Here is a 282,477-nt window from a genome sequence, read left to right on the forward strand (position 1 = left end):
TTTCTTTTATTTTCGCCTCGCATTCCGGCTGCCAAATGAAGTTGTAAAATGCAAATGAAGCCGTCGCCGTAGTCACATGCGCGTTAAAGTTCATGTTCGATGTGATGTCGCCATAAAGCAGGATTAAAACGAATTTATGAACCTTTGGCACGACGACAACGACGACATGATAGCCGCTTTATACCACTCCCCACACCATATCCTTCGCACTGAAACACACACACATACAATGTCGCACATGACTTTGTCTTTGGCCCGCAGGCATTTGAATGAAAAACGTTGCCTACTTTTCCGGGAAACATTGTGTAAAATGGAAATCGCCCCGGCAATCCTGAATCTGCAACAATCCTCCTGTGGCCTCGGTCATCAATAGCTCATTTGGGCCTTGTGCTCATAAGCTCATAAATATTTAAGGCTCGTCTCAAACATGCGTAAGTTGTAAATATTTTGAGGACGTAACAGAGTAATGGCATACACTTTGTAAGTATAGGTTTTTTACATTTTTGATTCAAAGCGGGATGATATGCAAATATTCTAAATTTTAAAAATATTTACCTAACACGTTGTTCTATCAAAATAATAACTAGATTTTAGTTTACTCAAATTATGATTCTTTGAACAAATCAGCTAAGAATTGAATGTTAGGAATACCATTTTGCATTTATTTCAAGTAGTAATTAATATTTTCCAGTAATCAAATTACTTAAACATTTTTAATTGAATACAAGAATATATTTTTACTAAATATGGAAATGGTTTAAAATTGTCAAACTGCTTTAATACCCTTAATACATACCCAGCTTTGGCAAACATTTTATCGGCTAATTTCCTTCTGTGATCTCAATTTCGTTCCGTTCGCCTTGATTTATACGTGAATAACATGTAATTAAGCTATGACTGGCTGATAAAATCCTGGGCTGGCTGGCTGGCTTATGAATTTCGAGCACGCAGACGTGTCAGAAGGCAAAAGTAACCGAAAATGGTTGGCCATTAAAGCGGACTCCATCTGCCGAAGGGCGAGTTGGTTACTCCGAGTTACTTACTACGGACCAGGCCCAGATCCACGGTTAGCCCTTTGCGGTTTGTCGGCTTTAAAGGGCGAAGCCATTTACATTTCCCCTTGCTTTTTTCCTTTTGCTGGCCACCCACCTGACCGCCTGCTGTCCGGCTAAAGCGAAAATAATGAGCCAACATCAGGGATCTCGGCGTGAAGCAGAGTAAAGAGCAACAACGTCGAGAGCAGTCGAGTTCATGTCAAGCTGTCAGTCAAGGTCGATTTCGTATCCCACCCACTGCCACTCCCCACATTCCCGTTATCCTGGCCTGCACCTGCCTCTGTCAGTGGCAGAAATTGCGAGAAAGGTGGGCGGCAGTGGGTGGAAGGTCGGCAAGTGTCCTTTTGTCACTGTCTTGCGGCTGCCAGTGCAATTTTTATATGTGGCCAGCGCAGGGTATGAGGGATATATACGTGACCTGGCGGTTTTGAATGTGCCCAGGTACATGGAATATTATAAAATGCTACACACTGTAAGTGAAACACTATATACCTTGGTATTTATTAAACGGGATGAAGTATATAAATATTATTTTAAATTGTAAGGCTACCACAATTATCATGTTAAACACCTTAAATGAAGCTAGTCATTAAACGAGAAGTCGATAAATATTTTTTTAAAAGTTATAAGTTATTTTAGTCTAAAATAAAAAATTTAAAATGTAAATATCTGAAGTAAAGACGTGAATATTTGACTAGTGTAGGACCGACAGTATAAGCTTTATATTCCCTTTGAGCTTTCGGCAAGGCGATGAAGGACTTGTGAGCTGAGTACCAACTAGTTGACTCCCCTGGTTGATAAGGCGATGAGCGGAGCTAACGGAGCAATGTGTGTTATGTGTGTGTGCCCAGGGAATTTTTCCATCATTATCAGTGTCCTTGTAGCCGCTTCCACATGCCACTTAATGCCAACGCACCAGCAGAGCCAGCACTCGCCCCACTTTTGCATGTCGTCGTCGTCGTCGTCGTCATCTTGGCGGCCTTTGTGGTAGCAGTTCGCAACTGCATACTATCCTACCAACCAGCATACACCACCTACCATTCACCGCCCATCACCCACCTACCAACCAACCCCAATGCCATTCTTCAAGCCTCCCACAACGGCCATTATATTCAAGCATTTTCGTGGCATAAGTTGGCACTTTAGCGTCAGGCAGCTGCTACCTGTTTCAGTTTTTCAGCTCTGTCGTATTTTTTTGTGCTGCTGCTTTGTTTATTTTTAGCCAGCATCAATTCAAAGTGTGGCCAATTTTTTAGGCAGCAAAGAAACAAGTCCTACAAGATCGTAGTACGGGTATCGATTGGTCTTGAGAACCACAAAATGCCAATTGATGGCATTGAGACGGAGATGAATATTTCTTATTACACGGGAAAAATATGTTTCATACCAAAAAGTAGGATTTCATAAAGAAATAACTTTAAAATGAAACTCTAGAAACTTAAATATGACTTTCCACAGCTTGCGTTAAATGTCAAAAGTCAACATTTCATTAAAAACCGTCAAAGTAAAACTCATTTTAATTTTTATATATTATATTATAAAGGAATCTGTTTTTGAATACAACTTTTTTCCATGGTTTTTCTCCCGACTGGCATTTATTTTTCAATTGGCCACATTGGCAATCGATATGGTAGGAGCAGGAAACAGGATGCAGCCGCCTGCTTAATGCGCTGCTGCCTGTTCAACTTTCCCAGCCCATTCCATCCCATTGCTGTCGTCCTTTTTAATGGATGTTGCATTACTTTCCGAGGCAGCTGTACGAACAAAAAACTTTTCCAGTGGCGAAAATTGAAAAATAGTTTCGCCCCTCCCGTTCGCAAACGAAACACAAGCGAGCTTGGCCAAAGTTACGCCCGAAAAGTTAATGGCAATTGCATTTATTGATTAGCCCGCCAGGAGCGGGGATGGGATATATCAAGTTTACCCTTAAATGCCACTTGGATTTAATTTTCCTGTTTGGCTAAGCCAACAGATATTGTCCTCTCGACCGCAAAGTTCAACAAGTCAACGCCTCAATGTCAAATAATCCTTCGCAGGAAAAAGAAACTCGGGGTCAGGATGGCGTATATAGGGGGTATCACTGGGGCATATTCAATGCGCCTGCGGCCAAGAGGGCTCAAGGCCACCGGTGACATAAAGCGAACTCAAGCTGCAGTGTCAGTGCCACGCCCCCTATTCCCCCACGAGCCGCCCCCTTAAGTGCTGGTAATGAGCGCACTGATAATTCATTAAACAAAACGGGACGAAAAGCAAAGCGAGAGGACGACGACGGCCCGAAAAAGAGTGAAAAACTGGTGGAAAAATGTCAAGGATAATGTGCCAGCGCTCAGCTGCCGGAAATGAAATGGTAGGACGATTTCAGCTTTAATTTTTTGTTTACAGCTGCCGAAATTCATTTGGAAATGGAAGGGATTTTTAATTGCTATAAAATGTCAATTAAATTGGGACTTTGGAAATTAAGGGTTTTATTTTCGGAATATTTGGATACTCTGGGGATTAAATATTTTTGGAATATGCTTCATTGTTATGCAAAATGTTCAAAGGAGAATATAAAAATAAATAAATTATAAAATTTGGGAATCTCGAACCACAACATATCTTTTCAGCAGATACAAGAGATATATTAGCATTTATAATCAGGAAAATAATTTTAAAAACATTTTTAACCGTGCTTGCTGTATATGCATTACCAATTTGAAATTCATTAATATTTTTCGGCGCAGACAGACTTAAATTTAAATTTAATTGCAGATCAAAGCCTGGGAAGTATTTGTGGGTATCAATAGCATGTTGTGCCAACTTTCGGAATGCTTTCACGAAGTTTATAAAGAGTGTTGGAAAGACCGGAGAACCTGCAAAAATTCCGGAATAAATTCCTTTAACGCTCCCCGGCGTTCGCATCTTTGAGCCAATCTAGGCCAATCCAGACCACACCTGGCGACTGTCACTCAGGGCCAAAAGCCAGGGAAACCAGGCTAAGCTCTCCGTGGTGCCAATTCCCCAATGCTGGGCAATTACAAAGGCCGAAACGAAAGCCGGGAGCCACTTTAATGAAAACTTTGGCCTGGCGCTTAGCGGTTTTGGCCAAGTTGCAGCGGGTAATCAGCCATGTTATGGCAGTGCCCAGTCCACAGACCCCAGTCCGCAGCCTCAATGGCTGGAGAGTCGAGCTTATGGCTTATGGCTTATGGCCTTGCAGTGCACTTGAAATTTGTTGTTTGCCAGCAACAGGATAATCTGACGGGCATCCTTTTCTCTGGCCTCCTTTCTTTTTTTTTCATGTGGCTCTATCTGGCGCTGTTGTGTGTGCTTGTATTGGTTTCGTCGCCTCCGTTTGTTTGAGTTCCGCCGAAAACAAAAAAGCTTAAATTGTGGCCCCCGAAAAACTTTGTGCCACGTTTTTGTCGGCCGCAGTTATTCGCCGCTTTTGTTTGTGGCCAGCTGCATCGGCCGGCTTTGTTGGCCAGCTATTCCGGTGCCACTTTAATTAAGCCAGCCGAGTTGAATGCCAGCTCTCCTCGAAAAGTGTCAATCAGAGGCGGTATCAAGATTGCACTCTTCACAACACTTTTGGCCGGCGAAAAACTATATATCCCCTCCATTCAACTAATAACACAAAGGGGGTTGGGGAGTAAGTAGAATGCAATTGTTACGCTTGAAATTCATTTGAATATTCTGGGCGCAGTGTGTGCATTTAAATTGAATTTTATGAAATTGTTGCGAAAGCAAAAGGCGAAAAAATGCCGGCCACATCAGTGAGCACGACTATGAAGTAATCCAGACCTTTAAACACCCTTCAACACTACACAGAAATTTTTGGAATATTAATATATCATTTATTAATCATTAATCAATAAAAATATATATTAAGAGTACCAGTTAAAACTAAAAAAACCTAGATTTCATAAAAATTTCGTTTTAAAAATCCAAACGAATTTCCTTGATAATGCTGTGATGACGCAGGGAAATTATTAAAAGCCAACTCTGAACATTATTGAAGCCCTTCAAACACATATACTCAAATATGTCAGTTGTAAAGCGACTGCAAACTTCGAGCTGCCTGCTTTTGAGGTAAGCAAATATGTAGCGGACAGTTTGCAAATATACTAGTAGTTCGTTGTTGCAACAAAATTTGCCGGAAGCGAAACACTCTGTGCCAAAAGTAAGCCACCCACCAACCCCATATGCAAAATATATATACATACGTATGTATGTATAGGGCGATACAGACACAATGCAAAGTAACCAATTTCGGAGTTGAATCGTTTAGTGAAATCACTTGAGGCGATTAAAATCAATCACAGACAATCATCGCCCGGCAACTAGAGAGGGTAGTACATTTTTCTTGCCACTTTACAATTTTATTTAATTTGCACTCGAAGCCATGTCGAGAGCTTTCCTCCTGGCCGCCTGCCCGGTGGGGAAAATTTGATTTTAAATTGGATTTGCCATCGATGAACGTGGGAGTTTGTTTGTGCCGGGCTGGAAATGAAAGAAATACAAGTTTGAGAAACTAAAAAAGTCCATTTCCATGCTGCCAGCAAGCTACTTTCAGGTGTGAAGTAAAGTGTGCGAGTGTTTGGTCATAAAAAGCCACAGGTTATGTTTTCTTCACCAGGAAAATCAAAAAAATAAACAACAATAAACACAACAAAACCGCCGGCACTGCATATAAATTACATTTTCGGTACGGGTGTCGATAAATATTTGCTCGATGTAAATGAAATTGAGGGAAAATTAAGCCAAACAACATTAAATAAATTAAACGAATGGACTTTTATTTGCCTTCTGTGTAATGAAGTTTTCATGTAAATGGCAGACTATCAAGCATAAACGGATCGATACAGGTCGGTGCAAATTAATTAAATATTATTGAAAATAATTATTAAGGACGTACAATTGTAAAACACTATAAGTTTATAAAAATGGTGTAAAGTAAGTAAGTTAAGTTGAGTCTTAAGTAATATTATCCAATCTAAATGCCCTATTTTGAGCAAATAAAGAAACTTTATCACTCACTTGGTCATTCATTTATTCAGTTGCCCATTCATTTGTTAATGTTGCTGCGGTCCTTCTCCACCAAGTTCATTTCAAAACTTTGGCAATATTTCACGCTGCCACAATAAATTGTTACAGCCGCTTTCCCGCTGCGAAAAGTGCATTTTGTGAACTTTGCATATTTTTCGGTTGACTTTTCAGACTCAAAAGAAACTCTGGCGAAGGCACTGAGCTTAAATGATTTTTAATTATACCTTGACAATAAAACACAGTTTGAATTTAACAAAATTGGGCAAAAGAAACTTGCTTTAATGTGGGCATATAAATAATAAATCTTTAACAAGAGCAATCGTACCAAATCTGGCCTTTTAGACAGCTCTCTGTAGAAATAGTTGTATAATTTGCCATTAATCTTTTCTAATTTATTGACACAGTCTGGGTTTGTATGTTTTGCTGGCTTACCGTCGGGATATGCATAATTTATGCAAATTTCGCTAAATCAATTTTTAATTAAAATACCACACAGATGCAGATACTTCCCGACACAAGTGCACACCCACACACACACTCACCCAGAAGTATCTATCTGCAGCTGCCTTGCCAAAACAAAATAATTGAAATGGCTGCACAGAGGGGAATACATATGGCTGGCAAACAAATCAATATGTAGAGCCATCAATCTATCCAACTGTCCATTCAAGCATTTTGGTCATTTCATTCAATGGGTCCAAAGTGTCGGGCTAAACGATAATTTTATTTGCATAACACTAAACATAAAACTAATTTGTTGTCTCGCTTTAAATGCCTCGAATGGCAAACACAAAATACCCGAACATCCGTATGTATTTACGGATTTGGATTTCAATTGCCTGACGGCTTGGGTCAGAGTGCATGGCGAACCAAATCAGACAGTTGACAAATGATAATTAATCTCAATTAAAATAAATTATCCTAATGTAAAATGCATTCATAAAGAGGCATTACTTATGCTTCTATCCTAGGCAGAAATTCACTTATAAGTTTTAAAAGCAGAAAACTAAACTCAAAGGATTCTAGTGGTGATCTTAAATTATCTTAGTTTCAACTACAACACATTGGTTCCAAATGTTTCCATTTCCTATTGTAAAGTGCAATAGTTAAAGCTATTTATTTGTACAAAGTACTTTTAAATAAATTCTGAACTTCACTTTAACAATTTAAATACTCCTTTTGCAACTGTACCGTGCATTAAACCGCATTAATAAGTCATTTTATCGATTAATGTGAATTTACGGCCGGAGGCAATAAAATATCTCAATTAAAAAAAATTAATTAGCTGTAAAAATGCTGTGCCATTATATTAAACATATGCATACCATTCATCTTGCAATATAGACACAGAAAAATACAACCACTCCATTGATGTGACACTTTTCCTTTCTGTTTGCCAGCAAATCTCTATTTCACTCGCTCGCCGTTGCATTTCCGTTGGCACGTTGGCATTTCCGTTTCCGCCCAACGCGTCGTCGCTGCAATTATAACTGTTTTTATTTAGTTGCAGCTCAGTAATTCTGCGCGCTCAATTTAATATGCCGCTTAATGGTCGGGCAAAGCACTTTCTCCACTTCTGCCAGAATAAATCTCAATAAAATTGAATTAAACTCGGCAGTCGTCCAGCTGCCTTATCGCAGAGGTCCCAGCAGCTTTCGGCTCCCATGCCGGGCAATCGGCCATCGGCAATCGCCAGTCGAGGTCTGGGCCATGTCAATGGCAGTTATAATTAATTTGTGCGGAAATCAGATGCCTGTCGACAATGCAATCTCAACAGCAAATCTGTTTTCAATTAATAGCAAATTGTCGAGAACGAAAGCTGCTCAGCCATCCAAGTCCAGTAACAGAATTGAGAGCTCAAAAACGTAATTCCCCAAAAATTGCTATGTACAAATGGTAAAAAAATGCAAGAAAAAAGTTTTACAAAATGGGCTTTCACTAACTTTCACTTAAGTCAAAAAAGATAAAAGTCAGCATGAAATTGATTATTTTACCAACACAGATCCCAGCAAAAAGGTAAAACAGCCTCCAAACTGCCATAAATCAATTGATGACTAATTTGAGAAATCTTTGTCCAAAAAATCGGACAACAACATTTTTACACAGAAGGAATTTATAATTTCAAATCATTATCAAAACTTCTTATTTTTTACATAATTTGGGATCCAAATTAAGGGATTTGGTGATATAGAAATTATTTTTTCGAACTTTAAAAAACTTTTTTTTCCAAAAATCACTTCAGGTCGGTTCATTAAGTCCTTACAACTAATAATAAGGCGCAGAACTTTTTAAAATTAAGTAGGTTTTCTTTTTTAATGTGTATTAATCTACATTTAAACAGTTTTTTTCTGTGCAAGAAATTGTGTAGAAAAACTTTACAGAATCAGCCTGTGAATCTCAGCTCAAAATGGCCTGGAAAATGGGAAATGTGCAAATGCAAACATGGAAAATGTTTGGGGACAGGGAGCAGGAGCAGGGGCGTTCCGACAGGACATAAGTAAAATACTTAAGATAAGCAAAAGTGATGGGGCGAGTCTGTTTGTCTCTCTGTGTGGTCATAACCATAAGCAAGGACCCAAACACACATGCGAGTACTCAGGGGCCCTATTATCGAAAGGGTTACGCAATTACATGATTTCCAGCACCATTCGGAAAATGGGGAAATGGGAATAGGGGTGGATGAGCCAACAAAACAAAGCCAGAGGACACTTCTGACCAGATTTTCAATGTGCTTGGCTCAGTTCGGTTTGCTTACATAAATTGTTTACCAATCTGGTCGAAAATCGGAATTTCAAATTTTGCCTACGAAAATTTATGCGCACATTTATACAATTTACATGCGCACACACAGCGGCGATACAAGGATAGCAGGATAGCCGAAAAAAGGATATGCATCTACATTTCATTTCATTTGATTTCATTTCGTAGCAAAAAGCAGAGCCGCAAAAATAAAAAGCCAACTAGCCAGCCGCCGCCCAAAGGCGTTATGAGGGTCCAAAAGGGTTTTCCGATACACCATCTCGTCCTTGGGGTCGGATGGATGTTTGGTTGGATGGATGAATAGATGATAAGTATGCCAGGACGAAGATGTCCTGCCAATTTAAGCCCGGAATGTCCGAGCATTGCACCTGAAATTGTGATTTAAATTGCAAAACTAAACAGCAATCAGCAGGGGAGACCGTGCAGGACTCTCGAGTGCGTAAGCAAGCGATTTGGTCCTGTCCCTCATTCCGCTCCTGCTGCTTGTCAACAGCGGCGCTGACGGCAGAGATTAAGATGCAAATTCGGGCAGCAGGACAACATCAACATCCTGCAGACCCCTGCACCACGCCCCTCGGGGCAGTCTGGCAAAACACCTGTATCCCAGATCCTTGCCCCAGCCAATGCACCCGCAAAGTGCAAAGTGAATATTCATGTTGCATGTCAGGACGTAATACAACATTTGTGCGACATGCAGGATGAACAAGGCAAAAGGAGCTGGGCCCCAGCTAGAGGTACCAGAACCTGCCAGCTGGTCACAGAGTGGACTTTGATTAGAAGGAAAACATACGCCTAAATTAGGCCGCAAATCTAGGCGAAACAGCACAAGATATGGCTCCGAAATTCTGTAAAATTATTAAATGGCCCAAACAACACTTTTTAATACATATTTAGTAAATTCCGACTTAAAAAATATTTAAATTAATATTTACACAAAACATTCTATAAACATAGGAAACAAATTAATATAAAATTGTTTTACTTCTGTTGCCTGTTTGAATTCCTCTCTAAATTTCTGCCTGAATAATGAATCAGTAATTAAAAAATAGGCCTGACAGAAATAATTAAATTTATTGCGTAGTCAGCAAAAGGAATTAAATTCTCTCATACTTCAACTGTCTAAAGTCACCAGACAATGTAATCAAGCCAATTTCCGTTCACACATCAGAACTCAGTATTCAGAAGCCTTTCAGAAACGTGTCATCAAGCAAAATCCATTTTTCTTACCTCACAGAATGTCAAAAATTTTGCAATTTCCTTCGAGGACTGAAGGAGATATATTTTTCCAATTTCAATTTTGAATTGCGTTCCTTTTTTTGTTTAGCAAAAATCAATATACCCAAAAATCAATACCCAAGCAATTAAACAAGGCAACAGGGCGAAAAGGAAAATGTATCACAACATATTTCCTGTCAAATGGCCACTCATAATTGGCCAGATAAGGGTTGTCCGAAACTGGTTTCTGCTTTCCCCTTTGGGTATTTTGCAGGTGATTTAATTGGCATAGAGAGCTGCTGGTAATTGAAAAAATTAGATTGGATGAAATGGTCGGAAGTAAACGGTGATAGATTAAACTTTTAATAATAAAAGCTGAGCCCCAAGCTTCTATGCTGCTGCTGCTGCTGCCTCTCCACCCAGAGTTTTCTGCATTTAAGCCATGTGCCTTAAATCATTTTCCACTTTTGAATAATCTCTTCGTTGCAATTAATTTAAACGACATCTAAAAGACATTTCACTCATCCCGCTTTTGGGTTTCCACTTAATGTCAATGATTGCTGGTGCACTCTGGGCCTGGGCTATCTGCATAAATGTTTTATCATCTCACACCGCCGAACAACAGCATTTCGCCCGGGGATACGGATGAGAGGGAGCCTGGGCTGCCGTAGGTTGAGTGAACAGCAGTCGGCGAGAAATGGCCAACTCGTGTCAACTGACTTTTAAGCCATATTTAATCCGGCTTGTAAGGGAAATGCGCACCAGCTACCCTGGCCGGGCGATTCTCCACAGGCAACACAACACCAAAAGTATAAATAACTAGGAGTGAGGTCAAGGCAATCCACAGAAAGGACTTGAAAATACTCAGCTAGCAATATTGAAAAAATATTTCTAGAAGCCATAAAAATGTATCTATATTAATTTGTAGTAATATAACAACATACATAACATATATTTTAGGATCATTCATCTTATAATTTGCATATTGCTTAAAACCATAAAACTGTATTTCTATTTATTTTTTTGTAATATAACATCATATCAAGTCCTAACATAAACCTAAAGCATTTATTTTCGGATATTTCACCTTATAATTTGCATATAGATATTAATATATTTTTAGTTTCAGTCCAAAGTGTTTGGTTTTAAGTTTCTCATTCGAATGCGAATATCCCCGAAAATCCCAAAAAAAAGGCTGTTCCCGAAACAATAACAATATCAAGCTGGGGCTGTGGTCATTCGAGTTGGACTTGAATAGCTGGATCTGCCTCCAGTGCCTCCATGTATATCTCCCTTTTGTGCTCGCTCGTATGTTTGTACATATATAAACTGTTGCGACAATGTCAACATGCGAAGTTCTTCCTACCGCAAAGATGACAGATGACCACTTCATGAACCCATGCATTTTAATCCGCAGGCGGCGTCCCGGGCTCTTTTGGCCTGGCCAAAAAACAATGCAAGTGCGGCCCAAAGGGTTCGAGTCTGGGGAGTCCTGTATCCGGTCTGGATTCAGCTGTGATCCTGGTTGGCCGAGAGTGGGAGGACCAGAGTTCGGGTGGATAATGATGGAAGTGCACTCGGTAAATGCAAAATATATATTTTGCCATGTGCAAGTTAAATGTGCGACACATAAATAATTTCACTGCCATGGGCCGAGTTGAGCACACGGTCAATGCATCAAGGATGCACTCACACACACTCACCCGTATTCATCTCTATATAAGCACGCACCCGAACACATGAAGTTTCGCCTTGGCTACCAACGAAAAATGGACCCATGCATTACGTTTTAATTTTGCAAAAATTATTTAAATGCGAGTATAATGTAATGTAAATTTCCATTCGGTTCGGGGAGTGGGCGTGGCCGGCTGGGAGGCGATATAAGTAGCTTTACATGGTTGCCGCTACTCAAATTAATGGATTTTTAATTGTCTCTTTCTCACTTACAGGCTTCAGTCGCGAGTCCTTTTTGGTTTTTTTCCCCTTTGTGTCCCAGGCAAATTACCTCAATGGCTGGGAAAAAAAGGGAAAAGCTTGCGGTAAGGAAAATCCCTTTTTTCTCGAATCTGCTTTAAGGCCATGGAAAGTAAAATGTACAATGCGTATTCTGCGGCACAGAGGAACTTTTTAAGCGGGCTTAATAAAAAATGGGTCTGCATAATGCAAGAAAATGGTCGTCATGATGGGATAATCATGGATTGTTAAGACAACAAAATGGGATGAAGACCTATCCAACTCTTGATTTTAACGCTGCATTGGCTTATCTTAAATAAAAATAATAATTAAGAAAAATATTTATTAGATGTTAGGAAGTAAAAGAAAATGGATTTAATTTGATGAACTAATTTTTATTTAGTAACTAATATTTATTTCCATACTTAAAAATAGATTCCTTAAAGTAAATCAAATGAGTTCCCATAGTTCGTCCCCTAAACAAGTTATATGCAAAACGTTGAACTAACAAATTACCCAAAAGCAATTTCATTTTATAATTCAAGGCTAGTTTATCGTTTCAACAGTATTACTAGCTTAACTTTTCTGCCCATCATTCATCTGTGAGCGCTACTAAAATATAACGCATACGCCCAGGATTCATGGGCAATTTATGGCAACGAAGAAAAGCACTCTCCCTTTCGCTCGAAAATCCATAAGCTTAACCAAGCTGTAGGCAAAATCCTGTGCAAATTTCCATGCGACTCGTTCAACCGAATTGGTTGAGGAAAATTGGCGATCCTAAGCCGGCAGTGCAATAAAAATATCAACGGCGGCGGAAAAACGAAGATATGCCCGAAAATGGCAACGCCTCCCTATTATTGGCTCACTCGTTGGCCTTTTTCCTATTTTTTAATATTTTTATGTACTCAAACAGCCGCAGCAGCAGCACAAACAAGCAACACTTTATGGCTGAAACTTTTTGCTTTGGCTTAAATAAATTTCCACTTAATAGATTCGTTACAATAAATGGTTGGCCAGAGGGTGAGGCGAAGAAGGGTCTAGCTGAAGAAGAAGCTGCGGCATCAGTGGGTTTCCCCATTGAATTTTATGGCATATTAAAAAGCAAAAGCGTGCAAAAAGCTCTCCAGTTCCGGGATCTGGGAATTCGGTTAACAGCTTACCCTTTTCTCCTTTCTGGCAGCAATTTGATTAGCGGCAATTGTGCCAAAATTATAAATGACAACATTTCAGCAGGCTTTAATTTAATCTGACGGCATTTCAGTTTTCAACCTTTCAGCAGCGAGTGCTCAAATCCAAACACACAAAAATTAATTCCATCATATTTTTCACTTTCTTAAAAAGGGGAAACTCAATCGCCAGCCCTGTGTTTGGGTCTACGCTTCGTTGGCTTTTGTTTTGCATGTGGCTCCTTGGCAGGATATAATATGCTGTTAATGTTCATCTCCATCCCGCTCTGGCCAGGATGCTCTGGTTGTGGTCGGCTGGTCTGGAAGTGAAAAAAGGATTCGAGCAGCCGCAGTTAGCTGGAATTGTTGCAATTTATTATTCCTGTTGTTGCCGCACAAGACTGGCTTAGACTACGCTTTGGCAATAATTAGTAAAAGATATCAAAGCAAATGACTTTATCTGCTTACAAGCCCCCCCCAGCATCCACTGATATGCCCATATCCTCGACCAAGGACAATGGAGACGCTTTAATGTGTTGCTGACGACATGGCTGGGTGGGCGAAGGACTAAGGACGGGGGCCGTGGCAATCCTGTGCGGATGCGGTCTCCTGTTTGGTTTGATTCCTAAATACATTTTCCAGGGCATTAGAACTTTGACAAGAAGCTTGCCGAGTCTCAAGCGGATCAATCTTTCACCACACGGGATTTTAAAGCATTTGCTGAATCTTTGAATAAGGATTCATACGTCCTTTAAGAACATTATATGATATATACTGGGTCCTCATATTCGATTTCTTATAAATTTATTAATTTCAATATTTTTTATTTTCATTTTTTTCGTTTTTCATTCTAATTTACTTTGCTTCCTAATTCCTTAAATACTTTTTAGTCTCAACTGACATAAATACTTAGCTTGATTACTGTTGGAATGAGGTCACATCTGAAATCTTTTCAAATTATTCAATTTAACCCGAAAGGAAGCGTATCGAGGCTTCGTTCCTTAGCATCCTGGCAGCTCCCCCTTTTAGAAATAACTTAAGTAGAATTTCCCCCACCCCCTTCTGTGATTTTGTTGCTTGGCTTTTTGTTTAAAATTTCAACCACAACGCACAGCACAGGCTTATAAAATATGGCAGTCAACAGCTCTATGTGTGTCCGTGCTTATCCCTTACATCTTGAGCTTGTCTTTGCCATTTTGCCTGTTGGCCAGGATATGGAGTTGTCGTTGCTGCTGCTGCCGTTGTCACTTGGAGCTTTGAATGCGTTTGCCAGCCTAGACTAGGCTAATAATTTATAACTAGTTTATATTTTGGCAATTATTTCCTGCGTGAGCACATGAACAGGACGAATTTTGAGATCTCAACGTCAAAGGCGGGAATCGTAGGGGGACATTTTGCGTATGGCCATAATAATAAGCTTAATATGCGATATAAACCACAAGTCGGGGCACGCAAATCAAAGCGGCGAACAAGGGGACCAGGCGTCGCGATAAGAGAAGTTAATTCACGGATAACAATAAGCATGCTCTTGGGGAAAGCAGCAGAAAGCAGCAACAACTTGTACATGCATTACAACAACTCATGAATATAAATTGCCGCCTCACTTTCTGGCCGAAAGAAGCCGCCAACTGTTCCCCCAGATTGTTCACAAAAGTTGAAGTCGCCGCGGGTGGTTGGCAATTATAACACACAGAAAAATGTATGTATACATTGTATACAATGTTTACGGAGGTATGTATAAAAACGACAGACGGAGCAGGTGAATCGGGATTTAAGGACCCCAGCAATGCCAGCATTTATTAATGTTGCTCAAGGCTGCGGCGGCATCCCAGGGGCTCTCATATATCAAATAAACTGGATGGAAATTCACTTGGTTGAAGTCGAGATGCCCTCAAAGTATTTGGCTAATCTCTCAGTAAGAGTCCTTATATTTATACCAAATTTTCAGCATTTAACAAATCATTTGAATTTTGAATTCTTAAGATTTCCTATATTGAACTTAGCAATTCATATAAGTACATATAATACTTATTTTGAAAAGTTTAAGCTCATAAAATATTAGGCCTAATAATTAATTTCTACAAATACTTCAGATAAATCTAATTTTAATTTCAAAAATAGATTACCTTAATTTATTGATAAAATGTGATTTATGTTTCCTCATTTAATTCTTGCGACTTCATAAAAAGAGGGTATAAAGTCAAGCCTCAGCATAAAAAGTCTCTATAAAACCCCTAAACGGTGGTCAAGTCCCCTCGCCATGGGTAGCAGTTAATCTAGCATCGGGGGGGCCGGAACCCACCCAAAACATACCCCCCGAAAATGTCCCTTCAAGCGTGGCAGCCTTGACTTTTTGTAGATTATGGCGCATACGCCCCGTGCAACGCAACGTGTAATTTAAATGCAATTAAAATAATAATTTATCTTGCTCCGCGCGGCTTGTCAACCTGAGCGATGTTGAAGGTGGGAGGATCACACACGGTCCACCCACCTAAGTCGTCCCCGCGGAGAGGTATAAATAAATACCAACGCGAGACTTTTGTCGGTGATAAATGAGTTGAAACTGACAACTCAAATGAGGGTCTAAAAAAGGTGCTGCTGGAATTTTTAAGTGAGTTGTAAGGGGAATAAGCTCAGAGACCACATCATTTGTTTCAGATGCATTTAGCCATTAGCTGTTAAGGGAGTCTCGTTAAAAAATGGAAGGGAGGTACTCAACAGGGTTAGAAAAATAAATCGATGGTTGTTTATTTTTACTTAAAAATATATACACTTGGTTCATAAAATGAGTTGGTATCACGTATGTTGTTTATTGTACATAAATTTATTTCTTTGTAAGATTAAGTTAACACAACTCAGTAAAATCCTGTGTAAATAAAAAGAAAACACTAAAGAAATAATACATTAAGCAGCGAATGAAATTGTTACGGAAAAACAGAACAAAATTATACATTTTAAAATGTCGTCCATAAATGTTTTAATTAAATTATGAAAAATAAACGCTGAACAATAAATCAAATGTGGCGCAGAGCCCAAAAATGTTCGCATGGCGTCTCGCCTGTACCGTAATCAGAAAACAATAAACAAATAAAATAACAATTAATTGGATTCTTACTACCCTTTTGTTATTGTCACCTCTCCCCCGGGGCTGGGGCATTTAAATTTTCATAATAAAATGTAATTTATTGCATTTGCATAAACCGGGTGCGTGCGTGTGCGTGCAATTGAATCAACACCAAGCGGCAAAGTAGCCAGAGAACAAAAAGCTGAGAAAATAAAGAACAGCGGCGACGACTGGCCAACAGCAGCAACAAAGCCAGAATCCTGGCAATAAAATGGCCACCAAACTGTTGGCAATAGCCACCGGCTGCCACAATAAAAATCCCTTTTTGATTTATTCGCAGGCTGTCATATGGGCGAAGATCGAGTGGCATGAATGCGAATTAATCGCTTAATTGCTTTGCCAGCGGGACTAAAGGAATTTTAAACGCGGTAGTTGATCAAGTAAATTAAGTACACGCCCAGACCAAGATAAGCACAAAGAAGGTGGATTTTAAGTGCGAAAACCATGGCAGATGGAGTTATTTAATCCTGTGTTGCGCATGAGGTGTCATAACGAATTTCGCGAAATTATATTTTTAATTAGGCAGTTGACCCACTACCAGTGTCAGTGCTGCCAATTCAGATTTTTTTTTGACGCATATTGCAGGTTTGACCGTTATTTTAAATTGTTGGGCATAATATATTTTTGTGGGTTATCATAAACAATATTATTTAGTTCGCACAATAAAAGTGCTATACATGAATCATACATGCTTAAATTTATAATTTATATTTGTATATTTACTTGTTTTTGTACGTTAGAAATGTTTTCAAAAAAACAGCTTTGTAAATAGTAAAATTATTCCACAGAATATATTATAACAAATACAATTTTTGGAAAATACCGATTGGATTTATAAGCCAGACCAATAAATTGGTATCATATTACTTAATAAATTGTTTCAAAACTGTCTTTGGCTTGCAACACTGTTTCAGTTCTCCTCGCTAATGGCTAAACAAGCGCCATCTGCCACCCATCCCAGGACCCCTAAACCAGTGACATGGTTGTGCGTGGTTGCGTGGCGCACACTCTTTGGTGGTTGAGGTGCCACTAGCAGTAGCCCCTGCCCCCTGCCCCCTGCCCCGTGACCCCGCATGACCCCCACCTGAGCCCCTCACCCCCCGATGATGCATATGCAAACACTTGTGGCTGATGGGCGGCTGCTGGATGGCGGATAGTGCATCATGTCATCGCACGGCCAACGCAAATGCAATTTAAAGCAAACCATTTTTTGAAATGACCTACATCCTGGGCAGGACACAGAACACGCACACAGATAGCAACAAAATGGGACCTGTTTTCACAGCACCGCACACAACATCATTAAAAATTAATTCACGCTCGATGTCCTGCGCCTGCTAAAAAATAAAGGGAGAGCAAGTGGAGTAAAGTGAAGTGCAGTGCGACAGTAGGTGCACGGAAAATAATAAATACCACTTTCCAAGTATATTTTATTACTTTATTTTTACTAATTTTTTGACATATATGAATATGTTTTTGACAATAAAATGTTCATTTCTTGACAGCGAGAACAAATACCTCTTTTAATCGACCTGGATTCTGGAAATAATGGGTCTCTTAAAATTATTTATGAGGTATATTAAGCTGGAAAAGTTTAAAAATGAACATCTTTCTAAAACAATTTTAAAAGTATAATTTTCTTTCGAAAGATTAATTTGCAGTGGATGAGAGGGTAACTAAGCTAAGCAACAACAGTAATCGAGTGCACACGTTTTGCGGTCGCCGTGCACTTTATAATGTTGTCCTGCCCCGGGAACAGGACTCATCGGGACTAGGACCAGGAGTAACACCGGGCGCTGGCCCATTTCGTTCCGTGATGACTTAATGAGCATAATAAGCTCAACGCCGAAATTACCTTTTTAAATGAACATGATGCTGCCCGTCTGCCTCCCAAAACCATCTAGTTTTGGGTGTACGGAAAACAATCCAAAACCACCACACACACACACAAATGGATGGACCCGCAGGACGAAAGGGACACACAGGTGGGTAGTGTGCCAAATGGGGATTAAAAGTGGCATAGACAAGCGGTTACATATTCAAATTAAGATTTTAATGTTCACACAAAAGGCGGCCATGCCAAAATAACCATTTTAAATGTATACATCTGTGGGTGGGTCCTGGCAAATGAGTGTGTGTGTTGCTGGGCGGGCTTTAAAGGATGCCAAAGAAATGCAAATGCAAATTAATTAGTTCGCTGTTTGATTGAGTTACAGTTAAGTAGCTTACCGAAATCGTTTGTCCCGATAAGGTTTTTGGAATGGATAATGGCCCTGTTAATGGCACACAATAATAGCGTTGACTAGATAATTCCCAGCTCAATCCCTATTACGGAACACACAAACGCAAGGAAAATTGATTTTAAACTGTTGTACTTATTTCATCACAAGGGAAAATCCATTGGCTTAAATGTGAACTAATTCAGTATGCGGATAACTTTGGATTCTGGGTAATTGGGTGAAGGCAGTTTGGATTGTTGAATAAATAATGAATTATTACCCTCGCTTAAAAGAAAAAGATAAGATGTAGAATGATAGAGAATTCAACCACAAATTCATAGAGGTATCCCACTTTAAAATCGGGACACAATAACTCAAGTTATGGAATCCTGAAGTGGACATTTGTGTTCCCATTCCGAAATCCTTTGGAATTTCGGAAAAATCGAACATGAAAATGGGTTAAATTGTTGACCTTTGTTTAAAAGATAAATTAAAATGTAGAATATACGAGAATTCAACCACAAATTCATAGAGGTATCCCACTTCTAAATCGGGGTAAAATAACTCAAGATATGGAATCTTAAATTACAGTTTTGGGTTCCCATTCTGAAAGCCCTTCAAATTTCGAAAATATCGAACATAAAAGTGCGTCAAAATTTTGAAAATCACTTAACAAATACTTAACAAATAATATTTAAATGAAGAATGTTAGAGAATTCAACCACAAGTTCATAGAGGTATCCCACTAATTAAATCGGGATCCAATAACTCAAGACATATTATCTAGATGTGCAGTATTGACTTCCCATTCTGAAAGTACTTGAAAAAAAACGATAGCCATACAATTAATAAATAAAATAAAAAAACATTTCGCTGTCGCTTATTAACTTTCCTTGTTGTGTTCCATGGCTTAATATAATAGGGCGTTCTTTTTGTTCTTTCCAATTAAGTTGCCCCCATCTTTCCGGCGAAAGCAAACAAGAATTTCGTTAAACTTCATTTATTATCTTTAGTTAAGTTTGATGACAAAGTAAAATATTTTTTTAGGCTTAATGCTTCTGAACTGCATGTCATCTTTGAAGGCCTTAACGTTGTATGTAGTCACAAAACTCAATTGCAAGTAAGAATCGCCCAGGCGTTGACCCAATATTCTTTAGCGAATTTATAGCCATCCACATTGCGTATACGCCACGTCAACCACACACACTTTGCAGCACCATAATCAAATTAAAGCATAATTTCTTACGACGTCATAGTCATAAATATGAACGATGAAAAATTGTGCCCAAAACATGGATCGTAAAAGGAAGACGAGTAGGGGAAAGACGGATGCAAGCCCTTGCAAGTGATTTCTCATTTCCGCTAAGCGGCTGGGCAAGAAAAATAAAATTAAATGTATAAATCATTTCGGCGATGCTTTAAAATTGAATACGCATTCGTCAGCAATAAATCGCAGAGGCCAAAAAGCCTGGGATGCTGTAGTTCAGTGGCCCATCTTGAATCCAGGATCTCCCGGTTTCGAACTCGGTCACATATGCGCTTTTGCGCCTTTGGGGAAATTGCTACAATTCGTTTCATATTTCATGTGGCTTCGGTTTTTGGGTTTTTGCTTCCGCTTCTGTTTGCGGACGCGCACTTTCCTCCATGAGTTATTATTGGCAAACGCGGATCCCCCGAAGAGCCAGCGAAATTGGAATTGTTTGCAGCTGATTTGCATATTGAATGCAATAGAAAATGCTGCCTTATTTATGGCTCACTTTTGGGCTGAGCGCAATTAGTCGACTCTAGCTGGCCATAAAAATGAGGCACACTTTTATGCGGAAGTCAGGTAAAGTCATTTTAAACACCTTGTGAAATTTGGTAAAGAATATGAGTCAGCTTTAAGCTAGGTATATCCCCTTGTCTAAAGGAACATTACTAGAATTCGAGGCTATTATTATTGTTCATTAAGATTATGTTATATAAGGCCAATGACTAGTACAAGGGTTGTGATGACTCAATTGGCGGACGTTCCGGACATAAATGTTATTGATTTCACTGCAATTAGATTTTTTTTAAATTATTAATGTAATTACCACCTGTAAATATTTGTTCATTGGGCCTTTCCACTGATAGTGCTGACAGGAATCAATAAAATGTCTTGATAAGACACATTCAGATGCAGTGTTAATACTTCAGATATTGCCTCATTCACAAGATAAGAAAAAATCAAAAGTAAACATCCTGAAGGGGCATACAAAGCGTTCCATTGTAATTATTCACATTACATATATGTCTAGTTTTGTTTCATACAACCGTTCAGCACAAAAATGTATACTATGTGGCTTTTTTGTAGAAAACCGACGGACTTAAAATAATCTTAATGACTTTTAATCGTTAATTGGACAATACCTGATAATGGGCATTAGCTCATTATTCATTTTGACACCATCAGTTAAGAGCTTATTAAAAATGTATAATCAAGGGAAAATACAGTAGACTACTTAAGCTTTTAAGTGTTTTTATAACAGATTTTTTTTTGGAAATTAGCTGGACTTAAATGAATTTTGAAACAATCAAAGTAAAAGCCCTAAGAAAACCTAACGAAAAATTATAGTAATTTTATTTTGGGCACCATCTGCCTAAAACTACATCAATCACCGAACTTGTGCCTTTTGCAATTTCATTTTGCCATGTAAAATGCCTTTGGAAAATTTGTCGCTGCTCCTTGGTGTATGGTAATTTTCCCCAAAACATCCTCGCACACCGCTTCTGAGGTCCTTTCTTAATTTCGGATGAAACAATGCGCAAAGGAAGACATTGCAGGATATTCGGAGTGGAGGGAAGAGGGCAAACCGTGTCGTCGAAACGAACGAGAATCGAATTTATGGTCTAACAAGCGCTGTCAAAATGTGAGAATTGAGTGCCTGCGCCGAGGTCCTCCCAGATCCTGGCACTACTAGGTGTCCCAGGCCCCTATTCCCTGGGCCCAGATGCTCCCTAGACATTTGCATCTCGCATATAAATCGCATTAGCAGCACGCAATTACTAGACCTCGACACATGGGCACACGAACTGCGGTTTGGGCCTGAATTCTCGGAGCGTTGAAAACGGAAACACTGATAGTTCTTGCCCCCGATTGTGCTTTGTACCCTCCAGATAAGAAATAATCAGAGACTATGTCATACAGGAATATGGCTTTAATTTACGCTTCTTTATAAATAGTACAGACCTCATTGACAATGACAGCGTAGATCAATAAAACCGATCTAATCGCTTCAGTTGATGGCCGAAAAGTATAGCTATATATATATCACAATTGACTAGTACACAGTCTACCCGATTCTAGATCACAGCTGAATGGGGCACTTGTACATAATGTTGATCTTATCAATATCCTTTGAGCTGAGACCCACTCGCTGTCCAATTTGCGCAGTGGCATTCAGCGGAACAATGGTATCCTCGCCATTGATGGAGAAGGCTCCTGGTCGATAATGCAGACAGCTGTCGTAGTCGTAACCCATTTCAAAATCAGTCACCACTGTGTCGGCATACTTTTGGAAATTAAACTCCTTGCCGGGCACTATGTTGTCATAGACCACGTTTATGTAACCATCTCGTATGGCCGAGCTCTGTTGGTGATAGAATCCCAGGGCGTGCATGAACTCGTGCAGGATGGTCCCTGGCCTGAAACATCCTTCGCCCAGCGGGTAAATCTCTAGGTTCATTTCCTGCGGCGCCCCTTGGTATCCCACCGCTGTGTAGCAACCTCCGGACTTGGCCGTAATGGTCAAATAGGCCGTATCCTCGTCGGTGGCTTCCCTGAACTTCAAACAGGTGTTCTGCTCCAAGGTATCGATGCCAGTCTGGATGGAACTCTTGTGCGCCGCATCAAAGTCATCGGAGATCCTGTAGACCACCACATTGCCGGGCCATCTCTTTTCCGTATTGATGAGTCCATTGCGGCCCATTGGAGCACCATGCTCCAGCCTTCTTTGCTGCTCCACCGTCAGCATCATATCCCCCTCCACAAAGCCGGCCACCTCCTCCGGATCATAGACACCTCCTGGCAGGGGTTTGCCAGAGTTTAGCACCACTTGCAGCAGTACCAGAAGGTATATTATTCCAAGCCCCGACATCTTGCCAGTTGGGTTTCTCGAACTAGACTAGTAAACTGGCCAGAGAGCATGGCCAAATTAATATAAAACACGGACGAAGGCTGGCCGTACATTTCAGATTAGATACAAACGGGCAGAAACTTATTTCGCAAATTGATAATGACAATCGAAACGTCCAATTAGATCAAGGTTTACGGCATGTCACCTTTCAGCGAGCGAGGCGCTAAGATGGAAACCTTCCATTAGTCATGTAAGTTTACGATAAATATCTCTAACATACGTCATGCTTGTCTCTTGGACTTTTGTGATTACCTGTGTATGATAGCGAATTATATGACCAGTAATTGGATTCTTGAGTGCCGACAAAAATAACAAAAACAAATATATAATTAAAACCTCTGCTTCCCAAATATGAGTAATTCCTTCAAAATCGTCGGTTGATAACTGATTACTGCCCAACAACCATGCCACGCGTAATCGCTTGTTCATTGGGTTGTCTATTAGGTGTTCACATTCAGGGCCTTATCACAGCACTGAGTTCTCTACAGTCTCTCTACTCTACGAGTCTACAAACCGGGAACTACGTGATAGCCCATTCAAGGCAATAAGCAAAGTGCTCAACTGACTTCTTTACAGAAAATATAACTCAAGTGAGAGAACTAAATTAGGAGAATTCTACGCTTTATGGCTTGTGTGATTATTGCACTGCAATACAAAATTATTGATATGTCGTTGAATTGATGCTTGCAAATGTTTGTTTTCAGGACTTCAAGCTAAGGATACTAAATATTTGTTCGCCACATAGAGAATATTCCAACGCAATATTAAAATAAACAGTTTCGACAAGTATAAGAAAATACCTTTTTTATTCGATTTTTTTTCGTGCCCAAATATTAGTCAATCAGTTTTCGTACAAATAAGATTTTATAAAAAGTTTTGTTATATTAAGATGATTTTTTTAATCGAGGCTGCCTCGTCATAGCCAGGGCACTTGTACATTTTGTTAAGCTTCCGAATATCCTTTTCGCTCAAATAGTGTCGCTGACCCATGTTCGCGGCCCCCTCCTTTAGAGCCACAATTGTGGGCTCACCGTTCTTGGAAAAGGCCCTCGGAAGATAGTGCATAAGGCTTTCGTAGTCGTATTCCTCACCAAAGTCGTGCCACTTTGTTGAAGTGTCGGTGTTAAGGAAGTTAATATTGTACTCCGGATTAATATTATTCCATTGGATCTTGACGAACTGGTCTCGATTTTGTGCCACATGCTGATGCTCGAAGCCGAGGACGTGGAGGAGCTCGTGGATTATGGAACCGATACGAAAGCAACCCTCGCCAAGTGGATAAGTCTGGAGGTTGACCACTTGCGTCCTATTCCTGAAGCCCAAATAATAGGAGTTGCAGCCCATTCCATTTGAAGTAATGATGACGGCCTTGAAGCGCTCTTCTTTGGTGGCCATCTTGAAAACAATGCACGAATTTGCTTCTATGATGGACATGGCTTTGAGAATTTCCAGATAATGGCTGTCACCTTGGAAATTCATGTTAAACCAGTGTACATCTCACTTTATCTGCATACATACTAAAGTGGTTTTCCTTAATGATATAATGTACAATGCCATTTGGCCAGCGATAGATCTCACTGGTCATCCCGTTCCGGGACCGAAACGGCTCACCTATGATGTCCCCTTGAAAATACTGCGGAAGCAGTTCCGGATCCATAAAAGGTTTACCGAAAACCACTCTATCAGACAGGAAAATTAGAGCTAATGCTAGTGGCAACATGATGAAGGCAGATATTAAACTAGACTGAACGGCTAGTAATAGTGCATATTAAAGCCTGATATAATGTACCATGAATAATATAGTGATATATGTATTTCAATTTAATACGACATGCTTATACTTCGTGTTAGTTATAACACTTGCAAACTTTCTAATAGGTCAAAGAAATATCGCAGGTGAAATTAAAGAACAAAGGCCTAAATATTATATTATTATTAGACTAGAATTTATGCCGTTTGGCGCGAGATTGTTTAATGCTGTTATGCATAGCAAACACATTTATAATATTGTTATCGATTCTAATTTAAATTTATGCCGAAAAGCACCACCTGGAATAATGTGCAAAATAAGGCTTGCATATTTTTAGATGTTCAGATAGTAAAAATAATCAGTTCAAATCTTTATCAATTGTACATACATATTTACTACAACAAATTCGGAACACTTAACCCTTATCTTAACTTAGGTTTTTCCTACCCTCCATTGCCCCTCAATGAAAATTGAAACTTTTGTGGTAACAAATACATTTGTATTTAATATAATAACCCTTCGAACTTATTACACCTGCCTAGGGCACTTGTACATGACATTCAGCTTGTTAATATCGGACTGGGTCATTTGCAATCGCTGTCCCATCAGCTCTTCGGCACCTTCCTGCAGCGGCACAATGGTCATCTCTCCGTTCTTGGAGAACGCATACGCCGTGTAGTGCATCACGCTGGAGTAATCATAGGCTTCTCCGTAGTCCTCGACCGTTTCGTTATCGTATTTGTTGAAGTTGCCCTCGGAGCCCGCCGTTATGTTCTCCTCAACGATTCGCACGTAGTCATCGCGATCCCATGTGCTTTGCTGATGGTAGAAACCCAGGGCATGAAGGAACTCATGGACAATTGTTCCCAGCCGGAAGCAGCCCGAATCCAGTTCGTAGTTTTGAAGATTTAACTGCTGAACCCTGTTGCGATGGCCCACATATGAAAAACATCCACCCGCCTCCGAGGTGACGTTCACATAATAATCCTGATCAGTGGTAGCCTCCTTGAAAACCAAACAAGAACTTTGCTCGATGATGCGAATACCTCGCAGAATGTGGTTGCGGTGTTCGGTGTCTGTATTGTATATTTAGTAAAATGTAGTGTTAAGTAACGTTTTTATAAAAATGAAATAATTGAAAAACATAATACTTTACAAAAATATTAAAAATCGATTTATGTCCTTACCAATATCCCGATTGATGTAGTAGTACACAATGCGATTGGGCCATCTGTAGACTTCGTTTCGAAGACCATTCCTTCCCTCCGGACTTGGAACCATGTCGCCCTGAATATAGCCAGCTGTCAGCTCCGGATCGGTTTCAATCCGTTCCTGTGTGGCAGGAGCAGCCCAGCAGCAGCTGGCTAGGCATACAACCACTAAAGTTAAGGCCCAGGTCTTCATGTTGATGGCTTCACGGTCGGCAAGTTACTGTTTACGGCGCCAATTATAAGGTGACAAGGCGGTATAGTTTTTTAATGGATAATTTATGGTCCTTGTCAGAGTTAAGCTTTTATGGCAAGCTATATTGACCAATGGTCACCGCTAAGAAGATATCTAATCGTTTAAAGTTGCCTGTATAATATACGTCGCGTATACGTAATCTTAATTCAGGGTAGAGTTAGTTAGCATTTCAGGAAATTCCGCCATCGAGATAAGATCTACATACCTTTTCATATGGATGATGTTAGGATGAGGAAGCATTTTGTTCATTGGGAAAATACTAATTTCCTATAAAAATATTAGGTATAATTTATACATCTCAAATAGACCAAAGAAAACAAATTGAAAATTATATAAAACCTGAAGAGCGAAGGCCTACAGCTGCTATATCTCATGCCTACTGTCAGCAAATATTTTACAATCAGATGTTACTATTATATAAATAAAAAAATGAATAAATAAAAAATTCACACATTAAAGAACAAATTATTTACTCCATTCTACCTTAACTTATCTTAATTTACTTTAAATTACTTCTGCAATACATAAACTCCCCAACCCGCTTTCACCTTTCCCTTCGATCAAAAAACAACGAAGACTAACCGACCATGACCTGTCCCATTGCGTAATCTCATCTTACAACATTTCCAATCTCAATCAGCATTACAATGCCTTTCCACCCCCAAAATAAAGAAAATCAGTGACAAAATTAATCTGAAGGTAAACGACAGCGACGAACATTCGCCTAATTGCATTTGTCAACACAATAAACAGATTATATTTCGCTTGAGCAAAAGATGACAATAATGAAACGAAATTTATCTTCATTACGCCGGTAGAAAACTCTGAATGGCGATACGATAAACAGTGTTCATTCCTAAACATTAGGGCATTTGTACATAGCGTTCAGCTTTTTGATATCAGTTTCACTCAGCTCCAGTCGCTGACCTATGACATCTTCCTTGCCCTCCTCCAAGACCACAATTGTCCTCTCGCCGTTTTTGGAAAATGCATAGGGACCGTAATGCATAACGCTGCCATAGTCGTATTTCTCGCCAAAATCGTTGACTGTCTGTTCGGTATATTTATCGAAATTGAACTCCATGCCTTCGGTGATATTCTCCTCCACAATCTGCACATATTCATCCCGATCGGCGGCACTCTGCTGGTGGAAAAATCCCAGGGCATGTAAGAACTCGTGAACAATCGTATAGAGGCGGAAGCAACCGACTCCTATTTCATTATTCTCAAGATTCAGTTGTTGAACTCGGTTAAGGTAACCGATATACGAGAAACAACCGCCCTCCTCGGAGGTCACATTCACATAGTATTTCTGATCGGTGGTGGCCTCCTTGAAGGTCAGACACGAAATGGACTCGATCTTGTGAATGGCGCTTACAATGTGGTTCCGATGCTCTTCATCTATTGAGATTATTACTAATTATTTAGGGGCTTGAAATTCATTTTAGCTCTCACCTATATAGCTATTGATGTGATAGTAGATGACTCGATTGGGCCAGCGATAGGTTTCATTGCGCCAAATATTCCTCGACAATCCACTGGGCACCATATCACCCTCGATATATCCAGCAGTAAGCTCAGGATCTGTCTCAATCCGCTCGGCTGGGGCGGCCAAGCCGACGGTGATCAGAATCAAAATCAGGTATAATACAGAGTAATAATACATGTTGGTTGTCAAATGCTCCATTCAATACTGCCTGGCAAATTTAAAGCACGCGCGCTGAATTAATCTTTAATCTTTCTAATTTATGATTTTAAATTATATCTAATCGTTGGGCTAGAATAATCGGTAGCTAACGAAGGGTTCTTATCTAAGGCTAATTTGTAAGAAATTTTAAGACCTGATATAAACTAATATAGCATAATTTAGGGGTGCAAATACTAGTTGTATAAAGGTGCTAATACTATAAATACTATACACACCTTTATTTTATTTTTGCTAAGAAATTTTATGTTATTTCTTTTTTAAGTAAAAACAGTCTTCAAAGATAGGTAGTGCTTATCTTTTAATAGGGTAAATACATTTACTACTTCCGAGAAAAATGAAATACTTCCAGGCCCAAAGGGTTAAATAGAGCTATCTAAAATGTAAACAAATAAAAAGGGAAAGAAACCCATAAAAAGTGTTACACTCAGTTTTTAGGGTTTAAATCACTGATAAATATAAGCAGATGTTACCCTAGGACAATAAATTTTGCAATGATGCAGGTTTGTCACGCAATCTAGAGGAATTATCTCAGTGCATTGTGTTCCAAGTGAATAAAAACCTCTCGCTCTTGATAACTTCAAATCAGTTCCGAGATGCATTACCTTGTACTCGCTTTGCTTTTCACCATCGGACCTTCGGGCCATGCTAGTCCTGCCATTGAAATCCAGGAGGATGACATTATAATCATCCCAGAACAACAGGGATTTTTTGAAGGATACCCAGAATCTCGGGTTGTAAAATCGAGGTCAGAGTACTATTGGAAAGGAAGCACCTTGGTCTATAGTTTTGGCGAGGGATTATGTAAGTAGAAAATGCGGAAATGCATTGTAAAAAAGGTTGTTATATCTTATCGCGGCCATAGCTCCCTCGGACACAGCTCGTGTTGAAAGCACCATGGCAGATATATCATCTCAGACCTGTGTGAGATTTCGCAGGACAGAAAACCCTCGAGAGCCACAGGTGGTAATACAAAGGCAAGGTTCCGGCTGCCGGTCCTATGTGGGATATTTGGGCCGGGCAGACCAGGCTCTCAATCTGGCCAGGGGCTGCATGTCTAGTCGAACCATACAGCATGAACTACTCCATGCATTGGCCTTCTATCACGCCCAGAGCGATCCGCAAAGGGACAGCTATGTAAGGATCCATACAGAAAACATAAAACCCGGTCACGAAAAGAACTTCAAGAAACTTCGGGCCAATGGAGTGACAAACTTTGGACTTGGTTATGACTATGACAGCATTATGCACTATGGACCATTTGCATTCTCCAAGAACGGTAAACCCACTATCGTTCCTCTCAAGGCGGATGCAAAAATTGGCGAGGCAAGACAACTAAGTCCAAAGGATGTGGAAACCCTAAGACGGATGTACTGCTAATCCTATAATCTTTAAATAGTAAACTCAAGAGGCTAGTAGTAGATAATTTGGTTATCTCTGAAACAATATTTTATAAATCCTAATTAATAAATTGACATTGGTATCTTTAAACCGAATTGGTTATATTTTGTTACTGCCTTTGAAAGCGCATCCTCTTGTCAAATTTGACTTGCTTGTTAGCTACATGAACTACCGTGAGGATAAAAAGCGTTTCCAATTGTGTTAATTTCATATACATAGCCAGACTACATCCTCTCTCAAAGTAATCGCAACATTTGCAATTCTAACGAGTTGTTGCACTTGACAGGAAACTAGAGACTCCCCCCTGCCAACCGAAAAACCTCAACCACAGACCGGTTAATCTGCAAAACAAAAAGCCCCGGCCAGCGTAGAGGAAGTGTTTGCCTTTGCCGGCAACTAAAAATTGAATATTTAGTGGTCGTAATTAAAAATTAGCGCGCCAGGCAACTAACCATGCGACCGAGCAGCCCGCACCTAAAGCCAACCCATGGAGTCCGAGTCCTTCCGTATTCCGTATAATCCCAGGACGAACTATCTGCGTAGACCGTGCCGTATTCTCGGCTCTCTATCTCCCTCACACAAGGACTCGCATATACATATATTTGGTTTTTTAATGGCACAAATTGTACTAAAGGCAAAGCTTCTCCAGAGCTACCTGCCCACAAAACGGAAGTCGTAAACATTTAATTTATGCAAGCAGTGCATTTGCTTTTTTAGTTGCAACTAAAGATGGGCCAACGTCATCCAGTACGGAATAGGTGGTTTAGTCCTTGTGTTGCTGTTGGTTTTATCAGCTTTTTAAGTCGGTTGCTTTAGCGACAAGGCATTTAAAATGTGTACTTACCTTAGGAGATAATTTTGGAGTGAGTGCTTAAAATTTTTAAGACTGCACGTGAAATGATTAAAAGATTGACGGTTCTAAAAACATGACGCCTTTTATAAAAAAAACATAACCTATACTAGAAAAAAATATATTTATAATTTTGTTTTTCGAAATTGTATTTACAATTTTTTTGTAAAACCAAAATGTTGTTATAGCCACACATAAAAATTAAGGGAATGATCATACCTTATCTTAAGTGCAACAATTTTAAGTTCATCATTTAATATATAATCATAAGAAAACAGAACGATCCCCTTCCCTGCAACAACCTCAACTCAATTAAATCACTTTTTTATCAAATTTCGTCCTTGCCCAGCATCCCAACGCGATTATCACGCTCTAAAGTCATAACGTCTCGGGAATTTCCTGCTTTTTATTTTGAGAAAATATTGCTGGCATAATAAAGAGAATTTAATGGGTTAAGGCGGCCACTAGGACGCCTGGCCATCAAGTTTTCGCCAAGAGCAGTAAAAAAGTCAGCTGGCTGGAGGCCCGCTTTCTTCTTTTCGCTTTCTTTTCCCAAGCTCTTTGTGTTGTGTGTTTGGCCCCTCGCTCTTCTTATGATCGTTCTAATTTTATGACATTCTATTTTCATGCATAGCTAACGAGACGCATGTGTGGGTGTATGTGGGGCTTTCAGGGGGTATTTCTGGGGGTTTTCAGAGGGTGGTTTAGGGGGCGGGCGAGTGCAGCCATAGCCATTTCATAGTCAGACATGAATGCTGCGCTTTGTTGCCCTGCTACGCCTTTGTTTGTATTGCCCTCAGGGGTAAAGTTTTTAGGATAATAACTTCCTGCGACTTTACGAGCCAAGGCAAAAGCCAAAAACCCACCAGCAGCAGCGGCAACTGAAGGGAAATGAGAATACTTAAGCAGAGTACACTGCAATTAAGGTTGTTGGCATTTAATGAGCACAACTTGACAAAATTGTGTGGTAAATAAATATTCTGCACTTCTAAAACTTTCAGCTCTGTTCCAATTTAATTAAATTGTATATATCTTTGGAAAACAGTAAACGGTTGCCTTAAAATTAGAAACGCCCAGTTTATTTATTTGCACTTAAATATTATAAGCAGTCAGTGAGGAAATCAGTATTTTCTTGCAGTGCGACAGAGGAACTGCATATGAACAACGTGGCGAAAGCAAGCCCTGAAAAAATATCTCAAGACCTCCACTTAAAGCAGCCAGCAAGTAAAAGCAAAAGCAAATGCCAACACATCAGCGTTGCCAAGGGAAGATGAGCTGGCAGACCGCAGAAACTTTTGATGCTGTCGACAAGCTCGGAAAAGCTGAGAATTAGCTCTGCCGAACTATACATTTCCTAGCTAAATGTAAATATTAAAAAAAAATTAATAATGCTTAGTATATACGAACCAAAGCTTAAATATTACTATTAAAAATAAGATACTTAAAAGTAAAATATTTTATTTGCCTAACAAACGTTCATAGTTACTGGTTGGCAGCACTGGTGAGAAATAAAGCGGAATAATGTGGTATGGAAATGGAGGCTGCGGTGGCATATTAAAGACAGACAGCTGTAGTAGGAGCACCGTCGTGGCTGTGGGCATAATCTCAGACATAATTACACACACAACTCACAGGACCTGGGCAAAGGAATGCGAATGCCAGGACTCGGAGCCTCATTCTGATTCTGGGCCGGAGACTGACAAATGCAGTCACACATGAATGGGCTTTCTTCGGGGCTTTTTCTAGGTTGTTCTTACTTTTAACGGGGCCAGGGGAAAGTTGACTTAAAGGTGAAAATGCCTCGCAGCCACCTCGCTTCCCAGGAGGACGTTTTCTCGAAAGGGCAAACTTTTAAAGTGCATTTAAAATTAATTAAGCATACGACGTGTTGTCAGTTCAGAAAGCATTGCATGACAGGTACTGCAATAAAAGCGAATCCTTGCCGCTTTATCTGGCAATTAACAAGTGTCCTCCCTTTTTTCCGCTGTAATTGATTTAAGGCCTTTGAATCACAGTGGAGTCCCTGCGAAAGCGGTAGAATCCCTTTCTTACTTTATTCGCTTGCTGTTGCTCCATGCGCTGCTTGAAAAGTTTAGACACAATATCGCTAATGATAATTACAAGCTAAAAACTTTTCCTGCACTCACTTTAACCCCTCTATACATTTGTGCATTTGCCTTTAGCTTCAGTTGGCAACACAAGCATAAATATAAAATTTTCAGTGGTTAGCACAAAAGTTCAGCAAAGCCAGTGGGAGCGATAAGGGAATGTGAGTGCAGAACCAGTATATTTTTGCCCCCCAAATGCTCATTTCTCCCAGACTCTGTCGGTTCTAATTAAGCGCCATTATTGCGACTTGCAGTCAATGCATATAAAGATATCAAACATCCCGCTTTGGAATACATGTGGGAAATTCCGGTTCTCTATTTAAGTATTTTAATCAGGAGTGGTTCCTGTGAACGGAGCCTTATCAAATTGAATTGGGAAAATCAACAACGAAGGTTTTTAGTGTTTTTATTGAAAAAAAAATCTTTAAAAATAAACTTATACTTAAATAAGATTTTTAAACATACAATGTTTAACCATGTAGCCATATATAAGCTGATTTATTAGAAATCAAGTTACATGGTGGCTTTTACTTAAAATAAGAGAACAAAAAGCAATCTTAAAAGATAATCGATTTGATAAAAATAAAGTAGATAACTTTACAGTAGGCTACCCTTAGAGACATGGTATTGGGGTTCAAACAAACCCTTTTCCAACCAAAATCCAACTACAAATAGGGCTCATTAGTCCTGGCAAGCGAGACGAGGAGCGGCACACAAGCCCAGTCGAACAACACGGCGCTAATGAAGTACAAATTGGCTAATGGGGCGGGTCGAAGCCTGAAATCGACGGCCATGGAGACGTCGACAGGGTCTAATTATCAATGAGCGGGACACGCCTGTCGAAGTTCGACTTCCTCTTATGAGGGAGTTATGGGCGGAAGATGGAGACAGACTAAGCTCGGTGCGAGCGGGATGCATGGCCTTTTTATGTGAAAACTTTTGTGCATTTTCATGGCGAAACTTTAATGGATTAATTTACCAAAATGTTCGTGCCAAAGGAAATTGAAACATAGCAGGGAAGAGTCTCCTCCGAAGTTGGAGATTTATGGCTTACGGCAGAGACGACGCCACCCAAACCCGGCTTAATGGCCGCTGATCATTTCCAGAGATGGCAAAACATGGAAAGCTGAAAATTTATATTTTATTTTTTTTTGGCTCTCTTTTGCGTTTGGTATGCTTGCGATATTCTAATTTCATTACCCAACAGCAGTGGCAAAAGTTTTATTAACTTTTTGCAAGTTTTTGCTGCACAGAAATCATGAATATTTTATTGCATATTTTCAGGCCAACGCCATGCACACGCACATTTTCTCACACACAGCCACGGAAAAAGAGCAAAAGAAGCGAAAGTCAATGATGCGTGTGAGCCAGCGCCTTTTATCAATTTAATTTAATTAAAATTAATTCACCAATAATTGACTTTTAATATGCAATCATTTGTATCAGCGGACTAGAGTCGCAGAAGGAGGCAGCCGTGTGGCATTAAAAAAATGCGAATTGTTTAATTGCTCATTTGTCGACGCTGCATCGAAGTGAGAAATGTGAAGTACGAGAAGGATGCCTGCAGGATCTGTGAAAGAGGTGTTAATTGAATGTTTTTGAAATTGCTTTTCACTCACTTTTAAGCCAGCCTGCAGACTAACGCGAAAATACTTCAGTCCCGTCACATAAAAGGGTTTGCTATTCATTTCAATGGCCAAATTAATAAGTTTAAGCAATCGCAGGTTATCCCGGGGACTTGTAGAGTACTCTAGGATTTTCTCCCATTGGGTTAGGTAGTACATAGAGCTGAGAGAGTCCGTCTAAATTGAGAACAAATATTTCTACATTTAGAAATATATAAGTTGTTTGGCTCACAGTGAAAGCCAAGTTCGAGCCAAGCTGTCCTAAAGAAAGTAGTTCCACTGTTTTGGCCCCAAACCAAATCGCATAGATGTAATTAGCCATGGGATTCTGTTAGAAATTGTTATTTTAGAAGGATTTTAAAAATATTTAATGATTGATTATAATATAATACATTAAATTACAATATTTTAAAATTTTCTTACCGTATAAGCCTTAAATGATAGAGCGCACAGGAGACCAGCCGCAAAGGCAAACATGATGAAAACACGCACAGTATACTGGGCCTCCAACTCCTGGCTAAAATGATTTAGAGCCACATTTTTTCTCAGAGTTTTGATAATTAATTTCTCAAGCTGTTTGGCCATATATGGACGTTCCCTGGCTGCCAAAATCTTTTCAATGGCCAACTCCATGTCCCTTCTGAGCAACAGATAACTACCATTAAGATGCACAATTAATTCACACAGCAAACTAGTCTCCCCAAACATCATGGAATCTATGATAATGCCAACCCACACATTACTCAAAAGCAGTGGTACAAAAATATACAAAGGATCCGAGTCAAACGGAAAGATCATTGAGTATAGAAAGTCCTTACTTTGGTTAATTATCGAAAACACAGGAGCGATTAGATAGAGTGAAATAACTGCTCCATACATGGCGGAAACTAATCTATTTATCAGCATTTGTCCATCAACTTTCCGAAACATTTCGGGCTCCTTTCGTGGATCTATATAAATCTTGGCGTAGAATATTTGGAGAAACTTCTGAAGCTTTTCGAAGTGCAGGAGAATATGAAGACTCCTGAATTGAGCTTCCACCAGGATCAAATAGGTTGGCATGCCAGTGAGGAAGGCATCCAAATTCCGGTTTCTAGCTTCATAGCGCAGATATCTCAGTTCCGCATCGTTGTGCTGCATAAAAATCAGGCAACCCAGCACAGCCATAACCTTGTCCAGATATCGGGCCCACTTCCCTGTACTCGGATCCAAGGGCCAGAATATGTGATTCAATCGAAACACAGCCAAGGGCCAAGCCAACTTCACCTTCTGACCATCAGCGAAACGGGGCACGTAGCGACCCATAATGTCAAAGTCAAGACTGTTGAATAACGTCGACTCTCCTCCGACTTATATAAGCACCAGGGATTAGCCAGGAGCACAGACGATGACAGTTTCTCAACTTTTAAATGAACGCTCCCATGCGTGCAATGGCTCAATTAAGTTATTATCCTCCAGTTCCAAGCCAAACGGAAACATTTGAAAGTTTCACATTAATATTGCCTCATTTACGATGTAATGGCTTGTCCTCAAATAATTGAGACAACTTTTCCAGGACCACGACGGAGGAATTTGCCTTTATTAGGGGTTATTAAACGCAGGTAATGTTGTAAACAGGGGTAAACAACAAAATCAAATGTATAAACAAATTTGAAATTATCATTATACAACAAATTTATATTTATTATTTTCGTTTGCTAATGAAATTTTAATTCTAGTACTGGTTACAGTACTATCTCTATTAAGGTTGCAGAAAGTGTTTAGAATAGCAGAGAAAATGTTTTCTATGATGAAAAATCGTTATTTTCAATGAAAAAACGGTTTTTTTATTGTTTGAAAGAGCTTTATAAATTATTTTAAGACCAAGAACATTTTTTCCATAATGGACTCTTTTTGTAAATCATTATTTTAATCTTTGAACTGAATTGTTCTTTTCCTGTACTAAGGGTTATGAATATTTCAATGAGAGTATCAATCAAAAGAATATAAATTATTTTATTAACTTATAAGTACAATTCGATTTATTCTGTTTGCAATAAATTCCTTTGTTGACAAATTTGATTGTCAAAATATATTTATTTAACCACCTTTAATTACCATTGATTGTTTATTTAATTTAAAACAGCATTGACTTTATGATTTAAAATATAAAAAAATGACAAAAACCAAAATAAATAACAGTATGAATTACCAACGATACGTATGTATCTGTCATTTAAGGCATATTTAATTGGTGACACATTTTTGCACTTTCCGCAAAGCCAACATTTGCGCAGTCATGAACTCCCGCCTGCCATCTGGGCCATGGAAAACTCACTTAACAAATTCATAAAAATCAATTAATTCAAACGCGCAACTTTCCCACGCTGGTGAAGCTTTTCCAGCTTTTCCGGATTACTCCCAGCGATGCCATTTGTCCCGGTCCGCCTGCATCCGCTGCGGTCTGCACTGGAGATAGTGGTGGCAACAGTTTGTGTTATGAATATTTTAAGAGGCAGCCGTCTGTCTCTCCCTTGTCTAACCGAATAGAAAAACGACAATAAGGCAGCACAGGGCCAAAAGCAGCGGGTTGGGAGGGGGAACTACAAGGGACAACCCCTGCGTAGAAACTGCAGTTTGCTCGCCACATTCATCTTAATTTCCTGTCACGACAATGACAACGAGGTTCGTTGGCTTGGTGCTTTAGTGGGTTGCTTTCGTGGGCAGTAGTTCTGCAGTTCCCTCTGTCCACTGAAAATCCCAAGTCCTGAATCCTGAATCCTGGCAATTCAGCCAAGTGTGCGTCTAGCCAAGCGGCTGACCGAAGCACAGAAAACAACAAGAGCCACACATTTCACTGCCATTTTGTATGCACTTTGCCTGCAAGGATACAATGTATTGTTTATGAGGTTTGCCGAGGCCTGCTGACTTTAAGTCAAAGTTTTCGAATGTGCTAAGGTGAGAGTCATGCATCATAAAAGTCATTGGGGGAATGTATCTTATAAATTTAAATTACCAACGTCCATTGTTGATTATTTCTCTGTGCAAAAGGTCAAGACTGTCAAAGCCATATTTAAATGTTTAGAAACACGTTGAACTAGAATAACTCCCATACAAAACGCATAGAAAACATTAAATATCATTGAAATGACAAACAATCTTTTGTGGATTTCAAATTGTTATAAGAAGATCGATATAATAATATAATATATTAATAATAACTCGTTTTAAAAATTATAGTTATAATTATAATTATTCGACAAGATTTTATATTTCTTTGATTCAAGTATGCGTAGCACCATTAATGGACACCAACCAAAAATCACACATGATATCCTAGGTAATCTTATTAATATATCAGCTTTTGAAGAAAATTAATTTTTTCATATGATCAGTTGAGAATATCTTATAATCCCATTGATAATTTTGATTTTTGATAATGTATAGAGCCACACCAATTCGGCTTTCTAAGGGACCCCCTTTTGTCTTTCTCCATCCCAGTGTTCCGCTCATTTTTTTCGTGTTGAGCGCTTTTTAAGCCTTTGTAGCGGCTGTTGCTGTTGCTTTGGCTTTAGCCTCGGCATCTGTATCTGTATCTGTATCTGTAGCCGTGCCAGAAACTGTGCCGGCTTTGTAGCCCATAGACGGAATTGCTGGGCATCCTGGCGAGTCTTTGTAGTTGTTGTGCGTGGCAGTGGCAATGCCAAATGCCGTCAAAAAGCAAGGGGCCAGAAGCGTTTCTGTTTCGCCCTGGCGTTTCGCATAAACAAGGGTGGTGGCACGCCCCTTCTGCCACATCCCCACGCCGGCCTTTGTCCGCCGTTTGTGCCACTTCCACCCAACTCTTTTGCTCGATGTTATCGCGTGCCACAGGATATTGCACTCTAAGCCAGTAGATGGCGTCATGTAAAGCTGGACAACATCCGATTAAAACTTTACGATGTGCGTGTGTCCGCCAGTTATACCACACCCCCTATATCTCCGCCCATGGTTTTTGTGTCTCTGCCTGGAAATGGGGGGCGTGGCGAGGAGGGCCTGGGTGGGGGTTTGGGCCATCTCCTTGGTCAGCAAGTGGATAAATTCTCATTTACTGCTCTTTTAACCATGCTGTTTTTGTCGCTTCTTCTTTTCCCTGGTTTGCTAGTTATACTTGGAATGGAGCTATTGGGGAATCTTTGACTTTGAATGAGTATATTGAGCAGTCTATAAATCCATAAAGAATTACCACTAATGAACAAAACTCCATCATTGTAAAAAAAATCTTTAAAAATATAAAATGATTTATTTATAGATCCGAATATTAGCAAAATGATTTTATGTGAAATGTTAAATAAAAAATTTAAATTTTCTTTCCTTTCTTAAAAATTAAAGATTAATAAATTTGTATCGAAAGTTAAATCAAAGAATTTTTACTGTATTCAGATAACAAACTTATCCTCTTATGACAACAAATGCAACTAATTTTATAAAGAAACCTAATGTGCTTTTGCAATAATAAGTACACCAAAACAACAAATATAATTGAATAATTTGTTTGTTCAGTGAAACTGATACCCCTTCCTTGAAAATAACCAGTGAAATCAATCTGTAAACATTTCCCTGACCAAAGCTGCATTTTAGATGGAATCAGTTGCAGGTCAATAGGTCGTTTCCCCAAAGAGCTGAGGTATCAATTAGTCCACCCCCTGTCGCCCCAATGTCCGCTGACGTTCAGTTTCAGCGTGTAAATTGTCCACTCGTTATGCGGGAGGGGGTGTTTGGGCTTTCGGTCCTGCCACAAGGGGGTGGCATGGTGAAAAGGACGAAGGACGAAGGACGCAGGGCGGCTGAGTGGCAGGGTAATAGCGCGGCATGTTAAACTGACCGCAAGCATTGTTTATCATTAAGTGCGGCCCATGGCCAGAAAGAGTGGGTCCTTTGGATACGGATCCAGTAGCCAGTTCCTGGGTCAGCATGTGTCACATGACATATGTGTAACTGGAATGTACTGAGTGCTAGTTCTCCTCGGCCTGGATGCAATATTTTCTTCTCTGTTTTTTTTTTTGCTTACCCAAACATGTGTATTGCGGCCGCCTTGGGTTAATGGAGTCGTTAGTTAGGCCACTAAAAACCAAATGAAAAGCTCAACTTTAAGCGCTCCAACATTAAATAAAGGATATAAAATAAACTTAAAAGTTTATTTTTTTTGCCATTTTCGGCAAGCAATTCGGCCCACCATCCTTTTGCAGCGAGTGCATGCAAAACTTTTGTAATTAGGAAGCAATGTCGGTCATTAGTGCGGGAACTGTTGGCCAGGGGCGGCGGCTAAGGGGGGCACTGGAATGGCCACAAAAAGGCGCCAGCAGTCAAAACAACAATGCAAATGCTCGGCGGCGAAAAACTCTCCAGTTTTCCTTCCACATGGAGGAAGATGGAATGCACTTCCAAATTTAGTGGGGAAATTTTCACGGAGATAATTACGAAATTTTAGAGCGACTTAGATAATATCGCAAACTATTTCTAAGAGATATAAAAAATGGGACATAGATAAATATTTGACACTATAATGAAGTTCTTTATTTTTCGGTACTTCTTTTATTTTGATTTAAAGAAAAATATTTTTAGTAGTATCCCCAAATTGTTCTCAGCAATTTAAAAAACAACTCTATTCAAAAAATCCTCACTACTTAAATTTATGGCAGATAGATAAAAGACAAACATTTCCTTTCATGCAGACTTCAAATTTAAATGGCTTAAACTTGTCCAATGTGTCCCATTTCAGCTCAGAGCCCAAATGCCCAGGGAACTCCAAGCTCCAAACGCGTTTGAAACAAAGAATTGGAACCTTTGCGGACCTCCGCGACAATGGCCATGAAGATGGCGACCAACAGTTCGCAGTTCGGATCCGTCCAGCAGTTGGCTGGCAGGCACAATTGGACGGGCATCGAGCGTAATTTTAATAAAGTTTGAATGTAAAACTTTTCGATTTGAAATGCGCATAAAAGTTAACTATTTCCGACGGTCCGGCTCTATAGCTGAAAAGTGAAAAACCCCGAGCGGCAAAAGCTGAGAATGTGTGTGAAAAAGTTTCCATTTTGGCTGCCCGTTGTGGTGATCATTCGATGGGAGGTGGGTGGACAAATCCAACCTCTGGCAAACAGCGGATGTGACGACCACTGGCCACGCCCACACTGACTGACAGGAGGCGCCGTTGCCATTGCCATTGCCGTTGCAGTAGAAGTAGAAGTCTCAGTCGAAGACTCAGCCGCAGCAGTCGTCTGGCCATGGCCATAAATTAAAGCCAACAAACCGAGTACGGAAGTTGAGTGAGGAGAGGAAAGCGGACAAGTGGATTTTCAGCCATTACATCTTGGCCAGGGGAATGGGATTGGGCAAAGGATTGCGACTGAGCCTGGAACTGTGACCAAACGGAAGCGCAAGCTGGGCTGCTAAGTAGCCTCAAGCTCCGCTGGCTAACGATCAACTTGTCCAGTCAGAGAAAACTAAGACCTCCTTGAAAGATACAAATTCAAGAGCATTAAGTTCTTGAAATGATCAGGCCCGTTCAGACTTGTTGTTTATAGAAAAAATGTCCAATTCCATTTAACTTTGAATCAATTTTAAATGAAACTTGGAAAATTTGTTGTTAATATATTTAAATCTATAAATATTGACACTTTTGCAAATCAATTCGAGTATAACATTCGAAAGTAAAAACCTGAACAGGCCTACTTTATAAATCTGTGTTATTACATAGGTTTAAATCAATAACCTTAAATGGTTCATAGACTACTCATATAGCGATTACATCTAAATTTTGTATTTTGGATAGAATATATATTATTAAGTTGTGAAAAAAACAAATGCATGACTATTTTTGATTAGTGAACTTCCTAACAGGGAACTTAACTAGCGTTTTTACCAAAGCAGAACTTAACAACAATGGATAGAAGTACTTCAGCACCCGCAATTTGTGGAAATCCTACACATTTTCGTAGTATTTCATATTCCGTGGACTCTTATCGCTAATAAATCACAAGTAGTTCTTAAGGCCGCACATTTTGCGATAATTAGTAATATATTAGCGGTTAATTCTCTTTAAATCAGTCGAAAATGATTGCTGCTTGGATTCAGTTGTTCCTGCTGGGCACTCTGTGCTCTGTGGTTTTTCCAGCTCCCTACAATACTCATTATGAGGAAACGGACCCAGAGCTGACTGCAGGATACTTCCAGGGTGATATGGATGTGGATTTTACTCGAAACGGACAACTTTCCGAGTCACGTCGTTGGCCAAATGCCACAGTTCCTTACAGGATCTCGGATGAGTTCGGTAGATAGATCGGTTTGCAAATAAATACATTTATATATAAATTACCTTTTTAGATGCTCCTTATGTGGAATATATTAAGATTGGCATGCAAATTATCGAGTATTACTCTTGTATTCGTTTTGTGCCTGCTGCTGAAGACGAGGGAAACTATGTTTTTGTGCTGCCTTCCACTTCGGGCTGTAGCTCGAATGTGGGTTACCAGCCGGGAGAAAGAACCGTCAAACTTTTACCTCGCCAACTGGACTCCGGTTGCTTCAGGCTGGGAACCATCCAGCACGAACTGCTCCACACTTTGGGGTTCCATCATCAGCAATGCTCTCCGAATCGAGATGAGTTCGTAAAGATTGTGGAGGAAAACATATCCGAGGGCCACGAGAAGAACTTTGTTAAGTACGAAGATGACGTTGTTGGGGATTTCGACGAGCCCTACGACTATGGAAGCGTCTTGCACTACAGTTCCCTGGCCTTTTCGATCAACGGCGAGGCCACAATTGTGGCTCTGAACCCAGAGGGTCAGGAGAAAATGGGTCAGCGTTTGAAGATGAGTGACATAGATATCAAACGTCTCAATACCATGTACAAGTGTCCAATCCAATTGTGAGGCTTGCTATAAATATATAGGCCACATATGCCTAAAAAACTTGTTATAAACATTTCAAACAATAAAATTCCATTGCACTAATATTCGTTTATCTGTTCGTTAATCAATAGAAATTAGAAGTACTTAAAAAAATCCAACTGATTAATGCTTAACTATTATTTAACTCACGATTGATTAGCACTTTGAACTGAAAAATTACATCTCTTAAGTTAGGCAAAACATAACATATGTATTCATTTTTGTGGAAAGTCCAATAACTTGGTGGTAATCAAAAAGTCAAATTACCTTATCAGCTAATAATTTCTCCTGAATCTTATAAGTCTGCATTTTCCAAACAAGTGAAACCACAGCAACTTACGCTCTTTCATCGAAACACGAATATAGCCGCATCAGCTGATTAGATAATAACAAAGAGGCTTATCTTATCTGCAGTGGAAGTGTAGAGCTCTTACCGGGCATATCAGTAAGCTAATGCATTTCGTTGTTTAATTTTTTATAACGAAGCAAGGTAAAGTATGGTAACCTACCATTGGAATACACCTTATCAGTTAGTCATAAAGTGAATGGAGAGAAATGTTTTAAGCTCTCAGTCAGTCGAAAACTAGCAAGCATTCCCAAACCAACCATCTCGAAAATGACGAACCATTAATTGAGGACGTACCTTCCAGTCAATGAAAATATTATTTGCCTTCAGCTTATGGCTCTGCAATGTGTCATAAAGCCCAAAATGTGGTTGGGTCTTAAGCAGATCCTGCTCTATGTGGGCCTACTGCTCTGTGTCCTTCTTCAGGTCTGCAGGAGCAAAACCCAACTGCAGATGTTCTGCCCCACTGTCTGCCACTGTGATTTGCATGCCCAGCGAAATCGAGCGATATGCAGGTGAGTTTTTATTGGGTTAAAAATATTATTGGGTTGTGCTCTGCATTTCCTTATATGTATATTCTTTTTTGTAAATAGTGCCAAGCGCTTAATAAGCGCCAATATAGAAATGCCCAAAACGGTTGAGCTGTTGGACCTGAGCTACAATGATATAACAACCATTGATGATGACTCCTTCAAGGTAAGTCATCGGATATTTTTATTCAAACGTAATATTTCAACCTCTTTTTGACGAATTTAAGTATCAACGAGTTGTTTTTTGTACTTTTAAAGTAATCTTTAACATATGTATAACGATTTACTATCCCATTTGATCTGTAGACGACTATTCACCTGCTAAACCTCACATTGGCTCACAATGCCATCCACACAATTTATGGTGATGCCTTTTCTGAGCTGACCAGACTTCGATACCTGGATCTTTCGTACAATCGCCTGGAGCAGATCGATGAACATATCCTCGAGTCCAACAACCAACTGATCCACCTCAATCTGGAGGGCAACAAGTTGTCCACCCTGGGAAAAGGACCCATTTTAAGGAGTCCAACACTACGCTCTCTCAATCTGCGCAACTCGCAGGTAAATCAATTGGGAATCCAGCTATTGAGTGGCCTGCCCCAGTTGCGTCAACTGGATTTAGCTCAGAATATGCTAGTGACCCTAAGTCCGGGAGATTTTCATGCCCCGCGCTATTTGGCCTCCCTGAATGTGGAGGAAAATCCCTTCAATTGCGATCGGGCTTTGACCAGAGTGGCCACTGGATTACGACAGCGTGGCGTGGCCATTTTCATGAGTGACTGCGTGGAGGAGGAGCTGCCGGTTGGGCAGGAGGAAGTGGATGCAGATATCGTGGAGGAGGCCAAGATGAAGTTTGAACGCATGGAGCACTTTGAGCCCAGCACCCAAGGTCCCCAATCCGTGCTCTCTGTCTGGCGGGAGTTGGACTCCAGTGAGGAGCAGGACAGCGAGGAGGACGACGGCCAGATGTCATCCCTCAGCGATGTGTGCGAGGGAAGTCGGGAAAAGCTGTGCCTGCGATACCGCACTTGCTTGGAGCGCGTGAGTCATGAACTCCTGGCCGGGGGCAACTCCCAACTGGAAGATGAAATCATACGCTCACACTCCTACGACGAAGATGACCTCAAGCTGGCCTTTGTGGTGGGCGGAGCCACGGGCGTCTGCATGGTCATCTTCATCATAACCTTTGCCCTGTGCCTCAAGAGTTGCTGTGAGATGCGCAAGAAGAAAAGCAACCCAGAGGTGGTCGATGGGGATTCGGGTAGGTCCACTCAATTAGGAGAGTGTCCAAGTACTTCCTGTAATATTTTTTTCCTACCAACAGCTCCATTGGATCCCTCGCAGGATAGCCTGCCCACCATTCACACCTGGTCACCGCAGCGGACTCGCCACCCCAGACGCTCCAATCCTCAGCGTGCATCGCGTGCCGTCGTCCGCCAACCCTACGGACCGCAGGACAATTTCGTGTCCCGGCTTTTTGGTCGTCCGGCCCGGAGTCAGTACTACCGGACCATCAATCAGAACACGGCCACCCTCATCCGGCGCCTCAGTCGGAGCAACCTCTTCACCAGCCGGGATCGGGATCGGGAGGCAAGTTCCCCCACCACGCCACCGCCCACTTCCACGGCTAGATTCTACACGGATGTGGTCGAGAGTGGTGCCGCCAGACCGGAGACGCCGCCTCCAAACTACGGCGATGTGGTGGTAATCGAGAATTGTGATAACAAGTGAGGGAAACAATCGTTTTAACTAATACATATTCTTAGATATCGCCGCTCTCGCCCCTAACTCATTTATAACTACAACAAATTTGATATAGAAATATACCTAACACTATCTAAAAAAATTTTAAGTCAAGGCATTTAGTTTTTTATTTAATATCCCCAACTTCGACATCTAGCCATTTACTAAGACATTTATTGATATGATACATTTATTTACAAACAATACGCTACTTCTTTTTAAAAATTTCCCCATTCCATTTGCCTAAAGCAATTTATTTAAATGATTTGATATTTACCATTTTATGTTTAAATATTTACTCCCCTTAGCCCTCGAAGACCTCTTAGTGAGCCCACAACATGTTGTTCAAAAGACCCTTGAAAACTTCAATGTTTTCCCATTCTCATCGCACACACAAAAATATCAATTGGGGAATTTCAGCATTTTTGCTTCTTTTGGATGAGCATTACTTTTACAAGACTTGGACTTGCAGCTGCAACAAATCGCAATAAAAACTTTTGACAAAACTATCAAAGTTGGCATGGTATAGGGGCATGGGTACATGAGGATGGGGCAGGACCAACTGTGAAATTGCCACAGAAAAATCCCCGAAAAATTCAAGTAGCAAAAGTTTACACACTCAAATAAATGCTGAAACGCGGAAGAAGATGGGTGGCCCTTTTAGGCCCCCTCTCCAATCCGCCAGCCAGACAAATCGAAAACACCACAAAGGAAAATAAAAACCGCACAAAAAATGCCATAAGAATAAAACTGAAAAAAAGGAACGGCAAACCCAACAATTTGCACTGCAAAGCGGCAAAAGTGTCTCCAAAGAAACAACCACCAAAACCCGACCAGATACGGAATAAATATATATAGGGAAAGAAAGAAGGTCCAAGTTATGTTGCAATGGAAAAAAAAGCGCATGTTGTGGCAAAAAACCGTATGAGGCCATGCACTGAACGAATGGGGATGGCTTTTAAAAGGTATTAAATGGATTGACTTAATCCAAAGCAAAGGATCATACCTGATTTTTTACTAAAAAATTAGAAAATGTTGAAATGAATTTTTAATATTAACGCAATTACCACAAATTTTCAGAATTAGTAAAAGCGTAACATTTTTTAATTTATGTAGTTGCTAACTAAAATAATGTTGCTGTTATTTTATACTTTAAAAACGTGTTCAAATCATTTTCCAGTAGGTCATTATTTTACTTTCATAAATCTTTTAGCTGCATTTGCCTGTGCCTAACCACCATTCGGAATCATGGAGCTTTTAAAACCACTCGTTTAATTCATCCTTCATTTGCCAGCTCACTTGTAACGCAAATTTGCTGTGTGGCTGCTTCAAGGATTCTGTTGTTAAGTGTTTGTCTAGCTGTCTATCTATATATATATCTATCTATCTATCCAAACGTATCTGTGTTTTGTGGTGCCAACTTTCATTGCACTGAGCCCGACGCTGCGGTGCACAAAAGTTAACGTATCCTGGGACCAAAGTTGCGTTGTCAACAACCAAAACGCAGGAAAAAGCGGATTTGGGAAAAGGACTATGGGGAAGCTTGGCGAAAAAATGCTCTCACCAGGAGGTCTGTGGAAGCACAGTTGCCGAGCGTGAAAAAATATCTAAATCCAACATTAATGAAAAACTTTTTGCATAATCCACGATGAAGCTGGCGGCAAAGGCAGCAAACCGAAATCAAACCCACTTTTCCCCCAAAGGAGATGCAGCCAAGCGAAGTAGCAACTCCCCATCGAGTGAATGAAATGCAATAGAAGAGGGCCAGGATAACAAAGCAACAGATTCCGCTGGGAGGATGAGGCAGAAATGGATTTTTGAGGCATTGAAGGACACGCCAAGCGGCTTAAAAGGTGCTGAAGGTTACCCCCAAGAAAGAAGTAAGTGATGAGATGGCTCAGACTTGGAGGTTGGGGAGGCGAAAGTTGCACTAAATCTAAGCCGTGGCTTGGAAAACTGTGGAACTCGATTTGAAAGGGAATTGGTGTAAGGAAAACTGATTGGAAAATGGTTGAGAATGGATGATGGGGGTGTGGTGTTCCTTGAAAGTGAACCTTTTCGACCAGTCAGGCCATTATTTGTTATTTGATTGGAAAAATAACTAGACATATGTATTTTTTGCATTTAAATAAGAGAATTGTGCTGCTGAATGAAAGTATACCTATAGGTTTATTAACCATTCGCAATTCCATGTATAAAAATTTAAATTTAAAAATTTAAAAAGAATACAAATTTTAATATTATATTTTAGTGGGCATTTATTTTTTTTACCCTACCCTATTTGGTAAAAAAAAATAAATATATGTTTAAAAAATATTCCAGAAAATTATGGCAGAACAAATGTATTTTTAGTTTGTAACTATATTTCATTGTCTTGCTGGCAAATGAAAAAATAAGTTTCGTTACAAAAAGAATCCAAAAGTCCGTTTTTGGACAACCTTACGCAGTCCCTAACGTTTCCGTTGCTGTATCTGAACCAACCCCATTTTAGAAATGGTGCTGGTTTTCCGGATGCTACAGATACGTACTCGCCCTCTTTTTCCCGATCGTTTATGCCTATCCAGTACCAAGATTGATCCAGTTTCCCGGTGATGGCAGTAAACTCTTCTTCATTTTTTATTGATGCAAGGTGACCTCCCTTTTGACGGCAAGTCTTTTCAGCAGTGGTCCAATCTTGTGTAACTCTTCTCTCGATATAGAAGGATCTCGACCCGATTTGCTTGAAGACCGGCAAAATGATTTTATCATTGGTTCCGGAAACAGTTTTGTGACTGTCAGTTAATTGGTTTTCCTCTAGCCGTGAGTCACAGGTGTGATTGTTAATCTTGTGTAATATTTCCTCCATAGATGTTTTTAGTGTTTCCACAGAGTTCTGTAGGGACTGCATTTGACCTTCGATCTTGTCCAATTTCGCGTTGCTGTTAGACAGAGTGTCAGCAAGATTGTTCATCTTGTGCTGATACTTAGTATTGTGATCAAACAACGGATGCAGTGCCGAAAGGCAAAATGTAGCACACTGACTTGGTGCATCCTTTAGTACACAAAAGGAACAAGTATCCTTTGACATGGATTCGCCATAGAGATTGCTTACAAGAAATGCGATCCAAAAATATTTCCCGAACTTCAACATATCGACTCGAAAGGTCCCAATGAACTGACTTCAGGTTCGATTTATTGGTTTCAAAATGTATAGAGCCCTCTACTCTATCTGATAAGCTTATTTACATTTTTGCAAAAAAAAAGGGGCATACACATCAAAAGCCCGCTTTGATCGCATAAATAAACTTATCTAAGTTATTGTTCAAATATTTGTTATTTATTCAGATGTACGTTGCAAATAATTCAATAAATAAATATTTATTTTAATATTATCCTTATAATATTTATTTAATAATTGCAGTGCCCACTTTTTAAATGCACAGCCCCTAATCTATACGCCTCTGTTGCATAAGTGTAAGTTATTTGTGATTTGTTTGCGGAGTGTTAAACGCTACATGGCCATTTGCCAGCACTTTGCCCGTTGCAGAGTAAATAAATTAAATTCTTATTTGCCGGCATTCGGGGGGCGCCAGTAGCCCCCGGGTTCGGTGTAAAACTTTCAGGATGTGCCGGACACGGTCGCCGTGTCGCCGGCGTCTTTCTACCTGTCCTCTGCCGACTCCTGGCCGTGTGTTGCAATAACAAACTCATGCTAATTGCTTTGCTAACAACTAGCAGCAACAGCACCATCAGCAACAACAGCAACTTGGACTTGCACTGACAATAAGAGGGCAGAAAGCGCAGCTCCGACAATAAATATCAGCAGGAACTGGGCAAGAGCTTGCTAAAAGTCCTGGCTACCTTTAATTACGGTTTCGCAGGACATTGGACCGCACTTTCGCACACTCACACAAGCTGCTAACTAGTTGCACATGGCACAGATACACCCATGACACGATTGACCTCTTGCCTTCGGGATGTTGCAGGTGCCACATGACCAACGCTTCAAGCCAGTGTCCTTTGCACTGAGCGAAATCAGAAGGATACTTGTTAACAGGATATTAATTATGAAAATTTATTTTATTATTATTCAATTTTAAAAAATTTTAAAAAATTTAAAAATATACAAAAACCAAAAACAAAAAAAAATACCACAGTTTAAATAGACTTCAGCAACTTTGAGTAATGTATATTGATTTATTAATAATTCATAGTCGACAGTTTTATGTATAGATTAGAAGTAAAGTGTTATATTTTATGAATCCTTTAATGTAAAATAAGTCTTGGCTTGGACTTAAAAAATACATCTTTTTCAATTTCGAGTAAGTATTCTACGTATTTGTGATACAAAAGCGGCGAAGTTACTTTGATAACATTTCTCCCAGTGTTGCTCTTCCTTCCGCCTCTGGTTTATAGAATTTGCACACGAACTTGCGATAATTGCTGGGAAATGAAATAAAAATGCAATTAAAGCCGGCGACGCTGCAGAGCTGAAGAGCTGGAGCTGGAGCTGGACCTCGCTCGTTGAAATGAGCATTCAATTAAGCGGCAGCCAACGAGCTGCGAGAGCGTGTCCTGGAACGGGAGTGTCCTGGGCGAGTGTCCTGTTTCTGGTGTCCGTCCAACAGACCTGCCCGTCTGTCAGGGGCATACACACTTGATGGCGACATCGTCGAGGGCGTTCACAAAATGATTTTTATCTTTATCAAATTAGAAAACGACAACAGCAAACGGGCTCCTGTACCAGCCGATCCCAATCCCATTCCCGATCCCAATCCCGATCCCTATCCCCATCCCTGTGGCATCCCTCCCAACCCAGTCCAGTCATCCGTGTCTTGGCAGTGTCATAGCAATTAAAGCTCTGCCATGCCATTGTGTAGATTACATCGCCGGCGAGTCGGGGGCGTTCTTGGTCAATGGGCAGATGTTAAATGCTTTGAAGTTTATTTCTAGATTTGCACGACTGCCCCCTGTGAATCTATGTGAAAGTATATGAATGGAAATGTTTAAAAGTGGGCGGATGCCGCATCTGAAGTCTGCTACTACTAGCAGATTGGGTTTTTTCCTAGTGTGAGGAGCTAAGTATAAATCGGTGTTCTTAAGTCAAATAAAAGCTACGAAAATGTAATATTTAATTACTATCATTTTTCATTTTAAACCCGCTATGGGAAAGGCTCTGAATACCTTTTATATTTTTCAACCATCCCTTGTTACTTAAAACATTTTTCTAATTCACTTAACTTAACCTGTTGATGAGATATGAACATACTTTTTTATTTCCACAACTCCAGAGAAAGAAAATCATTTTACCAACAATTGCTGCCATTCGTGTGTCGTTCATACAATTTGAGAATGTATCCCCGGTGACAGTTAATTTTTAATTTACACACCAGGGCACTAAGCCCAGTTCATTGCCTCATTCGCTTTCTTAATGCCGTTTGGCGACTGTTTTCAATTTACATGTGCCGGGCACAAAAGGACCCACTCGCAGTGAAAGCAGGGATGAAGGACTTTCGTCCGTTGGCGGCATTTTACACGTGACAGGTGAGTGGGAGGGGTTGGGAAACACCCCTCAAATGCGCCCTGGGGACACTCGTGTTTTTTCGCTCTTGCTCCAACTTTTTCACCACTCTGCTAAACTTCCACTAAACATTTGCCTTCAATTTTGTGCTTCTACTTTTTTTTCCCCCATTTTTCCATGAACTTGTTTGGCAGTTGGCTGTCGTTTCTGTTGCTTTTTCTGCGGCTGTCTCTGCCATAGTCGATGTACTAAACATTTTTTAATGGCTTGTTTTGTGGCCCCAAAGTTGTTGACTGGTTGACTGGCCAGCAACCTTTTAATGAGTTTGTTTCCTCACCGAAAGCTGAGAAGGTTGGGCGCCGTCTTTTATTATTCATGGCTTCATCAATATTTTTTAAGCAAATTATAAAAACATGACGAATTCTTTGACAGCAAGGGTTTAAAATACACGCAGGAAAAGTCTTAAATTATCTACTATCTAATTTATATATTTAAATTTAGAAACATTTAACATTTCATTTCCATTTATTGGAAGATAGTTATACAAGCCCAATTGAAGAATCAAAATTGTTTCAGGTGTACTATCAAAAGCAAAAAGGAGTTTAGCTTTTTTCCGCATTAACCTCTGAGTGCTGCTCGGCTCATTAGCTGCCGTTTTACAGCATTCCGCAATTTTGTTTGCTCAATTTCATAAGCAATTGTGCATTGCATTGCCCTGCGCCTAAATGTATGCAGCACACACAAGAGATGCTAATGTATGCCAAACACACATGCCCACCCACATCACCCTCGCATATTCCTGATTTTCAAAATGGACGCAAACGAAGTTGCCGCTCACAAAAGCACGCAAGTTGCCTCTGTTCTCGGCTCAGCATTTTTCCTTTACTTTCCTTGGGCTTCTGAATACGTGGAGAAAGTTTTCCCAGCTCTACGATTTTTTTCTTTCTGAATGCATCGGAAGAACTGCATTTTTTTTCTGAGAATACGAGGGTAGAGTTTTTAGAAAAAGTCTATTCGGCTATAAAAAGACCAAAACAAATTTCTGCTTTTCTAAATCTTTTATTTCTAATTAATTCAAATCTATTTATTCTATGAATAAGTGTAGTTGGTATTCATTTGAATTGTTTTAAACGTTTTCTGTTTCAAGACCTCAAGACCTGTTTCTTGAAACTGAAGCCAATTTGTAATACGATAGGAGATATAAAATTTTAATTCTCAGTGCAATAGTATATAAAATGATATTGATCTTATCTTATTTAGCTGTGTATTTGTATTTGTTTAAATTTATTAAATTTTTTCTTATCAACATTGTAAATTTTTGCAAATAAAAGTAGAATAATTCCACATTTTAAGTTGCTTTGTATAGCAATATAAACATTTTAACAATTTGTTTTTCTCTCAAGGCAATGAAAAATATTTTATTAAAGCTTAACCAGATTATGTATCGTTAAATTTCACACTGATTAAAAGCGATGGTACATTTTCCTTATCAAGAACTGAAAATTGGAATTATGGTTTAATTAGAGGTAAAACTAAAGCCGAACTCACTTGATTTGCGGTGGGATAGGGTGAAAATAGGAAATGGAAAATGGAAAATGGAAAAGAGGAAAGCTAACGCGTTTGGCTGAACTGTGTGAGAAGTTTCTGAAGTAGTTCCCGCACTGTTTGCCATGCATCATAAATCCATTTTGTGACCGCAAACCCCAGAGCCGCAGCAAAACTCTTTGGGCCGGGTCAAGTGGACAAAGTGGTCAAGTGGCTGATTAGCCTTTAATTTGAGGCCCTTTGTTAATTAAGATCCGGTGATCCCGCCGGGTCATCGGAGATGGATAGCCGGGTAGCTGCCACTAAAAGCCCCTGTTCCCCCGTCCAGGGACAAAAGTAATTATATCGGGCAAGGGGTTTGTCCAATGTCCATTCAATTTTCGGCCTCGATTTGGGGGCGGGGCGTGGAAGTGGGCGGGGTAGTTGTGTGCTAATTTCCGGTGCTCATATTTGGCAGACAGTCACGCCACGCCCACTTACACAGCGACAGCAGCAACAAATTGCACCACATCCTGCGACGATGTCGATGACGTTGCTCCATGTTAATGATGACCATCCATGACGATGCGATGACCAGACGACGGAGGACTGGGGACTGAGTAGCAATTCAATTGCAGTCTCCACGGTGCAAAATACAAACAACAGTAAAGCAAGGGAAACAACAGCCAGTGGCTAACAGCCTTGTAACTGTCAGGCATAACATACTAAATCTATTATCCCCTCACAGAGGGGGAAGCCCCGGATTCTTTATTTGCCCCAGCCCAACGCATGCACTTTTGTTTTCCTCTCAATGTTTACTAACAAAAATACGCTGGGGGCTCTAAGGGAATTTACCGAATGTTAGAAATACACAATACAATTGGCCATGCATACCTATAACTTTATTAAAATTGTTTATCTTTTCTATTGTTTCTATCTTTTTTCTTGCTTTTTTATACAAATATTTAGGTTATTGATAAATGATAAACTTCTAAACATTCATATATGAGTACCAATGTTTGAAATGTTATTGTTGAATTCAGAAAATACCAAAAAGAAGTGTTAATGGAAACTCAAAAATTGCACCGCCTCATGAGTCACGAGTAACCCGAATGCCCAAGAGTCATTGCAAAAACAGCCATCAAATGCCCATTCAATGCGCTGCATTGTCCTTCGCCTTTATCCTGCCGGCTGTCCAGTCAACCGGCGAGTGTCCTGCCACACCCCACCTCCCCCCGTAAGTGTTTGCAGCAATCAGTTATGACCCTTTTGTAGCAGCAGCAGTGGCACGAGCAACAACCATGCGCATTTCTGGCATCCTTGGCAACTTGCTTGCCCACTTCCTGTGGCGATTGTCAACAGAGAACGTTGGTCGTGTATTTCGTTTTTTTTGGCTTTTTTTATGTCGGTTTTATTCCCGGGGGCATGACGTTGGCAGCCTCTATAAATCTGCACAAATTGGCAGCCCTGTGGCTGCATTAAAAAATATTTTATAAAAGAGCAAAAGTAAATAAATACAGCGCGAAAACCGAAGGCCAGGCACATGTTGCCAGTCAGTTCTTTATGCCGTGTCCCCACTGGCCTTCTATACATATATATTTTTTCTGCCAGCATCTGTTTGTTTATTTATGCTTGCAACGTTTATAAATCGCTTTCCAAAAAACGCAACCGGAAGGAGCAGAGCACAAGGCGAAATCGGTGACTGACCAAGCGACACATCCTTGGCATCCCCTATCCCCATCCCCATACCCATTTCCATTTCCATCCCATAAAGGTGACTGCGAACAACGTGGCGTATGCGCGCTGTCCTCGATTGAGTTGTCACGGCTGGCTGGCTGGCTGCACTTTTGACCCCCCCCTAGCCACCAGCCAGAACCACCCCCTGGGCGTCTTCCTTTTGGCCTGGCTTGCTGCATGCTGACCACACAACTTCATAAATCAGTCGACAAAACCGCATCGAGCGCTGGCGTTTTGATGACCTTATTACCTGTCAGCCAAGAGTCGCAATTCCAGAAGCTAAGCAATGTTAAATATTTAAACGATGCACCCTGGTGCTCAGACTTGATAGATAAATATATTTTAAAATATATTTATATTAAGAAAGATATTTAAATTAAAGATTTTGTAAACTTTATATACTGTGGTAAAGATTTCAGCATTATGTATAGACAAAAAATAAGACTCTTTTTATGTCCTTTAAATATTTAAAAAATTTTTAATATTTGATGTTTAGTATGTTTAATTTAAGATGTTTAACTTAATGTGGTTAGATATGTAAATTTATTATTTTATGTTGGTAAATTGACTAACGATCAATTATGATAAATATATATATAAAGGTTAAACAAATCCTTTTATTTTTAACACTTGCACACAATCAAAACAATCAATGTTCCTATGCTTATACTTAAATAACTTTAAGCTCAGAACTTATATTTTTTTTTAATTTTGGAAAACATAAATGTTTACATTTGAAAACCATCATACCATATATTCCTTAATAATAGTTAACATAATAATATGAAAGCCAAACGAAGTTTACATTTATTATTTTGGAAAATAAATATGTTTTTTGGGAAGCTTTACCAATGCATTTCAGCCGACTGTGCCTCGCAGGTGCACTCGGTGCTTGCCCATTGATTTGGCTTGCTTCGAGTGGGGCATGAAGCATGGAGCCGGGCTCACCTCGTTGCGTTTGGCTTCTGAATCGAATCACGCGCCTTCCGCATCGCAAATATTTGCCCACTGGCGATATTTCATTTGCCTCCCCGACTCCGAGGCGGACAACTCATAAATCTTTGAGGACGAGGACTGATGGGTCGATGGGCAAACGAATGTAATCGGGGGAAAGTTTCCGTTTTCATTGAGGGCTAGGCAACCGCTGAAGGAGCAATCGTTAGACTGACAAACAGACATCGACGTCACGTCGACCGCGGATGGAGACGGAGAATGGAGGCGGGCTAGAGAGAATCGAAATCAATATTTTCATCAGAATGAAAAATGACCGGGCCAGCAGAAGGGGGCGGCGGAAAATTGTCCAGCAACCATAAGACCACTTGAAGCAGCCTTAAGCGATTCGGGACCCCTTTCGAATGAAGTGCGCCATCTCTGGAGGCTTTGAGGCTTATGTTTATTGTATTCCAGTGATTAGCGAAAATAACTCGAGCAGCTACGTGAATTTGCAAACGTCGCATAATTGATTAAACACGACGAACGAGCGACTTAATCAACGGAGCGAGCAACGTGGCGTATACGCAATGCGAAAGGAAAATATCCTTGAGAAGCTGTGATGAACAAGAGATTCAGATATAGAAACAAATACAGATCCAGAACAGGCAGAAAAGAAAAGAAAAACACAGACACCAATCAGCAGGAAAAACAATGATGGGCATGAAATTGGCAGGAGAAGGGGTCGTAAATGAAGTAAGGAACTTAATAGAAGGAGCAGATGGAAATGGCATCAGGTATATGGATTACTAGAGGGATTTGGTGGGGTGTTTTATGGGTTAGAGATATTCGTCAATTTATAAGAAGACACTAACCCTTAAGTCATGATTATATCCCTTACATTTTAAGCAATCTGTTAAATAAACTATAAGAACACAATGCAATTTACGTCTTAAAAAAAAAATAGAAATACTACTACTACTACACTAGGAAAGTAATGATATATGTATTATAAATATAATATAAATAAAGTCTCATAAATATGAAAATGTTTTGCTTAAGACTAAATTGTTATCTCATTACTTTTCCATAAATAGGGAAATCCTGATACTAAATTGACCTACCCTTGCTTCATAATTCACTTTTCACAATCCTTGACCCCAATTTGTTTATTCGGGTTACTTCTAACCCCCAAAAATCTATTAGTAAATCTAGGCTACGTCCTTAGACCAAAAACAAAATGTATTAGTGTATCTGGGCTTAGTCATATTGACAGTATCCGTTTCTTTATCGTCTCGAGTACCCTCTTGTTGTTTCTTCTGGCTTTGTTGCTGCTTTTGGCTGCCGGTGGTGTTGTTATTGTTCCTGTTTTGGGCACACTCTGCTACGTGACACTGACATGGATTTTCGAGTTGTTTGTCGCTGTGTTGCGAGTGTGCCTTTCGTTGCCCGCCCGGGGATGTCCTTTATGTCCTTTACGTCCTTAGAGGCACTCGCACACACGTGCCCGCTTATGAGGTGCCGTTCCATCGTTGCCTACCCGTTCATTTGGCATGTTCGTGCCCCAGGACCTACTTGCACTTTGTCAATTCGCAAATCTTTTTGTACGCCATTCTTTTAGCCGAATTTAGCCGCTGTCTCCGTCATCAAAGGAAACCCACACCCATCGAGAAGGGAAAGGGGGCAAAGTTTACAGAACTAAATCCGAACAAATGTTGCGGGGATATCCGGGCAGCAATCCTTAAGAGCTTCAGGCACCCGGCGGTGGCTGCGGCTCGAGAATTTCCACAATTGTGCGAGTTAACTTTGATGAATTCAATTATTTGAGCACAACATCCTGCCTGCTCCATCTGCATACAGCTTTTGTCAAAATATTAGCGATACTTTGTCTTACACATCTCCATAAGTTAAGAAAGCATAAATTATACTTTCAATAATGTTGTCTTAGTCGTGTTACATTACAGTAGATGTCTTTGCAAAGTTAAATGTAATTTGAAATAATATTTAACTGAAATATGAAATTTCGATCAAATATATTACAGAACATTATCATTTAATTTAAAAAATGTTAAAATTTCTCTTAGTCACTTTTATTTCAAAGCTATTATTTTGAACGCAGCTGTGTCGTACTGCACGTATTTTGACTTCGCCCTCGTTCGATAAGTTTGTCCCCGTCGTCGTGCTTAGAAGGAATTGAAATTCCCCCATGTCCTCACGTCCCCACAGTCGTCGTCTCAATCTGTAAAGTGGATTTATTTCGACGAAATCGAAAGTTGATTTCTTCCATATCCCCATGGCCGTGTGTGTGTCATTGTGTCACGCCCCACTGTATACAGATGTACAGTCGTACCCTTTACCATCCATTTACCAGTTTGTAGGTCCTTCGTGTGTGTGCGAAACATTAAAGGATTTATCAATTTACGCAATGGAACTTGCGGAAGTCAAACAGGTTATTTTTCCGCCAGATTCGTGCCTTATTATATAGTTGCGGGGTGATTGATTAAATTGTTTCCGGGCCCCTGGAGGTATGTATGCCAAGATGGCAGGGAAAAAGTTCGAGAAACTCAGTGGTGGTTAAGGGCTAAAGGAGTTAAGTAATAAGTTTGATCCCTGATTGAAATTACCCGAGGGCCATCTCGGGATTTCTGAAACCTTAAAGAACTTTACTGGCTTTTAAAGCAGAGCAGCAATAGCTTAATTTATCGGGACTCAATACATTTATACAATAATTTGAATATTCCGTTCGATTTTACAAAATCGTATCTAAAATTGGCTTCATCGCATTAAAACTTAACTTAATTTATATTAACTAAACTCCCTAAAATATTGTTTTATAATCCTTGCTATAAATATAACAATTTCATCATTCGGTGCTTGTACAGAGTAGCCATCCTGATATACTCGTACATTTGGTCCCCTTTGTTCAGTAATCCCATCAGCTGCATTTGGTAAGCCGAATACGTCAAATTAACGCCAGGAGCAGGGATTCAAGTCCGACCATAAACAAGTTCAAACGCAAATTGCTTTCAGCGGTTGGAAACACAACAGCGAGGGCCATCCACAGAAGCCACAGCAAAACTGAGGGCAGAATTATGGCTGGCACTGTAGCACTGAAAGCTCTGAGGTCAACATATTATGCTTTATTAACGACGAGCATCGTAAAAATTGCAAATGGAAATTCCAGCTTGGTTTACGATTATGTGCTGGGTCGTCAGAAATATCAACCAACTTTGGTGGCCAAGTGGTAAGGAATGCAAATGGCGAATGCTACTGCAAATTGGTCGCAAACAATGCAAACAGTTAAAACCAAAATCAAAAAATAAAATCTCCTGAATTGCAATTAAACGATTTCATGCATATATGTAAATGCATTGCATAATGCTCAATTGCCGGAATCCGCGGAGCCATGCGAAATGAAATTACGAAATGTAACCATCAGCAGCAACAGATCCAGTTTCCAACAGCCAGGCCAATTGCAATAACAATGAAAACACTGCCAAACCACTGGGCCAACCCATAACAACAACTATTAAATTAATGTTGAAAACTGAAATCAATTTATTTTGTAGAAAATCATGACGCATGAGGAAGCATCCGAGGCAGGGGAAAAGAGAACAGGGGCCTTCCCCACACATTATTTAATGAATAAATCAGACTGACTGGCCCTGTGTCGAGCAAATAACCACGACAAATAACCAAAATCACACAAAATTCAATTGCAGCGGGCCACACAAAAAAACCAACAATCATTTTTAGTCGTTCCCCCAATCGTTATCCAATCAAAATCGATCCGGTTACTTTTTTGACGGACACGGTGATTTGTTTAATTTCTATGTGAAGGATGGATCTATCATTTTTAGGTTTCTAATTTGGGATTTGATTGAACTACTTCTTTGAAATATAAAATTTTGCTAAATTGGCCCCTATATTATAGATTTCATTTTTAGCAAGTATTATTATTTTTACCTCTTTTACAAACATAATATTTTCATATTTTCATTAATTATTTTATGTTTTTAAAGATTCTAGTTGTAATATAAAGATATTATAGTTAAAAATAAACATATTGCATGTAATTTTAGACAAATTAAATCCTACGAAGGGTTCATATATCATCCTTAAACCAATTAGATTAAATACGAAACATAACTTCCCAATCAGAGCACAAGCCATATTTATTTACACATCACTGTGCATATATGTATGAATCCAGCCATCATAATTTGCTAATTTACAAGCATATTTATTTTTTCAATATCAAACCTGTGTAAAGCTCAATCCAGGTTTGGCAGGTTCAGGCATGCCAACGAGTCCCGGGAGCCTTCTAGTTGGCCAATTAAATTCAAATACATAATTGATAAGCGGCTAATTTAACGGCTCGACGCACAGAGCTGAAATAACAACAATACGGGGCAATAATGACAGGAATAACAATATGCACGAAGGGTCGAATTAATGACAAGTAACAGGATAACGATTTCAGCACGAACTCAAACACAACGGCCCATCGGCCAGCTCAAGCCGAAATTGAAGTCCCAGTGCCACGGACATTTATAGTTTATTTGATTGGAATTTGGTTGGCAGTACATAAAGTGCAAATATTCTGCATAATATTATCTTGCAGGCCGGTTTTGTTTGGCTAAAAAGTTGCCGTTTCCGTCCCGTGTGTCGGGTTAGCCATATAAATAAGTTAAATAGTCTTGTCAAATTTATTTAATTACGCAATTTATAATTTGCGCTTATCCTCTGGGAAGGATCACGTGCCACGGAGTCCAGACTTCCATATCGCAATTTCGGCATTTGATTTGTGTTTGCCATGCGTAATTGCGCACCGGAAGTGCAGGACGTCATTACGATTCTGCATAGTTTGTTTCGCTTGTGGGTGGTATCCAAATATTAAAGTTAGCTCATAAACGATACATTGGCGCCACCTGCGCTGTAATTTGTAACACTATGTATCTCGTTTGAGAGCCTCATCACTGATAGTTCTGTATTTAGCCGGCTGGTGGCGCCCTACGAAATAATCAGATAAGTTTACATCTTACAAGTAAAATGTAATGTAAGCACTGAAATTCCAATTTTAAGGCCCGGTCAGACAGCTTTGGATATGCCACTGTTAAAAATATATTATATTTTAACATTTCTGTTAGAAAAAGACAATGAGGCTATATATGATAAACTCATTAATTTGTCATGTCCATCTAAATTAAATGTAATTATACATTCATCAACCATCAAAAGAAAACACGAATAACTATTTTATAATACCTTTTGTCATTTATTTCTCCATTCTTTCTTTTCTTATGCTTTTTTTCTGTTCCTTCGTTCATATTATGTATTTATAATATTTTTAGTTGTTCATCTTCCTGTTTAATGTTGAATCTTAACTTGGTTTTAATTATATTATTTATGTATACCATTTACTTATAATTTCCAGTTTGTAATTAGAATAATGAGCAAGTTTATATTAATTTATAATTAATTTATGTAAGTATGCGGTTTACTTTCTTTTTCTCTTAACAGTTAGGCTTTTTGCAAATGTGTTTTTTACGTTGACTAATGTTTAATAGTTTTCATTTCATTTAAACTATTCCGCGAAATTCTTTGTAGACATTCCATACAAAATAACATAAGCTTCGTCTATAGGTGTAGGTGTGTGTCGTTGGTGAGCGTATTTATGTGTGTGTTTTCTTGTAGAACGAAAGACATTTTTTTATTTTATCCAAATTTTTAAGCTTTTTTGAACAATTTCGATATTTTTGTAAGTTGTTTTGCGGGTCTCTGGAATATACAGAATGTTTATGACTTACATGTGTGTACGTATATGTATTTCATACTGTTTTGGTTTTGCATTAAACATTTATATTTTCAAATCTCATAATGACAAATTTAATGAAACAACAATTTCTCTCACAATTTAAAAGTTGCTTTGGGTTTATTTTAGTTTTATTATTTAATTGTGTTGACAGCAATAACAGAATTTATTTACCTTGATTATTCAATAACTGTGTTTTTTAGTTTGACATGAATTTTTGCTAACTTGTCAGCTGTTCTCTATAATGATTATTCGGTCTCAATTTTAGTAGTAAATGTGGCAATTAAAATTTAAGAAAATTATACCAAACAAAGAGCGGCAAATTATGAAAGATAAACCTTTGGGATTTCTTTGATTCTCTGTATAAATTTATGAAGAGAGAGATGAGTTTTTAGGGGATCGTTTTGTTACATGTTCTATATACGTTATTTTTTTTGGTTTTGTTTCGGATGGCTTTATATAAATGTTCCATATAGAAAGATGCTTGTATATAGGGTTTATAGAGAGCAAAAGTATGTTCATATTTTAATTATAGTTCATTTTGTTTTCGTTTTCTTGTGGTTTTGTTCTAGCAAAAAGCACGATTTCCAAAAAGCAAAAATCGCATTGTCAAAAATTTGATTTAATTCGTAAGTTAATAATGGTAGATTCAATTCTTTTTCATTTTGTTTTCCATTCCATTAAGACCAATAAACATTACATTCGTTTTTTTTTTGTGGTTTTTTCTTTTTCAATATATTCATATGCCTTTAGAAAATTATGGACTACACATACAAACATTCGATTTCCTTATAAAAATAAACAAACATAGAAAATCTTGCAGAACATTATTATAATATTACATACTTCAGTAAAGTTTTATTTTCCTTTAATTTTTTTTTTGTATCTTGATATGGAATTGTTGTTTTGCAAAAAGTTGAATACATAAATATGTTTATTATTTTCGAGTTGAAGTTATGCGAAGGAATTGAATGCCATTTTACAGTGGATTTGTGGTGAACAGGAGTGAGTGAGAATGTTGCTGATACCGGAAGATACCGGCAGCATATACCGAGTGGGGGATATAGAGGGGAAATGTTGGATAGCGATCTTAACTGTACGGTGTGTATATTGTGTTCTGCCTTCGGTGGCCTACCAGGTATATCCATTGTCGTTTCTCACACATTCCCACCCACACGCCACTTAAAGTCAGTCAAGGTCCCCAGCTATGCACACACGCGATCAAACACCAACCAATCACCTAACCATCCAAACTTTCACACACTCCAGCTCAGATTACGCATACGCACGGGTGTCCCGCCATAGCACTGCAACATCGTCAACGTTTAACAAACAGCTCTTATGACTTACGACTTACAATTGATTACTCGGTTTAAGTTGTGTGTTAAATTAGGTTTATTACATATTTACTATATATTAAATATTCTGCTAATATTTCTTCTAATGCTTGTATGATCCTTCTTTGCATGCCCTTCCTTCTGCCGCCCTAACTAACTACATTATCTAACCTTCTAATGGGTGTAAGAATGTTTGTTTTTTTATAATTTTCTTTTTTTATTTCCCCTGATTTCGCTGACAACTTAAAGCTGAACAGGTGACCCAGAGAGAAACTTTTGAAATTGCGTATGCTTGGTTAATGACTTTCGAGTTAAATGTTTTAATATATATGTCCTTATATAATCGTATTTTTTAGTTTAAGTTAATTAGTAGGTATTGATTTATAAATTGTTTTACTTTGCTTGGATTTCATTTTTCGTTAAGTATTTGTAATGGAAGACATTTTTTATACAAGTTTAAGACACAGAAAATATTCTTTCTTTATATTTTGTATATGTTTGTAAGTGTTTTCTTGTGTTTAGATTGAGTGAGTGTAGGTGTAAATATGTAAGTGTTTCGAGTAATTTGTTTTTTAAATAGTTTTGTTTATTAGTTTAGAAAAGAAACAAATATTCTTTATTTCAGAACTCCGATAGATATGTAAATTTCTATGTAGGCCTAATAAATAAAATAAAACACAAAGAACGTACGGTATAGTCTAGAAATTAATGAAACGATTATTCTAGTTGATCGATTTGGTTTTCGCTTGTTTTTTATATGAATGAGGTTTGTATAAAAATGTATATAAAATAAATTATTATTTCTTTTTCACTTTCTTTTATTATTATTTTTTGTTTTATGCAAAACTAATCAAATATATATTTAATAATTAACTTGTTTTTCCTTTGTATTGGTTTTGCTTTTTCTGTTCAAAATTGGATGTCAACCATATACATAGCAGATATGAACTGCCTATATCATTGTTCTGGTTTTTCTTTTGTTTTTGGTGTGCTTTTGTTGTTTTTACATTGCTGTCTGGTATTTCAAGTCTTCCATTTGTTCAGTGAATTCGATTTCGTTTGGTTGTAAAATATATAATACTTGATATTTGTGCGTACGCAGTTGAGTGCAAAAGTAACTCCATTTGTTTAGTATTAAAGTTGTACGATAGAAAACAGGAAAAATAACGAATTATTTATCGGTAGGAATTTTGCTCATTTTAAATATTTTCTGATACTATTTACATAATCCGGCTGATAATTGTTTTTTCTTCATTATTATATTCAGTTAATAATTTTTGCACTGCATCTTTCTTTTGCGTCTCTTAATTTGGATGAAAATCAATAGATAAATGGTAAACAAAGCTCGTTCTAGAAAGTATTTATATTCGTCTAAACAATTTTGTTTTAAATGCTATTCGTACTGCACTTACTTACAGAATTTGTGTTTAGCTATCGTTTTGTCTAATGGTCAATGTAAATCTTGTCCTGCAAATTATTGTCTACAAAAATAGGGATATAAACGTGTTACTATTATCTGTGTAACGTTGCTCTTTTTGCGAATCATCTAATAAATACATATTTGATTTTTCCTTTTACCACATTTAGTGGTAAGGGGTTTACTAACAGCTCCCACTTCGATCTCAAATCAACAAACTCTAACTGCGTATTTCCTTGGATCAAAATAAATTGCCCTTTAGAGGCCCTCTCTTTCGCTTATTATACTCGACACAAAAATAGTGCAAACCTAACATTCAAAACTGATTTAGTGCTCGTATCACGCATTGGCAAGCACAAAGGTCACGGTGACCATTAGGAGATGGGCCACAATTACCGAGCCGGACATGTGCAGCAGGGTGCTGCCACGTCCACATTGCTGTATCTCGATCTCCTCGGGATGGTAGTTGATGCACTTTTTGGGTCGTCGGCGCGACTCTTGCTCTTGACCCTGACGTCTCGTACTACAGGCTCCTAATATTCCGAGAAAAGACAGCGAATGAACTAAGGTTTGTTTATACATATCTAAGCAGTACCCACCGATTACGCCCGCCTCCTCCATGGGCTCAATGTCCAATTGCTTGGAACCGCATGGACACAGAGTGTCCACGACCAACAGGATCAGATTGCTGTGCGGGATCTTCTGGACGCTGAAAGGACGCTCGCAACCGGAAGCATGACAATTGGTTAGTTTACCCTAAAAAGATGCAAGACATTAGAATCCCTTCGTCAGGTTTCGCAAATATGATCTACAGCCACCTTGAGTGGATTGTTTTGACCACCCTGGTTGAGTCGCTCGGGCTGAAGCATGTAGAGATCTGTGCGCAGATCGCAGCGTCTAGCATTCTGGGGATCCGGTGAAAACCGCGGTCCCACATGAGGCTTATGCTGCCTAGGTGGTGGCGTCGTATATTCCTAGAAAAAAACATACCTCAATTAAAATTCCGATTTCATTGATAAAGAAATATCATTTCTTAAAGCCTCCACTTACCACATCTGCTGTGGTGAAAAACTCATCCATTTCCTGGTCCACCTGCATGTTGTATTCATTTTCATTCCCGAACTCGTATTCATCAGAATAATTGTTGTCCACAAACACAACATCCTCATTGTCGTAGGTGTACTCTTCCTGTGGCCACGCCCTCAAGGATGCCGGCATAAAGGACAACCAAGTGGCGCTCAGGGCCAAGAGGTGATTGAAGAACCAGGAGCCCAGGCGATTCGGTTGCAAGATGCCACCAGCAGCCGTATAGGGATTGTCCGCATCGGAGCAGACACCTTGGTAGTCGTTGACCGTTACCCTTTTGTAGATGCGGTCCTGGACCAAGGAGTCCATGATGGTCCCATCGATCTGACCGAAGAACTTGCCCGTGTGCTCCATCTCCTCCGATATGATCACAAACCCGCTGTTATCCAAGACATAGCAGTCGAGATTGTCCGATGCACACGTTCTCTTGCAGCCCGTCATTCCAGTGCACTAAAAGGAAAAAGGTTTTAGTAGTCTATTACTGTGTTTATGCTATGCCTATTTCATGAAATCAATTCATGAAATGGGCAAATTCGTGTGTGCATAAACACCGTTTCATGAATTCGATAACACACGAAAGTTGACTATGACTGTGACCAAACGGAAGCGCAAGCTGGGCTGCTAAGTAGCCTCGAGCTTCGCTGGCTAACGATCAACTTGTCCAGTCAGAGAAAACTAAGACCTCCTTGTAAGATACAAATTCAAGAGCATTAAGTTCTTGAAATTATAGGGCCCGTTCAGATTTATTGTTTCAAGAAGTATTGTCCAAATTGATTTGACTTTGAATCAGTTTTAAATAAAACTTGAAAAATTTGTTGTTAATATATTTAAATCAATAGATATTGACACTTGTGCAAAACCAATTCGAATATAACATTCGAAAGTAAAAACCGGAACAGCCCTTTATACTTTATAAATCTTACTAGCATAAACACCGTTTCATGAATTCGATAACACACGAAAGTTGACTATGAATTCAGTCCCAATTTACGAAATGCTGAGGCACAGCCTACTTCACAGCCTACTACTCTATAGAGCTTTATATCAAAGTCGAAAAATTTGACAGCTTTACTAATATCATTTCATGAATTTGTCTGCGTTGTATAAACAGGGGCTATTATAATTTCATGTTTTGGAGAATGCATGAAATTCATAGCATAAACATAGTATCTAAAATTGATATCATATACATTGTGACGAACCCGCCTAGAAGGCGCGTGCGCCACAATAAGTACCACTTTCGTTATTATAGCTTTAAGAGAAATACAGTGAATTATAATAAATGTTAAGTTTAATTAAGAATAAATAAGTCACAGCTAAGTTCAGAACCCTGGGCGGCAACGCCAACCGATAGTTCATCAAGACATGTTAAATACTAGAAAAGCGAAGGAGCTAAAATACCAGAAGTAGGAAAATACTAGAAATCCCGAATAGAGGAAAAGGCCGAAAAATGAGGGAGGGTCACGCGGCGATCGTGGCGGCTCTCTTCTCTCGGGATCGCGGAACGGAAAAGACGTGTGTTTCGGACACGGCTTAACGAGGTTTAAAAAGTCACGCGTGCTCCTCAAAATAGCCGAGCGGAGGCGATCAAGTGCTGGAGAGTGACCACGCGGGTGACACGCGGCACACATGTATGTACATAAGCAAGTCAGCTAAGGTTAGTACGGTCAGTTCCTCATGTGCTGAAGACGGTGTAGCGGACCCGAGTGAGGACAAAAGGAATGAATAAACGGTGAAGAATATCTAATTGCATCACTCGAGCGTGTGTTTCCTTTTCGTAGTTAGGTACCAAAGCTAACCTTACTTTACCCCGCCCACACCGCTGCTAGGGACCTGGATGTGGACCCCCTTCCCGTCCGGTCTAGTAGTTTCCTGCCTCTCCCGTAGTTTTGGGATGCGTGCGTGGACACCCTTCCCGCCGTATCCACAATCCTAGTTTTCCCGCCGCCTCTGTAGGTTTTGGGGATTCGCGCGTGGACACCCTTCCCGCCGTATCCACAAGCCTAGTTTTCCTGCCTCTCCCGTAGTTTTGGGGATTCGCGCGTGGACACCCTTCCCGCCGTATCCACAAGCCTAGTTTTCCTGCCTCTCCCGTAGTTTTGGGATTCGTGCGTGGACACCCTTCCCGCCGTATCCACAATCCCAGTTTCCCCGCCGCCTCTGTAGGTTTTGGGGATTCGCGCGTGGACACCCTTCCCGCCGTATCCACAAGCCTAGTTTTCCTGTCTCTCCCGTAGTTTTGGGATTCGTGCGTGGACACCCTTCCCGCCGTATCCACAATCCTAGTTTTCCCGCCGCCTCTGTAGGTTTTGGGGATTCGCGCGTGGACACCCTTCCCGCCGTATCCACAAGCCTAGTTTTCCTGCCCCTCCCGTAGTTTTTGGGATTCGTGCGTGGACACCCTTCCCGCCGTATCCCCAAACCTAGTTCCTCCGCCATCCTGGGGCTCGTGCGCGGCCCCGCGCTGTGCCGACTTACGCCCGCAAAGCAATCTCCCGGCTTGGCCTCGCCCGAAGGTCCAGCCCGGTGGATTTTTCGCCTCCGACGCGAAACCCGACTTACGCCCGCAAAGCAATCTCCCGGCTTGGCCTCGCCCGAAGGTCCAGCCCGGTGGATTTTTCGCCTCCGACGCGAAACCCGACTTACGCCCGCAAAGCAATCTCCCGGCTTGGCCTCGCCCGAAGGTCCAGCCCGGTGGATTTTTCGCCTCCGACGCGAAACCCAAGACTTACGCCCGCAAAGCAATCCCCCGGCTTGGCCTCGCCCGAAGGTCCAGCCCGGTGGATTTTTCGCCTCTGATGCGAAGTGCAAGACCCCGGCCAGCCTGTTAGGCCGCCACCCAGGAACCGGACTCTGCATGACCAACGTCATCTGCTTTTCTTCGACGTGAATAAGGACCTCTGGTGAAGACTCCCCCCCAAAGTTACCTGTTCCCCCGTGGAGCGGAACCCTCTAGTCCGGCGTTTCGGTGATTTACAAATTTTCTTGTAAAGGACTCTGGATCTGACTGAGATCTGTATCCCGGCCGAGAAAGCATCCTTACAAGTGGCGCCCGAACAGGGACACCGAGACTAGCGGGGCATTTATCCAAGTGGCCTAAAGAACCACCGTGAAAAGGGAAGATTCGCCCGGAGAGTCGAGACGACCGCCCCTACCCAGAGTCGGGGAGGAATCGTAGGATTTAAGAAGGAAGTCCGTCCAGGAAAACAAGACGATGAGTACCCCTAAGGAATCAGACGGTGAGTCCGAGGAAACCGATTTTATCAAAAACCCTGGTGTAGGAGTTCGCTGGATATATGCTCGCCGAAAGGACGAACTCAACTCACTCGCCGTTGAGTTTGGCTTTAAAGCGGATGGTACCGTCGAGGAGGCCAGGAGGACGTTCGCTAACCTAGTCAACACAAGATCCTTCCCACAGCGGGTGTGGACTCGACTAGCTCAGTTGCAGGAACAGTATAGCAGTCGGGCCCCGAGCCCTAACCCTGCGGGGAAGAACGATGAGATGGGACAATTTGCGGAGTCCCTCCGGATCCCCCTCGGCTCGGACGCCGCGCCGATCAACGCCGATCCAACGCGTCTTCGAGGGATACATCCAGGGACGACACGCGGCATCCGGACGCCGCCAGGAGATGTTCGCCCAGCCACCGGCCTACAGGAAAAAAATGTGCAAGGTAACACGACTCTCACCCAACGTTTGCTCCCCGAGAAGATGCATAAGTGGAACCTACGGTTCGACGGTAGCTCAGATCCGTTGGCTCTCGTCGCCGCACTCGAGGAGAAGATGACGACATACAGGATAAATCCGGACGAGATCCCCCGGGCTATGTCCGAAATTTTCGAGGGCTCGGCAGCAGGGTGGCTCCGCACTAGCCATCTGCAATCTGCCTCTTGGGAAACTTTCCGAAGGGAATTTCTGGATTTCTTCCTACCTCCCCGATATTTCGAAAGGTTAGAGGACGAGATTCGCACTCACATGCAGAGGAAAGGAGAGTCTTTCAAAACTTACCTGATCGAGCTCAGGACGAAGATGCAACAGGCTGGGTACCGAGAAGAGGAAGAGTTGTGCCGGGCATACGAGAACATGGCTCCCGAGTATCGGCTGTATATCAAGCGCGGCGAATGCGCGTCATTGAAGCAGCTGACACACATGGCTACCGAGTACGAGAGTGTCAAACAACTCGAGTTGATTCGAGGGGGAGCCCCAGGAATGACGGGCGGAAACGGCGAGGGATCGCGACTTCGACGGTCGCCGAATCCCTTCCGGAGCCCGGAGGGTACTACACAGACAGGTCGCGTGACCAACCGTATGATCGAGCAAGGAACCTCCCGAGTAGACGTGCAACGGGCCTGCGGCCGCTGCGGTGAGAACGGACACTTCCGTCGAGACTGTCCCAACCCACGCCGCGACTTCTGTTGGGATTGTGGTCGAGTGGGAGTTCTAACCATACAGTGCTGCCGTCGGGACGCCTCGGGAAACGGAGGACGTCTCCGCCGGAATCTGGGTGCGGCGGAGACGAACGAAGCATCGGTTCGACCCCAGCAAACCCCCCGTTAAGGGTACACGGTGGGCTCATCACGGCAGCGATAGAAGTCGGAGGCAGATGGGTGGACGCCACCGTCGACACTGGGGCATCAAGGAGTTTCGCCAGCGAAAGTTTTACAAACCTGGTCGCCCGCGCCGGCGAGGTTCGGGATGTGGACACTAGAATAGCGTTGGCCGACCGGTCATGTCTGGATGTTACGAAGTTGTGGCGAACTCCGGTCACGTTGGCGGGCACCACAGTACTATTACCCATGTTGGTGATGCCCACCATGTTGGATCGAGTGATACTTGGGATGGATTTCCTCAAGACCGCAGGAACGCGCGTGCGATGTGGGCAAGCCACCCTTGACTTGCAGCCCGAGCCACAAGCGGAAGGCGATCCGTTGTTACTCCCAGTGCTCATACCACCGAGGGACGATCGAGGGGAAGCAGTACGCCCCGTCAAGTTTAAAGTCCAATTGGGGACTGCCAGACAAGGAGGTCTAGAGGTTCTCAGACCGACGCCGAGGCGGGACACGGCTGCGATAGACGACACCGGGATACCCGCAGGGATGGGAGCAGGAGAGCACGACGAAGACCGACAAATCGTACCTTTGAGCCTGGGGCAACAAAGCTTCATCAACCGGGAGTTAGCTTTGTTCGAGAGTCTTCAGGGGGTTTCGCATGTCGCCGAACACCGAATCGTCATGCGCGACGATAAACCATTGAAGCAACGGTATTACCCCAGGAACCCCGCGATGCAACATGTCATCGATACCCAAGTAGACGAGCTGCTCCGCTCCGGAGCCATCGAGCCTTCCAGGAGCCCACACAGCGCACCAATCGTGTTGGTGAAGAAAAAGGCTGGCGATTGGCGCATGTGCGTTGACTACCGACAGTTGAACGCACATTCGGTGCCCGACGCCTACCCGGTCCCGAGGATCAACCACATCCTGGAAAAGTTGCGTCACGCACGGTACATCTCTACGTTGGATCTGAAAAACGGCTATTGGCAGATACCCATGGCCAGGGGTAGTCGCCAATACACAGCCTTCACCGTTCCAGGTCGGGGACTATACCAGTGGAAGGTCATGCCCTTTGGACTGCACTCCGCCAGTGCCACGTTCCAACGCGCTCTGGATAGCGTAATCGGGGCGGAGATGGAGCCGGTCGCCTTCGCTTACTTAGACGACATTATTGTCATTAGCGCTACAGAGGAACAGCACTTCGTTAACCTCGCCGAAGTGTTCCGCAGATTGCGGGCGGCAAATTTGAGGATAAATCCAAAGAAGTGTACTTTCTTCAAGCAAAAACTGGCCTACCTCGGTCATGTGATCAGTGGTGAAGGGATTCAGACAGACCCCGAGAAGGTGTCCGCGATTAATGGGTTGAAGACCCCCACCAACCTGAAGGAACTTCGCCAATGGATCGGGATGGCCTCATGGTATCGGAGGTTCGTCCCTAGCTTCGCGACCATCGTACAACCAATGACCGCCCTACTGAAGAAAGGGCAGAAGTGGACCTGGGGACCAGGACAACAGACCGCCTTGGAAGAGATTAGAAGATGCCTGACTACCGCCCCTGTGTTGGGTTGTCCGGATTTCGACCAGAAGTTTGTTTTACAGACTGACGCGAGTGACGTCGGTTTGGGAGCGGTGCTATCCCAGGACATCGATGGTCAAGAGAAGGTCATCGCATACGCTAGCCGCCGACTAACTCCTGCGGAGCATAATTATACGACGACAGAGAAAGAGTGCCTGGCCGTCATCTGGGCCATCAGGAAGATGCGGTGTTACTTGGAGGGCTACCGATTCGAAGTCGTTACCGACCACTTGGCTCTTAAATGGTTAAATTCTATCGAGAGTCCTTCCGGGCGAATAGCGCGTTGGGCTTTAGAACTGCAACAGTTCCAATTCGACGTGCGCTACCGACGAGGAAAGCTGAACGTCGTGGCCGATACACTTTCGCGACAGCCCTGTGAGGTGCTTCAAGGCGCTGTCGAGATCGAGGACCACTGCGAGTGGATCGGTAAGATGAAGAGCAAGGTACTCGAAGAGCCTGAGAAGTTCTCGGACTATATGCTAGAGAACGACCAGCTGTACAGGAATATGGGTTACCGAGCTGACGACGAGGACTACTTCCCGTGGAAACTCTGCGTGCCCACCCCCCATAGAGCCCGCGTCTTATACGAGTGTCATGATTCCCCGACCGCAGGACACTTGGGGGTCCGAAAGACGATCAACCGCCTGTCACAAAGATATTTCTGGCCCGGCATGTACCGCGATGCAAAACACCATGTTCGACACTGCGAGTCGTGCCAGAAATTTAAGACCGTTCAGACCAAAGCAGCCGGGAAAATGCTAACCCGCGTCGTAAACGAACCCTTTGACATTCTCTGTGCCGACTTCGTGGGTCCACTGCCCCGTTCGAAACAGGGGAACTCTATGCTTCTGGTCTTCCATGACGTGTTCTCCAAATGGGTAGAGCTGATCCCACTCCGGAAAGCCACCGCCGCTGTAGTACAGAGAGCGTTTCGGGAACGTATACTCGGGCGAGTGGGCGTCCCCCGGAAGTTCGTGTGCGACAATGGAGCCCAGTTCACAAGTCGGGCCCTAAAAGACTACTTTACCAAACTCGGCGTGGAAGTCCAGTACACGGCCCCGTATTGTCCGCAAGAGAATCCCACCGAGAGGACCAATCGTACAGTGAAGACACTGATATCTCAGCTGTCGGAAGACGACCAAAGTTCTTGGGATAGTATGTTGCCGGAGATTTCCCTCGCTATCAATAGCAGCATATCGGATTCGACGGGATATACTCCCGCATTTCTCACTCAGGGACGGGAGTTACGCCTGCCTGCGATGTTGTACGACGAACTTACCCCTGGATCGGGGGTCTTACATACAGGTCCTGAAGACAAGGCGTCGCGTCTCAAAGGAATCTTCGACATCGTGCGATCGAATCTACAACGAGCATCTCTAGAACAGGCGAGGCACTATAATCTTCGAAGGCGCGAATGGAGACCAACACTAGGGAGTCAAGTGTGGCTGCGACAACATCCCTTATCGAAGGCTGCCGAGGGGTTCGCCGCCAAACTCGCTCCCAAATATGACGGTCCCTATACCGTCGCGAAGTTTACGTCTCCAAACTTGGTTCGCCTGCGGCGCCCGGGAGACCGACGGCGAAGGATCGCCAATATATCACAGCTTAAACCCTACTATGCGGTAGACACCCCCGACACGATCGACGACGGCATCACCGGGGCGAGCGACCCGGCACGGTAAGCGCCCAGAACCGCGGGATAGTTTTAAGATCAATGATTGTAATAGGTTAAGATTGACGGGTCCTATGTTAGCTACACCGTTAGGTAGGGAGTTCAGAAGATAGGGTTATACCAATAAGTCTAGACTAATATTCCAGATGGACGAGGTAATCGTGGTATCCGACGACTCCGGCGACACCGAGGCCTTCCACCCGGGGGCAAACTATGAGGACGGCCGTGAAGAAGAAGAGGAAGAGGAGTCCCCCACCTCCGAAGGTGAAGCCGAGGGCGGCTCAATGGGAGTAGACGGCGACGATTCCCAGGATCCCGGCGACCCACATTTTGCTGGACTTCGCGGAGGTCTGTGGAGTCCCCGACCCGGGCAGTCGCGTCGAGGCTTCCAGCCGACGTCGCCCCAACCGGCCTCGTACCGCCTCGACGACGACGAGGACAGCGCCAGCGACCACGAGGCTGACCGATTCAGTCGACCCCCACGCTCCGGCTACAGCTCACCGTACGGCCATCCCCAAGGACGACGACCCGGGGAGCCGTACTACGCCGAGTCGCGACAATCAGAATCGGAGGAGGACTGCCCGTGGACCAGACGCGATCCCCGGGCGGGCCATCCGAGGTACTCTCGGCCCGGACAACCACAGTTTCCGGACGTAGAACACTTCTACCACCATTCGACCGAGGATCAGGTGTGCAGGTACGCCGGACACGTGTCGCTCATGCGCATCGACGTCCGATCGGTACTTATAAAGGTACCTGGACTACCTGCGCAAGGGCCATATGCAGATGAACCTCCATCCCCACCCCCATGCCCGGCACTTGAAGCCGGCGAAGGAGGTAACCTCGAGGCCGATCGTTCGCCGTACGACGTAACAGCCCAACTAGAGGGGGAAACTGCTAAGGGATCCGAAGGTCTAACAACTCCTCCCCGGCGAGTTTTGACGACCCCAGCCACGCTCTCTCAAGGGGTCCAGACGTCCCCAATAAGAGAGGACCATCGGCAGGAGGTGTCCGACCAGGGAACCCAGACCTCGCCGCCCAACCGGCAGGACCTACGTCGCTTGACTCAGACGCCCGAGATGCAGGTGCCTTACGACGAGGGGCCTATCAGTTCGAGACACGACGTCGAAATCTCAACACCGATCCTTCCGTGTTCCGAGTATCTGGCCGGCTTCGAGTTGGTCACGGACACCGAGGACGATGATGAAGAAAGGCCCCTGTTTCGCCGTTCCTTTGTGGCGTCACCTCAGCAGGACCAGACGGCCGAGGCCATACCCTCCGGAGCCTACATCGAACGTTCTCGCCCGGAGAGCGGGAGGAACCTTTGGTCCACGACACGAGAGGATGGGAACCCCCAACGAGCCCCCAATTGCGCCCACCCTGGCGAACCACTTACTGAATGGGAGAATCAGGTGCTCGAGCAAGTCCTCACGGATCTGTCGGGAGTTAGGTTCCCCGAACCTACCATTGACGCGGTTCTCAGACGCGCGCAACCAGCGACCGAAACGAACGCGTCACCCACTTCCACGGCGGAGGTAGATCGGTCGGCACACACGGAGGACGACCTATGCCCACTACCAGAAGGTTGGATCGGGGGCAACAATTTACGCTTCCTACCCCGACGCGTCATAAGCCAAATAGAGTCGAAGGTGGCTACCCGTATCGGTCGCGGACGTCGAGTGCGAATAGCCGTCGGAGCGGGCGCCTATAAGTTCATCGTCACCATCAAGGACGACGGGCGCCTCTACATTGCGCCGCGGGAAGAAAGGGGGGGGTGTGACGAACCCGCCTAGAAGGCGCGTGCGCCACAATAAGTACCACTTTCGTTATTATAGCTTTAAGAGAAATACAGTGAATTATAATAAATGTTAAGTTTAATTAAGAATAAATAAGTCACAGCTAAGTTCAGAACCCTGGGCGGCAACGCCAACCGATAGTTCATCAAGACATGTTAAATACTAGAAAAGCGAAGGAGCTAAAATACCAGAAGTAGGAAAATACTAGAAATCCCGAATAGAGGAAAAGGCCGAAAAATGAGGGAGGGTCACGCGGCGATCGTGGCGGCTCTCTTCTCTCGGGATCGCGGAACGGAAAAGACGTGTGTTTCGGACACGGCTTAACGAGGTTTAAAAAGTCACGCGTGCTCCTCAAAATAGCCGAGCGGAGGCGATCAAGTGCTGGAGAGTGACCACGCGGGTGACACGCGGCACACATGTATGTACATAAGCAAGTCAGCTAAGGTTAGTACGGTCAGTTCCTCATGTGCTGAAGACGGTGTAGCGGACCCGAGTGAGGACAAAAGGAATGAATAAACGGTGAAGAATATCTAATTGCATCACTCGAGCGTGTGTTTCCTTTTCGTAGTTAGGTACCAAAGCTAACCTTACTTTACCCCGCCCACACCGCTGCTAGGGACCTGGATGTGGACCCCCTTCCCGTCCGGTCTAGTAGTTTCCTGCCTCTCCCGTAGTTTTGGGATGCGTGCGTGGACACCCTTCCCGCCGTATCCACAATCCTAGTTTTCCCGCCGCCTCTGTAGGTTTTGGGGATTCGCGCGTGGACACCCTTCCCGCCGTATCCACAAGCCTAGTTTTCCTGCCTCTCCCGTAGTTTTGGGGATTCGCGCGTGGACACCCTTCCCGCCGTATCCACAAGCCTAGTTTTCCTGCCTCTCCCGTAGTTTTGGGATTCGTGCGTGGACACCCTTCCCGCCGTATCCACAATCCCAGTTTCCCCGCCGCCTCTGTAGGTTTTGGGGATTCGCGCGTGGACACCCTTCCCGCCGTATCCACAAGCCTAGTTTTCCTGTCTCTCCCGTAGTTTTGGGATTCGTGCGTGGACACCCTTCCCGCCGTATCCACAATCCTAGTTTTCCCGCCGCCTCTGTAGGTTTTGGGGATTCGCGCGTGGACACCCTTCCCGCCGTATCCACAAGCCTAGTTTTCCTGCCCCTCCCGTAGTTTTTGGGATTCGTGCGTGGACACCCTTCCCGCCGTATCCCCAAACCTAGTTCCTCCGCCATCCTGGGGCTCGTGCGCGGCCCCGCGCTGTGCCGACTTACGCCCGCAAAGCAATCTCCCGGCTTGGCCTCGCCCGAAGGTCCAGCCCGGTGGATTTTTCGCCTCCGACGCGAAACCCGACTTACGCCCGCAAAGCAATCTCCCGGCTTGGCCTCGCCCGAAGGTCCAGCCCGGTGGATTTTTCGCCTCCGACGCGAAACCCGACTTACGCCCGCAAAGCAATCTCCCGGCTTGGCCTCGCCCGAAGGTCCAGCCCGGTGGATTTTTCGCCTCCGACGCGAAACCCAAGACTTACGCCCGCAAAGCAATCCCCCGGCTTGGCCTCGCCCGAAGGTCCAGCCCGGTGGATTTTTCGCCTCTGATGCGAAGTGCAAGACCCCGGCCAGCCTGTTAGGCCGCCACCCAGGAACCGGACTCTGCATGACCAACGTCATCTGCTTTTCTTCGACGTGAATAAGGACCTCTGGTGAAGACTCCCCCCCAAAGTTACCTGTTCCCCCGTGGAGCGGAACCCTCTAGTCCGGCGTTTCGGTGATTTACAAATTTTCTTGTAAAGGACTCTGGATCTGACTGAGATCTGTATCCCGGCCGAGAAAGCATCCTTACAACATAATAATGAAAACTCTTTTTAAGAAACCTTTGTTCCTCAAAAACAAATAACATATTTTAAGAAAACCATTATAACTATATTTTCATAATCATTAAATAATTATAATTATTAATCCACTTTCATAACTTGGACAATACTCACGGCTGATGTGATGTTAATGAAATGTTTCGCTAGCGAATCGTGCTGGAACTGGAGACCCACAACTCCCGCGGGAGCTTTGTGACCTCGATGCTCCACAAATATGGCATGTGAGGCGGTCACCAGGGTTGCATTCGACTTGATGGCATAGCCCGAACCAAAGGGTACACTGTACACAAAACTGTCTGGTTCCACGGAGTGCTGATCTATGGCTCGTTTGTACCACGATGTGTCCATGGCTCTTACATTATCCTCGCTAAAGTGTCTGGAAAAGTAAACAAAATGATTAAGATCTATCTATTAATCATCATTCGTATACGTACGGTTCGGGGGTATCGTCAGGTCGCTTGACATGATCAATCCACCGGAGAAGACCCGATCTCGTAGCCACAAACGAAGTAGCAACCATAAATTTCTGATAGCCTTGCCTAAGAGTAAAAAATAAGTATATATTAGACTTCTGGAATTTCCAGGATTTTAATCATTTGGGCCAGCGTAGGATATTTCTAAGGGGTTTTTGTTCAAGCCTTCTCCATGTGGCTGGTCCTCTAAAGCGATTGCATTGTTTAATTCTACTCCAAGTTCAATCGAATTACTCTTTGATTTACCTCTTGAGAATTGCCATCAATGTGGCGATTGGACTATAGAAATTATTCATATAAAATTGGTGCATATCAGTTCAAAATTGCATTTGTTTAAATAAATATTTTAAGATTGTTTGCAGTGGGGAAGAATATTTTTGCATTATGGTTATTCAGGTGAAAAAGTGCAGAGTTTTAGCAAAAAAGGAAAAAGTTTTTTGCCGTCAAAGAAATAGAGTGTGGAAAATATATGCGGAGAGAAAATGGTTTTTGTGCTTTAGTAAAAATTTATAAATAAAAAATTAATATCTTTTTTTTTAAGAACTCAAACGAATAGAATTAAATTAAATTTTGAATTATAATATACAAAAATTATAAAACATTTTAAATTAAAGTAGCTATAAATATATTTAAAAACAAAAAAAAGACCGCATTGATATGTCCAACATTGGTCATTCAAACTTACTGCTTATCCTCTTTGCCGCTGGAGGAACCCGTGGTATTCCTGTCGAGTCCATCGGTGACCATGGCATCGCGCACCAAGCTCTGGATGAGGGTTCGATCGCAGAAGTAGGGCTCAGCCTTGCGAGATCCCTGAGAGCTGGAGTGCTGCGATCCAAAGTGGCTCGATCCGGGCGGATTGCCGTTGGAGCCACTGTGCATGTTGTGATGTGGCTGCGGCGACTTGGGTCGAACCTGATTAGTGGACGGATTTTGGGTATCAGTATAGTGCCTTGATGAGAAATCCCCCCGTTACCCAAGTCAGATTGCTTACCGACATCCACTTCCAACCAGGGCGTCCAGCGCGAGACAGAAAATGCAATACCTGCTCCTCTGGCGACCCGAAGCTGGGCTCCTGATCACGTGAGGAGTACTCCCCGGAGCTTTCCCGTTCCTTTTCTAGATCACTCACGCTATTGTACTCGCAGTACACCCAGTCGGGATGTACGCGCCAGTTGTCCCCCTTAAAGTATTCGGTAACTGCAAAGAAATGAGTTAGTTGGAATAACAAAAAGATATCTTCGGTAATATCTTACCATTGTTACGCGAATGACGGATCTCCTGCTGGGAGACAAACTCATGGCTACCGTATTTCTCCGGGAGCACAATAGCCAGGGTGAATGGTGTGTCCTCGATGGGACCGTAGAAGTACCTATGTGTCCTGGTCGAAACCCTCTTCGAGTCATCGTAGGGATTCATCACAGTGAATTCCGTCTCTCCCTCTTTGGGTTTTATCATATCGCCGCGCATCTATGAGAGGTATTATATTACTTATAAAATTTTAAAAATTATATCTAAAAATATAGCTATTCAAATTATAAACATAATATTTATTACCAAACGATAAGTCCATATTTTTTTTGGGAATATTTGAGATACATTCACATAATATAGTTTGTTTTAATAATATAAACCAAAGGGAATCTGGGCCACATACCTCGTTCAGAAGATTCTTGTTTATTTCAATGGGTTCGTTATTATTGCCGAACTCCGTTTCCGGCAGTTCCAACTCCGTGATGTCGACCGAGGCGTACTTGGGCTTCAACTGGTCGATATATTGGTTGGCATCGCCCAGGGGTCGCAGATCGGGGTGATAGAGCACCCGTCCGTTGTTATCCACGATAAACGAATATCCATTCGGTCCCAGCTTGTAGTGGGGGATCACCTTACGGATCTCCTCGATGGGCACATCGGTGCCCACCACGCCCAGCAGATTGGCAACGCGCACCGAATGGTTTCGTCTATCGAAGACCGGAGTTGAAACTGTCGTCACCAGGCGTCGCTGATACTCCGAATCGCGTCCAAGTCCCCCGGACTTCCCAGCCACAAACACTGGACTCCAGTGGACGGGATGATCCGCCTGGTACATGATCATCGGACGGGCCATTACCAGGGCATAGTCGATCACCTTGCGACGGGCCTCATCGTAGTCGTTGATCTGGACAAAGAATCCCTTGTTCGAGCAGGCCATGTCATGCAGATTGCTCCGGCTGCCGGAATCGCTGCCAATCAGGTAGGTGAAGATGCGGACGGGCATATGTGGCCAGTTGTACTGCTTGATCACGTCCTTGTGCGACTCCGAGGTGCTTTCCGTGATCAGCATGATGGCCTGATTGCACTGGCTTCCAGCCCCCGATTGGTTGTACTAAAATTGGGCATTATTATTATGATTATTATTATAAGGTTACTCTCTTCTTTCGGATTGTAATATCCTACCTTGTGCAGCAAACTGAATGCGTACTCCAAGCCCGCCGTAAAGTTGGCCGTGTCCTGCAGCTTGATGGCCTTCACGGCCGACTTAATCTCTTGGATATTATCGGGTGTGGCCCGTACCATGCGATCCTTGAAGCAGGGCACGGGTGTCTTGACCACCTCCGAGAAGGTGATCAGGTTCACAAAGTCATCTTCGCCCAGGGTGTCCAGAATGTTGAAGGCGGTGGCCATGCCCAGGTCGAAGGACTTCTCTGTCATGCTCGACGAGGCGTCCAGGAGAATCATCTGTTGCGAAAGAGGCAATGAATTACAGATATCGGAACTCATCTTAAGGTATTAACATATATGTATCGCTATTATTATAATATTTGCAATAACTTATATAAGCATTTTCAGTGAAGATATAATGAATAATATATGAAAAAAATAATTTAGTTTAATTTCTTCACTTTACACGGTGTAGAATTTTAATACAATTTTGAAAATGAATAGGTAAAATGAAGTGGTGTTCGTTTATAAATCTACAGACCACTAGGTATGTTTTAGACTATACATTAGGTTTTATTTTCATTAAATATTATATTCTGATTTAAAAACAAATTCTTATAAATAATTAATTTCAGTATTTATTTATGCCACTCTATACTAATGGATACTTACAATGTCCTTGGGCGACGAGGCGGCCTGGACGAACCAATTGTGCGTGCGGAAGTCGTGGATGAGCTTGCTGCCCTTGGAGCCCTCCGGGGGCCAGGCGGTGCCCGGGAAGCGGCGCAGGAAGCCTGTGGAGGAGCCAAAGTACTGCCACGACAATGCCGGATCTTGCTCTAAGTTGTTCTGGAACAGCGGGTCCAAGTGGCCGCTCCACTGCAGCGCCGACTTCACGTCCGCCTCATCCAAGTCGACGCCGTGCGGCACCAGAATCGAGCTTAGACTGAGATTGACCGGCAGGCGCTCGAAACGCCGCATGAACCGGATGTCCATGTGGCGGGCTCCGTCCGCCAGCTTGCCATCGGCATTATACTCGTTGATCCGCCGGGCATCATAGTGCTGCTGTCCGCCCATCGGCGACTCCGTCTGCCCCTGGCCCTCCAGCTCCGACAGGGCCGCCTGCTCGGCGGAGTCCATCAGGCGCTGAAAGAAAAGAGTTGTTGGTTCTTTGAGTCGGTGCCACATCAATCTGCTTGAATATTTCTCCAGGGGATCGCTTAAGGGTTCGAGGGTTCGGGGAAGAGTTTCAAAAGTTTCCGCGCTTTATGCAATTTACTCTCTTCGCTGCAACTTAAATTGCACAAAGCACTGGAGTTTGCTTTGCCTCATTTTGCTTTCTTTTTGGCAAACTTTCAGTTCGACTTGGCTGTGTAGGTATGTGGAGTATTATTCAAAGCCCTGAGTTATCTACGCGGGAATATCGTGCACAGTGCTCAAAATGCAGCACAAAAGTATACTACTTTTTGTAATTCATATTAGTTAGATAATGTTTAGAAACTTAAATTTTACATGAATTCATTTAATTCCTTTTAAATAGAGTATGCTGTCTTAAATCTAGGTTTAATTAAATGATTAAAAATAAGATTTAAAACCTAAGAACCAAGCAATAAACAAACAAAAATATTAGTATTAGTTAGGTAAATGTTTAGAAAATAACATTTTTTCATAAATTCAATTTATAATGCACTTTGCCTTACCTAAACTTTAAAGAATTTTTTGGAAAAATAAAGAGATTACTTATTAAGTTTATTTCAAAGTTCTCAGCCCAAAATTAATCTCAATTTTAAGGCGATCAACCAGGCTGTGTTTAGGGCCAAGGGATTGGGTTGTCTCAAACCCTCGCATATTCAATCGCATTCCAATTTACGAGCCAGGCGGAATTCAACAAATCACTGGGATGCTGCGGGGGACTTCACAAAGTTGGGGCACAAATTATCTTTACAAATTTAGCTCGGTGCCCACGGTGTGCATTTTCATAAGACGCAAACAAGAACTTTAGCTGCAGCGAAATTAGACCCAGAGGGGGCAGGTCTGCCTCGTTCCGAAGGAGGACAAACACCTGCAGTTATAGACACTGTGGATGGGCCACGCCCACAGCCCTACGCCCCCCAAGGGGATGGTGGTGCACCTGAAGATGCTGCAGTGGCTGCCGAGCTAAGCTGCATGTGGGTGCATTGAAATAGTTCAACTACTTTTGCACAATGGGAACGTAGAGCTGGAAAATAGAATAAAACAGCTTGAGCTCGGTGCTGCTTCTCGATTCTCGATTCTCTGGGGCATACAGAGAAGCATAGTCACAAGTCCGAGAGTCTGAAGAAGATTTCAATGTAAATTGGCTCCCGTTGGGCAAACGCCGGTGCCACGGGAATGTGTCAGCGGCTTAGACAAATGTGCAGCGGGGAGTTTTCGGGTGAAAGAATGTCAGCTGAAGGGTGGTAAAGAAAGAAAGAAAGTTGCTGCACCGAAAACTTCTTTCCAGGTGGGCCTCCTCACATCCCTTCCTTTTCAGCCAGCTCTCAAAGTTATTTGCACATTTTCCTCGAGCTCGAATTAGTTAAGGAGTCTTAAAGTTTGCCCAAAAAGGTGTTGAGTAGCGAGCTAGTTAAGGCATTAAATAATAAACACTGCCGAAAGTGAGTCAATAGAGAGGAGCACACTGGAGGTAAGCGACTGGTAACCAAGAGGAACCGACCAGGAAGTTTCTATCGGATTTCGACGCTTTTGGTTGGCAGCAGCCAGATGAAACTTGGTTGCCATGGTGGCCCGAGGGCAGGTAAAAGTAGCTAAAGTTGCTCCGAAAGTAGTTATTCAATTTGAAGCCTGAAACTGCAAGGAATAAAGGATTGCAAGCTAAGAGTTGAGAGTGACATAACCCCTTCCCAACATTTTAATTGAATTTTAAATGTATTCAAGGACTATTATCTTATTGATTTTGTTGATTTATGTAAAGATCCTATATAAATTATACTTTTTTAAGGGTGCTTTAACTTGTAAGCTGTGCAAAAAGAAGTTGTTGCATCGCGAGTAACCCCCTATAAGATGTTATTCGTCTGAACCCCTAGTTATTTCCAAAGGCCAACCATGTCATAGCCATGTAAATAATTGCCAACATGCGTAGTCGCTTTGTCTAACACAACTCGGGACGGAACATGATGGCATAGAACGGCAGACAAAACATGGCCGTGTATTATGAAATATTTGTTGTACATTTTTTCTCAACAATATTATGCACTTATGGAAAGGTCGAGGCAGTGCAAAAAGAAAAGAAATGCACAGGAAGGGGGTAGAAAATAAGAAGGTGTCTGCGAAAGGGCCAAAAGGGTTGCATGGTCGGGTGGATAGGTGGTTAGGTGGATAGGTGGATAGATGGATAGATGGGTGGGTCTTGGATACCCGACCCTGAGCAATGCCCTCTCGCACACAATTCTCAGTTGACACCAGCTGGCTTCCCTGTCGCTCGTCTGTGCAGCTGTCGACATCTTAACATTCAAAAGCCAACAATGACAACGCCAACGATGGCTCGGGATGGGAATGGAGATGGAAATGGAGATGGGAATGGGACTGGGACTGGAACCGGGTCTAGAAGACCGAGACCGAGAACGAGACTGGGGAGACCTGCTCAAATGTCAGCGGTGCAGTGTCTAGGCTCTGCCGGAATTAGCAAAATGCAGCTACTTGCACGCAATTTGTTCGCAAGAAGGATAAGGCTAAGGACTCAAGGACTCTGGGCGTTGGCTGGAGCAACAGCCTGAAAGTGTGCTGGGCAAAAAAGAGAAACGAATACGCGTTGACCATTTGCCAAGTGAAAAGCCAGATCCAGCCGAGTGATTTTCCATCCCCCTTTCTTTTCTCCTTTCTCTGGATAATGCAAGATGTGTGTTTAAGCTACGATTTCTGTCCGACCTCAGACTTTTCGTTTCGTTTCGTTTCGTTTCTTTTTCCCAGCCAGCTTTCCTTTCTTTCTCAGCGATTTTTTTCTTAGCAGTCTCTGCAATATATTTGCCATCTGAATGGACGTGCCAAATGTTGGAGCAATAAGTTGTGCAGCCGAAAAAGAAATTTATATTACGTTTTAATATGAGTTCAGCTAAATATTTGACGACGTTCGGGGGAGTATCCTGTGTAAGGGAGCCCCTGATTAGTATGACTAGCCCCGTGGCAAAAGCGACTGACTGACATCAAGTGGCTGGCACCTGTTCTGGTACCTGTCCTCTTCAAGTACGTATGTCCCGGTCTGTCCTGGCCAAATCTGTTGGGTATTTTTAGCCACAAGTGTGACTGGCTGACTGGGCTGCGACGACACATTCACACTTGCACTTAATGCGGATTTCTTGGGGGCTTACAAACGCCTTTTTTTCTAACCTAAGTGCAACTTGCCTTGCGGTTAGCTTAGCGGCCATGTTCATCCTTTCGACTTAAACCTTTAAGATTGTTGGTAGATCATGCTTTTTACTATGCGACTACGAACATTGTGGTCAAATGTTAATTTACAAATAATTTAATACAAAATTTATGATGTATCTTACTCTTAATTTTATTAATTGATCTATTATTTCTGGTAGATACTTTTATTCAAATATAAAACTTTTTGTTCACATTTCAAGATTTTACATTAAAATATTTCGCTTTAAAAACATGAAGTTCTCTTCTACTTATTGACAAGATCAGTAAATCTGTCGCAAGTGCAATTACAACATTGAGTAAGTGTCAACAAATTTGTGTGCTGCCATTCTGAAGATTCTTTTCTCTCTTGTCTTTTTTAGTGGAAGGCAAATGCTTTTAGTGTGAAGACTTTTTTTGCCGCGTTGCTGCATGTTTCTATTTAAAACACCCGAACAGCTTTCCAATACACTCAATACACACACCCATCCAGCCATCCATCTCTCTCGCTCTAGCTGCGTCTGCCCTCTCGCTTGCACAATGTCAACGTCAAAGTGCAAGTGGCATTATGGCAAAAGAAGTCAACACCACCCAGGATGTGGGAGTGGGTGAGTGTGGGTGTTGGCTGTTGGTGGGTGGTGTGGCCAAAAGGAAATCGAGCCAACGAGAGACACCGTGCAAAACAGTGATGTCCGCCAAGTATTTCAAAAACAAGTGAGATGCGATCAAAAAAAGCTATACAAACCAATGTATTTTTCATAGAAATTTAGTTTAAAAATTTGAAATAATATTAATACCTAAATTATGTTTATAAGATCTACAATGATTTTTTTAGTTCCTAACTTAATTAACTAACAGAGTTTTTCTTTAAATTTTAGTACGTCTTCTCAAGGTGATATGGTCTGTTAATAAAAATTCGAACCGTCTTTTATTTTTCTTCCTTTCACCAATAAATTGTAGAATACATTAACGCCAAATTTATATTTTTAATTTAGAGCTAATTTTATTTAATGATCCACTTTTAACTTTTCTTGCTGTCCTGGTCAACATGGTCCAAAATGTTTTATATTTAAAGTACAAAGAAAACATGTATCTTCGATGTATGCCATAATTTGTGCAGCCAAAAACAATTCAAAATAATAAGAAATATCTCAAAAAAGGTACCCTTTGTTAACTAAATTTTTAAATATTATTATACGTATGTACATAAACAAATTGAAAACAAACGGGCATTAAAGTAAAAAATACAATTATAATATGTTAATATGAAAAGCCTATAATTAAATTTCAAGGAATAGAGTTAAGATACAGCAAATTTTAACTATCATTTCCCGGCTAAATCAATTTGAAAGGGGCAGATCTAACAAGCCAAATGACAAATTGCCAACACTATTTGAAAATGAATGGCACCGAGTGCAGGGGGCGTGGCTCTGCCCTTTTTCCGCCATTAAATGCAATTTTTAAGTCAATTTCAGCTTTCAAACGAATGCAAATAAATGCTGTCAGCAACAGGACACGATTAGTGGAAGCCCAGGGCGCGGGGATGAACAGAGCGGGTACGGAGGTCCTTACGAGTTTCAGGTTGCAGTTGCAACAGCTCAGTTAAAGCGGCATTGACAGGCGTTGATAGAAATCGAATTAGCAACGGCGATTGCCACACGTTTTTACGCTGTGTACAAATTATTACGCATACGCCCCCGAACAAAGTGGAAAATGAGATGCGTGCTAGTGTGTGTGCGTGTGTATCTGTGTTGTTGTGTGATGTGTGCGTATGTATTTGCGGCATCTGCAGTTGCCTTTATGTTTACAGGCAATTAGCATTTTAATGCCGCACCAAACAAAGGGCGACGGCAACTGCAGGTGCCCAACCGAGTGATGCAGACAGGGAAAGAAAGAGAGTGCACACACTATATGGGGCTGGCTGTGACGTTGATGGAGGTCGATGTGGGGTGAAAGGGCGGGCAGGGGCCAGCACCTGCTAGTGTGGTCGCGCTCGAGTTGCTTTTCATTATTTTTCATGTTCGACATGAACGCAAATTGTCGATGGCTGGCAAGGGGGGCAGCGGGGCTCCAAATACTATAGCACTTAGTTCGCTGTTCCCGACCAGAGTCAACTTTATAAGTTCCAATGGTTGGGGGTATTATATATATATTGGGTCTAAAAAAATCCCTTAAAATAAATGGCATAACTACTTAACCAGATACCATCTAATTTTAATCAGTAACTTCATAAACAGCCCTGTTTTGATTCAACCTATACATGTATTTTTAAATGTAACCACTTAAAAAACGTAATACACTTTTTAGTTGGTCTGAAAAAGATTTTCTAAGATCAAGCTTTCTAGATCTTTAATTATTATCGAAATTATATAATTCTTTAAGAAGGGAATTTAACAAATAAATATTATATTTGTTGAATCCGCAATTAACTGTTATTAATTATAAATGAACTATCTATAAATTAGTTATGTAGACTTTAAAGCTTTATTGCTAACGGCAACTCACGTGTAAGCCATTTAATTTTATATCGATCTTTTAAACGAATTCACCAAGTGCAAAGGCGTTGAACTAAGCCGCAAAAATATTTATAATGCATAGTAAACAAAAAACGAGTTCTGAAATGTATTTTTTTATATTTATTGGAGACCCCAGCATGTGCGGGTTATTAAAATCACGAATAAGCAATGTTGTTTATACAAAGCCCACGTGCGCTAAACACTCGACCTGCATTAGCATATGTTTATCGACAAATAGTCGTACCAATTCAAATTAGTGTCAATTGTGGTTAGATTAGATGATTTTATTGAGCATTTTTCGGTGTTTTTTGCATTGCACTCTGTTATTTATATGTATATATAATATGTACAAGATTAGAAGCCAGCTAAGTGAGTTATCCACGATTTTGGTGCTGCCGGTTGACACAGTTGAGGTGATCCTGAATTCTGTTTATGTCGATCACCAGGTTGCCGTTGGTGGAATAAAAGCCGCCATTGCATCCTTGAGGCGCAGCCATGCAACATCCAATAATCAGGCAGCCAATTAGCAGCAGTAAAACAAAGGTGTACGATTCCATTTTCGAGTGAACTGTTCGTTGCAATCAGCGATGAGATACTGCCGGCTCAGGTCATCTGTGCACCCAGATTATATGCGAGAATAATCAAATCGGGAGATTCCCAGAATCAAATGCAACGTACTACGCAGATATCAATTATCGCATTGCTCTTGCAGCTCAAAACTCGTTATTTACTACAGGAATTCCCAATGAGAATTGTTCATCTCATTATCAAGTCAAGTGTATTCACAGGTCCACAATATTATTTTCTTCAATGATAAGCCTCCAAAGCTTTACAGTAACTCCCTTCCAGCGACGCCCCTGTCTAACAGAGCTTGTCAGGCAGCTTTAAGCCGAGGGTGTCATAAAACCGGTAATGCTTATATCGCTATTATAAAGTGGGCATCGCCCCAGTACTACTTATCGAGATTCCATACCCACATCTTATGTGAAGCATAGCTAAGCCACATTAAATTGCATAGTTGGAAACTACATAAAAACTGGTTGTATTTACCCAAGAAATTGGTAGTTGCATATTTTTGAATTTCACCAACCTTTATTTATTCTTACTTAAGATGCCTATATTTATACATAGCACATTTATATTATTTTGCCATGAAAGCAAAGCGATTCATATCGGCTAGGCTTTAATGTTTTGTCCATCTATCAGAAAAAAGCTTGTCATCCAAAAAATGTTGGTTCTTTTCAGATTTGGTTGCTGACTGTTTTTGATGTTCCCACGTCTGTCGTTGTTGTTCTCGTAGGTGGACTTTTAATTAATGATGCTTCATAGGCGACATTGGTACGAGCCAAGGACTTCGGATCTGCGTAATATGTGAGTGGGTGTGGTGTGTCCACAAGAAAACGTTTGCAAATCCAAACAAACCAAAACAAAAATTACGCACACAAAACAAATTTAATCGATATTCTGTGGCTATCATAAAAAATTCTTTATGTATACCCACGCACTGGGTCGTTGTGTCAGCGGTGTCGTAAGGGCATTTCCATGCGTTTATTATAATACTCAATTGATAAGCTGTGCTGTGGCTTGTTGGCTACAATGAGTTTGTATTTTTCCCTGCATTCTCGTGAAGTTGTAAATAATTTCATAATTAAATTAAATGGATGCGAGAAGTTGAAGCAGCAGGGCATATAAAACAATTTGCCATTAGGAGGAGCCCGGGGGAAAACTTTCCAGTAGATGAATGGCCTGACATCGAAGACGAATAACGAAAGGCAGAGAGGACGGGCTGATGTAGTGGGGGAATACCAGGACAGGGTCTTAAAACAGGGGTATTAGGGAGACTGGCAAAGGAGACACTTTTTCAAAACAATCAATCAAAACGCTTCGCTTGAAATACAGTAAAATGTTTCAGTTTTTCCAAAAGCCATTTGCATTCTATAAAAAAAAAATTGTGCTTCTTATAAGAAAAGCGTTCGACATAAAAAATATGGTTTACTTATTTTTATACTATGCTAAATTCTTGATGAGCATCAACTGGTATACAAGTTAAAATTTATGAGTATCAACAGTCTTGCCACCGGAAACTTTGATCTCATGAATTCACGTTTTCAAGAGTCTGCGCTTAAAATACGCAGCATATACATTAATACATATTTAAATACGAGTTTCGCAGAGAATATATGGGAGAATATAATAGGTTTATACATAGATAGTCTCCTATCAGTAGAAGTTCACGTATTCCCTCTTATCAGTAAGAGTTCAACTGATCGTTTTTGGCTCTTAATATACGACGGCACAGATTTCTAGAGAGCTCAGTATATTTCTTAACTTTGACTAGGATGGCTCGGCTGACCGGGATCAAAATAATTTCAATCTTGTGCCTGTTCCTGGCCACTGGCCAAGTCCAGGGACATATCGAGTTCCAGAGTTGCGGTGGATTGAACAGTTACTTCTGCGTGCCGCGCAGTATGTGCTCAATTCAATTGGGCTTTCGATCTCTAGTGAGCGGCAACTTAGGATGCCACTCCACAGCGGTCTGCTGTCCCCAGAAGTCAATAGTAAGCTCCATTATTAAATTCAGTAACTTTAAAATGCCAGTGTACTTCAGTCAAGTTTATTTTCAAGACTTCGATTAAAGAAAAAGATATTTTAAAGCTTTGCTTAAACGAAAAATATAAATCAAAATCAATGATTATCAATTTTTCTCCAAGCCAAGAGACCGGAAAGGTTATAGTGTATAATTACATATTTTTTTTTTGGCAAAGATGGCTTCTTTTTTGTTATGCCCCTGATGCAGTTAAGTTGACCTCTCCGACCCCATTAAATATATTCGTTTCGGCATAAATAATATATATTTTTATACCCACAAAAAAAATAACGGAAAAATCAAGAACATTTTTCACGAGTTTACGTTTATTAAGAACGAACGCCACGGGGTGAAATCATGACCTTTAGGTGAAATTATTAAGTCTTCATTGAAAATGCTTAGCCTTGAACGGTATGAGGGTCAGAATATGAACAGTGGGTAATATCATTTTTTTTTAAATTTAAAATTTGAATTTTTATTAATAAAATTAATTGATAATAAAATATTAAATATTAACTATAAATGAATTCGGACGAGTACATCATAAAGCTTTCCTAGAAACTATCGGTTTATGTACTGCAATACAAATCTGTCTCATACAATTTATACGTCTTCCTTGTTTTTAATTAATTTTATTTTCCATTGTAGCTTACCCGAGTAGACATCGCCGTCCCAGAGCCAGTTAACCTCAGTTGCGGGCGTATTAACGCGAAAGGAGCGACGTTTCCAATAAGTGACTTAGAGTACATGGCCCAGGAGAACGAGTTTCCGTGGATGGTGGCCTTGCTCGATGCAACATACAAAAACTACGTGGCCGGCGGCGCCCTGATCGCTTTTCATGTAGTGATCTCGGTCAGGGGGAAAATCGATAACAAGAATCCCGAGCAGCTTCTTGTGCGAGCTGGCGAATGGGACTTTAAGGTCCAAACCGAGCAATATCCTCATGTGGATGTTGAGGTCAAGCAGATCGTGCGTCATCCTGATTTTGATTTTAATAACGGAGCCAATAATGTGGCCCTTCTCTTTCTCAAACGATCGCTTAAAGCTGACATCCATATTAATCCCATATGCCTGCCGGAACGACCAAAGAACTTTGATTACAGCCGCTGCATCTTTACTGGCTGGGGCAAGAAGTCCTTCGAAGACTACACCCACATGAACATCTTGAAGAAGATTGAGCTACCGGTGGTTCAGAGCAGTACATGTCAGAACGCTATAAACCAATATCTACCATACAAGTTCGTTCTCCACAACAGCCTAATGTGCGCCGGCGGTGAGAATGACAAGGATTCCTGCACGGACGATGGTGGCTCTCCGCTGGCCTGTCCAATACAGGGTCAACCTGGGCGGTATGAACTGGCGGGCCTTGTCAACTTCGGCTTACACTGTGGATTACCGGGAGTCCCGGGCGTTTATGTTAATGTGGCCAACCTTCGCCAATGGATTGAGAAAGAGACCGCAGAGGGTCCCTCCCCTGATGATATTCAAGAAATCCCTTTAAAACCATTTAATACACATGGGTGGAATCTTAATGAGGCCAATAAAAGTCTTGCTTATGGCAATGGAAATGGCCAAAATGAAATTATTGGACAGCATTACCCAGTGAACAATTCACCTTCCCAACCAGACAATGCAGATGAGTGGGTTGTTCAAGAGCCCAATCAAAATGATGCTTTTGGCGATGGAAATGCTCAAAATAACTTTGTGAATTGGTACCCTCAACAGAATGGCGCGTCTGCTCAAGAAAATAATCAACGCGACCAATATTCCGGCAATAGCGAAAACTGGGATACATCTACAATGGGCTACGAATATAATTGATTCTACGGTTTTTTACATTCTTATGGTATACTTATTCAGGGAAAATTAAATTGTTTAGATTAAAGATAAATGAAGAATAAAAGTTAATTTCTTGAAGTATCAACCTTTCTCTTTGCCATACATGGATTTCAGAAAAGACACTGAATAAGGTGGTTCAACATACACTTTAAAGCTGTGGTAATCGATTTATGAAATGTAGTCTTTGCTTGCTAACCATAAAGGCCAACAAAACAATTCTCATTTTGCTCAAACATATTTTGGATTTTCTTATATATTTCTTTTCTTGTTCGTTATAAAAGCCAAATAAAACAAACGTTTTAGGACCAATTGATTCCATTTTACGGATAATCCACTGTGCATCATTAACCCGCCGTGGCCCGTGGCAAATTACCCGGATGGCGGGAGGACTTCATCGATACGCAGGACACAGTGGAGAGCCACAAAGAGGGACAGACCGCAGGGACCGCAGAAAGGGGCGCTTCCTCGGTGGCAGCTCGTCCTTTTGCCAGGAGTGCCAGGAGCTGCAGTTTCGTGACATCGCTCGGCACGCACACGCAGCAGCTGCGGGCGCCATCAAAAACTTGTGCTTGTGGCGGGGCGCACTTTAATTTCAATTTGGAGCCGACCTCCGACCCAGCAAAACACTCCGGAACCCTCAGATCCGCCAAACAGCACCACCGCAATCAGACTGGCCCCACGGCAATTTATTGTTTTCCACTTTACGCCAGTGTCCCACTGGAGACGGTGTCCTCTGTCCGCGTGTTATTGTTTTGTTGTGTTTTTTAGTGCCGTCCTCAAATTTGAGAGTTCGCCCGCCGCCGGTTTTCCCTTGAGCTTGGAGAGATTGAGCCACTTGTCAATTGTAGGCACATCCCAAGAACAGGGTGCTTGGGGATTCTACACTCAAAAAAACAAAACTAACAAAGTTTTCCATTGGCTACATGGCGTATGAGTGATTTTTATGCGAACTGAGCTTAAAATTTGTAAAGACATAACCAGATGAATTGCATTTGATATAATTTAATGTATCAAAAAATATAGAAAGCGCATTACTCTCTTTTAAATTTAAGTATAAGCAATATTTTAATACAAATATTTTTTAAGCCAGGGCAAAGGGCATTGGGAGTTTTTTGCAAAAAGAGAGTTTTGTATAAAAAACTCAATCAATTTTTTTCAGTGTAAGAGGCCAGGGAGTGGCTGGAGGTTAAGCGGAGAGAAGAGTCAGAGATATTCACTTACCATCACAGCATTGCGCTTGAAATCCATAAAGTTCTTCACCTCGGCGGCCAATTCACGCAGCAGGATAATGCCATCCTTGCGCTTCACTTCGATGTCGTTGTCCTTGAAGCGCTGCAAATGAAAAACCAAAATCATCAGATACACAATTCTCAGTACATTCTACAGCCATAAACTATAAAAGCTGATGGGCGCCGGTTCGCAAATAAAAAAAAGGGGGTTAAAGGGTTGTAAAACTTTTGCGCTTTCTTATTGTCCAACATAAAACGGTGATGTACTTCTGAAATCGTACTCGGCCTGAAATTGCCTAAGTAGGCGGAGATTCTGTGGCTGCAGGCGACTCTTAAATTGATTTTAATGTATCTTATTAAATTAATGAGGTTTTCATTTGCGGTTTCGGTTCCATTTTCTTGGAAGCTGTGTAGCATAGGCGTGGGAAATGCCGCTGGTCATTGAATTTAATGGATGTTGACTAAAGCAATTCCTATCATGCTTATATTTCTCAGTAAAGATATACATTTATCAAATATTTTATGTGGGATACTTTGTTCTCTAAAAATAAATATTTATTTTTAATAGCATGTTAATACAAAAAATATTTTTACTATTCTCAATTTATTTATTTTGCGAACTCCTCAGATAACGACTAGATACTTTAAGTAGTCGGCTATTTATTATAAGGAAAAAAAATGTTCTAGGCTTAAAGAATTACACATATTATATGTTTTGGGATAGATTTCATGACTGCGACAAAACAGCCTAATTAAATTTCACATTCCATTGCACTTATCCCCGGAGGAGCTTCTGCTAACTGAAGTGAGACACGCACACAGTCTAGATTCAGATTGAAGCAGAAATACGCATTTAATGTCCAAGTTAATGGCCTCAGCGATTTGCCCTGATTTTCCTTCACCAGTCAGCCGAACACCAACACACACGCACACGCAGATGCCCTTCGCCATTATAATGATTTTCCTATTGAACGTGTTGTCATCTGTTTTAATGGAAAATTCTGATGAGTTTTCTTCTCTGTTTTTTCACCCCCCCTGATGAATTCCCATAATCATAATCGAAAGAGTAGCAGGCGCACAGAAAAGAAATGGGTTTCGCACAAGCAAATGCATTTTATGAGTTTTTTTATGCATTTAAGTGCCACAAATTAGCAATTTAGGAATGGAGTTATAGAGGGGGAGCGGCCACGCCCATTTCAAATTGTCACTTTTCAAACAAACTGTCAGTTAAATTATGTTTTTGCTGCAACGAGGAGAGAAAGAGAAAGAGAAGGACCCTGTACATGTCTCCAGCGAATTAATTAGAAAACTTTTCTTAACTGATTCAGTGCCAGCAGCAGCAGTAGAGAAACTGGCTGGGCATAGAGGAACATGCTCGGCTATGAATAGGAGTACCCCAAGAAAAACTGTACTCTTAAATTATAAGTTATTATAATTAAATAGCTATGTTGTATATGAAAACAATTTTGATAAACCAAACCAAATCATTTTATTTAAACATTCTAAAAATGCTTATCGTAAAGATAAAATAATCTAAAACAGGTTAAACATATTTCAAATATCTTGTTAGAAAAAAGAAAAAATAAATAAAAAGAAGAAAATGAAGAAAAAAGTCTTAAATAGGTTAAAAATATTTCAAAAAGCTTATAAGAAAAAAGTACAAAAAAGGAAAAGGTAAAAAAAAAGAAAAAAAAATGTCGTCCAAAAAATGCTTATAAATATTATCACTAAGCTCTAAAACGATTTATAAACATCAAACTAAAGAATAAATATTAAAAATTCTTCGATATTTTATACTTTTTAAGATTATGTTAAGACCAACCTATTTTCGGTATCCACTTCCTATAGTTTTTCTCCGAGAGAACTTGAATAGGAAGACGTACCCACACACTGGCGTTGCAAATATTTGTGGCCTGAGCCGAAATCCAACCATGTACCATTTGTGTGCTTGTGTGTGACCACAGAACTTAAACTGCAGGGCGAAGCCTCTTTGAGGCATTCATTAGTTGGCCAAAAAGAAAATGTCACCCACACAAGTTAAGGCGAAAAAAAGAAAGTATTACTAGCACAAGCAGTTTATCCCCTTCTTTGTCTTATGTACTTGTAATGCCACTGAGCATTATAAATGTTATGGAAGATTTTAAGCGCCGAAAAATAAGAGCACTTGACTCACATAGTCGTGGGTTAAGGTGGCAACATAAGATGGCTGTTACCTAAATGGCATCCTGGAAATATACTAGGCCTGCGATTTCCATAATCTTCTTAAAGTGTAAGAATATAGCTTGTTAACCAGTTTAAAAAGCTAAAGGAATAAAGCATTTAACGTTTAACGCTAAATTGAGCAAATTTCTATTACTTTCTTCCCACACAAGTAATAGGATCCCCAAAGTTTTCCTACAAAAATGATTTATTGCAGTTGCAAAAACCATTAGCAAACTATTGCCAAATCAAAGGCAATGGTTAAAAAAGGAGTGAAGCAAAGTGAAAATCGAGAGGGGAAAATGCATTGGAAATTAAAAGAATGTCAAGCAAGCAGGGGCAGCGTAACAAAAAGGATCAATGAAGAAAAACTACAAAAAAAAACCGGCTATATTCTATATGTATATCTGCGGGGGCTAGCAAGATATTAGCCACGACTGCAGGGGCCACGCCCACAAAAACCTCACCCAACTTTCAAGCGATGGAAACATTTTATAAAGCAATTTCCACGCGAGCAACATCGAAATGCAATGCACGCCTGAAGGACGCACGCGTGTGGGTGTGTGTGTGTGTGAGTGTCCTGTCGCGGTGGGGCGGTAAAAGGGGGTGGTGGTGCAAGGAAGTATATACAATATGTATACAATATGGGTAGCACTCGAAGAGCGAGAACAGCAGTAGCAGTAGCAGTAGCAGTAGCAGCAGCAGCCATAGAAAGTTTTTCATTTTGCGGTTGACTCTGGAATTCGAAAATGTTGCGCAAGGAGGAGCCCTCCAGCGAACCTTCACCGCCTGCACCACCACTTCACCCACTCAACCACCCACCGTCGGGTGCGTATGCAGCTGGTGCAGAACTTTAACTGGAGCAAGGACATCCTTTGGGGGGGGGGTGCGTGGGTGGCGGAGTTGCGAATAAGGAGCATTCCTGAGCTTTGGCTTCTGCTCCTGTTGAATTCCAGCTCAAGTTAAGCAGCTTACGCATGCAGCAGCAGATGCAACAGAAGCATCGGCCACCTGAACCTGCACTCCGCCAGCTTCTAACACTAATGCAAATTTATAAATTCTTTTGCACTGAAACTAAGCCACCATGATTTTGTTTCCCTAAGATTCAAAAACTGTCATAAAAATATATGCTTTTAAAAGTCCATAGAAACTCTTAAATCATTCCAAATATACATTATTAATCAACATTTTGAATGGGTTCTTGGAACAATCATAAAAATTATACCATGGTTTTTTAATCACTAATAGCGTGAAATAGTAATGTCAAGGCCTTTAGCAATGTTAATCTGTAGCTGACTCATTTTTTGGGAAAAACACAAAGACACTCTTTTAAGATTGTTTATTCAACAGAAAGTTTGATAAGGTTTACTGTATATTTTGAAAAAAAAGAACTTTTTCTTTCTACATTTCTTGGGCGAAAACACAAAGACACTTATATAAGATTGATTATTAAATAGGAAATTTGATAAGGCTTACTGTATATTTTTATATACTATATATTTTAAAATTGTTTAAATTAAAAAAAAAGAACTTGTATTTTTTTTTTCTACACAATAATATCTAGTAAAAACTCACAAGTCTTTAAGATTGTTTATTACACAGGAAATTTAATAAGATATATATTTTTTTATTTTGAAAAAAGAAAAGAGTTTTACTGGCAAAATAACCCAAAATCAAGCTGGCTCTTTTTAGACAGGCCACACTTTAAGCTAGCTTTTTCGCCCAGTGCAGTTGTAGTTTAAGGTACATATATTGACTTTCGTCCTGGCTTCCTCCTGTCTGAGTTATTATGCGCTCAAGTGCCGCGGCGGTCCCAGAAACCGGAGCAACTCTTTGGTCTGGTTTGGCATTTTGTGGCTTGGTCTGGAAACGCGCTAATTAGATTTTAATGAAGATGTCGCTGTCACCCTTCTACTCCAGTTCCCATTCCCCAACGAATCTTCGGGACCCCATCCCTTTTGGAAAAGCGAGCAACAATGTCTCGCATCAACGCGCATGTTTCCCTGTTCACTGAAGCAGAGATTTGCTTTGCTAATTCCTTAGTACAGCACCGTTTTTTTAGTTTCCCCCTCCCATGTTTTGCAATATTGAACTTTTTAGTTTTTGCTTTTATTGCCACTGTCATATTTTGTTGATTTCTCTTCTTCTAATGGATAAGCTCTATTTTTTCCGCGAAAGCTGGATTTAAGTTTTAATTACCATGCTTTTCAGTATTTTTAATTGCTAGGTAAAAAGCTAGTTCATTCCAGTAGTTTTAATTGCGTTATTAAGGTCCTTTGCCGTCGAGTGGAAAAATAGTTTGAAGGGCCAGGGTTGCCTAAATCAGAAAAAAATGGAGGTTATTCGAGAATTCTTTTATATCAACTTAATAAAACCCAAAAAGCTAACACATTTACTGCACTGATCACAAGGGGAAAACAAAAAACTGAACACTTGAAAAGTGACCAATCTTGAAGAGTGTTTGCAGACCACCATTTAATTATTCTGCACTTAATTAAGCAAATAATCTTCTGGGAGTTGAGTCATCCTACCTGGCACTTGCTACGTCCATTTAATGGACAAACCCCTCGAGGATTTGATGAAATTAAATATTTAATTTGCTTTATACTTTCATTAAGGGCCAGTCCCGAGAAGTCTCCGCCCCACTTAACATTTGTTTGCCGGCAGCTGTATGTCATGCTCGCATTTTCGCCACCAAACGACAACGACAGACTTAAATATTTGCATAGACAAGTCCTGGCTATATATACGGGTATACACATATATATACATACATTCCTATATTTATATGCATGGAGAGGATCAAGGACTGTGTGGGTCTGCGGCACGAATGCATTTTGGACCACACAAAAGCCAGTGGAGAGTAGCCCCATGAAGGAGTTGAGCCGGGGGATTCGGATTCCCTGCCCCCCCAAGTCGTCGCCTTGATTTACGATTAGTCTCTTTGCAGTCCGCAACACTGTTCGCCACACACTTAGTTAGCCAAACACACAAAACCGACTCCCTTCAAGACCCGCCCCCCAAAGTATAGCCCGATTCCAGCCACAAGGTCCTTAACAAGGCCTTTCTATTTGTCACCAGACCCGGGAAATGGAGCAGAATCGCCGCGTGGGAGTTGCAGTCGCCTGGTGATGGGTAGTTGGTATCGCCGGAGTGGGCAACCACTTGCCAGCAATCTGCATTTCGGGCGGCAGACCCTGCACACGAAAAATTATAATTGCCTAGACAGCGAGCACAATGCGGATGCAAGAACCACAAACATGGCAAAGGATTAAGTTTTAATTTCCGAACCAAATCCTAATGTTAACGCCTTAAATTTTACTAGGATTTTTATGCCGCTTCCTAATATTAACAACTAAAAATTTACTAGCATTTGTATAATACAAATACATCTTGAAAATAATTGAGAATGGGATTGTATAATAGCGGAACTAATTTACAGATATTGCCTTCCATATTTTAGATGCTTTCATTAACATGCTTACAAAATATAAGCCAAATGTCTAAAAAACCATCAAGCTTCAAAGACCCTTATGATTTGTAAATCCTTTTTTTTAATATATGGTGACCATCTTAAATTTGCTAGGTAAGAATCTTGAAATACTTTAAATATTAAGTCTCTTCTCCTATAAACGTAAACTCGACTTACAAATGGTTTACTTTTACCTTCAATAAGCAGCGCGGAGAATGCCAAGTAGAAGACCCAGAATAAGCTGGCAGAGGCAGAAAACAATAATTTGCATGCCACTTACAGTGGGAGACGACTGGGAAAATGAAATAGAGGAGGGAAAATGGAAAACTGTGAGGGAAAGCGAAGGCTGGACGCTGAAGAAAAACGACAGCACGCGCCAGTTCTGTTCTCTTATATATTTCGCTGTTAAAAAGTTTTGTATTACGTGCAAAATGAGAGCACGCTTAAATTTATTTGCCTGCAAAGCGAGAAGGTAATTTCTGCTTGAATTTGACCCATATTTCACTGCAAGAGAGTGCCCAGATGTTCGACAATGATCACCAGTTAGCTGCACATCATCATTTGCCATAATGGCAGCACACACACGCAGAGCTCACAATGAGAACTCCTGTCATATTGTCCATTTTCCGTTGCCATGTTGTCGATAAGACCCTTTCATCTCTGTCACGTTTCACAGAAAGTTGCCGCCATTTGTTTCTTATATAAGGCGGCTCTCAACTCTTTTTCATTTTTGGGTGAAGAATAAATGGCAAAAATCGAACAGATACTTTTAATTTCAAAATATTGAACTTTATACATATTTATATCGTGTCGACCATATTATTGATTACTCTCACCGCTTCTTGATCTTATATATTATTTCTGCTCAAACTTTGAAATAGCTAATACGTCTTTTGAACGTACGTCATTTATTGTCCAAAAGACTTTTAAGCTGATATGCTTTTTTCTTTTCGAGCAAACATACGACGACTTCCTACAAGTTTTCTAAAATCTTTAGAAACCTTTTAAATCAAATGCCGTCTCGGTATTGCTGATAAGAAGCATAGTATAAATTCCTAGAATGAGTCACAAACCTCGCAATCTTTTGTAATCACAATTCACTATATACTTTGTGAAACAAAGCTTGTTTTGATAGTATATATATTCTAAGAATGATGCAATAATATTGTGATTTCTTATTATCACATTTCAGTTGCTATTTTATGAAATATAAAATTTTTTAAAGTAAATTTGTGAGTCGAATCTTGGCAATAAAACAAAGCAATTATTTTTAGGATTTTTAACATTTGTATTTTCTGAACCCTTTGACCTTGCAGTGCAAATAAACCACTCAATTTGAGGCTAAACCCCTGATGTAGTACATTCGATCGTTTCGTTGAACTACATTACTTTTTAAGGAGAGGGCATTTAATCTTCGCCTGGTCCCCAGAATCCTGTTGTAGGTTCTATCTGTCCGAAGAACATATTTCATGGCTTAGGTGGATACTTTTTTAGCTAGTCAGCGCTAAACGCTTTCGAGCCAGAAGCATACGGAAAATAAAATAAATGAATATGCGCCACGCACAGGCATTCCACACACATACACAGGCATACACGAACACACGCACACTCTGGCACTCCGTGTCCTTTCTCTTCTCCTTCCGTTTCCTCTCTCTCTCTCTCTCTCTGCTCCTCATTCGTGGCAGCCATTTTGTCTTCGGGTTGTTGTTGTCCTTGGTGTTCCTGTTGTCCTGCGACGCCTTTCGCATAACTGAACGTGTGCGCTGCATTTGTTTTACATTTTATTATGCTACTTTAAAATGCCAAACGGAAAAAACAGCTACCCAAAATAGCAAAAAAAAATAGCAGCTACAGCAAAACAACAGGAGAAAAGCGAATAAATGAGAGGAGGACCAAACGGGGGGCGGGCCACACCCACAACATTGTCCGCTTTCTTTTTAATTTTTTCCCCTTTTCCTATTTTGCTTAATATTTTTCAAAGAACAACAGGAGAAAAAAATTGTGTCAGCGAAAAAACCAATTCAAGATAACAACATTAAGGAATTTATACTGTTTTTAAAAATATATATATATTCTAAAATAATAATATTATACTAACATTACAAATATGTATTATGAAAAATAAATATTAAAAGCTCTTTTAAGATTGGACTTTTTTAAATGTATACAATTTTTAATATAGTTCTTTCTTTAAAGCTTTTCGAGAGCTTACGATTGCCATTCTATTTTTTAACCTCGCTGTTAATGTTTGTTTTTTAAAATAATACCCAAACAAAAACTGATTCCACTATCGAAATAAAGCTTTTTTGATAACGCATATATATAAATAGAACGTGTAGATAACAGATCCCTGCAATTTGAATTAAAACTCGGAGCGGAATCATGTTCCCGGTCCGGACTTTAATAATTTTTCTATCCGCCCTTATTTTACTTGGCACGGCTCAAGATGCTGAGTACGATCAAAGTATTGAAAATGTAAGTTTATAAACTCGAGTATTTTTTTTTTAATTTAAAGCCTAAATAGGAATTAAAAATGGATTTTTTGACTTATCAACTAAGTTGAAAAGTATGTCTTATATTTCTGTTTGTGCTTGAAGTCGCTAAACTTTGAAATATAAACTTTTTATTATAAACTTTTAATTACGGTCACGCTCAATCTTTATCAATTCTAGGTAGTCGAAGATGAACAGTTGAAATGCGGTGAAGGCAATCCAATACCTCCGGAATTAAGCTTTAACATAACTGAAGGTCAAGCAGCCCCTGGGGAATTTCCGTGGACAGTAGCTGTGCTCCATCATAACAAATTCCTTAGTGGTGGATCTTTAATTGCCCCAGATGTTGTGCTCACGACCGCTCATTGGATATATAATAAAATGGCAGAGGATCTTTCCGTCAGCGCGGGTGAATGGGATTATGGAAATTCTTTAAAAAACTATCCATTTAAACAGCAAAATGTGACGAAAATCGTTATACATAAGTTATTTGATTATAGAAGAGGAGCCAATAACTTGGCACTTCTCTTTCTGGAGAACGAGTTCCAAATGACGTATCGGATTAATACAATCTGCCTGCCCACAGAGAAAAGATCCCATACCTCCACACGCTGTATGGTGGCTGGTTGGGGTAAAAAAGAATTCAAGGATAAACATAACACCAGCATCCTCAAGAAAATCGATTTGCCAATAGTGCCCAGGGACATCTGCCAGGATCAATTGCGACATACCAGGTTGGGCAAAGACTTCACTCTACCTTCGGGGCTCATTTGTGCCGGTGGCGAGAAGGGCAAGGATGCCTGCACCGGCGATGGCGGAGGAGCACTTTTCTGCCCAATGGCCGAGGATCCAACAAGATTCGAGCAAATTGGCATTGTCAACTGGGGCGTGGGCTGCAACCAGAGAAACGTTCCCGCCACTTACACAGACGTTTTTGAATTCAAATCCTGGATTCTTAACCAGTTGCAAGGTCCTATGGCTTCACCCGGCAGTAATTAATTTAATTATTATAAATATATTTATCGAATCAAATAAATAATGATCTGCTCAATGTTTATAAGTACATGAATTTAATTATGTTAAATGTGGTTTTATATATAAGTATGTATTATATATATATATGATTTATTATATTATAATGAAAAACAATATAAGCAAAACTATTTTACATCAAGGTTTTTAAAAAGCATACTATAAATTTTTAAAATTCTTTTTTTGAATTATATCTTTATTTAAGCGTGTTATCTTAAATATTTGATAACAATCAAAAGGTTATAAATTCGCTTGGCTTCTTTTTTAAGCACATAGTTAAAGAACCGAAACACCCCGGCAAACTCTCTTTTTTTTAAGGGTGGCATGTCATTAATTTTATAATACACACAATTTATTGGCCAAACCATCGAAAGGTTGATGCCAAAGTGAAAGGCGTTAACAAGGGCTGCACTCACATAACCACAAACAGCATACAAACAAAGAAACACGTCGACGGACGGACAGATCACCTTTCACACGCACAAAATGGTATGATATAATGTTTATAAAGCACATACGTGTGTGTATATAAACACGCACACACACACACACAGAGAGACTGGCACAGAGCATTTCCGCCAAACGCACAACGCGGCGTATACTTGATATTTAATTCAATCTGGGCGTAGGTTTTCATTTTTTTTTGTCGTTGTAAGGGACGTGCGCTTTAAATTAACACAAACAAACGTTGTCAGCGACAGCAACACCCATACACACACGCAACACCAGCACAACAACAGTGACACACACACATACACGTAGAGCAAAGCAACAGCAACAAGGCACTTGACAATTACAGACTCAATGACAGTCACAGCAGCAAATTTATTTGCATTTTAGCTGCCTTTCTGGCTCCGAATCCTGTAGCTTCCTCCGTATGTTCCCTCGTCCCCTCAGGATCCCTGTCTTTCGCCATCCCTGTTTCTCTGCATAATTCGCCAGATATTTATACCCTTTGAAGACCTTTCAGCAAGATCATTTCGTGTTCATGATCATGGTCAATATTATGCGTTGACACTATTTTTATTTACAATATAATTGGTTATATTATTCATAATATGAAATTCATATCTTTTTATTTAGATCTATTAATATTTGATTTTAAAATATATCTGAAAAAATGTATATCTGGTGTGTTGCTCACATAACCGAAACATTTAAATAAAGTTAAAATATATTACTATTTAAAGGACGGTATTTTTTTAAATTATAGGTAAAAGTGAACAAAAAATCTGTTTTTAAAGCATTTCTTAAGGTATTTACAATATTTAAATATTTGAAATGTGCCAGTTCATATTAAAAGTTTTGTTTTAATGGTTTATATTCCATTATTCAGAAAATAAATTTGTTCTCAAAATAAAGTGTTTTTATCTGTTCTTAAAGCATTTCCAAAAGAATTAGGTTTCTAAAAAATATTTTAATACTTGTAATCTACCAGTTTTTATCATAATTTTTGTTTTAATGGAATATAAAAACAGCTATTCAGATTTGCTGAAAATAAATTTGGTCTCAAAATAACGTGCTTTTTTCTGTTTTTAAAGCATTGCCAACAGAGTTTAGTTCCTTAAAAATATATTAATATTTGTAATGTGCCAGTTCTTATTATAATATTTGTTTAAATGGAATATAAAAAAAATGATTCAGATTTACTGAAAATATTACGTTTTTGAAGTATCTAGAACATGGAATATAGTCCTATAACCCAGTCTCTTTTGTGGTTAAATCCTCATAAGCGTGATTCCCTCGCACATCATCACAACGTACACACTCGGCCAATAAAAGCAGCCCACCAACTCATGCACGTCTGATTAAACGCGAAAGTACGCGACCGGCGGTGGGGGGAAGAAAACCCACTTGGAAGCCACCATCTTTCACCGCAGGCCACGCAGTCAACCAAATCCAAACACAGTCATGCTTATTAACATAGATAGCAGCCAGCCACATACTTATATCAGCCCGCTTAACCCACGGTTTACCCCCCCCAATTAGCCTTATTTGTGTTTAAATTGCATTAGGGCCAACAAACAAACAAGCGAGTAACCAAATAAGAGCGTCGAAGAAGAACACGAAAAATTGACGCATTTGCTAGTTAAGCTTCCACTAAGCCGGGCCATTCAAAGCTTTTATCGATATATTCTTCCTTATCGATAAGTTCAACTAAGTGGCCAAGGAGATTAAGTGTATTTGTTGCGACTAAAACCCAGGCAGACAATCGAAGCCATTAACCCAAGCGATTGGTCGTACCCACATGTCAGGATTATCAGATACATATGTCTAAATTATCACAGCCATCGAATTGTGTATTTATTGTTAGTCTAGCCATACGGCCAACCTAATTACTTACACTTTTGATCTCGTTCATTTTGGTAAATTGACGTCCAAACTCCCATAAGTCAACGCCGAACTTCAAGGCCCAGTTGCGAACCCTGCAAAAAGTAAGGAAAATATATATTAATTTTTAGCCTTAATAAGAATTTTATTTTTTACATTTTATGAGTCAGGGTAAATTCAAAACTCATCGATTTTAGAAGATAAGCGTTCAACTTTATTGTTTTCGTGTATTTTTTATTTTCTGCCTCGCTTTTGAAAACAAAAATGTCATTAATTAAATTTAATATTGTTTGTCTTGAACTTAATCTGTGCCATTTATAAATAAAGTCATAAAGTCTTAACATCTTTACGGATTTAATATTATCAATTACCACATTCCTTTGGTATTGGTAAATATTTTTAAAGCCATTAGCCGGCAATTTAACAGCCATTCAACGACACGTGACTGATTAAAAATCAATTAAAATCGATTTAAAATTGCGCATAAATTATTTCCAACTCATTACGTAAATGCATACAAATATCCCATAAAGCAATAAATGGCTGGCTGGCAAGAATACCAAGCCAATATTATCATTAAAGAAAATGTACTTTGGGCGAATATTCCTTCAATATTTGCTAAAAAGTTTGCTATGAAAACAAAAAAGGTAAATCAACCAGTTGGCCGGACCCAACTAAAGTCCAAATCACTTGGGCAACCCCCAAGACAGCAGGAAAACTCATTACAGAAGACGGCAAGGAAGGAAGTGAGGGGGAAAACTCCCAAGGGTCGAGGGATAACAACAGGACCAACGGCCAACTATTGTGAAAACATTTGCCAAACATTTATAATCTAAACGCGAAAGTCAAAAGCAAAACAAAAGCAGCACAACGAGTGCTCATAAAACAAGTTGCGGGCTGGGGGGAATGTGACTGGAGCAACAGCAAATTGAAAATAAAGCAGGAGGACCCAAAGTCTGAGCGTTGATATAACGAGTATACACAAAAAAAAAGTACGACCAGAAGACAAAGTCAAGTTGAGCCCAGAGTAAAGACCTTGCAGAATAATAACTCCCAAAAATATTTGCACAATTTTATGGCATTATCTGCAATATCAATACGGTGGCAAAAGGGACGTGAAGGCAAGAAAACTCGAGCGGCAGCAATGTTGCGTATACGCAATGTTGATTATGTTGAGCCGGCGGCGAGCCACCACACCAAAGAAAGGATCCCATCTAGATACCAAATAAGCGCATGTTTATATGCTATATGGCCGACGAGGGAGGTCCGGATGTTGGGATGCTGGGATGTTGGGATGCTAGGATGTTGGGCTGTTGAAAAAGACAGCAGATTGCGATGGGCAGGAAGTGCAACTGCAGTCGAGCGGGCCACAGACAAAGTTTTATGGCTCGAGCGATGCCAAAAATGAATTTAAATTATATGAAAATTGTATTATAAACGGATGCTCCCCAGCACTTCCCGCATCTTCGTGGCCCGCAGCGATGAAAGCGTAAACAATGAAGCGAAATAAAGTGGCCAACAAAGTGATTGAAATTGGATAATGCTGATGGCTGGCTGGCAACAACAAAGAGCTGGCCAAGTGATGATGATGGTGAGGGTTGGGAGGTTGGGGTCAAGTGATGATAATTAAATGGGAGCCACACTGTGTAAGGGTGAACTATAGGTTGAAAGTTGAGTGGCAATGAGTTAACTGATACGAGTTAATCTTAATGCAATAAAAATGGTAATAAATGCGTCAAATGTTGTCAAAATGATAATAAATATAGTTAATAAAAAAGTTGATAAAATGTGTAATTATAATAATATTTAATACCATACCATTTATACAGAAATAAATATTTAAATTTTCCCATGGCAATCGGTAGATATTATATACCAAAGAGTTACCAGGATTTTCTTAAGCTGAATTCAACGTAAAACACATCCACAACTTAATAAAAGATAAGTTAAAATATATAATTTTGTAAATAATTAATATAATACCTATTACAAAAAGAAACATTTAAAATTACTAAACGTGTTTCTTTCTATATTAAATTCTAAATAGTTACCAAGTCTTTCCAAAGCTGAATTCAACCCAAAATACAACAATCTACATCCACAAATGTCACAGAACACAGTTAAATGCCATATTCTATACTCTCAAAATGCATAACACGAAAATTCTCTAGAAAATATATTAGAAGGCATGCACAACAAAATTTCGGTTTTAAACATTGAAACCCAGCAAAACCAACATTCTATTCCAGTTTTGTGCTATCAAAAAGTATTCCATGTTCGTGTGGAAAGCAAACACACATATCTACATATACCGAGAGTAAAGGAACAATGCTTATACACACACCCAACAAGAAACAAGAAAAACATTGAAAATCGGGTCCAAAACAGCCCACAGCAATGAAAGGCCATCAACGTCAGCTTCTTGGCCTCAAGTAGAAGAGATTCTTTTTTCCGATTCTTTGGACTCTTCCTGCTGGCCCAGCCAAAAAAAAAAAGTCACATTTTGTTTTATACATAGATTTTGATGTTTTTTTTTGTGTTTTGTACTGCTTGGCCAGAAACTTGACAATGGCTAAAAGTATGGGTGTGCTCAGGTGTATTCGTAGTGACTTTCTATTCTGTCTCAGCTTTTTGAGCACGAACCAACCACGTATGTCATGCTCAAGTACCATATACGGTACACCCAAAGCCATCGAACCAGTTTCGTTCCATTGCATTCTTCACTGTTGGCCTCCTCGGTCGTTTCACGTTTGTCTTTGCAGTTTTTCACTTTTCTCAGGGCGGCAAGTTTACGTTGAGGCAGGTGGAAATAGGCTGTTGGTTGCCGTTGTAGTTGTAGTCGTCCCTTGGAGTAGGTCAATGGGTTTTTGCCATTTTGCATCATTGAAATTGAAATGAGTCCCCTTCTGCCAGCGCTGCCAAGAGACTTGAATGCGCAATCACAAGAGCGCACTTCATTGCGCACTCGACGTGTGCAGGGGCACCAAGATGTTACAGCAAATACCATCCAGTAAAATTACATTTGATTCTAGTAAATGTCTATGTATCTTCAAGCTTTAATGTTTATACAGATGATAGGAAGATCAATGTTCAAAAGAGGATTAATATATCATTACATACCCAAAATGCAAATACCTTCCAGTAAAATTACATTTGATTCTAGTAAATGTCTATGTATCTTCAAGCATTAATGTTTATACAGATGCTAGGAAGTCGAATGTTTAAAAGAGGACTAATATATCATTATATATCTTAAATGCAAATACCTTCCAGTAAAATTACATTTGGTTCTAGTAAATGTCTATATATCTTAAAGCATTAATGTTTATACAGATGGCAAGAAAATTAATTTTTAAAAGAGGATTAATTGGATAAACTTAGATGTTAAAATATTCCAGTAAAATTACATTTGATTCTCGTAAAAATCTATATATCTTCAAGCATTAATGTTTATAAGATCAATAAATAAAATCAATTTTTTAAAGATGGTAATGGCAAGTCTGAAAAAAGAATATTCTTAAAGGTTTACGAACCATGAGGATCCCACAACATTATTTTTAAATCTTACCACTAAATTTATTGGACTTTAAGATGAGATTATAATAAAATGCAAAAATTCTTTGGAATGTGACACTTGAGGGTTAAAACTTTAAAAATTCTGGATAAGTACCGCCTAATATACATGATGGTATATCGCTTTTAACAACGCATAAAAGCTTCTTTGTTTTTAGAATCAATTTCATAAGTATATGTGAATCTGTAAAGATACGGATGTGTATCGCATAGAAAAATCTACCTTACATTAAAGTGAAGAACTGTTCGTTCTGGATCTGTGCACCTCGCATGCCTCGCAATGCAACTTTTGCTAATTAATTTGTTGTGTTCCGCACTAGCTCTAAATCCCCTTATAGCGGATAAATAAAACTAAGGGCTGCCGGTAGGTGGAAAATAAAAAACCAAAATAATGCGCCAGACGCAGCACTGCTGTCACTTCTGTTTGTGTCTCTGGTTCAACTTCTGCTTAATGCACTTTCACTGTCATTTGTCATAAGTAGTTAGTGCTCTGTTTACTCCCCTTTTGTTGAATTTGCTTTATTTATTCACTTAAGCTGCCTGCCCCTCGGTAATTAGATCAGCCACGCCCAAACAAAAAACATAGCAGTAATTCGAATGCAAAATTGCTTTTAAGCAGCAAATTTGCCAGTTGCAGATCCCACAAAAATAACAACTCCATTAAAACGAGAACGGAAGTAAGCTTTAGACAACCAAAATTTATAATGTGCCATGTACTAATACATACAGTTAAAAGATTAAATATTAACGTGAAATGTTCTAAATTATATTTTATAAAATAAATAAATTAAAACCAAGATGTTCCAGTACTGAATTTTAAATCGCCAGAGTCAAAACTTGAATAAAAAGTAAAAACTTGCACATAAAGAAAGTCCTTCAGTTCGATTAATTTTCCGAATCGATCGCTCATCCGCAGGCCGTGCCAGAAAAGGAATCATGTAACAATCCTGTTGACACAGGCCGTCCCCTTTTTCACCATTTAAAGTTTCTGGCCACGGCACGTGACCCATAAGATGCTGTCAATGCAACTGCCTTTGGATGAGGGAGGATGGGGATGGGTATTAAGATGGGGATCCTTAAGCAAACGAGGCATTAAAATGGCGATGCCTACAACTGCAACTGAAAATGAGGCAAATAAATGGGCGGCTGGAAAAGCGAACGGCCTAAGGAAAACCCGTTGATACCATGAAGGCCAGGCCAAGGGAAATTCGGGCCAGGCAAAGGGAAAACAAGGCTTTCGACTTCGCCTGCAAAGTGGAACGGCATTTGGGTCAAAGCAAAAGCGCACAGGACCAATGCCACCAACAGGACCAGAATCCAGCATCCAGTATCCAGAAACAGGACCAACTTCATCATCGTCATCAACGGGCCATGCCAAAACATAATCGTCAAAGCTGGACCCTCAAGGCAGTGCTTGTTTTTGCCGCCTGCCAGCAAAAGTTGAAATAAATTTAATTGAATTTCTGCAGTGACATATAGCAAATGGCAACATGGACACCAGAGGAAGGGAGGATTCGAGATGAGTCGAAAGAAAATCCGGCCAACAGCGAAAGCAAAAGTTTGTTTTTTAAATTAATGAAATTTATTTCACGCATGTGCCACAACATGTCAGCAGTCGAAGATGAACCAGGAATGAAGAAAAGTCAAGGAGTTAACAGATTTTTATTTTACAAGCGAGACAATTCGGTTTCACCAAATCTAATAGAAGTTTTTCTAAAAAAGTTTTCGGATTTTATTAAATGATAAAAGGAAAACTGGACACATATAAGACTACTTCTTTATTAGAACTGACTCTAATTTTATCACCAAACTCGGAAACAGAGAGGCAGAAACGCTTCAACAAATAACTAATTGAATTTCAACACAAAAACCACACGCCAAAACTAATTTCAATAAATAAAAGTGACATTAGATACGAAAACAGAACCCCGAAAAAATCACTTAGAGTGTCTGTTCCGGTTTCTGGTCTGTAGCCCCCCGAAATTCCCATCAGCCGGCAGTTGTCCTTGCCTGCAAATGGCAGTTGGTTTTTGGGTTAATTAGCCAAGTGAACGTTGCGGTTACGTGTGTTGCCTTTCGCCGCACCACCGAACCATCGAACCACCCACCAACCCACCCACCCACCAGTCACCGTGTGAAGCTAATTGCAAAATCCTATTATATATCCATTAGATACGCACACACCGTACAAAAGTATCGCGTTGTCACATCAGAAAGTCAGTCCCTCACTTTTCCTGCCAACCTCTAACTAATAGAATTCGAATCTACCCATCTACTTACATATAAAATTCATAACCATCTTGGCGTATACTTAATGGCAAAGGACTTCTTTGGTTAATGGCATTTTGTCACTCATTATTTTTCATTTATGCACATTTTCAATGAAACTGGCCATTTCTGTGACATTCCTCTCAATATCAAGAGCGATAACTATAACTATAACTATAAAGATCAAGTCAAAGGGAGTGAACGGATTTCATTTCAATCTGTGTGCGGTAAACAAAGTAATAATCATAAATAAATCGGTCTATAAAGGCAAACGAATGGCAAAAGTTTCACACAAGAGATTTTGGTACTCATAAAATCCCGATGATGCATGAACACATTTATACACAAAATAATTACAGAACTAAAACTTTATGGGGCATTGACAGAAATACTTTTAAAACATTTTAGGGCTGTAATAAATATGATGTTTTCAGAAGTGAGTTGACTCTACATTAGCTTACAAGTCTAGGGAATTTTAACAATAAACGAGATTATTAGATATCCGTTACTCAGCGAAAGGTAGTGCGAGGGAGATGGATATATGCATGCAGCAAATCAGCTGTTTCCGAGATGGCACATTTTATTTTTCTGTAACTTGATATTGAATGGTCCTATTTCATTAAAATTTGACATGTAAATGGCTATTAATATTTAATATTTAATATACTAAATATATTTATTTATAAAATGTGCGTAGGAACCTCAAGAATCTGCATGCTAAGTCCCAACTTTTCGCTTTTATAGTTCCCGAGTACGGTATGGTTCTACGAGTAACGGGTTAAACTAATTGAATTTAAAAAAAATACTCTTTAAATTTTGTAATTCAGCTAAATATTTATTAACACTAACATCACTATTCATGTCAACACTGCCAATTAGTTTAGCTCAATTATTGAGCGGAAAACACAACACCAAAACTGAAACTAAAAACAGTTCAGATTTGCATACATGTTTCAGCAGTTTGTTTGTTGACGAGAATTCGTTGTAAATTATATAGGTAAATGGAAAACAGTGGGCACGGGGGAAAACGCTGTTGAAACGCTTCGGGGCGGAATAAACAAATTTACAATTAATTTCCTGTCCGAGGAAATTGGCAAAATATTTGGCAAATGCATAATTGAAACTGTTGGTGCTGTCGGATGTCAGATGCTGGATGATGAATAAAACTTACTCGTTGTGCGGTATATCCTCATCCTGATCGGCGAATGCAACAAACATGTGCATTTTGAATATTAGCACGCCCAAAACAATGGCCACAAAGCAGCTCCAGTGTTTGCTCTCCATTTTCGCTTGTTTTGCTGCTGTATGTGTGCGTATCTATGTGGATCAATTCGTTTTGGATATTTCACGATTAAATCCAAATTCCTTGTTTGTGGTTTTCGCCACTATCGATTGCTTTTTGTTGATTTCCAAAATGTATAATTTTTGTTTTATTGTTCTGGTGCTCGGCACATGGAATAAACACCGCAGAACGGGTCACAAATTAAATAAAATTTCCGTTTTAATTGATTTTTTTCACCTATTGACACTTCACGAAAAATGTTCTCTTTAGCATTACGAAAGTTGGTATATTCTTTTTTTATTGCATTACTTGTTATGACTTGTTGACTTGTTTTTGCAACTTTAGTTTCAGATTGTATTTCGTTCTCATATACTTGTTGTGAACGATTTAAAGCCAGATGTTTTTTGTTGCCAAAAGTCTTTATTGCTTTTCCCGGTTATGTTCAACATTGTTGCAAAGCTTTTATGACCGTTTTTATTTTTTGGCAACAATTGTTAATTGAACTGGTAGTTGGATATGTAGTTAAGTGTGTTTTTGACCTGGAATGCAAAGGAGAAAGAAATATATTAATTTATTTTATATTGGTTTTTGTTATATTTCAACAAAGCACTACAGAGATAATTCTTAAATCATTATAGAGTTATTTTTTAATTTTTAAATATTACAACAATATTCCCTTTTTATAATAAACTTATAATAATATTATCTCTTTTTTAGATTTTTACTGAAGTATATCTTAATTTATATACAAATATTCTACATGTTTTACATTAAATAAAGGCAGATAAACTCCACACAATTATTTTATGTATGTATAAGTATATATTTCTCAGTAAAACTTATTTAAAATTTTGGTCTGCGGCCTTGCAGTATTTATTTTCGTCTATTTCGGAATGAGAATTGGTTTACGAATAGTTTTCTTCTGTTCACAAACAGACCAGAAATATTTCTACAATATATGTTTTCACGATTTTGATTGTGGATTGTGGGCCAATAGGCAGGGGCTGGGGCTGATTCCCTGGCTCCATGTGGATTTGACCTAGAAATGCGTGCCCGCCCACCGCCCCACACGCACACAGATGCAGGGGCATAACTCACACAGGACGAACTTCGGGATGTTTTCGAGCTCGAAAAATCCAACTCGAACTCGAATCTGGCGTACATGCGCAGTGTGGGAAGGCGGCTTCGCTCGTTCGTCCTTTTTTGTATGGGCATGCCACCCCCTAACAAGGCGCACATTGCCATACATCCTGCGTCCCCAAGGATATCGCGTAATAATTTTCATTAAACGCGCTGCAAGCCTTTGCCTTTGGTCTCCACAGCCCGAAAACCCTACAACCACATCCGCCAGAAAGAAAGAATGAAAGACAATTTATTGCGGCCAATACGCACTTACATAGACATAATATGTGTGTGTGTGTGTGTGCATATAACCGGATTTCGCACGCTTTTCTGATTCTGATTCCCTCCCCCGTTTCCTCATCTGCCTCAACATCAAAAAGTTTGACAGAAGTGGAGCGCCATCCACGCTGGGGATGCTACTTCGGACCGGCAGCACATGCAGAACCACCACAAAGTCAACGACTTCACTGCAAGCCCCGAGAAGTAGGCAACTTTAAGCATAAACTAACCAATGCATGTGGCCTCATATGCCACATTACTATTCTTATCTGTGTTTGACATAATAATGTGGTGAAAGTACCACCAAAAATCTGAATTTATTAAAAATAAAACCTTATTTTTATAGGCAATTGCACTTATTTCAAAAACTATCTAATAATGTAAAACTTTATGAGTTTAAAAATATAACAAATCATTAAACGCACATGAAACTTACTTGGTTAATAACCAGCTAACTATTAACTAATAACTAATTATTATATAATTTTTATACTTATTATATATATTTATATAAAAAATAATGATGGAACTTCTTAAAATGATTCCTCTAAGTTAGTCGAGTATGAAGCAAGGCTTTATAAATTTATATTTTGAATAAATATCCTAAGTGTGTTTTTAGATAGCTTTGAAACTTATAATATATTTTATTAAAAAGATTTTACTTCCCCAGACACTTAAGTAATTATTACCTCAATTGTGATTAAAGCAAGCCATATTTCGCGTCAATCATTTTAAATTTTTTTTATTCAGTGCTCTTCTCGTACTTATCTAATGCATTTAAGTGAAAATCCGTCATTTGCGATTACGTCATCAAAATAGCCTTTCCGTTGGGGTCTCGGGTGGGAAAAAAGTGTAGAAAAAATAATAGTGATAATAAAAATAAAGGCATGTGCAACATGGCGTATACGCAACGTTGGCATCGGGCAACGTCGAGCGGACGAACCCATTGTTGGAAAGTGAAAGTTTATAGTTGGCGCACGTTCATAAAGTTTTGCGTGTTATACAAAAGATTTATTATATCGCATATATCGCTAGCTCCTGCCATTCTTTTTTCCATTTCCCCATCCTGCGCATTCGTCCTTTCCCGTCCCATCCCGATTTCCACCCCACCCACATTTCGACCCTCTGTTTTGTTTGCCTTTGCCGTTTTATGTTTGGCCTGACTTTTTGGTTTTGTTTGGCCCACAGCAGCGGCGGCTTAAAAGCAATATGGCCTTGGGAGTTTTCGTAATGGAATTAATGTGCCTGTGAAAATTTCAATAGGCGGCATACGAAACTTTTTTACAACCATAGACGGATATGTCTGTGTGTCTGGCAGTGGAAAATGTTGATAAGTTATAAATCTGTTCACTGTTGGCTTTCAAGCAGGCCACATGACATATTTATTGTTATGTGCTGAAAGACCCTTTGGCACTTTAGTTGCCCATAAGTTTTGAATGCCAAATGAGCATATGCAAACTACTATTAAATCTGTCATTATATGTACGTTATTTCACAACTTTTGATCCATTTGTAGATTTATGCTTATTAAACTTGTACATATTGTAAATAAATCAAATATTAACATATATTTCAAAGGTTTCTTCTCTAAAAATGTCCAATATTTATTTTTGAGCTATACGTAGAGAACTATTTAGGTTCGTTCCGATTTCTTATCTTTACACAGAGAGAAATACTCAAATTCATTGTTCTTGAATTGAGAACATTCGTTCTTAAAAACCGTGTAAGTACATTTTGGGTTCAGTGTTCTCAATATCATAACAAAATGGTGAGAAAAGAAGAGTTAAATTGAGTTTATTACACATCTTTTTGATAAGTAAACACTACTGACTGGATGAATAGTTATAATTTTGAGATAAACATCGTAAAGTACCTCCAATTCAAATTGATCTAAGCTCATTAAAAATATTTTCAACTGAAAAAATGTTATATTTTTAAGAACATTTTCAACTCAAATGAGAAGGTCAGAATTTTCTCTGTGTAGAAGTTCAGAATAAGATTTTGGGGTTCAGTAATACTAATTAAGCATACTTGAGCGGGACTTTAAATTTTAAATTATTATTATACCTTCCATCAATACTTATTTGTAAGTAAAAATTAAAAGGTTTTTTTTTATATTTTAAGTAAAGTTGAACTTTGTAGAACATGTACAAATTATGTTTTGCTATCTAATAATTTTATAAAGTAGGTCCAAGTAGGTCCAGTTAGAATTTTCCAGTAAACAATTGAGTCAAAAATATTTTTCAAGGCAATTTGTCGTTATGTTAAATTTGTAGATTTATGCAACTACATATATGGAACTAAAAGAATGAAAAGTGAATCTAAAAAATCTCAAACACCATCTTAAATACCCGAATACGATGATCTTAGTACATTGTAAACTGTGTGTACTTGTTTTATATGGGTCTTTAGTTTTGGAATAGGGATTAAAGGGGGCATTCGAAGTTGGGGGCTGGGGATTTGGAAGGCCAGCCAGTGGTTACGGGGTATTGGTCAAGCCTTGAGATTTTACGCAGCTGCGTAAGCTGCGTGGCTGTAGTAAACGATAAACCGTTATTATGTGCCATGTGCCCGTGCGAGTGTGTGGGTGCCATGTGTCTGTGTGTGTTTTTGGGGGAGCGTGCGTAGTAGTAAATAGTAAAACGGCGTAGCATACTTCTTTGGGCGCGCAAAACACAAGGACCCCCCACACACACACACACACACACATGCAACATACCTATACCAATACAAACTCGAATTTTGATTTATGCTCCTATCAATTGAAACTTTGGGCAATTTATGGGTATTTGGTGAATTTCAACCACGTTTTCGTTAGTTATTTGGCTTTTTGTTTTGCCCATTTTATTGTGCAATCAAAGGGGCAAACTGGCTCTCTCCGTGAAGGACTCCCGCTCTTTCGTCCTTTTGCTCACTTACTTGATGCTCCGGTGCGCGCCAAATTCGCAATTTCGAATTTCGAAGTCGAGAGTGCGAAAGACTTGACCAAAAACAAAGTGGCCAACTGGCTGAATTTCAGAGTGATTCAGAGTGGCTCAGAGTGCTTCAGTGGTTCAGTGGTTGGTTGTGGGTGGGTGGTGCAGCGAGGTGGTGCAGATTTTGCCGACACTTTTTACTACGCGACTTTCGAACTGGAGAAAGCAAAGCGGCGCGAAAAACGAGAGGCGCGATTGGAGAGACGAGAGATTTATTTGGCTGCGCGGCTTCGTCTCTTCGGCTTTTTGGCGCTCACAATTATTGCACCACCACCACAGGCACACGTACACGCACACGTACATACATTATTATACATATACACAGATATCTGTATTGGATTTTTTTTCCAAAGTTTGGATTTTGAAGATATCCTGCGGCGTATACAGAGATTTTCCAACACTTAACCAGAAAAACACTTTAAACTTTCATGTGTGACAAATAACATTGCACTTGGAGTTGGTATTTCTTTCTTTTTTATCGGTGTTTCGGCTTGCATTGGGCAGAAGTGAATTTTTGTTTGGACGCGGTTTCTGCTCGGAACGCATCCACACTCGCCAAAATCTCGCCACGAACTGAGTGTGCTCTTTGGGGCAAGAAAGCTGGCTCTTGGGGCACGATTCCTCGATTTCTCGATTCCTTGCCATTCGAACTCATTTCCTCTCAACTCAATTTTGGCCAAGACCGTTGGGGTTGCTTTCCGCCGGCGCTGCCAGATGGCCCAATGGCCACTGTTAACCTCTTCCTCTCTGCTAACGGTACAGAATGTAAATGGATTGCAGAGTTATCGATATGAGGGTCAAAGTGCAACCGTTCATTTCTGGCGCCAATAGTTCAAAAGATCGTATACCACTTAGAATGCTGATATATAATAAAGGATATGTAGATAGGATAAGACTCTTTTTTATTAATAACTTGTAAAAAAAATGGAAACAAATCATGTCATTCTCCGAAAAAAGGTCAATCTTTCAAAAATAATTTTTTTGTTTACTTAATTAATATTATTAAGTCCTTAACTTGGCAACCTATCTTCTTATAGCCTTTTTAAAAAATATCATTTAATACTATGAAACTGTTTTAACGACTTAAATTCAATAAATGTACTTTCCCGAAAGCCACCTCTTTTAAAAACTGGTTCCCTAACTTATACGCCCAATGTATTGAAATAAACTTTAATTAAAAAACAAATAACTGTGTTGCAGATCGTCTACTTTAAAAAATTATTTTTAGTCATTGTTGAGGAATGAAAAACACACGTTTAACCTTGCTCCTGCAATGATGATTGATTTTTTTATTGAATTTAAAAAAGTTCTAAGACAACTATAATGTTCCAAAATAATATTCGACTGTTATAGACAAAATATCCACTTTCCTGGATCCGCGACAGCACTTATTATTATTATTACAACCCCACAATTATCACCCATAAGAAAAAACACCATTAAAATTTCGGTTTTATTTACAAAAATATATATTTATTTACTCATTTAATTCAACTTGTTTTGTAAAGGTTATGATTTTGCGATTGTTTATTTATTGACATCAAATCATGAATATAAGCGTACTTGTGAAATTATTTAAAATCAAATTCATATTTTTAAAATGATTATTGCTTTTAAAAACTACAAATAAAACATAAATAGATTAGATTTTTTTGTTTGCTTTTCTTTTAGTTGCTGTTTTTGTTTGTTTTCTGTTTTAATTCCAGCCTTAATCTTATGAACACTTACATGTTATTTATTCCTAAACTAACGAATAATAATATTTTTCTACTTTGCGTTGTTGCCTTTTGAATGTACATAAAATTGTGTAAGCCATATATAGAATTGTACACTTATATAATAATATATTATATGCGTTTCAGTTACGGTTCATTCTTGTTTTTGTGCGTTTTGTGTTTGTTTTGCTTTATGTACAGGATTTATTTGCTTAGCAAATTATGGCAAATTAGTCTAAATTAAAAAAAATGTTACATTGACGTATATATTCATACATGCACTTGTGTTTATATAGTCTGTTCAATTCATGTGTATAACTCAGATATTCTTCAATTGCCATTTTCTTTGTCACTCCATGTCAGCTATGGACTTGTCTTGTGTTTGTTGATTCATTGTTAGTAGGATTAATTGTCGAATGAAATGCAGTGTTCAGCATTAGTAGATTTAGTTGGATTCCCTCGACTTATATGCTAATTTTAGTTGGTTAGTCAAGTAATCTGCTCTGGGCCGCCGCTGACCCTTTCATTTTCGTCAGTTTTAGTTTTAGTTTTGTTAATTGGGCGCTCGGTGATTGATATTGAATGACTGACTGACTGGTTGACAGCTGGACATGTTTGATTGCGAACCTAGCATTTTTTTATGTTTCATTTTTGAGGTGCCAGCAAAGTTTGTGACCATAGCACAACTTTCAGCTGGTCTTTGTTTTGCTCCTTTTCAAGAGGTATTAGTCTAATGGTTAATTCAGTTTTGCCTTGTCTGCTATACTCTAGGTGTATAATATATATATATATATACGTTTGTGTGCTTTATAGATAGTGTACATTTAAAATTATATTTCTGATTTTTATAAATACACAAAGTTAAATATTAAACTGAGCGAGGAAAATGAATATATATCGCGAGTTGAGAAACAAAAGCGCGTGGAAAATTTCAAATTAAATATGTTTTTAGCATAGGAATTAGGCAACTAATAACTTTTCACTTAACAAAAATAATTTAAATATAAGAAACACTTAACGTAGAGACTGTTTGGGCGGGTGTGGTGAGTGTAAGAGAATGGTTGACCAAGAGCAGGGCGGCCAATCTCTCAGCGATTGCTCCTGCTGCTGCTGCAGCTGGTCGCAGGATTGTTGCTGCTGCTCATGACGCCGTTGCTGCTGGCAGTGGCGGAGCAGGTGGTTGTGGAGGAGATGCCACTTCTGGCCGCCGTCTCATCGCCCTCATCGCCCAGATACTCGTCGGGCTTGTGACTAGAGGCAGGAGGCGTCAGTAGACTCTCAGGGGCGCGCAGCGCGGTGGCCGGGGAGGCCTGAATCCTAGCGCGCATCGCATGCGCCGCATCCTGGGCCATCAGCACTTCGTCCTAAAAAAAATAAGAATTCAAATAAGTAACTGACTAAACATAGTTATTTTATGATTTCCCTCATTGGTTATCCAACCTTTCAGATACTTACATACATATCCATAGTGGTGGTGTGCGTTTGGATGATGTGCGAGTCGTCGGTGACAATATTGGGGCAGATGTGGCCCAGGCCGAACTTGTTGCTGACCTGCTCGTTCTGCTCGTTTAGCTGCAGGAAGGCTGCCTTCTGGGAGATTACCCGGAAGAAGGGCTCCATCCAGCGGGCGCAAGGTTGAATCACCTGCCAGTCTAGGCCAGAGCAACGCAAAGCCGCCTCACTAATAAGGAAAAATAACCGGTAAGACATACATTTCGTATGGGAAAGGGTATTCTAGCTAACTCACCGACTAAAGGTATGACTGATGGCGGCCGCTGCCAGCACCGAGTAGGAGTAATTGGCCATGCCCACGTCCAGGGTGCACAGATCCAGCAGCTGTGAGGTCTGGACAAACTCAAAGCCAGAGAACTGCGGGTAGATAAAGGCATCGTCCGCCTCCGCGGCCTTTTGCCTGCCAATCTGGGAGAACGAGGCCGGGGTGCGATTGTTCACATTCAGTTGCATATAGACACCCAGCCAGCCGGTGATGGTAATGGGGCTGATGTCCCAGTCGAGCGCCTGCAGCAGAATCTTCTCGTGGTTGAGGATGTCCCGCTCTGTGCAGGCGCCATCCGTCACGTAGGCAAACTCCCCGATCTTCGGCGGATAAATCTCCTCCACCTTGGCGGCCACAAACAAACAGGTGATGCCAATTAACTGCAAATGGGTCTTCTGCACCTTGTGCGCCACATGCAAGTAGCGATCCAGATAGTCGACGGCCAGGTAAAAGGTCTCCCGGTGCAACTTGTACACCTCACAGACTTCGATCAACCAGTCCAAGAGGATGGCGCGCATACGTGGCTGCAGACCGGGATGCTGTTCCAGCATGGAGATGCTGCGCAGCCTCGAGTCCTGCTCATCCCGATGGCACATCAGGCGCCAGACATCGGCGGCGTTGGCCCAGGCCAGAGCAGGAAGTGGACACATGCGCAGGCCGTTCTCCACCGCCGGCGACATACAGCTAAAGGCTGCCGTGTCGTCCAGAATCTTGTTGGGCGCCTGCATATTGATCAAAAAGTCGCTGACCGGAAGCTGGATCTGCTGCTGGGGCTGTTGGAGACCGGGAGTTCGCTCGCCATTAACCGCCTGCTGCTGGCTGCAGCCCGAGGAGGCTGGCGAAATGGTGGACGAGTAGATCTCCTCCTCGTCGTCCTCTTCCTCGACTTCATCCTCCTCATCCTCGTCGTACGAGTAGTCCTCGCAGCTGTCCTCCAAAAGATCATCGTCATCCGGCTTTTGTGTAACCACAGTGGTGGTTGTGGTGGTCACCACCTGGTCTACACCGTAGCGTACCACCACGGGTGCCAGCTTGGCACCGCGATCGGGACTCGGCGGACTGTCCGGGCTGTCCGGCAGCGGACTGTGTGGCGCCTCCGGCAGCTCCTCGGCCGGAGAGCTGCGTATGCTGAGCAGCTCCTGGGTGCTCTGGCCATCGGCCGAGACAATTGGTGACGTGTACACCGAGGAGGCCACCGACGAGAGGTTGCCCTGGTCGCTACCGTACAGAGCGGGCAATCGCTGCTGGCGCTTGGCCGATGGAGGCTCAAAACCGAGTTCGGGGTCCTGAAATTAAAGCAAATAAATAAATAATAAATTAATAAATTATCGAAATTAAAAAAATATCAGAAAATGAAATAGACCATAAAGATGTTAAAACTCAAATGTTGATTTGAATACTATTCAAAACTAACGTTTAAAAGGATGCGCTAAACTTAGATATTCTATAATCACAATTTATCAAGTACAAGATAAATGTGCGCTTATATAAAATATAAATTTAAGTCAAGTTCCGATACCCAGCATATGTAAGTATCTAGAATTTGTATATCAACACTCTTCAAATACTACTTAAATATACAAAGAGTAGATATAAGCAAATAATCGTTACCATTTCAATGAATTTGCGCTTCTGTTCCAACTTCATAATAACATGAACAACCGGATGAAATGGATACTCAAGTCTATGAAAGGAACACACGGGTGGCGGAGTTATAAACGTGCCCCGAATTTAATTAGCCAAGAAATGGTTGGTAAGTAGAAATTTATGTGGGCACGGCTGTCAAAATTCGTAATCCTTGATAGATGGACCGTTGTAGCTTAGCCAAATGCACCCGCACAAAATGAGAGCCAGGAGATAACACAAAAGATCAAGGACTCTGTGTTCGCATGGAGGTAGGACAATACACTTTAGATGGATTTTCTCGTGGGAACGGGTTTTGCTTTCCTCTTTCTTGCTTATCTTTACAACAATATTTTTGGTTTGATCAATTCAACAAAATCGTTATTGCACTTTTTGCTTTGATCTTTTTCAATTTAGTAGCAGTCTTTGGGTATAATTTGTTGCTTTGGTTTCTTTGGTATGATTAAACAATTGTGCAAAAAGATTTCTTTTTTTTTTGGTTATAACATTTAAAACATTTTTGGCTTCGTTTTGGTTTGTTGTAGTTGTTGTTGGTGGGTGATCTTGGCAAATCCGGTTCTTAAATTAGTTCTTTGCACTCGTTGTGTGTGGTTTTGGTTTCATAAATATTTGTCAGTCTTTACTTTTTCAACTTGACAACGGAATAATTTAGATTTAGATTTTGGTCTCAGTGTCTTTTAGCTGTATGGGTATGTTTTGTTTTGTTTTTTTATTTTCTTGTATTCACTCCGCTCTTGGCTTGATCGAGTACCAATCGCGTTGACGTGCGCTGTGCAACTGAGCTCGACGTTCTCCGTTCCAGATCGCCGATCCCCGAACCCCGATTCCCGATCCCCGATCGTCGTTATCCTGCCCAACGAATGCAACGGTCTCGGAAATAGGGGTTGCTTTTCTTTTTGCCCCCGACTGACTACTCTACTGCAACTCAACAGCGGTAAAAACAGGATCGCTAACCAACCATCCATCTCTTTCCATCGGGGGTAGTTCCCGAAGATATCCGTACTTCTTGAGACGACAACCTTGTTGTTTTTGCATTGCATTTTTCGCCTCTGGGTGTTTATAAGCCCAACAACAAATCCCACTGACGGCTGTGGCTCCTGATCCTTTTTACAATTATTTTTGTCAACATTTCTGTGCGACCAGGTAGACGCAAGACGTTTGGAAAATCACTACCTACACATAACCCTCAAAACAATACGATACATAATGGTATATAGGGAGTATATAAATTATTTTTGCTAGTATTATAGCTTTTGGCTCGAGCTGCCAGCGGCTGCATTAAAAATCTCCTGCATCTTGGAGGCTACTCTAATAAATTATCTTTTGGCATTGATCGAAGGGATGGGGCGTTGATAAAGGCAAATATAGAGCGGGCCTAATGGAACCTCAGCTCAGAGACCGACTCCTAAGATTGCATCACGAAAATACAAAAAAAAAAAATAGGAGAGATTGGAATGGAAACGAAAAACGCAAACAATTGAGATCCTTGACCATTGTTCTCTGGCAGACAGATGATGGAAAACAGAAGCCAAGATCAGAAAGTCCATAAAGTAAAAAATTGTATACAACATGGGACACAGATGTCACGCTTGGATTGCTGACATCTCAAAAAAATGTTTTTAAAATTGGTATATTTACCAAAAATACTTTGGCAAGGAAAGCTTTGAAAACCAATTCCACATACATACAATTTTAGAAGAAAAAAAATTAAATTGTTAATAAAATAAAATACTTTTGTCATAAATAAAGAAATAATCTTTATATTTTACAGCATTACAGGTATGTAAATCATATATATTTAATGTTGCTAAAACTTCAGCCCGAACATTGTTGCTACTCTCTATATTTTAAAAGTTTAGGGTCAAATTTAAATGACCCTCTATTAAATAAAAATGTAAAGATTTAAAGTTAAGATAAAGATAACTGCCCATTAAAGTGAACAATAACTTTGTACAACAAAATACAAAATCCAAATAATTTTCTATGTATTTCTTAGTTTTACGATTGCAATTGATCTTTTCATTGATTGAATAAAGTTTGCAGGACCAAATAGGGATTTGAAAGTTATCAAATATTGGGTGTATTTCATCAACTTTCTTAACAGTCAATCTCACACGTCGTAAAAGTTTAACAATATCAACCAACCCTGCTGCCCATTAAAGTTTTTCACATAATTTGTTGCGTAAAAATGAGGGAAAAAATGTTGCGATATTTATGTGACAATTTTAATTGTCTGAGTAGGTTTGCCTTTCCAGCAGACATACGGATTTGAACTCCCCTCCTGGAGTCGGGGGTAAATACATATTTTTTTGCGTCAAGACAGGAAGGTCCAAGACGCATGACAAATTTAATTTCTTATTCTTCTGGCCAACAAACTGCAACAACCCTCCCGAGAAGATGATGTAGGTAACCGGGAACGGCAATCGTAGAATGAAATGAAAATGGACATGGATATGGACACATGTCAAGCCATCCAGATGCAATGTAATTAAAATCAAAGCGTGCAATGGCCTAAGAAGCCAGCTCTGCACACAATGGACATTCCTCCAGCCTTATTATTTTACTTCGTTTTCTTTTTTTTGGTGCGTGGACATTGCATCTGCCATTTGGAGTTGGTCAAGCGTTAAGAAATCAGAAAGATTATGCAGGAAAATTCCCAGTTTACTTTATGACATGACGGATTCCGAGGCGAAAGATCGCCCGAGTGAGTGTGAGAAATTAGTGAGCAGCCAGTGAAGTGGGCTGGAATCTGGACCAATTCGGACCGAGAGGGTTGCATCCCAAGTTTAACAAGGGTTAAACTGGGTTGTTGCCCTTAAGCCGCCGCCTCAAGGATTTAGTGTACCAAAAAGTCCAACGAGGCAGCTGCTGCAATCGTCCTTAGTCCTTCTCGTCTCGATCTGCTCCTTCAAACGCAAGAAGCAAACCCACAAGGGGCACCCAAAACATCTCTCGAAATCTCACTGGGAGGGAGTCCATGGGTCGCCAGGGCAGATGATGCAATTCCTCAAGTTATGGGTACATACAAAAAGCAGTCAAGAAGCAATTCGATTGTTATGCGACAACCTCTGCTGCGTCGTCAACCTCAATATAGTATAGCCCGGTGCCCCATTGTGTGTGCTCCCTCTCTCTCTTTCTACTTTCCTGCTTTTGCCTACCCTATAAAGTCCTGCGCTTATGTGTCGTAATCTTTCGACGGCCGTCTGTCTGAAAACCGAAACACCTTTAGTTTTCAGACCTTGGCGTGGGTCCAGGTGTAACTTTTTCACCGCTGTTGCCTTGTAATATCCTGCATTGTTGTTTCATTTTATTTTTCTTTTCATTTCTCCCCCAAGTCTTTGGATAACATTTAATTTTTTTCTATGCTCTGTCTGCCGGTAATTGTTAATATTTTTTCAGGACCTCCAGACTGATTAAAGATTAGGATTTCCTGGAAGTTCAGGATATAGCTTGAAATTTTTTTATGAAGTATTTTAAATTCTTTAAAGAAAGAAAAAGCTAACAAATTACCTTTCTTCCCCTGAATGATCATTCAAAATTAGCTAAAGTTCTGTCCACTTTTGGGACATCATCGCTGCTCTCCTTTTAATAAATGATATGCAAACAACATGCCAGAGGACAAATCCCAGAAGGACCATAACAAACACTCATATTTCCAAGCAATTCAACTGACCCCTGGTCAGTCCATAAAGGGTTAATCCAACACAACAATTTCGCGGTGACTTGGCTGGATTTATCATCGGGGAAATATAAATTTGGGTTGGCCAGGGGGACGGTGAAAATGCTTGGACATGTAATTAATCATGCAATTGGTTAGATCCATGACAAAACGAATTAAAGCATAACCCATTGGTGGAACGGGAGGAGGGTAAGTGGACAAAGGACAAACCGCGAATGAATTTTGAATGCGAAAAATCATTTTGATGAATGTTAGGGAAGATCATTTTTCTTCAGGATTTAATGTCAACTTTTTCTTGATAGGTGCAGTCCTTGAAAGAAGTTTTATGTAATAGATTCCTAGTTGATTTATTAATATTGTTGATGATAATAAAAGGAACCTTTATCTTTATAAGGATATATCTTTTGCTATAAAAGATGCAGGTACTTTTATTATAATAATATACAATTTTAAGATCTTATTTCATGTAATCAGTCTTAAATAGTTGCTGTTAATTAAAGAAGTTTCCTAGTTGAAGTTTCCTTCATTTCTTGTGAAGAAACATTATCTAAATAAAGATATATCTTTGCTTTAAAAGTTAAATTTACTTTAAGTGGTATAAGATAAAATTTTAAGAACTCATTTTATGTATTCTTATTCTGTTTTAAATAGTTGTATAAAATCAAATATTTAAACTGGTTCCTTATCAGCTGAATCTTGAGTGTCATTAATCTCAAAACAGATCATTGCCCAAGCTTCCCTTACAATTCAGTCCTCATCTCTTGTTTACCTCCAGCTAAATAAAATCCTCTTTAAAATTAAAAAAACTTTGAATTACAAAACAGATGATGCACGATTCCAGAACGGGATGCAATCTGGGAAACTGAAACTTGAATTCAGTTTCCCACAATGTCCCGATACTGACTTGACAGAAATCAAGACCCGCACTTGATTGCAGCGAGAAGCAACCCGGACGAAACAAACCCAACTCCCCTTTCGGGACAAAAGAAACAAAGAAGTTTCCCAAAAAAAGCAGGGAACTTTCAGCGATTTCATGCCTGCCACGTAAAAAATAAGAAAAAAGGGTTTACATTACACTGACAAATTGGTAAAATAATACCATAATTTTGATCCTTGTGCCAGCAGCAAAACAAATATTGTATAATATTTCAGGACCGCATTCCGGAGCAGGAGCGTTGTGCGTGTCCCGAGAACAGATGACACAAGCGCTGCACCAAGGAGCCAAGGATGATTTGCATAAAAGTTTAACGGAAATCTAATGAGCAGACGTCGCAGGATCCGAAGGCATTTGCATAAGGATAATATGTCCCGAAACGGGGTAGCAAAATGCAACCCGGTTGGAAAGCGTTTTTTTCTTCTTTTTATGGGTTGGATCTTCTGCAGAAGCAAATGTCGTCTCGATGAATATTTAATTAGGGAAGAAAAGAAATGGGAAAAACTCGGCCCAGTGATCCTTGAAAAGGATAAGGCGTTGCTCAACCCCTCCGTTCGAGCATTCTTGTTTGCGGTTTCGGAGCTCTGTCCCATTCCGGTAGTCACTCCGATCCCTCCGATCCATCCCGATTTCGAGCTATACCTTCTTGATCTAGTTCCTGCCTCAAGCTAACCTATAACTATCGCAATTTCAAATTCTTCCTACGGCCTTAACGGACATTTGGCCGCCTTGACTTTGGAAAACCCACCCCTGGAGATATCGGACTTGGGCTAAAGGTGTGCGCGCATGCGCAACGACGCCTTCTGTCCTTGGTCTCCGGCTCCTTTGTCCTGCCGTGCATATGCTCAACATTCTGCCAAGACCCCTTCGGAATTCCCTTACCCAACAACGCCCGCCTGAAGGGGGCCTTCCATTTTTTTTCCGTTTGAGAATGACATTTGTTTGGCAGGGAAGTAAATTCAGAAACGTTGCGAAAACAAAAAACGGCAGAGAACTTATGGCAAAAAATACCCAAGGTAGATAGCATGTCTTTGGGAATAGACTGTTAAGATACCCCTGGTAAATTAAATTTACAGAAAGAGTTTTATATGGTTGAGTTTGAGTGAAGAAATTGAGCTACAAAACGTATAAATACAAATTCATTTGTATTATTGGCCCATTAAGATAAGATAAGACAAAAAAATATTTTTTTAAAACATGCTATTAGGTTTTGAGTATATTAAATCGGTTTGAATATTTTATTTTTTTTATATCAGAAAAATAAAATATATTTGCAGTCCGCTTTAAATAAAGATACCCCAGAATAGGGTACCAAACTAAGAAACTCGAAAACAATTTCTGCAAGTTCATTGCACGTATAGCAGAATATACTCCCTATTCCACTCCATATTTCATATAGAACTGGAAAAAATCCTTTGCACCAACACAGCTGCCCAGGAGAAGCCATTGCCTTGATTGCAGCTACTTGAGAGGAGATCTGACTTCAGGGCTTCCAAGGATGCTGCTAAATGAGCCCTTCCAGTAAGTAGCGTTTATTTTTGGGCTCATCTTTGCATTGTGCCAGCGCAGAAGTGCCAAGTAGCTGTCTACGTGCCCAACGGCCTATTTGGCTAGAGCTCAAGCAGCAAAAGATCAAATGAAGATCGGCAGCCAAACGACTGGAAGCCACGAAAGGGCTATCCATTCAAAATGGAAGTACAAATAAAAGATCGTTTGCCAAACATACGAAAAAGAGAAATCTCTGAAGATCAGTGATCAATGAACACAATTAGGAAACTCTAATCAAATAAATAGGTATACCAATACTTTTAATAAAAAGTGTTCTTTATCAATTCCTTTGAAATATAATAACAAAGACCAGCTGCACGACGAAGCAATCTAAAGTGATCTGCTATGATCCTTGAGAATTAAATCCAAATAATGATCCTTGGTTAGTTAATAGAGTTCTACATTTATAATAATCATCAGTTTAAGATTTAAAAAAAACAGCTCGGAAATTTCAGCTTAGATCTTAATCTATAGGTTATCAAATTGACTCTGTAGTTCATGAACATATCAATCTTTGGGGATCTACAGATCATAAAATTAAAAAAGTCTAATACACTAAAAACTGAGGACTGAGGACCCTGAGATTATAAGAAAAGCTCAATGAATACGAACATTAAATCAATTTGAAATTCAAAATTAGAGTGCACGAGCAATTTTTCAAGAAATTAGCTTGATCATTGTTGTCGAAGATCGTTTGGGTCATCGAGCCACATGCGCTCTTGCTGTCGCTCTTGGCGTTTCCTTGATAAGATTGCAAAAATCAACGAGGTCACATGGCCTGATAAAGCGACTTCATTCATAAAACTTATCTGCCACGTCTGGGGGCTTACATTTCCAAAGATTATATTACTCACCTTAGCATCTTCGTTTGAGTCGCTGCTTAAACGCCGTTTACGTTTATTGCCATTGGAAGTTGCGGCTGTGGATGTTGCAAGGTTCTGGTTATCACAAGAGCACATCTCGACTGTTTTGGAGGCTGCTGAGGTTCCCGGTAGCTCTTCTTCTAGCTGAGTTGCCGACGAAGATGGGCTCTGATTTGGGTTTGGGTTTGGGCTAATGCTGCTGCTGATATTACTACTGCTGCTGACGACGACGACAATGCTGCTGCTGGCTTCTCCGTTGCTGGGGGCGGTTGTGACTATGCTGCCATTTGGCTCAGTGCTGCTGGTAGAACAAACACTGCAAAGGAAAGTAAGTGAAATTAACAGTGGAACTAGAGGATCTTCAAATTACACTACTTTAAAAAAAAAATTTTTGTAATATATTAAAAATACTCTTCATTGTAAAGTTCCTTTTCAATGATAATAAAATTTTTAGGTTTCAAAAATAAATATTATTATATTATATATAATTATTAATATCTTTGTATTACAATATATTATTAATATATAATAACATATTATTATTATTAATTAATTATTATGTTTACAAATAAATTTGAGTAAGAAATATTATTATATTTTATCTAATTGTTATAATATTAATTAGAAAATTTTATTAAAACGGATTCAAATTCTATAATATTTTAGTTTACAAAAGGTTTAAATTGATCTGTAATTTGAAATTAATTTCAACATTTATTCAAACCTAGCAAATAAATTGTAAAACGTATTTAAATCTACGTAGTGAACCACTGTACTATTTGCTGGGGATCAGTTATTTCCAATTTCTCCTCTTTTTTTTGCAAAATAGAGAAATTCAATATGCCACGGAGGCAAGCAGCAAATCACATAGGGGCGTTCTTAAATAGATACAAACGAAACGAACATAAATTCATTGAATTTTGACACGGCATTCGAATCGCGATGCAAGACTCGAGATTAAGGCGCCCAACGGATACATTAATATTTAACATCCGGGAAATTGAAATCGAGATGACTGATCGAGGGAAATGGAAATGGGATCGTCGCTGGAAGAGCCCCGGGAAAGCCTTTCCTCCTTGAGATTGAGCAATTTTGGCAAATTTGCATGGACATTAGCATAATGCAAGAGGCTGGCAAACGGAAAGAATAGGATTTCCCTCCTTGAGAGCGCAGATGTTAATGGTTTATCCCTTTGCCACAACTCTCAAGTGTTGCAGAACAAGCCACTGCACTTTAAGCAATTCGATGCGCGAATTTTTGCAATTTGAGCGAGGAGCAAGGAAAATAAAAAACAAAATCTAACCCTTGGGACCGTAAACCCTTCCGTCTTAAGGAAGCTGTGAAAGGGGAGAACAAAAAAAAGGGCTGCTGCACATAAATTCAAATGCTTTAGCCATTTCTGGCTGCGATTGCAGCCTCCTGTTTTGATCCTGGCCCTGCACTATCGATCGCGTTTAATGGTTTAATGAACAAGAAAAAGTAATCACGTAGTAAATTACGAGGAAATGAAATCGCTTAAAAATGAGTTACGGCGAGAAAGGACTAATGGAGCGTACGTGCAGGCGGCCTTCAAGTTTTTCCCGCTTTCTTTCTTTCTTTGTACTCGGGGTTCCCGGGGTCAGAGGTTCTCCGCGGCTTAAGGTTCAAACTGAAATTTGTCAATTCGAGGTGAAAGTTTCCTTTCCTTTTGCGGCCAAGCCAGAAACCTTGTTTCGGTTTCGTTTCCCCTTTTCTTTTTTTGTCGGTTCGAATCCATATCCCTGTAGGTAGCAAATGGGTAGGGTGACTATCTTGGAGATGATATGGAGAAATTCTCCGAAGTAGTTCCTGGAACATGGTCCAGTGCATAATAAGTGGACTATCGAAGGATCGATCTTTCTCACATGATAAATTATATGAAACTGTGAGGCTGGGATTAGGAATTAGTAATTTATTGCTTTATTTTTTAATCTTTGGAACAGTTATGCTCGGGAATTCATGTAACTATTATACTAATCTATTGACAAATCGTGTTCTTAACTCTCAAGGATAACAGTTGGGATTTTTTAAAAGAAGTTTTGGTAGTTTGCCCTCAAAAGTATGCAACACTCTATAAATACCCTATAATACTTAACTTCCCTGACTTATTTGACAAATTCCGTTATAGATGTCAGCGAAATAGTTTCGCAACACATACCAATAATTATGTCGACCACGAAATATGGCCATAAAATGGACTATCACTTAAGTGATCGCTGTGATCAGTGGGCGATGATGATGATGTTGAATGCCAAAGGGGACGCAACTGACAAAACCAAATGACTAGGCAATTATGCAATTATGGTCATGCGCAGGCACCCACAAGCAAAATATATATGCGACAGGGTGAAAACATATTAAACTCAATTAATTTTTGCCCAGGACATGACTGAAAAAGCCACAAAAAGTGTGTGTCGGCTGTGACAGCATTATCAACCCGACCGAACACAAAACCCCCTAGGTGCAACCCTCTGAAGTAAACAAACTGACCTGAACCGTCCCACAACTAAACACTTTTCTAATGACATTTTCGCGCGCAATTATATACTAATCACACGCAGGACCTCGAAAATAAAAGTCCTGTAAAGGTATGCAGAGTGTTGAGGAATACGGCACTTGGTTATCAACGCAGTTTCGACTTTAACACCTACAAGCCATCTGTTTTTTGTTCGTTTTTGGAAATTGACAGTGAAAATGCATTTTAGATTATCGCACTTGAGTCAGTAGGTTGAAACGGCTGCAGGAACAGTAGGATCCCGAGCGGTTATAGCTCCTGCGGGTCCTACTTTTTTCCCGGGGAGTATTCGGGCATAACCAGTTGGGCACTGTCACTTTATAATTACGAAATAGCTATTAGATAAACATCACTTTTGGTTAACAGAATTAAAGGGAGACGCGACTCTGCCTACCAGGATAGTTAGTGGTAAAAAGGAAGTCGATCGGATGTCGCCACAGGAAGTCGCTGAGCGTTAGAAACAAATGGTATTGAAGACCGTTGGGGAGTCGCCTTTTTGGCTTTCATGTGGGGTGCTAATTAGTTTGGTCAGGGCTGCAGAGGAAATGGAAGTCACGAAAAGTGTTTGATGGGAAAGGAAAATGTCTAAGATCAGAAATGAAGGCAACAAAAAAACATGCAGGTTGCTAGAAAACTTGAAAATTTTTCAGCTGGTTTAAAACTTGTTCAGAACCTAAATTACTTTGTCTGTAAGAACAAATGTATACCATTTAAAGCATAAATAAAATTTTAATATAATTTTAAACATAAAATAAATACTTTATTTGTTAAAATAATTTACAATATTTTTTTGATAATAGCATTACCTATTTAAATGTGAAAGGGATTTAGAAATAGTAATATTTGAAAATAATAGAATATTTGAATAAAATAAACTTAAAAGGAAACTTACCTCTTGGCATTTAAACCCATAATTGTACGGCCTTGATAAGCCGTTTATGTTCTTTATCCTGAATGTTTTGTAAAGGCTGCTCGTCGAAAGCAGAAATGTTTTGTGTAATTTAAATAATTTAAAAGGAACTGCAAATAAAATAAACAAAAATATAAAAATATATTAGAAACAATTAATATTAAACAAAATATAAGAAATAAAATCTTTATTCCAACACCAAAAATCTAAGAGCCCAAGATATGATCATCACATGTGACGTGTTTTCGAGTTTTTACGACTTCACAAAACCTATCAACAGTTAGTCCAGCGCATTATCTGCAGATCCTTGTGGAAAAAAACAACATATGATCCTTGAAAAGAACTCGCACACACAGCATGTGGTCGAGGAGTTTCCTCGTTTCAAAAACCCCAAACAAATTTGTTTACGTGAGTTTTTCTCGAAAAACAATATAAATACACCAACTTTTTGCATTTAGCAAAACGAACGTAAAATAAACATTTTCCTATGGGTCTGAGATATTCAAATTTCAGAAACAGAAAGATGGGTAGGTGTTTTTTTTTGTGGAGTTGGGTCATCCTAACAGGTAGTCACGGGATGGGTCAATTTTTTATCATAATAGAATTTCCACGAGTCTCAATTGATGCCTTCTGCTGCAGGTTCAGCTTCAGCTGCTCCTCACGAACTTCCTGTACACTTGTAGAATTCTAAGAATTTTCTAAAATTTACAAAAAATTATACAACTCAATAAGATTTGAGTATTACTGAAATGTAATATAAAAACAAATCAGCAGAGAATTTAAATATTGGTAAAACCGTTTACTTTTCTTTATCCATTGCTAATTTATTGGAGAACTTAATTTTTCGAGTGTACCAATGTCAGGTGCTTCTCATTCGGCGCATGCGCAACGTCCACATTTTCTAGTGGTTTACAACGCTTAATTATATCGAGTCGTCTCCTCGATATTTCCCCGATGCACCTGTTGTGGCTAGAGTTGATCGCTGGCCTTCTGTTAGAATTGCAGGATGATTTCGATGCGGGGACAGGTGAGTTGAGTGGAGAAGGGGAGCGGCAGCTGTTGATGGACCTACCCCAACTTAAAGGATTCTGACGATGTCTCTGCTCCTGCTGCTGTTGTAACTTCAATTGACTTCCCCCTTCGCTAATTGTATCCTGTCGCGTTTCCTTGTTCCCCTGCCCTTCTTTCCTTTCTCCTTCCATAAGCTATTTTCCTTTTCCCGAGTGACATATGGGCCTGGCGTTATATTTGCCACGATTTATGGACCTTCCTTCGGCCTACCATTCAGTTCAGTTCGACACCTTTTCCTACCCCATATGCGAATGCTTTTTAGTCAACGACTTTCTTTCCCTTACTTTCTTGTTCTTATGCAACGGAATTCTCAATTTTCCTCACATTTTTTGCCTCTCCTTTCGTTTGCTTTTTCCGGCCTTTTCTTATGCACAATATTTTGCTTTTTCCAACCATCATTTTCACACTAATTGCGGATATGCCTTCTAATTAATTGGGTTCCCTCTTCTTCTTCGAAGTCATTTTAGAGCATTTTTACTTTCTCGGCTTTGTCTTGTTTTCAACCCTCCTATTACTCTTTTTACGACAACGAAATTTTGCTACATACAAAAAACCATAAAACTATGTACCGATCTCTAAACGGTCGTTTTGGATTTGTATGTAAAATATAAAACCCATCATAGCCATCAAATAATCATAAAAACATATAATAAATAATATAATTCTCGAAAACTTAAAGATAGGATTTTAAGTGCTCAAAGAATACTTAATATCTGAGTAGTGAATAATCTTATAATCTTATCAGAAGATCTTATAACCCAATGTAAATTCATTTATAACCAGATTTAAACAATCCTTTTTGTAAAACAAGAGGGGTAATTAAAACAAATGGACTAAAATGAATGTTCTTGACGAGATATTATACAAATCCATGGGATCTTTGAGGCCTCCCCAAGGATATGACAGGGGATTCTCGCAAACAAATGACTGTATTATCGCTGAACCGATTCTTCTTGTCCAAATACAAGCGACTAGCATTGGATAGAGCCCTAACTAACTGCAAGGACTGCCCACACGCAGGCTGCAACTTCCTCTAACGAAGATTAAGTGAAGAAGGCTGCGAGTTCGGAAGAAATCCGCGGCGACAGGTATACAAATATGAATAATGCCGCGGATCGAGCAGATAAGCACAGGGGTTTCCTTTTGCTCTCAGTTCTTAATTAACGGCGATGCTCGAGTGAATCTGTTTACCTGGACGGGGTCCTCCAAGGTCATTTAACTGGAAAAACAGAGTTTAGGAAATAAAGTCGACCGTATTTTCGGCAAATTTAGAGGCCCCTCATCTCGAAATATTTGCTTTGTGCCGAAGATTTCCCACAAGGAAATGGAACCAAGTCTCGAGATACAATATGTAATGCAACTTGAGGCAATGCAAAGAAGAATGCGCAAAATGCGCAAAGGAGAGCGCAAAAAATATATATAAATATGTACGTTTGTATCTCAGCGAGTATATGCTATATAGAGTAGAGGGAAAACAGGTCTCGAGTTATCCGGGGGCCTCTGGAGACGCCGTCTTCAACTGTCTGGGCCTGCAATTTTTGTGCGTCCTTTTTTGGGCTGCATTTTGGGCTCTGCACATGCGACGAGATACATTCCAGAGATAGTCGAGATAAATGCACAAGTATCTGGGTATCTGGGTATCTGCTGTTGCGTTCTCAATGCCAATGCTGCCTTCTCCTCCTTTTGTTGTGGTTTGGCTACATCTCTTGCAATTAGTTGGAACTCCAAGGGACGAAAGACTACACGGGTTGGGCAACCTCATATGTACTATATCGAATATTTGGATTCTATCTTATAGTGTATATAAAGAAACCCACATAATTTACTTAAATAATATAATATTGAATGTTCCTGTTATTATTAACAAGTTCTATTATCTGAAATTCCTTATAAAAGTCCCCATAAAAAACTTTATAAGCTTGTCCGAAACATATTCACAGGGATATTTCAAATCTTCTATCCCTCTAAAAAGTCTATCAATATTAAGTATAGTTAATAGCAAGGTAAAATATATTTTAGATTATAATTATAAAAATCCCTATAAAAAACTTTATAAGCTTGATTGATTTTTCGAATTATGATCACAGGGATATTTTAAATCGTCTAGACCTCTAAAAAGTCTATCAATATTAAGTCAAATATATTTTAAGGATTTAGAAAATTTACAGGGTATAAGTTTTCTAAATGATATTGTAAGAAGGTAGATATTTGTATAACCCTAATTTTGGAATTTAATGCATTAATTTAACTCTAAAGAACATCCATTTATCCGAATTTTTAGATTGCTTGGTGGAAAGCCCAATCTTAACTAGCATAATCCCAAAATTCCAATCGAGTCACTCGCTAAAATACCCAACCTGCTCCTAACTACAGGGTACTAAAGACGAAAACAGGAAAGTCGATCCTCGTCGAGGTCTCTTCTCCTGCGTGCAGCAGTGTCTGTGTATCTGAGTATCTGTGTGTTCTGGTATCTGAAGAGCGCCGCCTGGGCAAAACGGCGTGTGAAAGTAAAGCCGGGCCAGCCGAAGGAGAACAAATCAAAGTTCCTGAATGGAGCGGCGGCGGCGGCGTTCCAGTTCCAGGAATCGACGGCCTTGAAGTAGCCGTTAGGACATCGAGACGCGCTCAATTGACTATTTAGTTTATATTTAGCAGCGTCTAAAAGGATGCTGCCCACAGCCAGCTCAAGTGGCCTGCGTCCTGTTCTTCGATCTTCCCCAACTCTTTTGCCGGACTATCCTTTGTTTGTCTGGGAATAACTGGAAACTGTTTATCATTGTTGTTTCTGCCCTTCATACGGCTTCTTCTCCTCCTCATTCCGATTCCGAATCGGATTCTTCTGCTGTAGCGACAAAAATGTATAGACAATAAAGAAAAAATCCCCACATACACAATCATATATGCTTCATTTATTTAAGGAGTTAGTATTCACAACTCATCCTTGGATAGCATGTAATATTTGTGAAACATTCCGCACTTGTAATTGAGAAATATTTTTGGTATTTTACCAGGAATTCGGGTTAATATGGGCAGGTGATATGTGTGATTCCTATATACCAAGCGTGTAGGATGAGAAAATATTACAAATAACTTTTGGGTTCTCATCTCATCTAGAAATTCCTTTGATGGCCTGCCGCTTTCGAAGGTGGGAAGCACTTGATCGGGGGAAGAATAGAAAAGGTGTTGACTTGGATTTGAATAAGTGATTTAAGGACTATTTAGATTGGGGAAACAAAAGGAGGACTCAATGGGCCTTTGTTAAAAGGCAACAATTTTCCAAATATTTAAGATCAAAGTTAACTAAATTCTGCATGGATAGTAAGTATTCTGAACGAAGAGTAGAGTATACTATCTCAGAGGAAATGAGCACCTATAAAAACTCTATAAAATAAATACGATTTTTCGGAACTCTAGACATTTCCAACCCACCATATAAGAACGGAATTTCGGCCCGATCATGACATAATCCCAAAATTAAGTATACAAAAAGCCACCCCATCAACAATCCACCACCCTCCCCCCCTCTAAACACGCCCCGCCACGCCCACTCAACAAGTTTAACGGCGCAGAAAGCAAACACGCAAAAAAGCTCGCCAAAAGAATGCAAAAAACAAAGAAGAAAGTCAAAATTGCGAAGAAAACAACAACAAAATGAATTGTAGCAGGTAAATGGCGAGAAGAGAAGGGGAGGAAGATAAGTGGAAGGTGAAGAAGGAGATGGAGGGGAAGCAATAGCCAAAGCACAGAGAAATATCAATGAACTCCATTCTACATACGCGTAGATCGACTTAGTAAGCCATCTCGCTTACTCATGGGTTAAAACCACATACATATGTACATATAGTTACTACACAGAAAAAAGTTTTTTTATACATTTTAAAGATATTTCTAAGATTTAAAATTCAGTCTAATCAATTTGTTCTTTAACTTGGTTTTAGATAGATTTTCACCATTTAAACATCAAAATTCTTTCTATGTAACTTCACATCCCTTAATATAATTCAATTTTAAATTGATTTCCCTTTTCTTTCGGTGTACCAAAGATTTTTGCGCCACTTTTGACATAATTCATTATGTTTTTCTACTCTTTTTTCCCCATTTTGCTTTGCCCGCTGCTTCGTGTTCGTCAAGTTTTCAAAAGGTTCGAAGTTTTGCGTTGAACTTTTCCCGCCGCCGCTGCCTCAGTCGACGTCGGCAGAGCAGTACTAAAAAGTTTTTGTTTGTTGTTGCTGTTGGGAAGGGGAAAAATAACTTGACTCGCTGTTCTGATTGGAATAAAACGGAAGAGAGCGAGAGAAAGAGAAAAAGAACTTATGGAGCGCATTTCTTCTACGTGTGTGTATTTGTGTGTGTGTGTGTCATTGGAGGAAGCGTATATAAATGAAATGAGCATGGGGAAAAGAATGGAGAAACACAAAGTGGCGCGAATTAGGCGTTTGGGCTGGCGCAGTTTTGTTTTACCGCCCAAAATCTATGCGAATGGCGGGAAAAGTGCAATTCGGGCGGGAGAAAGATTAGAAAGTTTTTCTCGAACTAACGGCTCACAAGAATATGCTGCATTTCCTTTTCCCCCTAGCAATGGGAAAACTTTAATCCTCTAAGAATCTTGCCAATCAGAAAGCAACGGTTTTTTTTTAATCCCACAGCGTGTCAATTTTCTTATAAGAGGACGTTGTATGCGTAGCCAAAAATGCAAAGACACGACGGCAAACGCAGCTAAATTCTCTCCCACTCTCTCCTTGGCCATCCCACACACACTTGTCACACACCGCACACACGCGTCATATAATTTTTTCCACTTAGTTTGCCGTTCCTCCAATCAGACCATTGTGCAATTGTTTTGTTACCTTCTAATAAGATGGAAAATGCTGGCTTTTCCGCAATGTTTTCACTTGTTTTTCGAGGGAATTAAACGTTTTTCGAGAGTTTTTCGTCGTCGTCGTCGTCGTCACACGCCGGCCACGAAAAAACTTCACGAGCAGCAGAGCGGCAGCAGCAGAGTGATCGCTTTGGAACCGAAAAAAAAATTGGTGGAACTGGGCACCGAAGGCAGCGACGTCGGCAGCGACGTCAACGTCGACTGCGGCGAGTGTGCAAGAGGAACGCGCCAAAACAAGCTGATCCGAAGCGCCAAAAAATGCAACAAACACACAGGGGGCGACTTTGTTGTACTTGAATGTCTAATGGGGGCGACAGAGACGGGGAGAGCATCTCCCGCGCAAAGAACGGGCTGCGCGAGCGAGACGGGGCGAGATGAAGCCGCTGGTGGCAAGTTGGCATTTTATTGAATGGAGTCTGCAATTGGAGTCCCTTTACAGGCCAGTGGGAATCCAATTGGAGGTTCGACGGCTTCTCAGCTGGGTGGTCGCAAAACAGCTGAGGGGGATGCCAGAAGGGCGGATTTAGTAGTAAATATTGGAGGTCTTAAAAAAATACTATTATATTTTTTATACTTTTTCCTAGTTAAACTTGGTCTAGTGACCCTATAACTCATGAATTTAAAGAAAGTCAAAATTTAAATTTAAAAAATATTTAAAAAACAGCTTTGAACCCAACTAAAAAGCCAAGGGAATGTAATTTAGGTTGTGAATGCTAAGCAGTTAATTTTAACGCCTCCCTTTAGAATTTTTAAATCCTTTATTTATATGTTTTCATGCCCTTGCAAGGAATTCCCATAAATTGCAAGCCCAAAACATCTGACCGTACGTTTTCGGCGCAACCAGGTGGCAACGCCGCCCTGGAACCAAACAAACCGCTGCCACTTTGTTGTTGTCATCGATTAACATTTGAGCATTTTTGGCACCAACTTTGCGGCCCAGTAAAACCCCTAAACTAAATGAAAACCCCATGGTATTTGCAACCAATTGAAAGCTTAAAACTCAGAGAATCTGATTTAGCAATAAGACCGAAAATCCCGTTTGATTTGGCGGAAATAAATTCAATTGAAGTTGGAGATTTCCCGCGCGCGGGAACCCGACGTCGCCGCGCGCTGCTGACAGCGATGACAGCTGCGCGCGCAGAGAGAGAGCGCGCCCAAAGAGTGGGCTGCTCACGTTTTTTTTTTCGTTTTTTTTCACTGGTAGAATGTAGATGAAGAAAAAAAAGGTCTAAAGGAGATCGCTGGAAACGTAGAGTTCAAGAACTTTTGGGCCATGCACCTGCTACCAAGAATCATGCCCAGTTGGCCCATATCACTCACCTGCTTTGCGGCAGGATTTGGCCAAATTCTAGCGCAGATTGGACACGAAAAAACACACGCGGACTTGAGTGATGGGGGGAAAAAAATTGCACACACCGCCGCACACTCACTCACACACACACACACTCAGAGACTCGGCCAGCCAGCAAGACAGTTTCACCTTCTTTTCCTTTTTTTTTTTTTTTGTTGGTTGGTTGTATGTCACCTTTTCACGCCGTTTTCTCGGGCTTCGTTTCGGGCTTTTTCACGGCCAGCTCAACCCCACGCAAGTCAAGGCCAATTCGAAGCGATCCCCGTTGGCCAGCACAAATTCAAGTTAAGCGCAAGCACACTTTTTCGGCCTTTTCAGCGACTCGAAAATAACACAATTATCGGTTCGGTCGGCACTGCGAGATGAGATCGAAATCGGGAGAGGACGATCGGCGTCGGCGAGGCAGGGCAAGAGCGAAAAGCCCCAGCACTAGTGCATTAAGAGAGCGCCTGGCGCTCTGGCCACACGGCGCGGCGTTGCCACATGGGCCGATCGCGGGGTTTTCATTGGGCGCGCCATTTGAATGCTCAGTGGGTTTCTTCTGTTGTGTTTAATCTGTCTATTTGTCTATCAAATCACTTATTTTTATTTAAATCAAGTTATTTCTTTTGTTCTTTCACTTAACTTATTCGTATTTCAATGAAATAAGATTTCTTTTTAGGTTCATCCCGGTTTAACATAACCACCAAATGAAATTCTATATAAAGCGCTAAATTTTGAACTTTAAATTTTGTGCGAAAATCTTTATTGTGCATAAGTTTTGCAGCTATTTATTATTAAAACGCATAGTTCATTTTAATCAACACCCAACATTTTATTCATTTTCCATTTATATTTTTAGATTTTACTTTTTTGTGTTTGGGCGCGCCATTTGAATGCTCAGTGGCTTACTTATGTTATGTTATGTTTTAACTCTCTATTTATCAATCACTTCACTTATTTGTATTTGAATCAACATCTTCCTTTTTATTTTTCTCTTTCACTTAACTTTTTTATATTTGAATGAAATAAAATGTTTTATTGATATTATATTTGAAATCACGTTTAACATAACCATCAAATGAAATTCTTTCTAGAGCGCTTAATTTCGAATTTTAAATTATGTGCATAAAACCTAATTTTAAAAAAGTTTTTCAGCTATTTTATATTAAAATACACAATTTTTTTTAAGCAACACCCAACTTTTATTAACTTTTCAATTTACATTTCTAGATTTTCCTTTTTTGTGTATCGTTTTTAGGCGCGCATTTTTAAACACATTTTCAGCATAGGTTATTTATTAGAATTTAATGACTTTTGCATTAATTTACTCCATTTGAAATTCTTTAAACACATTTCCATGTAAATAATATGAGTTTCATGTAATCCAGACCAGCAAAACACACATTCTCAAGACACAATTTTAATCATTCGGTTACGCGGTCTGTTTTGAATTTTGAGTTATGATTAGTTTTGTTTTAAAATTAATAAATCTATTAAGCACTTTTTTTTTTAAATATAGTACATCATTTTCTCCATAAACGGGCTTCATCTTTAGTAGTTATATCTGAAGAAAACACTTAAACTTTCACTTTTATATGAAATCAGTTGATACGCGCTCTTATTTGAAATTTGAATTTTGATCGTAGTGAATGTAATCAGTTTTTAATTTATTTTTATTTAGTAGATGCTATTTATAGTTTATCAAAGTTTAATTAACATATTTCAATAAAATCTTAATTCAAATGACGCTTATATGGATTCATTTTCAATTGTAAATTTTAAAATTTTTTGGCGGGCAGTTTGAATGATAATTAAATTCGACGATTAAGTTTCTATAGCATTTTATTAAAGTTGGGATATATTTTATTTTTGTAGATGTGTTGATTTAAATTTATTGGTTTTAGTATAACTTCTGATATTTAAATCTGAAATGAACGCCTTTCTGATCTTTAAATTTCGCGGTCTTATTTTTAGGTTTGAATATCTAATCGATTTTGATTGGGAATCAAATTAATTTTTTATTTATTGTTTGATTTTAGATGTTTGCGTTGAAATACTCCTTTTTATAGTAATTCAATCTACAGAAAATAGTCACCAATTAAATTTGTATATCTTCATGGTTACTTGCGCACTTTTTGAACTTTAAATAAGAAAGTAAATTTTAATTAAATTATTATTGGACCGTCGTTTTACGACTTATATTGATTTTATTTAAGAAGTAATTTGTATTGATGATCGTTATATTTCTTTGAATAACTAGAAAATCGCAGTGTTTGACTTTACCATTTACGCGCTTTGATGATTTTCGAAACGTTGGTCATAAATCGTTTATGGTTTGTAAAGCTCATCTTATTAACTTTATTTTAAGTGTGATTTTTTAACCTTAGATTAGAGTGTTTATAGCTTTTTATTAACCTTTATCTGCTGTTTTCTTGAACTCTTTGTTTGAATGCCAATTGCCACACCTTTTCGAAATGTCTCATTTTTTTGGAGGTTCCACCGCTGCCTGGTTTCTTCGCCAGCTCGAAAATGCAAATAAAAGAAAGAGGCCGATAATGAACAATTTCGGCGAATTGAGCACACCGGCAAACTGCTTAGCCAGCTTTTCGGCCAAGTAAAAGCCAAGAAAAGAATATCCGCCAAGCGCAGCAGAAAAACCTCTTCTTCAGCAGCGAAGCAATGGCAAGAACCGACAATCTATTCTCAATCTGTTCCTCTGTGTTTTCGTTTCCATATTTATTGCGATTTTTGTTTTGATATTATTAATTTACGTTTCAAACTTAAGAAAAATCACTAAGCGAGCTCGGGGACGATCCTCAGCTTATAGAGGCGCCTGCTTGAATCCGCGGGCCGCATAATCGGAGGGAGCCGAACGATCGGAGACCTTGGGATAGCCCTCATCTCCGGGCACGCACGCCTTGCGGGAGTGGATCACACGCCATCCGCCCTTGCGGGTCCAGTCCTGGAATGAAAAGTAATGGGTTTTGATAATTTTTAATGGGCATATTTCAACATAACATTGCAATTTCTGAACCATATTACATTAAAACAATTACTTTTATAGTCGTTATTACACCTATTGATAAAGGAAGACTATCTCCCTGAGTTGAGCTTCTGACTGGATCTCTAAGCGGTACAAATGAGGGATATAAACATATTTTTAAACAATATATAATTATAAACCAACTTACACCTATGATAAATCATTTAAGTGAGTACACGGCCTAAATTAAAAGGCTACGTTCTAAAAACTCGAACAATCTTTTAAAAACTATTGTCTATATTAATAAGTTAATATAATTATGTAGAAAAGAACTAATGAAATAATAGTATAATTCCGAGGAAGCAATAGACTTTTTGAAAAAAAAAACACGTTTAGACAGCGATCTTTAACTTGTGTGAATTATTTCTATTATTATTATTTCCCGACAGCTATTTCACACTGTATGTGTTGCGGCAGAGACCGAACAGAGCCCGCTTAATGGAAAGCTACAGATCGCTGCTTTAAAGCCTTTCAAAACTTATATAGAAATTATTTACATTCCTTCTATAATCATATTCACATATATTAGATTTTTAAAGAAGACTTTGAAGATATCTGATCCTATAAGCTATTAATATCTTTTTTAACCGGTTAAACAAAAATCAGGACATATTTTATATCATATGCAGCTGACAACAAGGACGTTATTGGAAATGCTCCCTTACTAGCCTATAAATAACCTCTACCAGTCTATTTCCACCTTATGATCCTTGGATTATGTTACATAGAAACACCTGTAGCCTGGACAAGTGCAATCCTCGATCCCTTACTCACATTCTGGTTGTACTTGAAGTAGTAGGCGCCGGCGTAGATGCCTGTCAAGGCGAGCAGAGCCTTTCCGGTCCAGTAGCGCACGGTGAATGCCCGCTGGAAGCCCTGTAATCCAAAATATAGTCACTCCTCTAGCTCAGCATATGATTACATAATACCCAAGTTGAGAACTCACCAGGGCGGGCTCCAAGACGTTGCAGACCTTGTCCAAGGGGGCGCGGTAGAAGCGCTTGATGGGATTGTTGAGCTCCAGCTCCAGGGCGGGCACCTTCCGGGGTCCGTGGTGCAGCTCCTGGTCCTTCAGCCATTGCTTCCGCCAGGCGCGCTCCTCGGGCAGCATGCCGATCAGGCGCTCCCGCTCCCGCACCATGCGGCCCGCAATGGCCATCGGCTTCACGCCGCCCGTATCCGAGGCACCACCAACTACCATTTTGCACCGCTTATTCCTGGATATCTGCTTTGTGGAGGTCGCAAAACGCCAACAATTGTATAATTTAATTGGGCACCGAAAAAACAGCTGTTCGCGCCAGTGTGACCGCACTTGAAAATATACCAGATGCTGGCTCGCCTGTGAACCGGAACCGGAATTTGTTCAGGAAAATCTTGATTTTCGGAAATAAATTGGATATATTCCATGCGGTTGAAATACTTGATTGTTGATAAATAAAATAAAATATAATACAATTAAATAAAAACACTAAGTTAGTTAATTCAATTTTCTTGTCGTTGAACGAGCGAATTCTATAAATTTTGATTAAGGAATTGACAGAGGATGAAACAAATAAAGGCTTTTACGGGGGTAAACAAATGTTTTTTGGATTTAAAAAGTCAAAATTAATAATAACATTAATTAATTTAGCGACAATATAATACTCTGTCCTCTAAGTCGCAAAATAAATCACGGAATTGTTAGATACATTTTCGAAAAATCGTCATTACGAGAAAATCGCGATTCATGTATTATGTTTCCAGCTGGGAAAGTTTGAGATTATAGTTATAGATAGTTAGCTATGAAATGTTATATCTTAGCTTCCATTGTTCCGACTAGAATGATATTTTGTGATAGTAATATTAATATTTTGTTAGTACTCTTACAACCATATACTAAACCAAAATGAAAAAGAATTTCAAATTTCAAGTTATCGCAATATTCTAGGGGATTCGTGTGAGTAAATACCCTTAATAAATAGCTAGATTCGCCAAAACAGCAGACAGATTGTCAGCACTGAAAACTCTGCACATGTTTTGCGGCGTGTGTTAAATTAATTTGTAAAAATAAGGCAAATAAACGCGTTTTTGGCATGGATATAGACGAGCTGTTCGATTGCTTCGACGAAGTGCAGCCGGAGGTGCCGCCACCGGCAGTTAACAAGGAGGAGAAGCCCTCGGGAAGCGGAAGTACCAAGAAGGGTAGCAAACGCCAGGCCAAAGACAAGAACCCGGCGAAATCCTCAAAAGAAGTGGGGCAGGAAAACCAGGGAAACGAAAATGGGGAGCCCACCAAGCGCCTGCGGCAAGAGGAACCGGAGGATGAGGCGGAGGAGGACGATGGGGACGACGAACCCGTTCGCACTCTCGACCTGGATGACTCCGCCGCCTTGGAGGCCCTGCGCACCAGGATTGTGACCCATCTGCTGGATGCACCCAAGTCCTGCACCCACGAGGTGGCCGCCCATCCCGACCAGGAGTACATACCCCTGCAACCGTTCAGCGGCGTGCCCGCCAAGGAGTATCCCTTCGTGCTGGATCCCTTCCAGCGCCAGGCGATCCTGTGCATCGACAACAGCCAGAGTGTCCTGGTCTCGGCCCACACGTCGGCCGGCAAGACCGTGGTGGCGGAGTACGCCATTGCCAAGTCGCTGGCCGCCAAGCAGCGGGTTATATACACCACGCCCATCAAGGCGCTGTCCAACCAGAAGTTCCGTGAGTTCACCGACGAGTTCAAGGACGTGGGTCTGGTCACGGGCGATGTGACGATCAATCCCTCGGCCTCCTGCTTGATCATGACCACGGAGATTCTGCGGAATATGCTGTATCGCGGCAGCGAGATCATGCGCGAGGTGGGTTGGGTGGTCTTCGACGAGATCCACTATATGCGCGACAAGGAGCGCGGCGTCGTCTGGGAGGAGACGCTCATCCTGCTGCCGGACAATGTGCGCTACGTCTTCCTTTCGGCCACCATTCCCAATGCCCGCCAGTTTGCCGAGTGGGTCTGCCACCTGCACAAGCAGCCGTGTCACGTGGTCTACACCGACTACCGACCCACTCCTCTGCAGCACTACATCTTCCCTGCCGGTGGCGATGGCATTCATCTCATCGTCGACGAGAAGGGGCAGTTCAAGGAGGACAACTTCACCACTGCCATGGCGGTGCTGGCTAATGCGGGTTAGTCCAGTCAGATATAGTTCCATCCATGTGATAACTTTCATGTTTTTCAGGTGAGGCTGGCAAGGGAGACCAGAAGGGACGCAATGGCGGCATCAAGGGCACCAATGCCGGTCAGACGAACATCTTCAAAATCGTCAAGATGATCATGGAGCGCAACTTTGCCCCGGTCATCATATTCTCGTTCAGCAAGAAAGACTGCGAGGTCTACGCCATGCAGATGGCCAAGCTGGACTTCAATACGCCGGATGAAAAGAAGCTGGTGGACGAGGTGTTCAACAATGCCATGGACGTGCTCTCGGAGGAGGATCGCCGCCTGCCGCAGGTGGAGAATGTGCTGCCCTTGTTGCGTCGCGGCATTGGCATCCATCATGGCGGTCTCTTGCCCATTCTCAAGGAGACCATAGAGATTCTCTTCGGCGAGGGTCTGATCAAGGCCTTGTTTGCCACAGAAACCTTTGCCATGGGCCTTAACATGCCGGCCAGAACGGTGCTGTTTACGGCGCCGCGCAAGTTCGACGGCAAGGACTTCCGCTGGATCAGCTCCGGCGAGTACATTCAGATGGCGGGTCGTGCCGGCCGTCGAGGATTGGATGACAAGGGCATCGTTATCCTAATGATCGACGAGAAGGTCTCTCCGGCTGTGGGCCGCGATATTGTGCAGGGCAAGGCAGATCCCATCAATTCGGCCTTCCATCTTACATACAACATGGTCCTGAACCTGCTGCGCGTGGAGGAAATAAATCCGGAGTACATGCTGGAGCGCAGTTTCTATCAGTTCCAGAACCAGGCAGCTCTTCCCGGCCTGCACGACAAGGTGGAGCAAAAGACACTGGAGCTGAATAAGCTGAGCATCAAGGACGAGCACAACATCGCCTCCTACCACCACATACGTTCCCAACTGGATCAACATGGCAAGCAGTTCCGCCAGTGGATAACGAAGCCCCAATATCTGTTGCCGTTCCTGCAGCCTGGCAGATTGGTAAAGGTGGCCGCCGGCTCACAGGAGTACGACTGGGGAATCGTGCTAAACTTCAAGAAGCAGGATCAGAGCCGCAAGAATCCTCTGAAGTGTGAGCCCAGCGTCACCATCGATGTGCTGCTGCACGTCAGCGAGGCGGCAGCCAAATCTGGCGACACAGAGCCATGCAAACCGAACGAGCGGGGATGCATGGAGGTGGTCCCGGTGGCCCACACGCTAATCACCCAGATTAGCTCAATTCGGGTGTACTTCCCCAGCGATCTGCGCAGTGCGGACAATCGGCGAGCCGTGCTGAAGACCATCCATGAGGCCAAGAAACGATTCCCCCTGGGTCCACCGGTTCTCAATCCCATTGATGACATGAACATCAAGGAGCGAGAATTCCGCGACATTGTCGATACCATCGCCCAGTTTGAGGCGCGTTTGGAGGAGCATCCGTTGCACAAGTCGCCGGAGCTGGAGCGCATCCACCGGCGCTACCAGGACAAGGTGCAGCTGCAGACGGAACTGCAGGACCTGAAGGCAGAGCTAAAGGCCGCCCGCAGTCTGTTGCAGATGGAGGAGCTGAAGCACCGCAAGCGCGTGCTTCGTCGGATGGGCTACTGCAAGCCGGGTGACGTTATTGAGTTCAAGGGTCGCGTGGCCTGCGAACTGAGCTCGGCGGATGAACTCCTCATGACCGAGATGATCTTCAACGGGGTGTTCAACGACCTCACCGCTCCGCAGGCCGTGTCTCTGCTCTCCTGCTTCGTGTGCGACGAAAAGTCCAGCGAATCCCCGAAGAGCGCCACTGAGCTATCGGGACCACTGCGCTCCATGCAGGATTTGGCACGTCGCATCGCCAAGGTGTCGACAGAATGCAAACTGGATCTGGACGCCGATACGTATGTGGACAAATTCAAGCCTTTCCTTATGGACGTGGTACTGGCCTGGTGCAAGGGCTCCAGTTTCCTCGCCGTCTGCAAGATGACCGACATCTTCGAGGGCTCCATTATCCGATGCATGCGGCGACTGGAGGAGCTGCTACGACAGATGTGCCAGGCCTCGAAAACCATCGGCAACACGGACCTGGAGAACAAGTTTTCCGAGGGCATTAGGCTGCTCAAGCGCGACATTGTCTTTGCCGCCTCGTTGTATCTGTAGGATTTTAGGAAGACTTGTTTTAAGGCCTTATTTCCAGTTCCATTCGTTTTTAGTTTTTATGGAATCGGAATACCATTTTTTGCTTGTTTCCTTGATAAAGTTTCGCGGTAACGTAAAACGTAAAATGGATGATGATTCAAAACATGAAACGAATCTTAAGTTAGGACAGTCCAAGTGCGGATTTCTGATGAAGGCACAATTTGTATAATTTCAATGTTTACACGACAACCAAGAAGGTTACAATAAATGAGACCATCAGACAAAAGTAAATAAGATGGAAATTTGTTTTATTTTTATGCGAAAATAAATATATTGGTACGCGTTTTACGATTAGTGCCTTGTTGGTTCTATGTGAGAAATAGTTGCAGTAAGATCAAAAAGTGAAGAATTTATGAAAATAAAGCAACTCATATAAAAGAAATCATAAAACGACATTGAGTACAGTAAAATTAATTTATTTATAGACAAATACATCAAAATTAACTATACATTTAAACATATAAAGTGTTAATACATTATGCTTTCAATCATGTAACAAATGAAGATATATACAAGAAATAAAAATGTACACGACACTTATGAAAACATAAAGTTATTGGACGGTTCACACTGAATTTGTATGGTCATTTTAACTTATATGCGACACATAAAACATATACAAAATATATTAACTAAGGTACAGCTATTTATACGAAAGGCACACTTAATTGGTACATTTTCGATGAGAACCCATGTGTCATCGAAGACAATTACAAGATGTGAAGGCACTGTAGGTATTGCTCTTGATGATGTGTGGAAGTGGCTAAAATATAATGCTTTACATGATAATCTTATAATTAAGGACGTGACAATGTAATGCATATTTTTTTATTCAATAAAGGCTTTAAATAGTTTAATTTATTCTCTTTTTTATTAAAGGTAATTTATTTTTTGTTCTTTAACATTTTTTTAAATGTATACTCTCTTTACAATTTAATTCGATAGTACTGTCATTATAAAGAAATACATGTACGATCTTTTTAGGTCCTAAGTTTAATACACACATTTTATCTACTGCAAAAAGAATATACAAGGGTTGTCAAAAGTATTTTCACAAAAAAAAAGTTAAATATATTCATAATTTGAACTTACATCTTGTTAACTTTGGCATCAATGGAAAGGTAATTTAAATGCCGTTTGAATGATACAATACATTTCTTAACACATTCAGTACTTATTGAAAAGGACGAATTTGTGTGAAAATGTCCTTTTTGAACTTTTTTCCTCGACTTGAAAACTTAAATTTTTTGATGCAAAAAGTTTCTTCAAACAAAAATAATAGTAACTGCAAAAAGAATTTTTCAAAAATCATTTTGCTTGTATTTTTTATGATTTTTTGAAAATGCTTAGAAACATGCATTTTAGCCATATTTTTCTCGTTTTCATACAAATTTTTTCCGACAATGTCACCTTTAAAAAATCATAAAAAATATAAGCAAAATGATTTTTGAAAAATTCTTTTTGCAGTTACTATTATTTTTGTTTGAAGAAACTTTTTGCATCAAAAAATTTAAGTTTTCAAGTCGAGGAAAAAAATTCAAAAAGGACATTTTCACACAAATTCGTCCTTTTCAATAAGTACTGAATGTGTTAAGAAATGTATTGTATCATTCAAACGGCATTTAAATTACCTTTCCATTGATGCCAAAGTTAACAAGATGTAAGTTCAAATTATGAATATATTTAACTTTTTTTTTGTGAAAATACTTTTGACCACCCTTGTATTAACTAATTAAAATATTTTTGTTAAGCATCATAATTACTTCCTATATTTCCTATATTATATTTACACTTAGGGGCCGATTATGAGGCTATGGAATGTCATTGATATGGATTTGTATTCGTTGGGTTATCAAACTTACGAACAACTTAAAGTAAGATCTTACGAATATTGGTTTGCCTAAACTACAACTAAAAACTGAGATCTCAAAGATCTGTGTAAAAAAGTATTACAAATATAAAATTAAACTTACATTTTTCGGAAAACCACTAACTTAAGTTAAAGGGAATTCCAGGAAGAGCTGTAGGAAAAAGGGAAATATTAATTTAATAATATAATAGACTTGAAAGAGTTAGGGAAAAGGTTATAGAAATTACAAGATAGGTTTAAGTTATAAAATAATACCTATAGTCTCGATGAAAGACCAGGACCTACCTGCTCCACTTCTTCCTGGATCATCGACGGGCTCTGTGATTGGACGATTCGGCTGACTCCCTAAGCGCATCCCGCGCTTAGAGAGCGGTTACTTAGACGGATGTTTGCGGCACTCCCTCCACCAGCTGGGTCCTCCTGGGCTGAGCCGCTGGCTGCGAACTCAAAGTGGCCGTGGTGGTGTGGGTGGTGCTGCGGGCGGAGGGCACCGGGGTGGTGCTCCGACTGCTGCCGGAGACACTGGCAGCGGTGGGAGTCCTCTTAGTGGGCTCCGCCTGCAACTGCGTCACCGGCGTGCTTGAAAGTGGCTGCAGCAGACGCTTCTCTTCCACTGGCGGCGACGCCACCACCTTTGCCGACGGACCATTTCCATTTGGATGGGAACGTGGTGTCGTCGAACGCTCAGTTGGCTTCACAAAATGACCATTGGTCTCCTTGAGGGATATCCCTGATTTAAGTGACGCCTGGCTGCTGGATTTCTGCGTCATGGCCAGCGAACTGGGTGAACGCAGGGATGTGGTGTCCGTGTGCGCCTTACTGGCCAGCGTTTTGGAGGAGGGTGAGTCCCGGTACTCGTATATGTTGTCCCTGGAACGAAGGGCATGGTGGTTGGTCACCATATGGGCATTGTCCACGCCCCGAGTATCCGGCTCCGGTTCCAGGCCTTCACCATTTATAAAGACATCCTCATCGTAGAAGCGATCCGATTGGCTATGGTTTGGGAATAGGGATTGTTAGATTATATCATGGTACTACCTTCATTCCAAACTTACCGCTTGGCATTGCGCCACATGATGCAGCAGATGACCACCAGCACTATGAGGAAGAAACAGGTCACCGACATGCTCCAGAAGGCGATCTGCAGTGGTTCCTTGGGCTCCCACCAGTACTCGGTGGTGGGTGGATAGGTGGGCACCAGCACTCCGATCACCGTGGGCAAGTACTGTGTCCAGAAGGCGCACTCCGTCTGCCGGTAGTTGAGCAGGATGGAGGAGTTGAACGTGGTGTTGACGTTCAGGTAGCGAATCTCGCCCTGATAGGCCCGCTGGAAGTGCATGCCCAGCACCTGTTGAGGTGTCGGATTGCTGAAATTTATGTGTGATGTGAGATAATAGATCTAGTTTGGGTTTAAGATGAACTACTTATGATATAATATATAATATGATTCCAGCTGCACAATTAGTGTGATTTCTAATAGATGGCTCAATTTGTTATCATTTATATTTGCTAGTACCTACACAGAGAAAATTCTAACGTTCTCATCTGAGTTGAAAATGTTCTTAAAAATAGAACGACATTTTTAAATTTAAACTGTTTTTATTTTGCTCCTATCAAGTTGAATTGGCGGTATTTGCATAGTATATCTCAACAAATAAACTGTTAGTCCAGTTAGTAGTGTATACTTATCAAAAATTTGTTAACCATTTCGTTCTAGTATTGAGAACATTGATACCAAAATGTACTTGCACGGTTTTTAAGAACGAATGTTCTCAATTCAAGAACAATGTTCTTGTATATTTCTCTTTGTGTATGGAAAGAAATAACATATCCTTTCTTAAAGTCATGATAATAATATAAAATTTGACCATCACTAAGAGGAAAATGACAGAAATATATATAATAATATTATGAGACCAGTCCCACAAGCAATATTAAAATAACCTTTATCTTATTATCTTTTAATTAAATAAATAGTAGTAAAATAAGACTTCATTACGATTGTAAGAAGTTATGTTCAAATATTACGATTTATTTCCTAAGATATGATAATCTCAATTATATGATCCCAATAGTGACTCACCCATATCTGGCAAAGTTCGAATAGGTCTGCATGAAGAAGTGGCTCATGTTGCGATCGTTATCCGTCCACATGTTGCGCTGCAGGTGATCCTTCTTGGGGAAGAACTCAATGTCCAGGAAGGGAGCTCCGGTGAGGAAATATCTTTCGATGTCGTGTGGATACTTTCGCCACTGCGGCAGATTCAGTGCCTCCACGGTGGTGTTCAGAACGTACATGTAAACCGGAACCTTCTGCTCTAGCATCAGCTTGACCATCTGGTCCACCGGTGCCCGGTAGTACAGATCACTAAGCATATTAATGTACTGGTCCCGGATTATCGTATTATTGTTGGGATCCGGCCAGAAAGTGTACATATACTTGATGGCCTCGTACACTCCGTTCGGATTCAGGGTGTAGTTGTACCGGAAGACGTGCTCACGTATCTTCTGATCGAAGAATCGCCCATCCAGCTCGTAGAACGGACTTAGGGACTCGTTTTGGGCCACAAAGAAGGCCGCTTCCTGGGTCGTCACACCAGTCATGTACTGGATATTCCGGTTAAATTTACCAGCCCGGATGAGGGTCTCTGGAGTTTGGGTGAGGAAACGCCAGTCCTTTTCGCGCCATCCCTCGTACCAATCGTCGCCGGGCAGCGTGAAGTTGTGATCCAAAACCGGACCCCAGGGAAAACTGCCCACCTGAGGGGCAAACTCGGCGTTGCCCAGCTCATAGAAACTGCGTCCAGTGCGCAGACAGTTGACCAGCTTCCACGAGGACTCGATGGAGCAGCCCAAAAGCTGTCCCAGCACGCGACTCGTGTTCTGGGCCCTATACTTATCCTGGATCAAAGCCCAATCCGCCAGAGGCGATCCCGACTGGGCAATCACCCGCCTCACAATGTTCCGCGTCTGCGGAGCAACCATCAGAAGTCCCGCGGAGGCGCCACCTGCTCCGGGGCCAAATAGAGTAATGGAATCCCGATCTCCATTAAAGAACTCAATGTTGTCATGGACCCAACGCAATGCCATCGCCTGATCTAGGATGCCGTAGTTTCCGGGCGAGTTCTCATCGGCCGTGGAAAGGAATCCCAGGGCTCCAAGACGGTAATTCAGAGTCACCACCACCACGTCGTAAAAGGAGGCCAAAACATGGCCCTGAAACAAGTTGGAGGCTCCGCGAATGAACTCGCCACCATGGATGTAGACCATCACCGGGTATTTTTGGGCAACACCAGCGCCAGTCTTAAAAAAGAGATTAGAGATTTAATTAGTTTTGTAGAAACTACTATCTAGATCTGTATCTACTTCTTCTAAATGTTCATAAACATAACAATCTAAAAAAATGTTTATATCAACTGATATCTAAGTTTCTTGAGGAATATAGAGTCGAATATTTTTGGGGAGTAGGTACTAAGAAATAAAACATCTGGTCTTCCACTATTCGAAATATGATATTACTTTTTTCTGAATGATTTAAGTTATAATTAGTTTGAGAATAAAGTCACAAATACTTTTGGGGATCTGGTACTTAGAGATAAAACATATGGTTTTATACTCTTCGAAATTTGATATACCAGTTTCTGAATGATTATGTTTGTTTTGATCTATTATTTTGAACTGATAAAGTTAAGCGCCTTGAAGTCGAACTTACCTTGGGTGAATATACGTTCAAGTACAGGCAATCCTCGTCCATGTCCATCACTCCCTTGGTGGCGCCCGTATACCGGACAGGCTGGGGACAGGCGGGTCCAAAATCGACGGCCTGGAGCAGCTGCCATCCGCGATGGATGCGGGGCGGCTTGAACCTGCCCTCAAAGGTGGGCGGCAGGGCGTAGGGGATTCCCAGGAACGCAGAGCACTCGCCCATCACACGATCCACCGTCGAGTGAAAGGGACGATAGAACGACTTGGGATCGGGATTGTCGTACATGTACACCTTGAAGCCCTGCACCTGGCCGTAGTTCGTGGTCACGAACACATCCCGCTCCAGGGTCAACGAATCCCGACGCTGCTTGCCCTGCAAATCCTCTCGCCATCCCGCCAAAACTCCCGGAAACTGAGTTCGAGCATTCGGATCGTTCTGCGATTGGGGAAAAAGAAATTTATCATCAGCCCATTTCCCATGGATGAACAAATAGAGACTCTAAGCCGATCAGCGAATGGGCGACATGTGTAATTGATTAAGTCTCTACTCTGTGGCATGAAAACTTAATTAAGATTATTACTTTGATATTGGAACGATCTAATGATCGGACGAACTCCCCTTTCTCAATGACTGCGCATTGTTCGCTTATGGATCGTCTCGGTTCGGTTCTTTGGTATAGGGGTCAGTTTTTTGTGTCACAGAATTTAATTGATTAAGCGCGGGTTGCGAGGCCACACAACATTTAGATCATTTTACAGAGTTGGATTGATTATTTGATATCCAATTATTGCTAATAATAATCGGATTATTAAGAATTTGTTTGTTTTGTTTTTAAGAATTCAATAACCATAATAATCCTTTTGATATTAAAATAATATAACTTTGGACCGCGTCTTTTAAATTATGAATTGTTACTTATAACTAGTTGGTTACTTTAATTAATTGCTTACCGGATCAAAGCGAAAGCGATCTTCGTTCGGCATTCCTTGGGGATATTGACCGGGTGGATTCCTGCCTGGATAGTTGGCACCAAAACCATTTGGCTGATAGTGACCATATCGGCGATCGTTGAACGTGTAAGTTCTGTAAGTCCGAAACGTAAGTGCAAAAATTGATAAGTCAAACAACAATGATTACTCACCTGTAATCTGGATCCCCTGGGTTTGGCCAATGGTAGTCAACGCCTGGACGTGAATAAAATCTGGGATCTCTTGTCTGTGCCTCTGACTCTACGAAACAGGTGCATATCAGCAGGGAAAGGGCTAAAAGCCATTTTAATTTATCGCGATATTTTAATTTGTGCATCATGGTGATCTAGAAAAATATATAAGGCAAGGTTGTATAAGTCTCTACGTTTTATTCGTCTTACGAAAATTTGAAAAAAAGATTTTTTTTATGTATACTCTTTACAAATCCCCACACAATGACTCATCGTCTGCTTCAAAATACAACTATCATGGTATTAAAAAATATAAATTTAACACATACGTATTTATTTAACATATACGTAAAAATAAGAAGAATTTATTTATGCATTATTGAAGTATTTTCGAAGCTCTGAACTTATCCCACAAAATTTTCTGAAGTATTTGGTTATGTTTATAAGGCATAACATCGATGGTCAAACAAAAACTCCATAAAAGTATAAACAAACAGAATAAAAACAAATCTCGGCCCAGAGTTCGAGTAAGAGTGAACAAACTGGTTTTCCATTACGTTGCTGGCTCAATTTTCTTGGCACTTCACTTCGGCATTAGAAGAGCCCGAGAGACCGACAAACCCGTTTGAAAAGCTGACTCGAAAAAATGCGCTAAAAATAAGTTACAGCATAAAGTGCGACTTCGAAGTGGTGTTGATTGAGGAGAGACTCCTTACACTGACGATTACGTGCCTTGTCTGGGTATTCGGAATCGGCGTCAATGGGTTAATTGCAGCCGTAATGGAGAAAGGTCATTGCGTTAAATTGGTCTAAGCTGGGGAAATGGTATGTCCCAGATTGTGTGGGCCAAAGTAAGGCAAGTAAATTGTTTTAAATGTTGTTAGCCAATTGTTTTCATCGACTATTAGATCACGATACTAAAATTAATGTAATGTGTTAATTTTTATAGGTTTCTAGACTTTATCAGGCATCATAATCAAAATAATATATCATATCATTTTTCAAATCTATTGTCATAAATAAACGATAGGCAATACCTATAAAATGCACTCAATATTACTAATGTGACAGGTATTTCCTGCCAGTTCATCCCTTGTACGTGAAAAAAATGCAAGAAAAGAAAAAGTGAGAAAATAAAGACACCTGCCTGTGCAAAAGGCGGGTAAATTTGGTTTTTGGAATTTGATTGGCAATGCAGTCGTATCGATGCAACATTAATGTCGTTACCCTGGTTGCATTATGGTTTCAGGGGTACAGTTTCGGTCAAAAATGTAGACACAAATGCTTGAATACTTTTTTCTTCTTCCCTCCCAAATTTTTGTAATATTATTAAAATATATTAAAAAATGTAAATAAATATAATCTTTATAAAACTAAAAGTCCTGTTAAAATCTTAATAAAGAAAAAAGAGGTGGAATGATTTACCAAAACAATGAAAATTATGATATGGATAATAAAAAATATTTCTATTATATTTTTTTAAGAGGTCTAGCTAAGGTCAAGATTAACTATTTTTTGTTTATTTATGAACCAAAATAGTTTTTGACGTACAAAAATATTTCAATTCGAAGATATGACTTTATATCTCTGGAGATCTCGATCGGTTATACTTAAGATCAGGGCCTTGGGGATGCTATTCTTCTGACTGCGAGTGTTTTGAAAGTGGCACAAGGACTCACACCGATACGGGTGCATTAACCTGCATGTGGAGGCCTCAAGTTACCCGGTCATTCGATGTCCCAACCCTCGAAGGGTTCGTATTAAAAATACGGAAGTGCAAACGCCTGCACAAAAAATATGCCGAGCTCTGTGTTTTTTTTATTAACAAAACTGCCTGAGAATTTTCATATCGAATTTCGTGTCGAAATTTTGTGAGCATTTGTTATTGTTCTCCGTTGATGAATCATTTGTAGAAGTTTAGCGTTTTTCGCAATCAAATCACCAAAGCAAACAATAAACGCAACGATAACGCTGAAAGTGAAGCGCAGGTGCGCCTGTGTGAGTGCGTATCTGTGTGTGTGTTGGCCCACAACACAGGTGTTGTTGCTACTTTTGCACAGAAAAAAATTCTATCGATTTTTGATATCATTGGGATGTTTAAAACTTATTTATTTATTTTGCAAATCTATTCGAAGTTATCAAAATAATTTTAAACATCGCATAAGAACTTATGTTTCCTTGTAGGCTTCACTTCATTTTGTTATAAGACATGTTTTATATATATGTTAATGGTTTTAATGGCGATTTCGAGGATTGTGGTATTGCTTTTGGGGTACATATTTTTGTTAGCCTTTAACTACATATATTTTGCACCGAAAACATTTCTTTCTCACTGTTTTTACAGTTGTGCTCCAATTGATGACGTTGCCGTGGCAACTTGTTGCGGCTTCTATCCGTAATTTCACTATCTAATCGCGATTTTCCAACCATCACCGTTCGCATTTTCGTTTTTGTATCATTTGAACACTCACAATAACTTTCTTGGCCAAGCCAACGCCCCGAAAAAGGTAGCATTAAAAAAGCAAAGCATTCGAAACGAGAAAAAACGTAACGCAGCTGAAATGACCGTTTTTGAGCCAAAGACTCAGGGACTGAGACGCAGGTAAACTCAGGTAATGCCGTCAGAAGCGACGTCTCACGCACACCAAAGAACGAAACTCAGTTAACACTCACACTCAGGTGCCGGCTGTTACCAACGGTTCGCACACAGATACACCTGGCCGAGCAATTCTTTCGATGTATTGGGCGCGCGCAGCTTTGAACGCTCCTGCGTTTTGTATCTCACCTGTGCGCAGCGACGCAAACCACAACCGACGCTTTCGAGCGTTGCCGACAAACTGACACTGGTTTCCGAATCGAAAACGAGTCGGAGAGACTCCAAGCCAGCTGAGCAGGAGCGGAACTCGGCGTGGGTGCTGAGGCGACAGGCCCGCAGTGCGGGTACCAGATCGGGCCCTTCGACAAGGGGCTCTAAAATTTTAATAAAAAACGGGAAGGGTGGGAAAGGAAATCAGGCTTTAGACTCAGTAGTTAGGCTACTACAAAAATGCTATAATCTACATTTTGTAGGCTTATTGACTAGGCCTGTTCTTGATCCGTCTGTCCGTTTGTCCGTCCGTTTCTACGCAAGCTAGTCTCTCAGTTTTAAAGCTATCGGGCTGAAAATTTCCCAAAAGTCTTCTTTCTTTTGCAGGTAGTATATAAGTCGAATCCAGTCGGATCGGAAAACTAAATCTTATACCTCTTATAAGAATAATCGAAAAAAAAAATATTATTTTAATTATATTTTTGGTGTTATTTAACTTATACCCTCCTACGCTTGAAAATAACATTTTTTAATTAGTTATGAATTTCGAATTTGATTTTAAAATCGGACGACTATATCATATAGCTGCCATAGGAACGATCGGAAAAATGGTGGGAAAATAATATGAAACAAATTATAGCTTCGGTGTTTTTTGACATATTATCTTATAATATTGGGGATATAATTTTTTGTATTTTTAAGAATTTCGAATAAACTTTTTTTATTTATAACTGCAAGGGTAGACAAGCTTCGGCTTGCCGAAGTTAACTTCCTTTCTTGTTTAAATTGAGGCACGTGAATTGAAATGATACATTTTTTTAATACTTTAGATATAGGTATATTTGTACTTTTATAAAAATTGGACTACTACATAGCTGTCATAGAATCGATCTACAAGGCTATACTAGCTTTGGTCTTCCTAAATTAGTTTTCTTTGTTGTTTTTAAAGGTGATTTTCTATTATTACTGCTGACGGTTGTACACATAGTGTCGAAGTGCACCTTGATTATGTCTCAATCGGTCATTCCACTCAAAATATATACAATATTTTGTTGGATACTTAAAACATTTTCAAATTTGTGCCCTGTATTAAGCGTTAATAAAAATAGTACAACATTATTCGAGCGCCACTGCAGTGCACTTTTTCACTGCATATACCTAACCCCTCATACACCATTAAAAAATATAATGAGGCTCCAAAACTTTTTGAGAATATTCTTAGACATTTGAAAAATGTATAACAGTTCTAAGTAACCCCCTTTTTTAATACCCATAATCTTATATTACTCGAAAAATTAGCAGGCTCGTCATCCAAACCAATTAATTCTAGATTAGGCATCCGTTTTGAGTAACGTAGTAATGAGTTATCTTTGCATAACAAAACGGAAAACATCTTTGCATAATTTCTAATTAAATTCTATTATATAGGACGGAGCGCAGACGATGGATGGATGGATGGATGGGTCGTGATTCACGCTTTGAGCTTCGCAGCGCAAAACCAATTGGCGATCAGTTCACATTTTGACCCCGTCTTATTGAGCGGGTTGTTGGGCGTAGCTGCTAATTTTAATTATACATAACCCAAGCGGGATAGCTTCCGATGTCAAAGATGCGGGAAGCAATTAAAGCACTTGAGCACGCTTTGTTTACAATGTTGACCCTTCCTTTATTAATGAAGTGCTTAAGTCAATTAGGTCGAAGAAAAACTGCAGTTAGCCACTGAGCAGCAAAAGATACCAAATAAGCAGCAGACAAGTTACGAGAATATTTTTTAAGACTCGTTTCAAAGCTATCAATAAGAAATATGGGAATTTACCACGATAATGCTAATCAGACCACAACGAATTCAAAAAACCGAAAACCAATATTTTTAACTTGATTCCAAAAGTTTCATATTTTTAGCTTTAACACTGCTTATAAACTACCAAATAGTCATATTTTAATGTACAATATAGTCCTCCTATTTTGATTAAACTTTAGGAGTGGGGCGAAAATGTTGGACCATATTTGGCAATCAAAAAGGGGATACTGGCCTTAAAAAATAGCCAAATTAATCTGATAGTTCCTAAATATGTATCTATAGGATATACACGACCGATGCAACAAAAATACATACATTTAAAAAGTAAAATATCAATGAAATACCTATTTTTATTATTTTGTTTATAAACTTTTGGTACAGCTTAAGTTCAAATGAACGCGCCAAACAATCGACATCGAGCTATCGGTACTTCGGAGTTATCGGCTCCAAGCAAAGCTGCACACGGTTATCGTCTATCGACTCCTGCAGCTGTTTTCAGACGAGAAATAAACTGAGGAAGGGAAAACAAGGATTCTGGGACTCCAGGCCGCCGCAGGAGCTGTTTGTGAATAAGGATTAGGATCAAACCGAGCACATCCGCCGAAGAGCCATGGAGCCGCCATCGCCGGGCGCGTCCGCCGGCTCAACGCACAAGTTCCATCCGTGCGACGAGGCGGTGATAGCCACCAACGACGATGCCAGCGATTGCAAGCGATGTGCGGTGCGTCTGGGCTACTGGAAGGACGACTACATCGGGTACTTTGTGCGCAACCAGGAGCGCAAGGCGCCGGAGATCAATCGCGGCTACTTTGCCCGGGTCAAGGGCGTGGAGATGTGCGTCGAGAAGTTTCTAAAGGTCAGTCCATCCGCGGTGGCTCCCATTTGTCTGGCACGTGCCAAGGTCATCCTGTTGCATTGCTGCAGCAAGGCCAGGCCCGCCATTGCCCGCCACGCCTGCCGTGCGCATGTCCTGGCCAGGATGACCTTGCCCTAACCGAATTTCCCACCCATCGCCCCCCCCAAACAGAAAACCTCGGGCAACTGCCAGATCATCAACTTGGGCTGCGGCTTCGACACACTCTACTTCCGTCTGAGGGACACCGCCCACCAGGTGAAGAACTTCATTGAGCTCGACTTTCCCACTGTCACCGCCCGCAAGTGCTACACAATCAAGCGCAACAAGGCCCTGCTGGCCAGGATTCACGACGAGGATGGAGAGGTGCGGCTGAGTCCCACGGATCTCCACGGGCCCAGCTATCACCTGATGGGCGTCGACCTGCGCAACCTCGACGAGGTGGACAACAAGCTGCAACAGGCCGAAGTGGACTACTCCCTGCCCACCATCTTCCTCGCCGAGTGCGTGCTCGTCTATATCGAGGCGCAGAACTGCCGGAATCTGCTCAAGTGGATTGCGCAAAAGTTCCAGGCCGCCGTCTTTGTCAACTACGAGCAGGTAAGCGTCCATTGGCATAAGATCTGACTTTCTTTAATAAATCAATTAATGCCTCTATTGCTGCAGGTGAACATGAACGACCGCTTTGGCGATGTAATGCTCAACAACCTGCGTGGTCGTGGCTGCAGCCTGGCCGGCGTGGAATCCTGCCTGTCTCTGGAGACGCAGCGGAACCGCTTCAAGGACAGCGGCTGGACTGGCGCCCGCGCCTGGGACATGGTGCAGGTGTACGAGAGCATCTCGGCGGCCGAAAGGCAACGCATAGAGCGCCTAGAGATGCTGGACGAGGGGGAACTGCTGCTGCAACTCTTCCAGCACTACTGCCTGGTGGTGGCCTGGCTGGGCGTGGCCTTCCAGGACATAGATATCACGTGCGTGCCAGTGTAAACATTCGTGCCTAACTAGCGAACTCTCAATATTCTCTGATCACTAACAAAAGACTTTTATCTTCACTTGCAGCGTCGAAGAGTTGATGTCCTCCCTGAACATTGACTAGGAGCGGTGAAGGAGGAACGGATAAAGAGCCAAACTACATGGATGAACTAATTGTTGACTCCTTTATCTGCACGGAAGGCCATGCCAAAAGATTTTGCTTCTCAACGTGTTAAACTTAACAAATAATTATAAAAACCATCGAAATCAAAACGTATTTAGATAATTATCACATACAGACCCACTCACAAATTGCTACATTTGTAAATTTTTAGTTGTTCCTTAAACCTTTTTCCTTGTTACATTTTCTATTATTTAATCGCTTAATTTTTTTTTTGAATCGCTTACTATTTTGTCACCGAACCGTGGCGTAGACTATTGATTGGAGATCGATACGCCATCCATTCATTCCCAAATTCTAGTGTGCGTTAATGTAAATGTATTTTGAAATTAATTAAAACGAAACTTAATTGGAAAACGTTGTTTTGCATATAATATCGTTCAGAATATAACTTATATTTCAGGTGTAAATTATCTGAATGTTCTCGCTCTAAGCTTAATTGTCAACGTGGGATATACAAAGTTCAAATGTAAATCAACTGAATGTTCTCGTTCTAAGCTTCCTTGCTGGTTTTGGCCATTTCGCGGGTTCTGAAAGTAATATAGTTTTAGATACATTTCGAACTGTTAAAACAATCGTGGGCATTCTCTTACATGGCCCGAAGCTCTTCCAACGTGGGCACTGCAACACGCGTAGATTCGCTCTCGTCCTCCTTGGCCGCCTGCTCCGGATGCTTCTTCCACTTGTGCGAACGGCAGTTGGTATTGCTCGCGAACGCCTTGTCACAGTATTTGCATACATAGGGTCTGAGGCCAGTGTGGCTCAGTAGGTGGATCTTGAGGGCTGTGGAGTTCTTGCTGCCGGTGCCACAAATGTCGCACCTGAATCGTCGTTCCTCGGTGTGCACATACCTGTGCTTGTTCAGATTCGCCCGGGTCTGCAGCATCTTTCCACAGGTATCGCATTTAAACTGGGGCGCTCCGTGCGTCTGGCTGTGCACCTGGAAAATGCATGTTAGATCCATGATTTAGCTAACTACTTGAGTATCCCATTACGCACCCTAAGTCTGGCCTTGTTCTTGAAGGCAGCATTGCACACGGGGCACACGCAGGGCTTCTCATCCGTGTGGACCAGCTTGTGCTCCACCAGCGATGTGAAGGTCTTCAAACCTTTGCCGCAGATGTCGCAAACGAATCTCTTGGGACCGCCGTGCACGTCGTGTTTGTGGCTGCGCAGGGCCATAAAGGACATGAAGGACTCCTTGCAGACCTTGCAGGTGAACTCGTCGACAGGCGGACTGGTGGAGCGGTCTTTGCACTCGGACCTCTTTTCCTTTGCTTTGCATTTAGTAATGCTTTTCGTTTCGACAGGCGATTGTTTTGGGCTGTGGCTAAGCTTCTCCGGCTTGCCTGGACCCTTGGGTCTGCCTCGTTTCCGTTTCGCAGGCTGCGGCGATGTGGTGTCTTCGTCGCTTAGGCCTACCTCCTCACTATCATCCTCTAGCAGCAATTTTCGGGCAGCAAGATTCACTGGTTTCGGCCCACGTTTTATTTGAACTTCTGGTGATGGAGCAGTGGGCAACGATATGGGTTGCTCTTCCAGCTCGGATTTGGAACGTGTTGAATTCCGTCGCGGGCGACCTCGCTTTTTTGGGAGCTCAGGTGAAGGTGTCGTGGAATGACCCGAAAAAATCTCCTCATCGTCAAAGGAAAACTTGTCCTCTTGATCATCGATGTCCAGGAATTCCATTTCCAGCTTACAGGTAGGCGGCAGGCCAAATTCACGCCGCAGGGCGTCCACATCCTGGCTGTCCTGCGGCTCCGAGGTGCGCAAAATTTCGAAAATGCCCTGGATCTTGCTGACGCTCTCGGCAAAGGTGAGCAGCTGGCCAATCACCGAGTAGCACTCCTCGCACAGCATGCTGGCCAGCACCGGCTCCTCGAGGGTCATCTGCCGGCACAGGGAAACGATAAATCACAAGTCGGGGTGACAGGAAATCGAATCACCTACCTCCACATCGAAGCATTTCCTGATGATCTTCACCAGATCCTCGTCCCGCTCGCGCACTTTGAAAACCACGTCGTCGCGGGCGCACAGGCGACACCAGTTTGCCCAATCGGTCGTGGGAACGCCCATTGTGGATGTTAGTCTTCCTCACAAATTGTACAATTTGGTACAAATTTAATTTCTGATTTAATTCAAATTATATTTAACAAACGCCAATGCCAATCAGCTGATTAATGGAACGCCCTTACTTAAGAGCGGGAGAACTATCGATTAATGCGAAGCGTTCACACAGAGCAGAGTTGATGCAGAACGTGAATCAATCGGAGTAGAAAATGAACTAGTTTTTGAAAAAGAACCAATATACAATTTTCAACACGTGCTAAAAAATCCCCGATTTTGTTTAAAAATACTTACAGGATTACAGGGTTTTCGTATTTCCAATGGCTTTCAGAATGGGAACCCAAAACTACACTTCAAGATTCCATAACTTGAGTTATTGTATCCCGATTTTAAAGTGGGATACCTCTATGAATTTGTGGTTGAATTCTCTTATATTCTACATTTAAATTTATTATTTAATCAGAGGTCAAAAATGTAACCCATTTTCATGTTCCATTTTTCCGTAATTCCAAGGGGTTTCAGAATGCGAACCCAAAACTACACTTCAAGATTCCATAACTTGAGTTATTGTATCCCGATTTTAAAGTGGAATACCTCTATGAATTTGTGGTTGAATTCTCTTATATTCTACATTTCAATTTATCTTTTAAACGAAGATCAAAAATGTAACCCATTTTCATGTTCAATTTTTCCGAATTTACAATTATTTTTGGAATGCGAACATAAAACTGCACTTCAAGATTCCATAACTTGAGTTATTGTATCCCGATTTTAAAGTGGGATACCTCTATGAATTTGTGGTTGAATTGTCTTATATTCTACATTTAAATTTATCATTTAATCGGATGTCAAAAATGTAACCCATTTTCATGTTCAATTTTTCCGTAATTCCAAGGACTTTCAGAATGGGTACCCAAAACTGCACTTTAAGATTCCATAACTTGAGTTATTGTATCCCGATTTTAAAGTGGGATACCTCTATGAATTTGTGGTTAAATTCACTTTTATTCTACATTTAAATTTATCTTTTAAACGAAGGTAAAAAATTTAACACATTTTATGTTCTATTTTTCCCAATTTCCAATCATTTTTAGAATGCGAACACAAAACTGCTCTCTAAATTATATAATTCAAGTTATTCGATCCCGATTTAGATATGGGATACCTCTACTAATATTCTAAATTTAAATCGTTTTTTTAAAAGGGTCATGTTTGAAACCTATTTTTCTGTAAGCTCGTGTAACACGGAAAATAACACAAAGTCCGGTTGAAAATGTAAATTTAATAACAAGTTTATTTCCAGGCGAAAGTAAAGAGTATATAAATGACGCAGAATAATTATTATAAAAAAAATTAATAAGTCAGTTTTCCATGTCTTCTGTCTCGCTTGACTCCTTCTCCTGGCAATTCTCAATGGTGTAGTAGGCTTTCAAGGCAAGTTCGTCGTCCAGCGTTAGTTCGCCCATTACCAGAGGTCCCAGTTGTTTGCCCACCACGACGTCCTGCCAAAACTCGCTGTGCTTCTTGGCCAGCGTGATCTTTTTTAGCTCCTCGGCGAACTTGTCGTACTCCTGGAAGGTATTGAAGTCCATACAGCTCTGCCGGTAAAGGGCGATGATTTCGCCCAGCTGCTCGCTGTTGAGCTTTTTGCGCTCCAAAAGAGTGAGGATGACCACGCGGGTATCGGCAGCTAGAGCCAGAAAGCGGGCATCCCGCTGGGTGGCATTTGCGATGGATCGAACACTTGCCAGGATGCGAGTGAAATCTGAGCCTGGATTGGTCAAGCCCACGCCATCCGATGGCATCGGGATCTCTTTCTCCGCTGGTTCCTTCTTGACGGGCACTCCATTTTCTGCCTGCTCTTTGGCGAGCAGCTTTTCCTGCCAGGCGCGACTGTAGCGCAGGGGAAATAGCTTCTTCACATTGGCAGCCGCCCTTTTCGACTTTTCCTCTAGGGGTTCCGGCACTCGCCAGAAGACATCTGCGAAATTCTTGTCCTTGAGCATTTCACTATTCCGGTCTTCATTCCAGATAACCTTTCGCTCAAGGATGTCCATCACATTTTGCTCAAAGATGCTGGGCAGCCCGTCGAAGGGAAGCAGATCATTCTGGGCCCATGGACGTGGTTGCTGCGTGTCCCGTAGGGTGCATTCCAGATCGGTGCTATCGATAAGCTCGTCTATGGCCTGCAGCTGGTCCTCGCTGCACTGCGTCTTGCTCGTTCGCAGACTGGGGAAATCCCAGAAATGGTGTTGACTCGTATAGGAAACTTCCAGCATATACAAAGTAGCCCGGTGAGTGTCGTCTGCTAGTCGCGGCAGCAGCACAACCATTTGAGGCCTATTAAACTTGGTGCTAAAGATCTTCCAGCAGATGATGGCCCGATCCGAGGAGATGAGGGCACGCACTAGAGCGTCCAATTTAACGGCGGCTGATTTGTTATTTTTCTGGTGCACCAGAAGGTACAAAGAATCGCCACAGTAGTACTCATCCGGCACAGCATTTCGCTTGATGAACCCAAAGAAATGAAGACCCGGCGGATATGGTTCCTTGGGCTCCAGTACGTCCGCGTCATAGGGCACCGGAGTGCCGCCCAGCATGTAACCAGTTATCAGATCCTCGGGCACCGGCGTTACCTCGCTGCCCTTAATAAAGTGCCGCGTTTCCCGGGTCACAGTTTCATCCTTCTCCGCCCAGACTTTCACCAGCTTTACGGGCGTCTGGTTCTTCATGGCGATCATGCCCTGCAGACTGATGCAGATCTTGCTGCCGATGTGCAGCTTGGCGTTCCACACCCAGGGTCGTCGGTTGGTGACCTTAAAAACGGTGAGCAGGGCCTCCTTGAAGCTGCATAATGTGGCATTGCAGCGGGGCACAAGGCTGAGGACGTGCTTTTGGTTGTCCAGCTCCTCAGCGCCACATTTCCGCGAGAAGTTGAAAATGGCCTGCGGCTGATCGGTCTCGGCATTGTCCTTGTAGGCTATGTTGTGGGTGCTGACGGGTAATACAAGTATTTATTATAAGATATAATAAAACTTATGGCTTATAAGAAGATACTAGTACTTAAACTTGGTATTTTGTTAAAGTACTACCTACTCCAATGATAAAAATGATGTATTTCGATCAAAATAATATAGTTTGACTGCTCACCCCACAATCAAATCAATGTTTTCTTTCAGCAAGTAATCCGTGAGTTCGTTGAACTTATTGTAGTCCTGCGGAAAGTCATTGAAATCGAAGAGCAGGAGAATCCTTCGTCTGGCGGGCTTGAAACTAAAGAGGATACTTTATAAAACCGAGAGGTTTAAAAATGAAATATTGCACCTACGAAAGTGCGGTTTGCTGAAGCTCCAATGCCGCCTGAAGACCATCAAGCCATTGTCCTTCTTCGCAGGCAGTTTTATTAACAAATTTGAAGAATTCCAGCAGTAGCTGCCAATTGCAAAGTTGTGGTTCTCCATAGGGGACCACATTTGGTTGGGTTTCGTTTTCTTTATCGTCGCATCCCACCAGGACGAAGGACACAAAGTCCTTCTTGTCGCAGACGATCTGGGGATCATGCAATAGCGCGGTTTTATTATAAATATTAGTCTTAAAAGTATTTTACACACCTTATCCTTAAGAATCTCCGCCACACATTTCGCCGATTTCAGTTTGACTTCTTCGGCGGCACAGGTGCGCACATCTAGCACTATTATAAGGCACTCCTGGAGATTAATATATAATTAATATTGTGCTTAATGCAATAAGTCATAAACCAACCTTGTTAGAAGCCATTAAAGAAGATTATTTACCGAAAGATTTTTGAATTGTTGGCTCGGCGCAGAAAACAAATTTCACAACACAACAGTATGACCTTTTTGGGCGATAACAAAAAAAACCGCCGATTTAATATCGATATATTTAAGAATTACATTTTAGTTATTACAAAAGTTTTCTTTTATTCCAAGCAACATATAAATTTAATTTAATTTTAACAAAAAAAAAAAAGATTATAATGTAGGCACATCTTCATATTTTTGGAAATTCGATTCCGCTTCTACGTTTTTAAACGTTTATCGATTGTTACAACATCGCGTTGCCAGCTTTATTATAGCCGTTAGATTTAAAAGACACTTTGTAAATATTTAGGTAATATATTTGTTTGATGTTCAAAATTCAGGTTAAATAAAATAGCCAACAATTCTTTCTTATAGTTTCCTAAACCTTCCCGTAAGTCTGTAGTTTTTCTAGATACTCGGCGTTTTGGCTTAAATGATTGAAAATCAAATTCGTATCCAGGACATTCGAGGCAGGTCCTCCGTATTCCGCCGGCAGACTTTCATAGCCAACCATTTCGCGCAGTTTGCTGAGATTTTTACCATCGTGGGTGAAGATCTACGAAATAAAGCGATTAAAATTTATGGATTTAAAGTAAGTAGAATATACGTACCCTCTCCTTAAACTCCTTGTTCATAAAGGGCATAAATAGCGTGGAGGTTATGTGCATGAGAAACCCGCGCTGGATAATATGTACGATTCGGGAGCTGAAGGGCACGACTCCGTTTTTTTCGTTCACCGTCTTCATAAAGGTGGGCGAAAATTGTCTCAAAAAATTCCGCGTTGTCCTGGGAAGTACAAAATAAAATGTAAGCTTGAATATATTGTGGACAATACAAAAATCATCAAAATGATATATGTTGGAATGAATTTTAAACTAATATAAAAAAGTCTTATAAGCCTTAAAATTGGTCTTTCCCTAGAAAATGTAAAACAATTTTCAAGGTTTTTGTGTTTTTTTGTAAATAGTTAAAATATTTCTCCTTATCCATTTTCTTTTGATTTCTCCTTGTCTAAAATATTTATTATTTTTCAACCTACACTAGTTTAAGATGAACTTCCCGACTAGCTGGTCAAAAGTTATGATATGTGTAGTAAGTTTTAAACTGAAATGAGCAATGGAACAAACTTGAAGAAAACCCACCACTTAATGTTTCAGAAAATTAAATATTGTACATGGCTTTTCAAATGTATTTTTAATGTTTAAACTATTTTTTTGAGAACATATGAATTTTTAATACCATAACACAATATATTAATATTTCCTATTAAAACTATGTATTTAAAACTGTGTAGGATTTAGGTATCATCGATTCGATTGACTTACCCTTGGAGATCGCAAATGACCGTGATTCCGTTCTCCTGGACGCGGGGCAACAGCAGGAGCGACTCAAAGATCAGGTCGTCCATCTCGACGAGGCTCTGCAGATAGTCGGGGTAGTTTTGGAACCCGTCCACCGTCTTGAAGACGACCAGAACCCGTCCGTTTCGATCCACCTGGGGCATTACGTAGCGGCAGTGGGTGCCATAGAATATCTGACGATAGTGCTCAATGGGATGGCGGGCCACCCAGTCGGGATGGCGCCTCTTGAAGTCGTAGTAGGCGTGAATGGCCTGGTAGGCCTTAATCGTATCCCAGCGCGTATAATGCAGGAACTTGGTCAGCAGGGTGTCCTCCGTGCCCACGATCAAGTCATCGCACTCTGAAATACATAGTTTATCCAGTATAATCGACGGGTATTTCCCACTATAAGGTACTTATAGCTTTTTGCTTACTCTCCACCAGCTGTCTTAGTTGCTTGATTTTGAAGATCTGTTCCGCCGTGTGATCGACTCGGGCGGTTAGGAACAGCATTTTAGGCTTTGAATTTTGAACAAAAAACGTCAAAAATATTTTAGAATTTTGACTGATTGCTTTTCAACGGAAAGAAGTTTCACTTTTTCACATTCAATCCGCTAACGGTCCGCACTCGCAACGCAAACGACGCCCACTGACTAAAATATCCATGAAATCTGATTTGGCATAGATGGTTTATTTGTTTTATAACTTGTGCGTGCTCAAATTCTTAATGGTCCCCAATCGCTTTGAAATATATTACTTATCTTTCAACTTGAACTTGGCTTCTTTTGGGATTGTATCAGTTCTAAAATGGCATGCGATTTATTATTTCTAGTATTATGTTTTACCAGAGACCCTATATTATTTACACATGATTTAATATATTACATTTTACACTTACATTACATTAAATAAATTAACTAAATATCAAGTCTTATTAAAGTATATGCCTCGTACTTCGTCCTTTAATATGGCTAAAAGCTTCGTCTTCGGAGGAGTAATCAAGTTGACCTAACCACGTATTCAAGCCACAATTCATTTAACCCGGCTGCTGAGAAAAAGTCAAGTCGAAAAGTAGAAAAAGTAGTCAACAAAACGCGAAAGGAAACTATAAGTACGATAATTGAAGAAAATGTCATCTACACACGATGCTACGTGACTTAATAATGCCCCTTGTCTGTTCATAATAACGGTCACAACGTGTTGCTCCATTTCTATATATATATATTCTATATATCTGACACTTTAGTTTCTTATTTCTCATCTTTTTTCGTCATTTTCCATTTCATTAAGGCCCATTTATCGACTTGTAAAAGTTGGGTGTTCAAGAAAAATAAAATATAGTTTTTTAACTAGTAAATTGAGTGTGAGTACGTTCAGAGCGAGAAAGATAGATGTCCATCAAAGACCGTTTCCAAAAGCGCTTAAATCGTGACTTTGATAGAAATGTTGAAATTAACATTGCACTACGAATATCAAGTTGATAATAATGAAATTTTGTTATTATGATGCCAATAGCTTTACCTTTGAAGTGGATTGTAATTGTGTAAACGATTAGCAAGTCAATGAATATTTAAAAATTGTATGTTATGTAACAATGTCATAAATTATTAACTTCCCATTTTGTTTACTGATTGACCCATAACTAAAATTATCTCAACTATTTGTCAATACATTTTACAATTAGATGATTAGCAAATATACCCCTAATTACTAACAAACGGCTTTAAAATCAATTTGGGTTTTCGACAATTCATAACATTTCGGTTGACTAGAATGCAATTTGCATTCATTTCAATAATTTCAAAACATTCCCACCCTTTGGGAGGTCCCCCATGAATAACCGCTAAAAATTTGTCACGCTTTTGATTTTAACCAATTGATGTAATTCAAATTAGTACTTTTGCAACTGTTTCGGCAGTGACTTTTTATAGTAATCCAAAACGAATAAATAATGCATTTAATTTAAATGCTAAATATAAACATTTGGTTTGTGCGGTTTGTTTTTGGTCGGTGAGTAGCGATTGTTTGCACGCTGATTAAAATGCGGTCACCTGGAGTGCTGGCCCTTCGGATGGTAATAAAGTTGTGATTATTCAGTAAACAACAATTTAGTTTATTATGAAAAAGTAACTCACTCTAATTCTAACTCTATGTCTAACTCTAACTCCAAAACTAACTCAAAGTCTTAGTATAACTCAATTTAAACTCTAACTTTAACCAAGGAAACCATCTTTTAAAATGGCATCAAAACTGCCAGCAACAAATCACATTGACGACTACAATGGTAACCCCAAAAACTGAAAATCCCCCAATCTCGTATATGCTGACCATCATAGACGCAAAACCTCCCTCTACCGGGAAACAAAACAAATTACAAGTGTTGTAAAGTGTCATTTTTCAACAGGACGAGCGGGCAATGTAGAAATAATCATAATGGCCAAGCGCATATTTGAGGCGAAATCTTGTAGAAACAATAGCAGAGAGCTCCCAAAAAAAAAAGTTGCAAAAAGGAAAACAAGAAAAATGCGAGAAAATTTCGCTGGCACAAGAAAGGTCCGAAAAAGTAGGAAAAAAAAAAAACAAAAAGAAAAACTAAACCAAATTCCAATTTGTCAGGAATTTGTTCAATTTTAGTTTTGCGGTGGCCAGGGACCGAATGAGAGGACCCCGGAAGTCCATCTCCCCCTCGGTCGACCATCTGCATGCCCCACACGTGCCGCCATGCAAAAAACCCATAAGCATAACGGTCCACCGCCACCCACTTGCCATTAAAGAGCTCCCACGACAAATCGCACACATTTAACACGCACCCTCTGAACCAAGGGGGTTTTCGGGGGCTAGAAGACCCCTGTGGGGGAAAAAACTGCATACTTAACAGGCCCACAAAAAACCAGCAGGGAAACAGCTGCTCGCAATGGCTCAAACAGCGTCGTCAACTGGCCAACAGAAAAGTACAATCGCTGGCGATGGGTTGTGATGGTAAACAAGTAAGGAAGTGTTCTAATGATAAGAATTGTATTACGTATTGATTAAAATTGTTATGTTTTATTTTTTAAGTTTAAGGCCTAGTATTCAACATAACAAAAAGTCGTCCAAAAACCAAAAACTTCATATAAAAAAAACGTCCCAAAATTTTTGTGACGTTTTTTTCATATACAATTTTTGGTCTTGGACGACTTTTTGTTAGGTTGAATATTAGGCCTTATCAAGGAGTATAAATCTACATATGTATTCATACTCTTTGGTTTTATGAATAAAAAAAATTTAGGGACTGATGAAAGAAGCAAAATTTTATGTACATATACAAACCACTGGAATCTCAAGAATTCGCGTATTTCGTGAAGCATATTTCATAGCTAGCTTACTCGTACAAAAAAAAAACACACAAGGATATCTTGATATTAGCATTGTAAATTTATTAAGTACTTTTCTCTCCTAAAAATTCTCATAAATCGAAAAAGCAATGAAAGAGAAAGATTGCGACTCAACAATACTCGAGACTCATGGAACTAGACAATTAGAGGTAAAAACAAGAATTTAAGCAAAATAATTATAATGGCTCATCAATATTTTTCACTGTGCAAAGTGGATTACAAAACACTGCCCGTAACGTTCATTACTTTAGTTTTAAAATTTATTTTTTTAAAAATTTATTTATCAATTTTACCTTGTTACAATGGTTGTACTAATGAATGGTATTTAAATTGTATCTTATCCTCACTTTTTTCGAGATCTTTTAAATTTATAGCCGTAGTTATTTCGGAAACTCACGATTCCATCGCTATGTAAAGGAACCCATAAGTTTTTTTTTGCTTGCGGCCTTCCCTAATGACATTTGTATGCCATTGCAGACATGTGCAACTGTTGGATCTGAAATACAAACGTATAAAGCTTTGGAAAACTCAACCGAAGGCTCCTTTTTCGTTTTTCGCAAGAGCTGCAGCTCTAGCTTGCCAATTTTCCCGGTGTTGAGCATAAGAAATGAACAAAGTTTGAGCTCTCACCTCGGCAAACGTAAGCCTGGTGTTATTTTGTCTTTTCCATTTTAATTTATTTTATTGGCAATAAGCTCTGTCTACTGGCGATAAGCAGGGAAAATGATTGTTTGAATTTATGCTAAGTGCCGGTCAACGACGATGCCCAATGGCGATTTTTTATTGGCCCAGCATAGGCTGCGATTTACCTCCCACGACAGTTAATAAATATTTGCTATAAAAGAACGAAAAAAAGTAAAACAAAAATTTAAAAAAATGCAAAACCATTCAATGGTTGTTGTCTTCGTGAACTGTTTTTGGGGGAGAAACGGAAAAGGAGATTTTTGTTATTCTCCCCCAGGCGACGACATCATATTCCCAGCACCCAAAACCGACTCCCCTATGGATTTGTGGCTGAGGGGCTTACGAAATCTGCCAGCGCTGGCGCTTCGAGAGTTTTAATTGAATTTTGAGTGGTGTATTTAGGGATTTGTTATTTATAATAGAAAGAGCACACAGCCGGGAGCTCTAAGGAAAGTGGCATTGGCAAGGTCCGATAAAGTATGCAGCGAAATGTACGAAATTTACGCCGCCATTTTCCCAATTTAAAATTTAAATTTAAAAAAAAATACAAATTAGAAAAGCATATTATCTTATAAGAAAATAAAGAAACTCAGAGTTAATAAATATATATAAACACCAACAAAATAGGAAAAATAAAGCATCATGTATTAATATATTATTATATACTATCATATATTTACTATTTTTGATTAAAAACCCTTGCGTTTATGAATTTTAAAATGCTGAAACTTGAAATTACTGCAAGCCTTAAAAGTTGTAAAAGTAAATAACCATCCCACAGCAGTTTACATTCCACCATTGAACAGTTTGAATCATTAAAAAAATTCCAATAAAACAATAGGATGCCATCTGTCAAGTATTTATTGGATGTCGCACCGAAATAATTTTACGTCTTAGTCTACACTATCACTATATATGAAAGTTTCCCAATCGCAGGGGGATTTTTTAAAAAACGAGTGTAAAATGTTATAGAAAAGTTTAAGTCAATCCTTAAAATGCGTTAAGTTTTTTAACTATACCATTTGCAATGCATTTCGCCACAGATAAAATTGGTAGTCTCTTACTTGGCAAAAACAAATGGTTGAGTATTATTGTTTGGATCTCAACGCAAATTGTGTTATAAAAAGCAATTTGTTAGCGCCATAAAAGCTTGACCCCGTCATCCTTTTTTCCAATACTTTTCGCTTTTTATTACAGTCGATGACCAATTTGAAGAGCAATATGTGGGGCGAACTGCTGGGCACCCCAATCAATGGGAATCAAACCGGTCAACTGGTTCCCTCTTATTCATATATATAGTATATATATATATAGAAATGTTTCCCAGCTTCTCAACGGAATTTACAGCAGCTATTTATTTTTGGCCAACATTTGCGGCACATGTCGCATGTGGAGTGGATATGGCTTTGTTTTCCTTTTACGAGTGCCAGTGCATTTGTTGTTCATTTCATTTAAATTACCCTGTGGCTGACCTCCTTGTCACAACATGTCGGTTGGCATCATATTGGAACCGTTTTGTATCCCGCAATCCACAATCGAATGCTCATTGAGAGTTTCTCCCCCATCTTTTCCGGTCTTTTTTTTTTATTTTTTATTTGAACTGCATGGGGGTTATTGTGGTTTTTTAATCAAGTTGTAGGTGAACAAATTTTGGCTAACCGATTGTTTTGTGGGGGCGTTTTATTCATTGTTATATTTCGAGCGCAAATGAAATGCAGAATAAGCTAGGAAGAATTTATTGTAAAAATGGTGCAGTATATTGCATTTCAAATTCAATTTCTTTTAAATTCGGTTTACATTTGTTTTGGTTTGATACCTTAATTTAAAAGCTTTCGAATATTTTAAAATGCTATTGAATTGGGTAAGGCTAGGACTAAAAATCGTCAGACATTTGTAATCTTCCTAAATAATTAGAAATACATTTTATTTCAAGTTGTTTATCACTTACTTGCCAGACATTTCAAATAAAAGACCCATATTCTGCATACGGTTTAGCATACACACGGCACTTAAAAATTATGACATATTCTTTGGCGCAACACACTCAACTGTGTGGAAAAGCATCAGTATAATACATTTTACGACTGCGTTATATGTCTGCCAAAGTATGTAAAATTATTATTTCTCCGACTGTCTGTGTGTTTGCATACTTTGTACTTACTCCTGGATGTCAGAGGGAAAAGGAAAAAAGATGTACGACGTTTTATTATATTTAAATTACACAAAGCATTAAATATAATTCACTCACTACGCTCCATTTACTAAGGCTATATGAAAGGCACACACGAAGGCATTACTGTCTGCGCACATAAGTATGCAACAACAAAATGCCGCTGAAAATCGCTGTAATACTTTTTCATCAATTATATGATGCGCAAAAATATATATGCTGAGATTTACAATATCAAACATGGCCAACACAGACACACACACACACATATTCAAGCAGCCAGAGCTTTGGCAACACACATAAAAGTACAGATATATGCCGACATGCTCTAGATGGCAAACGCGTCATACTTTACTACTTACTAAATCCATTACAAAGTATTTACGTAGAAAATTGCTTTATATCTCTGCATATCTCTCGGTCGACGTCATCGTCGTTGTTATATCCTTGCGATTGTGTGTGTGTGTGAGTATGGGGGCTCTGACAGGACGAAAAAAGAAAAAAATTTAAGTACGTGGGAATAATAGTAGAGAAAAAAATCTTTTTAGTGACGTCGTACTCCCTGGGTAAATTCCACCAAGGAACTCCTAAGGTAGTCGGCTTTTCCACCCGCAGCTCAAATCCCCTTCCACAATCGGAGACAAAAAGGCTGTGGGCTGCAATATATGTGATTTTTTCCTAAATGTCAGTGGCAAATAAGAAAATATTAAAATAGATTTGTGCACTCTGAACGCAAAGACAATGGTTTTTTATGTACACTGAGAATTCTAAAAAAAAAAATGATCAAACATTTTGTTATTAAGAGGCTTCAATAAAACAGAAAAATAAAATATGTATCAAAATACAGAAATTTTCAATGTAAAATAAAAACATAAGAAAAAATTTTTTTATATTAATATTTTTCACTTCCGCGAATTCTTCAGACTTGTAAAACTTTTTCAATAATTTTACATTGTTTGAGTTTTTGGACTTATTAAATTTGTATTTTAATTATATAGATACCAAGTCAAAAATGTTCGATGGCTTACGAAATCATTTCTTCAACTTAGTAAGACTTCTTTAGTCTTACTAGTCTTATTATGATTTCCAGTGCCAAGATGTTGACGGTAAATCACATCCAGCTTTCCTCTAACTCAGCCAGCATGCAGTCATAAAAAAACGAAAGAAAAAGTATACCAAAAGCCAAAGTACTAGGATGCTGACTGTGGAATGTTGGCGTAAGTGTGTGTAATTCATAACGGATTTGCTTGCGGAGGGGAATTATTCATGCGCACTTGATTGTGCACACAACAATGGAGCTGATCGTAATCAGTGTCTCGTCATCATCATCATAAACTTCTACAGTCAGGTTCAGGAGATGTGATAAGCTAAAAATATATATCCTTAGAGTGTGTAAGTAGTTGGAATATTCTACTTACAAAACGTAATGACTCAAAAAACTATATTCTTTTCAAAAGACATCTTTAAATGGATACTCCAGGCTCTAATCTCGCACAAACAACAATGGAAATACATATAACAAATAAATTTGTCGTGCAGCGGTGCAAAAAGGCAAAAGCTGCCTTGAGTTGCACTACGAATCACTCTAGCGTGCTATCAATTACTGTGGCAAGTGTTGCACGTGCCACCGACACCGATCCGACTGGAGGTCCTCCCCGACTTGGCCCACACCCCCTGGCACCTTGGAGGTCCTCGGAGCCCGGTCCTCCCATCCAGCCAAGACAGCTTGCTCATCTCATTGTGTTCCTTGGCATTTGCTCGCTGGCTTTCTATTCCAATTTTTCCATTTTCAATACCCCTTAATGCGATATTAAAAGGGAATGCTGAAAGGCCTGTAAATGTTTTTATATTAAGCTAAAAGAATATTAAAATACTCACATCCTTTGCATAAAATTATCCAGACGCTTCGGGTAAAGAAGGTTAAATTTTACATATTTTGGATTTAAACGCTTTAAATGCAACAAGTTGCATCAGAAGCTGAAGAATTCGCGAGAAATCTGTTTTTTTTTTTAAATGTCTTTATCAATAATAATAGTTTTTACTGCAATAGCTGTTTACAAATACTATAAACATAATTATAAAATGCAACCTTGATATTTCGAACATACTTGTATTACTGAGTATCAACCAGCAGCTTCTGAAGCTGAAGAATTCGCGAGAGCAAAGCGATAATAATTTTACGAAAAATATCTCTATCAATAATAATAGTTTTTTGCAGCAATAACTGTTATAATAATACTATAAATATAATTACGAAATGAGTACATAGTATTTCGAATATTCTTGAATTACTGAGTATCAACAAGCAGTTTCAGAATCTTAAGAATTCGCGAGAGCAAAGAAATGTTTTTTTTTGAATGTCTTTATCAATAGTAATAGTCTTTTAAAGCAATAACTGTTCACAAATACTAGTTAGAAACATAATTATGAATCAAAACAAACATTTTTTGAACATATTTTGTATTACTGAGTATCTTCAAGTCACATCCCTCGATGACAAGTTTCCTTTGGTTTCCTTTTCTAATTTCTTGTCGCACTTCGGTCGTTGTCTTGGCTACTCTAGTCCGGTGTTCTGTAAGTGGCATGAACATCGCTGCATTTTCTTGACAATTTCTCAGCTTTTTTCTGCTGATATTCCCTGCTTTTTGAGTGCTTTCAATTGTTGCACAATTTTTTAATTTGCTGCGTGGCCAAAGAAATGAAAGAGTTGCCGTCGCACAGGGAATTTTAATCTAAAGTGGGTGGCGCATAGACCAGCCCACAGAATTTTCACATTTTAAGCATTTACAGACCTTTCCCCATATATGTTTTTGTAGATTTGTAGATTGACGAACCCTAAGCCAGACCCTTAGCTATTCCTAAGCCAATTAAATCGACATTTGATCACAAAATCCCGTATATTTGAGCTGTAATATATGCATTCAATTAACCACAAATGAGCACACAATTTTCACATATTTTGCCCGCACTTGAATGCCAAACAACGTCATAATAACTCAGTTGGCCACAAAGCAAAACAAAACAAACTTACCATGATGTTTGTGTGCAATATTCTACATTCGAATTGTTCGACTCCTGAGTAAATTGCAATTTAATTTTATGCAATTTGCCGAAAGGCTTAATGATTACATTGTATTGAAGCATAATGTCCTTAGGTCTACTAATAAGCCTAATCCCAAATGCTGGTGCTATTATAATTCAAAATAAGCTAAACATCAAAAGCAGTTTGTCAATGTGAAACGACAATGCCTAAATACCCTTAAGGTATTTGCTTTAAACTTGTAAGTGAATAAATGACTTTATTTTATAATACGTAGATGAAAAATTAGTAGTTGAAGCAGTTTTAAATTGTTTTTTCTAGTGGAATGGCAAGTCTGTTCTCTTAGTACATGTAGCCAATCTAAGTAGTGTCTTCGCATTAAATACCAAAATGTAATAAGCATTAAATTTCATTGCAACCTGCAGCAGCAAGGACAGAATACGAAAGATGACATCCAGTTGCAATTACAATGTAATTACAAGCGACAGACGGAGAACGTTTTAAATTTTGTATGTGCCCGGCAAATGTCGGAATCTCCAGAAAGGATTAGGCACCATGAGGATGTGGATGTGGATGAGGATGCGTTCCATTTAAGCAGCAGCTTATGCCATAAACATGGGATATGACCTGGCTCTCAATGTCTGCCATAAAATGACGCTTAAAGTGTGGCACGTAATTGCTGATACCCTTGTCTTTCTGCTCCCCTAATTGCCGCAAGTTGTATGATTTTAATTAGAATTAGGATTCTAAGCCGGTCTTTTGATTCTTTAAGCGCCCTCAACATGAGCTCTGTAAATACAGGTGGGTAAGTCGTCGCAGATATCCGGAGATGTTTGGCAATCCAAGCTTGCTAGTGGCTGTAAATTAATTTCCTGGTTAGCAATTGCAGCAATTTCAGTTTCCAGGCCCAATTATCGGCAAACTTGCTGCAATGCATAAATTTCGATTCGCACACCGGCCGAATCCAGAAATCAATGATTAATTTTCTGTGGTGTTCTGTTCTATATTAGTTGGCGTCTGAGGAGTATAAGTCCACAGGGGGTTCTGGTGGGTAAGGCAATATATTTTCGCACATTGTAGGGTTTGGTTTGATTTACCAATACATATTTTTAATTAATTTAAAATAATAATAGGGCTTAATTGAATTTATACATTGACAATTATTTTATGGACACCTTATTAACAGGCTTTCTGTGGGCTATGAATTTAGCATTTAAAAGTATGCAGTATTAGGAGGTTTGACTGGTGCATTTTAAATTAAAATAATAATAGGGCTTAATTGCATTTATACATTGTTAATTATTTTATGGACACCTTATTAACAGGCTTTAGATGGGCTGTAAATTTTATATAAAGGTGTCTAAAAGTATGCAACACAATATTTTTAAAATTATAGGTATAACTGATGAATTTTGAAGGACAATAATAATTAATTTATAATTGTATAATAATTTTACACATTAAAAATTCCAACTAAATTTATTCTCCAAGCTCCTAGCACCTTTAAGTATCAACTTACATTCCATTTAAAAGATTTCCCATCGACATGCTACCAGAAGAACGAGACACTCATCCTGCTGAACCAATTGATAAAAACATGGCTGGCAGACAACGCCCCGATCATTAAAAAACAAGAATGTGTGACATTTTGTCAGGCATAATAATAAAATTACAATTGCAGCTCGGCGACAAACAAGCCGGGGGGAAAAAGTGCCAAATCAGCGAAAAAAACTGTGGGGCGTCTCTTAAGGAAATGTCAAATCAAATTTATTGACTTTCATTGTTCGTCGAAATGGAGGCAGTGACTCCTTGCTGGAATCTCGGGCTCATTGAAATGTGAAAAGCCAATGACAGGGGACGAAGGGCTAACAATGTGCACCTTTTTTTCTGTCGCAGGATCCTCTGTCTGGATTCGACTTGTGGCACTTGTCGATTTGTCCTGCACATTTCCCATTCCGAATCCATGTTTGTGCGCGATTAAAGCGCCGCTTAGCACGTTTCAATAGCTTTTCCCCGACTTTACCTCCGCCATTTCGGATTCTCTGATTTTCAGAGACAATCACCAGAGCATTCTTCTCATACTCCATTCACCATTACGAATTTTACACTGAAAATTAAATTTCTATTGTATATTACTTACCAAATCCTGTGTGACGAATTTTTAAAAATATTTATAAATACATTTGCTTGCCTAAAAAGCATTACCCCATCTTTATAATGACTTTTTTGGTGTCTTAAAATTGAAGTTGAATTGGAATTAAGTAATTAGTCAGTCAAGATCATAATTACACTTTAAATATTAAATTAATCGCTTAATAAAACTTGTCAGTTATAAGTCTAACAAAACACTACTATTAATTAGAGAAATAAATAATTAATACGAAAAACTTGTGCTACATGGGTAATGTCCATTTATAAAACTATAAATAGCTGTAATCATTAGCGCTTCATAGATTTTGAATTCCTACCAATATTTTCTCTCAGTGTATTCTCGCTTGATTTCCAACAACTTTGCACAATGCCTGCTGGCAGAGCTATAAAAATCATATGCTTCCCTTCATTGCAAGGGGTTGGCTTTAGTTTTTTGCAGCTTCGTCTATATAACTCTGACTTCTTTGTGCCCAGCTTAGTTTGACAATTATTTGCATTGTTCAGTGAAGTCGTTTGTTCAACATGCACATGAATCGGTAACTACAACATAAGTGAGTCCCTGGTTATAGTTCACAGTCGGACAAGTTGGGTTTGTTAGGCAGCCGACTCTATTGTGCACTGTCCATTGAATTTGTCGGTTGGAGTATAGTTACGTAGAGCCAATCCGGAGAATAAAAAGTGGCCAAGGGATGAAATCGAGAAGCGTTCGATTGTGTGAAATTACTAGGTCAATGATGCAGTCATGGATCTAGTGACACATATTTACCAAAAACATTCAATCCCAAACCAAAATTGGCTACAATGTAATTTAAGGAAAATTAAAATTACCCAGTAAAACTTCAAATATAAATTCTAAATTAAAGAAAAACGCATACAACTTACAGAATTCGTTATGATAATTTTTCTTTTCTACTATTTATACACCGCAGAGAAAAAATTCTTTCAGATTTGTTCGAGCCCACTTTGTTTTCACATTCGTTTCAGATTTCAAAGCAACAGTTCCTGCAATATTCAAGAAAATCACTTTATAAAGTCAGCCGCTCTCTGGTTTCCGCAACCAATTTTCTTCACACGAATATGCAAAATAAATGTTCTTCGCTTGACCCGAAAGCCTGTTGCCTTTTGTCATTTGAAATTCCGGCCAGGATGAGAAAGCGGCCTGTTGCCAAAAAACGAAAGGAGTTCTTTTAGGCGAGCAAAATTTTTTTTGTTGCCTCTCTATTTTAAATGGCTCTTTCCGGTTCCGGTTACGTTTGACTTGGCTGCACGTAAATTTCGTGCCATTTTGTGCAAGAGAACTAGGGGGCTCAACTGCTTCACTCATGTCGGCGGTAAATTTTAGTACAATGCATATATAATCTTTTTCACTTATCTTTGCATAGTTTCCCTTTGCTGCAGCCGAAAAACTTTTTACGGTCTGAGGTTAAAAGTGGCGTCATACATCTCCAGCTCCGCCAACCATCCGCATCCACATCCACATCCACCCACTATATAGTTCGAGATTCGCGGCGCGTTGAGAGCTATGTAATGAATGAAAAGTTGGCTGGGAGTTGCAAAAGGTTGTGGCTGCAAAAAGGTGCGCAGGCATCGCAATTTCTGCTGAATGGCTTGGTTTAGTTTTTGTACTTGTCGACAATCTTGTGACAGATTTATGGGTTAATTATTGTGAATGGTGCTGCGGAACTGGAGGATAAAAAAACTGGAAAACTAGATTCCCATCCATTTGATTACACGTACATATGTAGCACTGAAAACGTTGTTAGTCAGACATTGAACAAATTTTGGAATGTTATCACAAATTTTGTAAAAAATAAAATATGCATGTTTTTTGTATTGCTTTCAAGGTAAGAGATCTTAACTAAAAGGAATTATCTTATAACGCTTGCCGTTTCGTTCCAGTTTAAGTGATATTATATATTAAAAAATGGACAAAGCACACTCTTCAAAAATTCCAATTAAAGCGAAAAGAACTGAATCGATTGAAAAACTTTCCTCCGATGACAGCGATACTGAGGGCTATGATCTGTATATGGGCATCTGGGAATTGAGCGTTAGCCTTGGTAACTTCAACCACAATGTGGACGAATCGGTGAAATTTATAACTGAAAATAGTTCGACTCCGAACGACTCATTCGAGCTGGTGCTGCTCAATGATTTCCGGGTGAAATTCGAACAATTGCAAATTGGAGTGGATTCTGAGGAGAAGACTCTTCACGAGACTCGCAGCGATCTCTTTATGCGTCTTTATAAGGAGCTGGTGGACTTAGAACAGGAACCATTAAGGTGCGAGTTCTTGAATCTCTGCTATGAACTCTTTGATTCCGTCCACCCAAAACTAGAGGACCGTAATAAGTCATATGCCTATCGAGTGGAACTCATCGATCAATTGCATGCTCAGGTTCAAAACATATTGCATCGTCTTAACGGAACTGCAGATGTTTACGGAAGATCCTCTGATTTCCTTATTAATATCTGTCTGGGATTGAAGACATACCAAAATGAAGCCTCAGATGAATTAAATAGGGAAAACACCTGTCCAGTGAAGGAAATCGTGTCTGAGAAAATCATAGAAAAAAGAAAATTAGAGTCAAGCCGAATTGAAGGTTATCGATTTATTCAGTATTGCATCAATATGACTACTTACTTCTCAAAAGGAATAAGGATTGAAAGTGAAGTTCCGCAGAATACTGAGCGAACAATAATTCCCCGACCGGAAGATTTAGTCGCCAAGGATATAGCTTCTATTAAATGTCTACAAAATTATACCTCGATTGCTTCTGAGGAAATTCCTTTGCTTGATTTAAGTAATCTAAGTGAACCAGATTATAATGCAACCGATGAATATGTACCCATTAAGGGTCAAGAAAATTTTCATTTTAAAAATTCGATCAGTTCTCCAAAAGATAATTTTAACAAAATTGCCATTAGTGATTTGGGAATCCTTCCCCAGGATAACAATACAAAAGATCCACCCGTTATTGGAAATTATACAGATGTTGTAAGTAAAGATAATGATCGTGTAATTGTTCCCAAATTGGGGTCGTCGACAGAATCGTTTCATGAAAACGGATTAGATGATTTCAATAGTCAAGGAAGAAGAAATGGACATGTGGCTTCCATTTTGATAGCTTCAGTTTCCGAAAAACCGAAGGAATATAAGCATTTCTTTAAGAAAGATGTTTTTACGGATGGTAAGGAATTTAAAGATGCTGTATCTCTAAATGTTCCTAAGAACGATACTGTTTCTACGAATTGTCTGGATGAAAATGATAGCTCAGATAGAACAAAGAGTAAAAAGATTTGTAAGTTGATCATTAAAGAAGCTGTTTCACCAAACCCTTTGGAAATCAAAACATGTATTCCTAAAAAGGATGATTTTGATAAGGAAGTTATTTTGGATGGTAAGAAAGTTAAGGATGTTGAAGATCTGAATGTTTCTGGGAACGATACTTTTTCTACGAACGGTCTGGATAAAAATGTCACCGCAGATGAAATGGAGAGCAAAGATATTGGCACGTTGATCATTGAGAAAGCTGACCCACCAAATGATTTTAAGAACAAAACTTTTAGTGATGATTATATTGAAGTGCTTGACGATGAACCTGCAGCAAGAATTACCTCAAATTGTGAACCTACCGACGACAAGCCCGATGCTTCTAAATGGAGTACACTATGTTCTCATATTCCTTTAAAAAAGACTATAAAAAGGTCGCTTTCTTATGATTTTTCTGATTTCCATTTAGAGGGAGGTACTTCTAATGGTCATCATAAAGTTCATGGTAGCCTAGATAAGATGAAACATTTCTATGAAGATTATAAGAATAAACTTGATTCTATTACTGAAATAGAAGATAAAATGGACTCGAAAATGGATTTATGTGAAGATATCTATGAAAACGTCAGGTCGCCGAAAAATGACACAAGATCGGACCAAGTGGGGTTTTCGGACGGAGTTTTAAGTAAACTGAGGCAAACTGTAAGTGATATAAAGCTAAACGTTTTAAAAGAAGTTGATAGGTCTTTAGAATTAACGTTGCAAAATGGAATATCTGGCGTGCTATCGAGGAAACCGTCTTTGGAACAAGCAGGGAATGCGTCCAAAATGTTTGGGAGAAATTCAAAATTTACTGATGGGCTTCGTTTAAAATCTCCTAAAAAAATATCCTCAAAACTAATTCCGGAACACCAAAAGAAAAAGGACGATGGGAAATTGCTTTCACCTAGAATAAGTCCATCACAAAAGTTAAATAGATGTATCGAGATTGCTGAAAAAGACCATACTGCTGAATGTCGTATCAACAGGGAAATAAAATGTAAAGACGTGGTAATAGGAGATTGCCCAAAAACAGTTGAATGCAATTGTTTTGAAACTGAAGATCCAAAAGCCACTTCGTGTAGCTTATACACTGATATCCGAGAGGAATGTTATTCGGTAGTGGATGATTGGTTTTTTGAACCAGCGGAAAAATCCCATACATTTTTCGCTGAAGAGGACGATAAAGAAATGCTACCACCAAAATCAAGTCAAATTTCCAAAATAGATGAGCCTTTGACCGCGTTTTCATATGCAAATTGTTCTATTGAAGTGAATAATAATAGTCCGGACGTTTTAAAGCCTTCTTCAGATATCTTACTCATTGACTTTTCTGACGATCGCTGTTTAGTAAAAAATGATATTGGTAGTAATTTAACATCAGAAAACTCAGTGGAACAATTCTTTGAATTTTCCGCTGAAGAGGAGGGTCAACAAATGACTTTACTAAAATACAGTAATATTACTGAAATAGATAAGTCTTTGACCGAGTTTTCACAAAATAATTATTGCACGGTAGCCTGTGTTAATAATTCGGAAGATATAAAAACTCCTTTGCATTATTTACGAGCTGATACATCTGTAAGTTATATTACAGAGGAAAAATTAAGTGAATTGTCCGCTGAAGAGGACGGTCAAAAAAAGCTTTCAATCGAACCAAAACAATCTACTAAAAGAGATAGATCTTTGACACAGTTTTCATATAATCATTGTAGCACTGAAGCCTGTATTAATAACCCGGATAATGTAAAATCTACACATAATTTACCCATTGATATCTCTGACGACTGCTATTTGACATCAGAAGAATCCAATGCTTTCATCGATGAGCAGGACGATCAGCATATGCTTTTTCCAATATTGAAAGAATCTTCCCAAACCGATAGTGAAGTTACGCAACCCATTTTCAACGTAGTGGATAGGTCTTTGACCCAGCTTTCAAGAAAAAATTATCAAAGTGAAGAGAGCATTAATAATATAAGAAACAGTAAAAACCTAGATTTAGATTTAGAGGATCTAAAAACATCTTCGAATACTGTATGCATTGACATTTCTGAGGAATACTTGAATCTAAATTTAAAGCAAGACCGTGGACAAGAACATGAATCTGTCGATGAACAGGACAATCAGGAAATGCTCTCACCAATATTAAGTCAAATTAAAAAAACAGTGAGTGACGTCAAGCTCAACGTTTTAAAGGAAGTGGATAAATCCCTATCAGAATTGACTTTAAAATGTGTCTCTACCCATTTACAGAGAAATCAAACCAAAGCAAATTTTAAAAACAAGTCGAATAGTGTGGAATTAACAGAGGAAACTAGTATCCTCTTTGACATATCTGAGGAAAGTGACGTTAGGCGAAGCCATAAAAGGGAAGTACATACATCTTTATCGGAATCGACCTTAAGAAGTACTTCCGAAGTTTTACCTAGAAATTGCTCCTATGAAGAGTTTCGGAGTATGTCGCCAAGTTCAGAACTTAGTTTTAACTCTAGAGAGAGTAATTCCATCATTGATTTATGTAAGAAATGCGATATTAATGTAAACTACTCAAAGCCGTTGGATAAATACATTGCTGATGGCTTAAGTATACAAAAAAGACACATTAGTGAAATGGCCAACAACGATGGTTCAGGTGATTTGAATATATATTCTAAAACAATTGAGTTTCAAAATTGGAACAAAATGTTTTCTGAATGGCATCATCAACGGCATATTATTGCAGCCCCTCGTGCCATAATTAAAATCTTCAAATCGAACTCGGCATATGAGTGTTCCTCTGATGATCCAAATGCTCCCGATTTCTATGAACAACTGGATCAATTTTTTGAGATTACGGGTGAAAAGAAATGTTCCCCAGCCTTTCATATAGATCTATCTTCGATTGAATCGCGGATAATAGAGAAACTTAAACAAGCCAGGAAGGTAGTTTCCAGAAAAATAAGCTACTCCGATTGGGTGGCTTTGGTGGGCAAGTTCAATTTAAGGCAATTGCTGTCGCGTGAGGAGAGAGACACCTACGAATCCTTGCGATGGCAACTTAGGGATACGGGTGATGAGGACATATCTGCAAAGTCTCGATTCACCGATGCTCTCCACGGAATGATGGGTTACGGATCGCCGCATTTGAAGGTATCATCTGTAACTGGCAGGCTGCATCTGCGTTCGCCACAGCATCAGGATAGCCTCAGTGAGTCCTATTTGCTGCTCATCATTGGCCACCTGGGATACTTCTATAAAGAGTTGGCGAACCACCTGGATGTACTTGGGCAGCGGGGGCAAACTGCTGCTGCTCTCCGAAAATGTCTGCAAAGTTACCTCTTAGATTTTAAACTCTTCTATAAGAGACAAAAAAAGTATCCCTGCAGCCTACTTAGTTTGTACCGAAACACTCGAGAGCATCAGGTGAAATTTCAGTGGCTTCTGGCTGTCATGCAAAACATTCAGAATGAAAAGTCTATTATAGTTTCACTGTATGAGCAATCGCGCCGAAGATGCGGATATCAAAGAAGCTTATTGCTAATGTGGCTAAAAGTGGCAAGCCAACCAATGATATTCAGGCTTCAACAATGGCTTCTTGGCGGTCACCTTAATTCTTTTGATTGCGATGAGTTTCCCATCGAACGCAGCATAACATCGGATCATAGTGAGTTTTGGCTAAAACGCTATCGAATTACAGATCATTTTTCTGGCCTATTTGGGCCTCAGCTCAGTGAAACTCTGATTAGCGTGGGCAAAACCATGGCATACTCACAAAAGTACTTGGGTATCGAGGTGGAATCCTGTCTGAAAAGCAAAGAGCTACGTGAAATGTTGCTGGACAAATTCGATCACTTCTATGAATATGCTGACCAGGAACCACTTTACAATTTTCTTTGCAATCTGCACTTGGAAATTTCCAGCAAGGTCCTAAAATGTCTTCGGGAAATTAAGTACAATCCAAAGTACCTCTTTTCTCAGCTCTACAAGTACATAATGCTAGCGGATGTGGAGTTCATCAGAGAATTTATAAATCATTTCGAAGAGTTTCTCGAAAAACCGGAGAGTTCCTTTAATATCCAGCTTTTCAACGAAATAAAAGATAATATGTCACGCAAGTCCATTTCGGATATCTATATAGATAAGGGCTTCACCGAAGGAACTAGGTGTTGGTCATGTCTTGTCCTCCGCTGGAAGTTTCCGAAATACTGGACTGCACTACTCGGCAAGGATGCTGAGGCTTATGAACCTATCTCTATGGCCATCTGGAGATTCCATTATGTTGACTATGTGCTTTTGGAAAGGATACTTCAGCAACAGGAGCAAATACGCAGTCGCTTCGACTTCGAATATTTAGAGGGCCTGGAAGAAACACACAACTGTTTTGCCAGACTGATCAAGAATTGTCTGGAACTAATGAATGTTCTAAGGCATTATTTCTTCAAGGACTTATTAGAGCCGACATTCGCAAAACTTTTATTGGCCTGCAACCAGGCTAACACGATCGAAGATATTCTAGAGGCAAATAGAATATATCTGAAGTCCATCAAGCGTGGGTGCCTGCAAACGAAAAGACTTAGGAAATCGAATCAGTATCTAGAGCGACTTTATAATTTTATACTCAAACTAGATGATACTCTGCAAAAGTTCTTGAAATCATGTGAAACTTTGAAAGATTATGTGCTAAATATTCACTTGCATAATGCACATAGTTTGGTTTCCACCTCTTACAGGGATCGCATGCTGACCTTTCGTTTGACCTGTCAAAACTGCTCGTATGTCATTATCGAGTTACGAGATCAATTTATATCGGGAATGATAAGCTTTTTATTGAGTCTGCATTTGGCAAATGAAGATCCATTAAGGTTGCTTGCTTTAAGTTTGGATCCCAAAAACTATTATATGAGAAAGGACAAAAGATTGAGCCAGGTGCAATTGTTCGAGTTCAAAAGAAAGACGAGAAAAAGCAGCTGAGATAAAAGTACTTGACAAACTTCTAAGCCATGAGTATACATTTCTTTACATTTTTTGTAACAGTAGAGAATACTGGCTTTTGTAAAATGTATAAGATCCTATCCATATGTATGTCTTGCATGTATTTTAGATTAATCTCTAAATTTACCTAATAAAATGGCAACATTTTCCAACTCTTTGCGATACGTTAAATTATTAGCATTGAATGATGGGGAAATTCAGAGTGGTAAGAGTTCATTTTGAAAAGCTGGTAATTTAAAAATAAATGCCACAATCACATTTAACTCCTCGCTCAAGTTATAATTCATTTAGCAAAAAGATAAACCCTTTTTTTGACGCTTTGTCTATGTATAAATTGGATTTTAATTGGAAATTAAGAATCGACTTAGCAATGTTTGCATTGTGCAGCAACTGGAGAAGTCCTTTGTCATGCAAATGTTCTGTATATTGTGGTCCCGTGTGAATAGGGACAGAATGGGAGGGACAGAATCCCAACGACTGTGTGGGTTCGTTTAAATTAAAGAAAATAATGGAAAATTTACTTTATGGCTTAAGCTTTGGCCAAATGGAATTTGGCTTCATTTGAATTGTAATGGCTGGGCGAGAATTAAATCAAGTTTGGGTCTTCACTTTTCATATTTTTATTAACAAGTTATGCCAACACTTTTCTAACAGCTCTCATCTGCATAACTTAATTTCCCGAGAATCCGCATGGAAATATCTTTGTGCCCGAATCTCTGCCAAGAAATGAACAATGGCAAAAGGATGGCCCAGTCTTGAGCTCTTTTGTTATCTGACAAACACAGCTGGCAGGCATCTCGGCAGTTCCTCCACATATCAGCGAGTGAGCTGGATGAATTATAAGGCACTGCCGCCTTCAAAAAGAAAGGAAGAAAAAATGTCAAGAAGATAATTGTGCCCAGGCAGAAGGCATTTAATAAACTTGATTGGAGGGACAGGAAGGAGTGAGACTCGTGGAAGGTTGACAAGGTCCTGACATGAGTTCGCTTTGAGAAAGTTAACTGGCTGACTGGCTCGACTGATGATTAGGGAAATTAATTTCATAGGAAACTGCCTGTCTCCGATGCATTTTTGTTGATAAACGAGCAATTTATTGGGTGTGTTGATGTGCGGGACATATTTCATTTTTAATTTGTATACTTGGAGAACATTTAACTTGGAAATGCCAAATTGCAAAATTACTTTTTTAATAAAATACTATTCGTTTTCCGTTTCTTTCAGATTTACTTTTTTTACAAATAAAGCTTTTCTTTTTTATGTGTATCAAAATACTGTAAATTTATTTTGGGTGAATATTATTTTTCCAGCAAGAAATTATATTTAATATTTCCATATTTTCATATTTCCATATTTCCATATTTCATATTTTAGTTTAATATTATTTTAAGTGTGGGCTGAGTCTGAAAGAGTTCATTTAAAAAACATTAATTTCTTTGGTATCTCAACTCAATAAAAAATGTAATCTAATTAACAAATAATAGTTCTGATCAAATCTGTTTGTTATACCGTTTTTCACACTACTTTTTATGGTAATTAATGGAAAACCAATATCAAAGACCATTTTAACTTTGACCTATCAGCGCGCTTGTGCGCCCCGTCAAATTAAACTATAAATTTATTATTATGCCCGTTAACATACTTGAACTGTTCTAGGCAATAAATTCCATTACAAAGTTGCCATTTTGCCATCACAACAGCTCTCCGCACCCCAGTCAATGTTATTGACAATTTGTTGTCAGTTTTTCTCGCCCAAACACGAAGCAATTTATGTGGCCGGGTCTGGGGGCTTTATGAAATACTTCTCATTATGAGGGGGGAAAATGTTGGAAATGGTCAGCGGCCGATGGCTGGAACATATTCGAACTATTTTCATTTCAATTGCAAACGGTTTGGCGCAGAGAAATCAATTGAATTGCCATTTCACATATGAAATGGTCATTTGTCAATGGACAACAATTGGAGGGCGTGGTCGCAGCTGGTTTGGATGGTGGATACTGGATGCGGTCAGTCAAAATGGCCGCATAAATATGTCCTTCTCGTCCTCTGTGCGAACGATCTTCTGGCACTCGCCCTTCATTCCCATTTCGATGGCTAAATTGTTGGTCGTTATTAAATTTCCGCTGCGTTGAGTTCTCATTTCCGTTTCAATGGCCAATGCAGCTGACCGTCGTTCAATGCTCAACGGATGTTGGCCTGGGACATAGATATATATACGATATATATATACAGTCGTCCCACACACACACGTGAGCTATATAAATATTTTCGATTCTAGATGGTTAAACAAAAGGGTTGGCTTGCGTAATATTCGATTATTGTTTTTATTATAATTTTTAAGAGCCTATACAACAATCCCCTTTTATCCAGCATTTGTTGTGGCGATCAAAAATTGATTCTACAATTGTAATGCCTGTTAGTGGGCATATATATGTGTATGTGTATGCGGCTTTTTAGCCAAATTGAAACTAATTGAAATATGTGGATTGCAGGAAACAGCGAGAAGAGGAAAGTGGGCAAAACTTTAGCCATAAATTTCAATAAAACGCCATTTTTGGTATTTTCCTTTATTCCAGCTGTAGTTTCCCCTATGTGTGCTATACGTTTTATTGGCATTACGTATACGCAGTGACCTCATTTATTGTTTCGTGGGCATAAGTTTACATTACGTTTTTGATGTGAACTCTTTAGTTTTTGCATTAGGAAAGTCTTATGTCTCCGATTGCATAATAAATGGGGTATATGTACTAATTTACTCGTTTAATTAGATGGAAAATTTCTTATAAGTTAAGTTATCCTAAAACACCATTATATATTATGGCTTTTAATGAAAATATAATGCAATGCCCATCAAAGGGACTTTGTTCGCTCCATCCCAGGGGTCTCTTTTTATTGTCGGCTTTTTGCCCGTTTTGGCTGCTGTGTCCTAACCAAAAAAAAAGAAATAAATAACAAAATTATTCAAAATTATGGGCCGACTCTCCACCTCCATTTTTTCGACTTAACCCTTGTATGGGCGTACGTCTTACTCGCCGCCCTTACGCTTTTATACTTAACCAAGTTTTTATTAAACCCATTCCCTGCCGTTACAAAGTAAAATCTTAGAAAATGCATTAAAAAGGCGCTAAGTAAATATTAAAATTTCTGTCAGGGGCGAAACGCGAGTTACAGCGAGTTAAAAGAGCGAGCTTAGGCCATTTTATTATTATTATTATTATTTCCTCGACTAAACAAAGCCAGTTAATGGCTTCAGCTGCCGGACAATGGTTGTTTATTTATGCCCTGCGCTAATGGACAGCGCGGAATCGCTGAAAGAGTTTGCTTCCGTGGATATTATTTATTATCGCCGCCACCGCTGCTGCGCACAATAAATGTAATATTTATTCATTTATTTATTGATTTATGGCATGGCATTTAAATCAAAATCAACGCAAGAATGCTAAACATTTTATCAATTTGATAAGCCTATTTATTATGATGTTTTCACTTTTCATCGCTGGAGTGGCGTCGCCCCCGCTTTGATAAAATTTATGCCTTTACTGACCACAAAAGATTCATCTTCATTTCATCTGTCCAAGCTACAACTACAAGGCACCCTCGTTCTCCCAGCTCCCAACCACCCTTGCTTGATTAGTTGATGACACTCTGTGCGAGAGACAGGGCCCTGAAACTGCCTTATAAATGCCTATGTATACACGTACACCTGAAAAAAATATAAGTTTTATGTATATTTTTTAAAGAGTATAATTTTTATTTTTTAAAATTGTATTTCTCCTAACTTAGCTAAGTACGGCTAAAGAATAATTTTTAAACAGTTATCATAAAAATATCAAAATTAATAAAATTATAGCGATTGCTCTAGAAAGGTATAGTATTGTTATTATTAAATTTCGGCAGGCTTTTCGATAGCCATTTTGCCATGCTTTTGTTAGTCCTCTAAGCATTCTTTTTTCCATTATTTTTGACGAACAATTTCGGACTATTTTTCTACTTTTTTGCTATGCTTTTTGCTAGGCTTTTCTTTAGGCTTTTTGCTATTCATTTTTTAAGATTTTTAATATATTTATGGTAAGCGTTTGGTAAGATGTTTTGAAACTTTTTGAAAGGTTTTTGGTTGGCTCTTTAGGCAGGCTTATTGCCTTTGCAAGGGTTTTCGCAGGTCTTTTTGCAAGGCATATCCATAATTTGATTCAGGGTTATGGCTTATTGACAAGCTTTTTGTAAGTATATTACTGGGCCTTGGCAATTTTTCACTTTTAAAAACCAAAAATGTTTTTTAAAAATATTTAGAAAGGGTTACGGTTTGTTTATCTCTGAGTGTATGTGTATACATATGCGAACTTTCCCTATCCACAACTTGAGCAAGGCGATATGTCTCGCTCTGCGGTGCTTGTGGCTAATTTGATAAATATGCACGCGTTTATTCAAATCAATCAGAGTCAGACGACGACGGGAGCCTGTGAAGGAGGTGAAGGAGGGTCTTTGAATGGAGAGGACAAGTCATCGGCAGCATCTTCACTCCACTTTCCACCGCCTCTGATTATCTCCACTCCTCCATTCACTGTGCATCTTGTGGCATATAAATTTCAGCTGCCTTCCCCCGAGCTCACATATAATCATCCGCACACACAAGCTACTCTCTTTGGAGATTTCATTAATGTGCGGTTAACTATAATGAGCCTGGTATATGGAAGCACACCACGGGGGGTTTTCTGGTTAAGTTGGGCTAACTGAAATCTTTTAGTAGTATCAGAAGGTTCTTAAATGGGCCAATTTATTGTGCCGGAAATTCAAATTATCTCAGCTACATTAGTCCAATTGACCTCAATAAACTGGGTAAGCTTTTTTGGGTGCCTTCTTCAGAGGTATTATAATATATTTGGTGGGATAAATATGTGTTTCCAAATTTTGTTTTACTAATCAGTCGTGTATAGCCCATTTACGACAATGCAAAATGAATAAAAATATTACTTTTAAACTCTCTAAGAGAATCTTTTACGAAAACTTACTTTCCATCTATCATCAAGAGCGTGTTGGCTTCTAACCACAAACCACCGTCCTCCTTTGTAATACCTTGGGTAAATTAAGTGACCCGCATTTGCAACTTCATTTCAAGGGGTTGTTCGCCCTGCCACATGGTGCATATGTTGGGAAAAATTGCGGTGTGACCGCAATAAATCACAATTGAAAATGGCACAAGTAAGTTGACTCTTAAATCACTTTGGTCCAAGAATGTGTTTTCGGGGGTTGCTCACGCACATTTGCCTAATGAGTTTGGAAATCTTGAGGTATAAACTAAACAAGAGCTTGTAAAGGCTTACAATGTTTACCTGCAAGAGGGCGGACAATCAGCATAAACTCCAAACGCAATCAAAATGTTGAAATAAACTTAACAAATCCCAGGTAAAGTTTGTTATTTTCTTTTTTCGCTGCACATTTTCTCCACCTGTCAGCGGTTGAAATTTGTTCTCCATGTTTAGTTCGCCCAACGCGATGACTTCGCATTCGCCCCACGAGTTTCTACGTTGCACACTGCGTATACGTAATAAATTTCACAATTGCCAGAGGAAAACTGTCCGCAGAAGTGTAATTGTAATGTTTGCTCCTTCGCCGCCTTTATCTTGGACCCGTGTGCAAGGGTTTAGTTGGGAAATTTCTTGTATTTGCCAAGCGCTTGGAAATGTGCAAGCGAGGACAGCTCCTTAATCTATTCTACACACTTTTTGTCACCAAAAAAGGTGTATGTGAAATTGCCAGCTTTATTTTCGAAAGGGTGCCAAGTGTTGACTTGAGGGTGCATTGATGGGAAGGTTGTTTCAAGGTGTTTACACTGAAATCGAGTCCACTTTACCATTTAAAATCATGAAACGATTTCTCAGCATCTGCATCTGCATTTGCCAAAAGTCCCCTTCTTCGACTGTCCAATAAATGTCAGGCGTACATTTTGATATCCAGTTTCAATTTGCTTTAATCACGCACTCAACGACACTCCCGACAGTTGTCTCGAAGGAAATTCATTAAAAACAAAGTCTTTGATAAAAGGACTAGAATCTGTTAGCTTTGCGATTCATTTAACGATCGGAAAAAGTTTCAGTGGAATTTGACATGCGATTGTGTCAAATTACATTACGTTAATTTGCATTCCTTTAAAGGCGCACATTTTATTCTTTGGGCTGCCAACATTTCAGATTAGTTGGAAGATTCTTTAGGTAGCTAGAACTTACTCACTAAAGTCGAACCTCCTTTGAGTTGTGTGTTCCAAATATTAAGACATACGAAATAAACCGAAAAGGTAGCAAACCCTATATATGAAAACTGAAAGCCAACCGAAATGCGTAATAAAAGCCAAGTGAAAAATCCAATATATTTTTAAGCAAACAGTTCGTTTATTTGCACCCATCGTAACATTTCCTATTCCCTGTTGTGCTGTACAATTTATTTCCATTTTTAATTTCCTGACGTTTGCGAGTTTATTAAATTTTATTATCTTACTATTTTATTGGATTTATTGGTTTGATGGCGCGAGGGAATGTTCAATATTGACAGAGCTTGTTTGGCTGACGTTTGTGTACGTCAATCATACAGAATTCATAATACCAATCGCTTCTATTGAACGCAGGCTCCGAGAATTGTGACCTTTAGTCTGGCCATACAACCGATTTCACAATTTAAACTAGTAGAGCTACATAAAATAGCTACATGGAGCTACATGGGCTGCTCAAATAACCTTTGAGTTGTGTTGCTAGACCCGGTTGCCTGACTAATTTTCGCTAATGCAAAGAAGCAGCGGGGTGGCATAAAAAAACTAATAAAATTTACGTTTATCCCTGAAAAGGCACTCGAAAATGCGCGCCTAATGCGCCCCTTCGAAAGGCGATGGCGATGGCAATGATGATGATGTTGATGGCCATGGTGATGATGATGATGATGATTATGAGGCGAAAGGCAGCTGAGCTTGGGGGACCTTAATATAGACAAGCACAAGACATGCCCCAAAAGACGAGACCCTCCACCCATCCATCCCAATCCCAGCTAAAGTGCCATCGAATTTCAATTCAATTTGCGAGGCACGGCATTCGCTAAGGGTGCGAAAAAATTTCTATAGCATATTTTTGCGCGCCGCGTTTGACTTGAGCCGAATGGAGGTCATTGGGGTGGGGTTGGTGGGGGGGTTTTTAGAGTTTGCGTGGGCGTGGATCCCTGAACATGGGGGCGTGGTCCAGTGTATGAGTAATATTTGCGCAAAGGGTTACCAAGAATCGCTGATATTGATAGTCGCGAGCGGAAGAATAAGTAAGTTCGCTTTTGAAGGATTTAGGGCCGCTCCCCCTTAGAATTCCCCGCCATTTCGCCTGTTTTCTCTTTATTATATCACGTTCTCAACATAAATGCGTTAAGTGGGGACTTGGACTAACGGTTGAGAGTGGGTGGAGGGTGGCGCTTGAAGGCGTATTTGAAAAGCGCTTAAATTCAGTTGAGCGTTCTTTCTTATTTATTTATTTTCTCTCTCACAAAAAAAAGGTCTTAAGAATCCAGGGGTACATCCTCTCAAATGTGATAGGCATGTGTGAGCCCTTCTCTTTTTCGGCTTAAAGCCATATGAGCCCATCTGGCTTTCAATCGTGTTACTCTGGCGCGATTTTGATGACACTTGGGGGCCTGGTTTTCAGAGTTTCGTCTGCTCATATTGACAGGGCTTATCCTTTAGTTTAGATTATTAGCTTCGAAAGTGCCAACATAATTGAACGGATTTTTCGTGGGTGTAATTCAATGGAAAGGTTTTTAGCACGCAGAAAAAATATTTAAAACTTGGAAAAAATTTATCAAAATAGAATTTATTACCTATTTTATTATGACGAAATTAAATTTACTACAATCTTTAGAGAGAATATATATATTAAACTCCTTTAAACTGTTTTCATTTTTTTTTAGCCATATGTAATAAAAAGTGCACGTAATTTTTAAAGAAAATATTTGCTTATGAAATTAATTTTTAAGGCTTTTTTACTGCCTGCTTATATTTGGTTGTGACGCTGTAGGCCAACAGTTTTTTTCCCTGCAATTTGGTTGAATCACCTTTTGGTCCTACCCAACCAGCTTCCATACTTGTCATAGTGCCAGCTGTTCCAGATTTATATGAAAAACTTGCGAGAAAACCGAGCAACGTAGATTCCAATTTTGGCCGGCGATTTTTTCCGTTTAGTTGGGAGTGAAATGTGTGTTTTAGTGGCTTGGCATTAGCATGTTGGTTATACATAAAAGTGGGCAACTGGCCCAAGGACCCAGCCTTATACCAGCCCCCGGAAACTCTTCGAGACGGCTTTGTAAAAACATTTGGATTGCATCGTTCTGGTAAGAAAAATAAAACAAACAAAAATATGGTGAAATTGGTATGTTTTCGACTTTTGGCGTTGGAAATTTATGTTCGCCAAATATGTGGTTTTTCCTTTTGCCACACCTTTTACGGTACCCCCTTTCTTCCATTTACCTGTGTGACATATGGTAAGTATAAGAAATGGCAGAATTACCTTATGGTTTCTCCAAAAGATGATTTACTTAATTGTATTTTCTGTGAATTTAGGTAAATTTGCTTTATTTCTTACTGTTAATATTTTTAGACGACACAAGTTCGTCAAGGCTGCGCCTTATTTATCGCAGACAATTGTCAAGCTCATCAATAAAATGTCGCTGTTACACGTGGTCGAATTTAACGCCAAGTTGTCAATGCGGTCTCAAGTGGTCCAAACAATAGAAATTCTGGGAACGTGGTCCTTTTGAAATCAAATACAAAGGCAGTTCCAATATTATTTATAGTCTTGCTTTGTTTGCGATGATTTCAAGTTATCAGTTCTATTGGATCCATTGAAATTGATTTCTATTTTTATACCAGGTGATTTATGGTCAGCTAGATCAATATATTATCTGTGGGTAGATAAGGCCATACTAATTGATTTTATTTTGAATCATAAGATGCTTTGTTCTTCGTAACTTATCTCTTTAATTTGTATTCTGTCATTTACCTTTATCTATTAGCAAAGTAAATTTCAATGATTAGCGAATTCAGTTACGCTGGTTGTTCTTACGAAGTTTGCGCAATAAAACCAACTTCTTTATGGGGAGTGAAGAGCACTTTGCCTTTGGAGTAATATCGCTACCATTATCGTCTCATTTTTCTTAGTTTTCCAACATTTTTCCGGGCTGATGTTGCTGGTGGCACAAGAAAAGGAGGAACTCTTTTCGCGCTTCGCCACTTCGACATTAGTTTCGCTTAGTGCGCAAAACTTGACCACATCGAACTGCAGGGCGTGTAGGAAAAACAAAAACCACTCGGCAAACTCAAGTTTATTGCCTGCTCCTCAGTCTTCGACTTTTCTTAGTTCGGTTAAAAAAAAAGTAACTTTTTCACACACGACTTTGCTGGACACTTTTTTTATCATATATATATAAATATATGTATTCGAAAGTTTTTATATTTGTCCAACTTATGTTGGATACAATTTAAAAGAATAAAGTTTTGTTTTAGTTTGGAAATTTGTCCTAATGTTTGACATGATGGTGAAGAATGCTTTAGAACTTGATACGGTTTGTATTTTGTAATACTAAAAGTATTAAAAAAAAAATATTTTAAAACATATTTTGTGGCTTATTTTAAATGAGCAAAATAAATAATGTTACATTTCCCTCTCATTTCCCAAGGATTTCTTTTTACAGTTTCGGGCGCTGTAATAACAACATTAAATTTTTTAATGCCACACGTCGGGGCAAAAAAAGGGTAACCCAACCTGGTAAGCATTATGACCAAAGCCCTGCCACCCTAAAGCGCTTTTTGCATAAAATTCATATTAGGCACAAGGCCGGCGAAAGAAGATATGAAATAAGTACAAAAAATGAACATCCGCGAAATTTCATTCAGAAATATAATGAAAAGGAATTATTTATATGACTCACCGAGTTAAAGAGAAGGGTTCCAGGGAAATGAAAGATTATATTTTGTGGGTCAAAAAAAAGAAAAATATTAAATTTGATAAAAATATACCTCTGGCGGCTTAGCAGAGAGTTAAGCCTTGAATTTCATTTAAAATCGTAATCAGAGTGTGCATCTTATTCCAGAGTTTCAGCAGAGCTTAGAAACAATTTCAGTTTGGCTTTCATTTTGCGCGCACTAATTGCTAAATATTTTTCATTAAAAATGAAATGCAATTCTCCCAAAAAAAGGCTCAAGTGCCCCGCAATAAAAGCGAAGAAAAAAACATTGAAAATTAATTAATGCCAATTTGTAAGAGCACTGAAATCGAAAACTTTTCTGTTCGTCCCAGCACTTTCATTACATCGATGGCTTCAAACAAAAATGACCCAAAAAGTGAAAGAAAAAATTCTTTTCAACAAAAATTGTTCCTAAAGTTTTTAATAGAAATTACCATTTTGGTCGCTTGGCCGTTTGGTCAAGTGTCAATAATTGGAGCCCTAAGATCCCGGTCCGCGAAAGGCGATTCAAGGCAAAGCCGATTTCTAAAGCCCAAAACCGAAAAACCCCTCAACCATTTCATTTTCCCGCACTGCCTAAGTCGACACTCTTGATTTCAATAAATTCTTGTAATTAGCGCCAGGCGTTCTCATTTCTCATTTGGGCCAAGCATTTTTTGCTCCTCAGACGGTTCTGCTGTCAAAATATGCAAATTGAATTTGTTTCTCACAAAAACTCACTCAAGTGGAAGTTCCGTTGGCAAAATAAAAGGAGTTGCGCAGGTGAATGGCTAAGGGGTAGGTCATACCTTTATAGCGATACTCGTGTCGAATTAACACCCAATTTCAGAGACCTTTTTCGAAATACTATAGAAATACCTAACCTTCACAGTTGTGAAAGGTGATTTAATTTATGCCCACGATGTAACTTATTTTAAAGGTATTTTAGCAATACATTTTCTAATATTTTTAAAGTTATCCCCACTGTTTATATTTATCATATAAATGTAATATATCTAGCAATTCAATATTTTCATGATTACATTGTTCAATGGTTTACATTTTCTAATATTTATAAAGTTATCCCCACTGTTCATATTTATCATAAATATATTTATGATATATCTAGCACTTCAATATTTTCATGATTAAATGGCTCAACTTTAATGCGAGCCAAAGACAAAGCCATTTATCTTGGTCACTCTTCCTATTTGGGTTACAACACCACATTCAAGGAATACAAATCACAGTAAGAACATGACTTAAGACAACTACAGATAAGAAATTACAATAGAAAGGGAGAAAAATGCAAAACCGATGTCAAATACCGTCAACCTAATATATATAGTTTGTACAACCCATTCCTCAAAGCCGTTTTAACCCAAAGCCCTTCGCAATATAAAGTCTGAGTACTGGGTAACATTCCTAAGCAAAAGACAAAGAGAAAGACATGAAAGGGAAAATTATGCCTCTGGCAGTTTTTAAAACATTTTGCTGGCGATTTCTTATAGCTGTTTTGTGTTCTTGTTCTTGTCATTGTCTTGTTGTATCCTTTTATCGTTGCTATTACTCGCATATTTGTTATAGAATGAATGTTTTCGCTTTCGTCCCTCTCCAAAACAAACCCCTTGTTTGTTTTCCATTTGAAGGCGAACCCGAACCCCCACCCCCCCCATTCAGCTTGTTATGCACATGATCTGCATGTGTAGGGATTTCTCGCAGTGTATTTGTGCGCGAGAAGCGGAAATGTACTGAAATGAGAAATTTCCGTTTCTGGTTCCGACGTCGGAAGTAAAACAAACGCCGATAAAACAGGCCCACGACGCGAACCCGACAGTGAAATGGGAAAAAAACACTCGAAAAGGAAGAAGACTGAAAGGTATAAATGATTGCCACTGATAATACGAGCATGCGAAATATTGAAACCAGTTGCATACTTTTCGGCGCTCGGCCGGGAAATTTATGAACCATTTTCGCCGTGCTGGTCGGAGGGCATAAATCGAGACGAGAGAGAAAAGGAGTGCCGCGTTTTAGGCACTCACTAATGGCACATAAATAACAACTACTAACTAAAAAGTGACAACGGCGACCAGTACTTGGATTCTCTGCCTTTGCACTGGCTATTGGGCTTGTATTTGGTCAAAATTTGTGATATTTCTGGAGCTTATGGTGATTTTTGGTCATACAAACTAGTTTACAAATTTGAAGTAGGTACAAAATATTTTATTATTGCTCTTAAAGAAATTTGGCAATAAATGAACTATGTAGCTATTTGCATAAAGTTTTAATATTTGTATTATACTGAGTCTAGATAAAATTAATTTTAGAAATACTGAAAATATTTAATAAATATAAAATAATTTTGTTTGTGTTAATAATAGTTTTAATATTTATATATTTTTATTTTTTAAAATATTATTTATATTTTAGTATACAAGTAATAAAATTTAAAGTGGGTAGAAAATACTTTATTATTGTCATAAAGATTTAACTATAAATTAACAATGTAGTTCTTTGCATAAATAAAGTTTTAATATTTGCATTATATACGAAAAAAAATAAATTAGGAAAATACTGAATGTGTTTAATAATTATAATATATTTTTTTGTAATATTGATAATCGTAATAATATTTAAATATTGATATACTTAAAATATAATTTATATGTTATTATTATAATATATATATATATATATATATATATTTTAAAAACATTTATTTTACTATGATTATATATATTTATATTTCTTAATATTTTAAAAACATTTATGTCGAGATTAATCCTTTTTAGGGCATTCTGCAGTGCATAGATTTCCACTTGCTGGTTTTATGTTTGTTGTTTAGTTGGATCTCTCCGCTGCCACCGCTTACTACGCACATTAAAATTATGTTCGGGGTAATGTAGTCGGCACCTAGTGCCTCCCACGCGGCCATTCCAACGCCCCACGATTCCCGGCGTCCATAAAGAACATAAATAAAGGAGAAAGGCAACGCGTTCCAAATGGTCGACAGGATTGTGCTGCTGCTCTCGAGGACAGTGGACATTGGCAATTACCGTTGCCGCAGTTGTCACAGTCTCGCTTTTCCGCTTTTCCTGCTTGCCACCCTGCAGGACACCACCGCCCCTTAGGGTATAGCCCACCACCACCCCCTTTTCATAATTCGCCTTGGCCTGCGGTCTTGTTTCATAACTACAGCCCACCCACCGCCTGTTTGGGCATTATTTGTGGTGGCTTTCGAGTTGCCTTTGGAATGCCATGCCACATTGCGTATACGCAGCGTGTGACAATGCCGAAATACAATAACTGCGAATTTGATTGCCCCTGCTAATGTGTGCTGGCAATAAACAATCAATTTGTACGAGAGCCGGCTGGATATTGCTGCATTTGGTTTATGGTAATTAAATAATAAACATTACCTTAGGTGGCTTCAAATTTATGTGTTTTCCTGCGCCGTGTCAATTAGTTCCAATGGAATATTATAAATTGGCTGGGCAAACTAAAATATTACCAAATTCTATTCTCACCTCAGACCAAAGAACTTTTACAACCTAACACCCAATTCTAAGGAGATAGAGACCTACAAAGTGTAAAACATTCATCTGCATTATCTTTCCGGTTTATATGCCTACTCGCCCTCTGGTGACAAATAACACTAAATTAAAATTTTATTAGGGTCTTTATTGTGCGTCACCAAAGAAAATATATAAAAAAGGTAGAGCCAAGGGGGAAAAAACTGGGGAATATGTTTTAAATGTTTCGCAAAAACGAAATTTTTTTCGTTATTGTCTGCTGTCTGTGTTTGCCTTTTGGGGCCAACAAACAAATGGCAAAAACAAAGCGCAAAAAAAGAGGGGCAAGCAGGGCAAAGAAAGCGAGAATTCCCCAAATTGATTAAAACTTCATAAATTTACATTTTTATCGCTGAGGCAAACAAATGCCACAGGAAAAAAACACATAAGAAAAATGGAACTGGGGTCGAAAAGTTCAACCCCAAAAACCGGAAACAGAGAAACCAATTCAACACGTAAGAAAACAAAAGGGAAAATACACCAACCCAATGCCAACATGAATATTTACAAATGCTCTGCCATGAAGCATTCTTCACACGACAGGTACAAAAAAACACACACAAAAAATGTTTGTCACCTGTTTGGGGTCTCTAAGCTGATTTGAATCCAAAAGCCAATGAATATGGGTGTGGAACGAGAAGGAGTCTTTTGGGAACCAGTTGGAGCTCCATGTTTTTTTCCCAAATGAGAAATAAAAGTAAATTCACATCATCACAAAATATTATTAAGCAATCAGCTTCTGTTTTTGCCCTTTGCCACCCTGTTTCGAGTCTGTAAAAGCTGGCTTTTCGGCGGAGTTTTGTTTACCTGGTCCCCAAAACAGGCCGCTGATTAAGCGAAAGTGATTGAGTGCCAGGAGAAAGGGGAAAAGAGTACTTTCTTTTAAGCATTGCCGCATTTAATTAGAGCTGTAGGGAGATTTTTAATTTATGCATCTAATTAAAAAATGCCCAAATGTGAATTTAATTGGATTTGTTGTTACCTTTTAAGTTTGAAATAAGTTAAGTTATTCGTATATGTTTTATACCACTGGAAAATAATTTTGTATCAAATGGCTAACTTTAAGTAACTTCAACTGAAATGCATTTCATAACATTATTGCAATAAAAGAAAGTTTGAGGGGTCGCAAGGTGCAAAATAAAGAGCTGACTTTTTAGATGAGCTTAATGAAATTAAAAGTCAAAGTCATTAAGAGCCAAGTTGCGTTTTAAACTAAGTTGACGGGTCCGAAACTTTAAAAAGCTTTCTCAACTTCCGCTTTAATTAAAGAGTCCGCCCAAACAAAAGGCTTAAATATAGTTTTAAGCTTATCAAGTTCGTCGGTGATTAGTGAATTTGCCAGCAGGTGTGAATGGGGCTGATATGGAGTCGGTTTTAGGGTTCTCAGGAGGTGATAGCGACGAGGCAAAGTCAACAACAATTATCGGCATTCGGTGAAATTCAATTCAAGGAGCACCACACAAACACATTCATACTTAGGTGTACTCACACAAGCAAAGATTCACAAGCCCACTCACCCACACCCACACACATTACAAAACATGATGGCAGCAATTACTGTTATTTGGAAAAGTGCCCAAAAGGACATGTTTGCATTTACCTTAAGAAATTTTAAATACTCTAGGATATACATAGAAACTATTATTATTTTTTTAAAACCAAAGATATAATATATAAATATTTTTTAAATATTGCTGGAAATAACTAATAGGCCTAACAAAGTTGTAATGCCATTTTAAAGCTATAAATACGCTTAAAATAAATATATAGTACATAGTCTGCATTTTAACTATATATATTTTATATTAAAATCTCAAAGATGTTTTAATTACTTTTTAATATCTATAAATTTATATCTATATTTATCTATAGATCTATTTAATATCTAGAACTTTGTTAATATCTATGAAGATATATCTATATCTATTTATAGATCTATCTATAATCTTCTAGCCCCAGGAAACCCTACATCTATTAAAATTTATGGGTATTGCCTTATGTTCATGCTTTAATTTTATGCTAACCATTCCTCTAATCTGTTCGGACTTGTCATAGCTTAGAAAGAGTATCCCCTTGAAAACGGAGAGTTCCCAAAAAGAAATGCAAACACAATTCGCATAGAGGCAAAGTTTTCAATGGATAACGAGATCCTGCACAGTATCGCACTGTGAGTACTAACGCCCCTTAACTACGTTGAGTTTTTGGGGGCGAAGGCGGCAGAACAAATATGCAGCCGATGCCCCTTTTCCCTGGCAAAACAATACCAATGCGCAATGACCCAAAACTAAACACCGAAGACACTCAAAAACAAGTGAAAAAAAAGTACCCAGTGAGCGGACGTCGAAAAAACATTACGGCCGTGCTTTTCAGTTCTGTTTTTATGTTTGCAGGGGCATCGCATGGGGCTAAAAAAAGGGGCGGGAATAGAGCCATATGACGACGTTCATTGCGACCGTTTTGCTGTTGTTGTTCCTTGCACGCGGAAATGTGTCTATCAGGACGGTTCCGAAATTATAAAACTCCTCTTAAACTGTAAAAATAAAAAGAGGAAAATGAGATCATTAAAATGGTAATAATATAATAGTTATTATTATTAAAAATGGAGCGGTAATAGAGTCATATGACGACTGAAATGTGTCTATCACGACGGTTTCGAATTTTCAAAACTCCTCTTAAAATTTAAAAACAAAGGGAGGAGAATGGGATCTTTAAAATGGGGATAATATGTTATTATTTTACAAAATATGTTCTTGTCCCTAAATATTATTTTTAAAATATTGTGGAACTTAAGCTAATTATAATTCAAAAATTATTATATTATTTTTTTTTAAATTTATAATTTTTCAACAACTTTCCTTTGTTAAAAATGTACTATTTAAATAAAAAAAAAAAAATTAAAAAAAAAGAAACTTTATGTGTTTTTTTCAAAAAGGGTTTCAATCGAATTTGAAAATCGGAAAAGTCCCGTGTTTTTTTTTGAGTATGCCCCTCTGTCTGTGCTGGCATAATCAACAATATTTTGAGTGCTTTTTGTGTGAAGTTTTGTGATTTTTTTCGGCTGTTTGCTTTTTGTTTCGCGATTCGTTTTTAGGAGTTTTCCAGCCGCTGCTGATGACGATGTTTTTGTTTCTGTAGTTGTTTCTGCCGCCAAAGAGGGTAACTTTTGGAGCATTGTCTGATGACTGTCAGCTTACTGACGGTTTTTTTTTTTTTAACTTTTATTTTCAATGAGTTAGGATAGTGTTTTATTTTATTTTAAATACCTGACGAACGACCTGTGAAAAAGGAATCCAGCGTAGCGTAAGTGGAATTCGGTGTTTTTCATTCGGAAGTTCATTACGAACCGAAAGTGCTGATCAACTGTCTATAGCTAGCATAAATTATTCTATTATTTAAATCATGTATTTAACTTTGAATATTTCTTTAAAACAAACTATTTTTCTCCTGCATTTCTTAGTGGTTCTATCCAACTAGCGTGGAAAAAGTTCTGCCCACAGTTTTTCATGCTGGTTCGTGTTATCTTGTTAAAGCAAAACTTTAACTTTGCCAACTTGTCTTTACGTTCACACAGATACTTAATTCTTTATCTGCGTGTGGGTGTGGGTGTATGGATGTGGGTGTGGGAGTGGGTGTGAATCGGGTGCAACAACAAATGGCCAGGACTTGGACTTTGGGCTTGGGTCCCTTGTCTGGCACATATCAAATGCAACATTTGCGCACCAATAGCCTGGCAGCTCCCAAGAACGGTTAGAAAAACAACATAAATTTCCACTTAAGTAAGTGTTTAAAAGAAAGATGCAGCCGAGCGAAGACACCACCAGACCTCTGATAAACGATGTCTGAGGAAATAAATATAAAGGGGTAGAGTCGTGGCCGGCAATGAGGTCGCCCATTGTCCGGCATCTCAAACAAGAGGCTTTCAGTCCTGACAAACCTTTGGGTTACCTTTTAAAACTTATTTATTAAATGGAATATATTATTGTTAAAAAAAGAATTTGAACTTATTTAATTAGTAGTTAGTAAATTTAAACCAAATATGAATTCCAAATACAAAGTCATGGCCAAAGTCAATAGTATTACAAAATCGGTATGTTTTAATTGCTTTGTCTTACACACGATTTATTTATGAATCCAAAAAAATAATCTTTCTAAGCTAATGTTCGTTTATTATTAAACTCTTTATTATTCTTTTTTTTAAACATTTTTTAAAAACAACATTCAAAGGTTATAATCATTACATTTAAGTTAATTTAGATTTATTTGTTGTGACTGCAGTTCCGACTTTGTAGCTCAAGTATTCGACTTTGGTTTTGCAAATTTCCAATCTTTTCCAGAGTATTTATTTTTCGATATAGCTGTCATACTTGCCTAACGATCTTTGCCTAACCAACCATTTCGGCACCTCCACTTCCCTTCCGTATTCCTCGGTGGAAATATGCAAAAGTGCCAGGACGCTCAGTTTTGAAAGTTTGACGCCACTTACTGGGTCTTGGGTCTGGTCAGAACAGAAATTTGACTTTGCGCTGCAGTTGAAGTTTTGGTTGATGGCTGAACTTCTGCGCTTAGCTCGAAAAACAAATAAAGTATGACGGACTCCCGCAGTGGGGTATTATCCAACTGCCATCCCCTAATGAGAACGATCCAATTGGGAGGCGATACTAGTACCAAAGAGAAGAAAAAGTGGTTTAACTGACCGGCGAAATAACGTAGACGACATGGACAAATCCGCATGTAATCCAATGCGAACAGTTCGAACATTTGGCTAAAACGATAAGCAGGCGAAGAGGCGAGGCGGCCCGCAGGCAATCCAAAATACCAGAAAAATGTTTTTCACTCCCCAAAACTCAAACCCTAACCAAGGTAACGGATGGGAAGTGAAAAATCAAATGAAAAACTTTCTTGCAGTCAGGTGAAATGGCAGAGCTGCTGCTGCTGCATTTGAACTTTTAGCCTTTTCGTTGTGCGAGTTGGTTGAGTTTTCTGCTGAAATGGCGGAAAAACCCAAGTAGAAGAAAGGGGAAGGGGAGGGTGGAAAAAAAAACGTTAGAAGCCAGAAAAGACGGGCGAAAATTCCTTGGAGTTGAGTTTTGGGTATGGGTTTCCCATCTTTACCATTCCGGCTGCCGTAAAGCATCGTTCCCCGAAAATTCCTTGGCGTATTCTCAGGCCGGGGCTTCTTTCTTCGACTTTGGGGGATTGGAAAGTTGTGGCGTGCAAACACATGCGTTAAATGGGCGGCCATTTTGATGGGGGTATGGCTGGATGGTTGGGCACTGGGCGGAGGCTTCACTGTGTTAGGGGGTGTGTGTGTACTTCCGCTGCAGCAGTCTAAACTTCCGGAGAGATTTCGCCTTCAACCCAAACAAAATGAATGTGCGAGCATTTACCTGCGAGGCAGCCGAGTCTTCAAGCCATTAAAATGCTTTTAATCAAATTAGTGCAAATATTAGCGTGTTCGTATGTAAGGTATAGAGTTACGGCGCAGACCTTCCACAACTGCATGCCAACGTTGAAATCAGATGGAATTTCTCAAAGATCGAGATTTGCTTTGCTGATTGGTGAAGAAGCACTTCAATCAGTCGTACGTCACAGAGTCAAGAAAAAAACCCATTTTTTATACCCTTGCAGAGGGTATATTGATTTCAGTCAGAAGTTTGCAACGCAGTGAAGGAGACGTTTCCGACCCCATAAAGTATATATATTCTTGATCAGCATGACTAGACGAGTCGATCTAGCCATGTCCGTCTGTCCGTCTGTCCGTCTGTCCGTCTGTCCGTCTGTCCGTCTGTCCGTCTGTCCGTCTGTCCGTCTGTCCGTCTGTCCGTCTGTCCGTCTGTCCGTCCGTTTCTACGCAAACTAGTCTCTCAGTTTTAAAGCTATCGGGCTGAAACTTTCCCAAAAGTCTTATATCTTTTGCAGGTAGTATATAAGTCGGAACCAGCCGGATCGGACAACTATATCTTATAGCTCCCATAGGAATAATCGGACAAAAAAATTAAAAAAAATTATATCTTTGGTGTTTTTTAGCCTATAACCTACTAAGCTTGGAAATAACATTTTTTAATTAGTTTTGAATTTTGAATTAAATTTAATCGAAATCGGACGACTATATCATATAGCTGCCATAGGAACGATCGGAAAATTTGTGGAAAAATAATATGAAACAAATTATAGCTTCGGTGTTTTTCAACATATAACCTCCAACGCTTGGAAATAACATTTTTTAGTTAGTTCTGAATTTCGAAATTAATTTTATCAAAATCGGACGACTGTAACACATAGCTGCCATAAGAACGATCGGAAAATTGGTTGGAAAATAATCTGAAACAAATTATAGCTTCGGTGTTTTTTGACATATTATCTTATACTATTGGGAATATCATATTTTAATTAGTTCTGAATTTCGAATTTAATTTTATCAAAATCGGACGACTATATCATATAGCTGCCATAGGAACGATCGGAAAATTGGTAGGAAAATAATATAAAACCAATTATTGCTTCGGTGTTTTTTGACATATTATCTTGTACTATTGGGAATATCATTTTTTGTGTTTTTAAATTTAATAATTTAAGCTGCAAGGGTATATAAGCTTCGGCTTGCCGAAGCTAACTTCCTTTCTTGTTAAATATACTTTTTTTACGATTGCATTTGTAATTAGCATTGAGCATTGCATAGAGTGTAATTCATTAGGCACAACAAGCACATGTAAATAAATCAAAGGCAAAACAAACTCGATAACAAAGCTCTTCACATAATCACTTCAAAGTACAGGTACTCAATACTTTCAAGAAATTAAGGACATTAATTTATAGGCACATAACAAATTTAAAAAGAAAGGAAATCCCACTTACAGAGGTAGAATATAATGCGGGTTTACCAAATGTAAACAAAGTGTTAACAATAAACTCTATAAAGTTGTATTAAGCCTAATGGGTCATAAAAGTATAAAAAAACTCCATTAAATGTTCAACAACAAAACTAATCATTTGGTAATTGTTAGAATATAGTTTTTAATATTTGTACCCACATATTTTGTTTTTTTTTATAAGGTTTGGGATTAGTTATTTTTATCCCAGCTTTGTAGTTATCATTTAACATATCATAACATTAACATTTCCCAGTGTTTGCATTGCTTTGGGACCAATTCCCGGTTTTGAGGGATATTTCCTATTCGACTTCGAAATAGTCTTGAAAGCTCCATGTCTCTGAAATTGTTCTGGAGTGTCTCTCTCTCTCTCTGTTTTGATTATGCTCTTCTCTTTTAAGGAACCGCTCTCCTAGCCGTATTTTTCCCACTGACCTACAACGGCTGTTCTGGTAACAGCCCATGCCCAAAGCCCAAAGCCCGATTCTCGGTTCTCAATTCCCGATTCCAAGTCGCGTCAGGACTCGAGCCGAGTTACATCCTTCTACTCCAGTAAATGTTGTGATAGGTTGCGGGCTGCTTTGTGCTCTGGACACGCAGCAGCACTTTGGGCCAAGTAGATACGAATACGACCAAGTGGGTCGTGGCTCAGACTGTTCGCAATGAGTTGGCCAAAAAGATTGCCGAAATTCGATAGAAACTCTGATTTTTATGCAATTATTTTTGGGAGTTATTATGGGCTGTAAACCTACATGTACTTTCAACTTTAATTGGAATTAAAGGAAGTTAAGGATTTATTGTTCGATTAATTGTTTGCGTTCTGCATATTTAAGAAAACGAATTCATCAAGAAACAAGAAAATAATTTTTTTTTAATTTTATGGTTTTATTAAATGTATATATCTTTTTAGGAATTTTATCTTTAAGCTAAGTAGTAATTTATAAAAGCATTAAAGCAAATGTGATAAGATTGTATTTTTACTAATTCTATTTTATAATTTGGGTAAGTTAAAAAAACCATTCTCTTTATAATACTAAAACACTCAGCATTTACTCTCAAATTTGAGACCATATATCCTTGCATTTTAAAATACATTTTAATGGTTTCCACACTTTCATAAAGTATTCCACTACAAAAAACATAAATATTTGAACATCACTTGGGTTACCTGATGTAGAAGAACACGAATATCTAGGTCCCTTCCCTTGTCACACCAACTTTTAGTCACCTCCAAATAAATAATGTTCCTAGCGCAGCATGGAAGTAAAATAATTCAAGCGACTAGGAAAAAAGTGAAAAGCTCATTAAACACTTGCCAAATCACACTTATGCCCCATTAGAGCACTAAATAAGCGAAAAATGGTTTAGAAAGCAAAAAACGGGGGCGACATCCAGGGGTGTGTCCACTCGGAGACCCACAGACCCGGATTCGGACCCGCAATTCCAATCCCCATATCCCAGGGCGACCAGACTAGACCCGAACTTTGAACCCAACAAATAACCCGCGGCGCGGCAGCCCTGGCAGATGGAAATGAGGCGAACGATGGGGAGTATGGCCTGGGTTTAATGCCAAGGCTGACAAACTAACTCGGCTACTTTAACCCCTGCTGACCAATAAAGCCGCTTGTGTGATGTACGGCAACAATGAAAAAGTTTAGCCAGCAACACATGTTCTGCACAAAACAGGGGAGGCAACCAATCCATTGAAACAAGCTGAAGTAAAATTAAGCACATTAAAAAATGCTTCACAAATTTACAAATCTCTGGTAGAGATAAAACGGTCGATTAACAGGGGGAAATGAATGAAAAATGGAAGTATATAGACCAGAAAAAAGGTCAGCGACGGCAGAATGTTTTGTGAAAAATGAGGCGGTACGAAAGGTTTACGCCCCGGCTACCAACCTCATTCACAGATGCACATATTAGATTAGACTCAGTTAAATCTGTTCTGTTACGATCTCATTACTCCCAAACTTTAGTTTCATTTCCCGACATACTGCTAATGGTTTTGGCCTCAACAACCAAGGCCTTACCACACAAGCATCACACTTGTTTTAGCATACGACTATATATGTAGGAAATATATTTACAAACAACTTAATTAGGGACTTCATTAGCTCTTGCCCTTGTTTGTTTATCTACAGAAGTGATTTAAATAGAAGTCGTATTTAGTTTATTTGAATAAAAATCTTATGTAATAGTTTTTAACCTTTTTAATCTTAGTATACTATTTCCTAAATTGAAAATAAGAATTTTAGACTATTTATTATAATAAATAAAAATTCTTTTTTAGAGTATTATAAATTATCCGCAAGAATAGTTCACATCATTTTAAAAATATTAAGGCTATGAATTTCAATTTAAATTAAATAATAAAAAAAATATATGTATAAATCGGTTATAAATTTAAAATCAAATGGTGTTTATAATTATCCAATCAAAAAGTTGCCAGCTGAATTTAAAGATAGAATGTCACCCATAGAAATAAATAGCCTTGCAAAAGGGAACCCCAAACCGCCAATCACTCAGGAACCCAGCAGAAATAAAATCATTTCCTCCGCACCGGGAAAACTCACGGGAAAATCGCATTGCCTACCCACATCAGCCGAGAGCGCTTCATCTCCCCCCTTCTGGGCGCACAAATTATGCGTAATAATTTTATTTGCATGTTTTATTTAATTTTTCATGCCACTCTGATTACGAAATTGAATTGGCAGCTTAGTTTTATGCGCGGAGCTACTCGAGGAGCGAATGGCAAGTAAGAGATTTCTATGGCCAGGTGGGTGACTCTTGTCCGCCCTCTGTTGTCATACAATTAGCAAGGTCGGATGGATATAGCCACCCGACTCCGACCAAAATCCAGCAACTTTCTAATGATGTTCGTCCGAAATTTCTCTCTTGGCTCTCATCTTTAGTTTCATTCGCTTTGACGTCGACATCGTTTCATTTTACTGATTTTCTTTGTTGCTGCTGAGCTGTGTTGTTTTTCGCCCTTCTTCAGTCACCCAAAAATTTCATGCTGAATCATTACCAAGGAGAAAATTGTGGGCCGAGATGGGGAAGGCATCCTCCTCCTTTTGGCTGGCAACTTAAATGCGCTTAAAATTAAATCTGATTTCATGAATATTGATTGATTGCTTTTACCTTGAATGAAAATCCGCTTCCGTGCTACTTTTTTTTTGGTGCTGCTTTGTTCTCCCTCCTCTTACCTGGCCGCCCATCAAGTTTCCCGGTCTTCTATCTCAGTATTGTTTGTACCGAATTTCTCCACCACACCCACTTTCTTCCTTTTTCGGTAAGTTAAATTAATGAGCTTGAGATACTGCAGCTTTCTCTTTTTTCCGCCTTTCGGCATTATGTAAAATAATTTGACCAAAAATAAGTTGATTTAATTGAGTGTAAGGCTGACTTGTAAATAAAATGATTTTGTGTAATTTTTAAGATTAAAAGAGGATTATGAAAACGTTCTTAAGAGTTTAATATATGTTTTACATATTTATTTTGCTTTTTCTCTCCTTAAATCAGTCTTAAAAATAAGTTGTTTTCAAGGTAGAAATTTGTAGGATTTTAAAAGGATTTGGAAGAAGCTTAAAGCTCGAAATTTAAGCATAGTTTACATTATTTTAATTAAGGTAAGCCCATGCATTAAGTTTAAAGGCTTTCTAAAGGATTTACCTCTTTAGGTCAGGCGATTTTCCCAATCAGCCGCAGACAGAAAAAGAAATTGATGGAGAAAAACTTGTAACCAAAATACGGAGAAAATAAAACAACAAGGGAAACGAATTTCCTGTTGAAAACAATAATAACAAGAAAGGAAGTTAGCTTCGGCAAGCCGAAGCTTATATACCCTTGCAGCTTAAATTATTAAATTTAAAAACACAAAAAATGATATTCCCAATAGTACAAGATAATATGTCAAAAAACACCGAAGCAATAATTGGTTTTATATTATTTTCCTACCAATTTTCCGATCGTTCCTATGGCAGCTATATGATATAGTCGTCCGACTTTGATAAAATTAAATTCGAAATTCAGAACTAATTAAAATATGATATTCCCAATAGTATAAGATAATATGTCAAAAAACACCGAAGCTATAATTTGTTTCAGATTATTTTCCAACCAATTTTCCGATCGTTCTTATGGCAGCTATGTGTTACAGTCGTCCGATTTTGATAAAATTAATTTCGAAATTCAGAACTAACTAAAAAATGTTATTTCCAAGCGTTGGAGGTTATATGTTGAAAAACACCGAAGCTATAATTTGTTTCATATTATTTTTACACAAATTTTCCGATCGTTCCTATGGCAGCTATATGATATAGTCGTCCGATTTCGATTAAATTTAATTCAAAATTCAAAACTAATTAAAAAATGTTATTTCCAAGCTTTGTAGGTTATAGGCTAAAAAACACCAAAGATATAATTTTTTTTAATTTTTTTGTCCGATTATTCCTATGGGAGCTATAAGATATAGTTGTCCGATCCGGCTGGTTCCGACTTATATACTACCTGCAAAAGATATAAGACTTTTGGGAAAGTTTCAGCCCGATAGCTTTAAAACTGAGAGACTAGTTTGCGTAGAAACGGACGGACAGACGGACAGACGGACAGACGGACAGACGGACAGACGGACAGACGGACAGACGGACAGACGGACAGACGGACAGACGGACATGGCTAGATCGACTCGTCTAGTCATGCTGATCAAGAATATATATACTTTATGGGGTCGGAAACGTCTCCTTCACTGCGTTGCAAACTTCTGACTGAAATCAATATACCCTCTGCAAGGGTATAAAAACAAAGGAAGGACGAACCACAAACAGACAGAGAAACACATGCAAACAAGCTTAGAATGAGACGGAAAAAATCTGAGAAGAAGCAAGGACAAATTCTCGTCGAAGGGAAACAGCTGGAAAACGCACTCGGAAGGTCCTTTTATTTTCTTTCCCCTATTTCCTTTTTTTCTTTTTGCCTTTTTATATTAAAATTTGATTTCTTTTGGTTACAGCAGGCGGCGTAGGTTCGATGGATGCGGAGGATGGGGTAAAAAATATTTTAGTTGTCTGTGGAAATCAAATTTTTTCTTTTTTAAGGATACTTGTCCTTTATTTTTTTGGTATGCCCCGATTTTCTTTTCGGCTGGCCTTGCGGTGTCTGTGTGAGTGTCTTTGTTGCTGTCAGTTTCAGTTCCGCTTTCGGGGGATGCCAACTTTTGACTTCCTGTCAATGGTGACAGCTGCAGCGGTCTAGCTGTCCCTTCTCTCCATCTGTCTCTTTGTTTCTCCTACTGTTCTAGACCTTTTCTCCACTTTCTCCAATCAAGTTTAAGATTTCTCCCACTTCTTTAAGCGTTGATTAATTTTTGTTAGCCAAAGCTGGCTTTATTTATCCGAGTAACGAATTTATACCATAACAATACACAATATTTAATTTGGTATTTATTTTTGTATTTAATATTTTATTTTGAAGGTGAGATGGCACAGATTGAGTTGGAATTTTTGTTACTGCACCCTAAAATTTGTTACTAAAGGTTCAAAACCACCACGATTGCTTTCGGTTTGAATGTATTCCTCTGAGTTATTAGGACTAATATTAGAAGGTGCCGCCTTTTTTACTGTATTGTAATTTGGCAGAGTTTTTCCTGCAATATAAGCTCCACCATTGCTACTAAAGTTAGGGCCGGGATTACGACTATGATTTTGAATATGATGATTTTGATTATAATTATTTTGGAAGTTAGTCGTAGAGGGATTTCCTCTAAAAGTTTTTTCCGAATTACTGTGAAAATGACCATTATTTGATCCAGTTTGTCCTACATTATAATGCGTATTAGTCTTTCCGATGTTATTTGTACTGTGTGCAACAGTTTTTCCATCTGAATTACTGGGACCATGATTATTTGTATTTGTAAATGTCTTTCCAACTGAATTATTGGGAGTATGGCTGTTTGTTGTAGAAACTTTACCACCTGTTTTACCGGGTATCTGACTGTTTGTTGTAAACATTTTTCCACCTGTATTATTGGGTGGCTCACTGGTTATACCACCTTGTTCGTATGGACCTGCCACAAATTGTCCTCCACTAAAACGCTTTCCAAAAACGATCTGCATTAACAAACATTTTAAAAGGGTGACATCTTATAAAATCAATTTACTAAGAACTTACCTTATTGACATCACAGCAAGTCTCAAATGAAAAACACTGCTTATTAAAGTAGGCAGCTGAGTTTGTTACTACACTGCGACCATCGGAACAAAATTGGGTGGGTACACAGGCATGTGTCCTGTTTGGTCCACAAGATCCTCCAGCATGACTGGTACCAAAAAGAACACAGCTCACAAGAAGTACAGCCAATTTCCAGTAGAGTGACATGGTGTACTGAAAACTCAAAATTCTGATTGACTTGCATCGAGTCAAAAGCGCCTTTATACCGCTCAAAGCCTTATCTCTTCTCAGAAGTTTGTGATGTGGGTCTTATCGGCTTGAAAGCAAACACATTTTGCATTCTAGCGAATATATACATATATTCTTAATCAAAAGTCGGGTCAAGTTTCATATGACCTCAGAACTCATTAATACATTTTTCTTAACCTCTTGATAGTAAACTACATTCTTTTTTACATTACTTAGTCTTATGATTTAATAACATATTCCGGGAATATTGTAACTTAAATACAAGAATTTTTCTTGGAGAAAAAATACGAGTTTCCCGTCTCTTAGAAACTAAGCTAATATGGACTTAAAAAGTGAAGCAGTGAAGGGCATCCAGTCCATATTCTGTATTTTCGCGACCCACAAAACCGGCTTTCTAAGGAACCTTCGTTAACCCAGATTGTACGGCAGCGGCATTTCCATGAAGAGCGCATTGAAAGCGAAAGTTTGAAGTGTGGGTTGGTTAGGGACGGAATGGAATCGGCCTGAAAAGAAAGGCTACGAAAGAGCAATGCACACTGGCCACAAAAGTACAGGATACTTTAGTGGTGCACTTGACGGCAGCAAAGTTGCGTTCGCATTGTGAGATGGAAAAAACGATTTCAGGATCGAATCAAATTTATGGTAGCTACCCATTTCTTTACCAAGATGTTTTTTGGAATTAAAAAAAGTGTATTATCCCACACATTAAAATAGTAAGTTCTATAAAATGAGTTAAGAATGGCATCAAGTTGTTGAAGGACTAACTATAGAAACTCAGAGAAATACAAAGCTAAAAATATGAATAGAATGCACCGAAACTGTGTATTCGACAAAGCACAGTATAAGTTAGGACACTCACAATTTATTTTCAAGTTTTGTCAGACTTTCTCATATTTTTGTTTTCGGGCTGGTTTGGGCAAAAACACAATTTCCGTGTAAGCTGAAAAACAAACAAGACTCTCTCGTCTGCCAATTTTTAACGTTCTGCCAGACTAAACCCGAAAAAGAGTCCTCTGTCTTCCTCGTCCTTTCTCGATGAAGCAAAAGTAAATTTCCACTTGCAGTCAATAATCAACTAAGCATAAAATAGTATTTGAACTATTGATGCAGCAAAAATGTGCTGCTTCTCTTCCCCGATTCCAGGAGCAGAAATGTGGAGTGTGGGGTGGCAAACTGGGAATCCGCTTTAACTTAAGCATGGACTCGGCCAAAGTCGGAGAATCAAAAACTTTGTATTTTATTTTATGTAGGTTTGGCTTTTGCTATATGTACAGCCGGTTATACGTACTATACTTGAAATTCTGCACATGCTCGCACTCAATTGAAGTTAAATTATTTTCTTGGCAAATTTCTATTTGTAACGCACCGGTGTAGGTAAAAATAATCGGACAAACTGAAGGCAAAAATATTCTGGGTAGTAAAAGTGGTAAGTGGTAAGAATGGGAGAGGGGGAATGGTAACCTGTAGGCAAAAGATTTCTAGCTAATTTGCGGCAGTAACATCAAAGCTGCCTTCTGGCCTTTTCGGTTACCCTTTTTTCATCCCTTACCCAATTGACCTTGTAGGCCTTTTTTTTGGGTTGTAGAGGCATTGAGTTGATGGTGTGGTGGGCACATCCGTTGGTTAAATGTTGCGTTAAAAATTGTTTGGGCCACTAGAGACGAGTAAGCTTTAAAATAGCTTCGTTTTAGGTGGACCTAGAAGGGTTTCAGTAATATAGGTAATAAAGAATAAAAAGGGTCATTTTTTTAAAACGCAATAACTTGTTGAATAATAATACTTTTGAATTAGCTAACAATAATTTAGCAATTTCATAACACCTGTTAAAAAGTCTGCAAGGTACAGGGTTCAGTAATCATTTTTTTTATAATTTTTCTTTAACACACGTGTCTTCTAAGTTTTTATAATTTTCTTATTATTTGTTTCTCGTCTGTAAAGTTATAGCTAGGAACCCATACCTAAAATTGTTTCCAACTTCAATTACTTTTTTATAACTTTTTGCGGCCTTTTTGGGCTCTCTGTTCTATCCTTTAAAAAGCATATACAATTTGGAAAGTTGTTTGGAATATGAAAATTGTAAAAATGTGTTTAAAATTACAAGCTGACTGTTTTTACTCACAACTAAAGCTAAATGTAAACTAAAAAAATATTTCCAGAAAGTTAATGATTTGAATATTATTTAAATGATTTTAAAAAGTTTAGGGTGTTTAGGGCTATATATTGCCAAATAAGGACTGCGAAACATATGATGTTTTGTATTACTTTTGCTCACCTTGAAAATTGACAAGACTTTTTCGTCGAGTTCAACGAATTTGCAAAATATTTTGGCAGACTGGCATCGAATTGCTCATTAAGTGAATGGAAAATGGAGAGACCCAAAAATAACAAAATCAAAATAGGAGGGAAAATGGCATAGGATCATCGAATAGGGCTAAACTGCATATAGAATTACGAGCACAGAAACGAAATCCAAAATGCAATGAAATGTAATGGAAATGGAATAAAAACAGAAAAAACTATTTGCGATTTCCATGGCCCAACTAAACATCTACATCTGCACATATAAACTTGTATAAATCCATGGCCATGTCCTATCGAACTCTGTGTGATAATTCATTAGTGGGTTCAACGGGGCGTAAAATTGAATTATGCTTTTGTTGATGATTTCATTTCGTTTTAGCCGTTTCACAATTTTCATTTACCGATTTCCATTTCGGCGCTCAACGAAAAGTTGCGTGTAATTAGATACTCGCTTTTTCGGTCCTATTTACGAAAACATTTCCTTCAGCTATGAGCTGGAATTATTTAATCACTGTGGCTCAAACGATGGGGAGAAATAAGAGAATATTGTGATGCATATGTTGATATTAATTATAAATTTAAGGAGACATGCAGAGTTTATAAATACGACAAATTTAAGAAAATTGCAATATAGTGTTCATTTTTTTTATCCAAACTACTTATTTTACGAACCCATCTTTAAGTACCTTTATAATAATTTTTCTGTCCTTAACTACTCATGCTGCAATTCAGCTCCAATTCAATGATTTTATTGTATCGAATCATATAGTAGCTTGGACCCCAACGACTATAAATCTAGCTAAACACATTACTCACCAATTGGTTAGTCGCCGACCAACAAATAACAGTAAAGACAGTATTTATAACCACGAAGGCTAATGACACTCCAGAGAGAGTTAGATATCTACCCCTACCCAGCGATTTCTCTGGTAAAGTAAGCTTAAAACCCCATGAAAACATTTTTGTTTACCTCTCTGTCTATGGCAACAGGAAGCCAAATAGCGCAGCCTCAAGTCCGCCAAAGGAGCGACTCTACTCCACTGGTTCGATTCAATTGGGTTCCGGTCAGACACAGAGCCAGATACAGATACAGATACAGATGCGGACACAGGGCCAAAGCTAAAGCTATAGCCAGATCCAGGGAGAAACTCGTTTGCAGGCCGAGCGATTTAGGGGATTTTCACGTTAAGCGTTGGCTGTCAGCGATTGGCAAGCGGCTTACAGGTGGTCCACCTCGCCCTTGGTTGGAACTTTTCTATTCCGTTCTGTTCTGGGCCAGGTTCCAGGTTACCGGCCTGGTTTATGGGCTTAGGCAGGAAATGACCGTAGCTAAATGAATACTGGACCAGAACCGAATATCACAGCAATTGATATGTACACTGAATTTTGTTGAATGCTGTTAACTTGGATTATTAAAAAAAGCCTAGGCAAAGACTTTGATTTTATGTAGCTCATCTTTCAATCCCTTCGCCTTTAAATACATAACTTTAATTGTATAATATATCTGAAAAAATTTTCTTAATTTCGGTAGGTAAATAAATCATAGTGATATTTTTTTCATTACCTTTAACCATCTGCATTTCATTTTGATAATAGTTCTTGATAGGTCGACTCTTTCTATAGTGTTGTTCTTAAATCACACAAACCCCCAAAATCAACTAAAAATGGCTTAAGGGGTTTAGCACCACAAACTCATCTCCGTTTCGGTTTATTCGGAATATTGAATACAGCTGCCCCGAGGGTGCAAAATGTCAATCAATTCTGTCGTTAAAAATGAACAGCCCGGAATGGGAGAAAAATGATACACAATCTATTATACACTGAGGAGAAGTCGAACAAAATGCCAACTGACCTTCAGTCAAAAGTTAACCCTTCCGCAAATTTGCATATAAAGAGGGACCCGTGAAGTGGGACCGGGCTGTTAAAAGACGCTTTATGTTGTCAAGAAAATGTGAGGAGGATGAGGATACTTCATCCCGATTGTCATCTGGTGGCCATTGACTTGGGTGAGGTGGGTGTTTTCCATATGGGGACTACACACATTTATCAAGCATTATCTGTTCTCGCCCGTCTCTTTTCTTATTTTCTTTATTTATATTTATTTTTTTTTTTGCGGCTGCTGAAGAGATAACAGCTGCACTCAATTTGCATAACACACGCTTTGGGCGGAAAAAGTGTGAAAGCGAAAATGTTCAAATTTATACACTCGAATGTGCGATGAATTCTGCACACGGACATACAAAGCAATATAAATTATGAAACTTTTTTAAAATCAGTTTGTAAAGTTGTCACAGGTTATCTGTGAATCGGATATTTATTCTTTGTCAAAGTCTGACGTTGTCAACATATTGAAATATTGAAAAGAATTGAATTTGATGGAGGTGATTTATATGAAGTTTGTGAAATTGTCGGGTGAAGGTGAAAAGTTCTTGATGGAAAATTAATAATATTATTTTCTTGCTGTCATGTGTGGTCTTTGGAATGGAGTTTTAAATATAAATTTCTTAGTATTTGGAGATTGTTTTTTCATCTAAATTGTGAATAAAAATAAGTTTATTCCACAAATATAGTACTGGTTGAAATAAAGAATTTGCGAAACTGAAGGAACCTTCCAAGCTAAGTGATTCATAATAATTCTGAAAATATATTTAAGTTTTTTTTTTCTGGGTTAAAACATACTGAAAAACTTACCATAAGTGTAAATGGTTAAAGTTTTCCACTAGATTTTGGGTTCTTGTGTCGTGGTCCCAAATGAATAAAGTTCAACTGTATCTTACACCAGCATTATCTCTTTCTGTGAGAGTTTCTTGTTGACATGAAAGTTTCGCATTTTCCGGATTGAAAGATTCCCCTCGTTCTTTTTTCTTCTCCCCCAAACGTTTCTGTTTGTTGTGGACTTATATACCACGAATTTGTTGCGGCTACAAATTACAAATTGATTATACGTTCAACAAATGTGTTAATGTGGCATTGTTGGCAAACTTTTCTGGCCGTGCAGGCGAAGGACATGGCGGGATGAAGGATGGAATTCTCCACTGACCACAATATATTACAACAAAACTGGAAAACTGGCACACACACACACATACACACCAGAGAGTGATATGTCTGCAGGAGGGAAAAGTTTTTTCGGGTTTTGGCCAGTTGCAAGTTTTTCAAAACACACTGGAAACTCAAATACATGGTTACACAACAGCGCACACATAGATAATTCGCTGACAAGCGCCAAACTTTTTCTCGACTACCACAATTTATTATAACCGAAGCCGAAGGTCAAAGTTGTTAAATTTTAAGTTGCCTTTTCAGATTTGTTGATGGTCCGTGCTCGTGGAAACAATATATATAGTTGATTACGTTTGCAAAATGTATACGTTTTGTATTTATAAATATTAAATGGGTTCTGGTTTGGATGCCCTTTGACTGATATAATGAATAATTCGTTCGGTGGTGTGCGTCAGCGAATACGAACGAATAATTAAAATCTTTTGTACTTTCAATATTCATCGGAGAGCTAGTTATGATAATTATTATTCAGCTTTGGCCATTACAAATATAAAATTGCTTGGAAAAGTGGCTAAATATGATGTGTTTACGTTTTCAGATTCAAAAATATTTTTACATTCCATTTAAAGTTAAATTAAAAATTGAAATTTAAAATTTTATTGTATTGAGAATCTGTGTACCGACTCCTAAGTTAAATTGCCATTAACCAAAGGCTATAATTTGTAAGTACTTAAAGGTAAATGTCTCTATGCATCCCCCTCCTTTCCATGCATGCCTACTAAACCGCAAAATGCAACCGCAAGAACAACAAGGACAGGCACTGGATGTTAAAGTAAGCTAAGCCAACTAAATCATGGCAACACCTCATTGGGCTTTAACCACCATGACCTGACCTGGGCAATGTAGCACAAACCATTAACGCACCGCATTTGGTTGTGGTGTTCAAGGACCCCAAAGCCACTTAAAAATTTAATATGTAACGGCCCGATTGCTTCGACATTAAACAGAAAAGGACGAAGGGATAGGATCTGCAAATAAGCTTTGCACACAATATATAAAAAACTCTAACGAGGATACAAAGCATAAACAAGTAGCAACTGACAGAAAGTAAAAACGTTTTTGTTGAGTACCCCGAACTTAAGATACCTTATAAATATTGTATATGAAATATATTAACAAAATATAAAAATATAAAATATTAATAAACCTTACACCTATATTTAATCTATTAACTTAATTACGTGGGTAAAATATGTTCTCAAAAATAAAATACTTAAATTGGTATCATTATTTTTGTACATCTTTTTCTGATCGGACTGTAGCTAATGGTTGATATGAACCCGGAAGTTAAAAAATTTTGCTCACATTTATTATTGCATCCGAATATATTTTAAACGATTCTTTTAAAAATATTAAGTGTGAAGTTCAGAAACTTTAAATTAACCTTAACATAAAGGTTTCATCGTTTTACTCGAAAAGAACTTACAACTTGTACAGTGTTATAAATGCTACCAATATATTATTTTTGAAGTGATTTTAAAAATCTGTGAATGCAACACATGGTATAGTTTTATTAGCTGGGAACGCTTTCTATTCCGTTTATTCAACCCAAGTATACCCAAGTAAAACAAGGATATACCCTGGAACAGCAATATTACCCGGTATATAAAAAGAGATTGTGAGAACACGACGGTAAAAAGCGCACAAAGCATTTGGCTTGCAGTTTACTCGACTTGAGCAAGTCAAGTTGATGGCGACACTGCGTCCCTGCTGCAGGAATTTATTTCGCCTCACTTATTTTCCAACCAAAAATGCAGACGCCAAAAGTCGTCGGCAGTCTGCGTCCGTCCGCCCAACTATATGATGGATGCTTGGCATTTTGGATTTTGTCAGTGTCTTCGGCATCAGCTTCAGCTTCAAAATTGTTCCCCAACGAGAACGACGACAAATAAGCCAGGCAACATTTTAACAAATTAGTTTTCCCAGATAAGCCGTAAAACTGTCGAGGCAAAAGTTCCTCAAAGTCCAGATTGATCTGCAGCTTTGGCAAACATTTTTTCCAGTTCCTATATCTAAATGCGTCTGACTCGAAGCTGTGAGTTTAATAAATAATGACGTCCAATATTTCTTTGTTTTCTTGTAATTTTGGTTATTTCATGAAATGCATCCCAAAAATTGTATCATTGCTGCGTCATCGATTTTGGGTTTATGTGCAAGCTGAATACTGCTTTGAAATAGTTGATTTTCTTGGCTGGGCTTAGAATAAAGAAATGTGTATTAAGTGCCTTTAAGATTCAGCAGATACATTCAATACAAGCAGATGTGGAGAAGTCGATGCTTACAAAATAAAATACACGATTGCTCCCAAGCGTTGGAGTTGGATCCCCAGATCATGGAAATGTCAATAAATGTACTTCTAGAAAAAAAATATATTGATTATATATAATATTGAAATTTAATAGAAAAATGGTCAATATTTTGCTAATAAAAAATTGTAGTATGCTTAACAATTTTTCTGGGTGTACGGAAGAGAGGGTATATTAAGGGACGAGATCTCTATAAATTGTGCAGGCTTGTTAGTTTCTTATCTGTCAAAGAACATAAAGTTTAATTGTTCGAGGAATCGAATTCGTTTTCTCAATGTGATGTTGACAATACGAACGACAAATCGAAATCTCTTATAAAATCCATCAATCTATCACTATTATTGGAAATTTAGAAATTTTATTAAATGCAAAACCTTATCGTGATATTATTAATAATTGCTGTTAGTTTCCATTAAAATAGTTAACGTACAATTTTAAATTTAAATTTATATGTTCCAATAAGAGATTTTCTATGTTGATTTCAAAAAGATTTTTTCTGTGTCCAATATCGGCAAGATATTCCGCTTTTTTGTATATAACAATCTGGACAGTTTATTGTATTTAATAATTATTTTAATCGTGATTAAATGGCGTAAATTGAAAACAAATATATTTATTTAAGTAGTTTTATTAACCATAGGTCATCACAGTATTTCAGCATCCTTTTTTTCTGAGGCCCACATACTTTTCACCTCCTTTTACAACGCTTTTCACGAGGACAGAAGCGAATGAAAAAAGTGACACTCAACTTTGCCATGTGAAGCAAATAAATCATCGTAAGTTTTCCGCCGGTGTAAAGGGCATCGTACCCCCTCTCTTTGGGTCTGCTCTCAAGTTAATTCAATTTAAAGTAAAAGAAAAAACTTTATCGTGCAGTTTCCTTTTCCTTTTTGTAACCTTTTCTACTTTTTTACTTTTTATACTGTGAAGGTTTCGCTTTGTCGCTTCATTTTGCGCAAACTTTGCAGTTCCACAAAAGTTGACACGTCATCAACACAAGGAAGTTGTTGGTCCCACCCACAGTCACTGTGCTCATTCCGAAGGAAGCTTCTTCTCACATAAGTCACCTCAAAATGTCGTATTGAAAATGAAGAGCATAAAACGGCCAGTCATATAACGAATAATATAAAGTAGAATAATGTGCTAGTAACAGAACCGTTGGGTACCCTCTAATATATGTTATTTAAGTCCTAGAATAATATCTGAAAACTGCTATTATAAGCGTATGTCTATCTTAAGATAAAAATATTTGCCTGAAATAAATATATAAAAGTAGTGACGAATCTTTTATTTCATATCATCTTTTACTACATGTTTATTGGGCGCCATTTAGAAAAAGATTTTTTAAATCCAAGCAATATCTCACTTTTGAAGATACTTTTTACTTGTTTAAAATAGTCAAATACTCGTTTTTTTTGGAATAATAAGTCTAAAAATATCTATACTTTTAAGAAAATTCAATAATCCCAAGTGGGCTGCCCAAAACTTTATAATGTCCAAAGCATTTCTTTAAAAATACAATATACCCCATTAATATACCTTTTCTTAAGAGGACAATGTACAAGGACAAAATGTTGTTGGTTAAACTTGAGCTTGAAATTTGTGCTACGTATTTATGGTTTTGCCTCCCTCAAAAGCTGTGAAGTACCATTATAAATCCACAATCCAACAATTTGCTGTGGCTCTTCGAGCTTTTTGTTTCGATTTGCTCGGCATGTATGCCGCCCACATCCTGAACCTCACTCTCGATTGATGCGAAAGTTATATGAAAAGTTTTGATTTGTTTTAGTAAATGTATTTCACAATGGAAATTCCTTCGTGCTCTGCTCGAGAAGCCGGAAAACGAACTCTTCAAATTAACTGAAATTCGAAGCCAGTACTCGTTTTTTTATTTGTCTCAATATCTCGTTCGCACATTTTCATTTTACAGTTTATTGTTTCCGGTTTTGTATTTTGTACTTCTTTATTTCCCCCTTTGTTCAGCGAAATGCGTTTAAGGCTTTTCTATTTAGCCCGTTCCTCTCCTGGATTTCCTGTTTCCATCTCCTTCAATTTCACTCACAAGTTTTCCGTTATAAACTTGAGTTATAATTGAAAATATTGCTGTGAGTGTCTGGCTTTTCCTTGGATTTCCCATCCCACCCCGGTCACGTCTTCTTCATATCCCACTTTTGTTGATTTTACTGGGGCTCCGGCTCACTTGAGGAGCAGCTGTGTTTTGGTTTTAATTAAATTTTCCTGTCCACAAAAGTTTAAATAGGTAACATGTTGAGAAATGAGTGTGTAAACAGAAATCATTTGTTTACGTAAAAGTTTCTGGCTAACGACAACGGAGAACAATAGGAAATAGAAGGTATGGATTTGACAAACGGCCTGGGAATAACCAAGAGTATCTGAGTAATTATAAATTTGGTGGGAAGTAAATTAATTGCTTGGGCTGATATTTTTTACACCAATGGCAATTTAACTAACTGAAAATATTTTTTTCTTTTTTACTGTTAATATTTGCCGGAAAAAATAAAGAAAACCATTAAAGGCTTAAAAAGTCTCTTATAACATGAAACAAAAATTCTAGTACCTTCCTTACCTTGGAAAATTATTATAATTATAAGAATAAATATATATATACATTGTACATTTGTGACTGTGACATTTGACCTCACACAATTTGTTATTAATTAATAGACCACATTAGATTCAATTAATTCTTCAATGAGGGAGGAAACCAAAAACATTTATTATTCTGCTTGCGTAATGCAAAAATGTATACATATGACACACATTTACTTATTTGTTCTAGCTGACCTCAGAATCAGAAGACGAAGTAATTAATTATGTGAAAAGTTTTTGCTAAATGTTATATTTAAGTAAAGATCTAACGATTCAGAGGGTATGACTAAAAAAGGATGGAACACTCCACTGAAGCTTAGGAATTTCAAAGGAAAATAACTAACTATGATGCCCCTTTCAAAACTATTTTCCCAGTCGCATTCTGTTTGGCCTGCAGGGAATTTTAGTTCCGTTTAGTTCGATTCACCTTAATTAACATTGATTGAAGTTTCAATTGAGCCATTTGAGCACAAGAAGAGCCGCCTTTGTCGTCGCCTTCCAAGCCATTTAATTAAAAATAAGGCATTTTTGAACATTTTAGGCCATGACTTCCGTCGCCTTGGGTTCGCCCCTCTACTGAGCCGGCAAAAATCGTTTTAATAAAACTGCAGCCAGACAAACTTGCAACAAAGAAATCTTCCTCAAGCTGGGAAAGGAAAGTAACTAAAAACCCAGCCAAAAACTAAACTAAATGCAGACATAAATATTTTATGCTTAAAGCAAGAAACTTTTGCAATTTGACTGCTGCTGCTCCAGCAGCAACTGCTGCTGATGTTGCTGATGTTACTCCTGCTGTTGTTGCAGTGGCAGTGGCAGTTGCAGTTGCTGTTGCCGTTGCCAAAAACCCCGAAATAAAACCGGGCAAACAATGTGGCAACCGGCTTAGCTGTTTTGGCCCTTCTCCCCAGAACTTCCTGCACCGTCTTTTTTCTGCTCCTCGGGATTGGGCAGAATCTAAACATAAGTTAGCATTTAAGTTGGCGCAGGGCGCAAAAGCATAAAACACGCACAGTTACACACATGCAGGGAAACCGCAACTGCACTTAAAAAAATGACTATTCATATAAAAAAAATATCTGGAAAATAAATAATTACAACAAGGACAAATAAATTTACAAAATATATAAAAAAAAGATAAGTTAAAATGTGTCTTAACGATTTATAAAAATTATATATTTATTAAAGTCCTTTATGTGGTGCTAAATTTGTTTTGAACTGGTTACTGACCTTAAATTGATTTTGCAGATAGTTCTAAAGCAGAAAATCCTATATAAAGAATACATATTGATGAAAATATGTTTATCGAAACGTAATTACAATATTGCTTATTTATCAGAACATAAAAAATACATGCTAACTTTGTTCTGAGTGTTTTCCTGGCAATCTGTTTATTCCCGGACCCATGTCTGAAGCCTGGATATGAAGCTGTTTGCTGTGGTATTAGCACACAACAGGTACACACAAAACAATTTCGCATGGGGCAAGTCAATTAAAAGTTGGCTTCCAATCTGCCTGCGGCGGGAATTTCCTTAGTTGAAAATATAATATAAGCTGAATGAATGTCGAGGATGAATTGAAATGTTATGCTGGGTTCCAAAATAGTTGTTACTGATTTACCAGTATGTGTTTCTTATTAAGTAAAGAGCTCACTGCGATTGTAACTACTCTTTCTTAGTTATTGTTCAGTAGGTAAACATCAAATTTGCGATACGCCTTTTATATTTATTTGAAATTGATTGACATAGATAAAGTATTAATAATATGCTTTTTCCCCAGTTGGGTTATATCAAGAATGTCCAGAGATATAACGAATACTCTAAAAGATTAGACGATATTTAAGCTACATACTTAACTAACTTCCATTCTCGTTATCCACTATCTACCATGAAAACAAAAGAAATGGTGGGAGAAGAAAATCAAACGGCAGAGAGAAAATCCATTTCATTGACCCTGGTACGACGTGGCTCTGAATAATTTATAGCTAGCCAACTAATTAAAATTGCATGAACACGTCTCGAATGAAATTTAACGAAAACATTTGATTTCGATGTTGTGGTGAGTTTACTTTGGTCTAAGAGTTTATGTCACTGTCCTGGGGTCTTCTCATTGTTAACTTTTTCGACCAATTTGGGTAAATATTTATTTTATATATATTCGTTGATTGCTGAATTTATTTAATTTTTATTTAAGCTACTACTATAACGAGCTATAAAAACAAAGTGCTTTAAAGCTACAGCCATGGGACAATTTACAATGTCGGGTCTTTAGGTTTCTGTTTGCCCTATTATAATTCCAATCCTACTCAGTATTATCCCAGCTTGCAAACCTATGCCCCCGATAGAGCCCGCATTTAACCCACCTGTCCACGGACAGCTGGCCAATCAATTTCAATGCCCGCAATTTGTCCGGCATTGTCATAAATGGCACTAATGCCCCGGCCCAAGGCTCTCTTAGAGATTGTCCCAAACCCACGTCCACCTGTCAATTACTTTAACAAGACGAAACGCATCAATGGACTATTGTGTTCCATGTGTTGTCCGGCGGACTGGCCGATTTATCCGCAGGAGGTACACGGATCGCCCTACATACCAATATGTGTTTAATATGAATATATACTGATGTATTGGCCGAAAAAAGCCATCAGCCAGTAAAGAAACTGGAAACAGAAGGGCAGACCAAATCCCCTTTGCGTTGAAATGGCTTAATGTCACTTTGTTTCATGCGGTCTTGTCACGTCTTCTTTTTTGTGTACAAACCGCGGAGGGTATATTGGTTTTGTGGTCATGATATTAAGGCTTGAAGAGTTATTTATTAAAGCTTTCATCATTTATTTTTGCACTTTAACATGCCATTCGATTTAAAAGATGCCAGTTATATGATAGCTATGTCGATTTTTTGAGCGTTCTAAATACATAACTTATGTGTGGCAAAAGAAACTAATATAAAATTGTAATTGTAGCTTAGCCTGTTTGATTTTGTATAACTTAATATCCGTAATATTAAAACGATTTTTATACATGTTATCCTCCTCCGATTTTGGTGGTCAGGACTTTGCACATTGGTCAGAATTTTCGTTATCGCCCTAAAGATAATTTAATGCCAAGTCTGAATAATAGTTACAAAAGTCCTTTAAATATTTTTGTATAATATATAAGGCAGCAAAAACGACGATTCCGCCCAATGTCCTTTGTTCGACTGGCCCTCCACACGATGTCCATCAGTCAAATGTATATCGATTTCTCGGTGCGCAAAGTAGCGTCCTGCTGGCATTAGTTTTTGCCAATCAACACGCCCCAAATAGCTTGTCAATTATTTGCCAATTTCGAATCCCGAAACCGGGTGACAATGGGATTTGCTCCGTTTCATTTAATATTTCTGATGCCAGCAGACATGGTTGGGATCTTGGTTGGTAGGCAGGAGGGGATCTGGTCGGTTGGCGGGCAGTGAAGTTGGCTCGCAGCTGTTATAAATAAAGATTTTCGACGGCCATTTAATTCATTCAAAATAGCCGTTTCCGTGAGCCTTTCACCCTCGCCCCCGGCCCTGTCGACCCATTTCAATTAAATTGCCAAACTTATTTATATTTCGCTGCCCGTTGTAATCGTCGTCATGGGGATCACCGTTCAACCCATCGGCCTATCGATGGCAACAGTAGCCTGGGTGTCATGCAAATTGAAAATTAGTCGTACTAAGCCTTTGACCCACCACCCACTCGATGAGGCCTCGGTGCCAGGACTAATTGCCATGCCCCCCCACTATCTGCATTCGCCCAGTGAAAGGATTGACATTTGTGTGTTTTGTATACAATTGTTCTTTTTTTTGACGACAGGAAGGGCTGCTTAGTTGTCAGTTGATTTATTGAGTTGTTTGGGTTGTCCGGTATTGTGCGAGGTTTATGGGTAACGGAGATTCGTGTCACCAGAATTTTATTTGAATGTCAGTAATATACTGTTAATTTATATGGTGAAATTACAAAATAAATATCAAAAATATTCCTTGGAATTATTTTTTTAAAGTCCTTTTATTGTATTACATTTGAGGTTTTAAGTCACTAAGTCCCGTTCACATTTCCCAGCTCTCCTTTTACTATTCAAGACACTTCAGGAATAAGTTTTAAATATTTGTCCAACTAAAGCCCTGGTCCAACAAATCACAGCACCTTGGTCGCCTAATCGAGTCGGGTAAACAATGGAGAAGCCAAACTGACCACAATCCCAGCTACTTTCTCCTCTCTCCTTTCTCCTTGCCGTCTCCTATCAACAATGAAGTAATTGAAAAAATAACTCCGAGCATACCGACATGCTGGCGTTAAAAAATATATGCCATGGCCTCCACATACATTACAGATGTGCCTGCGAAATGCGCAAGGACAGGCGAAAAAAGGACTTGGCCAAAGGAGCAGGATCAGAAGAGGCAGCAGCAACAACAACAGGATGTGGGTTGCTCGTTGGTCACTTTGGCTCGTTGAGAAATTGACATTTAAACATGAAACTCCAGCAAAAGTCGATGCAATGACAATGGCTAGGGCACTTTTGGGAATGTCCTGCCTGTTGTCCTGGCAATGGCAATCCCTGCCCCGGCTGCAATCTCAGCTCAGCTCAGCACAGCACAGCCGCCAGCATTGCTGGGCAAACTTTATGTGCGTTCTGCTGAAAAAGAAATTGAAAATATATATCCCGATGTACGACTACGACGACGACGACTGGTTCCCATATGACTGTCTATCCAACTGTCCAACTGTTCCTCGAGCTTCCCCTATGCACTTATCGATTGCTCATACGCGCCGTGGCCCAAGTGTTTGAAAAGAAAACTTGAATCCAATATCGCGCAGCAAAAAAATAAAGCCAAAAATCACACATTTTTTAAAAAGAAAGTTGGGGGGGGTTGGGAACCCATTAACACTAATCGCTTCCCCACAGACACATAAACAATTTATCTGACACACATTCGAACACACCAACACATATGCGCCGAGTCCTTTTCTGCAAGTTGGCCGCAAGATCGAAGCCAGACTATGGGTTTTTTCTGTGGGATATTTTGCTTACGCTGCCGGAAATTTATCACGTTAACCTTTGGGAAATGCTTATATAATTTATCTTCAAGAGAGTAAATTCTCCTCAGCCAAATGGAGGCAGTGGGAAAGGCGCTATCCACAGCATCCAAAACAGCTTTGCACGGGCCAAAAGGGAGCGAGTGGAAAAGTTTTCCAACTGTGGCTGCTTTTCTCACAAATATACTCGGGGGTCCCAGGTATGTGTGAGTTACGAAGGTAAAAAATTGCCAAGAGTTTGAAAACAAGGTGGTGGGCTAACCTTTTCGACTCAGACCCATTTTCCGCAGCCCCCAAAAACATTGAGTGGGTAAAAAATTAGGTTAATTTTAGGTGTGCTATGGATTGATGGGTCCCCATCCAAAAGCACTTGGCAAATAATTAATAAACATTGGACGTGAAATGGCTGCGGAAAGGTCAGAAAAGACTTTTTTGGGTGTAGGGAGAATTGAGAAAATTGATTTAGTTTTAAATTCACTCTTAAAGTAAAGTATTTCATTAAAAATATTTCAGCTAAGAATAACAATAAAAATTAAAGTAAAATTTATTTTAACACAAATATGTGTATGTTAAATTTGTAATTAAATTTATATATGTTTTAAGTAAAGCCTTATTAAATGGTTATGAGCTTTAAAGTTTTTCTTAACCCTTTCTTGACTTTATGGGGGACCTCATTTAGTATGCTTTCATTGCAAACTTGTGCGCCCCTGAGTAGTGCGATTTTTTGCCAACATTTCTTCATTGCTCACCACATTGTCGTCGCTTCATTAAGAAAGTTTTACTTTACAGTTTTCCTAACATAAATGCTGAAAACTTAATTTCTTCTAAGTGAACTTGTTAAGTTTTACTCGCCGTTTCCCTATTTCTCTCTTCAACTCCCCTACTTACTGGGGGCATTTTTTCTGGTAGTAAGTTAGAGGGTATTCTATGAAGGGTTGTGGATAGCTGGGTCTGTTGTTTTGTGGGCAACTTTTAGGTTTTGCTTGGCCCGTGGCTGTCGCTGACACTTGGCTGCCCACATCCCTTTTTTTCGTTCCGCGACCAGCTTTAAGCGCATTAAAATGGAAACTCTTTGGAGGTTAAAATATGTATAGCTCGGTGTTAGCCAGGGAAATGGAAATCTTAAGTGCTGAAAGCTTAGCAATAAGTTAATAAAGACTTTTTTAGCTTTAATTATCTTTAAGTTGATTCCTTCATCAACAATTAACATACATTTTTTAATTGTAACTAAAATTATTAAAACTATTATAGTTTAAGGTATAACCTTCAGCCACATTTATTACTTAACTTATTTCAACCCAACAAAACATCCCATCAATTGTGGGATTTCCTTAGAGCGTTATGTGTTTAAAACACTTGTAATTGTAAGTACTAAATATACGAGATATACCAGACATGCTAATCACTGAATTTGCTATTGAAACTATTTGCTTCTTTTCCAAGTCAACTGAAAACAAATGTTTTCACCCAAAGTGCCATAATTAAGTGGTTAAACATGACTGAAGTCTAGTGAAACACTATTGCTGACTTCGGTGGCAGACATTGAAAAGTGCATCAAATTTCAATTAAATCAGACACACATCAGCACTTCATAAACATGCATTGAGTTTGGGGCTATCGTCGAAAAGACCGAAAGCCGATCCGACCAGACTGCCAAGGAGACTAGGCGAATGGAGCCAGGTTAGCAGGCGATGCACATTCAGTCAAGTTAAATGAACCGCATCTATTGACTATCTCCCTCCCTTTCCCGCTCTATACCGCTCTCTTTCTGTCTCGTTGTCGCACAGTGTCTAAGTTTTGTGCAGTTTTTGAGGAATTTAAAAAATAAAAGTTATTTCGTATATATTATTGGTCATACATTAAAGAATATCGTGTAAAAAAAACTTATAGGGTTCTTTTTCTTTACTTATTTATTGAGCAAGTAATACTAAAATAAAAACCAGCAAATATAGGCTATTTTATCTAAACATTTTAGGTCACTAAAAAAATAATTGTTTATTAAAATCAAAGTTTAAATCCTTTAATAATATAATTTGATATCTTTCTTTAGACTTTCTACATTTATTTTATAAGTGAAGAAGCTGGTATATTTTTAAATAATGTTCCTTGAAAAATTCCTTTTAGTATAAATATATTGGAGGATAAAGTGCCAGGTTTAATATTGTTGCTTCACTGTGCTTGTGGTAAATGCCGAGAATCAAACGACGGTGATGGCAAATTTTGCTTTTGAAGGCAACATAAATTTTTCAAACGATTGACTCAGCAAAATGACCATGAATGTGTGACATCAGCAGCGGTGGGCGTGGGGGTGGTGCAGACCCTCCGCCGCCCCTCTCGACGGCAGAGCCCCTGCCTTTCCCCCGTCCACTGCTGTGCCGTCATTATCGTCCTGCGGCAGGACAAACAGACAGAGGCGGAGGAAGGAGGGGTAGGTAGTGGGTGGTGGCAAGGGCATCCTGTTCCATGGAAGCCGGCAAATATCCAGAGGTAAACACGTGCATTGCCAGCTTCCGTTATCAGTCAGCTTGTTTGCCAGACAGCCGGGCCATTTCCATTGGACACGCCCACCTGGCCAACACCAATCCCCCCTCCCCCTCCCCCTCCGCCTCACCGAACACACCTCATATTTGTCTGCTTATTGACGCTTTGAAGTCTGTTGAAGTCGTACAATTTTCTCGCTCCTAACTGAGTAGCTGTCTCGACTCTTCTGTTTGCTCGTGTGTTGAAAATTAACTTTCAAAGATTTTCGCTGGCATGAAATTGCTTGACATCGCATTTGCGGTTCAATGGGTTTGATTTTCACCAGGATATGTTAAATGGTGTCTGAATTGGGCACACGGTGCGTATGATTGATTTAAGTTGGCAGTAATGACCAACGCGGCGACATAAATTGATTTGAGACAAAGATAACCATTTTTTTTACAATCGATAACAATTTAATTCACTTTATTTTTAGACAATTAAAGATGTTCAATATTTAAAGCATAGCACAGTAAATTTATCAGTTTTTCATGAATGTACAAAATAAATCATGTCAAATTGACAGAAGATCAAGAAAGAATTTATATTAGATTTATTATTCAACCTATACCCAACTAAGTTGAAAATTAATTTTATTTAACATTTAATGCAGAGGGATAGCAGGGGTATAGAAATTTAAATGGTTTTTAGTTACCCCAGGGTTAGGCCAACGGCATCAACGAGGTGGTAACTAATAAAACGTGCAGTAAATATTTATGAATTTTTATTTTACGACACCTCTGAAGCATACCAGCTGCAACAATACACTGACCTCAAAAAAAACAAAACCAAACTGGACAAGCTCTATATAATTTAAACTAAGGAAGACAGAAACAAAATTAACATAAACCGTGAAATGTCTAGCAAGAGAGGAGAACTAAACAAAAAGAAAATCACGTTTTGTAATTACACAAAAGAGAATCCTTGCGAAGAAAAGGACACTTTTCCCCATGAAAAACAGGCGACCAAAGGACCTTGTTTATTTGGGCAAGCAAAACAAAACACAGAACTGAAATGAAAATGCAACAAAATAATTAAGAATCGTGTGGTGCAGAGGTTGATTTCCCAACATGGGAGCCTCGCCTCGGCTTGTCGCCAGTCCGAAATTGCTTATGAATTGTAAACAGGAAGGCCTTTTCCCGTCCTCTTTTTAAAACCACAGGTCCCGACCAGTTTGTTTGTGCTACGTGTGAATTATAGGATGCTTGCCAGCGCGTGCAGGAAATTATATTTAAATGGACACGACTTAATGGCTGATATAAAGAACAGTATCTTAGCAAAGTGCAAGATTGAAAACTATAATGCTGGATAAATGAATAACCTACCATTGTCCTGACAATTGTTTTATACTATAGCTCTGATATTTTTGTTTATGCTAATTTTCATTCACAGCAAATAAGACGAAAAACACTAAGAACATACTATGTACCTTGTAAACTAAATGTAAATTAATTGATAGGTGTAAATATTTTTGAAAATGTTTAAAATTATAAATTCTTTTTATTGGGTAGTGTTCCAGAAATTCCATCATATGAAATCAACATTGATTTTCCTTTGCGATGTTTTTATATATTCAAATGGTATAGGTAATGTATAATTAAAATTAATCTAATACGACTAATTTAGTGCTTTGACTTAAAAATAATTGGTACGCCAATAAAAATCTTATGTGAACATCCTGGCGGTACTAAAAAACAATCTAAAGTGCTTAGAATTGTGGCATCCTGGACTCATTCCCAGTGTGCAGCTGTGCATTATGGTCCGAAAACTTATCCGTAGTCCCGAAACAAATCCCTTTGTAGTTCCATGGCGAGAAAAAAACGAGGAAAAACACCACGAAGCAGCCGCAAACAAATTGGGGGATCCTCGGCGTAAGCCTACCAAAAACAAGTCACGTTTCGAGGCGCAGAGCACACATGCAAACACAGAGATGCAGGCCTGTTCGCATAATTGTATTGCATAATTTTAGCACGCGCTCAGCCCCCTGCCACGCCCCCAAGCCCTTAACCCCCAACCCACTTTAAACACCCATCAGGCTATGTGACGGCAAACTAAGCGCAACCCATAAATACGCCTAGAAATATGCTGCAATATTTTTGTAGCTGCCGCACACACAGATACAGATACAGATGCAGATACATTTGCACAGACAATTCGCACTACTTTTCTCATTACAAATTGGATTTTGCAGTCACATTTCGCTTATTACGTTCAAAATCCATGCAAATTTCTTTATATGCAAACAGCCGACCCACCCCAAAAAGTGTTTCACCCATTGAACCGCAGTCCTGGCTCCTTTTATCCTGTATTTTCTATGAACACCGAGCGAAATGGGCAAGCCATTATCCCAAGTGCATTCTTTAAATAAATCTGTTAGTGTTATCTTATACTGAAAATATCTTGTAACAGGCTGGCTATTATATATTGTAACAGGCTTACTATTATATATGCAATACACTAGTTCTAAGTAGTATATTATTATACTCAATGTTATATGATGTTATATATTAATCTTACATTTATTTTATCATAATTATTTTCCACAGTGTCTTGCGGTGGATGGGCAGGGAAAAAACGGGGTAAAAGGAAAGTTGGGCGTGCTTGCATCTTATTACTATTGCCCACAGATACCAGGGAACATACAAACACAAACAAACAAAATACTGGTAGCACAATAATATAGAGAGACGGCGGCTGCCAAGTTTATTGTGCAAATATAATTCAGTTTTCTTTTCTCTTTGGCCGCTCTATAACTATAACTATATATATATATATATAGCCTCCTCATCCTTTGCTTGCAAATTAGCTGTGTGCAACGTGATAATGCCACTTCTGTGCATTTTGCCAGCTTACAAAGTGCGCTGAAAGAACTTTATTGTCTGCAAAAGTGTAGATTATGTAATCATGCTTGTGCCTGGAACTTGGTAAAGGCCTTCTGCAACCTAATGATAATCTTTATTTGCAAAAACCAAAAAACAAAGTGTAGGAAAGTATCACAAGTTATGGTTCGCGACAAATGGAAAGTCTTGTATAATATAATTTTTAAGCAAACAGCGCTATTCTGTAATTTTGTAAAAGAGAGTTAAATGAGTAACTATTCTTTCTTTAAACAATAAAACATTTCATAGTCCGTTTTAAACTATTTAGATTTTATTTGGTGTATTAATAGTTTAAAACGAAAGTGTAAAACCCGCCAAATTGTGATGTTGTCTTTACATTACAATGCATTTCATTGAGGTGTTTGCGTTTGCTTCAGGGGAAGTAATTGCATCGATGATTTCCGGTTGCATATCAGGCTCTAACCCGGGCTCTACCCCAGGTTCCAGCCCAGGCTCCATCTGGGGATCCATCCCGGATCCGGGCGCAAACCCCTCCGGTTCAGAAAGAACTTCAGGAAAACCATCTTGACCTTCATTGCCTGATATCTCGATTGACACCGGCTCGTCGTCATCCTGATCTACTTCAACCTTTTTGATTTTCTTGCTGCGAGTCATGGAGAATGGAGATCCCATGCTGACTTGTAGAACATGGAGACGAGCCCGTTTTGGAGACGATTCAGAAGTGCTTGCGTTACCAACTGAGGTGGGTTCACTTGATGCAAGGCTCCGCTTATTCCCAACTCGAAGGTCCGACGGTGCTATAATGGCACCGGCTGTAAGTAAACCCACTTCAGAGGAACCTGCTTTCGGGGCATCGGCTTTGGGAGACATCTCTGGATTAATCGGCAACATTATTGGTAAATTAATTGATGAGTTACTTAAAGATTTCTTTGGAGAACTAGTCGGCAGTTTAGTTAGTGACTTCGGTGGTTCAATTGAAGTATTGATTGGAGATGGAATCGGCGACGTTTTCGGCGATATTATTGGAGAGAATTTCGGGGATTCAATTGATGACTTTCTTGACGAAATCTTCCTTGGGGTTTTCGGTGATCCAGTTGCCGACTTTGCCGGTAAGTAATTGGTCGATTGAATCGGGGAATTGGTTGGAGAAATCATCGCCGATTTAATCGGCGACTGCTTTGGGGTGTTGGTAAGTGATTTAACTGGCATCTTTGCTGGGTTCTTTGTTGGTAAATTTATTGGAGTTGGTGACATCTTAGGAGCTTTTGTCGAAGACTTGGGATGTTTTTTAGAGGTGGTAGTTTTTGGGGACCCCTTCGGAGTCTTCGGTGTCTTTAATGAAGACTGAGGCTCCGTTTTTGGGGAGCTAAGAGCTTGAATCTGCTTACGTCCCTTGATTTGAGCATATTTTTCTTTGACCAAACCTGCCAACCTGTTTGCGCTCCGTGGAGTCTTCGGTTGCTTCGAAGTGTACGGGGTTCTTGGACTACAAGATATATTCCGGGTTCGAGGAGCCCTCTCAGGGGTTTCGGGAGCACGAATATTTTTACGGCCCTTAATATGTCCCCAAGACTCGGGTATTCGACCTACCAATGAAGAATTGCGTAAATCTGACTCTACGGTTTTTCGACGGAGGACCACGACCCTTGCGCTCTTGCGGATCAAATTAGTAGGTGTTGATGTAGCCGCCGGTTGGCCAGTCGATATGGAGGCATCCTCGGGGTTCGATGAATCCCTGCGTTTTTTTTCCATTTCGGCTGGTTTGCCCAGAGAAAAATTGTCTTTTGAATCCATTATGAGTCGTTCTCAATAATTTAATAAATTTGCTTGTTCGGGCTTAGTCTCTTTCCTTTTTGATTGTGATTATGAATTTAAAAGCATGGCCAACTAGAAAAAAAATTTTATGGGAAAATATAGGAAGTACTTTTTTAAGTTGAAATACCAAAAATACCATAATCAATATGTGTAATATATTTTTATGTTTTGATATTTAATAAATATCTTATAATTGTTGAGAGCTTATAAGAATATTAAAGGCCAAAAGAACTAAATGAAAATGGTATCATATTTTTGAAGACTGCAGTCTGTTAAAAAACGGAAGATATTAATTAAATTTAATGCCTGTCTAGAGAAGCGACGACGGCTACTGGCGGGCAAAAGAGCGAAGAGTAACGAGAGCCTCATGGAAATAACCGCTGCAAAAACTTTGCCAGCTGTATTGCATTACGCCTTTAATTTCATTACACAACCCGTGGGAAAGGGGAAGTCCCGCCCCGTTCTGAGCTGGCCCATAAAATCGAGCGAAACACTTGTAAAGTCTGCCAGGCGGCCAAAAGGGAAACCCCCTCCCTCTCTTACCAAACAGTCTCGTATTCCATGGCGCCTCAACTCGTCCGACATTGCAGCTCAGCAGGGTCTCCTGATGAGGATGATTTTGGGGGTGGAGTTATGGCGGGCCACTGGGAAAACAGCGGGATCGAGAGGCTCTTGGCGGGATAGAGTTTATTATTTAATGCTTTGAACGCCATGCGTTAAAATTAGCAGCCATAAATCAATGAAACGACCCGCACAAGTCCACAATTAGCCGGGAAGAGCGCGACAAACGCTTCGTGTTATATGAACTAGCTTTTTGAGCTAATTAATTTTTATGTTCTCTTGCTGGTTTAGATTCGGCTTAATTTCTAACACACAGCACTTTAAAGGATGGATTTGATTTCATGTTTTTTCTTTAAATTTAATTTTTTGTTAAACACAGAAAAGAAAGAATTGGGTTAATTACTAAGGTACAGAGAAAATTGTGTTTTTGGTGATAAAAGCGCATTGTAGTTTGTTACTCAACCATATACATTTTTTGAAAGTTCGAAAATGACAGTGAAGTTGATAAAAAAATGTTATATTAACAGAGAGTATCAATATTATCAGACTAAAAAAACAAAAAATTGCATTTAAAACTTAGACATCAAACTTAAATGTTAAGCACTTACGTCTAAGAAATATACCTATATATTTTTTTTTATTCCATAAAAATACCAAAGATTATTTTGCTGAGCGATACTATCGATATTGGGCCCAAGCCTTCGAGGATTCACAAATTTTAATACCGTCGACAGTATCGATAGTGCTATCAATCGTTTCACCAACCCTAATGGAGATTATAGGGTTGTATATACATTGCAAATTAATTATTATTATATTATGTTGAATACCTAATCTTAGAGAGAGTAGTCCTCTGAATTCCGACACGGGGAATATTCCAGAAAGACGACCAATGTCTTCGAATCGGGCTTAAATGAAACATTTCAATTTTACATTTGGTGGAACTTTCGACGCAATTGCTTAACTAATTCCCATAGCCTTTTCAACGCGAATGAGTTAAGCAAACAGAATGGGAGCAACTTTCCTGGCACACATTCGTAGGGAATAGACAAGACAAACAGCCAAAGCCAGTTACAACAACGTCGGTGCAGAAAACTTCAACAAGACAAGACACAACACAAGGACAAGGCTAACAGCAGAGGCTGGGAGGTGGGTGGTTGGGTGGTTCCATTGGGGTGGTAAGTGGGCAATGGGGGTAGGCAATGGGCGGTACAACTGGCAGCATGCTGGAGCGTTCTGCGTGACGGTTACAGCATGGCAAACAAGATGGGGGCCACTAGTCCTGGTACTGGTAAACTTCTACAACTAATCCTGACTGATGTTGCGACAATATATATACAAACAAGCATCTGGATACACACTTTTATATAGTACACACCCATATGGGGTATATGATGGGGTATATGTGGAGTGGCACAACACATGGTTTGACTGCTTCGCAGCTACGCTTTGCTGCCTTCTTTTCAGATCCTCCTCCTTGTTTGCAATTTGTGCTGAAGATTTATGCGTTAGCGCAAAAGTTGCATTTCAAATGGATTTATATAAGAATAAGGAAATAATAACACTGGCAGGAACAGCACTTTCACAGAGAGAGAGTTCAAGGCGAACGCTCGCCGTACGTGAGACTTACTTTCTCTAATCAGCAATGGGGGGTTTCATGGGGAAAAACGCTCAGCGAGCAAATGGAATAAAGTGCATACAGAATCTACTAACTTCATTAGAAATACTTTTTTTGTAATCATAACGAAATGTAACTTCATTGCCATTCCTTTTGTCGAATCCAAATAATTCTGTTTGCACGTAAATGTTATTTTATTGTTAATTTACTGATTGAGCATTCGTTTTATTGTTTCAAAATACACACATAAAATGGTATGGGTAAATATGATCAATACGGATAAAAATAGGTTGACAACTATTAAAAATAAGGTTACTTTTTAATAGTAAAACTACCATTAACCATTGTGAGAGCAACTATTTTAAAGATAAAATTTACAATTCGACGGGTTGGACCCATATAACAATTATATTGGTCAATTTAACCCATTAGTTTTTTAACTACACACAGTATTATACTGCCTATACTTTTTTTTATTAAAATATCTCCCAACTGCTTGAACCAATTTACGTATTTGTTTAATTTCCAATTTATTTGACCTGCTAATTACCTTATTTTGTTGAATAATCAACCAGAATTTTGTTGTTGGCTTACCCCGCTCGGTATGACACTTGCAATAAGCATTTTAATTTTTGCGCGAATTATTATTCGCTAAAAATGAAATTAATTTAATGCTGACAACCACAAAAATTATACCAATTGGTTGTATTAATTACGCGTAAAACGAACCGTGACCAGGGACCATTAAGCAAATTAGTCAGTTAACCCTATTTTCAAGTAAACAAAGCTGATATTGTGCATGGCTGATTGATAATTTAAAATTTAATTGGATTCACAACTGCGGAAGAAGGGCAGTTCTTTCAGCTGCAAAACTATAAATAAAATACATGTCCGGGGAAAACTTTCGGAAAATGATTGAATGTATTTTCAAAGTCACAGCTGTGGCTACAAGTTCACCGCACTTTCCACATCCTTTCCACGCCGTTTATGTGTGTGTGTATGTGGGGGTGAAAAGTTGAGTTTCAGTTTTGAGTAATTCAGCGACACATTTTCCGCCCACCCAACGAAATGGCAAACTTTGCTCGAGGGACCTTAAGGTGGGTGTACTCGAGAACCTCCGTCTTCATGCCAAGCTACATAGTTGTTTTGTGTACTTCTCCTTTTCTACTCATTTTACACAGGAAAAAAATATAATTTAAGAGGCGATAAAACATTTAAGTAAATTTTTGCTACCTTAAATTACAAACATATTTGTTAAAGAAAAAGGTAATGCAAATCAAAAAGATTTCAGTAAAAATATATATGGATTGCAACGAAGAATATACTTTTTATACTGCAAAAAAAATTAAAATTAATTTTTAAGTTGATTGACTTTCATAAATTTCTGCTACCTTAAACTACAATCATATTTGTTAACTACAAAAAATAATGCAAATCACCAAACCTCTCAGATAAAAATAATATGGATCCCAACGATGTATCTTTACATATATATCTTTATTGAAACTTCGAATATTGTATATTTTAGTAGCATTGCTTAATTCAAATCAGATTTATTTCAGTGAAACTTCCCTTTCACTCGAGTATATGGTCTGTGGTAGTTGGAGCTTAATTAAGTGCATAAACTTCTACTCGAAAATACTGGCATGTCGTCTCTTTCTACCCTATCCCGATACACCTTCCCACCCACCTATACCCCCCCCCCCCCCCCCACACACACATAGACACATTGGCAGGTTTATGTTTAGGTCCTTTTACTCCTTTTTTAGCTCGTCATCAGTTGCTCTTGTCGCCGGTTCCTTTGGGGCAAGTTTTTGGGGCCGACGTATAAATTTGAAACGCTTTACATTGTTTACGCAATTTGCCTTGGTTACACACACACATTTACCAAGTGTGCAAGTGTGGGCAAAGGGAAGCTGTATGTGTGTGTGTGTGTTATCCTGACAGAGTCCTTTGCTAAAGTGTTGCAATTATATTGATTGAATTTTGTGGCAGCATCGCAGGAGCATCAGCAATATTATCCGTACGTCACCCAGGGGAGGCATTTCGCTGAGGTTGTGTTGGGGGCGTGGCATGTCCTTTATCGCCAATGATAACCGATTCACACCTTTTGGCTTCTGGGGCTTAATTCTCATCGCACACCACTTGATCGTCAAAATGTGTCGAGGGACTCCTGCCCAATTGACTCTGGACATGATTGGCAAGGATATCGACTTAATCAGCGAGTGAAAGTGTTTAATGCAAGTACCTCAATGTTCGGATTGAATAGTTTAAAACAGGTATTTTCGCATTTCTGTCTTTATGACCTCATATTCATATTCATTAACCTAAATAAATTCTCATGATAAATATCGTTGGCCATATTCTGTCAGCATTTTTGACATTCCATTGGCTCCTTGTCAAAAATCAGCAAACAATTGGCATATTTGCGCAGGCTCGGCTGTCGCAAAATGTGTGAAAATCTTTGATATATTTTTACAGATTTTCTAATTAAAATTTTTACGCGTGTAAGCCTGCTGTCACAATGTTGACAGGGGCCGGTGGCAAATAAACAAATGTCTGGCATGCTGCAAACATGAAATAAATTTCTATAAAAGGTGGCAACGTAATTTGCATACACTCACTTATTATACCATATGCGTTTATATGTACGCGGCCCTCGATTGCCATATAAATTCAATAAACAAATAAATTAACAGAGTTTGCAACAAATCAACGGCATATTTGGTTAATTTCCAAATATGCAAGCTATTGGGACTAGCACCCCGTATGCAAATTGCCCCAGCTAAACTGCCAAAAGTCCGTATTGGACTCTGTATAATAAAGTGATAAAATATTTATGCAAACACAAGGGTTGCCGCTTTAAAATGTCACTAGCGACATTTTGTTTCCCTTTTTTGAAAATTATGATTTTGAATATATTGCGGGTATGTTCCAAATATTAAAAATGCATAATATAATTAGGCCACCAAACAGTTTTTACATAATTTTTATTGAAAGAAATTGTTTCATTCAACAAAATGTTTCAGTAAGGCTACAAAGAACAAGCCGATGAGTGTTTAAATATATATTATTTGAAAAGTTTTATAAATACCAAAGCTCAGTAAAAACCCTGCTTATCCACTGGTTAAAGAGCATCAATTATTCAGAGTGTGGATTGTGTTCGAGGCTGCAGCTCACCTGGATGCGATATTTGCATAGGCCGCGCATTTTGTGATTAACAGCTTCCCAAATATAATTACGAAATTCCTGATTGCATATGTATATGAATGGCGAGGTGCCTGTGTTAGTGCATTGTATAGCTCAATAATTACATTGTATTTATTTGAAACAGTTTTCCGATAGTTGCCGTGGGTTATTCCCACTTTAGGCACCCATACTTCCCCAAAATCCATGCATAAACCGTACCCAAACATAATTGTTGCAATTTATTTTGTTGCTAAAATCAGCGCAAACTATTTACAGAGTACACACACCCAGGAACATCAATATCGAGCACACTCATACGATGTTTAGTTTGATATGCTGCCAATTTCATGGAGTGTTTGGTTGCAGGGGCTCTGAAATCGAGGGGTTTGGTTGCTTCCCCAAATCTAGTTTCGGCCGTGCATGGGTTTATCAATCAAACAGCATTGTCGAGTTCATGATGTATGAATATTCCGTCGAGCTTGCAGTTTAATTTTATGGTTCGATTTGTTCCCGATAATACCTATTATGCTATCGGTCGGCTTAATATTGCAGGCGCGAGCCAATTAGTGGCACGTTGGCTTTTGTAAATGTTTTCAGACAGCTAATGTAAGGGCAGACAACTGCAATTAAATATTTACTCAACTTGTAATAATTATCATAAAATATCAGTCATTGCCATAGATTAGTAAGCATGGTATGCAGAAATACATATAATTTAAAATTAAATTACTTATATATTGCATCTCTAAATGTGTTGAACCTTATAATATAATAAACAAGCATGGTCTACATGAATTTTCTTTATTTATACTTTAAAGAATTAAGTTTTTCCTTGGGCTTTCCTTTTACTCCTATATTTACAAAGCTCATATTAATTTTCAGACACAATCCCCTATCGGTGTGCAACTGAAATTCATCTGGCTTTGGCTATATATATTTATTACTATTTATTGGCTTATGAGTCTGACAGAAATGATATCAATCGCAGACTGCGGCCGGCGCAGACACAATCAAGTTCACTGTTTAAGCCGCTTAAATTGCGACAAACAAAGGAAAACTCTCTTGGGTTTGGTGAGAAAATATGAACCCACCGTAAGTATAGACTTATATAGAATCATAAGTACACACTGTACTCAGTCAACCTGTCTGCGAAAAGTTTTCATTTGGTAGCGATAAGTTGACCAAAGTCCCAACAAACAAAAGAGCCTCAAAGCCTTGCATTTTGTGCTTAATTTTTCAGTTTCCGAGCTTAAGGCTGCTCTGCAAAAATGCTAGGTAGCACACCTTAAGCCGCTTGTGGCCAATTATTATCGAAAAGCCCAATTAAATGTTGCCATTGTCCGTCGCCAATCGGAATCTCTACGAACTTTGGTTATTCAAGAGACACGCCGGCCCAGTCTTAAACGTTTAATTAATTTAGAAATGAACGCAAAAGTTGGCGACTTTATCTGGGCAGGTGAAACTTTAAAGAGATAGGCCTCCCCCGAAAACTAGGAGTAACTTTTTTGGTTAAGTTTTGCGAAGACTTTGGATTACTTTGAAGGCGACAGAACTTTTCTCAGCATAAATTCTTAAGTACATTTTTTTTCACAACTAAACACTTTCGGTGGGCAAACTTGTGTTCGAGCCGTTTAAAAAGGGTTAAGGCCTTGGCGTCGGGCTTTTAATTAGAAGTCGGCGGGAAATGGACATAAAATATGTAAAATTCCTGCTTGACAGTGCTCAGGAAGTAGAGGTTGGAGCTGGGTATGTTAAAGGTTATGGTCCTGGACGGCTTAAAAATTATTTGAAAAAGGAAAAGGCCTTAAAAATTAAACTTAGCTTATTTTTCAATTTAAAAGATCTTTCTCTACAACTGCATTTACAAGTAACTATTTTTATATAAGACCGTCTATCGACCTCTTTCTAAATTAACACCAAAAACAACAAAAATGGGGGAATCTAAAAGCAAAGTCTACGACGAATGCCATTAAGGGCAACTTCTTCACGCAAAGAGTTTGATTTCCATTAACAAAAAGAAGGACACGGATATCAGAGTATCTCAAGTTCGATTAAGAAGTGGATCTACACGGAGGAAACACACTATCTCAACATCTACAAATTACTAAAAAAAGTATTGATATCTATATTTAATGAGTTAATTGCTTTTATTAAATTGATTTACCAGTGAAATGTATTTGGATCATTGGAAATGTTGGTGTCCTGATATTATCAGTCCAAGACAGTGCCTACGATTTTTTCTCAGTGCACTGCGAGATTGCAGCTAGGATCTGGGACCTCGCTCCCTGTCAGCTTTCGATGCGAGTTCGAGTCCTGGCCGGAGAGCTGCTCAATGTGCTGTGGCTAGGAGCCAGCGAAGCAAATTGTTTTTAATTAAAAGTAAACAATATCAATTCGTTCGACAGTTATCCGGTGATGCTGCCGACATTGCCGGCTGCTCGAGAGGCGTTGGACATGGAGCATCCAGGACGGAACTAGGATGCATTGTTCTCGGGGGAGCGATTAAGCGGGTAGCAAAACAAAATTATCAAGTGGCATCGCCGAGTGCAACTTTGACATGGCCGGTTCATTTATATATCCCAGCTCAAACACTTTCCCGGTTCCCCAATTCCCCTGTTTTATTTCTTTATATTTCCCAACGATTATTAATTGTAATGTCGGACCGAACGGGATTATTTTAAAGTTCACTTTACTTGTATTTTCAGTAAGTTTACTCTGCAACTTCTACATATTTTATTGCAAACTTTACCGTGCTTGCTTTTAATTTGTCTGCGATATCGAGAAGTTTGTTTTGCGATTTTTATTTTGACTTCGTTCTTTTCATATCGTAACTGAATTGATGAAGTTTTAAGAAGTTAAGAAAACGACGGTGTCTGTTTATTAGTTCAGAGCGTAAAGTATTTGGAAAGTTTAATGCGTTTTTAAAACAGGGCACTTACCAAAGTTGAGAATATACTAATGATGAATGGAAACTAATCGATTAATAAGTTTAAGATATTGTGCTTAAATTTATTTCATCATAATAATGGTATCCGTAATATTAGATTCGTCGGAAGAAGGAAGAGTTTCCGATCCTATAGATATATATATTCTTGATCAGAATCACTGCATCATATTTGGCATGCAGATTATTGAGGTTCTTGTGCAGCGCAAGTTTATTTCCAATAACCAATTTTCTGCATGCATATCTCCATCTTCCTTGCTCACCCTTTAGCTGAGTAACAAGAATTCTCTGTTGGTTTTTTGCATTCTTTTAAGCTAACCAAACAATAAATATTGATTATAATTTTATTTGAAAGACTCAATTGGTTTCAATTAGTTATTTTGACAAAATTTTCATAAAAATAAATAGTGCATTTTTGCTTGAACATTCATTTCATTCCCATTAGGTCCTGTTAAAATATTTTTGCTAAATGTCAAATTTTCCTTTTAAATTTTCTCTTTTTCCAGGGAGCCGAGGAGGGTGGTGTCGGGTCAGCCTCATCAGCATTAAAAAGTCCAGTACGCACATTTGGCTGTTGGATAGACCCCACCATTTCCCGAATGGGGCGTTGCCTTGACTCCGTTTCGAATATAACTGCTTGGTATCGTCGTTCTCTGGGTCCAACTATTTATTTTTATGACTTAATGTTGCTTCAGTTTCGTCTGAGTGTGTGCCGTAAATGCTGTCATACAAATATGTGAAAATTGCTCATTTCAAATGTTAGCAAAAGCTGGTACGAGGAGGGCAGGCGGAACATTTTGGAAAGGGCGAGAAATGTGTGTAGGCAAATTGCCTGTCAAAAATTTTGTAGACAATTTGCTTTTTTTGTGCTATTATTGTCGTGTTTTTTACTGATGTACATTGCCTGATGCTTATCAAAAATGTTTGACACAATTTTCGCAATAAAAATGTATGATGTGTTTATTTGCAATGCGTTGTGTACAATGAGGCAGTTAAAAGTTTGGATTTAAAATATCGATTCATAAGCCCACTGCACAAAGTTAAAAAAACGGGTTGATGAATGTTTATCAGAATACAGTCCACAGTATTTTTTTTAGTTTTTACAAATAACTAAAAAATTATTAGTAAATTTGTATAGCGAGTAGCAAGGCACTCACCTCGAATCTCTGTGACAAATGTGCTTTCGGTTATTACTGAATTTGCAATCAGGATGGAGAGTGTATGTACCCAAATTGGGTTATTCCCAATGCAAATCAATTATCCGAAAACTTTTGCTTCAACTTTTCATATGTCCTTGCTCGCACAAATAGTAAAAATGATTTTCATATATTCTGTCGACTTTGGGGACATTAGAGAACCTAATGAGTTCGAAAGGAAACTTAAATCAATTAGTCTGCAAACGATGATGAATGAATCGAGCTGATATTTTTCCTAAAACTTTTCACTTTAAAGAGCAGTAAGGAACTTGTGCTAGAATATGTATGAAAAGGATATGCCCCCATAGGATTTGTTGATGTTGTTTTTCTGCCTATCAAGCCTTTTTTCCATTTTCCCTGACTTCCTATATATTCCTCTCTATTTTCTCAGAGTCCCACTATTTTTTCAGTGCCAGGGACAAGTGAATATTATTTTAGTCAGTCAAATAATTGATTTATTTTTAAATAAGTTTCAAGTTTTTTTTGTTAAGTAATAAATTTTAATGTTTAATTTTTTATAAATTTGAGGCTCCGACTATTTTGGCAAAGAGTATTTTTATTTCGACCTTTTTTGTCGGTTTTAGTTCATCGTTTCTCCAGTTGTTTTTCCCCTGGCTGCTTTGTATGCAGCGCCTGCTATCAGTTGTTGGATTTTCAATAGCCGAGTGCACTTTTGTGCCTCAACAAGCCCAAAAGTAACACTCGCGCGGCACGAGGTATGTAAATATATATATGTATTTTCACCACCAACAATAGCAGCCGTATATGGCATACATATGCTGGGCCAAAAAGGTGGAAAATGCAAAAGGGAAGGCATATTCAAAATGCCGCCACCGTTGGGGGATTTGTACAAAAAATCTCTGGAGCCAAAGACTTTAAAGGCAGATCGTCGTTCCCCACAGAAAAGCGAGCTCTAAGGCAGCATGTAATTTGCTGTTTGAACAACTTGTCGCTGGTGACATTTTGGCAGAGCCTCAACTGGGAATGAGACTGGCACTCGGATGGCATTCTGGGCCCGCCTAACTAACTTCCTGTACATGGCTGATGACTTGTTCGAGCACTATCCCCGGGATCCCAGTCCCCCTCACCCCTTGATATCTTTTGTCCTGCCAAACTCGTGTGTGTAGGCCACGTTGTCGGTGACATACTCCGCCAAACGAGAATGGCTACAGCTCCATCTACATCTGAAGGAACCTGCAAGTAGCGGCGCAACTGTTGATGTTTGAGTTGCAGCCGGCATCTACACAGGGAATAAAAATCACTCCGAAATCCAGCAATCACAGCCGTACACTTAAAAAAATATATAAAAAAAACAATAAAAAGATCAAGATATGAAACTATCAACTTCTAGACCCAAATGCCTCGATTGATTTTAAATTGCTATTATTTCTTTGTTTGGAAAATTATTTTATAGGGTATACAATATTTATTATTTAAAAAATCTGGTTTTCAGCCCTACATTTTTAATAAAATTTTTTGTTACTTCGGTATTTACTTTATTATTTTACCTTCTTTTTTTTGGGTGTATGTATGTTGGCTGTGAGCGGCTGAGTGATCCTTCGGCAAAAAGCTGAAGCTACGAAAACGTTAGGAAAAGCCAAGGCTCTGTTATAGATACATCATGGTTGGTTTGGTTTCGGTTTTTGGCCTGTCCCTGTCCTGCTTTTCTATTCCTCCGCTCGCTTTTTTGAGCCTGTGTATCAATCCGACAACGTGCCACTTGTTAACGCACAATGGAGTCCCTTTCAGAACGTTGATTGATATGCCCTGCCTGCCAACGGGCCGATTTTATCCCGCTGCAGGGTTTTCCCTGTGTAGTCGCAATTTAGTCGCATTTGCTTGTTCTGTTGTCTGTTGAGTTTTTCTAAAATCGGAGAGTGAAAGTCTGATAGCAGGGAGTACAAGATCAATCAGATGTTGCAATTAGTGTACACAATCATAAGAAACTACAATAAAATGTTTACTTTTAGATTTAAGCACAGCCCATTCTTAAGCAAAAGACATGAAAAATTGTTTAAGTCAAATTTATTTTTATAATTTTATTATTTAATAATGATAAAAGTAACGCAATACTGTGAGATTCCATACCAATAGACTTTACCCATAAACCCCATTATAAAGTTAGCAGGCATTTGTATAACATGTCGCTAAGTTTTATTCATAATATTCTCTTTGGTTTCCCCATGCCTATTTTCAAGGACTCGCACCTTTTTAGAAAATGTTGAAAAAATATTGACACAGCTATTATGTTGCGCGCTCAAATTAATAGCAATGAAAAGGTAAACACTTCAGTTCAGGGATGTCTTTCAGGTGCGAACTTTCTCTTTTGGCAAATCTCTTAAATGCTGTTTGCCTGTGTGTACGTGTCTTTGTTGGCAAATTAACACACACATTCAGGGGCATACGTGAGCCTACACAAACATATACACAGTGGGGCAAACAAAGGACCTCGCCTCGCCTTGCCACGCCCACCTTTCTATATGCGGGCGGTGTATTTATTTGCGCGTTTGAGTGGTTTACGCCCAACTGCCTGCCAGCTATAGCTATCCTGCCGCAACATCCACATCCACATCCACATCCACATCCTTTCACATGTCACTCGCCAGTTTTCATGGCTTTTTTATGCGCCTGCAAATATATTTGCTTTCACTTTACACTTTTGAAAACAGTTTTTTAAACAACTTTGGTGCCGAACGAACTGAATGGAAAGGGTACATATTTATGAGTTTAATTGGAGGGCCGCCATTCATCGGGTTTCTTTTCGGAAAGGATTAAAAGGCTTTGAATATAGTTTGGAAAATATTTTGTGGATCTCACTAGTGTCTTAAAAATAAAATAAATTGACCTTGTAATGAACTATATAAAATATATTTAGTCTTACCGAACTATTTATTATATTCGATTGGATTTTCTTCTTATCAGTTATTCTTACACCAAAAATACAAGCCAATCTATGCTCTATTTTAATCTCCCTATCATTTAGGCTTCTATAATCATTCGTGATTTTATCATGGGGTGTTAAAAAAATCACTTATTCTGTGGGAACTCTTGCTTACACCAATGGAAGTTCTACCAGAATTTAGAGCTAATAGATTTCTGTGGCACGCCAAAAAACATAATTTAAGTTCTGCCGTTTTTGCTAATGAGCCTTCAACTAGTCAGTTGAACAATGCTTTGTTAACGTCTCATGTTTCTTAATAAAGTTCATTATCTGTCTGTTGTGAGCTTATTAAGCCAGTTTTAATGATGACTGACTCTTATTGGTTGCATATTGGACATGAAAATAACCCTTAAAAAGTTTACAAACATATTTTTTCTCCATTGTTACGTTATTATAACTCGAAACCTGGCCAGATGCCGGATTATTAATCAGCCACAATGGAAATTTTTCAAAAATGCTTGCGTTCAATTTTGCTTTTGTTAGCCAGTTTTCTAGACAAATAAAACTTTTTACCCATCTAGTTTAATATCAATAAACAATGCGGGCATTTTAACATATTTGCGGAATATTATGCAATGTAAATAGGTTTGTGTTCGGCGCAAACTTTGAAATGAAAAGGAAAAAAAAAGTATTATTGTAAAATAAAACAAAACTAGACAACAATCAACTTTTTCGAACAGACTGTGCACTCGGCGCTTTTCGCTTGTTTTTCAGCTTTTCCAACACACCTGTTACCACAACACCAACAATACAACACCTTGCTTCAAGTTTTTCTTTTGCACTGCAGTTTTCCGAGTTTTCGGGTTTGTTTGCTTGTCAATGCAAAATGGCAGAACGGAAAAACAAGGAGTGTCTGTACTTGATAATGCTCACTGGGATTGCATAATGAAATCAAATTGCAAAATAATTTGCATTTTATATAACGAAGTTTTAGTGTTGCTCTTAAAATGTTTGAAAAGATGGCAGCGTTTTTTTGCCATTTTGAATTGTTGTTATTTCTATTACTTTTACCATATCTGTATAAATTAGAATTTCCATTTTATATTTACAATGAAGAAGATAATATTTTGTTACTGGCAGTTTTTCATAGGCTTGTAAAATGTTTAAAGTATTTATACTTAAATAAAATATGATTCATATTTAGGAAAAGTATATTAGCATATTTTCAAAGATAGTGGGTAATTGTTTGTTATTCAATGATAATTTACCCAATTAAAGCTAATTTAGTACTGACAGGCCATAAAACCCTAAAGTCGCTATAAGCAAAGCATTCCAATTTGTATGGCATAAAATATGTGGAGCGATGCCACTTAAACTTGACATGAGCAAAACACTAACATAACAAGAAGATGGCTTGCATGTCCTTTCACATGAACAGCTCATAAAAATGCGAAAGCGAGCTAACAACACTTTTGTGCTTTATGTGTTAGCCGAGTCGAGTCGCTCCTAAGCGAATTCCACCCATCTGGAGACCCCCTTTTTCACCTGGTGTTAAGGTTTCATGCCTGAAGCGGTCCCTTCCGCCTGCCCATTCAACTTTCAGTCCAAACAAACGAGATATATATATGATATATGGCATGTGTGATGGGAATTCCCCCTTTTCTCGTTTAAGCGAGGGATGTGTTAATTACAGAAAAATTGCGAGAATTTGTATTATTTACTTTGCTATCAGCACTGGAGCTGAGCTCTTCTTTGTTCGCCTCTTGTTGCGTGTCTCCTGTATAATTGCAGGTGTGTTTGTGAAGGACGTTGTTAAGGAAATCTCAGTCGGTTGAACATTTTTGCATTAGGGTTAGCTTTTCGGTGAGCTGACTGGTGCGTGTAAATACAAGATCCTTTTAAGTGAATAAAGGTATAAGATATTTAAGGATTTACGTACGTGTTTTAATTATTGTTTATTAAATGAAGTATTTATGAATTATCTTTGTCTTGTATATTGTTTATTTACCCTGTCTTTCTGCATTTAAAACTTAGATTCGTCTTTTCGTCAGAATATTAAACTAAAACTTGTAGTATGAAACCTATTCTTATTTTAAAATGCCGTCGAAAAATCGGCGGTAATAGCTTTTATTTAATGTTTAAAAAATAACCTAGTTTTGTGAGTTACTGGCACATGACTCAAGTTGATCATAATATCCCTGACGTGTATGTAATATTATTAAAAATTGGTTTCCACAGCGTTTAGCAATTATCTGCCCATTTCAATAGCCAGTTTGAATCAGGGTTTTCTATCATTCTTTTTAGCCCTTCGGCATTCTTCTTTGGCATTCCATTTTAATTGTCTTTGGCGATTTGGCCAAGGTTTGTATTGTATGTGTATGAGATTCTGTGGCACTGTCCTTCCGATTCTTGTTCTTGGTACTTGGTCCTTGGTCCTTGGCTCTGTTGTTATTGCATTCCTTTGCTTTGGTTTTTCGCAGCGCGTAAATAAATTTCATATCATGACATTTATTACTGACCCTTAAGCCCACACCGCCACCCAATCCGCAATCCAAAACCCACAAGCCCGATACATGTGGGCCTGGAGATTACCAACAGTTTTCCCATCTCTCCCCGCTGTTTTTCCCATTCCCAACGGTTTCCCAATGGCTTTTTGCACAGCCGCAGCGGTTACAATTTTCATTTAAGATTTGTTTTCGCTTTTTTAGTTGGTTTTTTTGTGTCAGTTCCTCTTTGGCCTCATACACACACACACACCCGTACATTTGATTTATTTTAGCACTCAGGGGGCGGGGCAGTGGGCGGTAGGGAGGTGGGTCAGGTTAAAGGGCGAACAATGACGAGAAATGCAAAACAAATGCAAAGGAAATGAACGAGGCCTGAAATGAATGCGCAATGAATGGCCCCAAACGAATGAAAAGTGTGTGGAGATGAAGACGGAGATTAAATGTAAGTGGACGTCGCACAGAAACAATTGTAGTTAATTTACTCGTAGCGTAGAGAGAAATGCATAACAAATTAATGAGAATTCCAGCGTAAGTAAGGGCACTGCGAGAATATCATTTAAGAATATTCGATATTATAGTAATTTTATGATAATGGGGGTGCCACACAAATAACCATGGCTCTGAAATCACTTTTTAAAGTCATTTTGGGGGTAAACTCAAATGTATAACAAACTCATTCAGAAAGACGACTATTGTTAATTCACTGCATACTTTAAGACGTGATTTCAAAATCCTAATGGTTTGTGTGGAACCCCCAATATAAAGTTATTACTTTCTGTAATGATAATTCTTATTAAGAATATAAAAGAAATTAAAAATAAATATTTATTCTTTTTATAACCATAAACTTCCATATTTCCTAAGAGTAATCAGTTAATAAAAGATGGTAGGGATTATATCTATCAAAATAACGAACTTGAATTAATTTGTTGCATGCTTTTAGGCACCCCTATCTTCAAAAGTTCAAGACACATAATATATATTTTTTTCACAAACTAGCGCAACCAACTTAATGATCACTATTTAAACACTGGTTTGAATAAAAGAAGGTTTAGGCACCCTTACCTTCAAAAATTCCTAAACCCACTATATTTTTTTTTTTTCACGACCTTGCTCAACCAAGTTAATGATCGCCTTTTAAACACTGGTTTGACGATCGTACTTATTTGTTCAGTGCAGGGAAAGAACTCAAGACTCGGTCCTCGCTTAAGGCCTTGAAGGCTCCTTTGTCCTTTTGAGCATCCTCTCTTTCAAAACCTACTTGACTGTGAAATAAGCGGACAACGAGAGATCTCCAGCCTGAATGGAAGGCAGTGAAAGGAATAAAAACAAAAAAAGAAACGCATTGTCTTTGTCTTTTGCATAATTTATTTATATTTTCATTTTCATCGGGCGTAATTCGCGTTGTTAAATTAAAGGAGCGGCAGCGGGCAGATGCCTACATTTCCGGCTCAGCAAATAATTACAAGCTTAATAACAAATTTAATATTGCTCGGCCTCGAAGGCCGGTCATTTTATTTATTGTTCACCCTTTGTGCCGCCTTTTATCCTGGCACGTGCACGTGTGTGTGTGTGAGGTCCTTGGTTCGTGCCACCTTTAACTGTTTATATTCGCACACGCTTCTTGCCTTTTAATGAGCCAACAACAATGAGCATGTCCTTCGTCCGGCGACCCTTTTATTTGCTGGTCATTCGCTTACAGTCGCCGTAAGTCGCCAGCACACACACACAGTCACACAGTCACACAAAATCGTCCTTTCGTCCTTATTTACACTTGTCAGCCCCCAAACTCCGGCAGCAAGTAACATGCTCTTTGTCGCTCTTTAAGTCGTCTGAAGGGCTGTTGGCCTTGCAATTAGTTGAGGAGCATGTCAGGCATTCTTCTGCTCCTTCCGCCTGCTGCAGCGCCAATTTTGATGGCATCGTAGCGCCCCGGGGCCCCTTCAGAGTTGCTCACTTGAGGAAGTTCCCGGAGAGCGTTACTTAGATGCTTCGACTAATTGCCAAGTCAAGTTCTCGGCCAGTACGGCAACAAAGGTATTAAAAATGGTATTGTTTTGAATACGCCAGAAATATATGCATTTAATTAAGACATTTCCTTGACCTTTCCTTGAGATATGGTAGGTAATACCGAAATATAACTAGTAGTAGTATCTGGTTTTACGTGTTATATCCTCTTATAAATTATACAAGAATGAAAATGATATCTTTTTTTGTCCTAGTTTAAAAAGATAGTACTCTGAAGTAAATATTGTTATGGCTTACAGTATTCTTAACTGTAAATATAATATATATTCTTAATAATAAATCCCTGGTTAGAAACCCTTAACACTTACCTTTTTCAGATTAATCCTGCTAGCTGTGACTCAAAACTTTTTCTGATGACACTCGCATACATAAACTAGGCAAACAGAAAGTTTGAATATTTGATCAAGGAAACCGAAAAAATTTGATTGTAAAAATCCAAAGAATGGGTAAGTTTTACCATGAAATTCAGGGGTTAACCACCATTGATTTGCTTCCCGCAGATGCCGAAAGAAGGGAAAAGGAACACCGACTGGATCCGCCGCTCTTCGTGACCTGTGACCTGGACCAGTTCCGAGATCCGGACAAGAAAAGAGCCGCCAACGATGCCTGCGAGGAGCTGGACAAGCTGGATGCCCAGGACGAGATCAGTGTGTCGAGCATCATCTCTGCCCTTTTGCGACCCATCGAGCCCTCGGATGATCAGTTCAAGGAGTGCGACTGGGGCATCGATCCCAAGCAGTTCCTGCCCACCAAACAGGCGGTGATCTTCAAGGAGCAGTTGTTCATCTCGAAGCTGCGGAATACCAACTGCAAGTTGAACGAGAACCTGAAGATCTTCTTCGAGCGCGAACTGGAGCAGATTGGGCGGTTCTGTCTGAATGTGGAGGAGTCCTTTGACGGATATGTGATCTTCAGCAGCAGCAAAATGAAGAAGGGCAAGGGGGTGGTGGAGTGTGGCCATCAGCTGAAGGGCAAGTACGACGATAAATTCCTGCTGATCTGCGAGAAGAGGTCAGAGTTCGATCGGATCGATAATACACGGGTGGAGAAGACCCTGGAGCTAAGGAACCATGCTGATTTGATGCTCACTGCCATTCGGGAAACCAAGATCAACGAGGAGGTGCAACGCTTCAAGGCTCGCATCGATATCAAGGATCGCGACCATGTGTTCGTCCTCGATGGTGGCATCATGCTGCTAATGCGCCACCTGATCTGCAACAACTTCGTGGGCAACTTCGAGTACTACACCATGAACCTGTACGGCCGAGTTCTGCGCTGCAATCTGGTGGTCTCTAAGGAACGCAAGGTAGTGCGCATCTTCTATCGCACCTACAAGAACGTCGTGCAGATCTTCACCCAGCAGTGCTTCAACGACGAGCTGCAGGATGTGGCCGAGACCTTCATGACCCCCGAGGGTCTCATCGTCCTGCACTACTGGCGGGGTTATAACTACCTCCTGCACGCCGCCTGCATGCCGCCGAAGCGAAAGGAGCCCATACTGCCCAAGCTGGAACTGTGTTGGCGCCAAAACGAGCAGTTGGCCCGCAAGTTCCGGGAACTCAAGGCCCTCAACTACGAGAACGCCACAAAATATCTGAGCAGCAACTCGCAGCTGGCCGACTTCATGCAGGACTACGTCCTCAATCTGCTGCGATACAAGCCCAGCAATGTCCTCGAGTTCTCCATCATGTTTTTCCAGAACATGGCCAAGTGAAATTCGGTCTTCTTCTAAATTTGTAGTTGTTAGTGGGCAAGTGTACCAAGGTGTACTCAACTAAGGGCTTCTTTTGGAGGGCTATAATATTATATTTCTTGTTTGAGTTTTAATGGTTTCAAAATAAAGTTAAAGTGCAAATTTATTTCGTTTTTACTGGATCTTAATGTCTTTCTGAAGCCTAGCTAAGGTAGACATGTTAATCAATGGTTAAAAAAAATATCAATCCCATTTAATAATAAAATATAGTAACCGTTGCCAATAAGCCTTACTTAACAATGTAGCAACCCAGCAACCTTTTCCTTTTGTTTGCTACCTTCAAACAAGCATTTCAAATTTTCAGTTTCAGTCTGTCCCCAAACACCAAACGAAACACATTGGTAGCACTTTACACTCCATGTGATTTTTTTTTTGTAATTTTACAAGTTAAAAGTTTAAAGCTTCTTAAAGATGAATTGCTTGGAGAAAAAGTCGCCGGAGGCGAGTGCCGAATGTAAGGGCAAGACCATCGAGTTGAATCCTGGGTCGGCTTGTCCGGCTCCGCTGATCTGTCCCCTGCCGACGGAACCGCCCTCCCACCGCCTGAAGAAACCACCGCAGCCCGCCCTCGTGGGCTTGACCCCTCACCCTGATGAAGCCGCCCAGCAGCACCTGGTGATGAATATCGTGGGTGCCGCCCAGGATCACCAGAAGCTACAGGGGGACCTTCAGGCGGGAGTTGACCAGCAGCAGATGCAAATGGCTGACATTCGGGCTGAGCAATACAAACAATCCCAGAGGCCGGTGAAAATGGAGGAGATGCAATTTGCGGTGAGTGTTAATAAAATGTTTTAAAAAATACCATCTGGCGAAAAACAAGAACCACAGAAATCAAAAAAAAAAAAATATAAATAAAATTGCTTTCATTTAAATTGCTTAAACAATTTGAATAGTTTGTTTGAAATGTAGTTCGAACTTCGAATTTTAGTTTCTATCTCTACTTTAGAGTACTTTCAGTCGGGTCTTTTTTAAAGAATTGTCGAACGAAGTTAAATCAAATGGATGGATTAAATTATTCTCGTATGTTAATATTTGTTTGAAAATACCAAAAGTACCCTCCTATATGTTATATGTGACTACAGAGATCTTTAGATATTTGGGCATGGTGGTTAAGATATGAACTTATTTGCAGTAATGCAATTATACAGTTAATATGATTTTGTGTGACCATTTCTTATCAGCGTACAATGGATCCTGAAGCGGATGACCTGCGAAATCCGCCATGCTATTTGCCCCAGCAGGGCGATGAGCTGCCCCACAAGGACCAGTTGATGCCCATGGGTCCCATCGGTCCCTGGGCTTCTGGCAAAGTGGACTGGAGTCCCATGGCGGGTATTACGGGAACACGACCTGTTGTGGATCGCTACTCGATCACCCGGTACAGTCCCAACGAGTGGCGCACAAGGAACCACGAGACGGTGCAGGTGGTCAACGGAAGTTTGGGCAGGGCGGATAAGTAAGGATAAAGATACAGATTGACAGGACTTTGCAATAAACACCTTTCCAATCTTAATCCTCAGAAACCGATTCAGTTCGACGACCGAGTTCCTGAGACTCTCTGCTTTGGTAGCCAAGTCGCAAAATGAGACCACCGACAAGCTGAGGATCCGTTCGCAGCTGATTGGCAAATGGAAGAACACGCTGGAGAATGCCATCAAGGCAATGGCCGACGAGATCTCCACAATGGAGGTGGAGCGCATTAAGCTGCGGAAGTCCATGGTGGTTCTGGGTGTACCCGAATCGATTGCAAAGGAGTGCATTGAGAAGCGGGCAACGAGGCCAGATACGGAACTGGTTCGCGACCAGGTGGAGGAGGAGCTGGTCAACGAGTTGGCTTTAATAGCCGAAATTCGCAGGCTGTTGATGAAGACACTGGACGACTTCAATACCCAGCAGGTGGAGAATCGCACAGCTCGCCAGCGCCTTGAATACGATTGGAGTGACAAAAAGGAGGCCTACGAGATCGATACCCTAAACACCGGGCTGAACAATAGCTCCAGGACCATTATGTTTCGACCCGGAGCCGTGCGACAGCCACCGGAACAGGCCTCCGAGAAGTACTGGGAGCACTTCAGCATGGAGACCCTGGACGAATGTGAGAAGTGTCGCCTCAAATCGGTGACACTGCGGAATACACTGAACTCAACCCTGATGAATGCGGCCAGGGATATTCGCACGCAGGCCGATGTGGTTGAGAAGGCTCTGACCTCTAGGATCAATTGCACCCAGGAGGCGGTGCAGCGTTTCGAGAATGACTTGAAGAACATCCTACAGGGCTTGGCCGATGTGGAGAACCGCATTGAGCAGATGAAGCGCCGCATTGCCTCCTTCGATGCCTCCATGAAGGTGGCCCAAACGCGCATGGACAACCGCAGCTATAGGCCCAATGTGGAGAACTGCCGGGATTTGGCCCAGCAGGAGCTCATCGATGGCGTCCACACCATCCAGAGCAGCGTTTCGGCCCTGCTCCATGAACTGGAGGAGGCTGAGCGGGTCAAGACGGATCTGGTCAACTCCCGTGCCCGCCTCGAACGGGAAATAATGCTCAAGAGGCGCAGCCTGTTCATCGATAGGGAGCGTTGCATGTTGATGCGATCGCATTATCCTTCGGCGAACACTCTTAGTGGTTCTGCCACATCGTAAAAGGAAGGTGGCGTTCTCTTCGAGAGATGTCGAAATTTTTGAGTATTACAAATTTGACTAGGGCTCTAAATTGAGTGTTCAAAATAAACAGGGTGGGTTTTTAAATAACAAGTGTTCGCCTGTAGAGAGTACCCAAAATTTACAAGTGTTTAATTATGTGAATAAATGTAGTCCTGTTGACTTAAACAAAAATCTAAGGCATATAACCGCATTGGCATCAAATAAGGTTTATATATTTATGTTAATTTGTCACCAAAAATAATTTTAATAAGATTTAAACAGATTGAAGGTGTATTTTTAGATGGAGAAATTAAGCTATAACCTTCTGAAGATTTTTATTGCCTAGCTAGTCAAAAATAAATTTATTCTTATCAAATTTCTTGTGAGCATAACGTAATTTTGTGCCCCTGGGGTGCTTTGGAACCTCTTAAAACAATTCCATTTAAGCATCTAATTTGCGGATTTCGGCATTAGCCCAGAGCTCTTAAGTTCTTTTTAATAAATGCAATAAAATGCCATTAGAGGGCAATCAGACACGTTTGGAAATCCATATAACTGAAAGAAATATGTTGCCAACTTGCCGGCGCCCTCCACACACACGCACACACTCACACGTGTTGGATGTTGGCCCAAGTACTTACCGAAACACGTTCAACAGCTAGAACAACACGTACTCAATTTAGAGATACACGCCCGGGAAAGGAGAAAAGCGGACTGATATTGATACGGAGGTAGTTGAGCATTCGTTAATGTTTGCCCTGCCTGGAGCGGCAAATATAGGGACACTTTGGTGGGTCCTGGCTCGGGGTGTTCGGCATATACATGTGGAACGATTCGGCTGGGAAGCCAATAAATTACGGGGCGAACTCAGTATGGCGTGCTGGAATTTCCAATTGAAAATGGAAAACGTTATGGCCATTGAGGCCGTTTTCCTCTTCGCATTGTAGTGGCCATATTTGTCTACCATTTCCCCGTTGGCCAAAGGTCGCAGAGATACACTCAAAAAAATAAAATAAGAAACTGCCAAGGAATGCGACATGTCTCCTGTCTGTCTTGAATTGTCTCTCGTGTTTTCCTTTCCTCCACATACGTGCAAAATGCTAGTCGGCCAAGATTTATTGCCAGGGAACGTGCTGTTTTTCATGTTGGCCAAAGCTGCCACGGGCAAAGGGTTGATGGCTTGGAGAGAACACTTCCAGATGGATTTCCAAGAGGTTTTCCCATTACCAAGGTCAAGGATAGTCGATGATGGATCGGCCACATTTTAATTGTTGAGCAAACATGCAAACAAAGTTTACTTTTTATACATGACTGACATGTTTGGCTCTTATAGGTTTAGTTGTATTATCAACATGACAGAACATATCATTATTATTTAATAAATAATATATTTCATTAGTTCATTGGCATGAATGTATTATTTGGTTTACTTTACGTTTTAGAAATAATTTTAACATCAAGGACTTCGTTCACGAACTGTTATTATTTCCCCAACTACTCAATCATTTTGGCCAGAGGAAAAGGCAATAATTTGATATTTTCCTTTGCCCATGTCTACCATGCTCTGTTATTAATTACAGATATAAAGTTTACTTTGACTAGCCGAAAGTTGTCTTCTTCAGAATCACTTAAAACCAATTTTAATTGCTGTGTTGTACCACAAGTAATTTGAACTTTAAATTCGTAAGGAACAGGAATTTCCAAGACAAGTGCATTACCACAAAGCTAGTCTCTGGGGCATCAAGCAGCCATTACTCAAATTTTCCTCTTTCCTTTAGTTCTGGGCTGTCTTAAAAAGGAAATATCGCCTTTCTTATGTTTGCTGTATGATGTTAATATTTCGTAATGCCGGTAAAAATCACAGCGTGTGGTTATCGCAGTCAACTAAAAAGAGGAAAAAGGCAAGTAAAAGGAAACATTGCATACATTTTGGCGCTGGAGCGCGCTCGCCAAAATGGGCGACTGTTTTTGTCCTGGCACCATGTGGCTAAGAAAAAATCTGTTGCATACTGTTTGCGGTGAAACGCAAAAAATGTTATATTTCTACTGCCCCGCTGGGGAGCTGAGGAAAATAAATCCGAAAATGTCCCACAAAAAAAAAGGGAATATAAAGTCTACATGAGATTTAAAATAAAAATTGTTTGATGTCCCGATGAAATTTTTGGGTGTCCTGTTTCTATGGACGGCTTTAAGTTGAATGCTAGTCGAGGTGAAAAAGTTTTCGTGAAACTATTCCCAGTTGGAGATGTAAAGTTGAATGCCACACCTTCGACCCTGGGAGGCCATAATTTAACTTCAACGCAGCAAGACATGCAATTTAATTTTAACAAAACCTGACATTATCACACCAGCCAACAACGGGCTTTCTCCACACACACACACAGACACACAGAAGGAGTTGGGAGGAGGGCAGAAGGAGGCAACACAAAGTTAGTAACATAATAAGTAGCAATTTTCGGTTTCCGCTTTCCGGGCCAAGCGGCAGCAGCGTCAGTGGCTGCAACCTACCATAAAAATACATAAAATGGCTCCGGCTAAAAGAAAGCCCAGAGAGCAGAGCGAAAAACCCATCCGCACACACTCGGAACCCCCTGGCATTCCCAGCATCAACATCCCCTCCAGATCCGGGCCAAGGAGCCAGGGAATGCCAGGGAATGCCAGCCGGAATCGGAATCGGGCTCGGGATCGGGGTTGGGATGGTGCGGCTGGCAGGCGGGCGGGTCTCGTTGCCAAGAAAGTGTACTAACTGCATGCGGAGTAAATTGGTATTTTATAGTTGCAGCCTGCAACTGCTGCCCGAGCAGCTCACAGGTGCCAGCAGCTGCTGCTCGCTGAAACTGAGATGCAGGCGCTTGCCGTGGCCCCAGATTCCGGAAAACACTTTCGCCAAGAGGGTCTTAGCCATAGAAATCCAGATAAGCATTATTTTTTAAATAATTAAACAGAATTTTTAATTTCCTAAAACTCTTTAAATAAAATTAGTTAGCTCTTAGGATTCCTAGGTTCGGAAAAATTATAAAGAAAGCCTTAAAAATATATATGCTTTCATATTTAAAACTTTTTCTGATTTCAGACATGACCAAATTTATTTCAAATATATAAATGTTATTCATTATTTTATTCAAGTTAAACGCCACCACAGCCGCTGCTCGGTAATTTGCAAATAAATAAGTCATTGTATGCTAAGCTTAATTTGTTAAATAAATAAATATTTTATTCAATCTAAAAGCTGTTTTTAATTTAATATATAATCATTTTATAATAGACGTTAAAAAATTTGTTACTGTTTCAAATCAAGATTAGACATGAAATCATGTTATTTGAAAATAAATATGGTGTTTAATATAAGTAAACTTGTTAGAGGATATCTATGTGTGAAATCAGTTGGCTTTAAGCAACTGATGAAAAACAATAACTTATATATTATATGGAAACAATATTAATTTACAATATAATATTATTTTATTATACGGAAATAATATTAATTTACAATTTAATATTTGTATCACCGTCGTGGCTGCTATATATATAGCATTTTCAGGACAGTTGTACTATTTTCTTGTAAGATACAGTCAGAAAACCTCTGTTTAAAATAAATTTTAAAAAATATGTGGTAATGCTCCTATTTTTAGTTCTATTTCACATCTGTTTATTATTTTTAATACAACACTATTTCCGTGCTTTTCGCCCTAAGCAGACTGTTGTTACATACTCCTCCATTTCCAAGATGTGCTTAACCTACACAAGCTTCTGAAAGTTTCCTTTGAGAATCCTTTTCCGAGAACGCCTTGGATAATCCCGGGAATGAAATGCCGCTGACTTTGCAAAGGCAGCTAAATTAGTTGCCGGGCACCTTCCGCATTCATGCCAAAGTCACTCAAAGCGACGACATCGGCGACAACGACAAGGACGACGACGACGACGACGATGATGATGATGGTGATGATGATGATGATGATGGGGATAGGAATAAGGACGATGGGCGGGGGGAGTGCGCGGCAGTGGGCGTGGCAGGACAACAAAGGTTGCCGGGGCTCGTTAGCATTTTACAACACTGGCATCGGCTGCAGCACGTAGCTCCTAAGATGATTTGTGACCAGCTGCAACTTTTTGTTGCCGCCTCCGGCAGCCATTTTTGATATTATTTCAGAGCTGCCTCGGCACTTCCGTTTCCGCCCTGCCTGCGCTGCATGTAAATGGGCTGAATGCCGCACCCCCTTTTTTTTGCGATCGCTTATCGGGCGTGGAAGGAGTGCAAGGATGCAAGGATGCAAGGATGCAGGAATGTAGCGGTGCGTGTGCGAGGGAGCGAATTGAAGTTAATGTGGACGACTGATGATTTTATCTGGTGCTGTTGACTTGTTGACTTTGCGGGTTAACTGCTGCAATGTTTATGACTTCATTATGCTAATAAAAGATATTATTTTTACCGCCCGTCAGATTGTGAGAAGGGGTACAAATTTACTTGCTTTTAAATGCTTGCTTGCCATTTAATTGCTACTAAAATGTAAATCAAAGTAGGCACTAATAAAAACATTTATAATTATAATTAATATGGGGTGTAGTTACATATATTAAAAACTGTTTTTACACCAGGACACATTAAGAAAAAACTATTTGGTGTGATCTAAGTTTTGTTTAATTTTTTTTTTTAATTATATAACTAACATTACTAAAACATTACTATTAAGTTTTAAAAAAATATTTCAATTTGAAAAATGTTTCCTTTTTATTCGGAAGTTCTAAACATTCATGTTTTTCGTTAAGTCTCTTTATTTTTTAGAAGGGTAACTTTTATAATTTTATTATTTATAGAAAGGAAAAAGTCCCATAAAATGTTATTTCTTGAGTAAAAATTTCGATGTATACCCTCTACACAAACGCGGAATTTCAGATAAGCTGCGCTATAAAAATCTATAAATCTCATATGCACATAATAAATTAAATAAATGTAACAACACCAAGCCATACTTCATTTGAAATGATCTTTTTTTTCAACTCGAGAGCACACGCTATTTTTCGGACCCCTAAATGAGTGTAATCCGGATTTAATAGTTCAAATCTTTTAAATGTAAAGAATAGATACTATAATAAAAAGAATGAGGCCGTTTGCCCACTGCTCAGTGCAGATATGATGACTATTCGCTGGCTCCTTGCCGCAGACATTTGATGCATTTCACAGCGACATCACCTGCACCACCATCTGCATCTGCATCTGCATGTGCATGTGCCCCACCTGAGCCAAACAAGCCGATTAGCATACGTTAAGCTCGCAAGTTGGCAGAGGCGGCCAAACCGATTCACCCCCACTCCGGAAATCAGTAGATCGTGTCAAAAGCATCAACCGAGGCGGAGCAGCAGCGTTGGCCCAAGGGGAGTCACAACCCCATAAGCCCGAAACCCGAAACCCAAAACCCAAAAACCCCAACCAAACCCAAATGCACCGCTCTGTGTCCGGTTTTGCAGGCCCGGAACGCTGGCCACCGAGCGCTAATGCGGCGTGAATATGCAGGGACCAATGGGCGACGGTCGTCGGTCGACGGTCGATGGACGTGGCGATGTCAGCTGGGGCCAGCACGTTATCATCGTCAATGCACGATTTTTTGGCCGCTGTCAGGCCCAAATGTTTGCAAAGCATTGCCAGCACATCCCCAGCTAATGTGCGGTTTGGCGGTCGCCGGGAGATTAGCCCCCCCCCCCTCACTTTCCATTTTTTTCCCCGTGTTGACGTTACCTGAAAAATCAAAATTCCAAATTCCAGCACGAGCCAGATTGTCGGGCATTTTATTACCAGGAATGTGTTGTGATGCTCCACCTCTAGAAATGATTGAATGACATGCCCGAGGAGACATGGACCGCGTCGAAAGGAAAGACAGTCCCGGATTCTGACACGTTTTACACACGTTAATATATGCAGTGAAATGAGGTGGTTTTTTAATACAACAAAAGGCTGGCATTCTCGGAAAATTACGCCTGAATGTCCTCTAAAGACGGTTGGGAAAATGGTAAAAGGGGAATGCCATTTAAATGCAAAGCATATTTTCAACAAAAACACTCTTTTAACACTTGGTCCCCCATAAATCTCAAGCAAATTTTGGTACTTAGGCCACGGAATTTGCTATAATTAAATGTTAGTTTTTCAAGAAGAAAAAAAAATAGAAAAATATGACTTGATAATAAATAGGTTTCTTTTAAGATTACTAATTTTCTTAAATCCATTATATTTTATATATTATATCCAATATATATTTTCTTTTTTATAATTATTTTTTTTTAGGTTTCGAAAAATATTTTTTTAATTTAATAAGCCTTTTTTGCGAAGTACTCTCATATGAAATCCGCAAGGAGATCACACATATGCGTGCTGTAATTCTCCACTTGCCTATGACACTGCCATCTCGAAATCCCCCAACTTTGCAGCCAAACTTCTCATTTACAATCTCTGCTGGCAAAGTGTGTAAAAAAGAGAAGACCCGAAAGTTAAAACTCTGACTCAGATGTCATGGCTCGACTTTTGAGCCGGCAGAAAAAACTTTTCCTCTGTCGCGCCCCAAAAATCATCCAACTCCTGCGGATTCCTTGTTTGCGCATCCGCATGTGTGGGTGTTTGTTAGCCAGTGTGTCTGGGTGTGAGCCGGCATTGAGCTGTTTGTCTTTTAATTGTTTGCACTTAAGTCGTTTGTTTGTTTGTTTGTCTGTTTGTTTGCTTGTTCGTCTGCGTTTGTCTGCCTGGCAGGTTATGACTTTTGCGAGAAAAGTCGTTAGAAGAGCGCTCAAGCAAATTACAGCCACAAAGTATGGCACGTTTTTTCGGCGGAATTAATGCGCATTTAAGGTGGAGTATCTAAAAAATGATGCATACCAAGGTTTATAATCATAGCCAGCTATAACTTTTTGCATGAACAATCGAACACGCAGAAAAAACTTCCAAGGCTTCGTTGCGTAGGACCGAAATATTAGATAGGATTTTAGTCATATTCATTTTAAACATTTTACATCACTAAAAAATGAATTTAAAGAATTTAAGTTAATTATAATTAAAAGCTTTAAATAATATTTATAACTAATTTTAGATTTATAAAAACCGCAATGGCTGAAAAACATAGCGAAGAAAATTTAAATATAATATGAAATATTTGGACTTACTACCCCTTTTTTTTATCAGTGAAGGAGAAATACCTACATCTATAATTAAATTGTATAATTTGTTTCCAGTTTTGATCAGTCAAAAGCAAACTAAAAGCTACCAATAAACTAAGAAATATATCTCTACGATTTAAGTCCTGAAAATAGAAAGATGGCCAAACCTGGCATCTTCATTCCCATTTCCACCCAGAATACCTGCAATCAGATGCAATGCCAATTGACTTATCCATGCGGTCACTCCATCAGCGTTTGTACACCCCCCTCCGTTTCCCAGGATACTCCTTGAACGGTACTTTTTCGGGGAAAACTCCCACTATGCAATAACTAAATGTTTGCCAGGACAAACAACAAGCGGAGCCCGGACGAATGCAATCCGAATCTTTAACCTTAACACTTGGCTAAATTGATACACACATCAAAGTTGCGTTGCTATAGCCTCAAATCTTTCCGTAAATCAAGCAAAATGCAAATTTCACTAAAAGCTGGGGACGAAACCGAACCGAAGGAAAGCGGAGACCACAAAACCAGTACACAAAAAGCAGAAAAAATGCAAAAGCGAATGGCGAAAGGAAAATTGTTGTCCAACTGGAGTTTGGTAGCTGAAAGTTTTTTGGGGGGCCAAAATGGCTGCCAGGTAAACGGACAACGTTGAGGTAGAAAGACCCCTAACCCATCGCCCCCCCTGAAAGCCTTATTTATCACACGTATAGTCCGGTCTCGATTCTCACCCTTCCATTACCAGATTTGGTTTCTGAAATCGCATACGAATGTTGGCCAATTGGATTTGGTTAGCCCAAGAGTTTGCCAAATGTCTGTGTGTGTGTTTGAATGGACCTTATCCAGATTGGGGTTCATCCGATATACATCTCTCTTCCGCCTTCCTCAGTGCACTGTAAAAATGCAGTATTATCTATTGTCATTGAAATAGTTTAGAAAGGAAGGAAATATAGGCCGATCGCATCGATGGAATTATTCTTGCTAATTAAAAGATTAACATGATCTAATTTTCAAATGCCGGTTCTGCATCTTTATTCAATGGAAATGTGTTGTACACATTAATCGCCACCGATTGTAAAGTTCAATGTAATTCTTCACTTTTTCTTAGTAAAACTGATAAGCCTTTCTGATCTCTTATCAAAAAGGTATAAATACGCAGCTGAATAATATATAACACGCAGTTTCTCTCGCCAGGCTAAAGATGTCGCATAGTTCAGCACTGATTGTTCTGCTTTTTTGTAACATTCTCCTGAGAACCATATCAGTACACCCAACAAAAACCGAACGTAAGCATATGTCCCGTAAGGGTTAGGTTGATCTAATTCTAATTTAATTATTTTCACTAGCCCTATGGTACCAGAAATTTGGGTGGATCGGGAGGGTCAGAGGTTTTTGGACCTCCTTCTGTTGGCGGATTTCCTCCGAGCTTTGGACCTCCTTCAGGTGGTGGATTTCCTTCAGTTTTCGGACCTCCTTCGGGGGGCGGAAGCCCACCGTTAGGCCTACCATTTCCATTTCCCCCATCTGCAGGAGGTAATTGCTGTGGATCATTTAATGTACTGGCCGGCGATAACAAAGACAGGTTCTCAAAAAAATCCTCAAGAGTCACCGGATAAATAATTTCAATAACGATAAAAATAAATATATTCTTTGAAAGAACTAAACTAGATATTTATTTTTCTGAGTGCCTGCTGGGTTTCCTGTTGTCTATGTTGTCCAAAAATTTCATGCCTGCCGCAAAATGGTAACGAAGAATCTCCTCAACGCCTTCCGCTCAAGTTTTCCTTTTGAGCGTGGAATTCGTCATTTGATTTGCGGAAAAGTGGGGCATCAAGTTGATTAAAACCGAAGGTGGGGAAATCGGAAAATGACATTTCACCTTACTCGCTGGCATAATACAATTTCCGCAGCAATTAAAAGTGAAATTTATTATTGCCAGCCGAAGTTGAAGTCGGGCCATTTTTGGTCTTATTTAATTAAACTGGGATGCGGGCATGTTTTATTTCAATTAGTCGCCGGGGCAAGTGGAAGTTGCAATGCACAAAAACCTGTGCAAAATAATTAACTGCATGCAACAATTTCCCAGGCACTCCTAACTGCCGAGCTGGTTGGCGATATTGAACCGAGTTCGCTGGGCTGACTGGGCTCCCATTTCCCTCGAATACATCGCATGTACGAAAATGGAAATCTGCATTTAATTTATTGATGCAACAGCGACTGAAACGAGTGAATGGAAACTCCGGCTGAGGATTTCGCTGCTGCCGCCAGTCGCCTAAATGTATGCAGCGTAAAATTGTTAAATGCGCGCTTAATCTGCATGTAGGCGTGGATGCCACGCCCCAACCACCAGCCACCATCGTTGGCACCCCAAATTGTTTCATTTCCCCATTAAAATGTACGGACGAAAATGTTAAACACTTTATTGGCTCGGGGCCCCCCGCCCCTTTGCGCACTGAGGTGGGCGTGGCAGGTCTACCTCCGATTGTTGCGGCTGTTTGCCACGTTAGCATATCTGTTTTTCATGTTCGCAGCACTAATCGGGCAACGTCCGTCTGTCCAGAGGGTGTGGATCCCCCGATTCCTGTCTCTGGAATGGAATGGGCTGGGATACCAGAATGGGTTCAGCGCAGACAGTTGCCGAGTGCATTCACACGATTCCGGGGAAGAGCTTTGCGATTTATCGCAGTCGGGGCACCAGGGACTTCCTTAAGCCATGCCGAAATTTAAGTGGATTGTGTGGAATAATTGGACGTCATACAATAAATTCACGAGAAATGCGGACATATGGTACAAAGAGAAAAAAATTGATAGGTTATGATGATCATTTTAAGGAAATTCAGTTCTATCTAGATGCAGGGTGTATTTGATATGTTTGCCAAGAAAAAGGATACCTAGTAAATCTACCATGAAAATATTACTTTGTTCCTTCTGTAATTTTTCCTGTGTAGGCTTCTGAGTCATTAAAATTTTACAAAATATATAAAAATTGGTTTCTAAGATGTTTATTGCCACCGAAACATTTTTTTTAACGAATTCCAAATCAATTTCATAAGGTTCCTTCAGAATATATAAAGCTCTTGATCATATTCTGAGTTATATGTTTTTTTCTTCCATTACTTAATGCCTCTGTCTGGGTTTCTTGTTGTCAACATTGCCATTGGCCAGTTGATTGGGCAAGCAATCCGGGTTAACAGCACCGCCGTCTAAAGGTCCGCCAGATGGTGGGGGGAAGTTTGGCGGTAAAGGGCCGCCTCCATCCAAGTTTCGGGAACCCACCTATCATACAATGCACTTCGATTAAAATGTGTTTTTATTTATTATCATTTATACTGACCTTTGGACGATTATAAGTTTGTTGGCGGGGGTACCACTGTTGCTGGGCATTGGCGATTCCCAGAAGAACGCAGCTGAAGAGCAGAATTGCAAGTGCGAATTTGGGCGACATCTTTAACTCAACTTGAGAGGCTGGAAGACACTGTGACTGCTGCTGCAATGGGAACTGTATTTATACCATTCTGATAAGGCATCCGCCAGATCCGACAGCTTTATCAGTTGCACATAAGGAAATCGAAAGGGAAGATTACTGCAATTCTTAGGAAATGTGATAGGGTTCTCACTTTCTTGGAATCGCAATCTTATGTGGAAGACGTGTTTCCGTCGAAAATGTTATTGGGTTCATTTCGAGTTTGTTTTCAACTCTTATAATATAAAGATGTGCTAATAAGTATAGATGTTAGTTTACAAACCCTGCCTAACCTTTAAAGTTCGGTTACTTTCGTTATCAACGGAAAGAGTGTATTTTGAATTTACATGTTCTTTTTTAATTACTTCAAGATCAGAACATCACAAATTATTGTTTACAATTCAGGGTCATTGTAAATCTCTTATCACAGTTCACGACTGTATACGAAGAAGGCAGCTTTCTGATTAATCCAGAGGAAAAAAATCTTGGGATAATATGTTGGCGCTGATTATGATTTCTTATACTTTACAGAGATTTTCTTTTACTGCTTGCTTCAAAGTTTACCAGGTACTATATAAACTAAGGCTATGTATTTTTTTATAAACTTCTAGTCCAATCGTTAAAAGTATTTTAATTCAATTTCTGTTTTCAACAGACAGAGCCTAATTGAGTAATGCTTTTCATAACATGTTTGCATCGGTTTTCAGTGCGCCGTCTTTCATATGTGGATTTTCCCGATGTAAATCTGCGTTGCACTAATGTTTTTCGTGACGTCAGCCATTTCACTATTTTAGTTTTCGGCATTTGAACTTTTTGGTGACTTTGTTTATTTTTGTTTCTGTTCCTTCCCTTTGGCCCATGGCTGTTATTTTGGCAGGCGGCCAAAGGACCTCCATATAGCGGCTTCCATATAGTGCCATATACATTTGTAGACCCAGTTCAGCCTCCTATCGCCAGCTAGTGGAGTCGCAACCTTTTTGATTAGATTACGCAACGTAAAACTGGTTTGCAAATTGAATAAATGACTTTTGCGTTGCCAATATAAAACGTGTTTGAAATTTTTGATTAGGCCAAAACACACACATATACACAAAGAACGCGATTTTAGACCTTTCAAGCGTACCAACCTAGAAAAAAAAGTAAAATGAAATAGAATAGAATACAACAAACAACAGAGACGTCGACAAAATAAACTGGAATGGTAAAGGCACAGGACATTTTCGTCCTCCACGTCCTGGGCCCTGGCCAAACTCCATTTTTCCCCGTCACTTTAGAGAAGGGACTCTGCGAACCGAATGTAATTTGTCAATTTTGTTGGGTGGCAGCGCGGGCAGTTTGTGGTTTTGGGACTAGGAAGGGCCCAATTAAAATTCATTAAACGTAAATTAACATTGAAGTCGGGCATTATAAATTAACTAGAGGCCGCAATAAACGACCTCGGAAACCTGGCTGAAAGAGAAAGCCAATTGAATAGGGATTTCTGGTGCTACATTGTGTAGGTGTGCTTCCTCAGATGAAATTATACAATCAAGAGAAAATGTAATAAAATAATCTTAAATCACAGTCTAAAAGAGATTTAATTTTCCGATTAAGGTTTTGTAGTTTTCCCAAAATCAACAAAAAAAAAGCCTTCGAGAATTCAAACTAAATAAACTTAAGTAGTCTTATAATTTTAATAAAGCCATTTAATCGAAATTTCAAACTAAGGGCTAAAAAATTTACAAAGGCTAGAAGCATAAATATTTAACATAACTTTAAAGATTTGCGCAAATAAACTTTTCTTCTTTTAGAATTTTAAAAATATTTAATTTATTTTGAAGTTTAGAAAAAGCTTTTTAGCAACTAGAGTTACAACCTTTAACTTTGGTGCAAAAATCAAACCCACTGAAAATATTTACTTTTCCAATCACTTTTGAGATTGCTCAACCAATCGACGTTGCCAAGTTTTTTTGAGGCGCTAAAATCGTGGATCCCAAAACCAATTCAGGCTTAATGAGCTGTGTAATATTTGCATTTTGTTCACACCCCAGAGAAGTAATTTCGGTGACTGCGCCAAGAACTAGACAAGGCTTTATTTTTCTTGGCAAAGTGCCGTCCGGCAAATGTGCCGCAATTGCTTTAGCATTTACGTTAACATTCTTTTTCTGCCCTTTTTTTTGGCAATCAGAAATCAGAGGAATAGAAGACACAGCTAGAGAAGGAATACGGAGACATAAATCCATTACAGATTGTGAATGCGAAATAAATCAGAAGCCATAATTCAATATTAAATCACTCATACGCCAGGTTAAACCAATTGCAAATGGTGAATGCATCTGGGGGCACAACAAGCAGGACAATTAGTGTGTCACTCACTGCGGCGAAGAAAGAAGGGAAATGAGAAATGGGTTGTGCAGCAGTGTCCGCTTTTAGCCAAATGAAAACCTCAAATGTGAAACCTTGCTGCAAACTCTTCTCCGGCAAAATCAACAAAATATTTCAAAATAACAAATGTGTCCATTGGTGCCGGGTAGCTATAGTTCTAGATGTAGCTGTTGCCGTAGCTCCAATGACAAAGTGCTTGCAAACGCACAATATTTGTCTAGGTCATGCATATCACAATCCGGTCTCGGGTTCCGTTTCTAAAGGATGGGAGGCCAGGTGAGAAGTGGGTGGAACCGGCCCTCCGAAGCGATTCCAATCCAGTTTGCCAGTTAAATGCAAACATAAACACAAAGGCAAATACACAGAACACAAGACATATTAATCAGTGCAGGACATGGAGGAGAACGGGATGTGGCCAGATATATAAGCGATTCCCTGCATTGGCTTCGGTTGGCCAAACAAATAAATTGCAATTTGTGTAATCTTAGCACCTAGGGCCAAAATCAATGGAGAACAAGGTCCTTCGAGCAGCCCACCACATCATTTTACACAAACACTTGCGTATATAGAATTGCATTGAGAGAAATCCAACACAAGAATAAGGTTTTCAAATACTTTACTATTTTGTTATAAACAATATCTTCTTGGAAACATAATATAAGGCTTTTTTTTAGTACAACATAGAATTTTTAATTTATAACTATAATATGAGTATATATTTTAAAGTACGGAAAAAAATAAAAACAAGTAAATATAATTTGATATTTAGACTACCTTAAATAAACGTTAACTTTAACCTTTAAAAATGTACTTGTACTTAAGATACTGACCTTTTTTCTTTCGTGTAGACAAATATATATGGATCAGGTGTGTGGCAAAATATTTACAATTAAGTACAAAGGCAGCAAATGCATTGAGACTTACATTGTTCCTTGCGATGTCGAGAAATGTCACCTATCGGATGTTGAAGTTTCATTATATTAGGCATTTGTGCATGTGTGCAAGTGTGAAAGGATTAAATAGGATTGTGGAAAATTTGGCAAAAGTCGAAATTGATATTTGATTTTAATTACAGCGTGATTTCTGACTTTCCATATCAAAGGATAATCAACTCTGTAATTTTAAGTTTTAATTAGGAATTAGGAATGTTATATTCAGGAATCAAAAAAATTTCTAAGAAATAATTGTCATTCAGTTAAAACATAAAGGTCCTTTCAGTGAAGTTCATTAATTTGTGTAACCGTATACATTCATGTCAAATTAAGACGCAGCTTTAATGACATTGCATCTTTAGTTGCATCAAAATAATGTCAATTGCGGCAATTAACACGTCGACATTCTGACATCCTTTAGGCTATTCCGTACAACATTACTACATTTTTGCTCATTTTGACACATTTGTAAAGTCAATTAGGGCTTGCGCTGCGGTCTAAAAATGTGTATACATTTTCTTGTTTGTTAAATTTACTTAATTTACATTGCATTTAATTCAAATCAATTGTAATTGGCTGAACTTTGGTATTGATTTATTGACCAGTTGATTGGGCAAAGGATTCTGGTTAAAAGGACCACCATCTTCAAAACCTCCAATCGGTGGGATAGAGGCCACATTTGATTTTAGAGGTTCCTAGCCGAGAAAAATGATAATTATGTGAGGAGTTAGTTCTGAATTTCTTCTTTCTTCTTTGGACTGAAAAACTTTTATTTGACGGTAATGCTTAAAAACAAATTACACTTTTATTATTAAAGATTTGATTCCTTAAATGGTGCTATGCCCATAAGGAACTTAAACCTTTGGCTTCGGCTCATAAAAACGTAGCACTCTAAGATGGCCCTGAAAACCCAGCCCCGAGGGTCTAACCGGAGTGCTTAAGTGCCTAAGCGCTTCATGATGGATGCAGGCAGGCTGTGCTCAAGCTTAACCCTAAAAGCGCATTTTAAGTAATTCCAGAGCCTCGCCTATGGTCTCTTAACCCACTGTTCGCCCGCCCTTTTCACCAGCTCTTTCTGCTGCGGCTTAAAAGCTTTAAAGGAATTTATTGCGAACACTTGAAGTATTTTTTGCAGCTCCAGCTCTATGTACATACATATATGCATAGGTATATACATTATGGGAATTATTCGCCTGGGTGTAAAGTGAAAGCAGCTAGAGAAACAACAGCATCTGCAAGGAGCAACAGTCGCCGCTGTAAAATGGAAGGACGAGTTGGGTCCTTGCCGATGCGTAGGTTATTTACAATGGGTATTTTATGGTGGGAACCTCCGATGGCAATCCTGCTGCAGCCAGCCTTTCAATATGTTCACACTTTGGTTTTTAGTTGTAATGTTTTCCCTCTATAGTATATATGTACGTGCAGTTTCAGAGGACACAAGCGATGAGTGTTTTGTCTCGAAAACGCAATACAATTGCACTTAATGGCTCCAGTCCTGTGGCTCGAAAGTAAATGGTCCTCTAGCTGGCACAAGGAAAATGGGAGTGGCCGGAACTGTGAGAAACAGGACCTTGCAGTTGAGCTTCGAAACAAAATATATGAACCTTAAAGGAAATTTCTCCGAAATCTCCACAAAATTGTTTTAAATGCAATTGCGGACATTTTAAATTACTACATAAAATTAATGGCAACAAAATAACGGGTAAATAAATGATTAGCTAAATGACTTACGCTGCCGATATGATCATATATAATTAACAGGAATTCAACCTCAACATTTTCACACGAAATCGATTTTATTGGCCTTAATTTAATCCCCACAATATTTGTTTGCTTTGTTTTATTACTTTTTTCCCTACACTTTCATGACGTTTTACAAATTAATTATTAACTTTTTTACGCGGCTTTAGTTTTTGTAAAGTATTTGACACTTTCAAGAGGAGCGGAAAAAAATCTCCATACAAATCTGTGCACAATTTTTTGTGAAGGTATAAATAAGTTATTAGGAATTTTCATTAAAAAGACGAAATAGAAATTTCTATAGATTTTATACGTAGCTACAGTTTAATTAATTTCTACGTTTTTGCTTATATACTTATTGGAATTAATTAAAAATTAATTGGCGACAGATGCAAAAAGCATTTAGCTTTGTTTGACAATGGAAAATCAAGTTTTATTGAGCATGCAAAAAGCAAGGGGAATATTGCTTACTTTAATCATCTAAATGAATTTACTCTTACTTTTAGAGTATATGCGTTGCAATTATTTTACAACGCGTTGAAACCAATAAATCACTTTATTTTTCTTGACAATATAAAATCTAGAGTAATAAAAGATAAACAAATATTAAGTTTCGAATTACTCTAACTTAACTCAACTGAAATCAATATATACTTTGCATTTAAAATGTGTCTCACTTTGCCAACCTCTCTTATTTGGCCTAATTAATGTCGTCTGTGAGATTATCAGGCCGTTGGATAAACATTTTTACATAACCAAGCTGTATTTAAATTGATTTATGTTAATTACTGTTTAACAGAATGCGCCTGACTGATTGCTAAATTGATTTTAAATGAAATGCAAATACGGAAAAAATCCACTCGGTTGCATAAAAAAGAAATCATCCAGTGTCCCACTGATGATAATGACAATCTATTTTATCGCACTGATTGCTGTCAAACATCAGTGATACGAACGGAGTGGGTTGGGTTGGCAAAGTGCGGGGTAAAATGGATAAGCCGTGAATAGTTCGAGTACTAACCACAATATTTGTTTACATTGATTTCGCTCATTTTGTGCTACCGCAGGGAGACAACTTTTGAAATTATAAACAAAAGAAGGTTCTTGAAATAATTGCAGAATTGTTTAAGTATTTAGAAGGTATATACAATTGTACACCAATCTAAAATCTACTAGCTAAATGTTTTATAGAAAAGAGTTTTAAGCAATGCGGCTACAAAAACAAATAGGACTTTACTTCTCTTTAAAGATTTTTATACTTTTTTATTGCCACCGAATAAATACAATCCAAAACTATTATTATATGATATTATGTGATTATTATAAGGTGAACTGGAATTGGTGGAATTGCCATTTTGGATTGGCCTCTGTGTCCATTTAATGCCTCGGTCTGGGTTTCTTGTTGTCAACATTGCCGCTGGCCAGTTGATTGGGCATGCAATCCGGGTTGATAGCGCCGCCATCTAAAGGACCGCCAGCAGGTGGGAGACCTAGATCCGGAGGGGGCAAACTCGGAGGTACTGATCCCGAACCATCCAAATTACGAGTTCCAACCTGGAAAACATTGTTAAAATCCGGTTAAAACATGTTTTATTTTACTAACAAAAGTAGTTTCTTACCCTCTGTGAATTGTAGCGACCCGCCTGTTGGTATCTCGTCTGCTGGCGGTGTTGGGGATACCGCATTTGCTGAGCATTTGCGAAACCCAGAAGAACGCAGCTGAAGAGCAGGATTGAAATTGCGAATTTGGGAGACATCTTTAGCTCGATTTGAGAGGCTTGAAGACACTGTGACTTTGACTGAGTCTCGGCGCGTATTTATACCATTTTGATAAGGAATCCGTGGGGCTAATCAGTTGTACTTCCGAAAGACGAAAAACGCATATTGCATTTCTTGGGAAATAAAATCTGATTTCTCGCCTTCTTCGAAACTCTTATCAGAGTTCAACAAGCTTGAAGAGAAGTTATTGAACCGATTGTGATGGCCGACATTATATTTCTCCAGAACTGGGGCTTTTATGCGTTTTACAATGCTGGTCAGAACTTTGAGTTGTGTTTGCCACGTAAAAATTTAAGATCTATAAAGAGACTTCAGTTTAAATGAAGTCATTGAGAACGCAGGCAATCCCTATGAGGATACCTACTGATAATAGGCGAAGATGCTGATACGAAACAATCTGTGAGTTTTATAGACTCAGTGAGCATTAAGTTAATGACAGTCCCTGCGGCGGCAAAAAGTTGCCAAAAAAGAAACATTTCGTGAGTTTATTTATGGAACTCAGTCGCCAAAGGAATTGAGGATGTAATAAAGCGTAACTTTACGGTGTTGAGGAAAGTTCTTACCCCTATTTGCATATACTTAAATGTATAGTCTTGCGCTCAAATCAAATATTATAGGTACGTTAAAAAGGAACAACTTATACAATAGTTTGTGTGAAACTCAATGACAAGTTTTTAGATTAAATATAAATATAAAACCCTCCAATTTATTTTATACTACAGAGACATAATAATTTAGGGTCAAAACATTTTAAAAAGTAAAAGAAAACTTTTTTTATTTATTTGTATGAAGAAATTTACTTTTAAAATGTTTCAGCCATTTTTTGTATCTAAAACTTTTGTAAGTTCCCCCGGTCAAGTTTTAAAAATCAAAAGGTATAATAAGATACAAGAGACAGTGGGAAACTCATGTGGCTAAACACACCTTGAAGGTTAATATTTATTCATACTTAAGTACAAGTTTAAGACCTCTAATGAGGTTTGTACATCAGAGAATTTTTTTGATTTATCACTGGTCTATTTGGCCAGCTAGTTATTAAAAACATATTGATGTGGGCAATTGTGTTTCCGAGAAGCTACTTGTTTGCCTGGACAGTTCTGAATGGGTGAGAGCAATTAAGGAGTCCTTTGTCTGCGATTAGGTAATGACGACCCCTGCCGGACAATCCGCTATTGGCTTGTTGTCGAGGTCTCAGCTGTCAAAAACAGGAGGTGGGGTGCTTGGGTTATAATGTCATGGGGGAAAATGGAATGCCGGCATCGGCAGCTGGGAAAGCCAACTTGCAACCTACTTGGCCCAGAAACGCACTCGAGTGTGTGTGTGAGAGTGTGTGTTGTTGCCTTTGCGTGTGTGTCTTGGCCAAATGCCAACGCACAAAACTTGCCATAAATCCACAGGCGGCGTATAATTAATAAGGATTAATTGTGCACCAGAACTTGTGCAGCGACAATGCCAGACAGAGTCAAGACAAAAGGCGCAATGGATGTGGGTGGGGGGATAGGTCCATGGAGATGGAGATTGCATGGTCGTAGTCAAAATTTAATTAATTAATTGCACAACTTTAGGCGAACTGCATGTGCGAGTGCCTCAGAATATTGCGAAAATGCTCTGAAAATCGATAAGCAAAACTCGAATTTGGAAAATTACCTCCGGTATGCGCTGTGGCAGAAATATTCTCGTAAAATATTTGCCTTAATTAACAAATTCTGAATATGGGTCTTTATTAGAAAGCTAATTGCCAAAATATTCACATTCCGTACCGGCAAACGAAATCAAATGTAAATTCAAGTTCATTTATGAGATTTGCTTAAGATATTGTTGTTTGGGCTTGCACTTTTTTTCTTTGATATGTAATTTAACACTTCAAAAGTAATTTATATTCATATAGCATTCATGTACCAGCTTTCGATATAAATAACTTTAAATTCGTTTAATTGAAAATATAGTTAAAGAGGTACTTTATTTGATGTAACTGTAAGAAAATCTTAAAAATTAACTCATATTCCTATAAATATGGAAAATATTAAACCAATTAAATTGAAAACATTTAAACAGTTTATTATTTTCTCAAACAGATTTAATAGGAATGCATAGCGGCGACTCACGTTTAATATACAAAATGATGAGCAACAATGTAATTCAAATTGCATTTTACACCAATTTAATGTCGCTAACCACTTAATGAATCAATAAACTCAATTATATATGCATTGTTGCCAAAAATTGTCCCATTTGCAAGTTGCAATTTCTTGGGGCCAAAGCTAGTAATTAAGCCGGCATTTGGCAGAAACAGAAGATTGTCCACTTAATTCGAAAGGAAGCGAAAACTTTTTATTAGCTCTACAATTCCTCCGGCTTTTCTCCTCGGCATTTCAAATGCCCCGAACTTTTTTATCAGACCTTTTACAGTTTTCCTACTTAACTTTACGTTCGCCTGGCCCTTTGCTTTTTTATATTCTTTCTCGATTTTTTTTTCAATTTTCCCACCGTTTGGCAGGTGAGTGCAAATGCAAAGGACGACGGAAGGGAAATGAAAGACGGCAATTAATGTTAAGCTCTTGGCACGGCCCAAATGGATAGTTGAGCATTTGGCGGGAAGAAAATCAAGAGAAAAATAAGCGGCGGGGGAGGGGATGGGTTTTAATTAGGAAAAGTGTTTTATACTCCAATAACATTATGGTAAGCCTTGCAGGATTGAACCCGGAAGACCTGGCGCCCTCGCGAAGTATGAAAAATTAAAGTTTAATATTTTGGTTTGAGAGTGAAAATCAATATTTTGCTTTTAAAGTACGTAATTTATGGCGACCAGGAATACCCATAATGGCAGACTATTCGGCACCTATTAATTTGATTTGAAACTACCACCCATTATGCACCACAATAAAATAAGTTCGGAGCAACAAAAAGCATTAAATGAAATTGAATAATAATTATACCGCTTATTGCTGCTTAATAATATGTTGATTTATTTATATCTGCGTATGAATATTTGGTTTCAATTTATGGCTGATTTATTTCTGAACGTGTTTTCATTAACCTTCATTGCATTTAAGTTTTTGCATTTAAGTTTTTCGAGCTCAATCGGTGCATATGATATGTATCGATTTGTTCACACAATCGTACATTTGCCCATAGTTCGACCTCAAAAACTTTATTATTCATTTTTCTCGGTAGAAAGTGGGAGCCAATGGCCATTCGGTATTTATCTCTGTTTACCATACTTTATGCTTGACTGATTTCCCCATTAAGAACGACCATTTTCTTCGAAGAAATATTTTTTATTATAACAACAGACAAACAACAATAAAACTAGAGATACGAACGCAATTTAAGTATTTTTATTTTCCACGCATTTTGCTATTGGCTCGCACAGAAACTGCTTTGAAGTCCCGCACCCGATGATTTTTAGTGGGTAAACAAGATTTTTGATGCGGCATAATTTTCCCACCACCTTCTTCTCCTCGCGCGGGTAATTTGTTTTTGACGCATTGCTGATAACGGCGACGATGATGATGTCATAATTTTATTTCGCTCTTCCATTGCGCGGCCAAAAGTCAAAACAAAAAGCGTTTAAATTTCAACGATCCATCCGCATTCGATGTAATTTGCATAATATTTTAATTTTGCATACTTATTGGCGCATAATTAGGTGGTTATGTTCGCGGGTTTGGGCCCTGTTGTTTGACTTCCAGCTCAATATTTAGCAAAAAAATAAAAATTTCAAATTTAATTTGCATAGATGATGGAGTAATTGCAAGTGATGGGCTACCTATTTGTCAAACTTATAAAAACCCAATCACCTTTGTGTTAATCGTTTATTTCACATAATATATTTTTCTTTTATCTGCTACGAATTGGATTTATAAATTGGTTTAATTTTAATAGGAGTGGATAAAATCATATTTTTTAAGGGTATGCAAAGGAAAATAAGTGATTATGATAAGAATTTAAAGTTTCGATTTTCATTATTAAACATGAATTCTTTAGAATGATTTTAAGTGACCCTTTTTGGGGTATTTTTTATCACCCAATTTGGATTGCCCAACCATTTAGCGGAGTTCTCTACCTGTTCTTATTTATTTGCTCTTTATTTACCCCTTGACCACATCGGCAAAAAAATAACCACAAATGTACATACGCGTATTTTAATGGACTTCGCGTAGCACTCAACCCCTCTTAGACCAACATCCACTCCTGGTTCACTGGGATACATACGCACCCATGCCCAATCGCAAATCGAACGAACGTTTCGGGTGCCACATAATGTTTGTCTAAGATCCACAGTGGTGTCCCTAACTCAGTGGCGTAAGCGGAATAACTTTTAGAGGGCCTTAAGAATTTTTAATTTAATTTGTTGCCAAAGACGGCAGAATCTAGATCTCCCTTTAAAACTACTTAAGATATAATATGGCGTTTTGTGGGGGGGATAAATGATGCTGAATATCAAATCCCTATAAACACACCCCTGCCTAGTTGTAAGGGCCTGTTCGGGGCACATCCACCCATCGAAACGGGTACTTCTTTTTCGCAATTCCCCACTTTTTTCCCCCGCTCGTCCCAGCACCCAACACAAACACTCGAGCTGCTGAGCGTTGCCGGATATTGGCTTCATACACCGCCAGCCAATTTTAAATTGCCAATATTGATTTATACGCCGCATGCGTCGCTGCCACATGGGGTACGAAAAGCCAAGTTAGTGGGTGTGGCAGTGGGAGTTCTCGGCCCTCTGAAGCATTGTTAAGTTGCAGTTTTGCAGGTGGTGGTCGGGGATTCATTGCCAAAGATGGACGTGGGGCCAAAGTAAATGGGCATGGGATTTCACGTAGTTAACGCTGCCAGAATTTATTGGCCAGGCTTTAATAGCTGCACTCGCAGGCAATGCAAATGCGCTTAAATATACACAGGGATTTTTATAAAGTGCAGAGTTCCAGGAAGTTACAGCTTTCTTGTATGTATATATAACTATGCTAAAGTAAAGTTTAACTTTTATGTAAAGATTAATATAGTTTTTTTCTCTGTACAGGCATATAGGGAGCTTACACATGTGCTACCATCCTCTTATATCATATTACTTAGACTAAATGCAATTGGATATGCCATCAAAGCGAACAAATTATTTGGCCACCGTTTGAGTTCGCCATCCCCTTTTAATTTCGCATCCCCATCTCTTGGCTGGGCTTGTGATTTCCCAAATCCCATTTAAGAATTCCCTTTGTGGGAGTCAGGGATGCCCGGAACTCGGAACTGGCCCACAACAGTTGAACACACTCCTTTGCATAATTCATGCAAAAAATTCAACACGACTCGGATACGAGTCCCAGTGTGTTGGTTGTTTATTTGCCGAGAGATGTTTTGGATCCTGCTGCCGTTGTCCTTTTTATGGGGGCAATCGACATGTGCTTTAAGTGCTCAGATGCCGGCAGATATATGATGTATGGAATGTGTCAAACGAATGTTGCCCATTGGTTAACCAGCTACCAAGTGTTTTGACAGAGGAAACGATGTTTGTTCAAATATTCATATGGGATTTTGATTTTCGCTGAAATGTTTACCAAATGCTAAATACAATTATGTGGAAGTAAGTCTGAAAAGATCTTATAACTGAGTGTCCTGAGTCTTACAAAAATATCATAGACCATTTCACAAAATATTTAAGGCTTATAAAACTTCCTGAACCAGTGTAATATCTGTCCTAGAACATTTCCAAAAAGCCACATATAAGGTAATGGAAAACTTTCTAGGCTCTACTACACATATTGAGGTCGAGTATTCGACCTTTTGCCAGGCCGCACCTGGGCAATCAAAAGAAATTAATTGCCCGCTTCCATAATGAACGTCATTATAAAACTGTCAACTGCATTCAGCAACTGTATTATGGCCAATTCTGACACATAATGACATTTTTTACTTGCTTTTATAATAATTGATTTTTTAATGCAGCACAAGACTTTTTGTTTTTGTAATGTCCAAAGTGGATGCTTTAGTGCCTTTTATATGACAAGAATGAAAATAAATAGCAACCTTAATGAATTTCCGCATTTAAACGTGGCCACAAACAAAGGGAAATTAAAAAAACAAACACCGGCATCATTCTGACATTTAAATTTATCATAAAAATCATATAAAATTCCACTCAAAAAGGATAATGATAGAAATGCCCTGAAACGAAAAAGAGTGAGTAAGCTGTCGCGCACAAAATAATTAAACGTTTTTACAATAAATACGAAAATAATTACATTCATAGGGTATGCAGGTGATAGGTTTATACATAGTTATCTGCCTAGTATAAAAATAATTTGAGCCTCAACTTGTTGCAGCAAACAACGTTATTAATGCATAGCACCAAATTTGATGTATAAATATTTGTCTTGCCCCTGGCCATAAACGAAGCAAAGAGGCAAAAGAGGGCGTAGCAAAAAGACCCAAAACCGGAAAATGGTAATATATTTTCCATTAAATTTAATTTGCATGGTTTTAGGCGGAATCCGCTTCCGCTTTCCGAAGCTTTGGCTTTGGCTCCCACCGCTGTGGCCTAAATTTCATTAAGCGTAAAATATGCTTTTCTTTTTCCCCCATGCCCTTGCAGAGGATATTGGATTTTTTAAGTATTTTTTTATTCACACAATGTTTTTGAACGTTGGTTTTTCTTAAATCACGGTACTTTGTTTCATTTTTCTTCGATTAGGTTGCTTTCCTAAAACTTTTGCGCTGACCTTCAAGACTTTAACCCTCGGCTGACTAAAGTGATTTGGCTGGCTGGAGGAGTCCATTGCATTGCCATGGAAATGGCTGCAGTATTAGGGGTCTGGCATTGTCTTTACCGCTGCGGCAAGGAGCATCGATAGTGTCCTTTCTTCTGGAACGGTCCTCTTCTTGGCGGCCCCGCCTTTATTGTTATTTCGCCTGCATCATTATTTCAGTTGGCGCCTTGGCTGTAAGTAGATCCCCAGCCCTCTCAGTTCCCAGTGGCCGGATCCTGCTCCTTCCTGGGTCCTTTGCCATTGTGCTGTGGTGCTTCTGCTGTTGTTGCAGATAAAGATAAATAGTCTCAGATAACGCTCAGTTATTTGCAAACAAATACAATTGCGGTTCATTGATGGCGGTTTCATTTCGCCATCTTCCATCCACCGAAGAAGCAGTTCGGATGGGCACTTGCCCACTGGTTGTGGATCTGGTGCTGGCCCATTAGTTTGTGGTTCTCGGATGGCCCCTCATTGTTGGCCGCTAGTCCGGGTAGTCGAGGCTATTCTGATTGGGACTCCTAACCACGAATTTGTCGAACGTGTAACTGATGAACTCCGCATACCACCTGCCAGCAATACCCAGCCATTTCTGCAAGGAAAAATTAAAAGGCTTTGCTAAAATTCAATATTTATCTCAGTCTAGCCAATTAAAAATGAGTAAGACTTTGGTTTAATTTACTTAGACTCTATAAGTTAGATATAAACATAAGCATTCTAAAAAGTAGTTTCAAAAATTAAAAGTATAATGCAAAACTAATTTTATCTCTACGAATATTCCAATTGGGTTTTTCTTATTTATAGTATACATTATAATTTATACTTGTCAAATTTCAATTAAACAATTTTATTCCATTAAAGCATTATAAGTAAAAGCTTAAATCTAATTTATACTTAATAAAAACAATATAATGATTACAAAAAATGTATTAAAAACAAAGGTTTATAATACTAGTATATTATTTATATGGGTATTCTAATTTTTAAAGGTACATAAAAATGATCCCAATTTCGAAGAACATCATATCTTACCGCAATGGAAAGGGCGCTGTCCGGAGAGATGCCCCATAAACCATTCGTCACGCCCACAACTAACGCCATCAAGGGCTCGTACTCGTCCTCATCGATGATGTACCTGAGCACACTGAAGGCGGTGGACCAGCTGACCAGCTCCTGCTTCCAAAGGAAGAGGATGTCGCTGACGATTTGGGCTCGATTCAGGACGTGGATGCTGCGAAAGTCATCGATGAGCGTGGCACCCAATAGCTGCCACGTATGCTCGTCGTAGTTGACCCTGTAGTAGCCAACGGCCCGCAGATTAAGAAGGATCCACTGGTTATGGGGCACTATCTCATCCAGTTGCTGGCGACTTTGGTGTGGAGTGAGCCAGGCCCTCGGCTTGAGATCCTCGGGAAAGGTCTCGCCATCGATAATGTAGGTCAGGGGAATCCACCACAGATCCGTTCTGCTCCTGTTCAGGGCGTTTCCTTGCATCAGGATAACATTGTTGCCATTCCGGACGACCGTGACCAAGGGATAGCCGCTCTTTCGCGTCCAGGTGTCCATTACACTTCTCACATCCCAGTTCTTGATCAGCACAGACTCCCTTTCACTGGCCAATTGCAAGGACCTCCAAAAGAGATCGGGCGTACTGCTGGCAAAGGAGTTCTGCCACAGGTGCCGCTGCAGTCCATCGTAGAAGGTGGCGTTGCCCAGGAAGCCATTCACCATGCCAATCAGAGCTGTGGCCTTTTGGTACAGGTGCTTTTCTACCTCTGGACTGGCCAGGGGCCAAAAGGACACCAAGGACACGCCACCCACCTCCGATTCGTACATAAAGGATGTTTCCCGGTTGCGCAACTTCAGACGACGACCCATTCCCGGCTGCAAATGATCCATGGCCAGCGTCTCAAAGTAACTGGTTAGTCCCTCTGTTAGCCAGAGATCTGACCACCAGTCGATTCCCAGAAGATTGCCAAACCACATGTGGGCCGTACCATGGGCGATCCGCTGGAGGGCCTGCGACTTCGACCTCGTCATTGGGCCATCTTCACGCTGCAGGATCTGTTTGCTGTGGTAGACGACCAGGCCGAGATCCTTGGTGGAATGATCCTCGGTGGGAAAGTCGTCCACCACCAGTTGATCGATCTTTTCCAGCGGCAGGCTCACTTTCAGCAGGTTATCCAAGAACTCAAGCACTTGAGGAGCCTTTTCTGCAGCAAAGCCTGTCTCACGCACATTAGCCGACTGGGAACAGGTGCGAAAGCGAACAGGATTCGCACTGGCCGCCTGGGTGAAACGACAGGTGAAGTTGTTCACTGAGAAGGCCAGCAAATGGGTGGCCATCAAAGGGGTCACCTCGTGCACAGACCACACATAGTCCTGAATATCATAGCTATCAAAGCACAGGAATGGTAAGGGATTAAATAGGATTAGATAGCCCACTCACTTGGGTAACAATGCTCGGACATTCATGTTGCTGTAGCTCTGGAATCGCTTGTGATGACCCATGGTCACATTGAAGGTGGCCCTCAGGCCAGGCTCATCGAAACTGGGCAGGGTGTTCCTAATCAAGTATCGATTAAAGTGGGAGATTGAATACCAGCTGCAGAGTAATTAAGGTAATATATATTCAAGAAAATAGACACTAGCAATACTTTACATTTTCCCTGAGCTCTTTGCATTCACATAGTGACGTAGAAAGTAACCATCCTCCAATTTCTTTGTCATCGACCGACCGAACTCAATACTTAGG

The 282,477-nt window shown here is 39.5% G+C and overlaps 30 protein-coding genes across 40 annotated transcripts in view; 11 read left to right on the forward strand and 19 right to left on the reverse strand.

Annotated features, from left to right (window-relative positions):
- Positions 1-21,687: 21,687 nt before the first annotated feature.
- Positions 21,688-23,044, reverse strand: LOC119547297 (seminal metalloprotease 1). Its single transcript, XM_037854086.1, has 2 exons — positions 22,933-23,044; positions 21,688-22,843 (listed from the first exon to the last, which is right to left on the reverse strand). Exon 2 carries the CDS (start codon positions 22,639-22,641, stop codon positions 21,853-21,855), a length of 789 nt encoding a protein of 262 aa, XP_037710014.1. The 5' UTR covers positions 22,642-22,843; positions 22,933-23,044; the 3' UTR covers positions 21,688-21,852.
- Positions 23,045-23,467: 423 nt separating this feature from the next.
- Positions 23,468-24,408, reverse strand: LOC119547624 (seminal metalloprotease 1). The gene is made up of 2 exons (XM_037854550.1): positions 24,199-24,408; positions 23,468-24,146 (listed from the first exon to the last, which is right to left on the reverse strand). Exons 1-2 carry the CDS (start codon positions 24,398-24,400, stop codon positions 23,560-23,562), a joined length of 789 nt encoding a protein of 262 aa, XP_037710478.1. The 5' UTR covers positions 24,401-24,408; the 3' UTR covers positions 23,468-23,559.
- Positions 24,409-24,907: 499 nt separating this feature from the next.
- LOC119547153 (seminal metalloprotease 1) lies at positions 24,908-25,850 on the reverse strand. The gene is made up of 2 exons (XM_037853871.1): positions 25,618-25,850; positions 24,908-25,506 (listed from the first exon to the last, which is right to left on the reverse strand). The coding sequence occupies exons 1-2, from the start codon at positions 25,832-25,834 to the stop codon at positions 24,959-24,961; spliced, it is 765 nt and encodes a 254-aa protein (XP_037709799.1). The 5' UTR covers positions 25,835-25,850; the 3' UTR covers positions 24,908-24,958.
- A 772-nt stretch (positions 25,851-26,622) lies between these two features.
- Positions 26,623-27,573, reverse strand: LOC119547482 (seminal metalloprotease 1). The gene is made up of 2 exons (XM_037854367.1): positions 27,350-27,573; positions 26,623-27,295 (listed from the first exon to the last, which is right to left on the reverse strand). The coding sequence occupies exons 1-2, from the start codon at positions 27,558-27,560 to the stop codon at positions 26,751-26,753; spliced, it is 756 nt and encodes a 251-aa protein (XP_037710295.1). The 5' UTR covers positions 27,561-27,573; the 3' UTR covers positions 26,623-26,750.
- A 622-nt stretch (positions 27,574-28,195) lies between these two features.
- LOC119547517 (zinc metalloproteinase nas-14) lies at positions 28,196-29,067 on the forward strand. The gene is made up of 2 exons (XM_037854410.1): positions 28,196-28,403; positions 28,465-29,067. Exons 1-2 carry the CDS (start codon positions 28,196-28,198, stop codon positions 28,977-28,979), a joined length of 723 nt encoding a protein of 240 aa, XP_037710338.1. The 3' UTR covers positions 28,980-29,067.
- Positions 29,068-33,424: 4,357 nt separating this feature from the next.
- LOC119547412 (odorant receptor 35a) lies at positions 33,425-34,888 on the reverse strand. The gene is made up of 4 exons (XM_037854261.1): positions 34,007-34,888; positions 33,816-33,911; positions 33,578-33,760; positions 33,425-33,528 (listed from the first exon to the last, which is right to left on the reverse strand). Exons 1-4 carry the CDS (start codon positions 34,886-34,888, stop codon positions 33,460-33,462), a joined length of 1,230 nt encoding a protein of 409 aa, XP_037710189.1. The 3' UTR covers positions 33,425-33,459.
- Positions 34,889-40,654: 5,766 nt separating this feature from the next.
- Positions 40,655-41,553, forward strand: LOC119547411 (seminal metalloprotease 1). Its single transcript, XM_037854260.1, has 2 exons — positions 40,655-40,871; positions 40,925-41,553. The coding sequence occupies exons 1-2, from the start codon at positions 40,655-40,657 to the stop codon at positions 41,470-41,472; spliced, it is 765 nt and encodes a 254-aa protein (XP_037710188.1). The 3' UTR covers positions 41,473-41,553.
- Positions 41,554-42,080: 527 nt separating this feature from the next.
- LOC119546943 (matrix-remodeling-associated protein 5) lies at positions 42,081-44,862 on the forward strand. Of its 2 annotated transcripts, XM_037853581.1 has the most exons (5): positions 42,081-42,351; positions 42,430-42,532; positions 42,673-43,630; positions 43,694-44,096; positions 44,421-44,862. In XM_037853581.1, the coding sequence occupies exons 1-5, from the start codon at positions 42,170-42,172 to the stop codon at positions 44,470-44,472; spliced, it is 1,698 nt and encodes a 565-aa protein (XP_037709509.1). In that variant the 5' UTR covers positions 42,081-42,169; the 3' UTR covers positions 44,473-44,862. The 2 variants fall into 2 exon arrangements, with proteins under 2 accessions (XP_037709509.1, XP_037709511.1); XM_037853583.1 differs by lacking the exon at positions 44,421-44,862 and having other exon boundaries at positions 43,694-44,221.
- Positions 44,863-46,412: 1,550 nt separating this feature from the next.
- On the reverse strand, positions 46,413-47,248 carry LOC119547716 (accessory gland protein Acp29AB-like). Its single transcript, XM_037854689.1, has one exon. The coding sequence runs from the start codon at positions 47,240-47,242 to the stop codon at positions 46,472-46,474; it is 771 nt and encodes a 256-aa protein (XP_037710617.1). The 5' UTR covers positions 47,243-47,248; the 3' UTR covers positions 46,413-46,471.
- Positions 47,249-60,020: 12,772 nt separating this feature from the next.
- LOC119548225 (voltage-dependent calcium channel subunit alpha-2/delta-3) lies at positions 60,021-113,944 on the reverse strand. Of its 2 annotated transcripts, XM_037855360.1 has the most exons (17): positions 113,329-113,944; positions 108,898-109,547; positions 101,899-101,980; positions 90,352-90,462; positions 78,478-78,951; positions 77,821-78,102; positions 77,042-77,749; positions 76,641-76,854; positions 76,379-76,584; positions 76,070-76,299; positions 75,631-75,663; positions 75,346-75,450; positions 75,026-75,287; positions 63,423-63,908; positions 63,191-63,346; positions 62,972-63,128; positions 60,021-62,905 (listed from the first exon to the last, which is right to left on the reverse strand). In XM_037855360.1, exons 2-17 carry the CDS (start codon positions 109,008-109,010, stop codon positions 62,712-62,714), a joined length of 3,813 nt encoding a protein of 1,270 aa, XP_037711288.1. In that variant the 5' UTR covers positions 109,011-109,547; positions 113,329-113,944; the 3' UTR covers positions 60,021-62,711. The 2 variants fall into 2 exon arrangements, with proteins under 2 accessions (XP_037711288.1, XP_037711290.1); XM_037855362.1 differs by lacking the exon at positions 75,631-75,663.
- LOC119548226 lies at positions 64,673-73,913 on the forward strand. Of its 2 annotated transcripts, none has more exons than XM_037855363.1 (2): positions 64,673-65,115; positions 71,401-73,913. In XM_037855363.1, the coding sequence occupies exons 1-2, from the start codon at positions 65,092-65,094 to the stop codon at positions 73,045-73,047; spliced, it is 1,671 nt and encodes a 556-aa protein (XP_037711291.1). In that variant the 5' UTR covers positions 64,673-65,091; the 3' UTR covers positions 73,048-73,913. The 2 variants fall into 2 exon arrangements, with proteins under 2 accessions (XP_037711291.1, XP_037711292.1); XM_037855364.1 differs by having other exon boundaries at positions 64,673-65,089.
- Positions 84,968-85,317, reverse strand: LOC119548229. The gene has a single exon (XM_037855368.1). It carries the CDS (start codon positions 85,259-85,261, stop codon positions 85,079-85,081), a length of 183 nt encoding a protein of 60 aa, XP_037711296.1. The 5' UTR covers positions 85,262-85,317; the 3' UTR covers positions 84,968-85,078.
- LOC119548227 (phenoloxidase-activating factor 2-like) lies at positions 86,059-89,215 on the forward strand. Of its 2 annotated transcripts, none has more exons than XM_037855366.1 (2): positions 86,059-86,075; positions 87,940-89,215. In XM_037855366.1, exon 2 carries the CDS (start codon positions 88,039-88,041, stop codon positions 89,110-89,112), a length of 1,074 nt encoding a protein of 357 aa, XP_037711294.1. In that variant the 5' UTR covers positions 86,059-86,075; positions 87,940-88,038; the 3' UTR covers positions 89,113-89,215. The 2 variants fall into 2 exon arrangements, with proteins under 2 accessions (XP_037711294.1, XP_037711293.1); XM_037855365.1 differs by lacking the exon at positions 86,059-86,075 and adding an exon at positions 87,024-87,262.
- LOC119548228 (phenoloxidase-activating factor 2) lies at positions 98,369-99,582 on the forward strand. The gene is made up of 2 exons (XM_037855367.1): positions 98,369-98,505; positions 98,703-99,582. The coding sequence occupies exons 1-2, from the start codon at positions 98,413-98,415 to the stop codon at positions 99,519-99,521; spliced, it is 912 nt and encodes a 303-aa protein (XP_037711295.1). The 5' UTR covers positions 98,369-98,412; the 3' UTR covers positions 99,522-99,582.
- Positions 113,945-114,915: 971 nt separating the features above from the next.
- LOC119546469 (G1/S-specific cyclin-E) lies at positions 114,916-136,676 on the reverse strand. 3 transcript variants are annotated; one of them, XM_037852752.1, is made up of 6 exons: positions 136,463-136,676; positions 128,970-129,097; positions 125,536-125,860; positions 116,847-118,162; positions 116,555-116,780; positions 114,916-116,463 (listed from the first exon to the last, which is right to left on the reverse strand). In XM_037852752.1, exons 2-6 carry the CDS (start codon positions 128,987-128,989, stop codon positions 116,188-116,190), a joined length of 2,163 nt encoding a protein of 720 aa, XP_037708680.1. In that variant the 5' UTR covers positions 128,990-129,097; positions 136,463-136,676; the 3' UTR covers positions 114,916-116,187. The 3 variants fall into 3 exon arrangements, with proteins under 3 accessions (XP_037708680.1, XP_037708679.1, XP_037708678.1); XM_037852751.1 differs by having other exon boundaries at positions 136,258-136,676; XM_037852750.1 differs by lacking the exon at positions 136,463-136,676 and adding an exon at positions 134,906-135,057.
- Positions 136,677-138,981: 2,305 nt separating this feature from the next.
- LOC119546470 lies at positions 138,982-140,616 on the reverse strand. Its single transcript, XM_037852754.1, has 3 exons — positions 140,260-140,616; positions 140,088-140,189; positions 138,982-139,232 (listed from the first exon to the last, which is right to left on the reverse strand). Exons 1-3 carry the CDS (start codon positions 140,512-140,514, stop codon positions 139,092-139,094), a joined length of 498 nt encoding a protein of 165 aa, XP_037708682.1. The 5' UTR covers positions 140,515-140,616; the 3' UTR covers positions 138,982-139,091.
- A 664-nt stretch (positions 140,617-141,280) lies between these two features.
- On the forward strand, positions 141,281-144,869 carry LOC119546023 (exosome RNA helicase MTR4). The gene is made up of 2 exons (XM_037852036.1): positions 141,281-142,469; positions 142,523-144,869. The coding sequence occupies exons 1-2, from the start codon at positions 141,386-141,388 to the stop codon at positions 144,592-144,594; spliced, it is 3,156 nt and encodes a 1,051-aa protein (XP_037707964.1). The 5' UTR covers positions 141,281-141,385; the 3' UTR covers positions 144,595-144,869.
- Positions 144,870-146,261: 1,392 nt separating this feature from the next.
- On the reverse strand, positions 146,262-154,196 carry LOC119546024 (acetylcholinesterase). 3 transcript variants are annotated; one of them, XM_037852038.1, is made up of 8 exons: positions 154,154-154,196; positions 151,351-151,523; positions 151,160-151,292; positions 150,216-150,644; positions 148,587-149,806; positions 147,559-147,870; positions 146,789-147,496; positions 146,262-146,654 (listed from the first exon to the last, which is right to left on the reverse strand). In XM_037852038.1, the coding sequence occupies exons 2-7, from the start codon at positions 151,515-151,517 to the stop codon at positions 146,881-146,883; spliced, it is 2,877 nt and encodes a 958-aa protein (XP_037707966.1). In that variant the 5' UTR covers positions 151,518-151,523; positions 154,154-154,196; the 3' UTR covers positions 146,262-146,654; positions 146,789-146,880. The 3 variants fall into 3 exon arrangements, with proteins under 3 accessions (XP_037707966.1, XP_037707965.1, XP_037707967.1); XM_037852037.1 differs by having other exon boundaries at positions 154,042-154,194; XM_037852039.1 differs by lacking the exon at positions 154,154-154,196 and adding an exon at positions 153,702-153,720.
- A 2,257-nt stretch (positions 154,197-156,453) lies between these two features.
- On the forward strand, positions 156,454-158,338 carry LOC119547865 (leucine carboxyl methyltransferase 1). Of its 2 annotated transcripts, none has more exons than XM_037854898.1 (4): positions 156,454-156,831; positions 157,003-157,428; positions 157,495-157,811; positions 157,888-158,338. In XM_037854898.1, the coding sequence occupies exons 1-4, from the start codon at positions 156,586-156,588 to the stop codon at positions 157,922-157,924; spliced, it is 1,026 nt and encodes a 341-aa protein (XP_037710826.1). In that variant the 5' UTR covers positions 156,454-156,585; the 3' UTR covers positions 157,925-158,338. The 2 variants fall into 2 exon arrangements, with proteins under 2 accessions (XP_037710826.1, XP_037710827.1); XM_037854899.1 differs by having other exon boundaries at positions 157,495-157,799.
- LOC119547864 (zinc finger protein weckle) lies at positions 158,327-160,166 on the reverse strand. Its single transcript, XM_037854897.1, has 4 exons — positions 159,932-160,166; positions 158,981-159,871; positions 158,575-158,921; positions 158,327-158,511 (listed from the first exon to the last, which is right to left on the reverse strand). The coding sequence occupies exons 1-4, from the start codon at positions 160,055-160,057 to the stop codon at positions 158,475-158,477; spliced, it is 1,401 nt and encodes a 466-aa protein (XP_037710825.1). The 5' UTR covers positions 160,058-160,166; the 3' UTR covers positions 158,327-158,474.
- A 1,158-nt stretch (positions 160,167-161,324) lies between these two features.
- LOC119548262 lies at positions 161,325-163,941 on the reverse strand. Its single transcript, XM_037855407.1, has 5 exons — positions 163,811-163,941; positions 163,660-163,755; positions 163,377-163,597; positions 163,199-163,321; positions 161,325-163,042 (listed from the first exon to the last, which is right to left on the reverse strand). Exons 1-5 carry the CDS (start codon positions 163,823-163,825, stop codon positions 161,410-161,412), a joined length of 2,088 nt encoding a protein of 695 aa, XP_037711335.1. The 5' UTR covers positions 163,826-163,941; the 3' UTR covers positions 161,325-161,409.
- Positions 163,942-164,168: 227 nt separating this feature from the next.
- Positions 164,169-165,844, reverse strand: LOC119547002. The gene is made up of 4 exons (XM_037853669.1): positions 165,644-165,844; positions 165,195-165,570; positions 164,481-164,655; positions 164,169-164,425 (listed from the first exon to the last, which is right to left on the reverse strand). Exons 1-4 carry the CDS (start codon positions 165,720-165,722, stop codon positions 164,249-164,251), a joined length of 807 nt encoding a protein of 268 aa, XP_037709597.1. The 5' UTR covers positions 165,723-165,844; the 3' UTR covers positions 164,169-164,248.
- Positions 165,845-178,361: 12,517 nt separating this feature from the next.
- LOC119548435 lies at positions 178,362-185,086 on the forward strand. The gene is made up of 2 exons (XM_037855684.1): positions 178,362-178,472; positions 178,528-185,086. The coding sequence occupies exon 2, from the start codon at positions 178,553-178,555 to the stop codon at positions 184,892-184,894; it is 6,342 nt and encodes a 2,113-aa protein (XP_037711612.1). The 5' UTR covers positions 178,362-178,472; positions 178,528-178,552; the 3' UTR covers positions 184,895-185,086.
- Positions 185,087-210,791: 25,705 nt separating this feature from the next.
- On the reverse strand, positions 210,792-211,712 carry LOC119547269 (probable serine/threonine-protein kinase fhkB). Its single transcript, XM_037854051.1, has 2 exons — positions 211,488-211,712; positions 210,792-211,426 (listed from the first exon to the last, which is right to left on the reverse strand). Exons 1-2 carry the CDS (start codon positions 211,692-211,694, stop codon positions 210,824-210,826), a joined length of 810 nt encoding a protein of 269 aa, XP_037709979.1. The 5' UTR covers positions 211,695-211,712; the 3' UTR covers positions 210,792-210,823.
- Positions 211,713-232,781: 21,069 nt separating this feature from the next.
- On the reverse strand, positions 232,782-234,264 carry LOC119547512 (nascent polypeptide-associated complex subunit alpha, muscle-specific form). The gene is made up of 2 exons (XM_037854405.1): positions 233,344-234,264; positions 232,782-233,283 (listed from the first exon to the last, which is right to left on the reverse strand). Exons 1-2 carry the CDS (start codon positions 234,218-234,220, stop codon positions 232,799-232,801), a joined length of 1,362 nt encoding a protein of 453 aa, XP_037710333.1. The 5' UTR covers positions 234,221-234,264; the 3' UTR covers positions 232,782-232,798.
- Positions 234,265-251,502: 17,238 nt separating this feature from the next.
- LOC119547393 lies at positions 251,503-253,024 on the forward strand. Its single transcript, XM_037854242.1, has 2 exons — positions 251,503-251,611; positions 251,666-253,024. The coding sequence occupies exons 1-2, from the start codon at positions 251,608-251,610 to the stop codon at positions 252,877-252,879; spliced, it is 1,218 nt and encodes a 405-aa protein (XP_037710170.1). The 5' UTR covers positions 251,503-251,607; the 3' UTR covers positions 252,880-253,024.
- Positions 253,025-253,217: 193 nt separating this feature from the next.
- LOC119547049 (tektin-4) lies at positions 253,218-255,762 on the forward strand. The gene is made up of 3 exons (XM_037853726.1): positions 253,218-253,689; positions 254,100-254,374; positions 254,439-255,762. The coding sequence occupies exons 1-3, from the start codon at positions 253,330-253,332 to the stop codon at positions 255,559-255,561; spliced, it is 1,758 nt and encodes a 585-aa protein (XP_037709654.1). The 5' UTR covers positions 253,218-253,329; the 3' UTR covers positions 255,562-255,762.
- Positions 255,763-265,686: 9,924 nt separating this feature from the next.
- Positions 265,687-266,183, reverse strand: LOC119547321. Its single transcript, XM_037854120.1, has 2 exons — positions 266,039-266,183; positions 265,687-265,980 (listed from the first exon to the last, which is right to left on the reverse strand). Exons 1-2 carry the CDS (start codon positions 266,147-266,149, stop codon positions 265,822-265,824), a joined length of 270 nt encoding a protein of 89 aa, XP_037710048.1. The 5' UTR covers positions 266,150-266,183; the 3' UTR covers positions 265,687-265,821.
- Positions 266,184-272,435: 6,252 nt separating this feature from the next.
- Positions 272,436-272,979, reverse strand: LOC119547645. The gene is made up of 2 exons (XM_037854585.1): positions 272,823-272,979; positions 272,436-272,757 (listed from the first exon to the last, which is right to left on the reverse strand). Exons 1-2 carry the CDS (start codon positions 272,958-272,960, stop codon positions 272,581-272,583), a joined length of 315 nt encoding a protein of 104 aa, XP_037710513.1. The 5' UTR covers positions 272,961-272,979; the 3' UTR covers positions 272,436-272,580.
- A 6,595-nt stretch (positions 272,980-279,574) lies between these two features.
- LOC119546814 (aminopeptidase N) overlaps positions 279,575-282,477 on the reverse strand; it is a 3,429-nt gene continuing 526 nt past the window's right edge. The window contains exons 1-4 of one of the 2 annotated variants that reach the window (XM_037853400.1): positions 282,385-282,477; positions 282,172-282,327; positions 280,755-282,117; positions 279,575-280,314 (exon numbers count right to left, since the gene is read on the reverse strand). The exon at positions 282,385-282,477 is cut by the window's right edge and continues 526 nt beyond it. In XM_037853400.1, the coding sequence (XP_037709328.1) occupies positions 280,207-280,314; positions 280,755-282,117; positions 282,172-282,327; positions 282,385-282,477 (1,720 nt within the window). In that variant the 3' untranslated portion in view covers positions 279,575-280,206. Of the gene's footprint in view, positions 280,315-280,754; positions 282,118-282,171; positions 282,328-282,384 lie in introns of those variants that run through there. The other variant, XM_037853401.1, reaches the window with a different exon arrangement.

Source organism: Drosophila subpulchrella, chromosome 2L (assembly GCF_014743375.2).
Source record: "Drosophila subpulchrella strain 33 F10 #4 breed RU33 chromosome 2L, RU_Dsub_v1.1 Primary Assembly, whole genome shotgun sequence".
NCBI classification, from domain to species: domain Eukaryota; kingdom Metazoa; phylum Arthropoda; class Insecta; order Diptera; family Drosophilidae; genus Drosophila; species Drosophila subpulchrella.

Excerpts from the sequence above, each read along its gene's own strand:
- LOC119547716 (XM_037854689.1), bottom strand. The coding sequence starts at position 47,242 with ATGTTGAAGTTCGGGAAATATTTTTGGATCGCATTTCTTGTAAGCAAT.
- LOC119548262 (XM_037855407.1), bottom strand. Across the intron at positions 163,322-163,376 it reads CTTCAGCAAACCGCACTTTC|TTTCAAGCCCGCCAGACGAA; the intron begins GTAGGTGCAATA and ends TATCCTCTTTAG. Across the intron at positions 163,043-163,198 it reads AACATTGATTTGATTGTGGG|CACCCACAACATAGCCTACA; the intron begins GTGAGCAGTCAA and ends ATTACCCGTCAG.
- LOC119547624 (XM_037854550.1), bottom strand. The coding sequence starts at position 24,400 with ATGTTGCCACTAGCATTAGCTCTAATTTTCCTGTCTGATAGAGTGGTT. Across the intron at positions 24,147-24,198 it reads CATTAAGGAAAACCACTTTA|GTGACAGCCATTATCTGGAA; the intron begins GTATGTATGCAG and ends TGAATTTCCAAG.
- LOC119547297 (XM_037854086.1), bottom strand. The coding sequence starts at position 22,641 with ATGTCGGGGCTTGGAATAATATACCTTCTGGTACTGCTGCAAGTGGTG.
- LOC119547864 (XM_037854897.1), bottom strand. The coding sequence starts at position 160,057 with ATGGGCGTTCCCACGACCGATTGGGCAAACTGGTGTCGCCTGTGCGCC. Across the intron at positions 159,872-159,931 it reads GGAAATGCTTCGATGTGGAG|ATGACCCTCGAGGAGCCGGT; the intron begins GTAGGTGATTCG and ends CTGTGCCGGCAG. Across the intron at positions 158,922-158,980 it reads AGAACAAGGCCAGACTTAGG|GTGCACAGCCAGACGCACGG; the intron begins GTGCGTAATGGG and ends TGCATTTTCCAG.
- LOC119547517 (XM_037854410.1), top strand. The coding sequence starts at position 28,196 with ATGCATTACCTTGTACTCGCTTTGCTTTTCACCATCGGACCTTCGGGC. Across the intron at positions 28,404-28,464 it reads TAGTTTTGGCGAGGGATTAT|CTCCCTCGGACACAGCTCGT; the intron begins GTAAGTAGAAAA and ends TCGCGGCCATAG.
- LOC119548229 (XM_037855368.1), bottom strand. The coding sequence starts at position 85,261 with ATGGAATCGTACACCTTTGTTTTACTGCTGCTAATTGGCTGCCTGATT.
- LOC119546469 (XM_037852752.1), bottom strand. The coding sequence starts at position 128,989 with ATGGGTTTAAATGCCAAGAG. Across the intron at positions 118,163-125,535 it reads ACTCAAACGAAGATGCTAAG|GACCCCGAACTCGGTTTTGA; the intron begins GTGAGTAATATA and ends CTTTAATTTCAG. Across the intron at positions 116,464-116,554 it reads CCACCACTATGGATATGTAT|GACGAAGTGCTGATGGCCCA; the intron begins GTAAGTATCTGA and ends TATTTTTTTTAG.
- LOC119548225 (XM_037855360.1), bottom strand. The coding sequence starts at position 109,010 with ATGGAGAGCAAACACTGGAGCTGCTTTGTGGCCATTGTTTTGGGCGTG. Across the intron at positions 90,463-101,898 it reads AAATGAACGAGATCAAAAGT|CGCTTCAAGGACAACGACAT; the intron begins GTAAGTAATTAG and ends TTTCATTTGCAG. Across the intron at positions 75,451-75,630 it reads TTGATGGCAATTCTCAAGAG|GCAAGGCTATCAGAAATTTA; the intron begins GTAAATCAAAGA and ends TTTTACTCTTAG.
- LOC119546023 (XM_037852036.1), top strand. The coding sequence starts at position 141,386 with ATGGATATAGACGAGCTGTTCGATTGCTTCGACGAAGTGCAGCCGGAG. Across the intron at positions 142,470-142,522 it reads GGCGGTGCTGGCTAATGCGG|GTGAGGCTGGCAAGGGAGAC; the intron begins GTTAGTCCAGTC and ends CATGTTTTTCAG.
- LOC119546024 (XM_037852038.1), bottom strand. The coding sequence starts at position 151,517 with ATGATGCACAAATTAAAATATCGCGATAAATTAAAATGGCTTTTAGCC. Across the intron at positions 150,645-151,159 it reads ATCGCTTTCGCTTTGATCCG|AACGATCCGAATGCTCGAAC; the intron begins GTAAGCAATTAA and ends CCCCAATCGCAG. Across the intron at positions 149,807-150,215 it reads TGAACGTATATTCACCCAAG|ACTGGCGCTGGTGTTGCCCA; the intron begins GTAAGTTCGACT and ends CTCTTTTTTAAG.
- LOC119547482 (XM_037854367.1), bottom strand. The coding sequence starts at position 27,560 with ATGTATTATTACTCTGTATTATACCTGATTTTGATTCTGATCACCGTC. Across the intron at positions 27,296-27,349 it reads TCACATCAATAGCTATATAG|ATGAAGAGCATCGGAACCAC; the intron begins GTGAGAGCTAAA and ends TAATCTCAATAG.
- LOC119547049 (XM_037853726.1), top strand. The coding sequence starts at position 253,330 with ATGAATTGCTTGGAGAAAAAGTCGCCGGAGGCGAGTGCCGAATGTAAG. Across the intron at positions 253,690-254,099 it reads TGGAGGAGATGCAATTTGCG|CGTACAATGGATCCTGAAGC; the intron begins GTGAGTGTTAAT and ends ATTTCTTATCAG. Across the intron at positions 254,375-254,438 it reads AGTTTGGGCAGGGCGGATAA|AAACCGATTCAGTTCGACGA; the intron begins GTAAGGATAAAG and ends CTTAATCCTCAG.
- LOC119547411 (XM_037854260.1), top strand. The coding sequence starts at position 40,655 with ATGATTGCTGCTTGGATTCAGTTGTTCCTGCTGGGCACTCTGTGCTCT. Across the intron at positions 40,872-40,924 it reads CAGGATCTCGGATGAGTTCG|ATGCTCCTTATGTGGAATAT; the intron begins GTAGATAGATCG and ends TTACCTTTTTAG.
- LOC119548435 (XM_037855684.1), top strand. The coding sequence starts at position 178,553 with ATGGACAAAGCACACTCTTCAAAAATTCCAATTAAAGCGAAAAGAACT.
- LOC119547321 (XM_037854120.1), bottom strand. The coding sequence starts at position 266,149 with ATGTCGCCCAAATTCGCACTTGCAATTCTGCTCTTCAGCTGCGTTCTT. Across the intron at positions 265,981-266,038 it reads AAACTTATAATCGTCCAAAG|GTGGGTTCCCGAAACTTGGA; the intron begins GTCAGTATAAAT and ends ATTGTATGATAG.
- LOC119548228 (XM_037855367.1), top strand. The coding sequence starts at position 98,413 with ATGTTCCCGGTCCGGACTTTAATAATTTTTCTATCCGCCCTTATTTTA. Across the intron at positions 98,506-98,702 it reads ACGATCAAAGTATTGAAAAT|GTAGTCGAAGATGAACAGTT; the intron begins GTAAGTTTATAA and ends TATCAATTCTAG.
- LOC119548227 (XM_037855365.1), top strand. The coding sequence starts at position 87,044 with ATGGCTCGGCTGACCGGGATCAAAATAATTTCAATCTTGTGCCTGTTC. Across the intron at positions 87,263-87,939 it reads GCTGTCCCCAGAAGTCAATA|CTTACCCGAGTAGACATCGC; the intron begins GTAAGCTCCATT and ends TTTCCATTGTAG.
- LOC119547412 (XM_037854261.1), bottom strand. The coding sequence starts at position 34,888 with ATGGGTCGCTACGTGCCCCGTTTCGCTGATGGTCAGAAGGTGAAGTTG. Across the intron at positions 33,912-34,006 it reads TATCATTTAAGGCTTATACG|AATCCCATGGCTAATTACAT; the intron begins GTAAGAAAATTT and ends AATTTCTAACAG. Across the intron at positions 33,529-33,577 it reads GTCTGCAGGCTGGCTTAAAA|ATCCTGCAGGCATCCTTCTC; the intron begins GTGAGTGAAAAG and ends CCTCTTTCACAG.
- LOC119546943 (XM_037853581.1), top strand. The coding sequence starts at position 42,170 with ATGGCTCTGCAATGTGTCATAAAGCCCAAAATGTGGTTGGGTCTTAAG. Across the intron at positions 43,631-43,693 it reads GGTGGTCGATGGGGATTCGG|CTCCATTGGATCCCTCGCAG; the intron begins GTAGGTCCACTC and ends TCCTACCAACAG. Across the intron at positions 44,097-44,420 it reads ATCGAGAATTGTGATAACAA|CCCTCGAAGACCTCTTAGTG; the intron begins GTGAGGGAAACA and ends TACTCCCCTTAG.
- LOC119547865 (XM_037854898.1), top strand. The coding sequence starts at position 156,586 with ATGGAGCCGCCATCGCCGGGCGCGTCCGCCGGCTCAACGCACAAGTTC. Across the intron at positions 157,429-157,494 it reads TCTTTGTCAACTACGAGCAG|GTGAACATGAACGACCGCTT; the intron begins GTAAGCGTCCAT and ends CTATTGCTGCAG. Across the intron at positions 157,812-157,887 it reads GATATCACGTGCGTGCCAGT|CGTCGAAGAGTTGATGTCCT; the intron begins GTAAACATTCGT and ends CTTCACTTGCAG.
- LOC119547153 (XM_037853871.1), bottom strand. The coding sequence starts at position 25,834 with ATGAAGACCTGGGCCTTAACTTTAGTGGTTGTATGCCTAGCCAGCTGC. Across the intron at positions 25,507-25,617 it reads CTACATCAATCGGGATATTG|ACACCGAACACCGCAACCAC; the intron begins GTAAGGACATAA and ends TATACAATACAG.
- LOC119546470 (XM_037852754.1), bottom strand. The coding sequence starts at position 140,514 with ATGGTAGTTGGTGGTGCCTCGGATACGGGCGGCGTGAAGCCGATGGCC. Across the intron at positions 140,190-140,259 it reads ACGTCTTGGAGCCCGCCCTG|GGCTTCCAGCGGGCATTCAC; the intron begins GTGAGTTCTCAA and ends TTTGGATTACAG. Across the intron at positions 139,233-140,087 it reads ACTTCAAGTACAACCAGAAT|GACTGGACCCGCAAGGGCGG; the intron begins GTGAGTAAGGGA and ends TTTTCATTCCAG.
- LOC119547269 (XM_037854051.1), bottom strand. The coding sequence starts at position 211,694 with ATGTCACTCTACTGGAAATTGGCTGTACTTCTTGTGAGCTGTGTTCTT. Across the intron at positions 211,427-211,487 it reads CTTGCTGTGATGTCAATAAG|ATCGTTTTTGGAAAGCGTTT; the intron begins GTAAGTTCTTAG and ends TTGTTAATGCAG.
- LOC119547512 (XM_037854405.1), bottom strand. The coding sequence starts at position 234,220 with ATGGATTCAAAAGACAATTTTTCTCTGGGCAAACCAGCCGAAATGGAA. Across the intron at positions 233,284-233,343 it reads TTCTCCAAAGAAATCTTTAA|CCGATGCCCCGAAAGCAGGT; the intron begins GTAACTCATCAA and ends TGTCTCCCAAAG.
- LOC119548226 (XM_037855363.1), top strand. The coding sequence starts at position 65,092 with ATGTACATAAGCAAGTCAGCTAAG. Across the intron at positions 65,116-71,400 it reads ACATAAGCAAGTCAGCTAAG|ATGGACGAGGTAATCGTGGT; the intron begins GTTAGTACGGTC and ends CTAATATTCCAG.
- LOC119547002 (XM_037853669.1), bottom strand. The coding sequence starts at position 165,722 with ATGCTGTTCCTAACCGCCCGAGTCGATCACACGGCGGAACAGATCTTC. Across the intron at positions 165,571-165,643 it reads ACTAAGACAGCTGGTGGAGA|AGTGCGATGACTTGATCGTG; the intron begins GTAAGCAAAAAG and ends TATGTATTTCAG. Across the intron at positions 164,426-164,480 it reads ACAAGGAGTTTAAGGAGAGG|ATCTTCACCCACGATGGTAA; the intron begins GTACGTATATTC and ends TTTATTTCGTAG.
- LOC119547645 (XM_037854585.1), bottom strand. The coding sequence starts at position 272,960 with ATGTCTCCCAAATTCGCAATTTCAATCCTGCTCTTCAGCTGCGTTCTT. Across the intron at positions 272,758-272,822 it reads GTCGCTACAATTCACAGAGG|GTTGGAACTCGTAATTTGGA; the intron begins GTAAGAAACTAC and ends AATGTTTTCCAG.